General features: G+C 39.8%; 3 protein-coding genes and 1 long non-coding RNA gene across 11 annotated transcripts; 2 read left to right on the top strand and 2 right to left on the bottom strand.

The window, feature by feature from the left end:
• Positions 1–8,503: 8,503 nt before the first annotated feature.
• On the bottom strand, positions 8,504–16,753 carry ENKUR (enkurin, TRPC channel interacting protein). The gene is made up of 5 exons (XM_010712445.4): positions 16,566–16,753; positions 16,178–16,323; positions 13,110–13,336; positions 11,702–11,848; positions 8,504–8,890 (listed from the first exon to the last, which is right to left on the bottom strand). Exons 1-5 carry the CDS (start codon positions 16,631–16,633, stop codon positions 8,717–8,719), a joined length of 762 nt encoding a protein of 253 aa, XP_010710747.2. The 5' UTR covers positions 16,634–16,753; the 3' UTR covers positions 8,504–8,716.
• Positions 16,754–16,828: 75 nt separating this feature from the next.
• Positions 16,829–26,027, top strand: THNSL1 (threonine synthase like 1). Of its 7 annotated transcripts, none has more exons than XM_085227233.1 (3): positions 16,829–16,979; positions 20,541–20,620; positions 21,112–26,027. In XM_085227233.1, exon 3 carries the CDS (start codon positions 21,188–21,190, stop codon positions 23,390–23,392), a length of 2,205 nt encoding a protein of 734 aa, XP_085083359.1. In that variant the 5' UTR covers positions 16,829–16,979; positions 20,541–20,620; positions 21,112–21,187; the 3' UTR covers positions 23,393–26,027. The 7 variants fall into 7 exon arrangements, with proteins under 7 accessions (XP_085083359.1, XP_085083358.1, XP_085083356.1 ...); XM_085227232.1 differs by having other exon boundaries at positions 20,541–20,641; positions 21,117–26,027; XM_085227230.1 differs by having other exon boundaries at positions 20,541–20,641.
• A 47,018-nt stretch (positions 26,028–73,045) lies between these two features.
• Positions 73,046–254,921, top strand: GPR158 (G protein-coupled receptor 158). Its single transcript, XM_085227228.1, has 11 exons — positions 73,046–74,476; positions 86,911–87,016; positions 147,011–147,113; positions 151,948–152,165; positions 171,562–171,630; positions 200,892–201,001; positions 229,699–229,937; positions 242,135–242,273; positions 246,040–246,145; positions 248,443–248,589; positions 249,357–254,921. The coding sequence occupies exons 1-11, from the start codon at positions 73,629–73,631 to the stop codon at positions 250,797–250,799; spliced, it is 3,528 nt and encodes a 1,175-aa protein (XP_085083354.1). The 5' UTR covers positions 73,046–73,628; the 3' UTR covers positions 250,800–254,921.
• Positions 217,575–231,041, bottom strand: LOC146544090 (uncharacterized). 2 transcript variants are annotated; one of them, XR_014884210.1, is made up of 3 exons: positions 230,695–231,041; positions 226,236–230,062; positions 217,575–226,139 (listed from the first exon to the last, which is right to left on the bottom strand). It is a non-coding gene; the product is annotated as an uncharacterized LOC146544090 (long non-coding RNA). The 2 variants fall into 2 exon arrangements; XR_014884211.1 differs by having other exon boundaries at positions 217,696–219,553.
• Positions 254,922–274,558: the final 19,637 nt, after the last annotated feature.

Below are 274,558 nucleotides of genomic sequence, written 5' to 3'. Positions count from 1 at the left end.
TTCTCTAAAATTGTATAATGCTGTCCTTTCACAATCTTACAGATGAGAAGGATCTCACATCCTTGAGGTTGCTCTGAGCATTGCATACCTTTAAGTTTCCTTTTTGCATCCCATCATGTGGGGAAAATCCTAACAGTCCCTCCACCCACTGAAGATAGTTATAGGGTTTTTTTGTTTGATTTGTTTTTTTTTTTTTTTTTTAAAGTATTTCATATTCCTAGAAGTGAAATTTGGTTATATTTTATCTGTTAAATATAGAAACCATAGAATTCTGCCACTCCTACACTAGAAAATATTAAAGGAAGAAAAAGTTTATTTTAGAGACCTGAGCATAATGTTTACTTTTACCTGAGCAGCTATTACAGACCAAGCAGGAAGACATTTTAGTCTGCGCACTGCTTTCTGCAATATAGTCCTAAGGACTCAGAGACCCCAGGTCATAACAGTGGACCCTAACAACTGGATGCATCAGGCAAACCAGGAGCCTGGTGTCCAACATGGGTTGCTTTTTAGGTGCATATTACTTCGCTCCCACTTGCATTAGAAGTGATAGGACAATTAATAGCTTAGGAGTCTGGTGTTAAGAATATTTTAATGAATTAATCTACAATTACAGTCTGGATAAGTACTACAGTAATTTAAAACTACCTTGTTATAGATGCTTCGGTTCTTATATGAAGTCAAACCTGTGTGTTTCTTAGTGGATTAAGAATCTACTCTTAACTATTGCTACAACTGACAACATGTGTCCAAGAAAGGAGGTTTGTGTTTACAAAGTGACACAGGTCAACTCCAGAATGTGTCTGTCTTGGAAGTGATCCCTGCATACCAAGACTGAAGTATCCTGCAAAAAGATGGTCCACAGTACATTAAAATAAACTTAAAAAAAAGTTAGTGAATTTGATAAAGAGTATATAAAGATTTGCACAAGCCCACATACATATATTAAATAAAGTTATTTTCATAAAATATATAGATCTTCATAGTGGGCAAAATCCCTCAATACTTCTGTATTTTGATTGCATATCAATATTTCATAGATCTATTCAGAAATAAAGTCTAATTTTTCATCTAAACTTTGGGATTAAACACCACTGATTTGTGCCCACAAGACTTTTCAAGATCTGAAGACTCTTCTTGCTTGGAGGTGGGCAAGAATCCCTTCACCATGAAACAAATGCAATCTGATTTAGTTCATATCACATTATAGACAAAGCTGCTGTCAAATAAACATCACAGACGTAAGATGTATCATTCTGAAGCTAGTTAGATTGCAGTTGGGATTACAAATTATTTTTGCCATTGCTGAATTCCTACTGGTTACTTCTACCATTTGGACTAGTTGGGCTACTATTGCAGAGTTTTCTGTCTTTTCTTAAACCATGGTCTTTAATCTGTCCACAGGAATACAAAAGATTGCTCTAACTGTATTACAGACAGAACCCCACAGACAGAAGTTTAAAGATTTGGAAAAGATTATGAACAAGATACTGAAAAATGAATTCCTCTGGCATTGTGTAGAAAAACATAAGCAGGAAACATTTTGTTTTTCCTGTCAAGGTTGGATGACTGCATTTTGTTAAGTCTACTTCTGGTACACTTCTCTTCCAAGAGTTTTACTCTTGGGATCACTTCAGAAGTGTAATGAAGTGTCACGTATTGCTCATAACAATAAACAATAACAATAAATAAGAATATGGAAATAAAAAACTAGATAAAATTAGCTGGGTCATAGTTGAAAGGGTAGTGCTGCTATCAACAACCACCAATCCAATCCACCAAGCTGCTCTTTCAGCATGTATCATGATTTGTTAGCAAGAAATGTAATACAGGTTTTTTAGTCTTGTTGCAAATGTGACAAATGGTATTAGGGTCTTAACTGCTGAAGAACTTTCCTACTATGTTTCTTTAGCTGTTTGTTTATAAACTAAAAATAGGAGGAAAAGAGTAAACACTTTAAGACATACAACCATGGGAAATGATCAAAGGGGAAAAGAACAAAGAAAATAGGGTAGAACGGTGAACTCATACTAACAAGTAGGTCTGGACACATAGCCAAAAATCATAAAGGAGCAGATGGAAAAAGTGACACCCGAAGAAACAAAGCAGTTTGGAACATATATACAAATCCCTTGGGAACAGTATTTATATCTTGAGCCTTCACAGAACTAACTTTATAATTTCAGTTACACATCCTTTCCTCTCTTACTCTGTTACTGATGAAGGCAGCACAAGTATCCACCCTTCCACAACTATAACATAAAGAAATACTGAACATAGGAGGCTGGGAAAAACAAGAAAACAGTCCAAGACAAACATTACCACAGGGTTATCTGTTAGCTTTAGAAACTCCATTATGTATTCCCCTCCCAAGAAGCCATAATAAACATTTGACGACACAATTTAATGTATAAACACCAAAAATAAACAAGAAAAGCATGAAAATCCAGACTATTTCAAGAGTTATAGGTTACCTAGGTAGAAGCTTGCCAATTAGAGGATGAAGTAAGAGCTCTTATTTCTGGTTCTGTCTTTTGCTGCAGCTGTTATGCAGTAACAATCTCATGTAAACAATCTTATGAAGCATAAACTGGCATTTGCTATTTGTTGTTGTAAGTGATCACCGCCACCACTGCCACTCCAATTATTTACCTTTTAGGTAAAATGCTCACTGAAGACAATATTAAAAAGTTTAGCAGACACATTACTTCAGGGTATGCTGGAAATAACTCAGAACTGCTTTCATATCCAGCCTTAATGTATTCCAGAATTTTGAGTTCTTCTGCATTACCTGAGGCGGTTATTAGACCACAGGGTGACTACTGAAGACCTGGAGGGCAGCAAAAACTATTCACCAGATTGTTACTAATGTCTGTGAGAATGTAAAGCAGCATTTCAAACCACCCCCTGCATCCAAGTGCCTAGGGAGATCATAGCATCCTACAATCTATAGCAGCATGGATGCTATACTTTCCTTTGTGACTACTGTGCTATAGCAGCTAATGGAGTGGTGCTACAAGTTTCTGTCTGTGTTCAAATTCAGTAGAATTAACATCTTTGGTAACTGGAAAATTCACCTTTATAGCAGCATCTAGGATCCACAAATGGAACTCAGAGCACTTAGCTATCACAGTTAACCAGTACTGAGTCTACAAGACTGATGTAGGCTTTGAATAATTTGAATAATTTTTATACCATTAAAATGGTTAAAAGCTGACATTCAGATGTTAGTCTGTTTTTTTAATGACCTTTAAATCTGCGTTAGGTACAGCACGACAGAATTTGCGACTTTGACTTATTTGGTCCATGATAAATATCTTTAATACAAAACTACATTTTTGTTTGTTATTAATCTCACTGTGCCAGACTAGAGCAACTAGATCTTCACTCTGTAATTTCCTGGCTCCTGAAGATACTCATCCTGCTCTTCAGGTTCATGTTATTAATACAGAGTTCTTTATAGCTGGAATAAATGCAAACAAAAATTTCCTTTTGTCCTTTAATACTAGAATAAACTTTATTTCCTTTATAATATCATGCAAATATTTCCTCTAACCAGCTATTGAGAAGTATTGACGTTTGCATGACAAAAGGTTATTTTCAAGAAAAGCTGTTCACATCATATCCTGTGACAAATTCATCATGCACAGCTATGAGAACTAGTCAGGACATTGTAAATACATAGTGGGTCACACCCAATGTATTGAATTTAACTGTTAGGGTTTGTTCTCCTTTTAAAAGAGGTTGCTCACATGGCTTTCTCTTTCCCATCTGCTCCCCCTCTCCCCTCCCCTCCCAACCCCCAATAAACTACAGCAAATTTGAGAAAATCTGCAAAACAGATTTTATAGTGTATTAAACAAGTAAACAAATAACAGTTTAAAGACTCTTTTTTTTCCAAAGTAGCTCAGTCTTCTTTGATGTAATTTTGTAGACTTCACAGCTTGCTTAGAATAAACAGTGCAGTGACAAAAGTACACTGAAAAAAAGAATCTGGACCAGCACATTTTCCTGTAGCACAGGCATGCTAAATGTGCATGGCCAGCCAACCACCAAACTCTTTAGCTGCATGGAATGACCCACACCCTAAGAACACTGGAATGTTGCACTGGACCATTTGCTCATTTTATGGTCTGTGTACGAGACAGACCAAAGTGCAAAGTGATTGCTTCTTCACTCTGCAGTACCTGCGGCCACACGTTGAACACGACTTATTTTTTCCTCTGAAGAGAAAATTATTATATTTCTTCCTGAGCATTAGTATGGCTCTCAAAGCAATATTCAGAACAGTTCTAGAGGTACTTATTCATCCTTACAGCAGCTCTGTGAATTAAAGGGTTGAGTCACCAGAATTTTCCATATGGGGACTCACACTTTGCGTATGGGCTTAAATCGCAAAATGAGAAACGCAGCATTAAGGGCTACCAGTGAAAAAGCCAGGTATAAGACATTTACCATTGCATTTCAAAGACATCTTATGACAAATGTATGACTAAATCATATTGCACCAGGGAATAAGTTAAGTGACTTAATTTTCTCTTCCTACAGCTGTTATTTTCCAATTGCTGAAACAAACGAGATGAGTGTTCAGAGAGAACAATTTCTTTGGGTAAACAATTTGAATCTGTTCCCTCTATTGCCTGGTCTTGATTCACCCTCAGATGATCATATTTATTTTTTGTACAAGCACCAAGGAACTCTATTTACAGATGAAAGTTCTACTGTGCCAGACACCTTGTGAAGAGAGAAAAAGGTGATCCAAACCACAAATAATTTACAATCTAAGCAGAATAGAAGAACAAATAATTACAGAGTGCCAGGGGTGTTCAAGGAAACTGCACAGGTCAGCACAATAAACTCTAATCTCAGATTACGAGCAGCCCAGCTGTTAAATTCTTAGTAGGCATTACTGGAAAGGAACCTTTAAGAAAGAATTTGAAGACAAAGATACTCTAGCATTTGTGCAAACTTCTCTATGCTGTGGACTCAATGTGGAGGAAGGCATGAGATAAGAATTAACAACACAGGCTAATACTGTGATGAAACAGAAGTTCATCCCCATAGCAGCATCAAAGATAGCCAAAACAAATGCAATCTACCATTTGGCTACGTTCACTCACATACAAACGGGTGTTAGAGATACAGTCTAGAAAAAAAATATTAGGTGTATTTTTTATAACTCTGTGAAAGAGCAGTCATATTTACCTCAGCACCATTTAAACAGCAAAGAAAAGATAAGACAAACAAGAAACTCAACTCACCTTGTATTCATACCATAATGCCAGTGCTTAGCCTGGAGGATGAAAACTTTGAATTTACTCACACTGTTTACATAACATTATGAAACGAAAAAGAGCTGGAGCGAGATCAAGGCAGAATGAAATAAAAATACAATGTGGGAATTCAGCAGCTGAGTATAAATGACTACCTCTGGTATCCACTCACAGGGAGCAATGGCCAGTCTTACTGAGTTTGGTCAGGCTTAACACCCCTGTAGTTACTGAGGTAACTGAATGGTCACCAGCAGATTCCAGACTCAGCGGCTGGCTTCCCTGACTCTGGGAAATGTCAGGGAACCTTAATAGTAGGTTTTGCCATCAGTCTCTCCTATAATTACATTCTTAATACTATAAGCATCATAGAACTGAGGATGAAAGCACTGACAAGGAATAGCATTTATCTAGGCCTCCATTAACCTGCATATATAGGTGAAGTTTTTTTTCTGAATGATGTCTGACTTCGCTAGTGCTGTTGCTGTTTACTCTGAAACATATGCCAGTGAAAGGACTAGATTTCAGCTTTGTGGCAGAATAATTACAACTGTTTGTGATGCCAATTTTTTACAAAAAAATTATGCAGAAGGGCAGAATGTGTCTTCCTAATAAAAAACAAAAACAACCAAAAACCACAACCATATCCCAAAATTAAACAAGACATATACAGAGACTTAGGGAAATGAAATTATTGAGGAATTTTACTCTCACTATTTAATGAGAGGAATAAAGTTACTCTTCTGCAAGGAAGATTTTGATGAGCTACCTTCAGACTTAGTGTCCAAGCACTCATACAGATCCTAGAAGCCACAACACTTTCAGCCACATGGAGCCCATATGCTTTTACCAGATCTGTCACTTGCTCGAGGCAGCTCTATCAGAACCTTGCAATCAGGAACTCCCTGTGTTTGTGATGATGCCATATCTGATTCCTTACTTCCTGAATATAAATAGTTTCATTCCGAAGAACAGCCAGTCAGATATTTATCATAATTCCATGTTGCTATATTTAAAAAAATAGATACACAGTTTGTCATGCTTAACTTTCAACAGGAAATATTTTCAGTTTGTGGCACCATAGCTTCTACTGACCAACACAGAATTCATATCTCCTTAGAGTGTATTTTATGATGGCTATCCAATGTAGTATTGATCATTTAAAAATATCTGGCTGAAAAAATTACTGTTACATATCAAAATTAATTTATTTTCTTTCTTATGATTTAATTGCTTATCAGTAAATGAGTAATGAAATTAGAGAATGTTTCAGCTGGTAATACTACTTATAGCTTGTGAACAGAAATCCCATAATGGTGGTTGGTTTTGCAAAATGAAGTTTTAACTGTATTACAGAAAGTGGCAAGTCCCACAACACCTGTATTTAGTTCCATTTTATTGATAGCCTACAATAAATAATCTTGCTGAAATTTAACTTTCACATTTGCAAAAATATATTGAATTTCTGAAGACTAAACCCTATCCAATCAGGACTAGTATAATTCTACAGTCCATCTCCAGAAATTATGAAATTATTTCCACCTGAAAATTTAGAAAAGCCAAGTGTAGAAAAAAATTATAGTAAAATGAACAAACACAAAAATCCAAACTATTCTAAACTCAGTTTTTTGTAGGAAAGCATTCAATCAATCCTGAGTTTGTTTTACTTTCCCATCAATTCTTTTTCACTTGTGTGCGAACTGGTCACAGTTAGTTAGATAGGAAGGTTATCACTGGCAATACTAAGTTTGAATTGCATATTTATTACACACAGTTTCTTAGTTACATTAAATTACACATTGCTTAGCTGCTCAGAAAAAACCTCCAGCTTGTGTCGCTATAAGAATGCCATAAAGTAAAGATGAAGGAGGTTTGAAACTTCTGCTGAAGAAAACTAAGTGAACTGTAAATAAAAACAAAGTAACAAAAGGCACTGTAATGCTATGTTGAAATGTTAAGAAATGTGCGAAATGATGTGTTTCTACATACTGGCTTTTTGTTTTATTTTATTTTAAACTAAGAAGACAGTTAAAAATGTTTTATAACTGAAGAACATTATAACTTCCCTTAGCAGTAGAAATTCTGTTCTCAGGTCTACACACTGACTTGCTTCTCCTCACTTTTGGGATATGCAAACTCCAACTCTGCATTTTAAGATAACACTGATGATAAAGAAAAAACCCAAATCCAGATCTTCAGCCTAATTCAGTCAAATGGCCTACTTTAAACAGAGAATGAGGCAGTGGGAATGCATGCTGTTCTGAAGTCAAAACTAACAGTCATGTTTGGTTATACAGCATTTCTTAAGAAAAGCATCTTAGCAGATAATTAGCAGATAATGTGACAGATAATGTGGCATGTTATTAAGTGATTATAGTGGTGCTCTTAAACTACACTGTATAAATTGTAAGTAAACAGTAAATGAAATTCATATTTATGAAAATAGTTTTATTCCAGATTTTTTATATCTTTCAAAAGTAAACATTGCTTTCCTGTAAGTGAGAAACAACAAAATAGACACCTGTCTCTCAAGCTCCCTTAGTGTATGCCATAGACAAGCTTAAAATGCACAAGAAATATAACCTAGAATCGACGTTAAATCTTCAAACCCTTTCCAGACAGGCTTAAAATTTGGCTTTTAGAAGTTCAATTGAAATTCTTGACTTCATCCTGTGCTGATGTCACTTGCAATGATCTCACAACAGCTGCTGTTGGAAATAATTGATATAACATAGAAAAAATTGTGTTTGGAAGCAAAGGTTAACTAAGAATAGCATTTTTCCCTTACGTGGAAATAGATGCAGTACACTACGCCATTCTGTATAATTTCTATCTAGTCATGACTCAGGTGCTTGTATATTGCTTTCATTCTAACATTATACATACAATAGCAATTAAACCACATTTTTCTACTTTAGTTGTAGATTTAATACAGTATTACTGCATTATTTTTACATAAACAAAATGTTGTGTAGAAACCAAACTGTTTAGAAATAGAATCGTTCAAGCATTTAAGTAAAATGCAGCAGCTCTTTAATAACCAGAGCAGAAGCCATCCCACTCTGAATATTTACCAAGGTGTCTTCAGCGGACAATTATTCCACTTAGTTTGGGCTGTGTAAGGAAAGAAGTGCCCCAAACATATAGAACAGTATTTTTTATGCCTGATGTGAATAGGCATTTTAATTGCTAATAAAAATTACAAAAAATAATAGATTAAATTCATGTTCATATAAAGTTATATTAAGTTTATTTGAAAAAAATGAGTTGTACAGTTGAGAATTAGAGAAGTTGTTACAAATAACTAAGAAGATGCATATTTCTATTACTTGAATATTTCCTCCTGAATAATTTCAACTTCTTTTGAACTTTGGGTTTTTTTTCTTGGAAGGACGAGGGTAGAGAAAGAGAAAAGGAGGAAAGAGGCAATGTCTGAAAAACAGTCCTTACTCATTTGCAATGTAAATAACTTTGTGCTTCTCAATTACATCTATGTCATGTTCCAGTTGCTTCATCTGTGATTCCAGCTTTCCTTTATACAGCTTCTTGGGTATAGTGTCTATTTCTACTGAAAGACACTGAAATTCGTGATACACTTCCTCCCAGTTCTTTTTCAGTCCCTAGTGCCATTATAAGAAAAGGAAACATATGAGAAAAAGTAATCTGTTAAAAATGATATGCACATAAATCACTTTACTTTTGGTAAAATTGCCCTTGATTAAGTTCTACTACAATGTAACATAACATAACATAAATACATGGGTAAAGTTTAATAATCTTAAATAATTGGACAAAATAAATTAGATGTGTGTAAGTCAAGGCAGATCCAGCAAAAATAATTTTGATTCATTTTGATGTAATATAAAGAATGGTTTTCAAAAAACCTTCGTGCTTTAGAGAGAAAAATTTAGTCTTTAAGAGGCAAGAACTGAGCAATAATAAAACAAAACAAGTGAATGGAGGAGGAGCTACAAAAATACTAAGTTGTAGAAAGTGTATCAGCGTGATTAACACAGTGATCAACAGTCAACTCCACAGCCTATCAGTAACTCAAGGAACACTACATTTCATTTCCAATCCTCAGCATCTTCAAGAAAAACTGCACCAAGTTAATAGATTGACTCTTCCTTATTCTACGTAAGAGACTTCCCATACTATCAATCTACAGGCAGTTAACAGTGACTGCTTGGTTATATCTAATTCCAGCATGCTTACTGAGGAACCACAGGGATTCATACAAACTGCCTCAAAACTCATCACTCAGTTGACTGCTTTCTTCAAAAAGGCAACAAGAATTATTTTACAAACTTCACTACAGAAACACTTCCGCAACTGGCTACTGCGGATACCTCTACACAACATGTGGTGCAACTGATCTTAAGAAATCACAATAATACCAATATTTGAAACTCAAGCCCAAATTCAAGTCTACACCAATGCAGTTTATACCACCAGCAGCATCATTTCCAGTAACAGAGACCCTCCTAGCTAAAAACCACTTCAACAGATACACTGATTTCATGGCAAACTGTGATTCCCAAATTCATCTCCTTCTTCTCCACTATTGTTCATCTTTTCTACCATATTGGCTAACTTGATTATTGCCTTACTGAAGTTACATTTAGAAGAATTACTCTTAGTCCTGGCTTTGAAGATTGTTGCTTCTATTTTAGAGTTCAAGGATTCTCATGCCTATAAACTTGTCTGATTTGGTCCACTGTAGGAGCAGATTTAACAGAAAAAAATGACGTCTTCTTGCAAATGTTGAGTAAGCAAAACATACATTTTAATACGAATTAATATCTTATTGATTCAAAGTAGTGTATTTGTTGCACAGAAATTCATAGTTTGAATGTATATTTTTATTCAAGCATCTTCTGCTGCCCACAAAGGTTCTTCCTATACAAGTCATATACAAATATCTACATAAATTTAAAAATCCTATCTCAACACATGCAACTAAGAGCAACATACTGTCATACAAAGTTACTGTCTTTGTAATCCAAGGCTGTAAAGTACTTAAATGAAATCCAGAGTCAACCAGGCATAAGGTACTATTTACAAATTGACAGCCATGAAAATAAATATAGTTTTTCTGAAATTTTCAAAGAAGAGTCATTAATAACTTTCTTTTTTTAGTAATTCTTCTTTCTTTACATTAGTGAAAACTGGTTTGGAAATCACTGAAAACACCTTAGAATATCCTCTCATCAAAACTTACTCTATCCTTGCAGAGTAGAGAGATAAGAAGCAGATCATCGTTCCCTCTATAAAAGTCCCCCTCACAGTTCCTTCAACAACAATGCAGTATGCTGACCACTATTGCTCCGGGCTAGATGACAAACCAAATACCTCACTTTGTATAAGGAATGCTAATACATGCTGGATCAGTGAGAAATATGAACTGCATTTATCAACATTTTTTCATTTTCAAAAATCCTAACCAAAGTAAGCATAATGGAGAGAGGGTTCAAAAATGTTGTTGCAAATGATTTCCATTTATTTATTTTTATTTTTGTAAGCTCATGAGCCTTAATTTTGTTATGAGACATCTATTGCCACGTATTCTTCCAGATCAGATAATGCTCTTGTGTTCAGTAACTATGTCAATTATTTTAAAAGACAGGATTTCCCACAAGTCCTCAGCTGAGCACTCGGTAGGAGTCACATACTCTGGGGACGTTAATTCCTGCTGACAATAGAACTGATATAAGTAATCTGACCCATGAATGAGCAAGCATTTTTGAAAAAAATTAGAAGAAACTACTGAATTAGCAAAAATAAACTTTTATTTTTTAATTAAAAAAGATTTCTGTTCAATGTTGTATTTGAAAAATATGGAACATGATCAAACAAAATTAGACTTGTGAGCAGCAAAACTCACATGCCTCCTGTCATATACATTTTTGCTGTGTAGTTCATTTGCTGCATCATCAGCTTGTCTCAGACCTTCCCTGCCATTTTCATCTTCAACTTTGCTGTTATACTTTTTCTATTGCTATCAATGCAATACTCTCACTTCTCTCCCATACTCCTCCCTAGGCATCTGCTGCCTGTTGCATAAAAGACACCACTGTGGCTACTATTTTGGATTTTGCTAATTAATCAATTAATTTCTGTGAGTTAGATGTTCATCATCATTTGCTTCAGATGGACAGACTAAAAAACATCTGTGATTTTTTGCATTTCTTTGAAGTTCCACTGAAATTCCAAGTCATTAAAGAGGATACTAATCTAACTGAATTGAAAACTGAGGATAGATCAGCGCCCTTCAGCTTAATTTACAACTGTTCTATAGCTCCATCTAGTGAGGAAGTAGGCACTCATTTGCTTTGCTTAAAAATCTTTATCACTTTATCATTTATTTGGACTTACATTGCCCTATTAATCTTATGCACATATTACTATTTACACTAAATCACAATCTGCACCTGCAGTAGACATTCTCTCTCTTCATCAGACAACTGTTTCATGGCTTTTTTCTTGAGATACTCCAAAACACTGTTTTCATATTCTTCCTGAGCTTTCTTCATTTCTTCACTTCTCTGGGTTACATATTTTGGTGTAACACCATAATCCTATAAGGGCAAGGAAAAAGTGTCCGAATGTGCTTTAAAGAAGAAAACAAATACATACTTGTCACGTATAGTGCAACACATTTAGAAAGACAGTCTGAAAAGGAATTTTGTGCCACTGAAGAATAGAATCTTAAATTACCATGTTCTTGGAAGTATGAAATGTGATCCTGTTTGTAGTCTGATGAAAATATATAAACAATTTCCCTTAACTTTTTGTCACCACCTCAGAAGAGAATTCAGAAACCAAAACACTTATACAAACTGATTCTTGAGCGAAGAGTCTGAAATTTGTTAATGACAGCCGGCTATTTAAAATTTTCTCACATGGCATCAAGTTCTACTGTCCACATTCCTTGGATATTGTCATTGAAAGGTCTTCCGGTATCCTAAAACATTGCATGCCAAAGATTTGGCACAATGTTAACTAGAGAGGAATTACAGACCATCTCATAATGGCTACAGTGGATTTGTGTTTCTGAGAGGAAAAATCTTTTCTGAATATCCCAGATGTACTTGGGGAACATACAGAATACACCTTCTTTCAACCAAATGCTAAATGATTCACAGATTTTTCAGTGTTGAGTACTACTCTTGATTATGTTAGCCATGCAAAGATTCTGCAAGGACTGCTGCTTCATTTTTCTGCATCTACCCCGTGACAAGCTATGTCACACGTCATGTCTCTTTTTGCATAACTTGGCTGTGAAAGAACTGCTCTTGTCCTTTACACATTCTGACACCCACTACCCTTACCTACGTAAGGGTACTACCCTTGCCATACTGATCTGTGTTCCTTCATTAAACTGTAAACTTTTATTCCACACTTCAGTTAAAATACCTTTTAGAAGCTTAGCAGGGCTGTTGGCTAAATGTTGACTTCGCTCAATGGATCCCATCTCTCCATTCGCACCTTGGAAAGACTGTTGCATGAGCAGAAGCTGAAGTTGAAGAAACCAGCTCTGTGTGTCCTTATTAGATACTCCAAGAGTTCCCAATGCAACACACATCTGTTATTGGTTTAGCAGCAACATGCTGCCAAATTTTTGCTGAGAGCATAAGCAAGTGAATACAGAGCAAAGGAAAGGCAGTACTCTACTGCCAGTGATTTCTCCTTGATCAATTTCATAGACCTACCATAAGCAGCAATGGTATTAAAACATCTCAAAAAAAAAAAATCTTAAATATTTAAGAGGAGAAAGAAATAGGGAATCTAAAACAGGCATCACTACTATTACTTTCACTATAATTTAATAGAACTTACCTTTTTCTTAATATATTTTGGAACAAGTCCTGAAGTTTCAAGCAAGTATTTGTCTCCCTGTCTTCTATCAACATAAATATGTTGAGGCTTTTTAGGCAATCCTGTGATAGCAGCAACTGCGTTTGTTTTTATAAAATTCTTTTTACTCTGAACTCCCATAACTGGGCGATCTGTCCTCCGTGGTACTGATAATGCAGGCAGTTTCTTACTCTCCTGTTCTTTTTTTCCTGTGAATTGAGGATGTAAAAATTCTTGGCAATAACCCTATAGAGCTTTGCAGTTTAAAAAGACAAAAATTATGCACAAAATTACATGAAGTAGAAAGCAGCTGTAACTACACTAAAAAGATTGACTGGGATTGTACTGTAAACTGGGAAAGTACTATAATAAAAACTAATATGCTTGTTGGGAATAATTGAAGCTTAAGTTGTTTAGGAAATCTGAAGTTGTTTTGTAGATAAGTTTTCCAAATAATATGCCACTCAATACGCCTTAACTGTAGTGGCACAGGACTTACTTAAGATGTAATGAAAACTGTTTTTACCAGAGGTGCTCACTATCAGGACTCTGAGCACACTAGTCAGCCCTGCTGGTCTTGACCAGTATCATTTAGCACACTTCATTTCAGCCCAGCCCTGGGCAGTCAGTCCCTAGCTCATCTAGCTCAGGTGTGCCTGCCCCTGGACTCTCCCTGAAGGGCTTTGTAGAATCAGTGGATGGACCCGGCCTGCTACCCTGTCTTGCCTGACGATCACTAGGCCACTGACTCATTTTCACTTACTCATTTTCATCACTGCCCTGCTCTGCTTTCATGCTTCCGCTGTGCTGGGCCTGCTCCTGTTGGTGAGGTCATTTTTACGTCACCCTTAATTCCTGGCCTCCCTTAAGGTGTGGCCCTGCTCCTGCTCTTCCATAATACTGCTTCTTACCATTCTTTCTCCAAAGAATGCAGGAACCCTTGCTTTTTGGTGTAATCTCTTCCACACACCAATAGAAAGTTGGTAGTCTCCGGAGTATTGCCAATTCAGTTGAGTGATGAAAGACAACTCATTTCCCACCATATTTCCCAGCAGACAGAATTCCAACTTAGGGTCATTAATATGTAAGAGTACATTCCCACAACAGCTGGCTTCCTGATGCTGACCTCATGAACTTTTCTGAGTTTGTTTTGAAAGCTTGCCATAATTTAGTACTGTAGAACACAGACTTAAATCTGTTTCTCTAAGGACACCATTTTGGAAAAAGGATCCCTGAAGCTTCTCAGTGAGCACTTGCTCACCCTTACCTGCATAACACTGGTGCACAAATGATGTTTTGGGAGCCCCACTTCTGCAGCCAGTAACATAGTTTGGTTAAAATGAATGCCAGAAACCAGTAATACAAGCAGATGCAGTAGAAGATTAGGAAACATACCTTTTTTTAAGGAATTACTTACTAAGTAATCAAACTCTCTAGAAATGACATTATCCTAGACTTTCGGGGAAAAAAAAAAATCAATCTTTCTGCTTTGTCTTTGCAATCTACTTTTTAACTAGATAGATAAAACCCAATTTTCAAGATGGCATAGAAATCATTACAAAAATGCCATAATCCTACACAGACATATGATAACTGGTTAAGTTCCAAGAGATGAAAGTGCCATGCATTAAAAAGAGGTCGCTAAGCAATGTAAGTTTTCTGAGGTAAGTATGAAACTCCATTCAACATAAGTATAAGAAATACCTTAGTGAAGATGTAGCTTGTTCTCAACACCTGTTAGGATCTAATCACAGCAATGAGATTACTGGTCTGAATGGTAGCTATGATGTGTCATAGTCATTCTGAGGCTACAGTACATCAGCTCTAAATGCAAACACACCAGTACGTGTTGTTTTTAATGAAGTCCTGAATTAGCAAGTTGAAATAAAAATATTATAAGTTGCTCTTATGAGAAAAATAGATCAGAGTGCTGAATGCCAAAACACAGTCAGTTTGTAGTAGTTAGCAGAAATTTTGCAATACTTAAAAGTACTTTAAAAAAAAGTACTTAAAAGGAACATTACGGACTGCTCCAAGTTATTGGTGAATCAACATTCTTTCTTATGCTCATCTAAAACACGAGTGCAGCAATTTAACAAGATCTTGAAAGCATTACTGATCAGTTGCCATGAAGCGTTACATTCCAGTAAACCGAATGCTGTTCAGCTTTCCTGAAAAAGAGATGATCTTTTGTAAAAACCACCTAGAATACCTACAGGACCTCAGGCACCAAAACTTACCTTAAGGTTCTGATAATTCATATTGCCTGAGGCAATAAACCTACAAAGGCTCCTGTCATAGCCTGTATTTTCAACACTAAAGTCATTTGCATGTACCATACATGCTTTAGTGCTGAGCCACATGTTCTCTTAGACGGCATTTTTAAAATATGGTACTTTAAGCTCTTCTGTTTTTTTTTTTTGGTTGGTTGGTTGGTTGGCTTTTGCTTTTTTGCTTCTTCTTCTCCAGGCTAACAGTCATTTCAAACTAAAACTTAATAATTCAATTACAAATTCTAACAGCAAGGTACTTACAACTCCAGCAGTACTGAAGTCATTGCAGCATTGCAGAATGGGCCATGAACTTCTTATATCCAGAATTATGAATTGTGCCTGAAGATAGGGTGGTGGAAAAAAACTGGCTCTTTACAATAAAGTATTCCAGTTTTCTTATCACTGTGATACACAGCTCTCCAAAAAAAGTTCTACACTTTGGACAATGCCAGTCAATTTAATGCTGCAGGATTAAGAGGCATTAACAGTGAATACTGAAAGGCTGTATGTTGGTGACAATCAAGACAAATATATTTATTTACCTAAATAACTTCCAGCATTACAAACAATTAGTTCAGTTTTAATATGCCTGCTAATATTATATACTTGAATTCTAAAGATCAGTTGCATGAAAGAACAACATACAAATCTAAATTATGTAACTGCAAATTGAGGTATCAGAAGGACAGATCACGCTGTCAACACAGCTTCAGTCTTTAAATGGCTGCAGCTGAGAAAGAACACCCTGCCTTTCACGTGATCAGTGCACACACTCACTTGCTGGTAACGTGGGTTCCTTGGAGTGTTTCTTCAGAAAGTTTTTTGGAGATGGCACCGCAACTTTTGCTGGCCCCATAGTTTTCCACTGCGCTTTACTTCGCTCTATTTCAAGTTTCACAGATGGCCTAAATGTCGATATATACCTTTGATGTTAAAAAATAGGCATGAAGAAGTTAAAGGTCAGAAAAGATCACAACAAAAGACCATGCTATTTCATTTTGTATCTTCTCAAAGGCCACCACTCCCATAACCTCCCTGCTAAACTTCAGCGCTGCCTGACACTGAAACCCATACTCATACCCATACCCATACCCAACCCGTACCCAACCCATACCCTTAGGCTTTAGCGCCTTGCTGGAACCGGTCACTTTACATCCCCACGTACCTGGGCGGTTTGACGGGCTTCTCCTCCAGCCGGGGCAGGAGGTTATACACACTCTCCTGGGCAGCCATCCTCCGCCTGCTCCCGCCTCCCACCCCTTGCCTCAGACTGCCGCCGGGCAGACCGCGGCCCTCACGCTGTTGTCGCCGCCGTCACCAAGGAGCCGCGTTGCTAGGCAACAGCGCCACGAGAGGCGGGGCTGCGCCACCTCTTTTCTGCCCTTTCTTTGGCGGGAGGCGGCTGCCGGGCTGGCGTGACGCATCGCGCGGTAGCGCAAGCGCGTTTGGCGGAGCTGAAGCCGACAGAGCTGCGGGCGGGTGGTGAGGGGCGGCGGTTGGCCGCGCGTGCGCAGTGCGGGCAGTGGAGGCGCGGCTGTGGGGCGCGTGCGGTACCTGAGGGCCCCGCCCCGCTTCGCCGGTACGTGGGCGCTGAGGGGCGCCTGTGGGGAGCAGGGCCGGGCCGCGAGGGGCCGAGCCGCGGGGCGGGCAAGACAGGACAAAACAAAGGTTTTTCCCGCTGCTGCTCCCGAGGGTTGGGGGAGTCCAGGGCTGCATTGGCTGAGCAGTGGGAGGGGGGGGGGGGGTGAGGTGCGGCCGGGCTGGCTCCGTGGTGCCCAGCTCAGTGTTTTGCAATCCGTCCGATCCCAACCTCCTATCCGCGCTTCGGCGTCTTCGAGGTGTCGGGACGGCGCGTTCCCCAGCGGCCGGGCCGGGCAGGGCAGCTCTGGGCTCCCTCAGCGGTGCACTGCGGCTGCGTAGTACGCGGCGGCAGCTCCGCTGTGTTCAGACATCAGATCGGGGCTTCCTTTTTTGTATTCTGCTTTACAGGTCTCACACGCTCGAAAATGAGCTCGACCCCTTCCTGCAGATGAGCGGGGCTCCTAGAGATATTTGAGTGCCCACTTATGTTCTGGAAAGCTTTAGCAGGTGTCTGCAGAGTGGGAATCCCCATGGCAGCTCAGATCTGCCCCCAGAACATTCCTGCTTCCTTCGCTGTACGGTTTTGTCAGTGCTGCAGCTGCTGGTGTATTTTGTAAGCGATCCTTTTCCCTGCACCAGTTGTGACTGCTGTGGTTGCTCATCTGCTGCTGTGACCTGGCTTTTACACTTGGTAACTGGGAGGACTTCTCACCCTCCTTTAAGGCTTTTGCAGAAACGAGGTGCAGAGGCTGATTTCACACGTTTGCCTCCTTTTTAAGTACCATCTCAGCATTCTGGGCTGTGGGCTGATCATGGGAAGGTTGAAGTTGGTTCTGAGAAAAGTCAAAGGGAAGGTTTTTTTGTGTATTGGAAGCTTTGAAGTATGATAATTATTTGTCTTGACCTACCTTGGGTTCTCCAACAGCCACCGTTGACTTGTTTGGTCTCTGGATTTTAACCATACATTGTGTCTTTGCAGACTCTGTGTCTACACTGGTAGCTAAGACCAATTTTCACTATAACTCCTGTCATCATTAATGGTTGTTAAAACTGTGTATACAAGTATATACAAGTGTATACAAGTGTATACTGCAAGTATACCAGGACCCTTCAGCCCTCCAAGTGGATGGTTGACATGTATTGTCAGAACTTGATTTCATTGGAGGTACAGGTACAGGTATAAGCTCTGCTTCAATACAACACCCTCTCACCCCTAAAGCCTGCTGGTACAAGTAGCTGTAGCTAAAGGTGGTTGGTTTGGTGCTCTTACTAGACTGGTAAACTCAGCTAGACATGAAGTGTAATTCACATTCACCATTTTCACAGTAAAACTTTGACACTGGAATAAAAATGATTTTAAAAGAACAGTTCAATAATTGCAAGCTTCGTTTTAGTACATAGTAAAAAGTTTTTTACATAATAAAAAGAAGCTTGCAGTTATTGAACTGTTTTTTTAAAATCTTCATATCTTCATTCTTTTAATGCTTCATATGGGTGCAAGGTTGGGTGAAACTGTGATAGATTAAACTGAGCAGGTGAATAAAATTCCATGCACATTCTTGCATCAGATTTACTGACTTGATTTCAGGCAATCTCACAGACTGCTTGTAACCTTATGTAAATATGGCAAGTATATAATCAGAGAAGTCTGTGTCTATTTCCTTCCTTGCCTACAGCACTAATTTTTGGGGCTTTTATGTTTCTGTGTCCTAGATTCATAAAGCAGTCTGGATGTTCTGGTTTGCAGCTGTATTATGTATTAAGTACTGCACCTCAAAACGCTTCTGTAGCGCAACTAGAGGTGTAGACAGGCCACTATGCTTGGCATGATTTGTATGCCTTTTGTTCCTAAATAAGGTTTGAAATTATTACTATGCTCAAAAAATAAAATCACTAAAATATTGTCTCTCTTTTTTTTTTTTTTTTTTAATATCTTGAACATGTTCGTATTTGGAAACTTAAGTATCAATTTCTGGCCCTGTTATCTCTGTATCTGTATATTCACTTCAGTGCATTACCATTACAGAACAACTTTATAATGGCACTGAATATTACAAATACTCTTGAAAGATTATTTTTTTTTTTGCCTTTTAAATAGTTGTTACCTAAAACTTTGTTGCACCTACATATTCCCTTGTACTTTACAAGGATTAGAAAAAACTGTGCAGTCTGAAGTGCCCATCTTTACTCTGGTTTATACCTTGTAGTTACAGCATGCTTATTGTGTACAGGCTGCAGATACCAAATATAATGATATTTAGGGCACTTGCTTGCAAGCTTATCTCTCCACACAGAAGTAAGCAAAATGAAAAGATCTGAATAATTGGAAACACTTGATTTTGAAACATGTAGAAATAGTTTGGTAAAGAAAGCAGAGCATGAAAGACAGATCTAGGAACACACAGCAGAATCTAGAGTGAGGAGCACCTGAAAGTGAAAATCTCTGTGGTTTGCTCTGAGAAAACTTGAGCCTCCATGTCGCTTTTGAAGTTGGAGTGACCTGTGTCTCTAGGATCATTCCATACTGTGTGTTCTGATGAGGTAGGCCAGGTCTTAAAGGGCTCCTGTGGTAACTGTAAACATTGGTAGGTTACTGGAAGGTGTTACAGTTCATTTGGTTCTCACCAGTCTTGTGCAACTCTAAGACATCTTCTGTCCTCTATAGTGTAAAGCACTGTTGGTTTCAAAACTGTCTAGAGAAAAGGCTCTATGAAAGATTTGGTGACTTACTCTAAAGTGAGTTCCTGTATTTGTTCTATTGAGTCTGTTATGACTAACAAAGGGAAAGCTTTGTCATTAAAAATTATTTTTCTGGTCTGAGTAGCTGACAAAGCAGACAAATATTGCTGCAGTGTGTTGCACCCACCCAGCTGCTAGATGGAAAGCTAGCAGCTAGATTGATAGTTATTAGAAATAGCTGATTGCAGTTTTGGCTAGGTGTTACATTGCCAGGAGGGTGGGGAAAAAGCAGCTCTGTTAGCCATCTCTGTCCCGCATGCTGTAACAGCTAAAATAAATCTCCAAAAAAAAGTGATTTTACACACACACACACACACACACACACACACATATATATATATATTTTTAAATTTAAAGAATTCATGAGTGATCGTATAGTTGAATTTTTGCATCTGAAGTTATATTAATTTCCTAAGGGAAATTCTGTGTTGTTCTTCAAACATTTTCAGATATGAGTAGTGAAGAAATAATAATAACAAAGTGATACTTGTTTGCCTGTTTAAAATGAAAAATTACTTTATTGGGATTTTTGTGCAAATTAGTGCTGTTTTTCTCTCCCAGTGTCCCTCCTTTATTGAGATTCTGAGAGTCCTTCACCCTGTGGCCTTAAACATAACAAACAAATCATGGTTTGCAACTCCAGTCGTGTTGGCAGTGATTTCTCTAAGCAAACGAAAAAACTCATTGAGGGCGTCTGTTTAATCTGTGTTGAGAATGCTGCTTTCCTACTTAATCTTTAATGTACTTTTGGGAGTGAAGTGTTTTCATGATGTCTTTCTCTCGCTTTACACAAACTACATCCAATACAATTCCATTGTAGGAGCACTTCACAAATTGCTCTGTCATTCCATCAGAAGAGAGCTGGATGCAACTCTTCCATCCTTGCTGTTGCACAAGTCTGTGAGTTTTTGTTGTATGTAGGTGGGTATTTCATTTGTCTTTGTTGTCTGGTTTTCAAGGTGTCTTGGAATTGGGGAGCATACAGACTTCAATATTGTAATTACATGGAGGTGGTCTAGTTAAATTTCATTGTTTATGAATTTGTACTTTTAAGTAAGTCTGTTAGATAACAAAAATAATTGAATTTTAATTCCTGTTAACAGTATTATATGCAAATAGTATTGTAGTGCTAGGCCTAGGTATCCTTACTTAACCTGAGGGGCAAGGACTGTTTGAAGTTAGGTTTGTCAGTGAAACCAAGCTGGAGCTATATAGCAGAGTGGAACGGGTGATCATATTGTGAAAAATACATACCTCCTATCACTGACAAAGTCTTTACTAGATTTGTGTTTTAATTGTTGTTGTTCTCAATTTTATATCCTTTAGGTTTTTTTTTTTTTAAGATGTTTATTGAAGAACTAATTGTTATTTTCTTTTTCTTTTTGAATCAGTTCAGTGGGCTGACAAGGTGGCTTCGAAAAAAAAAAAAAAACAAACAAAAACAAAAACCAAAAACAGCAACAGAAGATGTTTCACACTGTTCAGTATCAACCTTTGAGACTGATAACCCAAAACAGTCTTTCTAAAATTTGTTTAAAACTGATGTTTTCAAGACTGGTAACATTTGAACGGATATCAAAGTCATGGTTCTCGAGCCATTCTCTTATTGGAAACAAAAATATTATCCTGATGGGACCTCCAGGTGCTGGGAAAACAACAGTTGGGAGAATAGTAGGTCAGAAGTTAGATTGCCCTGTCATAGATATAGATGATGATGTCCTTGAAAGAACCTGGAATATGAGTGTGTCAGAAAAACTGCAGGATGTTGGTAATGAGCAATTTTTAGAGGAGGAAGGAAAAGCCCTTTTGAAGTTTTCAGCATCTGGAAGTGTCATTTCCCTTACTGGGTCCAATCCAATGCACACTGCTGGCATGCAGCATGTGAAAAGAAATGGCATAGTTGTATATCTTGATGTGCCCACAATGGTCATTATGAGTCGCCTGAAGTCAATGAAAGTGGATCGCATCGTGGGCCAGGGTCCTGCTACTTCTCTTAAGGACATACTTCAGTTTAGGAAGCAATTCTACAAAAGGTGGTACGATGTTCGCGTTCTTTGTGGGGGCAATATGGCAGCAGAGGTTGTAGCAGAAAAGGTGCTTGATGCTGTGAAGAGATACCAAAACTCAGAAGTGGAAACTTATGTTTCAACTAGGAGTACACAAAACAACTCTCACAAGTATTTCAGTGATGTTGTCGTTGGAGGCTTAGCCTCGGATGGAGGACTTTTTGTCCCTGAGAGAGGACTTCCAGTGTTGACTGCTGAAGAATGGCAAACTCTAATAGGAGCAACTTATGCTGAAAGAGCTCAGGTGATACTAGAGAGATGCATACATCCTGCTGACATTCCTGCTTCTAAACTGAGAGAAATTATTGGAACTGCATACGGAGAAAACTTTACTTGTTCTAAAATTGCCCCAGTTAGACATTTGACAGGCAATCAGTTTCTCCTTGAGTTATTTCATGGACCAACGGCTTCATTTAAAGATTTTGCGTTACAGATGATGCCACATATATTCGCATACTGCATTCCCAGGAGCTGCAATTACTTGGTTCTGGTAGCTACTTCTGGTGACACAGGGAGTGCTGTCTTAGATGGATTTAGTCGTCTCCATGACACTGACAAACAGAGAATTGCTGTGATGAGTTTTTTTCCTGAGGATGGAGTAAGCCCAATTCAAAAATCACAGATGATTGGTTGTCAGAAAGAGAATGCCTGGTCAGTAGGTGTCAAATCTGATTTTGATTTTTGCCAGACCGCTATAAAGAAAATCTTTACCAACTCAGATTATACTGGCTATCTTACAGTAGAGTATGGCACTGCTTTAGCAGCAGCAAACTCCATAAACTGGGCACGACTGCTTCCTCAGGTAGTTTATCATGCCTCTGCATACCTCGATCTTGTTCATCAAGGTATTATTATATTTGGAGACCCTGTAGATGTTTGCATTCCTACAGGGAACTTTGGCAACATATTAGCTGCCTTGTATGCCAAAATGATGGGAATCCCTATTAGAAAATGCATTTGTGCTTCCAATGAAAACAATGTTTTGACAGACTTTATAAGAACAGGTATTTATGATTTGAGGGGAAGGAAATTAGTTCCAACTTTTTCACCAGCAGTAGATATTTTGAAGTCCTCTAATCTTGAGCGATACTTGCACCTGATTGCTGATGGTGATGGACAGCTGTTGATACAGTTATATAACCAGCTGGAAAATCAGGGCCACTTTCAGCTGCGGAAAGACCTACTTGAAAAGCTTCAGCAGAACTTGGTGGCTGGGTGGTGCTCTGAGGAGGACTGCCTCGCTGCCATTCACTCTGTCTACAGCACTACAGGATATATTCTGGATACACACACAGCTGTTGCTAAAGTAGTTGCAGATCGATTACAAGATAGAACTTGTCCAATTATTATTTCATCTACAGCTCATTATTCTAAGTTTGCACCTGCTATCTTGAGGGCCTTGAGGATTACGGAAATAAAACAAAACCCATTAAGTCAGCTTCACTTGCTGAGTTCTTACAGCCCTCTGCCTCCAGTCCACTGGGGCCTATTAGCGACCCTGAAAAAGAATGAGAATGAGGGTCACCGGGTCTGCGCTGCTGATTTAAGTATGTTGATGTCTTGTATAGAAACCTTAATTCAAAATCATTTTATGAAAGTTTTCTGAGCAGCCGGTCAGATGTGTACTCTGTCATTTGTGGTACCTTATCAAACTGCATGTTTTAATAAAGTCATGATTTATCTGGCTCGTGTCCAGTTCACAGCGTAACATCCGCAGTTGTATCTTTTTATAATTGTCAGATTTTCAGCAGTATTCTTATGCATGTGAGATTTCTAGTAGCGTGGAACAGTTCTGAATGGAGAGACTGGAAGCCTGGAGTATTCTTGCAGGCCACATGCCTTAGGGACAGCAGCAGAGCAGGCTTTTCTTGGTAGCACCGTCTCATTCACAAGCTGAAGCGTTCTCCCCTGAAGGAGGGAGGTAATGAAGTCTGTCCTGAAAGTAATGGCTCTAGTTTTGTTGCAAGAATGATGTGATCACCTGACCAGGAGGTGATCAGTTAAAGTTTAACTAACTTCACTTAGGACGCCAAAACACAATAAGATAGTGATGATGCTCAAATATTCCTAGTGAAGTGTGATTTCACTATAAAGATTAAAGCATACGTATTCTGTTAATCCTTGAACCATGTAATTTTATGGTATGCTACTTTCTTGTATGATGCTCTTTTTATGTTTTGTGGGCCAACATTTATGTAAAACATCTGGTTATTTTGTTTGTCAGACATCTTTCTTTTTCCTTCCAGATATTCTTCTGCGTATGATAGAATCCTTTCTTTAATATTTGTACCTTTTGAGATACAGCTCATCCTCCAGTGTGCCAGTAGTCTTTCCTAGGTCTTTTCTAGTTTAACTTTTTGACATTAGAATACTTCTTTAATGCTATTGACTAGTGTTAGCATCAGTCTTCCTAGATAAGATCCAAACTTAAGGATTTATTTACGTTTATTTATTGTATACTATTTTTTTTCATAGAGTTCGTGTATCTTTCTAATTCCTTCTGTTGTCATATGTATTTTTTTTTTTAGGTTAATGTTCTCAACGTTCTATTCATGTTTTGCATGAATTACAGCAAGGAAGTGTCTCACAGGTCTTGGTAGCTCATCAAGTAAAGTGAAGGATGAACTTCAGTGCCTTGCCTGGCAAATGCAATGCCATCAGAGGTATTCGTTGTGCAACCTGAAGTAGGTCTTTGCTAGCAGTCTATCTTTGCTAATGATAGGCTCTGTGCTGGTTGTTTTTTTTTAGTTGTTGTTTTGTTTTTTAATTAAAAAAAAAATAGAGCATATTGCCTGAGGCGATTGTATGGTTTTGGGCAATCTTACTCTGCTAATTATAGACTATATTTGGCAAGAGCAGGAAATATATCTACATTTCATGCTATGAGGAATACTAAAATAATGTATTGGCAAGTTGTGAATTGCAGCCAGTTACAGGTAAAGAGCTGGAAGTAGTCAGATGGGAGTACGTACACCAAGATTCAGCAGGAGAAAGGTATTGGCAAGAGAGGTGGTAATTGGTGACATTTTTGCCTCTTTGAGAAGGAGCATCTCATTTATGTTAGGACTTGATCTCTTGCCAAAATATAGAGACAAAACAATGCTCATAGAATCATTCCTTCCCTTCTGTTGTGGGTCTGCTTGTACTTTCTGCCACATTAGAGGTGCAGAAAACACTATTCAGCAAACTACTTGAAAAAATTCTCCATTTATGTAGTGTTCCACTGTAAACTGAAAGACCCAACATGATGTGCATTTGCCACAGTGAATATGTTGTATAATAAAGTTATATGTAGCTGATAAAGGTGTGAGTGACCAAATAGCTTTTTGGGTGCTGCCATTTTTGCATGCCTTTCCAAGATCTGCCAGTTTACTTTTTTTGTTTAGACCTTATTTCTTATTTCTGCAGTAACTTCAAAAAATCTTTTTCTAACACAAGAACGATCATACAGTATATAATTTAAAAATGTTGTGTAGGTATACTGCCAAAAAAGAAGCAATGTGTTGGTGATTAGTGTCCATCTACCTTGCATTTCTGAATTTATCAGTTTGGTTCCTACATTAGTCCCAAGTGTAACACTACAATACATGAGTTCTAAATCTTCGAAGTTTAAAAAAAAAAAAAAAAAAGTTGTTTCCATTACTGAGATGGGAATGGGTTTTGTTGTAAGGACTTGGAGAAATTCTGTACTATTTGGCTCCATGAGGCTTAGTGCTGCATGTTACCATAAGGCAGTTTGTCACACGCAGTTGCAGTGTGTTTTTGAAGTACTTCCAAAGACAAGCTTGTTTTCATAGGAAGTACCTGAAAGAGAAAAGCTGAGGTTCTAAACACGATTAGGCTAAAAGACTCTGACCTACCTGGAATTAACTGATTGTTAGATAGTAACAACTAAGCAACATATCTAACAAGATTTATTTTGGCATGATTCAAACAATCAATATTTCAAAGTTCATGGCTGTAGCTCGAGCTTGGTTTGAAGGGGAAAGTATTAGTAAAATTCCTATTTACAATGTTTGACATGGTATGAAAATATAAAGGGTTGATATGGTTACATGAACTCTGTAAGAACTCAGCTGTACTTATGGGCTTTTGTGAAGCTGAAATACACAAAGGTAGTGATTAAAGAGCATGTAAAATGTTAAGACATTTTCAGAAATGTACTAATAATACAATACTTGCTCGATTACATTGTTTAGGAACGTAATAACTGAACTTCATCATACATGAAATGAACCAACTGTGTGCCGCATCTACTTCTGTTCTGGTAATGGGTACCATGAGACACTGCAGTAGTGTCGTGATCCCAAATCTGTGGTGTTTGTACCTGGGTGCTGACACTGTTGTGGAAGCTGCAGTGCACAGTCCTCTGTCTCACTTTGACATCCTGGGCCTGAAGGAATGGGAGAGGAGCAAATAACTTCCTCTGCGCTCACTGCAGAGAGTGGCCAAGAGGACAGAGGGCAGTGAGGGAAGCAATTCTTACCTTTTCCCAGTCCAACTTCTCTGAATGTCATTCAGCAAAATACTGTAGTTCAACAGATATTGTGCCACTGTGATTGCATTTTTTTCCCTTGCTGCTAGTTTCATGAAAGATTCAAAGGGCATTAACCATTGAGTGAGCACGAGTGCTGCTTTTTGTCTTTTTCAGACATTGTGTGACAAGACAACATCCCACGTGTGTAATGTGTACTATTCTTTAAGAAAAAGTGATGCACTAATGATGCACAGAAGCACACGTACGTTCTGATGGTCAGTAGGATTCTTAAAGCTATTTGGGATTAATGTACACATTTGCTATTTGCTTAAGGATAATATGTTGCAGTCTAAGTGAATATAAGCTGGGCTTATGGAGAATGGTAGAAATGGTAGAAATAGCTTTATTTAAGCTATTAGTTTCTGTTGGTTTGCTTTGCTGAACACTAATACTACATGTAAAATCTTAAAGACAGATATAACAAGGAACAGTTTGTAATGCCAATGTTTATACTTCTTGTTATAAAAATATTTATATGGAAAATACTTTGTTTTTCTTGCAGTCTTAGCAGCTGCTCGTTACTTGCCTTAAGTCAAAGTCCTGCTTCTCAGGGTGACAATAATTTTAGATAAAGGGTCTATATAGAGCAGTTTCAGTTGACTTCAAAGAGCTCTGTTTTCTTAATGTCTTAAAATTTAAAAAGAACTCCTATTTATGTTTTGAAGGTAACAGGATATTTAGGGGTTGAAACTCTGAATGGAAGATTGTTGTTTTTCAGATCAGCTTTGCTCTTCGAAGACTTCAAGAATGCACATTGATATTAAGATCACATTTGGTGTGCCTGAGGTATGCCTATGGTTGTTTGTGTCCACTGCATTTTTTCTAAATAAATACTCCAGGATCCACACTATAGCATTTTCTTTGCAAATATATTCTTAAGTCCTTTCCAATTTGTGATATAAAGGAAGTCCTCTGAAAGAGATGGTTTCAGAATTTGATATTCTTTAATCTCCTAAGAGGTACTCCTTCATGTGTTTATACAAAAATTAAATATATGGTAATTGATCTACACAGAGGAAAATTCAACAGTTACTGTTCAAGTCTGTGAATGCCACAAATTTTAAATCCTGAGGAGCCACTTAAGCAGGATAAGATGAATTATTTGGCAGAGAATAGTGACAAATTGCAGAATCATAGAATGGCTTGGGTTGCAAAGGACCACAAGGCTCATCAAGTTCCAACCCCCCTGCCTCAGACAGGGCCACCAATGTCCAGATCTGGCACTAGAGCAGGCTGCCCAGGGCCCATCCAACCTGCTCTTGAACGCAGGTTCAAGAGCCTTGAACACACAGCCTCTCAGGGCAGCCTGTTCCAGCACCTCACCACTATCTCTGTAAAGAACTTCCCACTGACATCCAATCTAAATGTTCCTTCCTTGAGCTTAAAACCATTCCCCTTTGTCCTATCACTGTATACCTGAGTAAAAAGTTGATTCCCCTCCTATTTTTAATCCCCTTTAAATACTGGAAGGCTGCAGTGTGACTTCTCGCAACCTTCTCTTCTCCAGGCTGAGCAAGCACATCTCCTTCAGCCTGTCTTTGCAAGGGAGGTGCTCCAGCCCCTTGGTCATCTCCATGGCTCTCCTCTCAACCTGCATTTCACCGTGGCCTGGAGTAGATCCATGTCTCTAAGAACAAAACTTTGAGGCCATCCTTTCCAAATAGACCATCACACTGTAGGAAATACTCACTACGAAAGTGTCTGGAGGCAGCAAGCTTGAGCTTTCCCTACTGAACATGCATTTGTCAGAAGTCTTGTGCCCAAAATGCCTGGTGAGATCCTCAGGTTTCAAAATGGGAATGCTGTCAGGGAGCTTGTATTGCTGACTGTACTTCACTCTGGTAGAACCTTTTACAAGAATGCTACGCCCGACTGCAATAACCACAGCTTTCAGTAAGGCTGCAGAATTGGACAAAAGAGTCGTAACAGCAATGAAAGGATTTTTAAGAAGCACTGTCACTGGTGTCTTTGTAAGCAGGATCTGCTTACTGTAATGAAAGCGTAGAAGAGTAAGCATTTAAGCAAAGGTTTGTTAATGAAGTAAAGGTCTCCAGTCAAACAGAGGAGTGCTTCAGTAATTGTGAATAGACTTGGACACGTTGCAAGAGGTAAAAGGTTCACAGGATGGAAAAGGTTTCTCTAGGCTGAAAGTACTGCATGAATTTCTGAAAAGATGTGGTTTGATAGAGGACTAACTCAAGCAAGCCAGACCCATGTTAAGCAGGAAGTCGATGTAAGTGATCACAGCAGTCCTGCTGAGCTGTCCCAGGAGTGGTCTGCATGGCAGCAGCCGTATGACCAATGTTTCATGGAGGCCTGGCTGAACGTTAGAGGTTGCAAACTCATATCTCTGTTAGTGTTATCGGTACGCAGAACAAACCGTGCTATAAATGGGCTTCTGGTTATGTTTAGCCTTGCACTATCTGTCACTAGAGAATTGCAGATGGTCTACTAATGCACATCCTGACTTGACTTATGGCTATTAGGATATGGCTCATTAGTTTTAAATTTCATTATACGATGCGTGTTGTGATGATTTGTGCAATACACACTTTTATTATGAAAATTACGTGAGCATAGCTGGCAGGGAATTGTCTACGAAAATGTCAGCTGTATTGAATGTGGCTATTGATTATTCATTTTTATAAGCTTTTCTAAGTCAGAGATCTCTTAAGGATTATTAGACTCTTTTGGACTCCTTCTTTCTATTCTTGTTTACTTGTCATTTCTCCGTGCTTTTGTGAGCAATTTGTGATCCAACAGCCATTTTCAATTCATGTAAGATCACAGTAAGATCTGTATAAAACAAATTGGAACATCCAGTGTTTCATTTTTGTAGTTCTACTTATCCTTCTATATACCAAATGAAGAGATCCCATAGAGTGTTCAAAGGGTTCTTTAGAAGCGTTTTGAGAAAAATGCTTGAATTTTCTTACATTTCAAACTAATTCACTAAATTACATCTAAATAGACAAGACATGTAGTGGACTTTTTGCCACTAGCAACCTAGTTCTATTTAAAATGCTAATAAATGCATACTGTCTCCTAATGACATGACTGTTCTCAGTGTAGTTAATTAGCATTGTATACTGATGGGGAAGGAAAATCCATATTCACAGACGTTTTCATTCAGAATGATTAATAATAGGTGAATAAATTGTTAATAAACTGTACAGTTTGAAAGGTCACGTAGGAATAGCTCATTTCTGCATAAATGGTGTTTTGCAATGAAAATGGAGTGATGTTTACCTGGAGTCATTATATACAGCTTTTAACCACGAGATGGCATTCCTAACAGAAGTTTGCTAGGGAATGCTTCTGGCAGCTTCAGAAGGGCAAAAATGAAAGGCTGTCAGAGGTGTTTGTAATGTCATATGAACTTTTATGTTCTCACTTTTAGAAAACCTTATTAATAGAAACTTGACTAAAACTCATTTAAGTAGGAAACTTCCATGTTCACTGATACATGGAATCCACAGGAATACGTGATGGTTCTTGTCAGAGAAACACTGCATTAATTTGTAGCTTCACATATTGTAAATCTTGAATCAATTTTGCTTTAATACAAACAGTTAAATGATAATTCTTTAATATTTAATTTAAGAATACAAATAATACTATCATCTCCTATGCAATACTCACTTGCTCGTATTTTAGACTGTCACGTACAATATGGGGTTTGTAGGGAGTTTTGGAATAAGGAAGAGCAGATTATACTGTTCATGGGGAAAATGAATAGTATAAACAGTCTGTCTCATAGCTTAATATTGAAATGACCAAACAGCATCTTTTCAAACGCCTGTCATTCAGGCTGATAACAGAGCCCACACAACCCTGCTTTCTTTCAGGCTTTGTATCTTTTTCACTTTCTTGTTATCTTAGCACGCTAAAAGCAAACACTCTGTTATTCCTTTTCCTTAAATGCAAGCATGAAAGGAGCAGAATACAAACTCCTAAACCAATGCAAATGCACTAGGTTTCACAAAGCATAGGGATATGCTTATTACACCCCTTAACACTTCTTTTTCTACAGTTTAAGTCCTCATTTTACTGTGGTTATTTTTTGCTGACTGTAAGGTCAGACCTGAGCTGAGTACTGATTTATATTTCCTTTCTAGCTGGTCCCCTGGATACTTTGGTTTGGTAAGAGTACATTACAGTGAGTTCATGCTTAAACTGGAATCCAATGCAATGTGGGGAATTTTTCTCAAGTCTATTTCAAGACAACAGAAACAGCAATAATAGACTAAGTTTATTTATCTTGGTAGCGTTTTGGTAGAGAAACTTTTGTGACCTTAGAATATCTTTTCTAATGCTTGTGTACATTTTCTGCTGATCCTTCTGCTCCGTGTGCCACCCCTGCTGATATCTCAGCCCTTCTGGTTTGAGTTTTGATCATTTAATGCCACTGAGAGGACAGAGCAGTGACTGCTGTGTTGCTGACACTGATGATAGACTTTGCAGAGTGAGCAGGTAGTGCGTTGACATTCGGCAGCTGTTCTTTCTGAGCATGCTGTTATACCTCGATCATCTCTCCGTGGTGGCTATACAAAACAGAATGTGGAATATTGTTCACCAAAGGCAATGGTCAGCCAGAAAAAAACCCTTTCAGCGTTGGCAGAGTGGTAGAACCTACCCGCTAGTAGGAGAATGAGGCATGCAGACTGCAGCAGCACAGTGTGTGAGCTCATCGTATCTGATGTTGGCTGCCAGTATCGGGAGTGCTGAACATCTCCTGCTTGCTGCAAATTCTCAGCAAGTGTGGTGAAGTGAAAATGACTATTTCAAGGATGTGGAAAAGGCAATAGGAAGAAACTTATATGTTGTAATTATGAAATCGATGTTAATGGGAAAGTAAATTATTTGTAATGCTGATTTGTTGCCATTATCTTTCAAGCTAAATTACAGACCAAATTTTCTTTTTAGTAATTTGGCATAGCACTGATTAGATTTGGAGAGGGCTGCAATGATAAGCAGCATGTCCTACAGAGAAGGTTGTAAAAGAGGAAAATCAAAAATAGTAAGGAAAGCAACATTCTCTGCTCTCAGTGACTGATGGAAGGGGCTTATCCTGAAGACAGTCAGTGAGTGGAGACACTGGCAGCTTAGCAAGTGAAACAGGTCAGTTGAACCAATGGCACAGTGAGTAGAGAGTGATGGACATCACCAGTGGAAACCGGTGGTCTCAGCTATTGCTAATATTGCCTCTGCGATGTCTCCTGATGTTCAATCAGATGAATGTGTGCTCTACTTCCTGGAAATGAGGGGAAATAAATGCAAACGAGCTTGTCTTTTTGCCCAAGCCATGAGAGCCACTGTGAGTTCATGTGACCAAGCCCTTGCGTGCAGCAGTGTCAAAAAGAGTGGCTGTGATGCTGTCAAGTAGTTGTGCTAATATTTTGTGAAGAATCTGCAAATTGCTTTGCTAGTACAAAGCATGTCAGTGGCTAATTTGATGTGGTTTATTGTTTTTGAGAGGTTGATAATGAATGCTTGAATTGCATCTTATGCAACTGTTGTTGAATAAGCTTTCCTTTGAATAAGTGTAAATTGGGAAAGGAAAATATGATTGGGAATATTGGGAATGGTAGCCACAAGCATTGTCACTTAGCATATGTAACAAGTGTGCCCAGGGCATGCAAGAACAGTTATCAATAGAAGTTGTGTTTGTTCTTGCAAGTGATTTTATTGGTCTGAATGATTTATCATTTTGGATTACATTTTTTGATAAGAGATTTTGCTGGAATAAATACACTCCAAAAAAAGTGAGTTGCGTATCTCCAGGAGATGCCCAGGATTGTGTACTGAGCAGAAGTTAGGTTTGTAAGGTTCTTCTGTGAGGTTTTGAAATAGGCAATGTGCAAAGGGTCGTTATGCAAAGCGGGATGTGTTTTCTCGAGCTGATAACATTGGCTCTGTCAGTCTGCAATTTTCCTCACTCTCAGAAATCTAGAAATATGCAGAAGTTTTGGAAAATTATCAGACACTGTAATACACTTCCAAACTATGGTTGTAAGCATTCCTACCATTGCATTTTATTTGTGATCAAAGCAGCGTGTTGAATTGTCTGAATTTACATTGGATGCTGATAGGCAGCCCTTGTGTTCTTTTATGAAAAGCAAAAAGGTGTTACATTTTTCAGCTGTTCAAATCAACTTTCAAATCTGAATCTGTTTTCCTCCTGCCCCTTCATCATTGGAGGTAAAGCTCTTTTCTTATTCTTTTATGTTGTGAAAGGAGATGGCTATAAGCACAGGTCCCTTCCCTCTCAAACATATCTGAACAGAAAACAGACACAATTATCTGCTGCATTACTTTTGGTGGATTTACTTTACTAAAGATGATTTGCACCTAATATGCAGCCAACCTCTTTTCCATGAACAGAACAGCAGAGCTGAGCCAGACGATCTTAGGTGCCAAGTAACCTTCCCAGCACTGTGCAGAACCACCAGGAAGGCTCGATGAAAACTACTTCACAGGCTAAGATCTCTAGTGCCCAGCATGGAAAATCATTTCCGCAAGGCACAGCTGACAGTGGGAAATGAAGAAATATAAACTACGTTTCTTTTCTTAATTCCATCCAAAATGAAATTTGTCTTCTGTGAGCAGTTGGCTTGTTGTGCCAACCTTAGAGTGGGTCTGTTTCCTCCCCTGGTGGTGATTGCTTATGGATAAGTTTTTGGTCAGGTCAGGGGCTGCAAAAGCCACATCATTTGTGATGAGATTTTGTTCCTCGTACTAATAGCATGATCTGAATCATAGATCAAATTGTGTATAGATATAACATCCTGAAAGTAATGGTACAGCTGAAAATCTGACAAGTTATTGTGCCCTATGGCTACGGCATCCATGCGGTAAGGGCCAAGAAGGCAGAAATGGGCATCTCTAATCCCCAGTGTCCCTTAACTCTCCCCTGATGAGCAGTCACCTTAATCTCTTTTTTGATCAGCTCACGAGAGCAAGTTAATTATGTGATGGCCTTGAGTTGCCCAGAGACAATTTTGCCCAGTCCCACGTTCCTAATTTCCCTAATGTAGACACTACATCTCCTTTCCTTTCTTTCTTTTTCTTTTTTTTTTCTTTTCCTATTTTGACAGCTGCAGAAGATGTTGGTAGTGATGATGTGGTTTGTAGATCTGTTTTTACAGGATAAGGAGATGAATGTGGAGAAGAAATAAGAAATAGGATACGTAGCAGCAGTGTTTGGAATGTCACTGAGACCACCTAGATAATTTTTTTGTTTGCAGAGGAAATGTCTGTGTAATGCATTCAAACTTTTCGCCATCTTAGCGTCAAAAAAAATTAAAAGTCTAGTCCTTTTCCATAACGAATTCAAAATCAATCTTTGTAGAGTAAACTAGTATCTATTACAATACAAAAATACCAGAATCATGTTGTTTAAAATAAACACATATCTTGTAATAGGAATTCTGTGGTTAGTACAGGTAAGTTTCTTTGAAACTGCCTGCTTGGACTGTAGGTCGAGTTTTATTCCTCTCCTATAAACAGATGTCCTTTGAAATGTTGATACTGAAGTTCTGAGAACTGTGTTGTTATTAACTCTACTTCTGATGGCCATCAAACAGCGGGGCTTCACAAATTCCCATCAGTTCTAAATGTAATAATTTTCAGTGAAAAGGAAAGCCAGAAGACGTAGTTTTGTTCTTGACCTAAGGGCAGAAGAAGTGTGTATGTATGTAGAAACAGAAATGCTGGTAATTGATAAGTTATCCTTCTCAGGAAGCTTGAAAGTGATAATTTTTGCAGCTTTTCTTTTTGTTCAAATTGGGTAGGGAATGCTTTATTCTTTTTCTGCCCTCCTCCTCCCTAATTTCATAAGTGAATGACACAAAAGAGAAGAGCTATTTTTTAAATCAGACTTCAACATATAGCAGGCAAAAAGGGTAGGGAAGCAGCAAAAGTTGGATCTAGTCAGTGAATAGTCAGAAGCTGGACATGGTGTGGCTGATGATGTGTAAAAGCCCAAGACTGGAATTGTGACCCCTTGAACAATTGATTTAAACAGGACCATGACTCTAATACAGGCCACCTCCAGTCTGAAAATCATACTAAAGAAGTGGAGCTGTGGTTTTCTTAAGGGATTTGTGTAAATTCCTGCTGTGACTAAGCAGGGAAACAGCAGCTTTTTTTTTTTTTCCCCCTCTTTCCTTCCTTTCCTATTTGGCAATAATTCTGAGGTAGAGGAAGAATAAAGCATTGAAAAAATTTCTGAACCTCAGAAATGGTGTTTAACATGGAATGAGCATTATACTTTGTCAGTCTGTGTGACTGATGCTGTAAGACTTTTTCCTGATGGTGAAGGTTTCCAGGGTGCTTTGTTCAGATTTGAGAGACAGAGAATGTGAGAAAAATTGTACATATGCACAATATATGTAGCATATACGCATATTGAGGGCATACATATCAGTTTATTTCATACAGAGAAGATCAGTGCATCCTTGCAGTACTGGGCAGTCTGCAGGCTTAGGTGGGGTTGGGCACTAGGCCTCAGGTGACAGTGCTTGAAACAGCAGCTACAGAAGTGACAGGAACATTGGTCCAGCTCTTCCTGGGCCTCAGCCAGGTGTATCATGCTTAATTTCTTGCTATTGCAGTCTCCCCACCACAGTAGCACCTCACAGCATCTGAAGTCTGCCAGGATGGAACCCTGGGGCCAGTACCTAGACTTGGCAGAGCCCTGCCGCTGGCCTCAGTGGTGCCTTGCTGCAAAATGAGAGAGTGGATGCAGCTCTGGTCACTTACTTGATGGCATCCTGTGTAAAGAATGGCTACTGCCTATTAGACAAATCATGAGGATTTGTGCTGATCTACATGGGTGTTTTTACAAGACTGAGATGGAATGTACAGGTTGCAATACTACTACAAAGCAGCAGAAACCACCTCACATGCTTTTTTCTTTCCCCCTCTCCCTTTTCCACGTTTTTTCTGTGCTGTTCCTCACCTCAACTATTCCCTCCTGAACCTCCTGAGCGCAGCGTCTACAACCAGCCTTGCACCAAAATTGCCTCCTGATATCTTCTCTCTTTTGTTCTCATTTACCCAACAAAATACCTCAAATCCTATAACCACAGGGTGCACTCAGCTGTGCCGCACAATCCTGGTCCTGGTCCTGCTGCCCTGTACCCTGCTTGCTTCGGGTCTGAGGGAGTAAGCAAAATTCCCAGCCTTGATGTGAGGATGCAGAGGTGGGCCATCACTAAGGGCAAGAAACCCTTCTGCATTGTGGCTTATGCAAATGCCCCCATGAAAATAGCTTTGTTTTGTATGCCTGGATCATCCAGGCTGCTGGGCCTGGCATGGCAGTTGTGTGCAGGAATACTATGCTTCACATATGGCAGAAGTAGCTTCTCAGCTGCCTTTGTATTCTCTGATTAAAGAAAGCATCTCATTTCAGGAGTGTCATGTGGTCTTTTCAGTCTTGATGTGTGCATGTACAGTGTCTACTCCTAGATGTCATTGGGGTGCAGCAAAGCCTTGCTGAAGCTCTGCTGGGTCTGACTGGGGCTGGGCAGGGAAGAGATGTATGTGGCTCCTCTGGCCCAGCCCAAGATGCTGTCTGTCCCCATCTCCACCTGTCTTGTATTGACAAGTTGGCTCCTGCCAGCACCTTGCCTCTTGCCACCAGTCTCTTACTGCTGCGTATCATACCACGTGGATCAAGCAGGTGTGAGGATGGAAGACTAAAAGGGAATGCCTGGCTGATTTAAGCTGGACTGCAAGTAGAAATTGGTTCCATCCACATTCAGAATTTGTTCTTGCTTTTAAATGAAGGTGCACAAACAAAATGTTTGGCAGTTTAGCTGCTCCTGAGACTGTTCTGAGAACCAAGTTCATAGCAGAGTTTTCTCTGCTTTTGCTTAGGTTATCCATTCTGACACATACTGAAAGTTACATTTTATTCACCAGTTTCAATCAGACAAATCCTTGTATGTTTTTATTACAGGATATAATGACACTGTGTGGTTTGCAGCTATAACTTTAGATGCAGGAGCAGCGCTTGCTACTTGCTAACTGTTATTCAAAAGAAAACCTTAATGATTGGAAAATACAAGCATTTGGGAAATGTGAGATGTGAATTTGTAATTAAAATGATGAATAAATTAGTTCAATGTGTTCTTAACTAAAGGGAGAAATAAACAAACGATGGGAAAACAACTCTGAGGCAAGGGCAGAAGGCAGGAAAGTGATTGCAGTGGTAGGAAGAAAGGTCGTAACTCATTAATGTAGGGGGATTATTTGAGGATATTAATGTTATGGTGTACAAGGGGAATGCAATAGCTTTTCAGAGCATTTGGCAACATTTCAGATCAGAGTGCAGTGTTCGTGATGCAGAGTAATGGAGTAAGTGGAAAGTTGGCTCGCTGGGCTGATAATTGGGTACAAAGCAGGAAACAAGAGGCAGCTGTAAAATGGAGATTTTCTTTTATCTGGGAAGAAATTAGGCAGTTGTGTTGGAAGATTGTTTATTACAGAGATGTGACTTTAGCTTGGCCTATAAACTTGGTTCTTGGGTGATTTTCCTTCCACAGCCATTCAGCAACAGCAGCCCATGAAAGCCAACTGCAAAGTGTTGATGTGACAGTGGGGTGAGAGGTCTCCAAAACTGCTATGTGTGAACAGAATTTAGGCATACTTGGGAAAATCTGTCCCATGAACTGAATTGCCTGCTTGATTGAATCACTCTGGAGCCTGGAGAAAGGCAGCTTTGTGAAGAAGCCAGAGGCTTCCTAGTCACACTGCCAGCACCTTCCCTGATGCGGCTGCTGCTTCCCAGGCTCCTCTAAGCAAATTGGTCTGAGCCAGAGAGGTTGCTGGACAGTGTACAGCAGCATTTAATCTTTGATGTTTGATAAGCAGAAAGGCAAAAGACACATTTTGAAGAGACCAGCAGCAGTCTGGCAACTTGGAAATAAATGACCCTCTTCCAAAGCCTGCTCCATGACACCCTGCTGGCCTTAGCTGCCTCCTCTGAAGTCAGATTCACTAAATATTCAGCCGCATCTGGGCTTAGAGATCACATTATGTAGTCCATGGAGAGCAGGTGGTCCTGTGCATTCCTGTTAGCATCTAGCCTTGTCCAAGAGATTGGCTTTTGGAGGAGGGGGGAGACAGGCAGGCGTACACGCAATTCATCATCCTTGTTTCCAGCTGACTGTGAGGAGCAGCCACAGCTGCTGCCCTGCTTCAAGTGGGCTCTGAAATACGGATGAGTTGAAGGATGTATGAGGCTTTCTTTCATGATAACAAAAATAGCTGCTTTGTTCTCATATCTATAAAGTTAAGGCAGTTCCTTACAAGAAGTGATAATTCCAGAGCAGTTTTTGCCTTGTAATTAATGTATAAATGAGGTGAGTATTTTTGGAAATGCTGGTTGATTTTATTATTATGAAATTATTGCTCATTTGCTGTTTGCTGAGGTTTTTAATGCATCCTTTCCAACTGAAACACCTTGAGTCATCAGGCAGAGGGGAGATAACTCATTGCTATGAGACAAAACTAGTGGTCCCCAGCGGAGGAGAGCTTCCAGAAACCCACCTCTTGCCCTTGGTGGTAGTCTGCATACCTTTGCGCTGGAAGTTGTTGAGGTCCAGGACTTGGAGTAGTTATGCAAAACAGATGTCCATTGCTTATACAAGAAGGTGTTTGAGGGCTGGGAAGATTGGAGGCAGTGCAGCTGTGAATGCACTTTCTGTATTTGCTGTGTGCTTTTAGAGAAAACGAGCTTTCAGAAACCTGAAGGTTCCAAGGCTGACTTTGGTCCAGGAGAGGCCACACGTCACATACTGTGACTGTTGTGGCTGCAGAAATAGTGTGTCCCCCTAAAAATATCACCTACACTAGAACTGGGGACCCTCACAGCTGCTGCAGCAATCACAGGGCTGAGCCCTGTTCCCCAAAATGGCTCCATCCCATTGTTCTGTCCCATCCTGCCTGGGACTGGAAATTAGTTACATATTTATTAACTTTAAAATAATTATCTATGACATCCCTTCTTGACACTTTCATTATTATCTTGTTTGGGCTAAGAGCCAAATACCCCAGAAAGTGATTCCATATAAATTTGAACATGAAATTTGTACAGGAGATGTACATCTTTCTTTTCAAAGCAATCAAATTCTCATTCACTCTTTTCATCTCTCTCATGCTTGCCACATGTAATGAAGCAGAAAGACAACAAGGGATGTGGTCACTGGGGATCCTTGACAAGTCTGTGACTGAAGCCACTGAAGTTTCCTATTAATATTACATGTAAAAACTTTGGTAAAGAAATGCTACAGTTTCAAGGTCAAATATTGAGCTGTGAGGAAATAATCAAGTCATAAACTTCCCAGACCCCCTCAGTTCAGTTTCATTTTACGTACCCTTTATAATATAGTATTTAATTGCACCATCACAGATAATAACCTCTCTGGATCTTAGTGACACTTTCAGAGTTTATCTTCCATGTGGGCAATTCCAGCCAGAAATGTATTTTAAAATGATTAAAACAGTTGTAGTGCCATTAAAACAGGCAGCCATACTATGGCAGTGGTAGCCATAGGTCTGAAGTGGGTTGATAGAAAAAGCCCCCATTACTTTTTTAGTACCTTGCCCCACAGAAAATGTCATTTGCTGCAGAGATTTCAGCCAGAGATGTGGGAGATTTGCCCTGAGCATCCGTTTGTAAAGGGGCCTTTTTCTGAGGGTGTCTCTTAAGGATTACTTTATTAGAACCCACCAGAGAATGATTTGAGCTAAGCTCCAGGGTTAAAGCTTCAAAGGTGAATTCAATGTGACCTGGCAGCCCCGTGGTGAGGATAACCCACAGAGGAGAGCATAGAGTCCTTTTTCTACTTGTCCCCCACTTTTCACTGGAAATACCATGGCCAAAGGGGCCTTCCAGGTACCCCTGCAATTCTTCCCCACCACTCACTGAGCCAGCAGGTCCCTATCTGCCTGCAAGGGCTCATGCAGGGGAAATGCAGGGTGGTTTTAGATTGTACCAGAGGGATGGGCAGAGCGGCAAGTCAGACCTTGATGAGCCTGAGCATGAGGAAACTCTTGTGCAAATCCTTGTTAGTGGGAGCAGTTAGATATCAATTTGTGCCTCCCTTTTCCATTTGGCAGCAGCAAAGCAGTCAGTGCAGAGGGGCACATGTTGGTGGTAAAGAAGAGCCCTGTGCTGAATTCTTCCCCAGCAATTCTTCCCGCCTGCCCGGGGCAGCAACAGCTTGTGTTCAGAGCTACCAGGAATGGCTTCCCACTAAACACTTGGTTTTGTTTGCATGAAAAGGCACAGATAAATAACAGAAACAGTCTGCCTAGGTCAAATTCCACCTTTTTGGTTTTTAAGCGGAAAACCTGAAAGAAGCCACTGATGTAGAACATAGTGAAGATTTTTGAATCTGCCTAGGGGAAAACAGGAAAAAATCCAGTAGCTTAAAATCTTTTCTGGGAATGATTTACCCTATGTTTTCAAAAATAATGAGACCCTCTGTGAATAGGTAGACAAATGTCACAGGTTTGTGGGGGAAAAAAGGAGTTTTTCTTTTGGAAAGATTTGATTGATGTGATCAAGTGCTCCTGTTCCTGCTTATTCTGGAAGGGTGGTCTGTGAGGGTGTTGGTGCCTGTCCAACATTCTGATCGTGCTCCTGCTGGCTCAGGACCACTACACACTGAGAGCAGGGCCCTGTGAAAGCACGGAGCGGCACATTCAGCATCATACAGAGCCCTCCGCCACTGGACTGGACTGTCTTCAGCTGAATGTGAGAACTGTGCGTGCCTACATCACTGCTGTGGCCAATCTTTGGATTTCTTGCAGGGTGCTATAGAAGACTGGTTAGAAATAATGAAAATGATCAGATGAAAACAAGCATCCCTGTGGAGGGAAACCAGTCCCTTTAACAAAGTGTGGTGAGAACAGCTGGGGCAAAGAGGCCTTCCCTGACTCTATGGCTCATCTGCAAAACTGCTGTCACGAGGGGACCAGGCTGACGTTGTGCAGCAGCACAAGGCCTCAGAGGCCCAAAGGCAGCCTCCCGTATGGCCAGGCCTGGGGAGTGGCCTGCACATGGCTGCCAGCCTGTGGGCGCTCAGATTTGTTGCCTGCCCCTTGTATTTGTCATGTTTTAACGTGGCAAGCAGCCCTGCTCAGCAACAACTAAAACATCAGTGTGTTATTGATGTTGTTTTTCTCCTAAAGCCGAAGCATAGCATCATAGCAGATACCATGAAGAAAATCGACTGTCTCAGCTGAAACCAGGGCAGCAACCCACATCTGTAGCCCAAATGACAATGAAGGCTGCCAACACACTGCCACAGCCCACTTGGCTCAGGGGCTCGCTCCTGTTATCCTGCACCAACTCCTTTAGCAGGCTAATGGCACACTGCAGGTACTGCCAGCAGGCAGATGAGTGCTTTGAGGCCCCTGATGCCTCAAGAGCATATTGCTCATTCTGCCCTCAGTGCACAATTTGGTGCCTCCGCAGTGGTTTGGGGGGAGAACTGCCACCCCACATGGTATTGCTTGCTGCTGTGCATCTGACCTTTTTGAGAGGCTGGAGTGCTGGTCTTTCTGAAGACATCAGAAAACAGGTTTCTAAAGGTTAAATGATTGGCTAAATGTGTTACTGTTTTCCTAAGAGTACACAAAGTGCTACAGATGCTCATAAAACTCTGGATTAATGTCTTAAAATCAGTTAAAGTTATTTTAGTGTGTTTTAATTTAAAATCTTATTTTGTTATTTTATTCTTCAGTCTACTCTTTTTGATTCAACAGAGCCCTTATGCTTGCAAGTTACTATTAGTATATGAGGATCAAAGAAAGAAAGCATGAAACTGCACTATGGTCTCTTTTCATCCTCCCCTGAGGATGCTGCAACCAAGCCTCTAGCCTGGAGGGCACTCCTTTTTGTTGACATTGGGAATGGTGCCAGATGCTTTTTCATAGCACATATGAGACTGAAATTGCTCATTAAAATTCCTTCCCACCTTAGTGCACAGTGCTTGCTGTGGGCTGCCCTGGATGTTGACCATCTGTGTCAGCAGCATCTGGTTGCTCAGCATCCCTGGCCTGGGAGTGCCCCACTATCCCTTCCTGAACCTGCCTTGGGTTGTTTTGGCATGCCTTCCAAGTTTCAGCATCTTTGCTTTACGGATTTAATGACCTCACCAGTTTTATCTGAGGGGTCTTTTTTTTTGGGGGGGGGGGGGGAGAGGGGGGGAGCTCATTTATCTTTGTTACATTTGCTTAATTGAGACTAATGTTTTGTTGAAAAATTTCTCAGTCCCCAAGCTGAGCTTTTGAAATGAATAAATTTGGCTAAAAATTTGCAAATGATATTAATATTTCTACAGCAAAGATACTTTCTTTACCCATCACTTCCACATCAGCCTGGAGGGATTCCCTTTTCTGAACTGACTGTCAAATGGCTGCCAGCATTTCTTCCTCTGCCCCTACAGCTGGGCCCCATGTCTGGAACCTGGTCTTTTGTGGCTGCTATTTTGTGGGAGCCATTTTCCCACTAAAAGCGAGCCTCTCTTGTATCCCAAAAGAGGGAAAAAATGATTTTTTTAAATCTTTCTTCCTAATACCATTTTATAAGTGAGTCTGAGTCATTATTTGCATCTTAGGTGTGGGTATCATGAGATAAAGTTCAGGAAGAGGAGGCAGAAGCAGCTTACATGCTAATCAGTTTACATGTTAATCTTCAACTGGAGAAGTGCCATTGGTGCCATCTGAAGGTCTTCCTCAGATCTTTAGGGGCCATATCTCACATAGCTCATGCCTGTTTTCATTTCCTGAATCACGTGTGAGGGCATGATTAGAAAAAAGTAGTGAGATGTCTGGAAATAGCTAGATCCAGGCATTACAGAAGGAAGAAAAATGTCATCATGTTTGCATTTGAGTAATTGGTCAAAGCATCAGGAGTTACAGATCAAGCTGAAAATCCAATTGCCTGAAACTGGCAAAGAACTTGAAGGACACAGCTCCATCTTAAAATAGCAAATGTTTTATCAGGGGAAAATCAAGAGGCAGAGCCAGTCACACAGGTTGCATTATTTAAAAGAAGCACTCCCATGTGGAAGGGTAAAAACATGTCAGAGTTTGGCTAGGTTAGGGGCTGGGTATGGTAGCCATGTTGCAGACGGGTCAGACTGAGCAGGATAAAAAGAGCAGCCAGCGTTTTTAGATCCAAGCAGCAAGCTGATGACAGATATATTGTTCTGCTATAATCTATGGATTACTGTCTAATGACTTCAAATTACTGCTATTAACGCTAATCAGTTGCACATTGTTGAAGAACAGAATTGCACAGGCATGTGCAGAGAAGTGCACCCCAGTAGCTGATGCATGGCTTGGACTGAGAGAGGCTGTCAATACAAATACATGCTGGAACAGTTGAAAAGTCATCAGGAAGCAAAGCATTTTTCTTTCTCTTTAGAAGAGTGCAGCCAAAGGAGAGAATCTCATTGAGTCCTACCTTTATCTCTGGAAGGAAAAACTTTGCCTTAAAGTTGGGAAATTGACTTTGTGTTAATATGAGGAGTTTCTGAATGAACAGAATGTGATAAATGGGTTGCTATTGGCATGCATTGTTACAGTATTTATAAATATTACATAATATCAGTTAAGAAAGATCAGGTCTTGCCTTCATACACAAGGAACCAGGCCATCCCAAGAAATGACAGATATAAGAAAATAAATCTCAATATTTCTATAACTGAGCTCTGAAACACATTTACTTTTGGATACACAAAATTAGACATCACCAAGGGACTGATTTTTTTAGAAGTCGTTGATCATTTTCCAGCACTGAACATAAAAGCCCCTGAAAATACAGGCATGATGAATGTGTACAACTCTATATTTAGGTATCTGAATATGAAATCCCTGGCTGTGATCTCCAAACTAACTTATAAAAGCATGCAGAGCTGCTGTGGCTCAGCTCATCCTTGCTTTACTCACAACCTTTTGTGCTCTATAGCTCATTTTTGATGGCTGAATGAAGACAGACCTGTTTTATGGGAATCTTGGGAATGAAATGGCATTTTTTGCATACTTTTATTATTATTAACTTTATTTAAAGCTGAATAGAGCTCTGGAGCTTTTGGCCTCCACAACTACAATAAAATGCTTACGCAATAAAATAGTTTTACTCCTTGCTCATGACTTCGGGCTTTCAGCATAGTGTTTGGAGAGGAGCTATTTATGGACTACCAAATAAGGTGCTGGAGAAAGGAATTTAAAGCATGTCCTTGAGCTGTTCAGGGAAGCTTTGCTAAGTGGGAACAAAAACTTGTGTCCACACTAGTGCCTACCAAGGCTGCCAAGGAAGGATGCCTGGTTTGCAACTGCCTACATGCTACAGTGGATTCATCCCCCAGGCAAGGGATGGCTCAGGTCCTTACCTTGTTGCTGTCCTCTAAGGGAAGGAAGTGTCAAAAAGCTTTACACTGTGATTTTAATTGGGAAGGTTTCTACACAGAGGATGTGAATGAGCATCCCATGAGGGAAAAGCCCAATCTAAACAGAGCCATGCCATTATTTCATCATACTGGAGTAACATACAGTGATGTTGAAAGTACAAATCTCTTTTAAACATAGCACAATTTGTAGAAGAGAACGTTGCTTCTGGAAAGGGGCTGTCATTGACTTGCTCAGCTGCAGGATGAGTCCAGTAGGCTACTGTTGCTGCCTGCAAATGGGGGAACACTGGGGACGAAAAGATACAGCCACTGAAAGGATGGGGCCAGCCCACAAACTGGCATGTGTAGCAGGTAGATGCTGAGGTTTTGCTATAAGCCCTCCAAATTATTCACAGAGCAAATGCTTTGCTATTTAGCCAAGAAAGAAACCAGCATCTGTAGGGGATGGCACCATCTGGGCTGTGTGACAGCAAGGGACATAACTTAGTGACATGGCTGTCTTCTCTGGTCTCTGTTCTCTGCTCTTGAGCTTCTAACTCTACCTCGAGTAACACAATTCCAAACATTCAGCATTTCTAGACATGCTTGTTCTTAAACAAATGTAAATCCTATACTATCTGTATAATGAGGAAAAGCATCATCCTCATCAAAACAAAATAAATCAGTATCTCACTGCAGTGCAGCAACCTGAACTCTTAGACAGTTCATATTTTGCTGTTTTATCTGATTCTTTGTAGCTCAGTGGGAATTCATTGCTCAAAAGCTAGGCTCTTGCCTTTGGAGTTCTCCCACGGTGCCTTATAAACACACTTCCACCTCAAACTTCTCTGCACCTGAATGAGTATGTGTGCACAGAAAGTGGTTTTCCAGACCCCAAATCATGCTGTGAATCTGAGAGGAAAGGGGTTCTGTGGGGAGCATCACTTACGGCGATTTGAGATTATTTTTACCAGCAAAGGCACCCTTCCTTCCTGAGTGGGAGGTAAAGAGCAAAGAAAAGGCTTTGAGTCTTTGCTCCCTTCCTACAAGCCCAAGAGGTGTCTTGGACTTACATGATATCCAGAAATCCTGCCAGGGTGAAGATCAGTGGCTGGAGGAACAGCTTTCCTGACACTGTAGAGAAGACGTTTGCTGCATGACATTATATAAACTTTAAAATAATGAAGTGTGAGATCTTTGCTTTGTTTGTGTGCTTCCATGGGGCATTGTGTGCTCCCTGTGGACAGGAACAGCATTGCCCAGTTCCCTGCCACATGCTTGCAGCCGACAACATTCATGAGAGTTTTCCATATTTCCTACCTTACACTAAACTGAATTTCTCTCCTGCCAAACACAGCAGTGAAATCTAGTTTCTATCTGTCACGGATCAGACAAAGGTGGAAAGAAGGCTCACTGCTTTTTCCCCAAGAGCACCCGAGCTGCTCTGCACTTCAGTTGCTGACCAGTGACCGACAGACCGGTCACTTTGTCTTCAGAGCTGTCAAGTGCTTGCCTGGTGCCGTCTCGTCAGTGATTCAATCATGTCAAGATGAGGAAGGACGTGATTTCTAAACCTTGAATGCCCTTCGTTCTCAGAATGCTCTGCCATGCAGCGTGGGCTCTTCAGTCGTCTCCTGGATGAAATGATCTCATTAGGTGATTTCAAAGAGCTTGATGGAGTGTGGCCACCTGCTTTCTCAGAAAGAGTGTCTCATCAGCTTTCCTGGAACTGACAAAGCACATGCGAGAGTGGTGTCAGCTCACTGAAAACCTTACTTTAAAGATGTAGTGCCAAGATTTTTTTGTCAAAGCAAGAGTGAAACAGAGCAGCCCTCTGTCTCCTGCTCCTTCTCTCTTCTTCCACTTATCCCCTGTATTCCCAAGCCTTTTTGTCTCCAACATACTTCCACACTGATGAGATTTATCCATTACCATTATTTACTGCAGTATATGTAAGCAGATGTGAATGATTGATAGCAGCTTTTCAGTACCTACAGGGAGGATATAGGAAAGAAGAGGACAGACTCTTTAGCAGGGTCTGTTTTGATAGGACAAGGGGAAATGGTTTCAAACTAAAAGAAGGGAGATTTAGATTGGATGTAAGGGAGAAATATTTTACAATAAGGGTGGCGAGGCACTGGAACAGGTTGCTCAGAGAGGTGGTGGATGGTCAGACTGGACTGGGCTCTGAGCTGTAGGTGTCCCTGTTCATGCAGGGGAGTTGGACTAGGTGACTTTTAAGGGTTCCTTCCAACTCAAACAATTCTATGATTCTATGAATGGATATAAATCCCCGTGGGAAAATGCTGCCTGAGCTTTTTGATTTCTAGTGCACAGTGTTATAGTTAAGAAAAGAAGACCTTGATCCTGAAGTAAAACTGTGCCTGGGGAGTTTTACTGACTCAGTGACAGCGGGTTAACAGAAACAACCACAAAATTATAGAATACCCTGAGTTGGAAGGGACCCACAAGCATCACAGAATCACAGAACCACAGAACGGAGGGCTGTCTGCCTCTGGTAAGTCAGACCACAGTTTTTATCATCTTTTTTCTCATGGGAGTGTATCCTGTCTCCAGAGGTGGGTGATGTTACCAGCTGGATTTATACAACCCATTACAGAGCTACCTGATCCGGCTGGAAATGGGTGCCTGTGAGGTTTTGCATTTCACTGCCAGCCTCTCCTTTTCCTCCTGGTCTGTAAACAAGCAGCACTGGAGGCATAACTGCACCAACATATTGAGGGGCTGCCTGCTATCTTTTAATAAACATCAGAGACTATTTGCTTGGCTTATAAAAGAAAAGATTTTTTTCACCACAGACACTACAAACTGAACCCATGTGTTTGAAAGCTGGGCTGCTTTCCTGTGCTGTGTGTGCATCAGTAGCTGAGAATCAGAAGGCAGCATTTATTTTTTCCAATGATGCAAAGAGCAGATGGACTCTGCAGTGCTTCTCTTGTAGCGTTGGCTTTGTGGGGCTATCATTTTTATTTATTATGTATTTTTTGTGAGATATATGTCTGGGTAAAGCAGGAGAGGGCATATATTGCAGGAAGAAAATGCCATTTCATGAGGTTTTTATCTTAGTATACTTTTTTTAAAATTACTGTTGGCTTAATCCTTGATATTGCTTTCACTTGGAGCCAGACAGATTATGGAAAAAATGCAGTCTCACAAGATAGCTTTTTAAAACTTACCTAGAGCTCTCATATGAAAGTATCCTTCTCTCATAGCATCCCAAGCTTTGCCTTTTTGTCTCCTTCTGTGATCTTCAGGATGATTATTATTTAATTAATGATATTTACAATGTGTCAGCAGTTAAGAGTTGCTTCAGTTCTGCAGGTGATTTTCGTACTCCTGTAGTCGTGGAGGAAAATATCTGTGTTACCATGATCCATTGGAAATGATGTAAAATGCTGTTTCCCTTTGTGTTGCGCTGGGAATGCAATGCTGGCTCCTTTCTGCTTGTGCTCAGCAGAGAAGGGCTCAGGGGACCCAGTGGTCTGGAGAAGAGGAGGCTCAGGGGAATCCTTATTGCTCTCTACAAGTGTTTGAAAGGAGGTTGTGGCAAGGTGGGGGTTGGCCTCTTCTCACAGGTAATAACAATAGAATGAGAGGGAACGGCCTCAAGTTGCACCATGGGAGATTCAGGTTGGTTATTAGGAAAAACTCCAAAAGAGTGGTTGGGCACTGGAACAGGCTGCCCAGGGAGTCACTATTCCTGGTGGTGCTTAAGGAATGCGTAGATGTGATACTAAGGAACATGGTTTAGTGGACAACATTGGTAAATGGTTGGACCAGATGATCTTTTCCAACCTTAATGATTCTGTGATTCCATGATGATATTTCTTGCAAGCAAGTCGGGCTGGTATTTCACATGAGTTGGTGAGTGGGGATCCATCTCCTAAAAACCATGGCTGCCCACTGGCTCACACTGCATAAAAGTGGGCTTTCATGCAGAGCCATGGTGACCTCCAACTATCCACTGCTTTGAATGCAACTGATGAGGATTAATTGATTCATCTTGGGCCATCAGGCCCCAGGAAACATTATTTTCTTCAGTCAGACTTAGTAATGGTGAGCCTTTAAGAGTGGCTCTTCCCAAAAAGAGGGCCCTGCTGAGTGAGCCATTAGTCATCCTTATCTGGGAGAGAGGAGGCGGCAGCTCTTACGGCTTCTTTATCGCTGCAGTGTGAATTCTCTGGGAACGATGGGACTGTGGGGAGGCTGTACTGAGTCCTACTGCCTGCAGCAGAGCAGAGGGCAGGCTGCCTGCTTTGAAAGTGCCAGCTCCATGCTCTCCACAGAGAAATCGTTCTTCTATTCATCAAAGAATATGTTTATTTTTCAGAGGTAATGATTAACAACTGCTGCCCTTCCCCTACCCCCACCCCGTACTTTTCTGATGACGTCTGACACATTTTATTTTGGCAAATAACTGGAGCTCAGTGCTTCCCCTGACGGATAGTCCGGTTCTGTGTCCAAGAGCTTTGAAGCAGGCTCTGGATGCCTGGCTTAGGTGTGATGCTTCTTGTCTGTGGAAATCCCAGAATAGGTTTTGAAGAATAGCACTTCCTTTAAGGTTTTAATGTGGTTTCTCCCATTCTTTCCAAATTTGACTATGCCATGGCTGCTCTTCTGTGGTGACGAGGACATTGATAGAAGAAGAGGAAATGGTTCAAACTAAAAGAGATTTAGATTGGGTATAAGGCAGAAGGCTTTTACCACAAGAGTGGTGTGGCACTGGCACAGGTTGCCCAGAGAGGTGGTGGATATCCCATCATTGGAGACACCCAAGGTCCAGCTAGATGGGTCTCTGAGCATCTGATGTAGCTGAAGGCATCCCTGTTCATTGCTGGGGAGTTGGACTAGATGACCTTTAAGTGTCCCTTCCAACTCAAACCATTCTATAATTTGATGATTCTGTGATTTCTTGAGAAGGTATTGAATGTGCTTCACAAATGCACAATCCAGTGCTAGGGCTGTGCTGAACTGGGCTGATCAGAACAGGTGTTCTGCGTGGGAATGTGAGAACATCAGTCTGTGCCTTCTCCCTTTGAACTTGACATATCTGCAGGAAGAAGGAACAGACTTGCTCCAAACCTCTCTTCACAGAAGTCACAATGTCATCCTGCATTTCTGTGCAGATCTTTTCCTCCAAACAAGATTTTGAGCTAGGTCTGTGCTCTATGGGCTTCTTCACTGGAATTTCCTATCAATTAGTAAAATACCTGCCCTCCAGCAAATCTGGCAGTTATCTGCCTATCCAAAGCACCTGTATTTCTGCCAAACCGTCCATCTTGTATCTCCTTTGCATAACGCACTCTATTACAGTGCATGTTTAATACAGCATCATTGTCTGAGAGATGACATTAGCCTTTTACCTTGACAGGCGTTTGACAGTATCTCACCACCTTTCCCATTATTTCCCCATGACAAGTTCTATTCGTAATGAGGCTGAGAATAGGGGCTGCTTTGCACTTATCATGGAGGTTGTCACAAGCACACTCACCCCTCGAAAGGATCCTCAGTGCGCGGTTGGTGTGGCTGTCACAGCAGAGCCTCTCCAGGATTACTTCTCTCTAATGATCAGCAGAGCCCCGCGGGGCCACAGGGGATGCAGCTTAGCAAGGCAGCGAGCTCTCTGCAGGATGAGTGGCTGCTCTGTTGTTTTCATTATCAGTAGTATTCACACAGGCGTTCATGACTTCATTTTTTTCCTTATCTGTGATCTGCTGTCCTTTTAGCTAGAACCCTTATGTGATAAAAGAGTGCACCTCCCCGGTTGATAACTTTTGAGAGAGAGACATGTATTAGCTTACAAAATATGTACATTACCAACCAAAAGTAAAAATAGCATTAAATTTAGTATCAGTCTTGCTTTTAAAACAAATTCTTAGTCAAGAAGTGCTTGCAGTTTCAGTTTTAGAAATGTTCTGTTTCTTCTTCTATCAACAGAAACTGACCTTGTCGGGGACATCCACTGAGGATGATAACACTGCCAGGTGCTGAAATCAACAGCCGTTTCCTAAGGGTGTCCTCCTCCACATTTGTCTTCCAGCAGAAGAAAAACAGAAAAAATGCAAAAAACCAGAATATTTTCCCCAGTACCGAAAGCCTCCTAATTCAGAATACACCATCTTGTTTATGCTACAGAGATTGTAATTTTCTTTACAATGCCAAAACTTGTGAATATCTGATGACATGAAATTTGGCTTGATGATATGCTGCTGGCTGAAGCCGTATATGAAATGGCTCTCTCAGCTTCTCAGTCATGTATTAAAACAGGACAAAAACCCTAGGGGAAAATGTATGTATGCTTTTCTCAGAATTCAGTTAGATATGAAAGTGCTAAAACAATACCTTTTTTGCTCACATTTGTCTATAAATTTAGGATGATTTCCCTTTTTAATGGCAAAGCAGATCAGTGTCACCACGGTGACAGGTAGCTAAGGCTGATAGCTGATGTGATAATGTTTGTCAAAGAAACGGCAGCAGAAAGCAGCAGTCCCTCTGCCAACAAATGTTTTCTATCAGCCCTGAAGGTATCTGACGCCCAGCCACAAAATGGGGACAGTTATGCAAGAACAACTCGACTTCATCACGGGCGATGCTTGTGTATGCAAATACTGGTGTAATGAATCCAATTAGGTTTCTCTGCGTGCAGGAATATGCCAAACTAGCTGCATCTGATCAGGCTGGTTGAGGGCTGGGTACATATAAGGTCCCCCACCAGTAGAGCCCAGCATGGACACAGCATGGACACCTGGAGCCAAGAGCAGGCAAGGTAAATGTACAGAGGGATGGCATGATGGCAAACCTGGGTAGTGGGGATAAATAGCAGGATTATCCATTTTGTATCTTCAAGCAGCTCATTTTCACTTTTCCTAAGGTTAGTTATTGCTTTCTCTTGGGACAAGTAATGACAGAAATCCTCTGTCTGTTTTTTTGGGTGTTTTCAGTGTATGCCCTAAACACAGCAGTGAACAGACGCTGCCATGCACAGAGGCTGGGTGGGAGCCGCTTGTGCAGCCATTGTCAATGAAACACTTCCACACTTAATGAAGGAGTGGTGTCATTTATTAGAGCAATTTTACTTTAGGGCCTCCTGAATATTCATGGCATGCTGGTTCCTGCTGATCGATGTTTCTGTTGACTCATTGAATCAGCCGATCTTGTGAAGAGTTTAAATTGGCCCCAACACTGACAGAAACCAGCCTCAGATTGCCTAATAATCGTAAGGATTTCTGTATAATATGTTTATGCTCCTTTTTTTTTTTTTTTTTTTGTCTCCCAAGCTTGGATTCACCCAATTCATATGCTTAATGCAACACCTCCCAGTGCACACAGGAACAATGTCCCGGCTTTCCTGCACCCATCACAGGTTCCCACACTATCAAGAAGTCTTCTGGAAGTCCGATCCAGATACTGACCTGATGACTGTTCTCAGAGACCTGTGATCATCCTTCATACAGTTAAATTGCCTTTCTATACTTTGCACAACACATTCTTCTATCAGCTTTCCTACTCCCATGATGCAATTTTCTAATGGTTTAATTGTTTTATCCATATGCTAAGCATGTACCGAGCAGGGTCCTCTCATTAGCAGCTGCTGACCTGTATACCAGAGCTGTCAGGAAAGAAGCCCAGGGAGTGCGCTGCAAAGAAGTGATGCACTTACTGTTGTTGTCTGAAAGGAATTTTACATTTAATCTTGAACACTTGATAAAAGGAGCAGAAAAAGGACAAAGCAATACTGCTAAGGTGAAAGACTTTCTATAAGACTTCAATAGTAAACTTGTGATAACAGACACAAGAGTGGGAATTATAGCGGAAAGCTGTCAATCCTGCCTGAAAGATCACTCAGTGATAAGGAAGCCAGTTCTCTCTTACTAAAATTTACCTGAGCTCTACAGAAGCCTCCAGGCTATCTACAGTTAGGAATCTTCCCTTGAACATGAGCTCAGATAGAGGTTGAGCTCTTCTTTTATTATCTTATCTCTATTAAGAAATGATCCCTATCTTTTAAGGCCAGCAGATACACCTCCTTGCTGTTTGCAGTCCGGATTTTTTTCTGTTTATCCCACAGATAGGCACTTCATGGATCATCTCTCACTCCTTGCCTACAGTGCTTTCCTGTTACTTTATTTCCTATCAGCTCTCATAAGTATAGTTGAAGTTGGAAAGAGACGTGGTAACATTTAACTTTCTCTGGTTTACAGTATTTCTACTGTTTCTAGTTAGTCTAATGGTATTTAACATTCCCACCATAAGAGTTAAGATTATTTAGGAAGTGTATACTGCAATATGTGTATTGCATGTCTTCTAATGTAGATATGTATGTCTTCCCCCTTAGGTATTTCCTAGTGCTCTTGCTGTGCTCAAGACTACCACAGTTGTCTTGTCTAGACCTCTGTAAGCAATTTGAGAGAGCACAAACAGGCATCACGTCAAGCAGCTTACCTATCATACTTTTCATACTTTCAAGCATGTCACTGCTTCATTTGTACAGATACAGTAATAAGACTTGACAATTTCAGGGCTGTGGGATATCACTATTACCTGAAACGTAACCTTGATCAACATCACCCAGTACTCAAAGTCTTCACCAGGAGAAGTTACGCTGTCACTAGTTAGCTTTCTTTACCTAGTGACCTTGTCTGCTGAAGAAGGTATTCATTTGAGTGGGAGGCACACAAGTTGTGACAAATCTTCAGGTTTGTCTTTTAGCACCATCTTCTCCCCAGAAAAGTGGAGAAATGACAGCAAGAAAAGCAGATTATCCTCATAAAGTGAAGTTTGCAATTTAATACGCAGTTGCTATTGCATACTGAGAGTTTATAATATAAGTTTTTAATTGGAATTCATAAATTGCTCGTGGACAGGTTACCAAAAGATCACTTATCATCATTCCACCTGTATAAATGACTGACAAGGTACATGAACATTTGGCGTAAGACATAAAACTCAATCTTATATCCCTTTTATCAGGCTTGGCAACACAATCTGACAATGTTCCACAGAAAATCAATAACAATAATAGCTGTCTCATTAGTGGCCTTCATAATGTTGCTGATTTGGCTTCTTTTGTGGGGCCAACCATAGGCTAGATTGTTTTTCTTCTTTTACAGGGACTCTCTAGAGATCTAGATATATCAGAGATGAGCTAATTGTCCAAATTACTATTAGAAGAGTTCTTTAAAAGAAGTCCCAGCCTACTTTATGAAGATCTGCCCTAATCTTCAGGGTCTAGTTTTGTAGCTCAGCATCTGTTTTCCTGCAGGAATAATTTTCTGTCTAGAACCTGACATTGAATTCTCTTGATCTTTTTCTAGGAAAATGATAATAAAATGAAGAATAATTTTTCTATTTGGTTTGCAAGAGATCCACTCAGCACCATTAGCTAAGTCTTCTTACAAACTAACAAAGAGCAAACCAACCCTTTCTGCCCCACTGGGCCAGGAGGTGAAGCTTCCAGGTAGGGCTGTGCACCCGCAGCTTTGCTGTCATCCCAGTTCCTTCAGGGGCCTTTCCTGCACCTGGTGCTGTGGATGCTGTGTCCTGTCACCAGCCATGGTCAGCACCTCCTTGCCCTGGCACACAAGATCCTTGGGAGATTTTGCTTAGCAGAAGTGGTTGAGCCATGGAACATGAAACAGACGTCACGATTATACCTGAAATCTTCCAGGGTTAGAGGTTATATCCATTAGGATGTGAGTTGGAGCTACACCTTTATTTTTATTTCTTCCTTGCGAATGTTTATGAAGCACCTGAAAGCGCTGGAGAGTTGTAATCAACATACAGGCTATAGAGCTTGTCACACTCTGAGGACAGCCAGCAATGCCAAAGGAGGACACTGCGAAAGCAGCAGAGCAGCGATGGGCCCACTGTGGGCAGGAGGTCAGATCCATGTTGCTGCTGTTGGGCAGGGCACACCTTCCTGCACATGGCCTGCTCCTGGTGGGAGAGATGACCAAGCCATGGGCTTTGGGTGCATGCTGGTTTCACATGATGGGTTCTCATACCTCCTCCTCAAAGGAAGATGGGGAAAAATAGAATGGAAAAAAGAAAGGCTCAGGGTTTGAAATAAGCACCATTTAAATAAGGTGTGAGGAGTGGGGGAGAGGGTTGAAGGAGGGAAGAGAAAGAGAAAAATGAGCAAAGACGTGTGGAAGCAGAGAGAAAACAGTTATTCTGTATTTCTCATCTGCAAGCAGAACCTCAATACACATAGCAGTTGAATAGGAGGACAGATGTTTTAACATTAATAACATTCCCCTTTACCAGCTTTTACTGCATAGTGTGCATTCCTCAGAGTATGGAATATCCCTCAGGTTGGTTTAGATCGGCTGCCTTGGTGATGTCCCCTCCACTGCTCTTGCCCACCCAGAGCCTCCTGGCACTGGGAGTGCTGGAGAGAGCCTTGATGCTGTGCCAGCACTGCTCAGCAATAGACAAAACATTGGTGCAGTATCTTGTACCGTTCCAGCTACAAGAGCAGAGCACAGCACTGTATGGGCTGCTGTGGGGAAAGTGAACTCCATCCCAGCCAGACCCAGTGCAGAGAACTGACAGGCAGAAGTGTCGTCATGCATGGGAAGTGCGAAGAAAATCACTTGAGGTTTTTCAGGATCTTCTCGTTGCTCTTTCAGCCTTCCCATGGGATAACAACAAAATAGAAACTTCTCATTGCATTAGGAACATGTCTTTACCAGTTTGTATACACTGTCTCAAAAGAGCAGCAATTACTCCATTAAGTCAACCATTCCAAATAGCTGGTTCTGACAAAAAGATTTCCAAGGAATATTAGGCTATGTTATAGTTTCCCAGCTATGAGTCAAGAGCATAACTTTCAAGCTACTGATAAAGGAGGACTCTGAGAGGCTGCGCTCTCCTTTCCCCAGCAGCTCTCAGAAGAGGAAGCCAAAGAGGTTTCCAGAACGAATGAATGCAGTAACATTGCACATTCTGTTTGCCTCCATACCTTCTGTTCATAGCTATTTTTTAAGGAACATGGAGTCTTCTGCAAGGGCAACAAGGTTAGAGGAGATGGGAAGTTCCTGGGAGGGTTGTGGAGAACCAGAACACCTGATGGCTGCATCAGTCTCCTTTCTTTCTTTAGTAGATGCTATGGTATACCACTGATAATTGATTTTCCTGTCCTGTCCTTGGGAAGAAAAAAGAGAAAACCAGCTTACCTGGGGTAGAAATAGGGGACAGGGCATTGTAATGGGACACCGTGGTTGCAACGTAGTGAATATGAGTAACCAGGGAAGGAATGATGGTGTGGTTTACACCTTACAGACCAGGCTGTAACTCGTAAGGTATTTTCATATCCTTCAGTGCAAAAGGGCCAGAGAAAAGTGGCACCCAGACAATAATACAGATGATGAAAATGATTAAGAAGGTAAGACACATAGTTTCAGTAATATCTCATAACAATAACAACCTCCATTTCATTCTAATACTTCTTTGGCTCATCTTGCTGTTTTATTTTTAAACATTATTCAGAGAGAATTTAAAGAGCTTGCTGACAAATTCACTGCCTTCTATTTCAGGAGAGCCTTGAGAGATGCTGCTAATGAAGACAAATGAAGGAAAAGGAACTTGACCCCAGAGTATGAAATTTTGCTCATTAAGAAGTGCTTCCAATTGGCTGATTGATATTATTTTTATGTAGATGGGGTAATTAATGACAAAAAGTAATGCAGCAGGATATGAGTTGTGCAGAATGCACTTCAGTTAATCTACCTTTTATTATGTCTTGGTTTATTTATGCACGCTACATTTGTTATGCTACTGCCTGTTGCGGTTCCCACCTTCATTTGGAATTTCCTTCACTTGTTTTCTTCATTCTTTATGCTATTCTGGGATTTCTTTCTTTCTTTTTTTTTTTTTTTTAATGTTTCTGCATGTAATTTCCTAATCTGTTTTTAGTAATACAAGGATGCACTTTCATGGCCACAAGGAACATTTCTGCATGTGAAACATTTCTTACAATAGAAATCACCAGTGAAATAAACTATGCTTCCTTCCTACTTCATTGGACAGGCTATGGGTATTGCCAGTAAATTAACTGCTAGGAATCTCCTCTGTACACTCACTCACATGATTACTCTGTCCCAGAAGGAAATGAGAAAAATCTGAAATTCTTTACATTTTTTTGGCTATGTGGGTGGAGAAAAGAAATGCCAGAACTTTTTTAATGACACATCCTCCTGGAAGGAAGCTGTCCTGTGGTTTTAAGCCAAAGGATTTAAAACCAGTAAAATACCACCATGCTTTTGATTTAGCTTCTTGATGTGTTGAATAATGCATGCCACCAAAGAAAAAGACAGGCTAAAAATACTGAGCGATGTGAAATGACCCTTGGACTGATCCTATAAATGTTTATGCATGTGAATAATTTTACACAAGCTTACTAAGGTGATAAGAGAATATGCTCATGAAAAGTTATTGACCTGAATGTTTGTCTGGAGGATCAGACTGTTGCTATGGATATTTTTATCCAGATCTCCCAAAGAAAACTTGTGTAATCATGTTTGGTGTGTTTCTCTATCCACTTGCCTTTTGTCTTTCCCAGAACCTTTGAATCTTTTGACATAAACCTGGTACTTACTCTTGAGGTCGTACAAAGGAGCTTCTTAATATAGTGTGTGACTCATAAAATAATTGCAATTTAAGAAAAAACCACATTCTTTTGTGCAAGATGCAAAGAAGAAGATGGAAGAAAGTGCCAAAAATGGGAGCTTCCAGCTTTCTGCTACATGACAGTTTTTCATGTGTACATCTCCAAGTCAAGGGAACTGCGACTGGGCAAAGAAGGGGAAAGTGACCTCACATGCCCTGTAAGGAAGAGCATTCTGGTGAGCATTTATCAGACAGTAGCTGATGCTCTGGAAATTTCCTCTAATGACAATAACTTGTCTGCTTGCATATTCTCACAGATATTAAAAAAAGAAATAGGGAGGACCAGGTATTCCAGCAACTTTGATACACCTGGTGACTTTATTTAGAAGATGTTGAGACAAAAACTGAATGTCTGTGGTGTGGTAGTGTCGCATTCCTACTGGGAGTGAAGTGGTTCATGTATGTGTTGCCTTCAGATTACAAAAGTAACTTTTGCTATGCTAGACTGCCACATCCTGCTCCCTTCAAATACCAACATCCTTTGGAGGATGAGCATCCTCCAGGACATAAAAGTGAGATCATACCTCCTGAAGACACCTAGTGTTGATAATATGGTTTTGGCTAAATCAAATTTTAACACAGGTAGCTAGGGATAGGACAAAGGAGAATGGTCTTAAACTAAAATAAGGGAGATTTATATTAGATGTCAGGGGGAAATTTTTTGCTGAGAAGGTGGTGAGGTGCTGGAACAGGCTGCCTAGAGAGGTTGTGGGTGCCCCGTCCCTGGATGTGTTCAAGGCCAGGTTGATTGGGGCCCTGGACAGTCTGGTCTGGTGCCTAATTTAGTGGATATTCTTTCCAACCCAACCCATTCTATGATTCTAGGATTCTGGGATTCTGGGATTCTGGTATTCTATGACTGTATTCATCACTCTCCTGAACCTAGACAAGCTATTCGCTTGTTGTGAAAGTAGTGCAGTGTTTGCGCTTCACCCTAGAAATGCCTGAATTTCTCACTTTTTATAAATGAAACACATTAGGAAGAAACAACTCTTTAAAATGACTTCACACATTGGAATATCCTCAGACTGGTTCAGGTATAGGCACAGAAACTGACAATTAGGTGAGCTCATTCTTCAGCCTGTTTCAGAGAGCTAATGACTCCTCTAAAGTTCAAAATACAATACTCTAATAATGAATATTATTTACTCTGTGTGGGCTACTTTCATGAGATAACAAGAAGGTGAAGTGAAAATTCATCTTGCTGGAAATACATGATATAGCCAAAAGAAAGAAAGCTCTCACTTTCTCCAGTGAGGATTACAGAAAGGGAAAAACAGAGGATTTTGATCTTTTGGAATTTACTGCAACATGCTGGCTGTTTATCTGAAACAAGAGGAATGGTCAGCCACCTGGCAGCCTCCTGGAAGCCTGCATGTCTCCTCTGAGCAGATGGCGCACACAGAAGCTGAACACAAACACTTGTCCTTTTGTCACAGGTGCTCAAAAAATTGCTTCAAAGTACAACAGTGGACTTCTCTGTGACCACTGCCACTGCTTTCAGAGAAATAGCAGGGAGCATTTCAACATGGATACAAGACCATTCAGTACAAAGTATTTAATTTTTCATGTTGAAATAAGCCTAGCATTGATCTTTGTGTCCCAGCACCAAAACCAGTAATGAGAATAGTAATCGCTCTGGTAGACTCCTCTGTCTCTTCCAGCCTCCCTGCACCCATCTTTGCCATGCCCCTTCCCTGTTCCAGATATGACTACAGACTGGGGGAAGAACTCACTGAAAGCAGCCCTGAAGAGAAGAACCTGGGGGTCCTTGTGGATGAAGAGCTGGACAGGAGTCAACATTGGCCTGAAAGGCCAATAGTATACTGGACTGCATCAAGAGAAGGGTGGCCAGCAGGGCGTGGGAAGTGATTACACTAAGAAGGGCGACTTGTTTTCCTTCCAGTACTTGAAGGGGGAAGACTGACTTTTTGCACAGTCTGATAATGATAGGACAAGGGGGAATGGTTTTAAGCTACAAGAGGAAAGATTTAGGTTAGGAGAAATTCTTCACTCAGAGAGCGGTGAGGCACTGGCACTGCTGCTCAGAGAGCTGTGGGTGCCCCAACCCTGGAGAAGCTCTAGGCTGGGTTGGATAGGGACAGCCCTGCCCATGGTAGGGAGTGGGGATGGATGGGCTTTTAAGTTCCCTTCAAACCCAGTCATTCTCCGATTCTATGATTTCGTGATTTATGGTCTGTAACTCAAACTCATTCCATCTCTTTTGAATTAGAAATTTCATTTTACTTTTCCTCCATTTATTCTTTAATGACTATTTATGAACACTTCATGCACATTAGAGCACACATGAAAATAATAAGTTTTCTGGGATAATTACTGTGGGAAACCTTTTTGGTCATACACCCTCCAAACTGCAGGCAACTTTCTGGAATATTTATTAGACAACCTGGAAGCAGGAAAGTGTCATGGCTACTAATTACTGATCTCATTAGCAAATCGGTCTGAGGGAGGTAAAGTCCGCAGTTAAAACTCTGTGACATTTCTGACTTTTTGTCAGAAATGCTAAAATCCTTGTTGAGAATTGGCTACCGTCTCTGAGTGGGATTCGCTATCTGCCATTCGTTGTGGTGAGGAAATACCCGTACCCAAGCGGATCCTACGACATGCAAAACCCGTTATCCCGGCACAGCAGCCTGATACCTAATAGGAAAAACGCCGATTTCTCCCGGAACTGGAGCCAGTGGCACAACCGCTCTTTCTTGAAGAACTGGACGAGGTGGCGGAGCTCCCCCTAACGTTGTTTCCATTCCCTACAGCCCAGCCCGCGGCAGGTGGGTGTCAGGATGGGCGCTGCCCCGGGGCCCGGCACGCTCGCACCTCTGGGCACGGTGCTCGGGGCGGTGCACCCACATCAGGAGCCCCTGTTGACTCACCCGAAGGTTTTAGCTTGGCCCTCTCCCTGTGCTGGGCCGTGTTTGAATTTAATGATCACTTCGTTACTAAGACCCCTAGAGAAAGGTCTCTGTAGCCATCAAGGTTACTAACTCTAAATAAGGAACAAACTAAAAGCCATATTTTTAACCTATCTGTAAGGATTAAGTGCGACTTCCATTTGCTGACATGCTAGAGGTCTCGTACCACCAAAGGCCTCAAGGTTATTGGCTGAGCAAAAGAATCTTGGAGTTTTTTCTTTTTGCCCTCCTTTCATTTGAAACCTGCTTCCACAAGAAGATATAGAGAGGATGCTGCTTAGGAGGAGTAAAATCCCATGCACACACTCAAGCATCTTATTTCTTAAAGCTCAATGGACAGTTCTAAAGTGCACAAACTTTTAACAGATAAAGGTTATTTTATGAAATATTCCTGTTTCCAGGCCCCAAAGCCTGTAGAAGCCAATGTCAGACATGGCACAGAGGCATTTTAGAGGTCACTGTGGCCTGGATGTAGGGGGGTGATTTTCTGCATGAATTTTGAGGCTGGGTGGGGAAACTGATGTGAATTATGTTGCCTGCTGGCAGATCTTAATCTGAAATATTGATACAAGTGAGAAATATTGCAGAGTCCTTCAAAGAAAAGCCCCAAAGAATCATAGAATCATAGAATGGCTATAAAAGGGACCATAGAAGGGACCTCAAGGATCATTGAGCTTCTACCCCTTGCCACAGGCAGGGCCACCAACCTCCCCATTTAATACTGGACCAGGCTGCCTAGGGCCCCATCCAATCTGGCCTTGAACACCTCTAGGGATGGGGCATCCACAACCTCTCTGGGCAGCATGTTCCAGCACCTCACCACTCTCTTGGTAATGAAAAAGAGAAATGTCTCAGAGGCAGCAGGGATGCCATGGGGCCCAGTTATTGCAGCACTCCCATCAAGACTAAGTGTTCTTAGCTGAAAAAAGAACACAACAAATTCTGGGTGCTGATCTCAGCATTGATGGTTTGTATAAATATAACAATATTGGAACTGCCGAAAGGAGGAGACCAGATACATTTTAGAAACGTTTATTTAACTTTGAGTGACTTCAGAGCAGGACCTGGACTGAAGCTGGAGTTGAAGGAATCTTGGGTGAAAGAACAGCCGTTGCTTCCTTCCTTGGATTTCTCTCTCACCATACAAATGGTATTTAAGCATTTATAGTTCTTTGAGATTAATATCTAAACTAGTTTTACTAAGAAAAGACCCTTTGATGAAATTTATGATAAACATTAGAGCAAAGGTTTACACTGTGAGTCTAACACCCTCTGTTTGTGTCTGAGCATTTGTCTGTGGATGAATACCTACCCTGACAGGCCCTACCCATCCCTCACAGCCAGATCTCACAAGGGACGATTCAGCAGACTGTGTTGGCCTTTGGGGCATCCTCATCTCCTGCAGTTCTGTCAAGATCCATGAAGCTGTAAGGAAACTGCAGGCTTAACATGGGCTGTAACCTTTGTCACAGGACTCTCAGCAAAGGCTAGCATAGGCAGCCGACATCTGATTAGAGACAAAATCTGCCCAAATGGCATTTTTTTTTAATAGAGAATTTTGAAGACTTCAGCCTGAGGACAGATGAAAAGAGTGTGAACAAATCAAAGGGTAAAAGAACTGCTACAAAATCTTGTCTTGCAAACATTACACCTGAGTTCCCAGATATTATTTTTTCCTAACACAATTTTCCTCTGTCAGTTCTTTTGGCATGATCTAATGCTGCAGACCCTAAAAGGTCACTGGTTGCAGGTGGATTTATACAGTTCTGTTATTTCAAATAGAAATACACCCCTGAACTTTGTATGTTTGCTCCCTTATATGTCTTTGAGATATTCTAGAAATGAGATACTAATGAATAGTATAAACTCTGTAACTAACCCCTGCTATTGCAGGGAGAAAGAAAACAGCCACTGAAAATGAAACGAGCTTCTCAGAAGTGTAATCCAGTTAAGCAGAGGAACTGACAGTGAAACCAATGTACCCTCAGCTCAAAGATACTACGAAGAAAATGAAGGGAAGAATTATTAAGAACTGCTATAAAAGCAACAGACCTAGTGGTGCAAGGATGACAGAGGAATAAAGCAAGATTGTTCTATATGATATCAGAATTACTTTAAATGCTTCTATATGAGTCTATCTGAATTAAGAAGCATTTGCACAATATATTATAAATTATACAATTATATATATTTATACAACTAAAATACAAATATATATATACAGTTATAAATATTGTTTAGATGGTTTATGAAGCACAGACCCGAGCACCGGGACTTCCTCTCCAATACAGAAGAATGTAAGTATCAATCTCAGTGGGGAATGAGGTGACAAATGGAGAACCAAACATTTCTCTGCATGGAAAGAGGGTTAGCATTTTAGTGTGAGTAGTGTGGTGGGGAGAGAGACCCTGAGAGACCTGGGAAGGGAATATATGAGCCATCAGATATCTAGCAAATCAGACTCAAAAAAACCCCAACAATTTTAACCCTTGTGGTAGGCCAAACCAGAGAAGGGAAGGTTGTAAGTGGATATGTGCAAAATCTAAATGGTACCCACAATTGGAACTGTTCTTCATACCCACAAGAAAAACAAGCAGACACTGCAAGGGACAAAGTACAGGGACATGGGTCAGGAATTGGGTTGCTTGGGAAGCTCAGTCACTAAGGAACGGTGAGAAATTATTTAATCCAGGAACATCAGGTATACTTTCAATATGCATTTGAGTGGCAAAAGTGAGAGCAGCAGGGCAAAGATTTAGAGAAATAATGATTTTCAAAACAGACATACAGGTACAGACATGGAAAAAAAGCTGAACTGAGCACTGTAGCCTCAGGGCTAGACAAAATTGATTGGCACTAAACCCAAGGATGAATAAAAATTCTGGGACATAAACCTGTTTCAGTGCTATAGCTCACCTGGATCTAGAGAACGGTGCACTCATTTTAACAGTGTTTGCAGTCTGAAATCCTTTGATGTTGAAAGAATATTTCCTATGAGGCAGCAAGCTAACAGGGCCCTTTTGCCTCTGGGATAAAAAGGAAGGGAGAAGCAATACAGAGAAGATTAAAAATGATGTGAGGAGAGCTCTGAAAGGAACCAGGAAGCCCAGCTGAAATGTAGACTATTCAAATGCAGACCAGATGTTACAGGAGAAGCTGTGGCACACAAGATGACAGGCACTGCACAGAGATGAATAGTTCCTGGGAAGATGAAGAGTGACCACTGCTTATGAAAAAGAAAAAAAGCATATAAAGCTCCAGAGAGAGAGGCTGGGTGCTGGTGAATTTTGAAGATGTGTAATATGAAATGACAGGGAAAGGAAGTCTGTGGAGAAGATAGCAAAGAGGAAAAGGAGCGAGCAAGAAGGAAGAATGATGGGATTTAAAACCTTCACTACCAGAAATTATCACTTCACAATGGAAAATGCTATTACCAAGGTGCTCCCACCAGAAGCAAGAGGAGAAAGGAGAAGGGAGATAGCAAAGGTGGAAGAGCACTATGTCCCAGGGAAGGTGGCCATCTGCTGCAGCTTTCACCCATAGTGCTGAATGCTTTCAGACCAGCCAACAGGGTGGCCGTGCCCGCAGGCCTGCTGGGAATCGCCCCAGAAGGGCCATGGATTGGCTGGCTGAGAGGTACAGGGGCACACGAGGAGCTGGGGCTGGGTGCTGCTGCCCAGGACCTGCTGTTGCCCTCCCAGATATCCAGGGAATGGGGATGCTCTACCATCACTATTGATAGGACTGTGCCACTTTACTCATACTTGCTGAAAATAAAGCGTCTCAATGCAGAATACGGCCTGTTTAGCTGCTGAGTGGGGTCATGAGTTAAAACCTTATTCAGGTAAATACAGCATCATCATGCCACTGCCGAAGCCAGAGGTAATCATTTCAGCTAACAAGAGGATGCAGAGTTGAGTCCAACTGGCATAAATGTAAAATGTATGCATAATGCATATTCCTGGGTAGCAGAAATGAAAATAGACTTGGTATGATTCCAGTTTGCGAAACATGGAGTCTACCTTCTGTTTGCAATAGGAATCTATCACATCTGATAGCTTAGAGCAAAGTGACAGGTGAACATCTGCAGCACAGAGAACAGTGGTGGAAAGCACAGCAGAGCTGGCCAGCGGCTACACACCTTATGGAGATCATAGAGGATGGGAAAATAGAAGCATCAATGAGGTTGAGTCAGAATATGCACCCTTGCCTCCCGGCACCGAAACCTTTGTTATATCCTGCAGGCTTACCAAAAGCTACTGTGAGACTGGCAGAGGTGGTCAATGAGGTCTTTCTAGATCAAAATTGTGGATGTGATAGTGGAACAGGATGTGATAGAGGAAAACAAGTGGGTCAGCATCATAGGGCACAGAGCATGTGCCTGTGTGTGTGTACATCTAAGAAAACACAGGAGTGCACTGGAATAGGGGAAAGTGGAGGGATAGGTATTAAGCAGGGTATGGGAAAATTTACCCAAAGGTTCATCAACACAAAACGTGATTTTTTTCATTCAGACAGAAGTGGGGAAAGGAAACTCTTCCTGCCTTCAATCACAGAGGTGGTGGGACACCAGCCAGCTACAGGCAGATGACTTCTTATTTTGGTGAGTCACTGCTGTTTGCATAACCTATACCACTCAGGCTCTGAAGACATACTCTCTTCCTCTTCCCATTTATAGTGTAACGCAGCCCTAAGCCCAGCTTGCCTTCATTCTTCAATCATCGTTTGTTGTGATTGTTTCTGTACAGCCTTTCTGGAAATTAAAATGCCAAAGTTACAGAATGTGTTTTTTTAGAATTAGGGAGAAAGCTAGGAAAGCTGATTTTAGCTTTAGGGAAAGAATGAGCTTACCAAGGATCGCAGTTGATTTTTACAGAGAAACATTTCTTCACATACTAATTGAGCATATTTAATTAAAAAAAAAAGACAAAAACAAAGCAAACAAACAAACAAAAAATCAAACTCCCTTAAGTGCAATATTTCTGCTTTAAATGAATTACAGAATTTTAGATGAAATGGCTGGAAGGGGAAATAATGATCGGGCCTCATGTTTGATTTCCCACACCGCTTCTTGTTGGCTCACTGAGCACATCCACTTTTTCATCAGAACAGCCACCAGGATTCTGATCCGTCACAGAGCATCACAGATGCTGCAGATCTCAGGAAGAATCTCTCCTCCCTCCTTCTCCCAATGTGTTAAACTGCCATCTTGTAAAATGAACTAATCTTGCCATTTGGTATTAAAATAAACCACTCCGAGTCATTTGTACAGCAGGAGCACAATGTAAGAATGTAAGAAGTGAATGCTGATACACCCACACAAATAGACATGCATGCATGCACTCCCACACACAGCCATCTAAAATGCAGGCTGCATCCCAGCTTCTGTATAAATTTGATCTGTGCTGTGCTCATTTAGGATGTTGAATCTGTAGGTTTTGTGGAAGATACCTCAGAACAGTGCACAGGGCAGCAGTAACACATTCACAGGAGGCCAGTATAAATAGCAAACCCGATGGGGTGAGGTGGCTGGGAAGCTTTGGGTTATCCACCTCCTGCTTTTGAAAGAGAACGGATGTTCTGAATCTTTTAATGTAACTCTGGGAGATTTGTCAGGAAAAAAAATATATAGTCAAATGCTGTGAATTGCTCAGGACCAAGGAGCCTGAGTTTCACATTCCAAAATTATTTATAACTGAAGTGAACCAGTGACGCATAGTTTGCTTACACTTGCTGAAAATATTGGCCCCAAATAATGGATGCTGAGAGCAAAGCTGAAGGTTATGTATCTTCTAGGCACAGAAGAGTAAAATTAGAAGGCATTGTCTTGCAAATAATCAAAAAAGACACTGACCTGAATTGTTCCCGACGTAGTTAGACGTGAAGGTGCCTATTTCTACAAGCCCTGTTCAGCAGTGTGAGGTGGATGCATCTGAGCTGCTCTTTCAGCATTGTCCCACTGCTTCTTCACTCCATGCAGCATGCACCAAGCAAGGACAGGGTGTGGGATTTGGGACTTATGGTGTTGAGAGTTATGTTATCCATCATTTCCCTCTCTCATCACATATTTGCAACGGACAACACCAGTCCAGTCCAGTGCAGAACTTGATAGTGAGTCTCTTCTGCCAATCTGCTAAAATACCAACCCTGCCCAAATCTGTGGGTGGTTTACTATTGGTTGCAGCAGAGATAGATTTCACCCCATGTGTCTACCTGAAAAGGAAGATGGGATTTAGATACAAGTGTTTTGCAATTCCTCTTGCAAACCCTTTTACCTGCTTTGCTGCAGTCACCGTGCCCCATTACTTACAGCCTTGGAAGTGAATGCGCTGACATGGCGTTCTCGCATTTAGGCATCCTGAGCAGCTGAGTCAGGAGAGAGGTGATTGTAACCCACACCGGCTTAGGAGGGTTTATAATTCTCTTTTTGGAGCAGAGTGGGGACCAAAAAGCATATTGATTCCTATGGAGCTATCTCACCTTCCTGGCTACCTGATACCACTGCTGGGAGCTCCTCCTGCTCGGTGGCTCAGCACGCACACTCACACTTGTGTCTGTGGGAGAACACCGCCATGCCCAGCACCTGGATGCGTGGGATTTTATTCATACTCCAATTATGATTTGTATTAGGCAGATAACAATATCAGCTGAAAACTGTATATCAGCAAAATGCCTTTGAAGCTAACATATAACTCACAAACTTTTGCTTTTTCCTTTACTACTTGAATTATCTCAGAAAAGAAGCTGAGATAATCAATGCGAAAATTAACCACTAACTATAATATTTCTTAGGGAGACAAGCTGCAGAATGAGGTTAGTTAAGCAAAAACCAGATATCCTTCTTTTCTATTTCTGTGAAGGAGCTCTTTTATTTCTCAAGGGAAATCATTGCTCGTTCTGGAGAAGCTAAATTGAAACGTTTCTCTGAAATATTTCAAGGTTTCCTCTTGAAAATAATGGTTGAATCCTTCCTTTACTCCATCAGCCTTAGATTCCAACCTTTCTGGAAGCCAGCAATTTGTGGAATTGATGGGGAACAAGCGCTTCCTCCTGAGTGCCCTCCTTACTCAGCTGAACCGTAGACTCCAATGCCTCCAGTTTTACAGAAATTTACAGGAATTTTCTTCTGCTCTTCAGCTGACATTCATTTTGATGAGAATTCCAGGGGAATGCTGGATTGGCTAAACAAATTGTCACTGTACTGCCTTTCAACACGTTACTTTTCTCCTCCAGGCTGTAGTTCAGCTGACATACAGCCAACCAGAGCCAGGGAGTTTTTACAAACCATTATAAAAAAATCTCAAAATTACGTTAAAATACACAACTGGGTTTCCTTGGCTCCTCTTTCTCCTTATTTATTGCTAACAGCAATATTTCTCCCTCATTTACTGGTAACAGGAGTCTGAGTTTCAAACACATCTCACCTCTAGTTTTAATTCACTATTGAAATATGTCTGTCAAGGAAAAACAAGAAAAAAAAAAGCCCAAAAAACAGTACCTTAGAGTTTATTTTGAATACTTTATTAGCATGGAAATGAGGGCTGCCTTAGATCTCAAGCTTTATGAGCAGCAGTTTCTGCTATTTGTTGCTTATTTCAAGAAGAAAGCCACAGAAAGATGTGTCCAATAACAGAGCTGCTTAAAAGCTGATACCCACCTAACAGCACAGAGTAAAGCAACCATTTCCTAACAGAACTTAGCTGAAGTGATGATTTAGCTCCCAATTAATTCAGATGATTCTTCTCTTTGAAGTTTATTTTCATTAGCTGACATTAGCTGACATCTGCATATTCCTAGCACAAAATGTAACAAGATGTAGGTTTTTGAAACATTTTAATAGGAATTCTAGATTTTGCCTCATGTATGGCAGGCGAGTGGGCAAATACTTATCTATATAAATCCATATAATTTCACTGGCAGAGATATGCAAATCTATATCAGATGACAATTTGTTCTATCTTATGTAGCTGAAAGCAAATGCAAGATGATTTTAGTTTCAAAGTGTATTTGAAAAAAACTTTTTGGCTGATTAGCTGATAGGAAAGATATTAAATCCAGACATACGGCTAAATCTCAAGCAGCACTGTGCCAGCATGCTGTGAGTCACACCTGGGAAAGTTTGGAAAAGTTTGCAGTGCTGTAAATCCTAAGCAGAGAGAAAAGGGGGAATAAAATAAGAATTGTATCAGCATTTATCCAGCTGGGTTAGGATAGGAGGGCAAGACCTTGGCAGGATAGTGTGCTTTCATAATTCATTACTACATAAAAGAATTTGTTTTGCTGAGGTACTATTGGAAATACTATGGATGTTATGCTTGTCATAAGAGAACATAGAAACGCACTGTGTCTGCACTATTATCCAGTAGATTATTCTTTCTAGTTAGTTCTGAAGGATGTATATGAAGCTATTAAAAACCACTATATTGATTAGGGTGTTTGCTGTAATCCTCTAATTCATTACTAAAGGTAAGGTGCTCATGGGAAACTTAGTTACTCAATATAACATGTTCTACCAAGATTTTATTTTCCCAATACTTTTAATTATCTTAAGCCTTGTCTTTCAGTTGATTTCTCCTTTTTCCCATCTCAGTTCAATTAGCCTTTACTAATTTCTTGCCTTCTCTGTCCTGGCTCTGAGCAACCGCCAGTCTGTTGCTGGGCTGCCTTCCCACGCTGCACTTTTGGAGCCTTGTTGAGAGCAGCCACCATCTCTCTCCTGCCCCTGTGTGCTGCTCACCGGCTACTGTTACCAACAACTCCAGCTATACTTTAGGAGTACGCGGACGTCCATTAATCCGAATGGGAGGCTGTAGTAAAGTGCCCTGTTCTTCCTGTAGCCAAGCCACATGCACCAGAGAGCAAGCACTTCTCCCCCAGGGGAGACAGCAGAGGATTTGAACTCAGCTCTGCGTTCTGCTGACAGGCAGTGGATGGGCTTTCATGCTTTGTGGCACTGTGACTGAAAGACTAACATCTCCTGAACACGGTGCTGAGCCTTCTGTCATTATTAGGGCTGTTGAACATTCATTGTCCTTACATAGCACAACATTTAGATTGGAAATGGTCTTTGGAGATGTGGGATTCCTTCTGTGAAAGCAGTCCAGGTGCTTCAGGGCCATTTACTCCATGCTCTGCACTGGGCCTTTATTAGCAAAGACATTTCTGATTTTCCTTTATTCTAATTTAAAACAAAGAACTTCATGCAGACTGGTTCACGGACCTCACTGCTCTGGGTATGTGTTCTTTGCTGGTTTTTTCCTCTCAGTAGTTTAAGAGCATTACACTCTGCATCCTTGCCAAACACTGTGGAGGTACCAACAGCCCTGGGCATTATGTGAACAGTGTTTCCCAACATTAAAATAATTTCTTTAAAGTGCAAACAGAATAGTTTGTGTTTGCAATCTGAACTTCAGCACTCCTGTATCTTTTCCTGAATGCAAACAAGCTTACGAAGTTTTGGAATAGTGTTTATTTAAAATGCAGTCCGTGTCTGCATATTAGATACATCTGCATATCAGATGCAAGCTCTCCACAAACAATTAGAAGTCAAAGCCATGAATTTGTTGTCTGACAGACAATTTTCTTCTAATCAAGAATAACGCTATCTGTTGGAGATAAGATGGGACCCTTCAAACATACACTATCACTTTGCACTTCAAGTGCATGGAAGAGGATTCCAAAGTTGGGAAAAACACTGTATTGCATATTTTAAGAGAAAGAAAAGAGAGGAGCTACACAGAGTGAAGCTCAAAGATTTTCAAAAGGGTTCAGGAAAAAAATATTAAGCTACTTTATAGTCACGGCCTAAAAATAATTAATTGATTGAAATTAGCTAATGAGGGGTTATCAAGAAAAATCCATACAATGCAAACTAAATTTTCTTCTTGGAGTCATAACTGGCCTCTTGGCTAGTATATCTACATCAGCAACAGGCATGTGGCTGTCATAAGTAAGCTAAGGAAATATTGTGCAAGCGAGTCATGAAGTGAAGAAGCAGTTGCCCCTAAAGTCATTCTCAAAATGTAAGCATCAGTTGCGTACTATCAAACTGGGAGGATGTTTCAAGCAGGTTCCTGAAGGGATCTGACCTCAGCTAAAATCTATTAAATAGGTTCATGAACAAAGTGGATAATAGTAGAACCAAGAATTATTAAGACTGGAAAAGACCTCTAAGACCAACTATAAAATAACAATAACTGTGAAATAAAGGCTCATGAAATGAGCAAAAAAACCTACAAGAAACAGTAAGATAGTTAAAAGCATTTTGAAGGAAAAGTTTGGAATTGAAGATAATCTTGAAAAATCAGGAAACTTAAAATCAATAAGATAAAATTCAACAAAGATAAGTGCCAAGTACTACCCAGAGGAAGGAGAGATCAAATCCTCAAATGAAAACAGACAATTTATAGCTAGGAAGCAAAATGTTTTGAAAGGTTATGAAGATTACACTGGATTACAAATTCATATACTGGTCAGTATTGCAGTGAGGGTGAAAGAGCAGGCAAACCTCCATGTACTAACAGAGAATTTTGTGTAGCCTGCAGGAGATGCATAAGGGCCTTCTCTGGAATACCTAGAGAAATAGGCTAACAACATGGAGACAAGAAGAGAACAGCAGGACCAATGACAGTTTTAGAAGTCATAGTATTAGGAAAATTGAATAATTTGGCCTATCAGAAAGAAAAAAAAGAGAGTAAGTCAAGGTGGTCTTCTGCAGACAGACACCATCTAATGGTGAGAAGAAGAAAGGAAAGAACCAAAGTAAGTAAAGATGTAGTCTACATAGTTGGTGCTAATGTGATGAAGACTGGAGCAAAGTAGTTAGGGTGTCTGTGGAGTCGACCTGACAGCAAGTGTTTTTTGAGAGAAAGGTAGGTCAGCTCCTGGCAGAGATGGTCTTGCAGCACACTGTCCAGCCCCAGCATGTGAGGGCTGCACTGGGAAATCTCTTTGGACTTCTTCTAATCCAATATTTCTAAGAAAACACCACTGGGTTTGAATTTCTCACTACAGGTGAACTTTAACTGACAGCTAAGCGCTTGCTGCTTATTTCCTCAGTTTCTAAATAACAACCCTTACATTCTGCATTTTGGCTGCTTTTATTCTTTTTTTTTTTTTTTTCCTCTCTGAAGTATTTCTGCAGTGGTTTTAATTCATTTGTGGTTGAAAACAAGAGAGCTAATGAAGCCAGGTCTCCAAGAAATTTCCATTCACTCTCACTCTTGCCCTCTGCAGCAATAAACCCAGCATCACTCCTAGCCCCAGTGTACTCTGCACTGTATGTTACAACATGAACAGGACTCCCATCTCTGCCTTGTCATTCTGCATTCCCCACCTCCAGCTCCCTCTGCCATTCCCTGTCTATTAAGCAGGAGGAAGAGTATGTGATCCTCCTGTTTTGGGATGTACTGACATTTACTGGCCAATATAAGTGGCCAGATGAAAGGCCAGAGAGAACATGCAGCTGTGGAACTTGCTCTGTAGCCTTTCTCTCAGTGAGAAAACATGGGTTTCTTTCTTTGATTCAGTTTATATTTCACATGTTTAAATACCCTAAGTAATTAATAAATATTTTGTTTCTGTCTGAGAGAGATACAGCAAATTACTCGCAAAGTTTCAGTATTTAATTAGTGTTTTTACTCTGTATATCACCTGATTAGTTTAGGACAGAAATTAATAAATGAGTCTTTAAATAAATTTCACAGCTACAAGAGAATTCCATTGTTCCAAGTGGTTTTAAAAATGGAATAATTCTGGCATGAGCACTTCTAATAGTTCAGATAAACCAAGATCTTGCATATAGGCTGTATTTGGAGAAAGTAGGTTACATTTACTCTAATCTGTTAAAAACTGCTAACATTTTGCACTGCTATTTTTTCTGCACTGTAATTAGACTGAGGTTGAGCTCATGCAATATCTGCACAGAGATTCTGACTCAATAGGTAATGCAGTCGGTCGAGATCCTTCATGTACTGGCTTTGTACTTGGAACAACCACGATGGTTCAAACAATTCAGGTGTGCAGAACAGCAATCAGATCCTGCTGTATCCCTGCTGGTGGATGGGTTGAAGCAGTTCCACTGCAGTCCCCTGGATGTGGGTGGTGAGTGGCAGGCTTTGGGTACTGCAACACAAGTTTTACAAAGCTGTAAGTAGATACACATTTGCAATTATGTGAAATCTATATCTTGTTGTGAGCTTGGCTGGACATTGTGGCTGTTTGTGACTGCAGGAAAAAGCCTTGGAGGACAAAGACAACTCTTCTGACCCTCTGTGTTGCAGAAACAGCACCAGCTGTCCTGGCACCCTCAGCAAGAAAATTCTCCAGTAGATCTCTCATCTCTCCTCATATCTTGGTAACAGAGAGCGCAAACACAGCACACCAGTGGACCAGGAAAGCCAGAGCCTTCTGACTCCAGATGCCCCAGAATAGAGAGAAGCTCACAGCAGCTAGAGTTGTGCCAATTTGGCTGCTGGCTCCTGGCAAAGGTTTACGCTGGGAACAAGAACTTCTTAGGGGCTGTCGGCGAAGGAAAAGAGGGTGCGGGAGAGGTGAGTACTTCTGGAGAAGGGTATTTGAGACGATCCAAGGAGATGAGGAAATAAAAGAATTTAATTTGAGTACTTTAGAAGGATGCTTGATTATTGAGAGAGTGCAGGAAGATGGCCGTTCCACAGGCATGGTGCCATTCAGGCAGGTGTTAGTAGACAGGATCCGGGAGGGAAGAGCACTCAGCCAGCAGCTGACCCTCTAGGCTGTCTGTAGTAGCAAGGGAACCTGCACAGGCCCACTGTGAAAAAAGTGCTTGTTTATTTGTACTGTCACTGATACCTCACCAAGTAACTGATTCCATGTTAGCTTAGCTCAGCCCTGACAGCTATTCCTTCCAAAAGCCCCATTTCTCACTTAGCCACAGCAAACAATGCATCCTCAAGTATTTGTTCAGTGCAGACTTTGAGGCACAGATTCCCTGTGCTGTGCTAAACTGTAAATAGCAGCGTCTGAGCTGTTCAGTGTACTGGTTTCTAAAAAACCTCATAGGCTGTTCACTGAGGGGACGTTCATTACATGTAAATTAATGTTTAACAGAGAATATCTACTGTGTGCAAGAAAAATTTGGACTGCAAAATTATTCAACCCTTAGCTGTTAGGCTATTCCTTTAAGGATATTTTCAAATAATTCTAAAATAAGAGCATGTTTTAAAGCAGCAAATATATCTTGTCAGGGGTTTAAAATTAGATCACATTCTGCAGAGCTGAGATCTGCTCTTTATAGGATGTGCATGCACATGTGTGTGTGGGAGAGGGGGAAGGATCTCTTTACTACTCCTCTATTCCTCACTCTGCAATTCCAAAAGGGAGTTTTAGATAAAGCCAGAACGGAGTTAATCGCACACCATCTAAAATCCACCCTTTGCCGACGGCCTCCTCATGGACACCCGATCCAAAAGTACCAAGCGGGACAATAACTTCGTACTAAAACAAATGCAAACTTAAGCACGGGTTTAAATACAGGCTTCTCCCGTACCTCCGCAGTGCCGACGCTTCGACCACCGCGTCCCCGCCTCAGCCTAACGGCCGCTGCCCGCCACAACACGGCTGCTCCGCGCCCGACCACCAGGTGTCGCTACCACACTCCCCGCGCGGCCCCGCAGCGCGGCCCCGGCCCGCGACCCTCGTCCCTCGGGCGGGCGGCTCCCTATGGAGCCCCGCCCCGCGCCGTGCCGAGCCGCACCGTGTCGGCAGCAGGTGAGGCGAGGTTCCTCGACGCCTCTTGGCGGTGGCGCCGCCTCCCTCAGCTCCGTCCTTCTGCCCCGTGAATGGCTGCCGGCTGACTGACAGCCCAGGCGGCCACACAGGGCGGCAACTGCTCGCCGTACACCTATAAGGGTCAGTGGTGAGGCGCCGGCTGTGGCGGTGAGCGGCTTTCCGCAGCCGGCGGCGGAGAGAGCCGCACGCTCCTTGCGGCGAGGGGGCAGTCCGTCTCCGGCAGCGGCGCCCGAAGGATGCGGAGCGGCGGGGCTCGGGCGGCGGTAGGGCGGCGCGGGGGGACCCGCCGCTGCGCCGGGCGCGGGCGCCGCCGCCCCTGTGCGCTCCGTTGGGCAGCACCTCAGTGAGCGCGGGGCCGCGGCGGGAGCGGGCGGGGTTGTTGCCGCCGCCACAGGTGACTCGGGGCCGGGGGCCGCTCGGTCGCCGCCGCGCCGCGGCTGCCTGCGCGAAGTCCGGCTTGAGCGATTCCGCCGTGCCTGCGCGACTGGGAACGCCGGGGACATGGCATCGCTCCGGCTCCTTCTCCTCCTGCTCCTGGCCCAGCGCGGGCTCGGAGCCGCGGCCGGCCGAGGGCGGGCGCCGGGAGACAGGCAGCCCATCTACAACCACATCAAGAGCCGCGATCCGCCCCCGGCCCCGCGGAGCCGCTCTCCGGAGAGCACCATCTTGGCGCAGCGACTCGCCGAGGAGGTGCCCCAGGACGTGGCCTCGTTCCTCTACACCGGCGATTCTCGGGAGCTGCGGAGGGCCAACTGTTCCGGGCGCTACGAGCTGGCCAGCCTGGCCGGCAAGTCGCGCTTCGTCTCGCACCCGTCCTTGCACGGCGCCCTGGACACCCTCACGCACGCCACCAACTTCCTCAACATGATCCTGCAGAGCAATAAGTCGCGGGAACAGAACTTGCAGGAGGACCTGGAGTGGTACCGGGCGCTGATCAGGAGCCTCCTGGAAGGGGATCCCAACATCTCCAGGGCAGCCATCACCTTCAGCACGGAGCCCTTCTCTGCCCCCCAGGTGTTCCTCCAGGCCAGCAGGCACGAGAGCCAGATCCACCTGCAGGACCTGTCCTCCTCTGCTCACCGCCTGGCTAATGGATCCCTGGAGATGGAGTGGTTCCAGGGCCTGAAGCGCAAGTGGAGGCCGCATCAGCACAGGAAGGTCTTGAATGCGGGCTCCAAAACTTTGGAGAACAGTTGGAAGAGGCGAGAGGGCTTCACGGCTGATAAGAACCACATCAGATGGTCCTCTCCTTACCTGGAGTGTGAGAATGGGAATTACAAACCCGGCTGGCTGGTGACTCTCTCAGCGGCTTTCTATGGACTGCAACCAAACCTCGTCCCCGAATTCAGGTATGAGGAGGGCTCCTCTGGTGTTCTGTGCAGGAGGGGGCATGGTGGGTACTCGGTGTTGCTCTTACTTGGGATGGTTGTGCTGTGCTTTTGGGGTGAGCTTGTAACCTGTTCCACATGCTCAGTCACACTGCAGTGCAACCCCAGGCCTTCCTGTTGAGCGTCACCTTCATGTGCCTTAGGGAGCTGTTGCTCGGTAGTATTGCTTTTGTCTCTGTCTGTAAAACAGCATTCTCTTCAGCGACTCTCACTACAACAAGTGTGTATGTGGGTTATGTTACTGATGCTTCTGGAGTGGAGAGAATAGCAGGCATTGTGGGTTGTAGGTTATTTCTCTGTAAGAGAAAGATGTTTACTGAACTGTTGTTTCTTACTCTACTGCATAATGAAAACTAGCTCAATGCCAGCTGTGATTTTAACCAGTTGAGACAGTGCATTTTATGGTCTTCAGAGCACATCCACTGTGGGGTGCTCAAGCCTGGTCAGCAGTCATTATGCTTGTAGGTAAATAAGCGTTTGCTACTGCAGTTCTCTCAGTGCATATGATTACAGCCTAAACTGGCAGTTAAGAAGCTTTTGGGGGCGTTGTTTTTAGAACTCCCACCTCATTACAAAGCTGTATAGATGATGCCTGGCATATGTGAATACTTGTGTATTTTCTATTGCTGTTATCTCCAGCAGCTTGCCACTGGGCTATGACTAGCAGAGAGGAGGACACAGGGAAGCTTTTTTTTTTTCTCTTATTTTAAGAGCAAAAAGATGTGGCTGAAGAGTGAGAGCAACCTGTGGGTTATGGCATATCAGGTTATAGTATCACTGTGCATGTAATGGGAGTGATATGCAATTGTGTTGGAATACCCATTGCCCTGAAGCAGCTTTCCTTCCTTAGGGAGTAAGGAGAGCACAGATTTTGCTTTGTACAAGTTACTGAACATTTGGTTCAGTAGCAAATGAAGATTTCCACTGTGCTGTTGGCTGTGGAAGAGGTTTTCCCCACAATTGAATTGTCATACAACTGTGTGTGTGAACACTTGCTCTTTTTTTTTTTGGCAATCTGAAATTTACTGGGATCAAATAGGTAAGAATGCAGTCCTATGTTCTTAGACATGAAAGTTATCTGTTCAATAAAGGAGTTATTTCTCTGTGCAATTACCTGTTCGTCTGGAATTTTCACGCTTCTGGGCTCCTTGTCTGTAGCGTATTTGCTGAATTTCTTACAAGACCAAAGAAGTGCTGTACTGCAGAGCTCTGCTGGACCTCAGCAGGTGCTCCAGATGAATTCAGGGTACTTCTCGTAGTCTGAGACCCTTAAACAATCTTAAAGATGCAGGTGAAAGCTAGTGTTAGCAGGTATCCTCTTACTGGAGGATAGTTGATGTAACAATGAATGTTTAGACTGGAGGTGAGGTTGCAGCTGCTGATTATTATCCTCGGTTATCTGAGGAATTAGATCTTGACATCAAGCTGAACAAAGCCTTGCTGTTAACTTTAGAAAGGTTTCTTAATCAGCAGAGCCCAAACCTCAATTTCAGCTCTGTGCCAAGCTCTTGTGCTGGGAGTCATCTTGGTGGTGTAGGTTCCTGCTGTGGTGGTAGCTCTTATGCACAGAGCATACAACATGCAGGGTCCACCTGAGAGTAGCTCTGGCCAACCAAGGCCACCAGTAGAGGTCCTCCTGGGTGCAGGGCACTGCCTTGCTTCCTGAGCTTTCTGGCCTCTGTTGACCATGTGGAATTCACCACAATTAAAGAAGTAATTTGTTATAGTTCAGATACTTTAAAAGACATTCATTAAGCATGTTTAAGGTTGGAGAAGCTCTTGGTGTTTAGGAGACCTTGAAGTGGAGTATGCTACAAGGTTGAAGTTCTGTTAGTCCTAACTGCTCAGCAGCAATACAGGTTTTTTTTTTTTCTTCTATCAAAACCAGAGGTGAGTTGATATGTGGTTCTGAGAAAAAGGCTCGGTGTGTTTTTAAGTGGCCGTGTAAGGAAGCAGTTGAAAAAGAACATGCATCCTTAATCTGGCAAAGCTAAATGGTGATTCCAGTGCTTCTGGTTTGGAGTATGTTACATACTAGGTGTCTTTTTAGGAAGCTTATTGTTTGAGATGTTGAAAAAGTAACTTTGCATCTCCCATAGAAAATAGTAAATCTGAAATACACTTCCTCCAAGACTTGTGGAACATCCTAATATTTGTACAAATGTCTTTGGTACTTAATAGACGTGCAGCTTCAGTGAGTTCCTGAGAGAATAAATGGCTTGAAATCTAAGCGTGTGGAATAAAAAGCTGAAACTTAGCTATTAGAATGCTAGTATTAATTGCTATAATGTCCCTCTTGAAATAAGCCTTATTTCCCCTCACCATCTGTCTGAGTGACACAATGGTTTAGCTTTAAATTCCTATTTAAGGCCATATGGTTAGAGGCAGCATATATTACTCTCCATCTTTTTCAAAAGCTGCATTGGTTCAGCAAAATATCTCTGAACCATCTGTTAGGAACCCTTCATGGCTCAGTTTACATGCTCCTTCCATTTAATAGTCTGGTATGAGATTGTCCATGGTAGTTTAGTGCGTGCCCCTTTGAAACTAAGTTTATGTACTCTCTTCTTGGCTGACATTTGGTTTATAGCATAGTACATTAGGGTAAGAAATTCATGAGCACAATTTTCTCTGTGGAAAAGTCTTCTCAGACTGTAGAAGGAAAAGCTACTGCCCCTGCTTCTATTGCTGTAGCAGTTGGTGCATTGCATGGTGTAGCAATGGCAAGTTTAGTAAAGGCAAGACTAATAATTACTACTGGTTTGTTCCCGAAATGCTACTACTGCAGTAGTGTTGTCAATGACTTCTGGGAAGTGCAGTCGCAGGCAAAGCATTGCTATTGAAGTGTCAGGGGGTTGCAGTGCTTTCTGTCAGAGGATGTGGCTGTCACAGGCAGGGCTCTTGTAAACACTTGCTATTAATCTTTCACACAAGGTGGAAGCCAAGCAATGTGAAATGAAGGCCAAGGAGGGAATGTGATCTCTTAAGTTGCCTTGAAAAAGTTTGAGCTGTAGGTCCGCACTAAGATGAAGCAGAGAAACCAAAGGCTTGTTAATTTTGCCAGTGTCTGAGGCTTGTGGGACCGCATCAGCCCAGCACTAAGCTAACAGTGGTGACTCTGCCCTGCTGCTTAGCAGGGCTTACTGTTGTCCGCTCTCACTGATCTGAGATCTGGCCAAAGGCAGGGAGACAACGTTCCCATCAGCTTACACTGCAGATTCAGTCCCTGGGAATCTTCTTGCTACTACACGAAAGTAATCTGGTGTTAGCTTTTCCCTTCTTTCCTCAAAATTCTAAGCTGATGTAATTTGCAATTAGAATTTGCTATCTAATATATTTAATTGCCCTACAGCTCTAGTACTGCAGAGCATGGAATGTGTTAGCATTTATCATCCATCAGTGACCCTTCTCTGCTGCTTCATATTGTACAATGACGTGGAGCCACATTGCAGCATGCAGTGATCCAGCTGGTCTCTCTGCAGTCCTGCAGTAGAAGTAGAGGGGTGTGAAAAGCTTCATGTTGTGAATAAGTTCCACTTGCTAAAAGTCCTTACTTGTCCCCTGTGGGGGAAATGGGAGGTCTTCATTGCTGCAGCAGTCTGGGAGGCCTGTGGAGAGGATTACTTCTTGATCTGGAAGGGAAGTGTACAAGTAGTCCACTATTAGGAGCACGAGCTTTTTTTCTTTAAAACCTTCCTGGATCACAGAGTCCAATCTTCTGCATCACAAGCCCACTTAATGTAATCAGCTGACTCAGCTTCATCTTAAGTAGGTAGCTTTCCCTCTTGGCTCTCCACTTCACTGGCCTAAATGGTTGGATAGTTTCTCCTGATTTCTGATCTAAATTCATTCAGTCAGCCTTCATCCATTTGTTTCTGTTCCAAAACAGCCTTCCGTCTGAAATAGCTCTCAGCTGACGTTTTCTGCCCGACCTATTTATAGGCAGCAGGTCCTTCTTCACCTTTGTTTACCAGGCTAAACAAACCTGCCTTCTCTAGTCCCTGTCACAAAGCTCTCTGTTGCCGTGGTCCCTACTCTGAAGAATTGTTCCAATATTTCTTGAATATGGTTAGTCACACTTCTGTGCAGTGTTTCAGCCTTGTGCAATGACATCAGTTTTCCCAATCCCTGATGAATGAGCTATAGCTTCTGCAGTTCAGATTGTTCTCTTGTGTGCTACTCATTTTTTTTTTTAATGTTGTGATGTAGTATGTCATCACTGTGGGAAGTGGTCATTGCTTACTTTCATCTAGGAGGTCAGAATACAGGGATACTTTTCCTTCTCCATCTTCTAGCAAGGCCATGCTGCCATGTTTCACCAAATCCAGGTCAGTATTTGCAGTCAGTCTCTGAAGGACTGCTGGGAGGATGCTGTGAAAGGATGACGGAAAGGAATATAATCAGCAAGCTGAAGTTTGTCATGTTCTTGAAGACTTTTGTGCTCTGGAATATCTCTGGATACCTTCATTCTGAAGTTTGGGTCAATCAACTGTTGTAGCTCAGTACATTTTCTTTCTGACACTTATTTCTTTTTCTCTACATCAGTTAGAAGGCAATCCTTGGTGCAAATATTAGTATTTAGTGTGCAGTTATATTCAGTTATTTCTTCCCTAAATGCAGCACAATACGATGTCTTCCACTGTACTATTAAAAGTAACTCAGAACACTCCTGTGCTACCCCATAATGGGGTGCTTAGTTATTGGAGGCAAATTCTACCAAGGAGGTAGAAACGTTTATGACAAATAATTCGTTAGGGAATATACTTCTATGTATTTTACAGGTGTTAAATTGTGTGGTAAAATAACCATAAAATAGGTATAAAGAGTGCCAGAACATGTAGTTTTGTTTTTAAATATAATTAAGTTCTGACTTTAAACATCTCTTTTAAAAAAGCATCCCCTTAATCTTTCCAATCTGGTCTCCCTATTGAACTGGGAAAACAATTCATTTTAACTGTTTAAGGAGGCTCACTAAATCTTTGTGGCAGTGTACATTATTATATAATATCTTGAAAATATTTTAAAGTGGTGAAGCTGATGTTTTGTTCCGCAATGTCCCCTGGCCCATATAACATGATTGAAGATGTGGGTGGATTTAGAACAGGTTTTAAACATGAAAAGGAATAATTTATTTCCTTGAACTGAACATTTTGGATTTCTATTCTTGAAAAGAGATGTTTGCCAAGAAATGCCTGCTCAATGATTTATTTCTTTTAATAGAACCTCCCAGTATTTAAGTGTTCTCAAAGCTGTCTGTGATGTTTGTGTCTTTCATATCGGGTCATGGGTGAGAACAAAATCTAGACAATGAAAGAAAAGGAACAAGGAATAGGGTAGTCTTATTAGAAACATGATTCAGCCTTTTTTTACTTCAGCAGTGGGCCTTGCAAAGAAAGAAGCTAAATCTGACCAGGAGAGGATTGGAACACATACTGTGTGCTATGTAACTGTTGTTACAAGTGCAGTAAGTTGGAATAAGAGCAGCTAGCTTTTTAGGTCAAACTGCTATTTCCCATCTTTTGTTCTTGACCCCATCCTCCTGGAGTAAGGCTTCCAGCACAGCAGGCTCTGAGTTCTTTTGAAGGGAGTAGGCATGTTGCAGTTCCTGCATCTGAGATGCAACTCTGGGGTTGTCACCTCTTATTCTGTCTGTTCATGAACCTAAACTGAGATTGAGAAGTGTTCCCAAAGATGAGAATGAGGATATAGGTGTGTTGGGTTAGACCTTCTGGCAGGCACTTAGGAGGCAGTTTGAAAATGGTGGAAATGCTGAGTTCTCATATCTCGGTTATATCCCATTTACTAATAAGCAATACAACTTTTTCAATCTGCGTATCTGAACAAGTATTATTAATAAGTATGGATTAATCTGATCCCCGTGAGTTTAGTTTTTAATTTTGTCTTCTACGGTATAATTTGACTTTGGTTTCCATTAAATAGTTATGAGAACATGAAGATAAATGATTCTTTTCTGCTTTTAAGTTTGTTACATGACATTTACTTGGAGAGACACTTCAGAAACCCTCTGTGTTCAGTTTCTCACTGGTCAGGTATAGTTGTGTGCACAGTTTTCTTTATTGCTTGCCAAGCTTGTTTGGATTCAGCTACTTTTGTTTTGAACCTGTTGAACAAAGCAGGAATAACATCCCCAGCCTTCTGCTGTATCAGTGCTCTCCAGAGTGGTCAAGAAATAGGAGCTTTGTTGGCTCTAAAGTGTGCAGAGATTTAAAAAAACAAACAAAAAAAAAACAACTTGCTTTCTGCAAATGCTGTCTTACCTCTGAGCTCTTCCCACATCCTGGTGCTCACTGGCCTCACAGATTTCATATCAGGCTGCCTTTTTCTAAGATACCTGAAGATTTTGTGCTTCTAACATACTGATCCTAAAATGCTTCTTGGTTTCCATCTCATCTTCTGCTCAAGTTTATGCTCAGTGTTCCCTTTCTGATAACTGGTTTTGGCTTTTTAGTTTTAAAATTCTTGTACTTTAAATCTGCAGAGTCAGAAGAGTGCTTGTGCTGAGACTAAGGCCATCTTTCCTATACAAGATTCTTACAATTCAAAACTATTCTTGTTTCTTAGCTTTTTCTTACATCATTTGTGGTACTTTTCCTTGAGTTTTTTTCTCTCTACCTCTTGATGACCCCATGGGCAGAAATGGGAATACTTCAGAAATGTCAGTTTCTTACTGAACAGCCTGAACTTGGTTCCAAGACCTGTTTCGTATGAAGAATCCAATCTAAGTGATATCCTACCATTGCTGACACTTCCTCATTCCTAAATGAGGTCATGCTTAGTCACAGAACTCATCTTCTAGCAAAATTCTCAGCACCCCTCTAAGTATGTAGGAAGTTCTTCAACTAAACTGCAGGAAAGTCCAAGTCCTCAGGCAGCACTGAATGCCATAAATCTGGAGGCTTGATTTTTAAATTCCATATAATTCTGCTGACAACAGGGGATTCAGCTTTAAGTATTCAACCCTTGTTAGTACTGTTACAAGTGGCCTACAGGGATTTTCTTTGCAGGTGAATCCTAATTCATGTGCCCTCACTGCTGTATCTTACTCTTCAGTTCAGTTTATTTTTAGTGAAAGCTGAGTCTTTGGTGAAAGTGGGATGAAAATCAGCAGTTGTGCTGTGGCTAAGGAATTGGGTGAGTCTGTCTGTCCTATTAAGAAGAAATCAGTGATAAGTGCCCAGATCAGAATTAAGTTATGTGTATCCTAGCAGTCTGAATCTGGTTGTCACATATTGTGAAGGTAATGAGTTTAGGGGCAACTTAGTGATGTATAATCTTGAATGTTAACTTTCAAAAGTGACTTTGAAAATGCAGAACGTTGTTGATCACCAGTGAAACTTGCAGCCAAATGTCAGCTGTTGTGAATTGGGCAGCAGGATTTTTTTTTGGATGGACAGCTAAAGACACTATGAAGTGAACTCAAATGTCAAGTAGTGTGAGCTATTTGATATTAAGAATGAGTGCACTGGTTTCTAAAATGAGTGCACAGTTTCCTCCCTGAAAACTTTTGCTATGCTAATTACAGTCTGCATCTAGAGGTGTGGGAATTTGCAGGTTTAGGACATCTGCAGAGAATCATAGGATGGCTGGGATTGAAAAGAACCACAATGATCACCTAGCTGCAGCCCCCCTGCTATGTGCAGGGTCACCAACCAGCAGACCAGGCTGCCCAGAGCCACATCCAGCCTGGCCTTGAATGCCTCCAGGGATGGGGCATCCACAACCTCCTTGGGCAACCTGTTCCAGTGTGTCACCATCCTCTGTGTGAAAATTCACCTTTCTCATCTCCTGGTTCTAAGGAAGATTTTTGAACAGTGACATGTGGGGATGAATGGATATGACAGCAAGAATTTAGAAAGATGTTTAAATATGAGTTGTCTGCTTCAACACATGATGATGGCACCAGGTACCTTGATTGTGCCTGATGAAAGCCCTGTGGCATTTGTTTGGCTGCATAAGCCCACAGTGGTGATATATATATTTATTTTCCCCCTACTTAAATGCGACAAATGGTGAATAGATTTTCATTCTACTGAGGCATGCAGGGCTCATGCTTATGAAAGTTTTAGTGTTATCTCATTTGACTGATGACAAATTACATATGTTTTTCTGGTGCTTTTGAAAGGCTTCGTTTTCACTTGGAGAGATTTTTCTCCCCAGTATATAGCATTGAATGAACTGCTTTATATATTCTCGTTTATTTCTATATTTCAGAAGGTTTCTACAATTAGTAGACTTAGTGTCCTTCATACTTAGAGCATATTAGCAGAACTGGCTACTGGCTACCTGGCTACTGTTATACAAGTCTTGGTCATAGAGTTGGTATCAGATTGTCTTGTTTGCTTACAATTCTTACAGATACAGCAATAAGGGAACAAGTCCAGGGCAAAAAGTTTGAATGCCTAATTAGCTGAGCTGTAATGGCCTCTGTGCCAAAACCTTTTGAAGATCTAGAGGACAAAGACACTGTTTATCACCATTTAAATGTTGGCAGGCTGTTTTGTGCAGTCCTGGCTTAAGCTTGATTGGGAGAGCAGGAAGATGTTCCTTCTGGTCAACTGTGATGTGACAGTATGGGTGAAATTTCCTCTGTATGTACACATTCTACAACATGTCACAATGAAATATTATAACTACAGAAACTATCAAGATAGCTGCTAGGTTGGGGAAATAAGCTTAAATCAATTTCTGGCATGGATTTTGAGGCAAACAGAATGCCGACAAATGGTACTGGAAATTAAGACAGACACAAAAGCCTCTTAAATCAAACCTCTGATCCGACAGAAAATCCTTGATGACATCATCCTTCAATGATTATCTGTTACGTACAATTCAACTAATTCTTTCTTATGTGTAATTGTCCAAAATGTTAAACATGAACTTGTAATCTTTGTCTTTTTTGTGTAAGGGCTGTAAAATCGCGGCAGAAAACAAATATTTGTAGTTATAAGGAGATTAACCAAATATACTTACTTGCCAGATGGTCCACAATTACCAGTAATATTGTTATGAACTTACCACTGTGGCTTGGGTTCAGGCAGCAGCATTGTCAGTATGGGTAAATGTGTTAGGCTGACAAGCTGAGTCTACTGCTGTACTGTTGACATTTGTCTGGATCACTTCTATTGAAGTTGCAGAGCTACAATTATTTCCAGTTAGTTCAATAAATGTAGCACTTAGAGGTAGTTGGTCTGTATACATAATAGGAGGATGTGTTCTTCCATATGTTCAGTTTTCCAAATGCTGAATCAAAAAATAACTGGAAATGTGGGTGGCTAATCAGGTTGTGCCAGCTCCTGTATTAATCACAGATGAATTTCAGAAATGTATCATCACGTACATACTGATGTACTCTGTAATAACGGTGGGGTATGAGTCTGAGATGTTTTAAAATGGCAAAGCATCCCCAATGAAAGCAGTATGTCTGTACTATCATGATGCCTTCTGTAAATGCCACACATACACTTTAAACCTTTGGCGTTTGAAAGCATTATGAATCAAGTTGTTGTAATACCTTGCTGCTCTCTCAGCAGAACTGTGATGTCATGGTGAAACAAACATTGCAGAAGCATAGTGAGAAAGGACCAATGTGTTGAGTTAAGAAAAAGGAAAGCCTAATAACTTCCATGAGAGAGTTTTTTGTAGTCCTACTTCTGGACTGCCCTTCTTTCCTGTAGATTTTCATGACAAATTATTAAAGCTGAAAAATAACTGCAGATCTGTATCAGAAGTTCAGGCTGTGCCACAAGAACAGAAGATAAGAAAAGTAGGTAGGAAGACAAATGTTTGCATTGAGGTCATGAACATGGGCTTTGTGGAAGAACAGGTGTTCTTGTAAGCAGATTTTGCACAAATTCAAATGAAAAATGTATTAATTCAAGTTAGAATACTTTGTCCTCCTGGAAGAAGAATGGTGAAAGTATGTTGGTAATTTCTAACTTTCTAGCCTGCATGGACAAAACTGACATGTAAAATGGAAGTGCACAAGCAGTGAAAGCATGGTCAGGTAACCCTGATAATATAAGGACAAGGATGGATTTGGGGAAACCTAAGCCACTCTGGAGTTGAATCTGGCAAGAGACAAAAAATCTTGGCTGCTCTTCATATAAGTGCATTAGCAACAAAACTGGGTTCAGGGATAAAGTGGGCCTGCTGCTCAAAGGGATGCTGCTCTTGGTAGAGGACATGGAAAAGGCCAGTGTTTCCAGGTAGCAAACTTTTGCTGGGGTGGAGAGAGTGCCTTGTAACTACTTCTCCTGTGCTAGCAGTGATCAGTTTACTTGTAAATTTCAATTTTGAATCTCCTCTCATATGTTTGTAGAGGGAAAGTTTCTTCTACCATTTAAAAACAAAATGTACATGAGTACATTTCCTTTAAAGGAAACAGATCTACTTCCCTTTGGTATTCAGAGAGTCTCAGATGAGGCTGTTGCGGGTCTTCACTTTTTTCCATTCCACATCGAATGTCAGCTGGTTTCTTTAGAGCAGTCAGAATGCTTGAGACACTTGTCAAAGTGTCTTTCCGTAATGTGAACTTCAGAAAGCAAGGAGCTGCTTTAACCCCAGTCCTTCTGATTGCAGTCAAGCTCTCTCTATGGAGTCACAAGGAATTCATTAACTTGTGGAGCAGGTCCTGTTCCCAGCCTACACATTAGTATTTATATTCAAGAAGGTCCAGAATACATCAGAAACCTACCTGGTGGGATCTGCATGTGACCTGCTGAGAAACAATTTGCATCTGTTCATTTGTGCCTTATGAGGCAGGTACTCTGTCACTGTGTTAAAATAAGCTGATAATCCACTGACAGAAACATAGTACAGAGCACTAAGGTGTACAGTGTGGCTTCTTTTCCCCTGAGGTCATTGGTCACCTGCAGCATGGGAGGAGTCGGTGGCTGTGGTGGAAGTCTAATTCCAACAGTTCCTGGACAGACTCATGTCCAAAACAAATGTAGGAAATGCACAAAGCTGTAAATTTCCAGAAATACGGCATGTACCATTTCAAGCTGAGTTTGTCAGAACCAGTGCTTTCATTTGATGATACTGGATGCTCTCAGAAATTATTTAAGTTCTCTGCAGGAGGCAGAGAAAAGGGGGATGAAGAGTGTCTGTGCTAGCTTCCTTTAGGTATGTATTTTCCTGAGTCTTAATCAGGTCACTTACATAATGATCCTCTGTGTCTCCACTGACTGTACAGCATGTCTGAAGATGAATGTCCAGATACAGCTGTTATGGGCACTTTGGCATCAGCATTGCCAAGTGCAGATATGAGGGAGCAGTGTTATCCTGGTTTCATTTTATGCTTATTCTGATTTTGTTCCAAAGCGACTCCTCAAACATTTGGCTCTGTAACGTTGTTATTACATTTCTTACATATGCACTGCTTTGGCAAAAGGAAGCAACATGCTTTGAGGTGAACGAGGTGACTGAAATAGTTCAGACTGTTGTAGGAAGCATGACTCTGGGCTGCAGGGGCACCAGCCTTTTCCAGGATTGTGATGGGGCTGCAGAGATGCACGAGCCCTGCTCTGAGGTGGTGGGACCACTTGGATGGTGTTTTCCTCTGGGATGTGCAAACATGAGGAGATTGCTGCATGCAATCCTCAACGCAAGGGGAAATGGGCAAGGTCGTCTGCATTGTCTGTCCCATCAGAAATGGGATATATTGGAGTGAAAGTAATCTGCAGATGGCTGTAGCTTTCTGGAATTAGGAAGGGTGGAAATATAAGGCTTTTCTGTGGGGGAGAAGGTGGTACTAGTGCATGCAGCCATGGTGGTGGTTAAACAAGGAGAACGTGAGTGACCCTGATTTAATTCTTGCTTCTTGCATATGAAATCACTGGAGAGTTGGTGTACGTCTGGGTAGAATACAGAAAAAGACTTCTTGCACAATTATTTTGGCAATAGCATTCCCTAGAGCAAAAGGGAGGATGTCATTGGCATGGCAGTCTTGTCTGGTGCTGGGTACTGCCTGGCCCTGGTGCTCAGTGTGCTTCTGGGGTAGGCTGGTGGGGCTGCTGGTGTCTGAGACAGAAGTGTAGGTCATCCACTGTATTTATTTTAGTTCTTTGCTGCATTGTAAAATCTGAAGGGCATTAAATTATTGGAGTGGATAACTTTCTCATACCTGTCACCTTACATCTATTGTGTGTGTGAGATTTAGAGTTCTTGTAATGCATCTCAGTAAGGTCTAACATAAGAATCTGTCTGCAGGCTTGGCTTCGGGAACGTGGAACTCCTCATTTCTCTTTTTAGACACTTCATCAAATTCTGTATTTAGAAGAAAAATGTAGTTCTGCTTTGCAGGTTATAGCATCGTAAAGTAGTTTAACATATTGATGTAGTCACTGTGTTCAAGGCTGTTTTCTCTTTTCCAGAGGTGTTGTTAAAGTCGACATAAATCTGCAGAAGGTGGATATCGACCAGTGCTCGAGTGAGGGGTGGTTCTCAGGAACACACAGGTGTCATCTCAACAACTCTGAGGTATGTTTGTAGGGAACTGAGCTACACTTCAGTTAAGTCTTTCCACTGTGAACTGTTTTTGTAGTAAAAATGCTATGATTTTAATGACTTTGTGGTTTATAAGCTGTGAAGATCTTTTCATGCAAGATGCTGTGATTGAGTTTTAAAAATGCTTGCATTTCAGGAATATTGATACTAAATAAAACAAAGTAAGGTACTGTACAGAAACATCAGCTTATAGGGATAGTGAAATGATTCATGAAATCTTCATCTGACTCAAACTATTTTACACTTAAAATGAAAATAGGCTTTTAATGTATTACTTTTGACTGGCCAATCTTGTGAAGTACAGGAAAAGTAACTGAGATGCTGGTAGTGTTTATTCAAAGTGGTCTTTCTGAGGAATGGAACAAGAATACCAGAATTGGATATCATAATTGTTCTTTAATAGAAATGTCAGTATTTTTACAGAGCTAATTAAATGTTTATGTTCTACTCTTCCTGCTTCCCCTTTCTTCTCAGAGCCTGTGTCTGGCTCCCTCTGTCAATGTATCATATGATTGGCCAGGCTGAATGATCTACATATTAAATGAAACTTCAAAACAGAATACATGCAGTGACTTTATTTGATTATTACATGTAATGTTGTTTTCAGAGGTGTAATTTTGCTATCTATAAGATACATGTACCTCATGCATTTCTGCATTTTTCAGGAAGCTTAATTAAAAAGCTGAAGTCTTTTACCAGAAGCTAGGAGTTGTTTACCTAATTGGTCATAAAATGCTCATTTATCAAAACCAAATCTGAATTTAGGAAAAGACTCCTGTTTGAGGAATTCATCTGTTAACCTTATCTGAGCATGAAAACCTCAGAATTATTGTAAATATCCTTCTTATCTTTCACTGGAATTTTTTTTCTTAAACTATATATGAAATAAGAACCAATAAGAACCAAACTAAGTCTTAGTTTAAAGACTAAATTCAAATGGGATTTGTTTTTCTTAGTCAAATTTTGCCTTCTAAATTCAAGGGAACACTTGTTCAATATCTCGTATTTCTTCCTAGAAGAAAATGTAACTTCCTGTGATATCTTGGTAAGCCTTGCTTTTTAATATATGCTACTTTCTCAAATGTACCTATGTATTTTGACAAATGCTCCTCCTTTTCCTACTGTCTTATGGATAGAAACCTCAGCAGGGGGTTGAGATGGTAAATTGTATTTCTTCCTGCAACTAGGAAGAAAATCTGGGGTGGGGCATGCGTGTGTGGCAGTTAAGGTTAAAGAAGAACATGCAAAGAAAATGGAGATAATGGAGAAGGATCAAAAGCCAGTTCTAATGCCCCTTTGAAATGGTTCAAAGTCTGTTGTTTGCTGTAATGGGTTCTGAATCATGTTCCGTGTTCTTAAGCAAAACAGAATCTGAATATAAGATACTGGAGGTAATTTCAAAATTGCATTTCTCTTCAAAACCTATATCTTAAGCGTATATCCTGAGAAGAATACAAAATCTGTTCCTTCTGAAATAATTGGTTGGAGAAGGAGGGGAAATGCATCTTCCTCTCATTGCACGTGAGGAGTGGAGTGTAATGTAGGAAACTGAGTGCAAAGTCACTTGTTCTAAAGATGACCTTCAGGATTATGGAAGGTTAGAATCCAGGTTGCTTCTATGATTTGAGCTTGCTGTGCATTAGAAACTGATGTGGGTGGCATGGTCCACTGAGGGAGGGAAGGTCCCATCAGCTTTGATCCAGAGCTGGGTTCTCTGAATTCTGAGCTTCATTCTCCTGCTGAGAGCATGGTGGATGTTTCCTAGCTGCCTAGGTTTTTAAACATAAAATGCAAAGTGTACATTACAGGTCAGTTCTTCGTACTTGGTTTTTTGGGCTGGTGTTACAAGGGATGTTTTGTTTTTCATACTGGAAAGATGCATGTTTTGTTTTAGTAACCTTACTGCAGTGCTGTAGTCCAAAAATGAGTTCCTATGATGCAAAAAGGAAATAAAATATGTTCTCTGGCAAAAGTTCTGTTTCTGCTCCTTCTACGCAAGAAGTATGTGCGTCCTTAGCTGCTCCAACAGGCTTCACCAGTTTTACTACCTAGATCTTGTTACAGTAACACAACTTAGACATCTAGCAACTCCTAGATGTAGATACTTAAATGCACATTCAGTCTTGAATCCCACTGTCTATCTACCAAAGTAGAGATATGCAGTGTTGCTCTTGAGAACAGGAATTTAATGAGTGATGCTGTCTAAGTGGGATGAGCTAATGCTCACAGCTCAAGGTGTTAATAACATGGATGGAGAAGAGTGCTACTGCATAAATGGCTTTTCAACTTATCTGTAGAACAGAAATGTCTTATCTGTTCTTGACTTTTTTATTAGTGCTAAATCAACAAGGTTCTCATGATGTACAGAAGGTGATACTGGGAACCCCCAAAATGTAGCTTGCCAGCTGGGAGTTCTTCTCCTTATTGTGTCTAAAGAGAAGGCATCAATGACCCTGGAGATACGGAGTTGCTAGAAACAGCCTAAGAATCATCTTTTCCGCTGTGGTCACCTGAAATAGGAGGGGGCTTCTTTATTTACAAATCTACACTGTGGAATAAGGGTATATCACATAATAGTGTAGTAACACTTTCCACCTAGCTTGACTTCTAACAAAATGTTGTTCTCCATCTTTCACTTTTTCTTTTGAGGAAAATACAGAAATACCTGCTAGTGTCAGAATGATTTGTCACCAGTTACGAAGTCAGTCTCAAGCAAAATAAGGAAGCTTTAAGTTTTAAGTTGTTAGACTTTGCTGCTGCTTTTCAGTGTTGAATGACTTGAGCATTCAGAGCTGCGTTGTCTTTCCATGCTCTTTGGTAAGCCTTTGCCTTAGTGAAATAGCCATTTGTTGCTGAAAGTGTTTACTGTACTGCCAGGGTACCTGTTCCATTTAATGACAGTGTCATTAAATCTAAGGCAGAAGGCTCAGTTTTGCAGAGATACAAATCTTCTCTTCCCTGTCTAAAACTATAAACATACAGAGAAACATATATGAGAAAATACACAGGTAATCTGGGCTCTGTGGGGCTGCAGTGAATGAGGTGGGTATTATTTATAGGACTGGAAATAATTGAAATGTGTTGGGCAGAGTACAGAATGTTGCAGGTAATTTTGAAATTAACAAGAGGGGGGGAAAAAAGGTCACTTTCTGGTAACAAGTACAAAGTGATTTCATTGTACAGGCAAGGCTGGCTGTACGGCTGAGAAAGAATGCATTTTTAGTGTTTGAAACATTTTAAATTTTTTCTTTTAATATATTAGGTTATTTCCCCATAAATGCTGGCAGCAACTACTGGCGCTTTAAGTAATGACTTTAGAGCCCTTGTTGAGACACTGACAATAAAATCAAGGCAGGGAAATGTCTGAAGGAATCAGCTAGCATAGTGCATCGAGCTGGGCTGAGCACTCCCAGCCAGCAGCATCAGTCTGAAAACTGCAGCAGCTTCCACACTGTTCACTGTCCTTAATGAGACTGCCAACAGCTTGCACTGTGAGGCAGGCTCAGCTGACATCCCTTTGGGTTTCAACAGTATTCCACAAATGACAGCGTGCAAAAATATCTAGAGGAAATGAGAGAGGCAGAGTAAACAAAAAGGCTGTGTTGCTGTCTGTGTGTATCTGTTTGTAGGAAGATGCATGGGCCTTCTCTGAGTATTTATTCTATGCAAATGCGCAACCCATTGAGAAAGGAAACATGAGAAGTTTGGTTCATTATTTCGTCTTTAGGTAATGTAAACATTGGGGCCCACTGCACCTTATTACGGTGAACATAGTATTACAGTCAACCAACTGAGAAAGATGGGGAAGGTTAGGAAGTTTGGAGAGGAAGAACAGCAGTGCTTTCTATGTTTTTCTAAAGAGATGCTTTCTGGTGCCCTTGTCAAACAGATAAAGGCTATTTAATGCACCTATGTCTTGTGATGGGAGGTTAGCATCTGTTAGCATCCAGTTGTAGCCTGGGGGGTCATGTCCAGTGTCGCTGTTTTTTCTTAATATTTGCATGTCTTTTGTCCTGTCTGTTGGGGGAAAAAATGCAGTCAGAAGGAGGAGAACTTGAAAATAATGCTGTGTGTTGGCAATACAATCTTACAATGAGCAGAATTTACAAAATACAGTTAATTACTTACATACTAAAAACTACCCTTGGAACTACAGATTGCATTCAAGTTATGGCAAGAGATCTACCCAAATCAGGGCAGAGAACATAAGGGTATATTTCCCCTTGGAAGAAAAAAGGATCTTTACTGACATTATAATTACTAAATCAAATCCTAGGCTGAAAGAGAAATATAAGATAGAAAGGTGAACAGTTCTATTTAACATGCAAATCAAGGAGGGGAAAAAACCCACAAAAAACCAGAGCAATTCTGGATCCAAAAGCAGGAAGGTTCTGTCTGACTGATGGCTGCTCTCACAACTCAGTGTATTTGAAGAGCTTGCCATACACAAGAGCATTTAAGATGCTATTTTAAAAATAACTTTGCATTAGGTCTGTTCATGGGAAAGATCCATTCACAACAGTATAGCAGACCTAATCTGGTATTCTTCCAGCTGAGATTATGCTAAATAAGGTAGGCATTTGTCAGAGCTTTCAGTGATAAACAATGTGCTATGAAAACCAACTTCCAGTCTAAAGAGCAGACAGGTTGCTTAGCTACGGCTATTGTAGCCTTTTCAGGGAAAAAAAAATCCCTTAAATGATTCTGTTTACAGGAGTCAATCTCAAATTTCAGCATTTTCTTCTAAAGAAAGCCTTTGTAACGCTTGCTTTCATCTTAGCGCTAGCTTGAGCATTTAAATTCCTCCACGTTGGTTCTATTTGCTGTTGTTTTCCTTTTCCCCAGAGTTAGTGGGAAAAACCTTAGATGAGTGGTTGAGAGATGCTGTCTGACAAAGAAAAATAGCATGGATATGTTTCCTTTTGCAGGTGACAGGTGATCACAGGTGGCATCAAGTACTGGTAGTTTTTTCAGATCTATTTCAATGTCTTTCAGATCTTTCTCTCCTGAGTGTGACATTATAATACTGGGCAGTGCTGACAAGCTGAAGTGGTGATCCAACCAATCCTTGCAGACGTGTTATTGTTAGAAGTGAAAAGAAGTTGCCCTTGCTTGATTTACAGAACCTTGACATGCTCCATAGAGGTCTTGACAACACGTTTGTCCCATTTCATGTGAACATGGTACTTAAGTGACAAAAACAAAATTATGGGGGGGGGGGGGAAAAAAAGATTAGAGCTTCATTCTGGGGAAGGAGCAGTAGCTAGCATTTAGGATACTTCAGCTTTTGTTTCTGTTGTTTTCACTGTGAATTTTTTGTCCTTAAAGTGAAATGATTGAACTTTGGGGGTGTGGGGGATCACCACTATAAAAAAAAAAAGAAGAAAATAAACAATCAAAACTCCAAACCATATGGGAAAGTGCAGTTCTGTGAGATTAGATGGTTCAAGGGGCTGGGGTAGGAGTGTTCTCTGCTCCCATAACCCAAAAATAACAGATACTAGCTCTGGTTTTATAGATGTGCTCTTCAGAGCGCGCTTACTACAGTGGGGAAAAGGCTGTGTAACAGCAGAAGTAAGGTGAGGAAAGAAGTTCTCCCTTTTTGTTTGGTAGGGAAAGAGATAAAGGCCCGACATCTAGTTAGCTGAGGCAGTATCCACAAAACATGCCTGGCAGGTGCAAAGGGCAATTTGCAGAGGGAGAGTGAGTGCAGAAAATAGCTCTTCCTTGGAGACAGGCTGAGAAACTGACCTTCAGTTTCTTGTCCAAGCAAGTTCAAGTCTATCCATAGCCACAATAAACCTTACAGAAGGGAGCTTGGGGACTGGCTGGGCTGTTCTCCTTTGGAAAGGTGGCTGTGAATTACCTTTCCCAGATGCAAAATTGACAGCAGCTTTGTCAAATCTAGGCATAAACAAAGCAGAACTTCATTTAGGGATTTCATTTGTTACCAGTACACTTGGAAGACTGTGCAATATCTGAAAAATGAGTATTAAGCACAATTAAATAAATGTGATACTTCGGAATCAAAGCATCTGGTCCCTCCTATGTGAAGCTTGATATGCCTATCTTGGTAGACATGCAGGTACTCTCATATCCTGTGAGATTACCCATTATTTTATAGCTTGGACATGGGCAAAATGTTCTTTGACTGGGCATTCTGACTCAAATTGACATGTGATTTCCAGGTGTGAAATCACTCTCCAGTTTGGTTTCTTCAAAAATGTTCTGAGTGAGCCAAATGAGAGTCATGTTGTTCTCCAGCCAGGGTCTAGTGTGGATCAACTTCAGAGGGGGATTTTGGGGTGTGTGGCATTGCATCTACTCCACACTTCACATGTCTGTCTCCAGGATAGGTAACATCCTGATATCTTTCATAAACCTATCTGAACAAGTTCACAGTGTACTTAGTGATCAGTACTTCTTATACTGCTCCAGTGTATATATACTCCAACGAAGAGTAAATGACACAGCTTCTTTATTCAAATGCACTACTGCTGCACTTCTTGTTGCAAAGGATGCCAACTGTGTGTGAACTATGCAAGCTCTGTTTGCTACTTGTGTACTCATCTATTTTCTTAGTCCATATACTGTAGAAGGCATTTCAGTTGTGAAAATGCTGAAGTTCAGCTTATGCAAGTATTCTACAGTGAGTTATTTCTGTTGGAAGGAAAAAATAGACTAGAGAAAGAATATGTAATGCTCTGATTAAACCAAAGGAAAAAGATTGTCTGCCTTATCTTAAAGCTTTTATTAAATGTACCAACTGTTTCTCCTGCTTTTTTTATACTGCAAGTTACCTGCACAAGAGACAAGTTTAATTTAGTCTTGAGGAGAAAGTTCCTTTTTTTTTTTTCCTATAACAAATTAAAATTAGATTGAAAACATATTAGAGATCCCAAGATGAAAAACTAAAGAGAATAGCTGCTGAATCTTCATATTCAAAGCAATGTACTGAGCCATACCAATTTAATGGAAGCTCATTCTGTTTTATTTTTGGAACACAGTTTTATAGCTCTGGATATTGAAATACCATCACTTTTGTTTGGTGACTTCTGGAAGAAGGTAATATTTTTTCCTCTCAGTGTCTTCCTGCAAATAAAGAACTTTTTTTTTTATTTGCCTATGCTTTTGTCCCTGAGATTTGTTCTTGTCTGCATTTTCCAGTACTGCAAATTGATAGCTATCAGGTATCCATTCACTGAGCAGGGGTTTTTCTCCTAGAAATTTTGCAATCTTTACTAACCTACTTAATATTGCTTTTTCTTTTTGTTCCTTTTCATTGCTTTGCCATCCTATCTTGTTTCAGATCACAAGTATGCTAAGCACTGATCATAACAGAGCAATGCAGAGTATTTGATTTTTAATCTATGTTTAAAAAAAATTTTTCTTGTTCTGACTAGTTTATAACCTATTACTATAATATCTTCAACTTATTACTGCTCATTCTTTGGAAGAGTTTTATTTTTCTTTTTACAGTAAGTAGTGAAAGAAAAAGTTTCTCAACGTTTTAAGATATAAAATGTTGAAGATAAAATATTTACTGTCTTTGATTCTTCCTTTACTTAGAAGAGATGGTTAGGAAAAGTAGATATTTCTGTAGAGACAAATGAGCCAATCTCTTATTTCTAATATTGCCCTGTTAGAATTCCTCTGCTGTAAAACTTTGTCTCTAGATTTACCACAATGGTTATTCATAGGGAAATCAATTCTATTTACTAACATGAAATAGACAGTACAGTTTGTTGAAGGGGTGCTACTCTATTAGTGTATAGGAGCTGCCTTTTTTCCCCATCATTGCCATCTACTCACTCTTAATTTTTTTCATCTCCAGATGCAGTTGGTGAGGAAAGTAATTCTCGAGGAGTGGTGTAGTGTGTTCTAATTTGGATGAAGTTCTGTAACTTTCATCTAAAACAGTTGTGGTCTTACTCCTACACTGGAAAATAAAGCTAACTACATTGGTCTCAGAGCTTCTGGTGGCCACCAAGATGGCCATGAGCTAGCAATGTGCACTTGTGGCAGATAGTCAACAGCTACTCATCTGTGACAGGAACAGTGGTGCCAGCAGGTGGAGGGGGTTGGCCCTTCCTCTCAACACTGGTGAGACCTCGTCTGGAGTGCTGGGTCTGGCTCTGCCATCTCTGGTGTAAGAGTCCTGGAGGGACTGGAGACAATCCAGTGAAGGGCCTTAGGGATGCTTAAGGGCTTGGAGTATGTGTTGTGTGAAGTTCAGAGGTGGGCTCATACATGTGCACAAGTATCTGTTCTTGGAAAGGTGGATGGAACCAGGCTCTTTGCAGTAGTATTCAGTGACAGGGCAAGAGGCACTGGCTACAAGCTGAAACACAGACTTTTACTTCTGCATTTTGAGAAGATCTTGTTGTATTCTGATGGAAACCTCTTGGTGATGACGTGTTGCGTAAGTCTAGAAATCCATCAACTGGTCAAAACCCCACCTAAATATATACTTTTTTTTTTCCTCTTGAAAGGTTTAAAAGCTTTTAATACCATCTGGTCAGTTCTGTCACTGATCATATCTATCTAATCACAGAATCGCCAAGGTTGGAAAAGACCTGTAAGATGATCTGGTCCAGCCATCCACCTGTTGCCAATATTTCCCACTAAACCACGTCCCTCAGTACAACATCTAAATGTTCCTTGAACACACCTAGTGACAGTGATGCCACCACCTCCCTGCCAGCCCATCCCAGTGCCTGACCACTCAGAGGTATTTCTTAACATCCAGCCTGAATCTCCTCTGCTGCAACTTGAGGCCATTCCTCTAATCCTGTTGTGTATAATTATGTTTTTCAGCATAGACAAAACAGCTTGTCTATGCAAATGAAAGAAAGTCAAATAAGAGGTGCTCCAGAACTTGTCTTATGATGCCCTGTGAAACCTTACATGTTTGTATTTCTTAATGTACAAAGCATAGCACAAACTGGTTTTAAATATGTGATAAATTAACTTACTCCAATGTTTATTGTATTTTCCAAAATCTGAACTGTATAGTGCATACTAAACTCTACAGAATTTTAGAAAAACAAATTTCAGCACAGCTTGCTTGGTTAATACTGTACATTGAGAAATCGTGCGTTTCTGACTGAAATGAGTTGTAGTAACTGTTTAAGTTGGTATTATACCAGTAGTGGCTAAGAGTGGCAGCTGTGGGCCAGGACCCGATTGTGCATGCTATTACACAAATAGTTGCCTGTAGAGCTTAAACTCCTGAATTCATGTTGTTCCAGAGATTTTCAAAGTCAGTACCATGTTATATAGAAGGCATTTCAGGGCAGTTCAACTATACTGAATTCTTCTGTGGATAACTGAAAGGACACTTGCTTGAAATGAACGGCTGAATAAAATGCTTCAACTGTCTCAGTATGAATCTTTCAGAGAATATATGATTAAAAACTCCAAGACTGATGTGTTTTCTTTTACTAGAATGAACTTCAGTTCTGACGTTTGGATTTTCCTATAGGATAAGATTCCATAATGATGCTTGCTTTCTGAGGGGCCGCTACATTGCTAGAGTCTGTAATTATGGAAAGCAATGTTAATGAATGTAATTATTTTACACTTAAAGAGGAATTATTTTTACAGGTTTAATGCACATTTGGAGGTGTTTCTCTTTCCAAAGGTGATTGAGGCGCCTGCAATACTGTATTAGGGAATTATTCTAGCTTTCTATTATTACTCAATAAAAATGATATGATTAAGTCATTTTTGTCACCAGTGTAACTTAAAAATATTTTTTGTTGCTACATGATTATAAGAAGCAACATAGAGACAGTTCTCATTAATAGGATTTTAATCCTTGTTTAATACTGAAGAACAGAGATGATAATCTGTGATTTTTGTGAGGATGGGCAAAGCAGCTGACCTGTTGCACTGAACCTGAGTACTGTGGTGCCTTGTTCTGTGGCAGAGTTCAGGGGGGTTTTTATTGTTGGTTTTTTTTTTTGGGGGGGGGGGAGCATCCTTTGGTGAGGCATCTTAGATCTCGGAGGGAGAATGGAACCAAATAGGAAATACTTCTCTCTCTTGCAATGATAGCTACTCAACTCACCATTCAGTGGGTCAATCTCCCTTTATCACCTTTTCAGATACTATTGATTGTGTTCCATTTAACTATCAGTGCAAGATATGTTCCCTTGGTAAGTATAGCTCTGTGGGTGTGATCCAAATAGTTGAGGGCAGATCAGTTTCTGGCAGATACTAAGTCTTTCTTCTGGTACTTCTGTGCAGTTCAAATAAGTTTGTCTGGCATCCTCTTTTGGGAAGGATGAATCTTCTGTTTTCTGGGATAAAATCGTCACGTACTGGTAGTGTTTCCTCTTACTTTTGAAATTGTATCTTCTTAAAAGAGGCTTTGCATTGATAGCCAACACTGTAGTGAAATTTTACGTATTTTTTCATTAGAAATTTGATTGGAGGTGAAATCATGACTGCCTAGTACATGCTACAATGCGACCACGGGGCTGTATGGTCATCTTGGATGTTACTGATTATTTTTGCCTCTTGACCTAATTATAACATTGCTTCAGTCAGACCTTCTACCTTTATTACCTATTTACCCCTGCTTGTAAATCGCACACCAACTTCCCCTTGTGGAAAAAAAACAAACAAACTCCGAACAATTGTATGAATTGTACTCAGGTCCGTGGTCTTAATTTAAATGGGAGTCACTGTTTAGCCTGGTGTTCTGTGTTGTATTCTTGCGCTTGGGAAGCACACAGGTACAGGCAGATAAAGCTATCTGTGTCTAGCTCCTTGCCTTACCTTTGGCTTTGCTTTATTCCTCTATGTGGAGGAAATACTTCAGGGTTTCTCTCAGCTTTTCCCTCTAGCTATACTTCTGATCCCTTCTAGGGCCTCTTCCTATTAATTTTGTTCTCTTGTTTTTTAGCACCTCTAGTGAATAAATGGGGCGGTTGTGCAGATGTTTCAGTGCTGGGGCAGCAGGCCCAAAAGGCAGCTACACATTGTTTTACCCTTATGGCCATGAGTGTAGAGGCATCGTAGAGTGGTGATAATTGCACCGCCAAGCAGGAAAACCAAATCCAAATGCAGTCCCATCTTCCTGCTCTCTGGCTTACAGAGGCAGAACCTTTCTGGAAGCTCTGTGCTTGTCCTTCCACTACTCCTGGGCTCACGACAGAGGTGTTTCATTTGAGGTATTGTGGTCTGTGCTGCATAGTTGGCCAGACTGTATTATCTAATGCTCCCCTTTGGTTTGAAAATACATCCTATAAAGTCATAGAAGTGCTGAATCATTTAATTGTGTGTACCTTTGATCCTGTTACTATTTCAATTGCTGGAGTTTTTGAAGTACAGTCAATTGTCTCCCTCTCTTTGATGTCTTTTGTAAACTAAATTAGCTGAGTCTTTCAAACCTAGACAATTAGACAACAGTGCAGTGCAATTTTCTAGACTAACCCTGTTAGTAGCAAAGTTTCTGCTTCAGTTCCAGTCAGTTACATTTGTGAAGTTTTTAGCAATAACAGCTTGACTGATGCACATGAAAAACAACTTTTTATGAGTGATGTGAATCTCCTGTGAGAGCTCTATATGCAGAAATAGCAGCACCTGGCTTGCCACAGTAGCAGATTGTGTCTATTTTGAACCAGTTCTGCTCGCATCTGTGAAGACTGTTCTTAACACAGCAGAACAAAAATAGAGGTATAGTACACTTCTGTTTTTTTTCTTCATGCATATTTATCAGACTTGTTACCTCAGTGGACAATTAACAGCCTAATTCCTATTGAGCTGGCCTCCGTAGTGAAAATCAGTAAAAGATTTCCAGTGGGGTCTCTGGACAATTTAATTTTCCTTACGCCTTCTGAAATATTTCTGCTACAGCTTGATGCCAGAATCAATCTTATGTGTCTTTGCTACATCCCATCTTGTGGGGAGAGATTAGTGAACAATTTGTAGCCCTGCGGAAGTCTGCAAGCATGGCGGGGAGAAGTGCTGTGTGGGTCACATTTCCCTCTCCCTGAAAATAATCTGTGAGAAGGAAAACAACAATGAGATTTTGGATGCTTGCCTGAGACTGTTTGGCTTTTTCAGAGGAAAAGCTACAGATGTGAAGCAAGTGACTCCTTTAGAATAGATGCCAAGAGCGTGGAGCCTCAATAATAACATCCTTAGACAATCTTTATGAAGGTGACAATGGGTGTTTAGAAAAACAGGCTGAAACAAGCAACTTACAGTTTGCAGATTTGACCAAAAACATGGCAGGTGGCAAAAGTAAGAGTAAGGGAGAAGTCCAGCTTCAGATCAGGTGTTTTTATTTCCTTTTCCCTCTAGTTGTATGAAGTAAGTTCTACCCTAAGCCAACACTGACACATATTTTAAGAGACTGAATGCAAGGATCTGTTACCAAAAGGCAAAGATTACATGCTGGAGGGATGCTGCTTTGTCAAAACATCTGAAGCTATTTCCAACATAGAGTCCCAAGTGAATGTTTTTCAATGTTCTCTTAAAATAGGATTGTTTTTATTGCCTTTTCTCACAAAGAATTGTAGAGTTTTTCCTTGTTTCTGTCAAAATGTCATTAACTGATATTTCAGATCTAATAGCCTAAAATTTTGAGGCAGCCCACAATCTGATCTATACAGTAATGACTCCTGAAGTAGCTTCTTCAGAAGAGATGGTAATGTGGATATGTTCTACAGTTTGATACCATATATTCCAGAGTTGCTCTAGTTCTTTAGAAGGCAACTTCAAAAAAAAAAAAAAAAAAAAAAAAAAAAGTACTTGGAAAAATGTGTGATGGGTTGGTCCTATATAGCAGATAGAAAGAATGCAGACATGTTTTTACCATGTCCTCAAGGTAAAGCCACGCTTGAAGACTTTGCAGTCAAGTACTCAAGTCAAGGGAAAGGGATAGGATGATGGTGAAAACATGCCGTGCTGGGAAAAGCACACAGTACCCCAGTGATTTTTTAAAATGTTTTGTAATGAATCAGATTATCAGTAACAAAGCAAGTTCTTAGGGTAGTGATTAATAATTAACAGTGATGGGATGGGATTAGACCTGGCTGGGCAATTTTGAATTACCTCTTTCCCCTTGTTAGTTAGGCAGTCATGGGTGCTGGTAGAAAGCTTGAAAACGAGCTCTTTATGGCTTATAATGAAAATACTTAAAAATAATTGTTGAGCTAGTTTGTTAACTTCTGTCTATGAAAGTCATACTGTTAAGTTAGTTGTGTGAGGGCAGCAGTTTTAAAAATGGGTTGTGTTTGTCTACATACACCTCTGTCTGACATGAAAGAAGTATTTATGCCCTATTTTTCAGTAACCTAAGTGAATTCTCACAGAAGAGCCATGAGCTACTGACTGCGCTATTGCTTCATAAAACAAATAAATAAATGTCTTTTAGGCCATAATAATATAATAATAAGATCCTAGTTTGCTTATTTTTTTCCTCTTAGAATTTCAAAATTACAACAATATTAGATTGATTTAAAAAAAAGAAAATGCTCTCAGGCATGAGAAGTAATGAAGGAAAGAGATCAGTCAGGCTCTTACCTTATTAAAAAAAAAAAAGTGTAATGAAAGATAAATAACAAGAGCTTATTACTTGAGGATGTAATTATTTGAGAGAGCATGGTGAGGATATTAACTAAATAAATCAGATGATGGAAAAAGACATTTTATTAAATACCAAGTAAGTAAACACAGAGAAATTGAGGACTACTAATTGAATTGATTTTATTCAGGATAAGTGAACCATTTTTAGTCAGTGGAATGCTATCTAGGAAGCAGTTGTAACATCAGTTAGAACTAACTAATATTTCGGACACTAAATTTATATTTATATAAAATTTCCTTTTACAGAAAAATCCCTGGTTTTAATGTTAGTTATAGATTATTCAGAAAGAAAGGAATGCCAAAGTTGTTTTGTTATGAGATGTTTTTTACCCAGTAAGAGACAATATAGTTCTAGGTATTGAAGTGCTGTGTTATGATTATTGCTTTTCTCTTTTTCATGGAAAAGAAAACTCTGGGATTTTCTAGTTACATAGATACCATCTGAAATGCTCCAGCTGAGGCACAACTTAGCCTTTGGATTCAATGGAAACAATGATTGAAGCTTTGAAAATATTTAGAAGCTTCCAGAACTTTCTAAAATACTTATTTGGGGAGAAATTACTGTATTAAAAGATGACAGGAATAAGAATTGCTTACGGGTAAAAAGATCCTAAATCCATGAAAGTAGCCTATCTGAAGTGCCTTTGTTCTTTACTGTACCATGCAAATTCTCTTTTCTTACCATTAGAGAGGGAAAGTTACTTGCCACCTTCTGCTCAAGTCCTTGAGCTTCTCCTGTAGCTTCCCAGTGCAAGTGGCAAGACCTGCAGTGCTCTCCTGCAGATGTCCCCACAGCTGCTAGAAGTTTGTTAGTGACAGAGACTGGTTTAGCAATAGAGATCAATACATATGAATTTAAACACCAGTGTATTACTTTAGCAGAAGGAATCGATGTGTGCTAGTTCCATGAAACTTTCCAGTTTACCTTGGCTTGGAATGTGAAGGCCTAGCAGTCTTATTTTGTACAATCACATCCTTGCTTCTCTGATGCCACTGCAGCCCACTTCTTATCTATGTATTTCATACTGGGAGCTTTGTATCCAGCAGGTGCAAGGACTTTTTCTGGGTTTCATATAAACTTTTTTGAGCTATCCAAGCTTTACCAAGATAAAAAGTTGCTCATTATGGCACAACAAGCAGTGGAAACTTGCGAAGTTGGGGAAATACGACTGAAAATCAGCCAGGGGTCACTGTGAAGAAGCTGAAGGTGGAATGAAGGGGGTGAAGTGCAGGGTCTTAAGAGGACCAAATTGCTCATGCTCAAAGGACAGAACGTATATTAATGAGTCCTTGGAAAAAGAATGAATATATATTCACAACTTTTAGAAATGTATTTAGTGTATATGTCTTAACTGTATAAATGTAGCACCTGAACTCAGAGAGTACTTGGCTGACCAAGTTGCCTTGTACACATTGTGATTTAAAAGATTGCCTGCTTTCTAACACCTCATTGGAGTTAGAGAGGTTTTCTTCCCAGACTTTCCAGTGACATTCTGTAGAATCCCTTGGCCTGCAGTAGGACATTAGATGCTCAGGGCTTTTTGGAAGCAGGTGGGAAAACCACGACTTCTTACTTTTGCTCTGCCTGAGAAGGCAGATCAAATAACACCATTATGCAAACAAGTAGGGGATGCATTATTCATCTGTGTCGCTCCCAGCTCATGCATTTTGTATATGATCTATTTCCTTCCATTTAATGAAGAAGGAAAAAGAAAACAAAAAACGCTTAATCCTGCATTCAGTAGTTTTTGTTGATATTTTCTTTGCCTTTTTCAATAACAATGTTCTTGCCAGTGCTGGTTTGTGAGAAAGTCAGGTCAGGGTGCCCAGTTTACCCAAAATGAAAAAGGGTGGACCTAGTTCTAAAATTGGAAACTCTAGAAGAGTATGTAATATTTGAGAATTATTTTTCTGTTGGTAAGTGGTTTTGCTTTTACCTGATTGTGTGCCTGGGTGGGAAGACAAGTATTGTTACTCGAACTAGGTGTTTTAAGAGAGTCCAACTGAATGTTGTGTGGAAGGGAATATCTTGCTGCTTGTTTCATGCCTTATTCTTGTAGGAGCAATGTAAATGCTTAAGATTATTAAAGGTTACTACTGGCAGGTTAATAAAGGGTTACATTATTTTTCTTACTTACGCGTATTTTACCTCTGTTGTATAGAGCTTGAAGGAACTGCTTCTGAGTGCAGACTGTCAGATCAGCACTGAGCCTTGCATTTTTGAGCATTTCTGACCTAAGGCATTGCTCTAGTAACTGTCACATGTAAGGCTTGCTTCCCACAGAAGTCTCTGAACATGACTCAGGGTTTTCTCCCTTTTCTGTTTCATATTTGCAGCTACTGCCTAACTTCTGTATTTGTTATTTTTAACAGATGTTTTTACTTAACTTCTAGCTGTACGAACTCAACTTGTGATCTCAAAATTAATGTTCATGCTTTTTTACAAGAAAAAATTGGGTCCATGTTAGTGTGGGTTAAACCTGACTATTTGTATTTCATAAAGATACAAATAACTGAATTCAGAAAGAAGAATGTAATTCATGTACCCAATTGAAACTAAGTTACCTGGTCTTTGAGGTATTCAAGGAGCCCCTTTTTCCCAAGTTTTGTGTGTTGCTGCTAAAGTTAGAGGAAAAAATGCTGTGGCTAAGTGCCATCCTAAATTTGTCCAGTTAATTGAACACGAGAACTCTCCAATTTGGGAAGGAGAAAGCAAGCCACTTTTATTTGAAGACTGATAAAGGTGCACAGGAATGCCAAGACCACTTATGTTGCCTAGTGAGTTTGGTAAGAGACCCCAGAAAAAGAGAACAGCATGCATATGGGGTTCATTACATGATGGGAAAGGATACCAGACGTTTGGGAAAATCAAACAGATGGGTTGAGTCTATGGATCTCATTTGTTATCTACTGAGAGTGTCTTCATTCTCTGTTCTCTTATGAAAATGGTAATTTCCCTACTAAGTAAAATTTGGTGTTTTTTTTTTAACCTGTCAGCAATTGCCAGCAGTAGAACTGATTCTTAGTCTTAATAGACCAGACAGAAACACTAGAATTTTCTTGTTGATGAATATTATTGTGTAGGTCCGTAAGAGTGCTAAGGTGGAAATCTTTTTTTTTTTTCCTATGAAAGAGAAAACGATGTGCAAATTTTTATCAGAACTCTGTTGTTAGAGGCACGATGAATGCAAGTTTAATGAAACAGGACCATTCCCATTGCATTTTCTAAAAAAGGTTCATTACCCCACTCTGCTTCTAGATATAGTGAGGCAATGCTGGGGAAAAAAAAGTGCTATTTGATGTAGGAATCCTCATTTCTTTGTCACTTACTCCAAGGTGTATTTTAAAACAAGCATATTTATTCAGTGAGAAATTATTAGAAGCTATTTTCAAATTTTTTTTGTTCTTCCACCTTTAATCTCTATATCAGTAGTCTCTAGGTTTTTTTTTTTAAATATACAAGATTTCAGTGTGGACTGTCCTTTTGGCAAGGTATGGTATTGGCTGGTTCCAGTAGGATCGCAGCTCAAAAGAGAAGGAGGAATGTTTACTGTGTGGTTAGCACACGTAAGAGCCATCACCCTTTCTGTGTTCACAGCTTGTTCTGATTACAATCAATTGGCTTCCCAATGAATAAGGACACATTCTTTCATTAAGGCTTTAGAAGATTAAACGAAGTTGCATAGTTTTAAGGATGTTTTCTTGGCATTTAAAATCTTTCTGAATGAATAATGATGCTAAATCATTTTTATTTCTTAAGAAAATTATTATACGTGTTAGCTTACTCCAAAATAATCCAACCTACAAGAAATATTAAAAGCAAAGTCATGATTTTAGCTTAAATGAACGTTTAGCTTAAAAAAACATAAGGAATTTTGTCATCCCTCTTGGCACAAGGAACAGCCATACTCTTTCAGCCCACTGTTACTTATATTTCAGATTGTTTTTTTTCTCTTGCTTTTAGGAAAGTCTTCATGATGATGTCCACTGTAACAAACTACAGTTAGTCTTTCACAGTTCTCTGCCTTTGCAGAATGCCAAGACTAAGTATTTCAAGGTGAAAAATAAAACAAGAATAATAATTAAAGGCAACAGCTGTATGACTAACTCTAGAATGAAAAATGGTGGCCCTGCGTGTGGCGGGGGGGTTGGAGATTCATGATCCTTGAGGTCCCTTCCAACCTGGCCATTCTGTGATTCTGTAATGAAAAATCATGCAGCAGTAGCAGACATTGTGGTCTCAACAAGAGTCCTTCCAATTTTACCTTATTGCTTAAAGCGAGTACTTCCTAATTTGTTGTTGCTTTTATGAAACAATTCTGTGCAGTAGTTTCCCAAGCAGAGAAATCAGAAGATGAGGCTCTTGTGCAGCACAGTTGTAAAGGTACCTATTAACTCCTACACAAATTGGTAGACCACAAGACCATGACTTAGAGAGGGAGATCCCTTCTTGTTTTTATTTTTCAAATGGTGAATAATCTGTATGGCCCCATGATAGTTTTTCTTGTGAATATACATCTCTTATTCCATATTTGTATTTTTCTAGTTTCAGTTTGTTTTTTATCATAAATATCATACACTGATTCATAGATACCATGTAAATTTAATCTTTATCATGCCATATATCTAATAATCTGCTTTGCTGTTGATTAACTTCTTCCCTGGAAGGTATTTAGGTGGCAATCAAATAAAATTTGCATTCTTTATGAAAATGTTTTTCATTCTGAATGACTCAATCTTTTTTTTTTTTTAATCACAAAGAAGCCTTCCTTTAAAGCACACTTGCTGGAATTTAGCTCATTTTTATGGATTTTTTTTTCTCTTGAATTTACTCTAGGGTACCAGTGTTTCTTCATAAAGTGTATATGCCAGAAACAAACACACATCTCAGGATGTGCCTCATCACTGTTGAATTCAAAGGTGATGCAATTCCTCTAACCCAACATGTGATATTTTTTCCTGGTCTTGAATTCAAAGGTTATCTTTCCTTTTAGCCTTTCAGATGAGCAGTATGTCTTAGCTTGCAGGAAGAACAAAGGTATATTTCTAAGTAGAACAAGGCTAAAAATGGTTGATATCTTTACCAAAATGGTAAACTGAATGTAGCTCATGGTGAAATAGGAAGTATTTTTAGTAAATTTTGTATGCGTTGGTATTTTTACTTAGCTTTTCTGTTGCTGTTGAGAATTTCAAATCCAAAATACATGCAAGTGGTGTATTTCTGTCTGTCACTGATATGAAAAACAAAATGAATTGGAGATTTGAAATGAATTCTACTTGCAGATTTCTGATGCTTCAGTATTTTCATAGGATGCTTTCCTAATGGAGTTTTTTGAACTAACCATGATCTTTTACATTAGTCTATCACTGACAGGTCTGCTACATCAGAACTTAAAAACATGCCACTGGAAATAGTAGTTGGCATAGTAAACTAATAGCTTTAAAGGAGAATACCCTTTAAAGGCAACATTCAGCAACTACAGCAAGCCCTGGTGTCAGTTTTCATTATAAAGCTCCAAATACATTTACTTCATTTTGAACTGGATGTTGTAACTTCTGGTGTGTTAATCAGAGTCACTGTGCCAGGGCTTAATGTCAACTGTATTGATGTGAGTCTTGAGGAAGCTAATTGAAAACAGTGGAATTGCCCTGATACACTGAAATCAGAAATGTTTTTTTAGGTAGCTTTGTCAGCTGAGGCTTGGAGGAACTTTTGGCTTTTCATAATTCCAGCTGCAAAGTTTAATTTCTCTCTCTAGCTTGTAGTTTCTCATTCAATTTCAGCAATGTTTATATAGAAGCATTTGATCTTGGCTGAATTCCTTAACACGATCTAGACTGATTGCAGGTTGTTCCAAAAGTTTGATAGTTTAACTGGCAAAAATAATAAACTGACTTCCCTTATGAGGTCGTGTAACTCCAGCTTCTTATAATTGGAGCTAGTCAGGCTATTTTGTTGGATTAGAAGGCAACCAGTACTGGAAGTCCATCTGGCAGGGGAGTATCAGGGGAGTATATTTCCTGATCTTTAATTAATTTTGGTAGCTGTTCTTGACTTTTTGCTTTTATTTGTCCATATCTTTTCTGAAATTTGGACACTAAGACAGGAAACTGTGTTTCTCTTGTGGCCTCAGGAATGTCCTGTCTCATCTTTCTTGCAAAGCCAGAAAATGTATCTGCTTTTCTTTCAAAGTGAAGGTTGTTTTACCTTAAGTTCTTATACTTTTGGTCTTTGTTGGCAGCAACTGATTTCATTGAAATAAAGCATCTTCCACATAGTATCCGAATTATCTGCCTAAGCCTGTTTTTAGCTTAGGTTTCAGAAGACTCAAGTAATCTTACCCAGACTCTATCTTTATTAAGAGTTGATACTTTTTGTTCTCAAGATCTGAGGCATTTTGTGTTAATATTTTGGGTAAAATTCTGTTGTTGTTTTCATATAAGTGAGAAATTCTTGCATAAGGTCGCAAGGGTGTAGCCCGTTGGACATGCACTGTAAGCTCTTTCCTGTGTGGTGTCAGCATTGGCTTTCCAGCACAAGCAGCTGGGGTGCAGATGAAGCTCCACTGTTGTAGTAGCTACACATCATGTCTCGACTTCTCCAGTTGAGGCATTGCTAAGAACATAACATTCTGACATCCAAATAGGAATGATCAGTGTGTTTTTGTCCTGGTGTCTTCTCAGGGCACGCTTTCAGCCCTCACTCCAGCTGCTGCTGTAGGAATTGATTTGAGTCGTGGCTGTGAAATGTGATCACTGCATTGAGTTATGGAGCCTGGTAGAAAGCAGGTCCTTGCTGCACACTCTGGGTGGCTATATAGCATGTAAATAAAAACATTTATAAAAAATCCCAAGCAGGAAAAAAAAAAAAGTATTTTAAAACAGAAGAAATATCCTATTGAAAATTCCTTAGGTTATTCACTGAGCTTAAGTTGTTGCTAAAAACTAGCCTTTACTACTCAGTATACTGTTTTTAAATAAAACTGATTATTACATGCTCTGTGTCCTCTTTTTAGTTACAGAACTTAATTTTGGATTACCTACATATTAGTAAGGCCCAGCCAAATGAACGACCAATTAAGGAGATGAGTATTACAGCCAGGCTGAGTTGTTTCTCCTGTCTGCTCCACAGCCTGTCTCACAGCCCTTTGCTTCTGTGTTTAGGTTCACCTGCCAGGCACTGCTGGGTAGCATCTCTGTTTTTATGTAGTCTGTACTTTCAAGCGTGGAGATCAGAGTAACAGGTTAAAGCTCTCATCTGCTTGAGCCATTCATGATCAGCAGTGGAACAATTCACAAGGTTAGGGACGCGTGTTCGAGTCAACCTTTCAAGGATCTGAGCCCAATACTCTTCAAAATAAAGTAGTTGGATCTCTGTTGTGCTGAGGATGCTCACCAGTTTTGCTAACCTCCTGCTTCTGCTCTGAGAACTTAACTGCAAAGTAAAATGGTCCTCTCTCTTCTCTGAGATTATAATTGTGTTAGCAGAGAGCAGTCTTGGTGGCTCAAAATAAATCCTATAATAAACTTGAAGCAAAGACTATGTACAGTTTGGGCTGTTCTTTTTGTTGGTGTGGGGCTATTGGCTTGGGAGAAGTCTATCTTCTTTTATTAGCATAAAAATAAGCAATTATGTGATGTTCAAAAGTGTTACCAGCTTTTTCAGACATCTTGAGAATTTACTCTGATCGTATATAATGTAATGTTTTGTTTCAAGTTGGTGACCATTGCACGTGTAGAGCAAGCATCAGCATTTGTTGGGAGTTTGATCTGCTCCCTTTGAATGGGTTTCAGTTATATCTGGAAACATAGTGATATTTTTAGCTTGCTCTTGTCTTAGTACGTTTCTAATTTTTGCTCTTTTTTTTTTTTTTTGCTTGTCTGAACAGTTTTGTTATTTCTTGCTGGGTAATGGCTTCTAGTAGGAATGTTGGAATGTCTACTGCTGTGCTAATGGATTTTGATAGACAAATTTCAAAGCTTTGAAAAAACGGTATGATCTACTTAGACTCTCACTGACATAACAAAAGCTAGATAATTCTGTAGAACAAATGAAAGCCCTTTTGTCATGTGAAGTTTTGCTTCTGGTCTTCTAGAGAAATCTTTCTATAACTGATGACCCATTATCTTGAAGACAAAAGCACTGACTTACTGTGGTTACTAGCTGATTTCACCATGAGAGCCTGTGCACGCATAACTCTAATGGGCTGATCAGAAGCAAGTGCTAACTTGATGTGGGTAAATTGTCCCAGCTCCTTGCTGCTGTTTCAGCATATGGTATAGCTTGTGGTGCTATATAAGGAATAATTAAGGTGTCATGTTGTATTATCTTTAAAGGATTCTTAATTTCTTTTGTTGCATATGTAGTAGATGTGCTGCAACTTTTGTGGACTGTTTAGGAGTAATAAAGTGTGGTGAACCTACAGGACGTAATACAGTAAGATGTATGTTATCTAAAAGATCTCTCTAGCATATTTTTTTTCTGTGCCAGGATGAACCAGGAGATTGCTTGGGGAGAGAGAAAAAGTGTTACTGTTTGTGGTATTCCAAGTGGGGCTATGCATCTGTTTCAATGGCTTTTGGAAGACTCAGACTCCAGTAGGAAGTCTGTTTACTTTCAAGTCCGTTTAGACTGGGGTATAGCATGCCATGACAGAAATTCTAGATGTCAACTATGTTTTATAACCAAAAAAAAAAAAGTCTTTTTCAGCCTCTAACTGTGAATTGTTCCTCCTTGCTCTCCTTCTCCATGGCTCTCATTTTATTGATTTCAATCATACTTCTAGTGAGTCATCTCTTTTCCAGGCTGGAGAGTCCCACTGTGTTCAGCTTCTCACACTTACACACTTTTCCCCTCAATTTCTCTTTCATTTGACTTGTGTTGTGTCTGATGGGGAGATACAGGTCCAAAAGCACCTGCTGCTTTCTCCACCAGCAGCAGAGCTACAAGGGCTAAAGGGTTTCCATTCCTTTCTCATTTGGACTTGGCTGCACACTTGCATCCCACTTGAGAAGAGGCCTTCCGTGTCTTTCTTTGCAGCTTTAGGCATTTCTTTGTAGCTGTAGGCATTGAAGAAGCCCACTTTGACCCTTTGAAGGTCACTTAGTAGGACCACTGTAGTGCACTGGGGCAGCTTACGGCAATGAGTGTATCTTTATTGTTTAAAAGAACTTGCAATATAAAGGAGAACACTTTAGCACTGTTTTTATAATAGGATTTTCAGATAATGATATTTTTAGTTTAAAAAGAAGTGAGTGAAAACAGTACTTGGAACAGACATGTCTGGTATTGTAAATACCACCAGAATGCACTGGGTGATGTTTAAAAAGCAGAATGTGTAATTTGTCAGCAAGTAGTGTTCCCAAATTGAATCAGTTACTAAAAGGTTACTAAAAGAAGCGAACCGTTCTCAGACCAAAGCTAAACAGGGGAGAAATCAGAAAGGAATGTCTGATATTTTTCTAGTTATGAATGTTTAATTACTGTTATTATTTCTTATTTGAGTGTTAAATTGCATTTCATGATTAAGTGCATTGTTGTGGATTAACCTGGCCAGCAGCTCAGGACCATGCAGCCCCTCACTTACTCTCTCCAGGTGGTATGGAGATGAGAATAGGGAAGGTAAAAGTGCATGAACTCCTGGGATAAGGACAGCTTGCCAGGTAAAGCAAAAGCTGCATGCATGTCAGAGCAAACCAAGGAACAATTCACTGCTCTGAAGCAGTGGGCAGATGTTCAGCCACTTCCTGGAAAGTGAAGCCCATCACTCCCAATGGTTTATTGGGAAGACAAACGCTCCCAATGTTTCCTCTTCCTTCTCCTTTACCCCAATTTATTGTTCCATTTGGCATGAGACGTCCCTTTGGTCAGCATGGCTCAGCTAGCCTGGTTCTGTCCCCTCCCAGCTCTTTGTGTACCCCCAGCCCTTCATTGGCAGGGCTGCATGAGAAGCAGAACAGTCCTTGGCTCAGTGTGAGCACTCCTCTGCAACAACTAAAACATGGGTATGGTGTCACCACTGTTTAAATCAAAAATCCAAACCACAGCATCATATGAGCCTCTACAAAGAAAACTGACTCTCTCCCAGCCAAAACATGACATGCATACCATGATGTGCTCAATAATAATGGCCAAGTGGGATGGTGTGTGAGGGGAAAAAGGGGGTCTTGGATACTGTAGTAAATGTGTTGTTGTTTGTATTAGTGTGAACAATCTGGCGTGGTGTTTTCTGTTTTATTTATTTATTAAATTGATGCAGCATTGAAAATCATCTTGAGAATGTGGTTAACTTTGTCTGAGGTCTGGTTTTAAAATATTGGGTGTCAAAAAGATGTGCCTCGGTGTGCATGTGTATGTCTATAACATAGCTGAAGTTTTGCATTTTGATTTGGAGAAGCAACTGTTCAAAGAAAGGTTAATGAAAAAGGCTATTTATCCCTTCCTCAACTAGTACAACAATGCAAAATCATTAAGAAGTAAAATATGTTGTGCAGCAGAATTAAAGCATTACCGTTCAAAGTGGCTGAATGCCACTTTAACGTCAAGTGTTGCTTTTTTTTCTTTTTAATTTTAAATAGCTCTGTACATTATGGACTAAGTGTCTGTTGGGGGATTTTGTGTTAGTGTCCAAGAAGTGCAGAGCCAGATCGTGCTCCTTGTTGCAGTGCGGATGGATGCATGCGTGCATCCACTGCCATCTTCCATTGAGTCTGAAGTGCGTTCTCTGTTACCGACTTTGCTGGATGGAGATGTACCTTTCTCAGGCTCTCTGGTTCTGCTCTGTATTCATTCAGGATGCAATCTACTGTTCCTCTCTGCCAGGATTATGTGCCATTATGACTGTTGATCACCTGTGGTGACAAAACATCTAATGTTTTTCTGTTGTTGTAAGCTGGCTGTTTCCCCTATTACTTTCAGCTCAGTATTAATGTAACTTCTAAGTCTGTGCTGATCGTTGTGTATTTATGTAATAACCTGCCACCTTCACAGGAGTGATGCATACACGGGAAACTTTCTGAGGAAATACATTGTATTTGTTTGATTCAGGAGTATTCTTTCAACACTTACCCAACAGTCTTGTTCAATGACTGGATGTAAATACATGCTGCAATGTGCACATAACTCCCTTGAATATGAGGAGTTTTGCCCTATTTGGGGTTCCCTGCTATTCTTCCCAAACATATCTGGGAGAAATTCAAGCTCTTCAACAGCTATGACACTTGTGCGCTTGGGGCAGTGAGTTCTTCAGCCCTGCAATCCCTGCTCTGTCAGCAGTCACAGCAGTCAGCTTTAATGGCCTTCTTTAACTGGTTTTTCACAGTGCTAGTACACCATCCCTTAGTGACCTTCTCTTCCAGCACTGATTTGTTAATGCATACAAGAAGGTCAGGGCCTGTCTCTGACTTTATTTTCATTCTTTCCCCCCAAGCTGTGACTTTGTACCTGAGGAACTTTCTTTATTCATACTAATGACATTCTGGGAAGGAAGATACCAAATGGAATAAGCAGATGACAGCATAAGAATGGAGTCTTCCATGTGTGAATAGCTGAGCACTGACATTCCTTGACAGAGAATGTCATGAAAGCTACATATGTTCAAAAAATGCCTCTTACTGTACGTTACTGAGTCCTAAAACTATGGATTTTTTTTCCCAAGAGATTCTCTTAAGAGCATCTTTAAGGGTAGATATACATAGCTGCATGGTGACCTTCTAGAAGCTGAAGAATTATAAAGAACTGTCTTAGAATTAGAAATCTACACAATTTACAGCTCCCAGAAGAATACGCAGAGACACAAAGAAATTGTATCCAGTTGCTGAGTGGTTGTTTTTCTTCTTTTTTTCTGCTAAGTCAACTTTATATTTGATTATCTTTTAGTTGTGGATGGCTGATGGCTCCCTAGGTTCTGCTGCAGACAGTTCATATTGTCTTTCAGACACAGGAATGGTTTCTGATGCTACCTGCTGTGCTGGCCTGCTTGGCCTGGACCTGTGCTACTGGAGACAGAGGTGCTTGTCACACAGTCCTGGTTTTGCAGGGAGAATAACTGAGGTGATGAACAGTTTCTTGTTTTCTCTGCATTTTTAGCATGTTGTTTAGAAGAACTAGTTGCTCCAGTCCATGTGTCCTGAGCAGGTCGATCTGCTACCAAGAGAGGGTCATTACCTTGTGTGGAGCTGAGCAGTAGTGGTGCATTGTATGATTTCCACTGCAAGGTGTGAGCTTGCTTTTCTCTTCCATCCTCTGCGATGTCAGGATCATGGATGTGGTTCAGCAGCAGAGTTAATGCTTGCTCATGCAGTCGGCCAGCCCAGGTCCAGTTCAGCTGTATGGCAGTGTGAGCCACAGCTTCCCCTTTTGCCCGGTGCACATTCCAATATCATGCATTTGCTACTTTTTTTCATTAAGGTTTTCACATAGCACGTGTATCTGTGCATGGTGCAAAAAGGTGCAAAATTTACTTGTCTCTTTCTTTATGTATTCTGGCCAGCTAACATTCATAGTTCTGTAGCTATTTCACATTATTATGATATGCAAATAATTTGCAGCTGATTCCTTATATAGTTATTTTCATTTAAACCCACACATATAGCAAGGTCAGTGTAATTGAAAGCATCTTACTCTTAGCTTTGTCACTTTTAACTGCTTACTCAACCCTGTCAGTACTGTAGTATTGTCATTTTTAAGTCCCGCACAGGTTTGTGCAATTAGCAAGATCCCTTTCCGCGTTTTGCTACTGACAGGTGTGCTTGCAGCCAGCCAGACACTGGGCTGTGGCATTGGCTCAGCTGGTCATGTTAGTTTAGACACAAGGTGTTAATGTGGGACTCAGTTTAGTGAGAGCTGTGCCCAGAGATGAAAGACAGAGCTGAAGCTGAGTCTGAGAACAAGTTGGGTGAATCCATCTCAGAATTTTGTATCTTCCCCCAAACACGACAGCTGCTGCTGCAGCCTTTCTGTGTAGTGGTGTGGCTCTTCATCAGTTTCTTCAGTATAGGAACAGGGAGGGAAAAACCCAGCATACCAAGGAAATTAATTAGCCAGGCTGATTATTACCAGCTCGTGAAACCTGCCACTTGTGATAACTTGTATAGCAACTGACACATGCTGTGTTATTCTAACGTATGTTATCTCAAAGTGTGTGACATCTTGACAAGCTCTCAAATGGTGCAGCGTAAAATACCACCAGTGAACATCCATATTCTCAATCTGCAACATTCTGAGTCATTTTTGGTAGTTTCTTTGGAAGAAACTGGTTAAGAGACCATAAGACTTTCTGTGGTCTTTGCAGTAATGTAGAAGTGGTGACAAATCCTTGCTCTTGTATGGAAAAAGTGGTCTGGGTTCTCCTGTAGCATTGGATTTGAAAAAAGACTTTGAGCATGGTTTCTTACAAAAGCTCGGACTGGGTTGTAGAACTGCAAAATTCAGAATGGTGTTTTAGAACAGAATGAGAGTGCTAAAGTCCAGGTGTTAAAATAGAAAAATTGTGTCTTTTTGAGAAATCTTTGTGTAGGTACCAAATCACAAGAGATTTCAGATTTGGTGTGTCAGAACCACTGGTGTCACTGGAAGTTTGATAAAACTTCTCTATTGTTTCTGTGAGAATCTTTAAAAGTTTCTGATCTTAGTTTGGAGAATCCTCTGGAGTGAGACAGAAAGCAAGAACATTTTAATTGAATTCGGCAGACTTATTTGCTCTAGATCAGGCCAAAATAGAGCCTCATGTTTATCCTCTCTTGCTATCACTGGAGTGTGTTGCTCACAGAAGGGTTGAGTTTGGTCTTTGAATACTTCCTCTGCTCAAATTTAGTTTCAGTGGTATTTTCTCATTATGCTGGTTACTGTGGTGTGAAAAGCAATGAGACAAGGAATACATTTAATTCTGTTGAAGGATGCTTTATGGTGGTGCTACTGAAAGAGATTAATAGTAATAGAGCTTAGCAGAAGTGTATAAATAATGCTTAGAAATTCATAGATAGCCTTGTATTATTTATGCCTTTGCCAAAATATTTATTTAGTGTGAACTGGGAGGTAGGACCTATTAATGTCTGCTTCTAATCTTGCCTCTCTCTTCCCTTTTCAGGTATGAGCAAAGGATCCTGTAGATAATACTTCCTGTCTTATTAAGTTGAAGGAGAGGGTTTATGCTTCATAACCTTTGAAATGGCCGCTTAGCTATTCTTGGATGGTGCAAGGATCTGGTTTCTATTTCTAGCTGCTCTTGAATTTTTGGTTGCTAATATCATATTGAAATTGAAATGAGGGGGAAGGAAAGTAAAAATGTTATAAAAATGAAATCATGTGATTCTATTGTCTGATATGCTGCTTGCCAGAAATAAAATAAAATGCTCTCTGCCATTTGATAATTGAGAATTGCAATGGGGGATGTTTTTGTTGATGATGGCCTGTGAGCTGTTAACTTCTCCTGACTTGAATGATTTTTAGTGAGCAGCTGTGGAATTTTGAATTCACAGAGTCTTACTCTGTGTAATTTTTATTCTTTGAAGTATTCAAATACATAAAAAGAACACAGTAATTATTTTCTTTTTCTTTGTCTCAAGATTACTATGTGTTAGAAGTGATAGGAATTAACGTGTTGGTGTTACTGAAGAAAATACTGGTGGATTTTGTTGTCATTTTTTTTCTTCACAGAGTCTAAAACCAATTATTGCTTTATGTTAGGACTGTGGCTTGTGAGTACATGAAATTCTGGACTTGGATTAAAATTGTTCCTATCAAAGAATACTAAGAGTTGAAATCAAACGGGAACTGATAACTTGATGAAATGTGCCCCCTTCCTTGTAATTCTTTCAGGCAGAGGCTGGTCTGTAAAGTCAAAAATTCATTTGAAAAGTCTTGACCACATCAAATTAGGATCTGTAGCCTCAGCCATGACTCACTGACTTCAAGGCCATGTGGAGAAGATGCGAAAAACTGCTCTGATCGCCTGCATAATTCAGAGCACAAAATGTCACTCAGTAATTCCTGCTGTGGAGGAAATTCATCTTTCTAGTACATAAGTAAAAGCCGTCAGGTCTGATAAATTACAGCTGAACTCCTGTACATCTTGAGAGAAACCTGCAATCCGAAATTAAAGACTAATCAATGAGAAATTCCCTAGTTCCTATGGTAATCTATTCTACCTTGTTACTCGTGGCTGGGACTCGCTGTATTCCTCTGTTACATTGAGCGATGGTGTGATTGGAGTGGATTAAATGTATGCTAATGCCAGTCTTCCTCCACTTGGGCCTTGTGCCTTGTGCACTTTTTTCAGACTGTAATTCTCAACTTGATGAAAAATGTGTGAAGTGAAATGACTAAATAACAGTAGGCAGAAGACTAGCAGGAAGTAAAACCATCGGTGAAGAGACAATGCAAGGAGAGAATTTCAGCTGTAGAAAGCACCTTGTGCAGTGAATGTTGTAGCTACTTTGCCAATGGGTAGAAGGGATGCAGATCAGCCGAGATAATTAGGGTAGTAGTGCTGAAATCAGAGGCGTTGTTTAAATTTGATTGAGAACAGAATTTGGCTGCTTATGATCCATTTTTAGTGCATTACTCATGTAAGCCCACAAAGTCTGGTTCAGTTTTCAGAACAGATGCCCTCAGCGTTTATTTAAGCAGCCCCATCCAAATGTTCTGAAACTTCTGCTTGTTGCTCAGGGTGTTTCTTGAAGCTCTATTTGCCAGACTCTTGGATAGAGAAGAAGGCGTTTGTTCTTGCCACAAAAGTCTGAATTTAAGACTGCAAAATGAATGTATATTTTGAACTGGGAATTGTGGAACTGGTGTATGATGGGAGGGCATGTAGAATAGCTCTATTAGTGCAGGAAGGTATGGCTCTATCAGAATTAAGCTGTACAAGTGCTTTTATGGAGATAATGTCTGAAATTGCAATACTGCTGGCTTCCCTGGGTCCTTGCAGCTGAGGTGCAGCCCTGTGCCTGGGACGCTGAAAGGTAAATCCTAATATGCTGCTCCTTTTTTCCAAATAACTATTCATTATGTTTCAGCTGGCTGCGTGCATATGAAAAAGCACCATATAACCTTCTTCTGCATCTTTACTGTTCCAGTAAACAACATTTTATGTAAAGTATGCCTTTGAATTTTCTTTAGATCAGAACTGACATTTTAAGTTATAGATACATTATGTATACAACTGTTGTAGTGACAACACTTCTGAGATGTATTTTTAGCCATTGAAAATTGAGCAGCTAGCTTTTTATTTCCAATGTGACATTATACTCCATGGTACATTAAGGTGTAGACAGTCATCCCTAACAATACGCATGGATTTGTTTTATATGAGCATAATGATATGCACAAAGTCAGCACGTGTGAAATTAGTGCTGAGGGCAAAATTGTTTTGGAAAAGTAAGTAGGGTTATCCTGGTCACTGAATGCCAGGCGATCTTTAACGTCCATTTGCTCAGCAGCCAGGGATAGGCAGAAGGGACTTAGTTTTATCCTCTTATCAAGGCTATAAATAGCTTTATAATTAAAATATATAGCCTTTGTGAGTTAAGTTCTGAAGTAATTAAATGTCAAATAGTATCAAGACCTTAGATCTAGACATAGTCTGCTCATTATGCCTTCTGATTTGGGCTGTGCCTGGAGTCTCCTGTAAATGTCTTGGTCTCACTCTGGCTTTGAACTCTAAAGGAATTAACATTACTGTGCATTAATGTTCATTTTTGTTATTGATGTAATTCAGGATTTTAACAGCTGCTGCTGCTTCTTAAGGTGCAGGGGACACTAGGCATTTTCACTGTTCACTCAGCATCTCTGAGTGGTTCTCCCCAGAGGGAATGACAGGAACTGAAGAAAGAGTAGAGGTGTGTGGGCAGAGGGAGACAGGCAGCAAACCTGAGCTGCGGTGCAGATGGCCCGCGCCGTCCCGTCACTCTTGGGATCACTGAAGTAGTAATTTAGGGAGTTACTACTCCCTAATATATGTGCTCATGTTCCTAAGGTGTAAATAGTCTAAGCTACAGTGACTGCCATGTTCCCACATCCACTCTTACACTGCAGTAGTGCCTGAACTCTCATGTAAATCATTTTGGGTAATGCAAGGGCTGCTTTGAAATTAATGCCTCCTATCCTGTTATGTTGGTCCACAACGTCAGAGGTGGATGTGCATCTGACATGGAAGTGCAACATGAAGCTAAGGTATGGAATTGAATTCTTCCATGCAGAAAAAACTGTACCCACTGACATTCATTGACTCTTGATGCACATTTATGGAGACTACACAGTGTATGTGAGCACATACAGTGGTGCATTTCAGCAGTGGTGGCAGTGGGTCTTTTATGCTGGTGCAGTTTTATGAGCACGGCATGCAGGCTGACATTAATCACTGGCAAAAATGCATAGCTCAGGGTGGTGACTGTGTTGAAAAATAGTGTTTTGTAGCTGAGAATTTTCTCTGTCATATAGTGTTATTGTGCTCTTTGTGTCAGTTATTATTTCCATAGAAATAAATAGGAGACAATACTTTCAAAGCAAGCTACCTAATAGCAGCAAGTTGCTCTGGAAGTGCTAAATATGAAGGTAAATCCAATTTAGGAGATACATCTTGACTTGGGAAGCTACCTTGCTGTCTTGGAGCATCTCAATGTGACTTTCAGTGCTGGTGGGGAGCAGCTGGATTGCAGTCTGCTCCTTTAACATTTTCTTGGACTTTGAGCAGAGGGAATGAGGGTTAGGGTTAAAGGATTTAAGGAGTATGGAGGTGTTAATGTGCAAACCTGCACAGGTGTGCTGTTGCAAACTGGAGCGGAGCTGGTATCCTCAGGCTGTGGTGCGTTCTGCAGCATGAGCACACCTCTGGCAGCTGCTGCTTGATTCTTCCTGTACTCAGGAAGTTGGATTTTTATTAATATAAATAGAGTTATGTCAGGAGTGTTTGTGAGTCTCATCAATTCCTTCCTTCTGAAAGCAATCCCCAAACCACTGTATGTCAATAAAGTAGCCATCCCCGTATCATCACCTGTGTAGGGTAGCAGATCTGATTGGCTTGGCTTGAACTTCTATTTTATGCTTTTTCCTCTAAGCTGCCTCTACTTGCTGCTTCAAGATAAGTACTCTGCAGTGTGACCTCCATCTGTTTCCGAGAGGTGAGAAAAAAATATGGAAAGCAAAGAGAAAACTGAAGGGCAATATGTCTGTAACATCTGAAGCAGAAAACCAAGCAGGAGATGGTTCTAACATTTCTGTTAGCCAGCGGGAATTCTGCTGATTCACAGCTGCTGCAGCTCTGACCTGGCGGGGTGGAGAGGGAGAGCCAGGTCAAATGCTAGAATGGGGGGGGAGGGCAATGGGCAACCTGAGCCTCCTTAGTGTGACCTGATTTTCGAGGGAGCTGGCACTTAGCTCTCATTATCAGGCCTTCTCAGGTGAACCAAGCTGAGACATCCTGTAGTTGAAATATGTACAAGAACTGGTCACTGTGGGAAATGTTGCCAAGCTCTATAAATACCTTTGCGGTAATAATAGAAGTGCAGGAGGAGAGCGTTGCACTGCCTGCATCTACGGGAAGACAGTGTATCTGACTTCTAATCAAGGGAAATTCTACATTCTGGCAGATGTCTGCTGGCAGAACTTCACGCAGTAGCTTCAAGCATGGCTATCTCTGCTATCGGGTACCTCTGCCATGGGACAGAGAGAGGATCAGGGACAGGAATGACACTTGCAGTGTTTGTGCCTTAAGTTTTAGTGCAAAGCCACCTGGTTGTGGAGAGCTGCCTGTGATTGGAGTGGCCCAGAGGTGGCAGAGGCAGAATGTCCCTGGAGCTGCAGTGGCCTTGGCCACAGGCTGAGTATTAGAACGACCTACAGTAGGTGGGGTTTTGGAGGGACATCTGTGGAGCCTGCTTGTTCTCGCTGCTCTGATGCATCCTCTCCTTGAGAAGATGTGGGCGCTGAAGTCTTTTAAAGCAGTTCTTTTTGGGTAGTGTCCTGTGTGTTATGGATGTGCTTTTCAGTATCAGCCAAACACCCAAGTTATGGTGGGGATAATGAGAACTTGCTCTTTAAGTTGCTGTAACTGTTGATTTGGTTGAGTCATAGAGTAATTCAGACTGCAAGAGGCCTCAGGAGTTCATGTGGACCAAGCTCATTTGCATTCTTCTAGTCTGCCTGAACAAAACACATGAGCATTTTTGCTGAGGTTTTAAGGTAAGCTGCATTACTTCATAATTCTATGACAAAAATGTGGAGTAAAAGCATAACAAGAATTTCAGGGAAATGGAAAACAGGTTGAAGAGAAGGTATTAAATATAACTGATAAATACTCTGTTTAGTGGAACAGTGATGCTTCAAGGTCATGGCCAGAACAGTCACAAGCGTCATGGTCAATCTGAGGAAGGAAAATCAGACTTCTAAAGCCAAATATGGCAAGAAGGGCTAAAACCTGAAGAAAGTGATTCTAATGCTAGAAGCACTCAAAAGCACTTTACTCAACAGTACTGCAGATCCCGTTTGCAGCAGTGAAAAAATGAACGGGACCATCTTTATAGTGTTTAGAAAGGGAAAGTAGGAGCTTTGAATGTGAGATCATAGGAGAGACTACTTGGAGAGTTTTTTAAGAACATACAGAAGAAAGATAAAAAGCATGAGGGAGTGGAGAGCCTTAATCTGGCAACAAAATGAACTCTGAACAGCTGTGAAATGTGGTTCAGTGTGCCCTCAGCTTTGGCACAATGCCATCCTGTCCTGAGGTCCTGGGCATGAGGAACTGTGCTGAGGCACCTCCCTTGGTTCTGGAGGAGGAGAGTAAGGTAGCTGAAATGTGGTGGATCAGGACAGTTAACTAGATGGGCTTTTCCAAATTATTCTTTATGGTCAATGATTTTTTTCTGTTAAATGCATTTTTTCACTTCTGTAGCTGCTTTGCCTTATGGCTCATATAAGCTGTACCACATTTGATCCATAGATGGAAATATGCAGATCTTCTGCCATCATGTTTGAGTGCTTACTAATCTAGATTTATGAACAATTCCTAAGCAGTTAAAATTTACATGTAAAGATATAGGGACTTGTAAGTTCATACTGTTTGTTTCAGATGATCTGTTGTGGTATTTCTTCTAACTCCAAATGGTGCGTGACAGATCATGCATCATGTTTACATCCAAAAACATTGCCACACATTATTCAGTGTGTCATATTTGTCCACTTATGCTGATGGCTTTAATAAACTGTGGGTCTTTTCAGTTTTATTTTCCTTGTGGTCACTCTTGATTAGGTGGCTGAAGTCATTATTGAATGGTCAATGAAGTCAGGCAATCAAGCAATTTAGCAGAAAGCCTAGCACAATTTAATTTGCCAGAATAAGAAAAGAATGTTATTTATTAAATAGGATGCCTGATAATAAAAATATGGTGACTCACAATGTGAGTGATGGTTTTCTTTTGAGCTATTCATTTACATGTTGTCCCTTCTTTTTTTGATGATGTAATTCCTCTTCTCTTCCCCCACAAAAAACTACCCTTATGGAAAGCTACTCCCTGAGTTACGTGTTTGAGAAAGTAGGACGATTTTGATTCTTTCTCCCAGAAAGGTGCCTTCTCCTCAGGCTTCTGAGTCATCATGGCTGTGACTCACATGGCTTGCTTTCACAAAGATGAGTCACTCCAAATTTTCTGGCATTAAGACTATCCTACAATCTATCAGTGTGTTATCTTCTGTACACTGAGAAAATGTTCTGAGCCACACAGTTGTAAGTAGACATTAGAGAGAGGTTATAAAAGAGACGGAAAATCTTTAAGCAAGTGAGGGCTAGTTTGAACTCTCCTTTTGGGGGACGGGGGAAAGTGGAGGATGATTGTGGTAAAGTATAGATTATTGCACTGGCATTAGCAGATGCCATTCATGTGTCTGCCAAGTTCCTTGGACAACAATCTAGGAGAGACTCTTTGCCAGTTAGCTGTGTCAGAGAAGTCTTTGAAGGACTGAAGAGCTGATGTCTGAAAATAAGAAGCCTTTTCCCCCCTCCAGGAGCTGTAGGGAGGATGTTAGCAGCTGTAACAAAAGCCTGAGAAGCTGGATAGTGATTGCATGGTATGTGAATTGCAAGATTAGATGCTCATATTTTAGTAAGCTGTCTTTTCCTTCTAAAAAAGGAAGAAAGTGATAACAGCAAAAATGGTTTTGCTTTTATCAATTGACTGTAGACAGGCACTGCGGGAAGGTGCCCTGGAGGCCCGGGTAGGTGGGCTCAGAATCTTCCCCCATTTTGCTTTTACTTGTCCTTTTCTTCAAAGGGCATATAGAAATCAAACTGGCAGGAGAGGAATGGTATGTGTGTACGTTCTTGGATTGTTATCCAAAAAGACAACTCCAGAAGGGCCTCAGCACTAAGCAAATCAAACTCTTGTAAAGCTGGAGCATTGCAAATGGCTGAGCTCCAGCACTGACTGCTGGAGCCAGAAGGATGCAGCAGAAAGGGCGCTGGGTTAGGAGATTGATTTGATTGAAATCTCCTCTCTGCTGCTGGCCCATTGCAGGACTTGTGACAAATCTCCTAAGGTGGCAGAGAGGTTTCCTTATACACTGCTGAGTCCCGCCTTTACAGGAAACTGTGTGCGTTTTTTTTTTTCCTGTTGAACTCATCATCCCTCACTCTTTTAATTTAAAACACAGCTGGAGGAAGTGCTGCTGCAGGTAACCTTACTTTTTAATGGCTTAGTAATTAAAGCTCTTGCGCAGGCTAAAGGGGACCTGTTTCCAGTATTTCTTTTTCTGAGTAAATATAAATCTGCTCAAATCAGAAGAATAACATGCTACTAGGATTGTGCTGTTCTTAGCTGAGACGCTGATTTCTATTCTAGTTAATGCTATCGTATAACAAGTGATTGGAGATGGAGGGGACAGGAGAAAGGGTTTGGAGTAAGCATTATCCTGTACTCACCTGGTCAGGGAGGATACCGATGAGGGGGAGCTTGCTTTTCTCCAACTGCTCTCAGCACTGTTACTGTACTGTGTACAGGACTGGAGTCACATTATATTCTTTGTCTCGTACAGTGAATCTTCTGATGGTGCCTCAGCTACTTGGTTGAGGAGTGTTCCCCACCTCCTCCCACCCTTTATTTCTGTTCACAGGTGTAGAGTTGAGTGCCTTACGGATAATTCTCTTTCTCGGGATTTACATGATGCCTGCACACCAGGCATGGGGAGGGTAAGGTCCAGGGTATGTGCCTTCTGCAGTTCAGAGCAGTTTGAAGAGTGCAGATGCCTAATTTAGCTCTTGCTCAGGGAGGTTGTGAATAAGTTTAGAGCATTTAGCATCGTATGACTCAAGTTCTACATTTTCTGCCTGGGATGTGTAGATAGGTTATCAATTGTAGTAATGGAAGAAATGCTAAGGCTGAAGTCAACATACCATTTTTGGATGTGTTCCTGAGAGGGCTGAGGCCTTGGATCCTGTGAGGCTGAATGCTGGGGTTGCCTTCTCTGAAAGCTTTGTCACTGAAACTAGAAAGTTTTCATAATTAACCACGTGCTTGAACCCTGTGGTGTTATACTGCATTAGAGCTAGTCTTTAAGAAGACAGCCACGCTGACATGGACAAAGACCTTTGATTGGTGATGTTTTTGCAAAAATAGAGGAACTTTTAGAATAATTCAACAAAAATACATAATTTTGATATTACAGATTTGCAGAGTTGAGTGCTCAGCTTCTTTGTTCTTTAGCACGCTCTTGTCTGGGAAGGAGCTTGATAGCTATGAAAGATAATTTGAAGGAATTCAAATTATTCTGATTTGAAGTTTAAAGTAATTGTTGCAGCATGTATTTCTGTGATTATTGGAGCTGGTTAATATCCCACCCCTCCAGAGTCATGCTGAACTTGAGTCAGTTCTTAAGGCCTCAAACCAGTTGGCAGTGTTCCTTTAAAATTGCTCTTGCACTACTTTCCTTCATTTAACTGGCACAATAGTCAGTGCCTCAAAGAAGCTCGAGACATGCATATTTTATGAGTATTTCAGAGAATCTCCACACAAAAGAAGGAGGCTATATCTAAGCAATAGCACTTCACCTATTATGACCTTCTCCTTGAGATGTCCAATGTCTTTGGATAAAAGAGAAGCTAAAGTGTATGATCACTGCAGCCAGGGGTCACAGATCACATGAATGGGAAGAAAAATGACAGCTCAGGGTGTTTGAGGACACTTGCTTCTTGTCACCTCGATCTGTGTCATCTGATTATCAAACTTTATACAGACCTTTATTCTAAGGTTGTTGGAGTCATTCAGAGCGTACAAACTCCCAACACTCATTTCTGATTTCTTGGGCTAAACTACATGAAATGTTTGTCAGCTGGTTCCTATTTTTGTTTACTCTGAATGCTGTGAATTTCACAGCATTCCTAAGAAGTAGCATCCTTTATTCTGTTTCTATCAACCTCTATGAAAATAGCTTTTCCCTTAAATGAGAACGAAGGGAAATGTAAATTCTAAATGCTAAAATGAAATGCAGTTGTTGCCTGTTTAAAAATAAGACAGACAGTAGACTTGCTAGTAAAACTTAAGTGTGCAACACACCTTGTTTTTGCGAGGCCATGCTGAGATACGGGGGGTATTTTTATTGCAATACAGACATATAGAAAGCAATGGTTATTGTCCATCAGCAAAGGCAGCAGGCAAGGACAGAGGTGACCTCCACACAAGATATAGATGGAGCATGCAGGATGTTTTGGTTCTGGGTGGGTGTGCAGTGAAGCTTGCTCTGGCCTCTGGAACTGTAGAAAAACATGCATCTTGCTTCTCTTCTTCAGTAAACACTGCACTGCATCGACTTCAGGCACCTATGTGCAGTGGGATTGCCAGCTTTGCTATGCAGGGTGTATTAATTTGGGCTTTGTGCTAAGACAGTACATGATCTCGGATTGTCTCATAGGCAGAGTGAGCTTGTGTTGATTTGGAGAAAGGGCTTCGTGAGGTCACATCTACCAGATTGACTGCACATCCCTTTGCAGTCTAGGCAGGGATGGAAACAGATAACACAGTTATCTGAATCACAAAATCCTCTTGTGTGCCCTGTAAAGCTCTACCTCATTTTCAGTGCACTGCTCAGCTGCTGCAGAAAGTGAAACAAGGGTTATCCAGGCAGCCCGCTGTCAGGAAGCAGCCTGTGTTCCGCCTGAGACCCAGCCAGGGTCTTGAATGGGAGGTGGGGTAACAGCTGTACAGCCTACAGTGATAGGCAACATCCCGTGGGTCTCCTGTTTGTATCAGTGTTTGCTGAGCCTACCTGAGCGCCTCTCCTTGCTTTTGGTGTCAGATAAAGCAATGCTGTAGAAGTCTCACATAAATGAATTTTGGGGGGTGGGGTGGAGGTCGAAAAACTAGGGACTTTTAAAGAAAAGCAGCAATTTTTTCCAACAGACATGACATTTTTCTTATTCTGGTTATGAGAAATGGTTATACTACTTTGGTGAAAGATTGAAATTTGTGCTTGAGATTGTGAAAACCTCAACAGTCAAAGATGTAGTGTAGGGAGTGTGAAGCAAAGTTATTAAGCAGGGCCATTCATCTTATTTATAATTTTCTTCTGGCAATCTGTAACTAGGTAGTGATAGCAGAAAAAGGAAATGCTGACATTTCTATGAAAGCAGTGGTGTGACTGCAGATATGACAGTCCTTGAGGAGAAGAAAAGTGTAAGTGAGAGGAAAAAAAAAAAACCAGATTGCTTTGGTTTTCAATACCATTTGTGACAGACACATGGAAATTTCATTGTTTTGATAAACTTGTTTATAAAATATGTTGCAGCTATGTGAGAACATGAGCTCTCTTGAGCAAGGCATGCTGATGCAGGTGGTGGGTTTGCTGCTGATCTTCAGTCCTGTGTTACCTCATGCTCCGAGCGGAGGTAGTTTGGCACATCTTTTGTTCCAGAGATTCACCCCTGTGTTTGTGAAAGCTTAGTGGAGGTAGTCATGATCCTTGCAGGTAACATGCATAGAAAACGGGCTGGGACATTTTGCCCTCATCCCTGATGAAAGTTACGATAGGTTTGAAATCTTTCTCTGAAAGTCTTTAGCACAGCATAGCTAAGCTGACAGTCTCAGTTTCTGCTGTCATACCTCTTGTGCAGCCCCAGCCCCACGGCTCTTCTCTTTAGGTCATCTCCATTTCTTCTGCTTGTCAGTTCTGGAGAAAGTTGTGTTACAGGTCTAATGTAGAGGAGCAGTGAATGGAAATTTCTGCAAGATATGACAACGAACGGTTACGGTTGAATGTCAGACATGTAAATGACCCCCACTTAGACAGGGCTGGGGAAAACTGGAAGATCTGGAGGATTATGTTGATGAGGTGCTGGAGAATGGAAAGGTTCAGGCCTATGTTTTTTGAATGTGGTTTCTACATACTTAGATTTGAATTCTCATTCAGTGCTTGACATATACATGTTGCCATGGATAGAGGAGCTAAAATGAAGGGAATAAAAAAATACAAAAATATTTTTTTTGAGGGAAGGGGAATTCATGAAGGTTCAGAGCGTCAATATGCTGGAGAAAAGGGGTCAGGGGAGAGGCTTACATGGGTGTTGAAGGATCTTGTTGTCTTGTGGCTTCAAGCAGGCTCTGATTCATGGCTACTGGCTTTCAAATGTTGGATCAGTCATCCCAGAAAGTCTTGTGCTGAGTTCAGGCATAAATGAAAAGAAGGTCAGCTGGTTTTGCTGGGAATGGTGTCAGCATAAAGCTGGATGTGATCTGTGAAATGGAACAATCAGTTGCATCAATTTACAGGCAAGTATATGTGTAATATTGCATGTGGTTGGGAGCAGGCAGGCAGGCCCCAGCAGCCACTGCATGGTAACACCATGGAAACCATACTCCATATTGTTGTTCCTTCCCATTAGTCTGAAACTGCAGCAGAACTTAGGGGTAAGCGGTTTGCTTGGTCTTTACACTATGTTGTTGTTGTTGTTGTTGTGGTTTGTTTTTGAAATGTGGCCTAATAAGAATATATTGTATTTGGACAGACTCACGTCTTCTCCAAGTGAAGTGTGAGCAAAGATTCAAAATATGACAAGATCTCTCTTCCTCAAGAAGTAGGGGTGTAGAGACCACTGATAACTTGTCCTTCTCCTAATAGTATTCTAACTGCAACTCCTAATTCTATTCCATTCTGTTCGAGTCTATAGCAGTGGACAGTCATGAATCTCTCTGTAGGCCATTTCCCAGAATATGAATCAAAGTTATTTGTCTGTTCTCTGGAGAGAAAGTCAGGTTTCCACACTGTGGGATCAGTCAGTCACAGAGAAGCAGTCACCTGGCTTCACTGTGCTGAGACTTGTGTATTTGTACCAGGGAAACTTAACAAAAAACCCTTCTATTATTTATTACTGCTACTGGAGTTGGAAACCTCTTTATATCCAAGGTCCTTGCCAACAAATACAAAATGGTTTATATAGCTAATGCCATTCTTGACAACCTAATCATGCAGTTGGTAGAATTTGGTCCATTCTGTCTGTGAGTGAGCTTTGGTTGCATGATCTGTTAAACCGTCAGAAGAGCAGACTCTGAGAATTTTCAAGCAGTGATATCCTTATTGCTGCCACAAACTGTTTGAATTGCAGGAGAGCTGAACCTAGGTTTCGTTATGGTGTGTGGAACAGATAATATGCTAATTTGTGTTACGAATGTCTAGTTTTTATGTATTCTCATTTCTGAATTCAATTTTCATTGTTTTCACTATTATTTCTGTTGGTGAACTGTTTGACTGATTATATACTGGACAAAATCAGCCCTTAAAAGTAAAAAAACAAAACAAAACAAAAAAAACCTGTACTAAGTAATTTGGATGAGAGGAGATTCATCGAAACTCTTAATCATTCCAGAGTATTAAGTGAAAACTGATGAAAAGATACCAAAATGCACAGTCCGTGGTTTAAAGCAATTCTTATGACTACAGATAATGCATATAAGAAATGACAGCTTAATAGCTAAAGAAAGCGTGCTTTCTTGTATAAGAAAGCAATACAATGATTCTAATACAAACACTTCATTATTTTCTAGATAAGTGGGTTTTTGAAGTGAACAACTGTAAACGAAGAAGGAATGTAAGACTGAAAGCCTTCTAAATAAGGTCACTTGGAAAGAAAATCAGTGCTGCATGCATTCAGTTCACATCCTCTGAGAAATGAAATGAAAAATCATGTAATTCCCAGACAAAACGCTCTTCTTTAATTTAGCTGAAAGTGTAAATAACATATCTGTTAATTAAAAAATCTGTAAAAAAAAAAAAATATTGTATTAGAGAGTTATTAGAATTTCCCAGAGCACAAAAAGCAAATCTTAAATTCAAACAGAGGTCTAAGCATATATGCTTAATCAATTGACACTTCAATTCCTGCATTTTCTTGCTATTTCTGTTTTGACACTGAAGCTCCTTTTTAGAGAACACATCTAGTAATAAATCTAATAAACTCTTGAGATGGACTAAGAGTAAAAAAATAAGTGTTGCTTGCATCCTAGACTTTCTCCTGTATTGCGAAGAACTCTCCTCCAGCTATTCCTTCCAATGCTTATGAGACAGCCAAGATGACAGCAAAGATAGGTTCCTGATATGTGGGGAAACAGTATAGGTTCCTTGCTATGTGCTTGATTTTAAACCTTACGCACTTAGAATTTAAACTAGATTAAGAAGTGCATTTTTTTTTTTCATAAGTAGTTCTCTGTATTCCATCCTCTTATTAGTATCCATAGTGTGATTAAGACTGGGGACAGTCTGATTAACGATGTCTGTTTCAATGCGGTCCAGTAACCCCCAGCTGGGAGAAATTTTCCAGTGATTCACTAACTGGAGTGATGCAGATTCAGGCTGTGCAGCTTGCTATCAAGCTTACAAACGTGGCAGATGATGGATCAGTTGCTGCTGTGCTGGTGGCTTCCTTGCATCAAGCCAGATGGGCAATTCTCCCTCCTCTCAAAAGACAATGCCAGTCAGGAGGAGCCCACTTTCCTCCTTCTGCTGTTGAAGGTTTGCAGTGGCCATTAGCATGCTAATATCCCAGCTCGTGTCTGTTCTACTTGGCTCAGATATTGGTACTGGAAGAAAAAGCCATTCTTTTGTACAGCTGTAACTAGATTAACCTACTGGCAGCTGTGTCAGTGCTTGTAGGTAGGTGAAAGCTATGGTAGAGATAAACCATTCTAAGACAAAGAATGATTTTTTAATGGTTTCTACTTACAATCAGTGAAATATCAAATATTTTTTTGAAAAAAAAAAAAAAAAAAACTTCCTACAGTCACCTCTCCATCCAGGTCATTCCAGATGAAGTTGGGATTGCAGAAATGTACAAGCCAATCAATAGCAGAAATTGTTGAAAGTTGAGCCTTCTCCAATGGTGTTCAGTCTTGCCCTTGTACAAAAGGAGTCAGGTCTTGGCAAATTTGTGAGCACTCTGCAAGACCCCAGTGCTGTGATGCAGTGTGTCTACTGGAAGTGTTCTGAAGACCAGCAGTGAAGGTTTAGGAGTCTTGCAGATTGTTGGTAACAAGCACAAAAACTAGAATGAGGGAAATGCAGTTACTGTTGGATATATTTCTATTGTAATTTTAGTCTGGTTTCTTATGGAGAAGAAGTATTTGTGACTGTGTTGTGTGATTATCAGGTCATCTCTCATGCAGAAACTTTTGAGCTAATTGGACACTATGACAGTGGGATAGAAGTCATAAATATATTTCAGCACATTTTGTGAAAAGAGAGGAGCAGAGACTAGAGAAAGCTTTCCATGGGGTGAAAGACTGTGGAATGACTTCATCTGTTTTACATCTGAGAAATCACACGCAGTTAGATGTTCTAAGTGTTCCCAACCATACAAAATCATTTAATGAAATACAGGATATATCTGCAAAAATAATCCCCCAAAACGCAGACTTCCTTTATTGCACTGTCTACAGATTTTTTTAATTTATATGTAGATAGTGAAAAAGGCACTCCAGAGTAGCAAGGAGAGATTTATAAATGTTAAATGCTGTTATCAGCCACCCTTTAAGTAGTCTAGGATTTAAAAACAAGGACTTTGTTTTGCCGGTATTATAAAACACCACACAGTCTGGGCAGACAAGTATTGAGAAGACTGATTTCCAATGAAATCCAAGGGACAAGGCCTTGTGCCAACCCACAAACCTGCTGAATTCTTGTCTGCTGACCACCAAGAGTATACCTGTGCAGGTTGCTTTGATGTAGTTGTATTCCTCTGTGGCCTTTTAGCTGTTTGCCATTCTGATAGGACACAAATGGATAGTGGAGTGTTATTACAAAGAAGTGTTTCACTTGTCAGCTGCACCCCCTGCTGTCAATGCTTCTCTCTAGGGAGCCATTGAGTTAAATAGTGCAGTGTCAGCCCGCTGGGTTTTTCTCCTCTCCTGTGCAATGACTTCACCTCATTACCTCCCAGGTGAAACTGGAGCTGTCTGCATCAGCAGCCTGGTTCTGATTTCAAAGAGTGAGTTAGGATTTATTACTACTGACTGTGGAAAGAAGCAGAACATTGAAGCACTAGACCATTTTAGATCTATCATACTCAAATTTGTTGCAGTCACTGCAGTGAGAATTAATTGTTGAACTTTTTTTGATCAATTTTGTTCTCAAATACTCCAGAAGAAAGTTGAAAAAAACACAGAGGAGCAGCTCAGAAGAAAATATGTATTGTAATCTTCCTTATGACCTCTGAGAGATGGCATGGGAGTCCTAGATGTAACATTACAATAGTGCTTGCAGCTCTTCATTTATCAATTTAAAAGCTCTGTAACTAAATACAGAAATATGCAGAACATATAAATGCATTAGTAAAATAAAGGGGATTAATATTGGTTTGTTTGCTTCTCTGCTCTAACAATTGAGACAGAGCAGCCTGAACATTTTAAATTGCCTTTTAAGATACATTTTGGAAGATACTTTTGAAAACTCATCAAAATCTTGCCTATTATTCTAAAATATTATTTAAAAATGTAAATCCTTTCATTTTTATGGAGATGAGCAATGACAAATAATTACAAGTGTAAGCTAGGATCAAGTATATCTGTGCATAAAGCTTATACCCTCACAGGACGGCTGCTGCTAAAGAGTGCCTGAATCCAGTCTGTGTAGTGCAATGCTCCTTGGCTTTCATTTCCTAATAGGCTAATCCTACGCTGACAAAGCTTAAGAAGAGGAAATCTGTTTTCTTCCTTCTCTCTCAGCATTAAGCATGATTTATTTATCATGGAAGCATCAGCTAAAGCAAAAATTTCTGACACTTCTTGTTCAATTACTCAAAAATTCGATGAAGAAATCGAAGAAGTTGGACGACATTGGGAAATTTCACATGCAATGAAACTGCACACAAAGCATGAGTGAAGTGGTAGAATTTGGGAGCGTAATTTCACTAAGTCTAATTTTATACTTTGACATGCGATACTGTTTGCAGTGCTGCTTCTCCCAGGTACCAGGTGGGAGAAACACTTCTCACAGAGCCCTTTCTGTGAAATGGTGCTCTACCAGTTTGCATGCCTCATTCCTAATCACCTCGGAGGCTACCAGCTTTCTGTTAGCATGAAAGTACTGGAAGCAGGGTAATACAAATTATTAGAGAGAAAGTGTCTGGAAAAACTGATGGAGGTTGTACAGGGTTGTTGGGAGCTTGAGAATCCTGGAGGAGGATGCCCAGCTTCTTCAGCTGATGTAAAGCTATTCCTGGGTTGGTATCCTTTTTGATTACATAGGCTTCTCATATACAGACAGCTGTGTCAGCCATCTGTGTGCATGGGGCAGCACCTCACCCTTGCCTCTTTGAGTTGTACGTTCCCTGGGCAAGGATCTCTTGTTTGGCATCCAGTGCTCCTATGATTTTAAAACACATTTAAAACATGTGAGCACTCTAATGAAATGTGAAAACATAGAGGGCACCTTTAGCAGAGGAGATTTGTGGAAAAAAAAGTTGAGAGTTTGAGTGTGAGAAGACAAGAAGTAAATTTTACACCTGACTGTCCATGACAGAGACCCCACTACTGTCAAATAATGAATCATTTAAATGAATTATCACTGTGAGTCATGGAAATGTGGATGGATCAGGAGCCTGGTAATAAGAGGGTGCAGCTTTTTCCAAGGCACGTTTGGAGAGCTGAGCTAAAAGAGATGCTTAGAGATCAGCATCTCTGCTGGCGTGCTGTTACACTGTTTTGTCAGAGACTGAGAGAGAGCTCTCCTGGCACAGCGTTGAGTGCTGGAGCATCCTCTGGAGATGCAGGGTGCAAGCCCAGGGCTGCCCCTTTTTTGTGAGAAGGTTCATCACGGGTTAGGTGTAGGGACTACTGTGTTTTTGTGTTAAGTGGGAGATGTTCTGCAGTTGTTGTTGTAAAATATGGAATTTAAACTTTCTAAACTGGAATTTAAACTCTCCCTCTCCTCATCAGGGTCTTTCATGAGAGTGGATTCAGGTGTTTAAGTAGTTGAAATACCAACTGAACAGTTCTTATTTTGCAAATAACAGTTACAAAGGACTTGCTCAGCCCCATCCATGAAAGTGCTAGAGCTTTCCTTCAACTTTGTATGATCTCTGTAAACTAGCAAAATCCAAGTGATCTCCATTTTACCTTTGAGGCCGTAGACCTGTGCTCTTCGGGTGGTAGAGTTCAGATGTTGGCAATGTATCCAACACATGGCATAACGAGAAAAGGCCATGCAACTGCTAAGGGCATTAGGACAACTTTGCTCTGGAGATATGTGAAGGGTGGTGTTTGCAAAAATGACCAAATAAATGTTCTGTGGTGTGTGGGTGCTTGAAGTACAGATGGAACTCTAATGAAAATTTAGTCAGCGGGGATAGCAACGTTTCTCTCAGAGTGGAGGAAGGTTTTGAGACCAGCATAGTGTGAGGCCTCAAGTGCACAGAGTCATGGCAGAAGCCATGGCCTGCCAAGAGAATGCATAAGGCACCGTGAGGCTGCGGGGAAGGTCCTCAGATAGACCTGCTGGTTAAAATGGAATGTTTGTGTCTCACTTCTCTGAATAGTGCTCATGTCTCCCAGGCTGTGTAACTGGATTTTTGTCTGTTTAAAAGCAGAGAGGGCACTGGGCCCTGCCACTGGGACGAGCTAAGGCTTTCAGGCTGCTTACTAACCTGTTTAAAATCCATATTAAATAGGGCAGAAAGCAGCATTGTGCTGTGCTAGGTATTTTTTGGCAGAAAAATTGTGATTTGCTAATGGCCTTTCCCCAGTTAGATGCTGTACAACTACATTCCATTAATATTTAATCAGACGCTAATAGCACTTTGTGCAGGGTTCAGATGTGCTGGTGAGACTTCACTGTGTCCAGGAGCCCCAGTCTGCTGGTCTGCTTGCAGAACACTGGTGTGTGCTTTAAATGATACACTGACAGGTATCTTTGACTATATTTTTGTGGTCAGTGCAGAGGAATATACAATAACTGGTGAACGTGACTGCAAACTTTTTCATTGTATGAATTTTCTCAGTGCTGATGGCAAAATAAGGCCTTTAGAGGCTATGATTCCTTCAAAAGGCTGGGCAGTATATTTAAGAAAACATGATGAATGGAGTACAACTGGCACTTACTGTTTCTGTTTCAAATTTGACCTACATTGAAGGTTCATAAAAATTACAGTAAGTTTTCTTTCTTTTCTCTTCTCTCTGACCACCAAATCTTGTAGCTGTGCAATTAGATAACGTGGTTTAATATTGGATGTTCTTGATGCTAAAACTTTTGCCTGTTCTGCAAAATAGAAAGGCTTACTACCAAAACACTATTAAAATCCTCAGTAAAATTAAATTGAAAGATATGTGTGTACAGTTAAGAATAATAATGGGGAAAAATCAATCTTCCTGGTGAAGTAAATGTTGACATACTAGTTAATTCCTTTCAGGTTTGAATGAAAATGCTTGTAATATTTTTCTTTAGTTGTCATTCAACATAACATTAATTACATTGTAGGGTTTCCCCAATGACATGCTTGTTGAGCCATATGTAAGTGACAGGTTGATTATGTCTAAATGATTTGTAAATGTTGGCTTTGAGGGCTTAATTGTTTGTATAAAAGATCCTTCAAAAAGCTGAGGAATGCTTAAGGTCACCACAGATGACAGGATAACAGCTTTTATGTGCGCTTTATTTGAGGGCTCTATTTTGATGGGCTTGCTCATTTTGATAGTTTCTTATTTCAGCACGACTTTAAGGAATATCAGTGGGACACATTCATATTGCTATAAAGAACAGCAGAATCTCATAGGCGAAGAAGTTATTTCAGTTTTAGATGTAGGACTTAAGCAGCTGTGATGCATACTTTTATGAGAGAAAATGATGAGAAAATAAATCTGATGGTAATGTCTTAATGTGGAAGTGCCTCTTACCTCTGTGAAAGAGGTAATTTGTTTGGAAAATAGATTTAATAGAATTCCTACAAAGTTATTTTGAAGGACAGAATTTCATAATAAACATCCCGATTGAAATCTGCCTACGCTGTAATAGGGATGTTAATGTCCTAATGATTTTACTTGCTAAGGAGCTGCTGACAGATCAAGTTACCAACATGTACATAATGAACATGTGTGCCAGGATGATAGTCTGGAAACATTTAGTGACTTTCCTCCAGTTCTGCTATAAATTTAGAAATATGTCTTAGACCAGAAAGAAAACTGGAACAAAGGAATATGTGAAACAGGGCAGCAAAGAGAGAGCTTTAACTGGCACCTTTTCAAGTCGCTCAGACAGAAACCTCCTAGGGAATCCCAGCAGGATTGCTCCAGGGCTCTCATCAGTCTGGGTAGGTTGAGGAAGAAGCTTGGAGCTGGAAGCACAGCGAGTGATGCTGCAGTCTGCAAGCAGGAGATGGAAAGGGCAAACCCAGGCTGTGCTCTCAGAGAGATGACATCTACAATCCACCAAGCAGTTAGTGGGAAAGGTAATGGATTAAAAAGTGCCCTAGGCTTACACAATAATGGGATAGGATCAAGTGTATAAGGAGATTTTGGATGATTGTTGAGATAGTGGCATTCTCATCTCATAGCATGTGGGTTCCTGCTGTGTAAAAGTTGGCAGACTTATTTACCAAAAGCTTTTTTTTAACAAAAAGAACTATGGGCTGTCGGAAGTTCTGCCGTGAAATTGCTTTTTTGAGGTAGGGTTTTTTTTTTCCCTCCCCAGTATAATAGCTATGTTGATTAATACTGCTACAAATTGGTTAATAATGCTACAAACACATATTGCAAACTTCTTCAGTTTTCTTGAAAAGATCCTGTCTTTGTGAGTCCTAGCAGTGAAGTTCAGGCTGTGTGCATAGTCTCTCTGGCACCAAATATGATCAGTGTTTTTAGCAAAAGTAATTCAAGTCCATACCATCATACAATTCCTGTCTTCCATCGGAGACCCCACAGACCACTTACTGACTTAAATAATAGCTCAGGGATTTTTTCACCCTCTGACACTGAAATCCAGCAGTTTCTGTGGTAACACTTGACAACTGGTTGGCATCTTGAGGCAAGTTTACTCTAAAATGCAAGGAGAGAGGTTTGCGGAAACTGAATCAAGAAAAACAGAAATTGGGGATTAAACATGTAGGAAATTGTTCACTGATAAAGCTGGAATTAGATGTGGACCTGGGGAATCGTGGCTAAGTGTTATTTACTAATTGACGATAAGAGCAAAGTCTGTATCAGAGTAGTGTAAACACAACCCTACTTATTCTATGTCATAGGTGGCCCTTGAGGCTACATGGATCTATGCTTTTTAGGTTTCATAACTTTTCAGTAGTTTCAGAAAATTAATTTATATTTGAGAAGATGAGTATAAATTAAAGCATAGAAGCAGACTGAAGCAAAGTGGATTTGATTCTATCACCATATACCAGTAATATAAGGAGGTGACTGGAAGCATGGGGTACACTGGGACTGTGTTTATTTAAGAAGGCAAATGAGAATAGAATTGGATCCTTCTCGTTTTATCTTTCAAGTATCTGTTACAATCAGCTTCACGTGACAGTGACCACAGACATCTTTTGTTCTGTGCAGCTCAGAGCGTGTTACTGTGATTCTGAAAATAACCACTAATCATTTCCTGAAGAGTTGTCCTGTTTGATGAACCACTGTGTATTTTCAGCTGCTTTTGACATTGTGCCACTAAAAGCTGGTTTGCCTTTCAGATGTGTTTCTTCAGCTGATGTTAAATGTTCAGCAGCACAATTGTTTGTGAGGAGAAATGGCTTTGTCTGGCAGATCTGGAGATTACAAGGTTGGGGAATTATGAGAAAGAAAGGTATTGGATGGGGTCCTTGGAATATACTAAAATCCATCCCCCTCTTGTTAATTTGATGAGAGAAACTAAAATAAGTAGAGCTTATATACTGTTTTCTGATGGAAAGAGATTTTCATAAAAATATTATTTAAGTGACCTGTGTTATTTTAAGGGAACATACCAACTTGGTGAGAAAGACCAGGGGACCAACCTGGGCTGCAGCCCCAGCGTGTTTCTTCTGTGGGCTCTCTTCTGGCTATAGTCCCTTTCTCACCTTCTCTCCCCCAGATTTCATTGCTGCATTGCACTGTATCTACATTTTGGTGGATTTTGTTTGGTGTAGTTTTATACTACACTCTTAAAGCTATAATACTTTCATTCCCAAGCCATCTTTTAATCTGAATCGCAACATGAATAGCAACTGGAAGTGATCCATTAAAGCACTAACAGAGCAAGTCAACAGTTATTTTCTGAAAAAACAGTTTTAAAATTGACAGTTTGTAACCTAGAGATACTAAATCAAAATATATAGATATAAACATTAAAATGTGATTCTGTGATGATGTGATATATTGCGAAGTGACTGCTATAGCACATTGCAGCATAAAGATGTTACAGAATTTTATAAAACAAACAAAAAAACATTTTTGAGAGCATTATTAGTATCATCAGCAGATCTGATAACTTCTCCTGTAAAGCATGATAAACTTTGTGTTCAAGCAAAAAAATGTATTAGCTATGGCTGACGGTGATCTTAACAAATATCCACTTTCAGCGTTACATCTGCTATTTTTAGGTAGGTACAAACATGTTTGTTTGGTGATTAAGTATCGGATATTTTTAATGTTAACCTTATATGATTCATTTATTATTGTGAATTAACAGTAGTATTTACTTTTTTTTTTAATTAAGAGATTAGTACAAGAAGAGACAACTCTTTTTTCACTCTGTGCATTTATTTAGGAATCTTAATAGGAGATATTTATGAGGTTCGGATCTGGCTGAGGAGCCTGCAGCCTGTAGCGTTTCAGGCTACCAATGTTTCTGTGAATACTAGGGTCAAATTTTGTATGGCGCTAAAGAGAGCAGGTGAAAGCAGTATTTCTGTGTTAAATCACCTGTCTTACAGCTGGGAAAATATATTGCCAGTGCAGTATATAAATGAGTGTTACTCTTCTTTCTCACATATGAAAGCTGAAGGTGAATAAATGGACGCTTGAGCTGACTTAGCTGTTTGTGGAATGATACATTCTTTAAATGGAGATATTTAATTGCCTGCTTGCTTCTTTACATTTGGTCCCTACCCAGGGAACTTTTCTGTCATGAAATAGTGAATTGTTGTAACAAAAGCCTGTAAAGGTTCACTAGGGAAATGAAGTTATGCATTTACAGTAGATTCTAGTTTGAAAATTAGCCAAATGCTGAGTGCATCCAGATACATTTCCCAAATTTACTTCAGTTTGTATATAATTAACTTTGGTGTCTTTAATTTGCTCTGCCAATACCAGTATCACTGCCAATACCAAGAGGAAATTTTTACATGTCAGAGCAATTACAGTCACCACCCCAGTCTCAAATGAGATAATAAGGAGAGCAAGTAGTTATAGCGTAACCGTCTTGGTGGTCAGCAATACTTTAATAGTATATACATTATAGTCAGCAAGATATGTTAGAACAAGGACCCTTTCTTTTTTCATTTATCCTGTTTTCCCTTTGGGTAAGATACTGACTAAATATCTTGGTATTTGCACTTGTTCACCAAGACATTTCTTATAGTACAAAGCTGTATAAAATATGTAATCTTGAGATGCTTTGAGGATGTGGAAGTGGGATCAAGACAGAAAGCTCCTCCCCCTCCCCCCACTTCAAGAAGGCCACAGATAAGAAAAAAAAGATGTATCATTTGCAAGACAAGTGAAAAGAAGGTCTGTAGATAAGCAAAGGAAATATTTTCTTGGTGAGAAAATGGTAAGGAATTATTAGTAGGTAAGTCACATTGAAGCATTTATCCTGGAGTGGCCATTCAGATGCCTATGAACTTCTGAGCATTTCAAACCCGATCAGGTGTCTTCAGACTTAACCTGGAAGCTTACAGACTCTGCAGAGTTCTCATGCTGGAAGGTTGATGTGAGAGGGAGTAAAGTTTCACCTTAAGCTTTCTGTAGCTTTGTAATTCTGTAATAATGAATGTAATAACATAATATTATAACTATTTTTAAAACCACAAAACTTTTGGATATAGAACCCAGAAGCTTCCTGAAAACTATAAAGTGATGATGGTATGTGAATGAGTTTGCCTGAGACTGAAGAAAACTTAAAAACGGAAACAATTCAATATAGTTTACCTTCAGGAGGAACTTTTTGTTTTAATGCAGTCAGTGTTTGAGATAGAATTGTACAAGTAACAGAAATTTGGAAGCCCCAGTCTGTATCCAGTTTGTGCTGTTAGAATATTAGGAAAAATACTGGTTGATGTCTGTGAACTGCAAAAATAAAGTTGGACTGCTGGACATCTGCCTCATGCTTCTTGAGTGCTGTCAATGGGAGGAAGGTGAATGGAGAGTCCTTGTTCCTGGAGCTGCTGTGAGAGACTTTCTTGTGGAGGTGAGTCACCAGTCCTACTTCCTGGTGATGTTGTGCAACAGAACAAGGGTAGAGAGGACAAAGAGGGAACTGTGATAACATAAAACTTAGCAGTCATGTGCATTATAGTTCATCATTCTTCTAGAACTGTTAGCTCAGGAAAACACATGAACATTATTTATTTCAAAGTATGAAACTAAATTTGATTCCTTTAACTTCAGGCTACCGAAATTATTAACCAAACATTTTCACTCTTAATCTGATAGTTGTTTCTTTTTCCATTATCCACTTTGAAATATGTTACCAACTAAAACCTATGGATTTGGGACTGAACCTGATACTGCCTTCATTTGTCCCAACTTGACTTCTCTCAGTGATAACTGTGCTGCTGACTCTTCGAGTGATTTCAGAGCACGAGTTAAAAAGTGAGGTAATGCTGAGTGAGAGTAGGCTTTTGTGTGTGTGTGTGTGTGTGTGTGTGTGTGACACTAAGGCTGGCAGGTCTTTGGAGCTGTTTCTGTAGTGGCTTCCAATAAAATGCATTTACTTTGTCAGATGAAAAGTGAACTTGACATTTTGTTGAGTCTGAGGCAAACTCTTCCAAAGCATCTTATTGTCTGCTGAGGTTTACACATCTACAATGAACTGCTACCAGATGCTGTTTCACCATTTCTAAGGGCTCTGGGAAGAAGACATGCACATCCATAATTAATAATAGAAAACAATTTTATTTTTAATTTTAACGATGTCAGAAGAGATCCAGTCCATCATACTTTGTGAACCAACTTCTGGCAGATGCTGAATAATAGAGAGAGAACTCCAGTTTGCATCTTCTCCAGTAGATATACCATGTTACTTGTTATTCACAAGCCCGTTTTCAGGCAAATTCATTAAGTAGAATACGTGAGAGATACATACCTCTTACTGCCTAGAGGCTACTTTGATTTATGTTACCTTTCTGCAACTATATACTAGCGAGTTCTTGAGAAAGAATAATTACACTGCAAATAAACTTGCTGAATTTTCAGATATTTTTAATGATTCTGAGAAAATTGACTTCCAATTTGCACTCGTATGCTTTTCAAATAGTGTTACTTATTTACAGTTTAGTCTGTTAAGATAAAAATGCCTCTTGTCCAGCTATATCAAAGTAGTTGTTATGCTGTGAGCTTCAAAGAACATCTTCATGGCTGGCTATTGTGATGTTTAACTATGGTATCAATATCTTTGTATAAAGGAGGAGTTCATCTTGGGTAGGAAATAGCAATGTGGTGGAATGAAGAAAAAATGGCTTTTAATCACCTGGGTATAGAAATAGCCTTGTTGATTAAGTGCAAACCTTAGGGGAAAAAAAGTGATGGGCAGGGAGAGAACTATCATTAAATATCAAAAGCAGTCATTTAAAGAGAGCCTTTCAAGGAATTTACTTCTATAGCCAAACCTTTTAACTACAAAAGACAATGGAGGAGTGAGATGAGTCATCAAGGCTGCCTTAGTTTTGGATGTAAAGTAAGAATCTAAATTTGAGGTAAGGGAATCACAGCAACAGAGGAGGGACTTTCAAAGTGTCTGTGTAAAATAGAATGGCTGCGTATAGGGAGCTAGATCATTAACACTTGTGTTCAACTAGAAATGACTTATTGGAAAATGAGTTATTGGACTGCTCTAAATTAGAACGTAAATACTGTGAACAGAAAGCAAGGATTCAGAGCAAAAAGCGGGATTTGTTGGTATATCTTTATGGATGATCTGTTTCTTGTGTCCTGGAAGAGGGGCATTAAGCAATGAGACTTTTATTGCTCAATTTATTTTATATTTATTTTAATTTTTTTATTTAATGACGCTTTTATTAAGTATATAGCTGTTTCATATACATTTCTGTTATGGACATTTGCTTCTATTTATTACCCAGAAGTATGACTGTACGTCTTGCCTGAACATGTTTAAAACCTTTGTCCTTGCCTGATGCTAAAGAAAAGGCTGCCCGAGCCAGGCAAAGCTGGCAAATGCTGAGCTGTGTTTTCCTTGTGCTAGCAGGACATGCACCATCTCTGTGGGACTCGTGCTCTGTAGCGGCTGAGTATACTGCACTCAGCTTTGAAGGTCAGAGTGCTGAGAGTTTGAGGGAAATTTCTTCTGACAGCACTAATAAAATGCTGCTTCCCGACTGTCAGATCACCCTTATGATGGTGCTTGAACAGCAGTCTGACAGACTGCTCTCTGCATTGCTGGGCAAGAGAAGGAATAATGGCTTTGTCACAAAATCACTGTTTCCTTCCTATATGAAACAATGAAGGAAGCCTGATGATGATATTGAAAGCGGTCAAAAAGAACCTGTGGTTACCAAAGCTCAGGTTGTAGGTTAAACTGCTCTGAACTTCAGTTCTGAGGGACGTTCCAACCTTGAGGATTTAAGACTTGGCTGTAACATGGGGAGTTACTGCTCAGCTGGTAGAAAAATTTGAATTCTGATGCTATCCTGTAAGCCAGATTAACTTTTTTGATGAGTTGATACATTGTCAAATTACAGAGGCTACAATCCAGGATAAATGAAAATTAATAAAAAGATTTTGAGCTTTGGGCAGTTACTGTGACTGATGCATGGCTTAGCTGTCTTCTTGCATGAAAGAAATTTGCTTTTAAAATGCCTGCTGCTGATGGGCAGAATTTATCTGGATGTTTTGTTGTACCAGTGACCACCAAGTAAGCAGACTCATTTAATAGACAATGACAAGCTATCTCTTCTCTACCAGTATGTCTCTCTTCTGAAGCTTGTGTGAACCAAGTACTGCACTGCCTGGAATTGGTAGGTAAAAAGTTTTCACAAGATGGGAAAAACACACACAAAGCATTACATTCCTTGCCAGTGTTTCCACATATATCTTGTCAGTGTGTGGAATCAGCCTAAAAATAAAGTTTATTGTTAAGAAGTCACTACTGTAATAGTTGCTGGTACTGCAGTAGAAATGATAGATGTAGCAGCTGGCTGGAAAGTGTGGGTTAGTAATGTTATCTGTGTTAACTTATTCAAATATTGGGTACTGTTTTCACCATTTTATTCTCCTGTCTGAACTAAACATCTAAATTACCAATTGATTATAGTAGCTTTTGTTAGCTTTTGGATGAACTATAACAAATGCTTTTCATTTCCAAATAGCTGGGCCAGCAGGCTGTCCATGCTGGCAGTATTTTAACTCTTTCTAAAAAACTGTTCAGTCTACAAGATGTTCAGCCATGCCTATCTGTCAGAGGAGCTGTGTGCAATGTCTGTGCACCTCTATTACTCTTTTCTATTCTGAAGGAGTTTTCTTTGCTTAATTCTCTCAAACAATTCTCTCACTGAGTTACTGACCTGGACTAACTATTCTAGTGTTCTCCTATCAGCATTTAGAAGAATACTCAAATGGCTGTTTTTAAAATTGTGAAGAAATAGTTTTTAGTAAGGTTTTAAATGTACCAAATGGATTTCATAATGAAGTAATTTGTATTATTGTAGTGGAAATAGAAGAGGATATAATGGCATTTATTGGCAGAGTTAGAACAACTGTGAAAATTTGATTAAAAATGGTTAACGTCAAAAACTTATCTGTTTGGCTTTTTTTTTTTTTTTTTTTAGACATTGCAAAATCCTGCTGATTTGTTGATAACTTAAGGGAATGTGACTAGGTGAGACAGAGTACTCTGGTCCTCAGAACTCCACTCTTCACAGGGATCAGAAACAAGTGCAGCACCGAAGGATTTTGAAAATGCCTCTATTTGGCATTATTTGCAAGCTTTCTCTTTCCTCTGTATGACTGCATGGCTCATCTCCAAGGCTAACTTTTGAAACATTTGCTGTCAAGTCACAGATGAATGCAGAAGTAGTTGATAGAACCAGAAGTTCTAAAGTAAAGGACCTATGTGTATTTTGGTGTATTCCTTGGCAGCTTCTGGAAGGTCTGCAGATAAGGTTTGGCATTTCCAGTGTTGCTTATGTGTAAAATACAAAATTGTCCTCACAGTAGGAGAAAAGATTCAGTGTTGAGATAATTCTTTCTAATGCAGATAAGACTATAAGGAAGTGAATAAGACTTTATTCTTAGTACTGTTTAACCCATGCTAGTAGTAAAAATGTCTTAGTTTGTCATCAGTGTCAGTGAAAGCTGGCCCTGACAGAATGCCTTCAAGCTAATCAGACCGCATAATTTAATGGCTTTGCAATAATCAGTCCCTATGGTGGTTGTTAACATGTTCCCCTGTAATCGCAGTGCAGTTTACATGTTCAACAGAAGTAAAGTTTAGTATGTTATAAAATGATATTCAGGTTAATGGTAACAATTCCAATCTGTTTTACAAACATTTCTTTCTTTCTTCTCTAAAAGTAGCCTGATTGTAGCCTGCCTGTATGGTATTTTTCAGCTCTAATGAAAAATCCGTCTTACACACTGTTACTGCTACAGAACCTTTGAGTGTCCAAGCTATCTGGTATAATTATTGTGCTTTCATTATCTGGACTGTGAAAGCTTCATTTGTAAGCTGAAGTTGGGTTTTCCATATATATGACAATAGCTGAAGATGAGTTTTCTAATACTGAGCTCTCACACCAAGAAACCTGCACCCAAACACTGTGACACTTGGCTTTACTCTCTCCTAAGCAAGTTCCTTGAAGTTCCTCAGGCACACAGCTGGGTGACTGTGCTGCTACGCTCTGCAGAAAGAGGGAATTAGAAACTCCGCAAGCTGGAATGTTCAGTGTGTGGCTTCCAATAAGAGTAGATGTTGCTCTTAGCAGTCACTGGCTAGGGTTGGCAGTTGGACTAGATGACTTTAGTGGTCTTTCCAACCTTAATTATTCTGTGATTCCTGCCAGCACTGTGCCTGGTTTGACATCGATATTTCTGCTTGTGATTTATCATTAGTAGCCAGAGTATCCTTATAAAATACAATAGAATGTTTTGACTTATAGCTAAGATTAATAATATCTTTCATGATCACATGTAGTTTCTAATTACTAGTGTGAATGAGCTGCGACTCCTTACTATCACTCCTTACACTCGTGCTATAGCTAAACAAAATCAGAATTATGAGAAATGGCATTAAGAAGCACCATGGAGTTTTTAGCAAAGCTTCAAACCATCAGTTACTCACCTGTGAGAAATATTTTTCTGATGCCTGCCTTTGCTGAAAGCTGAATCAGATCAGCTATTGCTTTGTCTGACTCAGGGTTTAAACAATTCACCATCCTTACAGTAAGTACATCATTGCTGGGAAACACATTCTCAAATTTGAATTTTATTAAAAAAAAAGATCCAAGTGCAGTGATGCACTTGGGAGAGAGGATAAAAGTTACGGGAGCCTACCAAGTAACCCTAAAATGCAAGATATGGATTGACCAGCTCTATCATTTCCTTTTGAAATAAAATGCATTTGAAGAGAAGCTTGTGAGTAGCATTGTTCGCCAGAGGCAAACTGCTGGCTCCCAGGTGTGAACACAAGCCAAGGATGCTGCGGACATCTGAGGAGGCTGCAAACACATTTCAAAATGAAATCTTGCTCATGGTGGGTAAATGAAGTGAGCAAATATAGTAGTTAAATCCTTTTCAATGATAAAACTGTTACTGACTTCAGTGAACGGAATTTTACTCTATCTTCTCTTGTTCCTTTCCCCATGTGAGTGTACAGTGCAGTAAGCAGTGGGAAAGGAGGCCATGTGCTCTCACGGAGCACAAATCAATCCTTATTTATACAGGATCTTCCAGAAATTGCACCCATGCTGCTGTATGCCACTGCAAGGAAATGTTGTTTGATTTGTAATGTTTCTGTTAAACTACTTCTGTTCTGTCTTTATTTTACTCTTATTCCATTCTTTGAACAGGGACTTGACTTTAGAAGAGGCAGTCATCTTTATCAAGTATGCGTGCAGAAATACAGATTTTGAAAGCTGCTCTTGTGCTTTCAAAAATTTGAAATATTCAGTGTCAACGCAGCCAAAGCTGGGTGCATTTTTAGTGTTTTATTTTTTTCTTCCCCTAATACCCTGCAGAGCCTTAGTAGGACTAAGATCCCCATAATACTTAATAACTTGTAAATCATTTTCAAAAAGACTTTTCCCCTTTTTGGCAATACAATATTCCATATTCTTCCCTGCCTTGCTGCTGCAATTTCTTTAAAAAACAACAACAACAACAACAAACAACACAACAACAAAACAAAACAACGAATAAACTGTAATTTCCATTCAATGTTAGTAGTCTCTGAGTACAGTGTGAAACTTACTGCTTTCTGCAGGGATCCAGGCTCACTTTCTTTCCTCCTTTCCTTTCAACAGATTGATCTTCTGATGTCTTTTGTGCCTTTCATGGGATTATATGGACTGCAAGAAGTAGATTTTGACCAATGCTTCTTAAGTTGTACACTACAGCTGCCAGTAACTGGCATAATAGCTGACATCAAAGAAGATAGCAGCTTTTGAAATATTCAGTTCATTTTCAAGTTCTGTACTGGTTAGGAACAATAAAACAAAAGTTATGAACTGCTGTTGGTATGAATATTGGATGTATGTAAAAGGGTCATCAGTAAAAAGTGTTCATTTTAATACGGAGCAGATTCATGAGTTTGTGACACATTTTTATGTGAAGGTTTTGTGCAGTGAGAATGTATTGTGGCTGTGGTCCTGGGGGTGTTGTGGTGTTTGCAGGATCCAGCTGAAGCTTGCTCTTTTCTTTGTTGGCTTCAGAAAGAAAATGCATTTCTTTCTGCAGCAACGTGTACCTCCATGTTATAAAGGAAGAAGCCAGACAGCAAGAACAGAATTTTCCCCTGAAATACATTTCCTGAAGCACAATGACTGAAAGGTGGTAGAGATGACAGAATTCGCGCATTCTTTTTCCTTCTTTAGCTGCTTCTTTTGTGCTTGGCTAAAAGAGGCTTTGTTGTCACTGGATTTATGCATTTTGATTTCACCAGCCCTCCCTTGTCAACAGTCTCTTTTTTCTGCAATAGATGAAGTGAGAAAAAAAAATGATTTGGGCCTTCTCTTTGCTTTTTTTCCCGCTTTCATGTTTACAAAGGCTGAATGAATTTTTGGTGTTTGTGCATGCTGGTTTCCTGCTGACCTTGTTTCGCAGTAGCACCGCCGGTCCGCACTGATGCACAGTGCCAAGCACAGCACATCTGGAAAGAGATGGCTCTGCGCACTTGAGGGCAAGAAAAGCCAGGTGGCTTTCTCATTGTTGGGCAGGATTATGTCACAAAGCTGAAAGTCAAGACAAATATTTGACTTTTCCTTAAGTACTCTCTTAGTTTGCCTTTGAGTTTCAAAACTCAGATCTTCTTTTACTCAGCCCTGCCTTCTGCACCTTCCTCCCAGCCACAGGCAGGCAGAGATTTAAATATACCCTTAAGTCACAGTCAGATGCAAACAAGTGAAACTGCGGGCAGAATTGAGAGGGCAGAAGGTGCTTTCCTTAGATCATTCAGTTTTTCCTTGAGGAAATATCACTATGTACTTCCTTTTCACAACAGCAAATTGGTACCTGTACTGATGGGACGAGTATCTAGCACGATAGCCTACTTTGATCTGGTAAAATGATATATGCATTTTACTGGGGAGAAATCATTTTTGCCAGCATTTCTGCTTTCATTACTGCCAAACCCTTTCCTTTGTGCGGGTCACAGCCTATTTCTTGTATGGAAATGATCTGACAGTAGATGTTCTGTCACTGTCATAAATTTGTTGTGTTGGTCTTCACGTTGGAATTAGCAAAAATGAATCTGAGTTAAAGCAAAACTTGTTTCATATGTTATGTCCTTGAAAAGGGGCAAGAGAGCTCAGAAGTGTGTGGCTCCCACTCCCACCTGTTTGCTGTCATTGACCTTGATCAGGTTTAGGCCACAGCCATTTTGTTTAACCATTTGCTGTCTTTGTTACAACTCTGTAAATCTCCACCAATTTATGGTTGCCAGTCAGGAGGTCTGCCCTGATCCCAGCCTATCTTGCTGCCTGCGGAAGATTAGTAGGGTGGCCACAGCTATCCACACTCCTTCATCTTGTGTGAGATGCCCCCAGCCCTCTGAACCCCCTCTGCTCTGCTTGTGGGGGTTTGGAGGCCAGGACAGTTGCAGCTTAGTGTGCTCAGAGCTGTGCTCTGCAGACACTGCTTGGGATGGATGTGTCCCCTGTCTTCCAGAGGCTGGTTCAGCACATGTTTGAGAGGGAATTTGGGACTGGGACTTATTTATAGGCCTGTGGTCAACTGTACTGTGGATGTAGCCTGGTAACTGTGTCCCGCTTCACATGGACAGAAGTCTATTTGGCACTTATTTGAACTGTCATGGAAAACGTTGTTTTAAAACTGTGCTGTTTGATAGTAATTAACTGCAAGGAGAAAAGTGGAGTGATATATAGCCATGGGAAAAGTCACAGTGAAAATATTGTAAGACTGGTAGGGGCACCTCTTTGAAGTCTACTTACTGTATCTTGTAATGTTTTTCTTATGCTTGAATGTACATCTGAGTATATCATTGTATGATCATTTGCATTACTTTTCTTTTTTCTTTTCTCACAGTGCTTGCCAATTAAAGGTCTTGGATTTGTGCTTGGAGCCTACAAATGTATTTGCAAGGAGGGATTCTATCATCCCAACATCTTTTCAGTGAACAGCTTTCAGAGTAAGTGCCTTTGCTTCAGTTAGGAAAAAAAAAAGCAGAGAGCATTAATAATACAGGGCTCCTTTTTATCCTAGTCAGGGTTATACAGTGAAATCCCAGTGGTTTGCAACTCTTGGATTATATAATCACTTAAGGAGTTCTAGCTCTTTGGTTTGTCATTTGTGATACTCTTGAGGATCCTGTAAAACATACAAACTTTAAGAATATTTGATTTGTAAATAAATTTAAAAATATGAAAAGAAGTCTTGCTATAGGGAAGTAAAGATTTCTGGCATCTATGTTCAAGCAAAAGTATTGAAAAATTTAATCTAGCAATTTTCTCCTTTGTTAGGGTAAGCTGGAATGCTCTGGCCTCTGGCTTTGCAAGTGCTTTAATTGTTTTATTAATTTTATTTCATGTTCAAAGGAGAATCCAAAGGAGCACATTCAAGCTCTAATTCTTACAAATGGGGAATTAGAGCTGGGTCAGCTCTGAGAGTCTGACTGGTGGTTTGGTATGGAAGACATGCAGCCTACGCTGAAAGCGCAGTGTTTGATACTTAAACTGAGCTAAGGGAAGTAAGGAAACAGGACTGAGTTGATACTCAGAGAAAACATGTAAACAAGCATCACTAAAGGTGCTGTCTATTACTTTCATCATATGAAAGTATGACCACCCAGATATAATCGCTGTGCTAAAATTGTTGCAGTTATACTAGTACAGTTCATACTGCGGTCACAAGCGTAAAGGTATTGCTTGAAGGTGTAATGGGGCATCCTACTTTGCCTCCTACTTTGCTAATGAATCCCCTTCCCAGATTCTTTGCTGCATGTTACAGTGCACCTGATAATTGGGTTAAATATTTTATGTCATGTGAACTTAAGAGCTGCAAATAACGTTTCTAAGTTCCTGCCACAAGTTATGCTTTCTTATTTCAAAAGTGATTTTAGGTGAAAGGCAGGTAGCTTTTTAACATTTGGAAAGCTTTCAAATTTCATGTTACGAGTCCAGAAATGTATTCATTCTGTGTCAGACCCATTTTTATTGATCTGATTTGGTTTGGGTATAAATTGGCCAAGATATCTCACCCCTAACAGCCTATATCTGATCTCCTGTAAATATATGTTGCATGAATAGCACAGTGTTTATTCAGCAATTTACCTGATGAGCATTTGTTTCTCTTTTCATATTGTGGAATGTTGTAGAAGTCACCTTTCTGGTAGTGTTTTTTTCTCTTGGATCTGTATGAATCTTTTAGTAGTGTAAGAATGATGCTTGGTTGCTCCTGTGCTGCAGCGAGTTATGATAGAATTGGGATTTAACTCTTCAAATGAGCATATGAGAAAAATCATTTTTAGTTTTTTATCATACCAAATGACAAAAAATGCACAAAAATAATAAGGCTAGCGATGATAACAGCACTGATCATAAGGGATGGGATTTTTATCTTATATGGACTGTATAAAGTACAGATGCATGACATGTGTTAGTCATCTTGGTTTCCACTGTAGTCAGCAGGGAGAGCATGGCTCCCCTGGAGGGTATTCCTGCTGCTTTGGAAGCTTGTCTTTAGATGGAGAAATTAACTCTTCAGGCAAATAACTGCTTTTGTCTGTGTGTGATGGAAGGAGGAGCCTACATGGCTAACTTAGATCAGAAATTCTGCTTTTAAATATCTTGTATTGAAATTTTCTCATAGAAGTGTTTGCATTCGCTGATATTTAAGGACTTAGAGTTAGATGATCTGGGACTTCTTTGATTTGGTCATGTGTTTCTGTGAGTTAACATGGGCAAGAGGTTAGGAAAGGTCATTAATAAAGAACTGCTTTTAATTCAACTAGATGCAGCTTTGTTTACAGGCTCTATAGATGATTTCAGAACATGAGCAGTAAGACTGCTTGTGGAAGTAACTGTGGAGTAATGGCAGAAAAAACTCGTTCAAGGGAACTTAGCCCTGTCATCCAAATGCATTCTGTGAAAAGAAAAATGGTTAAAATGGCGGAATGATATATTTGGAGATTCAAACTGATACTAATGCAGGGATTCTAGACATGAATGCTACAAGTAATTTTGACAGAAACTGTCTGACCTGATGATCTTTGTGTGGGATTAGGTTGGTGAGGTCTGATGAGAGAGATGAAACTGAGTAGAAATGTTAATGGTTTAGGAAATATTCCTGGAAGATTAGAATCAAGAGGCAGGAGAGTTTTGCAGGTCACAAAGTAAGATGTAAATAGGTAAGTAGGTAGGAAAACTGATCACTTTTGTAATTCCATGAATTGAAAAATTGAATTTGGTGTGTTGTATTTTAAATGGAAGCATTCTTCAGTGATGTTGGGATTCTGCAACAAAATATGTTTAACTGCAGTTGTACGTCGTGCCTGAAGTGACAGAGTTTTAAGTTTTAAACAAGGTTTTCTTTAGGTCCAAATGAGTGCTTGGGCTGAGTTTGAAAGACAGCAGTACAAAATGGCTTTGCAGGGATGTTTGACAGGCTGTGCAGTTTGCTCAGCGGGCAGGCTTCAAAGATTGCTCATCTGCCTCCTCAGCAAACTCAGCTGGATACCTGAACACTCAGATGCAATGTTGCATAAACAATGTCCTCAGTAGGAAAGATTCTGCTTTTCTAACTTAAAGAGTACAGTTTTGCTGCTCCCCGGGAGGTTGCACATCTCAGGCTGCAGGCTCCAGAACTATGTATGGAGCAGGGATTGAAATTTGTACCAAAGAGGAAGTCAGGTAGGAGAGCTGTTTTCCTCCCAAAGCTGAGTTTGGGCTTCAGAACTGGCAGTGCCAAAATATGTAAAACCTCTCTCTTTTCTGTTGAACTGGTTAATGAGGACCCTTGGTACTAACAGGGCACGGAGTTATTGCTGTATTTCTAGCGTCTTTTTTGATCAGCTTTCAAGGTTGAACTTTTAAGAAATAAAGAACATAAACTTTATGACCATAACAGATTTTCCAGCCATATTCACATAGGGTTTGTGACTCAATTTTATCAGAAACTGATTTTAGAAAAAGATATCTCAAAAATTATACAAGTTGCATTAACCTATAATTGCTTGAGTACATGATTATGCACTTTCTCCTAATGGCTCACTTTGAGGAAGAAGTATTAGTATAGATAGATTAATTTGTGAATACATATGTTTTAACATTTTCGTAGCAGTCACCTCCAAAGCACTTAGTTTTCTGCCTCACAGGTTAATCCCTTTTGCATTGGAATATCCTTAGTAGAACTGTGGTGCTTTATTCAACCTAAAATTGCATTCTTTAACAATACTTTGCCAACATACTGAAGAGATTCCCCTCAGCTCTTGCTTTATTGAATATGGAATCTGCTGAGAAAAAGGTGCTTGTACACCTCTTGTGTCTGAATATGGGACTTAATGTGTCAAACAATGCTATGCCCCATTCCCAGGAGAGCTTTCCAGTTCAGCTTCTCCAAAGAGAAATCCACTGTCTTCATAAAAATAAATATCAGCCTGTTCTCTCTGCAGGATCTGCAAGAGAAGAATCTTTCTCTAAAAGCAAGGAGGACAGGACTGCTGGAACAGCACATCAAACAGGCAGACTGGGGTATATGGCTGCTTTGTGCCCTTCTGAATCTTTGCCTGACAGAAGATGTGTGTTCCTGCACATTCATACATACATTTAGAAGAGAAGAAGTAATTACCCTTGTAAATAACCTTCAATTTCAAATGTTTGAAGTTAGAAGTCTGAAGAGAGTTTCATACACCAATGTGCATATGTGAAATGTCACTGAAATACTCTGTCTCTTGAATTAAGACTAGATAATTTGGGATTTACTACCTTCACTGCTGGAGGAGGAGAGTTTTGATCAAAAATGTTGGAACAATTCTCTAGCCTTGTGCAAAACAAGAGGAACTATCATGGTTTCTAGAACACCATTTATTTGCCTTCAGCCATATTCTCTGATTCTCTAAGTCACATTCTTTGAAGCTCCAAAATGTGTCTTGTTTATATTAAGAATTTTCAGCAAGTTCTGCTTGCTTTCTTATTTAACATTGTTTTGTTTTTTTCCCCTTTCCTTCACCTTTTTCTTCTATCAGTTTCCCGCAGTGTAAGCAGTCATGTAGGGTTTTACAGGCAAGTTTTTACAGATCAGGAAGAGAAGGATTGCTCTTGTATGCTCTGTTGGTGGGTGTGCTTTGATGGGTCAGATGTCAGCTCAGGAGCAATTGATTTTCACAAACAGGATATTAAATTGCCAGTTGGATTTCAAGGTTTTCTAGTGTGTTTCTGGAACTGTGGAAAATTATGCATTTATACATTTATATAGTGTAAATATGCTGGTTTTGATCTGAGCACAGAATATTGCAATCGTACATCAGTTTGCTGAATAAATGTTAATTAAGAGGGGTTTTGTTTGATTTGAAGCTAATTATTTCACTAGAGAGTGTCTTTATGAAATTCAGAAACAATCTCAAATAAGATCAGAGCTTGTACTGTAAACATTAGGTAGTTAATGGATCTGTTTTTCATGTGCCTGTGTAAAATTGTGTCCTTGTTCCTAAATCTTTGATGTAATTTTCTCCCATTCAGAACTGTCCTTCAAAGAATGTCCTCTGCAAATTTTGCCCATCTTAAATACAATGGGAATGCATTTAATAAACCCACTTTCCCCCCTGTCTGAATTGATCTGTGTTTCCTGAATGCGACAAAGGAGGTGAAATGACAAAAGCAGCCCTGGCAAACTACTTTATTTCTTTAATGAAAGAGGAGAACAGGGAGGCAAGGCGAGCAAGCGGAGAATTGTTTTGCTCCTGTATGAATGAGCTGCACATGCTGTACAATTAAAGTTGCCTCCCCTTCCCCACTTCATATTTTCAGGAAAGGATGCAGATAATCGCTTTTCTGGAGGGGACTTGTCGGAGGAAGTCTACACCTGCCTGCCCTGCAGGCAAGGATGTTCTAATTGTAAAGATGATACTCCCTGCTATGCACAGGAGGACAAGTATTTACGGCTTGCTATCATCTCATTCCAAACGCTCTGTATGCTGCTGGACTTCATAAGCATGCTGGTAGTCTACCATTTTCGCAAGGCAAAGGTAAGCAGCTTTGTTTTACTTTCATCTTCCTGCTCACTGTGTGGTACAGGCTCATTTATGTTAGGTGTACAGCTTCTCATTTGGAGGACTATCAACTTCTTGGGTAAGGATTACAACTGTTTTTCAGAAGATGAGATTTCTAAACAGGACTCTGTTGTTGTAAGCATGGAGGAAACTAAATGTAATTTTTGAAAAAATGCTGAGAAGTTGTCTCCCAGTTGTCTCCATATGTTTATAGATGGTCAGTAAATATCAAGGAAACCTATCATGTTTGAAGTCATTTTGGAAAGTCAGACCAATAATGCAAGTACCAAGGAGGTACATGGGATTTGTAGTCTCTGGATGCTGAAAGTGTCTGGCTGTTTTATTTTACCACTGCTGGGAAGGATGTCTGGTCTCAATATATTCATGACACTAGCTGCACAGTAATTGCATCCAAGAGAAATCTCTAAATAATTCTAGATCCAAGGGAGTTTAAACTTGATTGTGTAGTGTTTTTTTCTAAAGAATGGATGTATTAAGGAGAATCTGTAAACTGTGGATACTACACTTCTGTAGTATCTACTAGTCTAATGAACTTTCTGCTTTTATCTCATTCAAAATTATATTTATATGTAATATCTCATGCAATCTCACTGTTGCCTCAGTAAATGCAGAATATTCTATGAAACTTTCAATTTACTAAGAAGAAATGAATGGAAGCTGGCACATGTTCACTACCTACATTTGGAAGACGTAGGTGTGCACACAATATGCTGTATTGTTGAAATTAATAGCATCCATTTTCCATAACTAGATAAGCATTTCCATTTTGGTTTTTGGAACACTTGATCCCACAGTCTTCCTAATCCTACACTGTCTGTGTTACAAATGTGTGGTTCATTTTGAAAGACTTTAATATCCTGGCAGGAAATCACAAAATGAACAGTGACATTCTTTTTTTTTTTTTCTGTTCTTTTCTCTGATTCTTTACATTTAATGAAGTTGCATCAAGTGATTCAAATTACTGACTTAACTGTATTTATAAAGCTTTTCATTATGAAAAGTGTTTTGTAGGCAGTTATTTAGTTGCCTAATGTTAACTTAGTAGAAGAATTTATCTCCAATTCTAAGACATTTTAGTCCTCATAGTAATGTTACTTGCTTTTATTGGCTGTGTAAAATAAACATCGTGAAGAAAGAAGTGTTTCTTGTGATTAAGACTTTTCTCTCTAGTTCTGCAAAGTGAAAACAGTAGATTACTTCATCTTCAGCTCCTGCAAGTTTGTCTTGATTTCTTTTCTCAACAACGTACTGATTGTTTTATAAGAAATTTATGAATGAAATTAGACATGTTCTTACTCTTTCAGATGAGTATTTAGATGTGGTTTCCTGCATATGTTCTCTACTTTTAAATAATAAATATTTATTAAGCACACACAGAAATCTTCTATTTCACAAAATCTACTGATTAGGAAAGGTACATTTTTAGTTTTGTGGCAATCAGCCATTCATCCAAAGTAAGATATGAGTAAAGAACCGGACAGGATCTCTGAACATTTAGTACCAACATAAACCAAGAAGCATACACACACCTCTCCTTGTTTCTAAAGAACTTTTCAGTAGTTACAAAAAAAACATAAGCCTACTTTTTTTTTTTTTCCAGAATACCTGTTACCTTGAAAGATTTATCATGACATTTGAACATGTGATTCAGGCATAAAACAGAATATTTGTTATTGTTTTTCCCCAGAAAGAAAAGTATCGTCATTGAGACACTGAATTTCATGCAGTTGGACAGGGATGGATTCAATTATTATTTTGCTATATTCGAAGAGAGTTGACTTTGCTCTAAATGGGTATCTCACATAGAAAAGACAAAGAAGACAAAAAGTAATATGATTAAAAGTCCTTTCTTGCTTGATCAATGTTTTCAAGAAATAGAAATTGAAAAATAGATGTTTCACTGCTTTTCATGTCAGTCATCTGAGGTTTTTCTTCTCTTGGATTCCATGTATGTTCTTTATCTTGTTGGTACAACATGATTTTAAAAAGAAAAAAAATATTGTGTGATTAACATGAAATGGGTAGCTTTATGAAGGGCAGATATACTGAGAACAATAAGTATTTATGTAAGAAAACTGCTGGTTGCATTTGATAATGACAGAAAATTGGCATAAACACTGGTAACTGTGTGTATTCTTTACCAAGGGAGAAAAGTCATGAAAGAAAAGCTATCAAAGTATTCAAAGTATGTGCATTTTGAGAACTTCTATCTATTAGTTACAAATTAAAAACCGTAATTTGGTTCATATATCTGTATGTGATTGAATTACTATGTTAAACAGCTCGTGCTGGGTGGGTGACAGAAAAGCAGTTATCTCTCACAGTATTTAAATAGGTAGCACTATAATATTCAAATAATTAGAAAAAGGTATTTTTAATATAGGAACTATACATGCTATCATATTAGGAAATAATATTTAAAATCTTTAAAACTGCAAAAAAGTGATCAGAATTTAAAAATACTAAATTAACCCCCAATGCTGTAATGAATTGGGTGTAGATATGTTGTGTTTTTGTATAGCAGTTGATCAGTAAAATATGGTCAGTAAAAAGGAAAACGAACCAGGCTACCACTCCAGTAAAAGTATGCAAAAGAACATTACTCAATGCTTGTACTTCATGGGAGTTTGTGGTAAATGTTCATTTTTAAAAGCTAAGTTTAAGTTTATTGGCAAAAAGCAGGTTGAGAAAAAACATCCCTGGCAACTGCAATTCACAGAAAGAATAGAAGTCCACAAGGACTATTCAGACTGCAATGGAGGAATTGACATATCTGGAAGAGCAGATGCAGGTTATAAGTATTTCAGAAAAAAGAAGAAATTCCTCGACTACTCAGATCATAGTGGTTACACGTATGAAGACTGAAAGGTACTCATAGCGGAAACTGCTGTGGAAGAGTCACTCATCGACTTTGTTTCATCAAGAGCATGGAATATATGCTAGGTCTAAAACAGTTACTAAAGGATCAGCGGTTGGTAAAAGATCACAGCACTGAGAACAGAGATGATTTCAACAATTACTTCCAAAGCATTATTGACAGAATATGAAGATACAGTTTTCATTCTGACATGATCTTTATTAGTGACTGAGGGTGTAAAAATTATGATCTACAATCAAAGTGGTTCTGTGACTGGAGGATTTGTACCAAATGAATGGTACAAATCAGCATGATGATGACCACGGCTTCTAGAAGTCAGCCAGTGCTGGAAGAACTTCAGTCTCTTCTTAAAGATTTTCTGAATTGTCACAGAATCACAGAACTGCAGGAGATGGAAGGGACCTTGGGAGACCATCAAGTTCAGCCTACCTGCTAAAGCCAGTACTCTACTGTAGGTCACACAGATTGTTCTCCTTAGAGTTCCAAAAAAACTCCTACAAAACTGCTGAAATACTTACTGTGGACTAAGCCACTGCATATACAGCAATGGTAGTAGAGGAGGAATGGAAGACAGGAAATGTGACATCTGCGCTTAAAGAGACTGTCAGTAATGATGGCAAGAGCTACAGATCAGTAGGTCCAACTTGCACACTGAGAAATTAATAGAAATGTTACTAAAGAACAGAGCTATTAGATTCGTGAGTAGGTGTGGGATGTAGACTTCTGTGAGAATGTGATTTCCTTTTGAATGTATTTATAACTCTACGAAGGTGGATTATTATTAAGGATGAGAGTACTTTTTCCCAGGTCCACTGACAAAAGCTCTTAAAAATGATGATCTCAAGGGGCTTGGTGAGCTGCACTTGTAGGTATGAGGGAGGATAGAGGAAAAAACAGTGCAGCAGATGTGGTTTAGAGTCATTTAAGATGGGGGGATGGTGATGTGTAAGCATATAGTCACTGTTCTAAGATATAACTACACTGAGTTCAACATATCTTTCAAGAGGTTAAAAAAAGTAAAGTGGACACTTTACACAATTTATAATTGCTTTATGTCACACATTGGCACAGAGTATAATGGACTCCAAAGTAGAAATCAATCCAAAAAGAGTTTAGCAGGAATCATGTTGGTTATTTAATAACAGTGGGTTTGGAGAAACATCTGGTTCTGGAAATCCATACTGCTTATTGTTGTAAATGGGAGGACAGAGCAGGAAGGACCTTCTGCTGTTCTCTATATTTAGTAATGCCCTCAGATGGGGGACGCTGCACTCTGAGTCAGAAAGTCATTTTTTTGTCAAAAAAATAGTCGTCAAGTTAGACTTCATTTCTAATCTTGAAATCATTGTAGTTACACAAATAAACTTGCATGGTTGCGTGTGGTAGATGGCAAAACAAAGTAGACAAGGGACAAATTAAGATTTAAGGCACTTCTCCAAGCCATAGTTATGCAAGCTATCACTGGCAGCATTGACCAAAATCTTGTATTGCCAACCTGTAAGTGAAATTAGTGACTTGAAGTGTTAGCCAGAACTGGCAAACAGTACAAAATAGAACTACAGTAAGATACTAGGAGAAAATTTTGATTGGTGCTGAAGAATTCATTTGAGGCTTTGTCAAACACGGGTGAAAGTGACTCAGCAGTGCTGAGATTAGCTCAGCAGCAGTGTTACTAAACTGCAAGACTCATAAATGGAGAAAGAACAAATAGGAAATGTGTCCCTTTGCAGAGAGAAAAAAAAAACTAAGAGGGAGAACTCCAAAGTGGTTAAAAAAAAAAAAAAAAAAAAGAATGAAGGCACAAAGGGAATAGCAGAAACTAAACCACTAATGAAAAGCATTTTGTGAAAGACAGAGAAACATGAAAAATATAAGAGATAAAGCAGATGCTGCTGCTATAGTGGGAAAAGACAAAGCATTTCAGCAGGGGAGTAAATGGAAGAAATGTGCCAAACAAAGCCAAAAATGAGGATAACATTCACAGCTAATACAGAAAGGAAAGCAAATATGCAGATCACTTTAGAGAAATCTTTAACTATTCTAGACAACCACAATGGCAAACAGTAGTGAAAGCTGAAAAGCCTGATTATGACATTAACACAAGCTGTAAGAGGCTGAAAAACTCCCAGGAGATGAAGACTGATCAAATCCCATCAGAAATGCTGGTGGCACCTGACAACAGCAGCTTAATGACACTGAGGGATTTGTGCAGTGGAGCATGGGAGAAAGAGATTTTTCCTCAACAGTGGGAACATTGAACTGTTATCTGAGTGCCCCAACAGGATGATCTTGCTGAATGCCACAGCTGGGGAGACATTGAGGAGTCTGCAGTATGATGCTAAGGGGCATAAAGCGACAGTGGATACAGAACAAGGAACAGGCTTAACTGAGGCTTTCAGTACTTTGGATAGATTAGAAAAGTGTGCTAGCAATTGGAGAGGTGTGTATAAGCTAATAGGCTCCCCTTATTTCTTTGATTTTCAAAAGGCTTTCATAGACTGTCTTAGGGGATCTTGAGAACATTTCAGCTCTGTGGACTCAGATCTATGTGGCTGTGTACAGAGGTACAAAACATTCTCCAAATTTTAACAATAAACAAATCAACTCAAGATGAGCAGTAGTGTTGTGTGCTATGCTGTTGTTATTGACTGGATAATGCAAAGATTGCTACTAAAATTAGGTATAAAATGTATAAGGCGAACCTAACAAAAATAGCTGGATAGACAAGGACAGAAATTGCTGATGTTAAAACAAAAATTCTCAAAACTGAGAAGCTGAACAGTGATTTTAAAAGAAAAATTATCAACAAAGTAGGAAAATTCATCAATGTGAGTTATGTGAACCAGCGAGGAGCTCAAAAAGGGAGTGACCATCTGCAGTACTGATTAAATGCAATGTGAGGGCAGCAGAGCTAGACAGCACAAGGAAGAAACAAAATGCTTAAGCAATTCTTCTATTTCAAGGTTAGAGTAGGATTTCAAGGGCTAAAGATCTACTAAAGCCTTGGAGAGGAAGCCAGCTTCCTCATAATCAAGTTCTTCCAAAAGTACTGGACTAGAGAAAGAAGAAAAAGTGTTCATCAGCTGTCAAACTGTCTTCAAAAGTATCTGAAAGAAAATAACTGACCTTTGTGTAGTGGCATGTCTGCTCAAACACGGGGCTGTGAGGTAGAATACAGCTACTGTCGTTGCCTTTAAAACTGCGAAGAACCTCTACTGGCAAAGAGAACAGAGAGGCTGACCTCAGTCCTGGAGTGGCAGAGAGTAACTGCTGCTTCAGCCCTGGGCATGGAGGAGAGCTGAGAATGTTACACTTGCTGGCCCTGGCTCACACTGGGTCTTTGCTGCCAACTCTCATTCAGATCAGTACGAAAGGCCTCGGAGAAGATACACTGAAGACAAGCTGCCATAATCTGTCCTTGCCATTCGCTGCTGCGCTGCTGGTTTCTGTGTGGACAGGGGAGCTGTGGGCATTCGGGAGGAAACCTTTTCTAGTTCTGTTCTTTCTACATTCCTAACATGTAAGTGGGTATAAATCGAGCATAAAATTGCCGCAGCCAGCACATTTGGGAAGATTAGTTTGGATCTTAAAAATAATATAAAATTGTTTATTCAAAACAGCAGTTTGGAATGATATTGTTATGTGGCATTAATGATAAAGGACAGCTGTAGATCACATTGAAATGAAGGACTCTGCCCCATTCAAAACTATGTCCGCTCCCAAATAGTAGAAGTTTATAATTAAAGCACTTTTTAATGTATGATTTTTTGTTTCCCATTTATGCGGACTTAAAGAATAAATTTTAAAAAAGTACTTTTAATGGGAGGAGAAAAAAAATGTGCAGCATAGATGGAGTGCTGATCAAATGAAAACTTGCAGTTAACAAGACCACATAGCTAATAATCAACAAGCTCAATAATTTTATCTCTCATGGGGGAGCTGTGGCACATAACAGCAACTGACTGTCCATTATGTTGTTTTTACTCTTTGTTGGATACAGATTTCCAGTGATTGGAGTTCAGGAGGACTAGATTTCATGTTACTGCTTTCCCATTCCTATTTTTTCTTCAGCGTAAATCCATTTAAATGTTCTGCTAAATATGACTTAAAAACCATGAAGATAGGTCTTAAACATGCCCTTTTAAACACTGCATGAAATGCCATGTAGATGGAAAGAGAACATATAAATGAATGCTGTAATTCCCCTTCCTGAGAAATCAAGAATTTCTTTTTCCCCTTACTGCAATTATGAAAGGATGCAGTAATTCAGAGTGAGATAATCACAAGCTATTGATGTGTGATACATCTTTAAATATTAAAGCATGCTGGCTTTGCAAACATACCTTTTTCTCTAATGTAAATCAACCAATCCTTCCTCTTTTTTAACTCTACAGTGGCATCTTGATGTACTTTTGCCTGGATGCCTTTCATCTTTGGTGCACATTCTGCTTTTTTCTCCCTAGACACCAATTTCTGACATTTCTGCTCAAATGTAAACTTGATAGAGGGAAAAGATGTTCTGCAGTCAGAGCAGCTGCCTTTGCATGCTGTGCTGGTGGGCATATCTGACAGTTCTCAGCACATACAAGCTCTATGCAGTGCTTTATGCATCTTTTCTTTATCACATCCTCGAGTGAATACGTACTTTCTTGTGATTTCTCAGGGAAGTTTATTGTCTTGAGGTATTCAGCTTTAAAGGCATTGATGATGTTATTTTCAAAATAGCTATGGCTTTTAGTGGAATTCTCATATCCTTTATTCATAAAACAGAAATCATAAAATGTCCTTTCCTATTTTTCTGCATAGTTAAGATATGCCTGTAGGGATGCCGTACCTTTTTTAACTCTCACATAAATAATTGCAGAATGCCATATTGAAAAGATAAGTGTGCAGGCTGCTAGCCTGTGTTAGCCTGTGTTAGTTGAAAATCAGAAAGGATGTACTGCCTGCTGAAGCTCCCAAAGACAGTGCTTGTTGGCAGGCATGGCTGCAGCGGTTGTTATTGCCCTGTTTGTCGAGTGTTGTGTCATTCACTTCAAAAGGACAAAGGTTTCACATCTGTATCTATTTGCATTCTAATACATGATTTAGGGGAATTAAGTGTTTGTGAATAGAAAAATGCACCTATTTCCACTTCATGCACAGAAGGCTCCAGGTCACACTGACGTGAAGAAAATGAAGATCTTTATATAAAAAGTATTGATTGTTTCCAATCCTTTCTCCTAAGGAAGATAATGAGAAGAGCAATGCTCACCACAAAATCACAGAATTGCAGGCGTTGGACGGGACCTCGTGGGATTATGAAGTCCAACCCCTCTGGTAAAGCAGGTTCCTTCCAGTAGGAACATGTCCAGGCAGTTCAGAAATGCATCCAGGTAGGTTTTGAGTATTTCCAGAGAAGGAGACTCCACAAGCTCTCTGGGCAGCGTATTCCGGTGCTCTGTCATCCTCACAGTAAAGAACTTCTTTCTCATGTTTGTACAGAGTTTCCTGTGTTGCAGTTTTTGCCTGTTGCCCCTTGTTCTATCACAGCAAGCAGGGTCTACTCTAATGAACAACGTAGATCTTAAAAAATACTTTTTTATTAAAAAAAAAAAAAGCTCTAATGATCCCAAACCCTCAATCTCCTCTTTATCTCTTCACATTAAGCCAGTTTTTGTCTCCACAAGGTGAACCGTACATCTCAGGGGCCATCCAGAAAGCATGGAAAGATTACAGGGCAGTAGGGCAGTATGCTGCCTTTGAAATGGCAGGAATTGGCAGTAGGGTATGACACATTTGCTCCACTTTAGTTTTCTGAGCGATCCCTGACCTATAGCTTCGTAGACTTAATGTCTTGCTGTTCAGAACCTTGCAGTCTGAGAGTCCTTGTTGCTTTCTGTTCCACCAATGTTCCACAAAGCTCTGCAGCATCGATATCCGCTGTTAAAGTCAATGGAGCTGTTAAGAGCACTTCCATAGCAGCATGCTGGCTGGGAAGATGGGGAGGGAGACAAGGATGTAGTAGCCTTGAATGCTAATTTAAGTTTAATTGTATTATGTAACGATTTCACTTTTAAAGTAAATGTAAAATAACTATCATTGAATCCTTGGATTTCAGAATGTATTTCCCAGCAATAACAAAAATTATATCATGAGATTATGCCAAAGCAGTTTTGGAGCTAGAAATTAAACCAGACGGAGCAAATTGCTAGGTCTTTTATTCATCTGTCTTTGGTTCTTGATGACTCTTGCATATGTGTCCCTCTCAGGGAATCTGAGTAAACTGGATGGACTGTCACACAAGGATAAGCTTTTGCCACTGATTCTTTGATGGAATAACTTCAGGGTAGTTGCATTTACCTGAAATTTCATTTGGACTTGTGAACAGACATTTATGGATTTGTTGGGAGTAGACTTCCTGTTATGTCAGCAGAGTAACTGTGATATTATTTATTTATCCTGCTATTTGTCTTGGAGTTATACGCTGCTGTGAACGTTTCTTGTTCAATAAGTAGCAATAGCAAAGTCCATAGTGACATGTACAAAGATTCTGGCATGCCTCCTTTCCAAGTGCAGACTTCTGTCTGAGCTAGGACTTCTTTTTGTTAGAACCTACACCAAAGTATAGGCTCAGAAGAACTATTCCAAGTATGAGCAAGTCTTGTAGTGGAGGGACTTTTCAACCTGCAAGTCTTGAAAGTTTAGTAGTGGCAATTACAGACTTCATGAGGTTTTTGTCTCTGGAAGAAGATTCTGTAAGGGATTCCCTGAGCATCCGTGCCTTTGGCCAATAGACAGGGCAGAGGTTTGGAGACTATATTTAACTGTAACCACCACAGATCATTCAGACTAAAGCATATGCCTGTTCTTTATTCTGTTCGTCATTACTTCTCATAGCTTCTCATCAGTATCAGGATAATTGAGAAGAAACCTTTATTTCCTCCCAGTTCCCTCAAAGATGTCCCAGGTACTGCTTCCTTAGTTACTGTAGCAACCTCCTTGTTACCCAGCATCTTGCTGGACTCACTTTGCCTCCAGCTATGTCTAGGTCTTAACTGAGCTCCTTCTGAGTTCCCGTGTATGTATGTGTCTTCTGTCAGCCCACAGAGCTCGGATCCTTGCCTCAGCTTGCTTTCTTGTGCCTTAGATACTGCAGTGTCCTTTCAACTGGCCTTGGCAAATGCAGTCATGGCCTGCTTTTATCTGTTCATTATGATGCAAGTTTCTGTCCTGCCGCTTTGCATTTTCCTCATTGTATAACTCTGTGGGCAGCGTACATGAGCTTTTTGTTTTCAAGATCCCCCGTGAGCTTTTCCCTCTCTACTCATGCCCTTTATTTGATGCAGAAATGCCAAAACCATCCTCCATCATCATCTTGCCACATTTTTCAAACGCTCCTCCTTTATCCCTCATGCTTTCCCCATGCCTGGCAGGGACTTCATGAGAGCATTCGCTGCTCTACACGTCATGTGTTCAGATTCAGGGGCTTACAAAGTATGGTACTATGATTGGAGCACTGATAGGCAAGGAGTACTGGCTGCTCATTACAATAAGCACTGTTGCCTTGTTGTTCCGTTGTTCTTCCCATCTGTCCTTTCCCATCTGTTGTCCATTCTAAACTCTAATGTTGTGGATGAAAGACAGTCTTTCTTACCTTCTCGTGCAGAGCCTACAATAATTTAAGGGTGACGTGAGGCTGAGTCTTTCTGCCACACAGTGGTAGGAAGAGTAATGAAACTATATAGAATTATAGAATCATAGAATGGCTTGAGTTGGAAAGGACCCCTAACCCACCTGTATACATACAGCAATTTTTCCTTCAAGGGTAAGTGTGCTTTTATTTTCATGAAAATATATAACCCCTGATCTCAGCTTTTTAGTAAGAAGTCTTTTACTATAATAAATTTTGAAGAGATGAAAAATGTCACCATTTGGGAGGTCTACATTTCTCAAATCCAGTCATATACTGTAAGTTTGGAGCGGTTTGGTCATTTGGTTCTCATAAAGGGAAAGTGAATAAACTGGCATTGGATTTGAAGCCTTCAGAATTGTGAGGGTTTCTTTGTTTGTTTGTTTTTTAATTTTAAATTAGTATAATGATCTTCATCTGCAGTTCATTTGCCTTCTCAGTCATGTGAATAATGAGCTTTTTTTCTCTTTATTAAATTTATTTTAACTTTTATTACATCATTCTCAGTTTGTTTTCTCAGAGATATTAAGAGTTTTGAGCTTTGCAGTCAGGGTGTTTCTTCTCCTGTCATTTGCCATAAACTACTTCTTCCCATGATTGAGCTACCATTTATATAGACCATTTATATAGATTTATATGAGCTGTGGTGGTGTCTCCTATAATAGGTAATGCCATGTTGAGTAAAAAAGCTGAAACATAATTTATGTGTTCCAAAGCTATTTCTAAACTGAATTAGGTGAACATATACACACTGAGCCTTACCTCCTGCTAGTGTAATCCATCAGATTTTTATATATTCTATTGGTCTCTTGCTGTATCAATGTGTCACATTAGTATCAATACTAATGTGAATTGTATTCTTGAAGAGCACGATTTCATTTTGTCTTCCTTTATCTTCATTTTTGAATTAATTTAATGCAGGCTATTTAGTCATCCAGGACTTTGATGATCATTATCTTACATTTTCAACTTTTAAATTACTAATAAGGATGTAAATAAACTGAAACAGAAATTGAACGTTATTTACCTCCTCACTGATTTTCCTTTTTCTGCAGATTCATTATGCTTTGATGAGACCAAGGTATGCTGATCTAAGCTGAAGGAATTCCTGGTCTTATAACAAAGATGTCCCAGGGACATTAATTATTTTCACTTTAAAAGTTATTTTCCACTGAATAATACTTTTTCAAGTTATCTATACTATAGATGGTCCACTGCTACTTATATGCAGCAGATTTTATGCTTCAAAATGCAGAACAATTTCTCTTCATCATGATATATCATAGCAGATTTAATTACTCATATAACAAAAAGGAACAAGGACCACATGAATTGGAAAATAAAGTATTTGGGCATTTCTTGGTTGCCTGACATCTTGTGCACTTTTAATGAAATTGGTTTCTGATTGATAGCTGCTTGACCTTTTGCTTTTCTTGTTTTTTTTTTCTTCCAAGTAAAAAGTAAATTTAATAATTATGATCTATTTGGGTTCAGCTATAACTAGTAATATGAAAAAAAAAAATGACCTCTGCATAAGTATTTTTTAAAGCGTAGTGAAAAAACATGAGGATTGTATTTATTTAATTTAGGAATATTGCACAAAACTGCAAATGCCAGAAGATTCTGACAACTTGCCAATACAGCTTAAGTGGAAAAATGTAACTGTGGGCCTATCTTTGGAAATTTGGCCTTTGCTGTGATATTTACTGTATTTGTAATCCATATTCTATTAGGAGACTATTTCTCAAAGAGAACAATTGTCCTAAGAAGTGTCTGTCAGTGTGTAAAGAATTTCACGCTGAATATTTTGCAAAGAAATTTTCAAAAGAGATGCAGCCATTTCTACCTTGAAGTGAAAAGCATTTTCTGCAGTTACTTGTGAATGAGTTGCTTGAATTTTATAAGACAGTCAGCAATAATGAAATGAGACTCGTTAAGGCAATTGAAAATTCCCTTTTACTGAGTAGCAGTTCTAATCATTCCTTGAATTTATCACAAAGGAAATAAAAAACAATAGTTTACTTTCCTGCTTACTTTGTTGACTGACTTTGTACCCTGACATTTAGAAATTCAGTGCTAATTGTGGCTGCTGCATTTTCTGCATTACTTATTCTGCCAAGAATTGTAATGCAGTATCTTTTATGCCTTTTTATCCATTATTTTACCTTTTTGCTTTGTTACAATTGATGCAACTTGGCCAGTTATGCTTTTTTGTTTGTTTGTTTTTTAATTTCCCTTTTGCCAATAATTGTTAAGCATTTGTTCATGACCCTCTAGCTATACCCAAGAGGCACAGAGGACTTTACTAATGTGAATCGCTGTAGAAATTGTGTCACTTTCTGAGATCTGGAGATAGGGAATTATTATTTATCTCAAAGATTACTGACGTTCTCTACGTAGACTGAAGACTGAGCAAATTCAAAGGCATAGAGCAGCCCTTGACCAAAAAAACAATGTTTTTTGCAGCTTTGTTCAAGAAAACGTACTCTGCTAGAACATATTGGTCAGTGAGAAACAGAAGGGAGTGCTGGGAATGCCTGGTCTGTGCTAACTAGGAGGTATGCGCTGGCTCATTAGTTTCACCATCTGCAGTAAATTTCTAAGTTAAGAGATAGACTAGCAATAGTGTACATGGAACTGAGGAATAGTTACTTCCTACATTAGAGAAAGATTGGGAAACCAAAAAGTGCAGTAGCACTAAAACACTGTGTTTGAAGTGTTGTCATCTAAATTTGATCTGCCTTTCATGCTACTCTGTAATGATGTCTCCAATGAGTTAGAATAGGTACTTGCGCCTCAGCCTTTGTAGTTATCATGTCAGTTTTCCTCCCTCCGTTTTGGCAGTTTCTTCATGAGGCAGATGCAGATCCTACTTGGAACAGAGAACGAAACTCCATTTTTATTGCTTCAAACAATACAGTTCCAGCTTCTTCAGATCCAAGCTTGGAAGCAGCAGTCAGCTAGAAAAAATAGCTGAAGCCCAGTCTTGAAATGCGATTGGTGGTGATCTATGCCTTGTCTTCTTATCATTTTCTTAAGAAATGCATGTTCATATGTTTATCTCAAAAGTCTTTATCCTGAGAAGTAGGCTGGCTGAAAAATAGCAGGCAGTTCCAGTGGAATACGAGCCAGTGGTGAGCTCTCATCACAATTCAGGAAAACCATATACCAGAAAGCAGAAGCACAGCCAGGAGGCAAAATAAAGTTTGTTACTCCTCTCTGTTCTGTGGGACTGCTCCTAGAATACTGAGTCCAGTTCTGAACTCTGGGGAAACACGCTGTAGCATATAAAGCTATAGATGTCACACTCATAATGGAATCAGAATGATCTACATGCTAATCATCTGCATGCCACTGAAGTAGTTGAGCCTCAGTCATGTTATTTTTTTGTGCACTGAGTGGTCATGGTCTGCTGTATATTACCATAACACGTTGGGATTTTACCCATTATTTTACTAAAAGTGTATGAAAAGAATCTAATATATTCCACTTGACCATGCTCCTTCTCTTTCATGGTTTCTTTTTCTGTGCAAGTCTTCAGTTTTCAAAGCATGTTTTAGCCCTGGTTCTGCTGGTTTCGATTAGTTCTGTGAGTTACTCTGTGCTAAAGGTACTGTTGGGATCCTTCTGTATCAGCTGCTTTGCACTCCTGATTGCTTCACAGAACACCACAAAACTGTGATGAATGGCTTGCTTTCTGTAACAGCTTGTTTGGTTTATTTTTATTAATGAGAAAAAGATATATGAGAAAGCTAAAAAGTAGCTATGTTTTTGTAATAAACAGTGAGTAAAGCTTTCTGTAAAAGAACTGCTCCAGAAGGACAGCTATGTTTGCTTCACAGGAGAACAGAAGTAATGTGCCAGCCTTTAATCCTGGTCTTTCTAATTCAGAATGGTGAATTGGAAAAATGTCTCTGACTGTCCCTGTGTTTGGACTCCCCCCCAATCCAGGAGGACCCTCTTCTCGCTGGCTTAGACCTCTGCAACATGACTTTGCTGTTCCTGCCCTTGACCCAGGCTCTGTCTCCTCTCCATCGCAGCATCTTGATAGACCAGCTGAAAGTATCTGCCATGGAGTGACCTTGACTCATTGTTAGATCTTGTCTTCCCAGGGGAAGCCTACAAAGACAGTTTCATTGCAGCTACTCTTGAACTTGTTTATAGAAGAGACATGCTATGTCATGTGGCGTGACATCACTTGGCACGACTGAGCAGCCTGGGTTGCAGAGTTGCAGTCAAATCCTGAATCACACATAGGGGTGATAACTAACCTCTGTGCTGTTCATGACCTGGAATGGATCTTGGTTTTGTGAATATTTTTAACTTTTTAACTACTTTAAATCATCGGTTGTGTAATTCTGAGTAGACACTGGGGGGCAAATGGTCAGTAGCATTTCAGCTGTTCATAGCTACATCCCTGAGCGCAAGAACTAGCAACACTCCTTGTCTTGTCCTCTTGGAGCTGGAGAGCCAATCCATTCTGCAGGGGCTGTGTAATGTGAGGTATGTCATCAGTTATGAGCCTGCACTTCTGCCCAAGTCACACTCTCAGATTTTCTGCAAACGCCTCTTGGGGTATTTAACATGCAGATGCAAAACATATTACTGTACGTAGTGTTTTTCTGTGTAGATCTAACATGACACAGTGATTCAGAAGTTGAGAAGCCGACCAACCAGGGGCCTCTATGTCCTCACACTACTTTGTTGCTGGCTAGAATTTACTAACATGTACTTAACTCAATCTTGCATTTTTCTAGCTGGTTCTTTTGATAGCTTCACATGAAACAACTGATACCAATTTGCTTAGATTTCTCGCATGGTTGAGAACTTGCATTGGATTTGCTGGAATTGTCTCATTGTTCATTGCAGAATTTGAGGATGGTAGCTGCTCTCTAAGAAACTCCATCTCACAATGAAAAAGCTGGTAGAAGCCAATACATACCTAGTTTTCACCTTTATCATAATGCATGCCATAGTATTTTAATTGCATCCTTCTTGTTTGATTCCACCATTGCTGGATGAAGGCTGGATTGCAGATGATTCCTAGTTCAGTCAACCTCATTCAATTTAAAATAACATCTTTTTTTTTATCATGAATATATCAATTAAAAAGCAAACAAACGTAAAGAATGTGGAAAATGACTGACGGTAAGTATAAAAATTAGTATGATGCTAGAAGTAAAATACATTTCAGTGTAATTTATGTGTCAGCAACATGCAACCATTGAGATGGGGAAAAAATGGACAAATTTTCTGATGCAAATAAGTAAACACAGCAAATGAGCAAACAAGCTAAACAGCAAATAAACAAACTATACAGAAGGTGAACAGCCAGAGAAACAAATAAAAAAAACAATAACAACACAGCAGAATAAATGCCAACAAGGCAAATTTGAAACAAACCAAACAAACAAATAAGCAACTGATAAGGAAGATAAAAAGAAATGAAGCTGATGTTACATGCAAGTGGAAGAAAATTCCCCTGGACTTTGTCCTGAAGTGCCCTGATGTGTGGGAGGTTTTTAATTGTGCAGATGGCATAGGTGGAGAGTGAATGGTGGAGGCTGTGGAATGCCATTTGGTTCCGTTCTTTAATTTGCTTTCTTTAAAGTTTTTTTCCATGACTTGTTGAGCGTATTTGCTGCTATGTATGATTTAGAGTTCTATCGAAACAATTATTTATGGTGCTGCCATGCCTTTGGTGCCAGTGTTTGCAAAGTTACTGGGGGAAAATTTTAATCTTTTTGAAACTTTCTAATCTTTTCTTTCTTGTGTACTGCACAGAAGTTTTATGTCTTGCTCATGCTGAAGTTGTATGTTAATTAGAAATGCCAGCTAACCATACTATCATTTATAGTTTATAAAAATATATGCAATTTCTATTCTACATGCCATAGTAGTGTGCATGATTCATTCACCACAAACATTCAAGCTGTAAAATAATTGAGAGTCGCTTCTTAATTAAATAACCTGAAAATATTTTATTTCATGGCTTCATAACTGACACCTAAACATTCACTTCAGCTTTTTGCTGTTATATCAGAACAGAAGTGTCTGCAGAAAGCAATCTTGAAAAGTCGTATAGATGTATTGACTTTTATTTTGCCATCTGAATAAATTGAATGCATCTGAATAAATAAATGAGAATACATATTATAGAATACATAAGCAATTTTACTACAGCAGTCATAAAAGACAGTATAATCCCTTCAGCTCTTTGTTCATTGTTTTGAGATTCTTATAACAAATGAATGTCTTGCGAATACAGAACCAGTGTGTTTTGTTTGGGGCATTTTTTGTCTGCTGATATATGTGCTTTGTGTATGTCTGTGGAACATCCCAGTAGATGAAATGAGGCAGGACAATGCTTCCATGTGGAGAAATGCAGTATGGGAGTGCGGGACTGTTTTTTCATTAGCAGACTTGTGGCTGAGGCTCCCCATGTATCTAAATGACAGAAATGGAGTTCTAACGCAGTTGAATTAATTTGGTGTGTCATTGAACAGTTGAAATATGCGAACCTAAAAAACCTGACATTGGCATTTCAATTTCCCAGTGTCTAGCTCTTTGCATTTGGAATTTTGCTTACAGTTTATCCAATATCATAATATACTCATTAAGAAGGGAAAAGAAAACAGACTTCAGTTTTGGTTTTGTAGCAAATGCCTTGAATTACAGGAGCCCAGTGATGAAAGTGCACGTATGAACTCTGCTTGTGGGTTGGTTTTCACATTTCAGTAATTGCTATGGCAGGCATTGCACCCTGTTGGGAAATATAATTATAGTAGTACAGCTATTTGGTGGTACTGCTCTTTGTTTTGCTTTGCTTTCTAAAGAAATATTTCATGGAAGCATGTACCTTCTAATAAAATTTTGCTAGAAGTATTTATGTCTCAGGTGCAGGGTATAATTTTAGAGTGAGGTAGCAGAATAGTTTTGTAATCCTTAGTGTGAAACTCACAATGTGAACGTCCAAGGTAAAGACCTACACAGAAAAATCAAAGAATTGGAAAAATCCAGAAAAGTGAACCCATAATACATCTCAAATACATGAAAAATTCCTGTGAAAAATAAGAAAGTAACTTGTATGCCCATGGCTGACAGAACTAGAAATAGTGAATTAAAGATGCACTACAAGGAAGTTTAAGAGACATTAGGCAGAACTTTCTAACAGTGGGGAATAAAGAACAGGGAAGCATATGTGCAGATTTCTTTCTGGTACAGAGGGGAATAATTTGCACCAGAAATCAGGAAAGCAGAACAAGGCACTGTTACTGACAGGGGATACAAAAATCTCTCTGGTCTCTTTTCTTTTTTATCCTGAGTACTGAATATACGTGCAAGTCTTACATTTCACTGTCACAGAAGGAAAAAATCAGAAGGACTTTAAATCTTTAGTCTGCGTTGTGTTTCTAAGTCTTCTAAAAATAAACGTTTCAGTGTGCTTTTCATAGGCTGTTTCCTAATGCAGTGTGCAAACACAATTCAGTGCTAACTTCATACAGAGCACAAACATCAGTACCCTAGAACACAGGACATGGATGATATGACAGAGTACCTTCAGAAAAAGAACCTGTCCTGTTCCATGGGAGGATTACAGCTGAGCTGTATTCTGAAAGGAACTGGCTTAAAATGTTCCTCACTTTCTGGTACTTCACCCAAATTTAACTCTCAGCAAGGTGGAGATCAGACCACTGGTGTCTGTGCCAACATGCTGGTGTTAGACAGCCATCCCTGCTAAATATCACTGTTGCTAGAAATTAGATAGCTGCATAACTGTGTAATATTAGCAAGGGTCTCTGAGAATTTTCTCCTGATCTTTTATCATACATTTGATACATCAGACCTGTAAAAGTCAAAAGACACTGACCAGTCAAAAAAGTTAATGCTGAAGTATGAAATCAGGTTACAGATTCACTGAAAAGATCCATCTATAAAATTCCACCATTTTTGCAAGCAGAAACTGTAGCCTGGGGGACCAAAAATGCATCTGTAAATCCATTCAGACAGAGATCGTTTCTTTAATGATTGCCTTACTAATGAAAGATAAACTTCTCTCATCCAAACTCATTAGAGAGATTACCACAGACCATTGATTCCAGTCCATGAGAGGATTTTATGATGTGAAATAAGGGGATTTTTCAAAAGATTTTTGGCAAAGCCTTTTTCGCTGTCCTATCCGACTGCATTGCTTGCAGTTAGGAAAGCAATGCATTAGTCCAAAATAGTGGATGAAACACTGTCTCAGAGGAAGGAAAGAAATGGAAAGCAGCGTTGATGTTTTGTCTTTTAGATAAGGTAGAGATGCACTCTACATAAATCATCAATGGAGCGAGCTTTATATTAAGGAAAAGAATTGATTTTTTTATTTTAAAATGGAATAAAACTATGATGGAGACTGCATTAGAATCAGTGAGGAAATGGCACTATATTTTATAATCCTGACAAGTTAATGACTGAATATATACATCTCTGTATAAAATTCCAGGAAAGATGAAGGTGCTTTCAATCTAAGAGCACAATCTGTATTCAATAAAATTGTAGATTATTCATATGTATTGTGGAAGCCGGATCATTAATATTAAATAGGTAGGTCAGAGCATTCAAAGGACTTCTTAACATTTAAATGGTACAGAAAAAAATGTGCTGTTAAATTCATATCTGTGATTCCCATGATTTGTATTTTCTCACAACTGAGAGCCATTTTAGCAATTTCAAAATGTATCTGTGTAATGTATTGAATAATATTTAACATAGGAATTTTCTAATGTTTTGTCTTTTTTGTTTGTTTTGTTTTCTAGAGTATCAGAGCTTCAGGCCTGGTGCTGTTGGAAACCATTCTTTTTGGATCACTTCTTCTGTACTTTCCGGTAAGCCAAACTGCATCTTTTTTGAAAAGTTATGTATTTATATCTGTCAGCAATTTAAGATAATGCTTGAATCATGTTGGTGACAAAAGTGATTATCAAAACTGTTTCTGTAATGACTAGCCTAATAGGATTAATAAAATTTGCCATGTTCTGTAAATATTCTTAAGAATGTTTGAATGTTTTATTGTCTTTGTAGAAATTTTCCATCTCCAGCCTAAGGAATATTTCAATATGTTTACTTGGAAATTTTGCAGTGTTCTGAGTCAAACTGAGTTTTAGCCTTGAAAGAAGATACCTCTCTATGCTCTGCTAAGAGAAAATTGTGCAGGGCATGTAAAGCGTGCACAGAAATTCATACCATAGAGCAAAATGTGAGGAATTTCCTTTCTATGGCAGCCCCAGCTTGCTTTTCTAGAGAACCATGAACCACATAGTGTCTTCCCAAGGCAGAGGCCAGCATTTGTACAATGTTGGCTCCAGTTTGTCAAGAGCCTTGCCATGTCTCGTATTGTGCTATGTCTACAATTTGCTCACCTGTGATTGATTCCTCTGCATCTTTCCCAGTTGTTGTCTTGAACTCTAACTTTTGTATTCCAGAAATAGCAAATGTCCTTTGGGACTGACCGTCTTTCAGAGCTCAGTGTCAGGGATGCTTAGGTACTGGTAGTAAAGAAAGAGTTCTCTACCAGCAGCTGACTTGAAGACAAAAGATACTGTTAGGTGCAAGAGACGGCTGTCCATGATCTTTAAATGCAGAGGAAAGACAATGGAGCTGGGTGGGAGAATTAGCAGATTGAAGCTTCCCACAGCTTTTCACTGGTGTTTAAACATTTCCTCCTTTTTTCACTTACATGGACAATGTAAGATGTACAGCAAGTACAAAATGATGATTAGACACTTTATGAGGAAAACGTTCTCTTGAAAAATCCTGATGAACCTGTTTCGCAGTTGGGATATAGATACCTGGTGGGACCTTGTCCCTCTCTGCATCTCATATGATATAAAAATGTTCTCCAAGGACACATTCTGTTAGATGCTGAAAAGCAAAGGGTACACCTGACTTCTCTGTGACAGCAGTTTTGTGTTCCTACACTATTTGGTGGGGCTCTTTTCCATACGTGGATAATTACTTATCATGCCTAAATTTTATCATTTCGATGTAAAGGTTTAAGTGGAGGGACTTAGTGTGGTAATGAAGCTCATATAAATAATCTGGTGGAAATTAATCTATTTCACCATCTTCAAGAATATGTTCAGTAAAAACAAAGAAAATTGGAGCTAATGTAGAAACAACAGGGTTGCAATATCACAGGTCCTCAATTCACTGTGGGAGTTTTCATGACTTTATGATCCAGGGCAAGAAAGTGTAACAATAAACATGTACGGTGTGAGGGCATATATAAATCATAGCCATAGAGGTCCATTATATCATCTGTAAGGAAGGAAAAACTGCATTACCACAAGCTGTGAATTATGGGGTGTGGGCCCTTGAAATGGGAACTCTTGACATTTTTCTGTAGGTGTATACTAAATGTTCTCACCTACTTCTTGTTCGGAAAAGGAGCACAGAACAGAACAAGATGGAGTGGGAAAGAAAACCTGAGATCTAAACTGAGTCTTGCTTGTGCTTGTTTGGGAGTATTCTGTTTCTCTGTGATGTTGTTTAAAACATAATAGCATGCACACAGAGGTAGAGTTGTTTTAGCTATGTGAATTGATCTTTATCTTATGATAGAGGAAAACATGCTTTAAGACAATCTGATTCAGCTTGGGCCAGCAGTGTGCCCTGGCAGACAAGGAACAAACTGCATTTTGGAGTGCATTGTTCAGAACATGACCAGCAGGTCAAAATAGGTGATTATCCTGCTATTATTTAGCATCAGTGTGACCTAGAGTATTGTGTGCAGTTCTGGACTCTATGATACTAAAACCACATTAAGATGCTTGAAAGCACTGAGAAGAGGGCACCAAAGCTGGTAACAGGGTTGAAAGGCATGTCTTGTGGGAAGGAGATGAGGCTACTTCTTTCAGACTGGAGAAGAGGAGGCCAGGAGGCAACCTCCCTGCTCTGTGCAGCAGTCTGAGGAAGGGAAGCAGAAAGAAGTGCCAGCTTCTACTCCTGAGAACCGGTGACAGAGTGGGAATGGCACAAAGCTGCACCATGGAGGGTTAGATTGGACACTGGGAGAATTCCTTTATCCCGATGGTTGTCAAACTCTGCAACAGGCTTTCCAGAGGTGGTTGATGTCCCTTGCCTGTCATTGATCAAGAGACATTTGGATAATGCCTTCAATAATGTGCTTCAGCTTTTGGTCAGCCCTGAAGTTGGACTCGGTGATCTTTGGAGGTTCTTTCCAATTCAACTATTCTGTTCTAATGTAACAATCTAATTAGGCAGATTCAGATAAATTTTCTGCAGCTATGATGAAATGCAATTTAAAATAGGAAGTGAAGTTCATCATTTTGGGCCAGACAGCACTGCAGTATGGTGTTCTTCTTTAAAATGTTTTTTCCCATTTGTATCATCTCCTACTATGTTTTGGAAAACTTAACTTTCATGCTCAACTAAGTGCAGAATTACAAAGCTTGCCTTAGCACATATATAGTGTTATAAGAATAAAATGACAGAAATTCAATTCTAAAAGATATGAATCTGTTTGAGGATTCAATGCAATATTATATTCTTATTTTAAAATTAAAAATTCTCCTTAGACTTTCTCAACACTGCTCAAGTCTTTCACTTTTTACTTTCCAATCCCTGTGCTTTCCCTGCTCTGGCTTTTATTGTATTCATTCACCCAGTCTGCTTTGGATTGTTCTGAGTGCCTTCAGCATACTAATTTTGCTGTGTCCAGAAAAGCTTTATTGCATCTATGACTTTCCCTACCCTCCAATTAAATGGAAACCAAAACCTACTTTGTTGCATCGCTTAATTTCTTCAACTAATTGTCATTGTTTTCATGTCTACATGCTGTAATCTATTCATAGTGTAGTGCCATTAATTGAAAAATAATACCACCAGCCAGCTGCCTTTGGGGAGAAAAACAGCTGTTATAATACCCTTCTAACAAACAGAAAGTGCTAATGATGATCTCCACCAAAATTTATTTTTCAAATTCTGCTATATTGATAACAACATACTTTTCTCTCCTGAATTATAACGAGGCAGAGGAGCTTTGTTTATTAAAAATGCGTAGTTTTTACACAGCAATTGCTGGGCAGCTGTCACTTCTGAGCCTCTCATTTCGTATGTTTTCTCCTGTTTTCATAGTATTATCTCTGATTTTCATTTACTTGGTCTTCCAATTATTGATAGACCTTCTCCAAAAGAATGGTGTGCTCTCTAATTGATTTTCCTTACATTGCTTTGGTTTTAGATTTGAAGAGAGGGCCAAAACCTGATTGTCTTTTCAAAGAATCTTTTAAATTGTATATTTAGCAACTGAAGGGAGAATTCTCATTACTTTCTTATTCCAGAAATACTGACTGTGATTAAGCTTTATACCAGGCATGTCCAACCCACGGCCCAGCATAGTTCTCAACAGGGCCGCCCCCTACCCCATGCCATCACAGTGGCAGCTCTGCCCCATTTAGCAGCCCAGCCCAGCATCAGCGTGCACCCACTGCTCAAAAACAACCAAACGCTGGTTTGCAATCAGTGCTGTCTGGGCTGAAACCCATGGGGAGGGCTCAGTGCAGTGCCCACTCAAATTATGGCAAATAGTTTTATGCATTTTGATGCTTTGGCTAAACAGTCTTGTGAACAGCAAAAAAAATATGCAGCCTTGCTTTCTGTTTTGATAAAGAAATTTGACAACAGGTTTCAAGATTGCTGAAAAGATCATCCAATTTTTTGTGTAACTGGATTGTATTTTCAGACAACATAAATATATTGACTGTTAATTTTTAGATGGAATGTATAGAGTTGTAGTGGAAAAATTTGATCACATATCTTTACTTGACTTTTATAAGGCTTCTCTTACCAGAGAAAAATAAAAATATTCCTCGCCTTACAGTCATACCTAATTCATGTCATTGCTTTCTCACAGTATGTACATTTATGAATAACTGTTTTGAAGGATGAATTGCTGCAATAGTAAAATTTCATCTGATGGACACCTGCAAAACTCACTGAGAATTGCAGCCACTGCCGTCATACCAGACCGATTTCAGAAAAACAAGATCAAATATCCCACTAGTTTTATGACTTTGTTACTCTCTTTTTTTAAAATGTTTCAATATTTATTGAATAATAAATATTTATAATATAAATTCATTTTAAATAAGTTTTGTTATTTATATACATTAACTATAGTATATATTTTAGGAAGGCTGCTTTGAAAGTAATGCCTCCTCTTTTATTATGTTGGCCTACATTGTCAGAGGCAGATATTAGTGGTATGGTAGTAGAGGTGGAACCTTCCAACATATATGCTGTTAAACTTTGTTGCTGTATGACAGAGAGCAGCAGAGAGGCAGTCTGACAGAACAATATCTGACACAGAAGTGCAGATGAAGAAAAGGTATAGAATTTAATTTCTCCATGCAGAAAAAAATGGCACCCATAGACATTCATTGACACTTGCTGAACATTGATGGAGACCGACAAGTGTATGTGAGCACAATGAGGTGGTGTGTTTCAGCAGTGGCAACAGTGACCATGGGTTACCTCTGCTGGTGCAGGTTTTGATGAGCATGGCGTGCAGGCCCTTGTTTATCACTGGCAAAAATGCATAGCTAATGGTGGTGTGTATGCTGAAAAATAGTATTTTATAGCTGAGAACTTGCTCTGTCAGTTACTGTACTTTTCATATCTGTTATAGCTTCTATGAAAATAAATAGGAGGCATTACTTTTGATGCGACCTATGTATATGCAGCCCAAGAGTGCAGTCAGTGCAGCCCAGACAAGCCAAAAAGTTGGACATGCTTTAGACCTTTACTAACTTCCTTTCTTGCTTGTACTTGTAACACATCTTGCATTGATGCAGGATTGAAAACTTTTCACGTTACGGAGACGTTAATGGAACACATTATAGAGTACGAACATTGTAACAAGTAGCTGATTAATTCCATTAGGTTTGAGATCTCAGCTGATTTTAGAAAACATTTGGAAAACAGGAAATTCTGTTTAGATACCATGAAAGATTTTATTTATCAGAGCAGGTTGCTGACATCAGCTTTGGAGTCTCCTACCTTGGAATGGTCACAAACCTGGGCAACCTTACCTAATTAGACTTGCTTGGAGTAGGGGGTTAGAGTCGGTGACTTCTGGAAGTCCCTTGCAACCTAAATTATGCTATGATTCTTTGTTTTTTATGTGTGTATCCAAACCTGAAGAAGTCACCAATATTTACCGAATAATTAGTGATGAGATATTGGGCATTTTACAACCCATTTTTGATTTCAACCTGAACATCAGGTGACTCATACTCTGGGCTCTGTTGATGGTAAATGTATCCTGGGGTACTGTGTGGGTTATCTGATACATTAAACATTTTCCGTACTACTAGTGTACTTTAACTGAAACTCCAGGATGCACTCTAAAATTCATGCAATATTATGATAATTTCTAGAGCCAGTGATAAAAATTAGTGAGTACCATGATGTGAAAGGAGCAGAGAATAATTTCTTCTCCATGCTCTTGATATAGCAGAAAAGAAGGTTAAAATAAAGTGAAAATTATGTTACACAGTGAGGCAGTTCTATAATAGTAGAATTAGTTACACTGTAAGATGGATTGGTTGAGAGGCTGTGGAGCATCTTTTTAAAGGCTGTTGGGATTTTTCCCTTCAATCTTCTCATCTTTTGGCTCAAAGCATCTAAATTCTTTCTATTTCCAGCTGCCACTGGTTTTCCAAACTTCTGTTTATAGCAAAGCAGTATTATTCTCAGTTTATAGAAATAACTGCAGTGCACTGAGTTGCCAACGTTCATTAAGCGGTTCAGTAGTATAGCCTGGAATAATCTCATTGTGCTCAGACATCTTGTTGCATTGAGTAGGTGTTAAGATCTGTTTCAGGGACTGTTTTATTCCTTGTTTCACACTCAAGATAGAGAGACCTACCTTTTAGGGCTATGAGACCAAATAAAAAGTAGGGAGTAGCAGAACACAGATGTGGACTGGGCTTTTTTCCCTTCAGTTTTCCATATATATGTTAGAACAGGAGAAGTGAGCCTTGAACATTGTGGTTGCTCCATTAGTCATAGCCCTGAGCAGAGCAACAAGGTCACTAGAGTGCTTGGATTTTGGTATTAATGAATGTGAAAATGGAATAATGTGTAATGCTTTTATGCATTTGTCCCTCAAGTATGCCTGGAAGTGACGCATTGCAAGAGCTCACTGATTGTTTATATGTTGATTTTCACTGAGGCCAACTGAAAGATGTTGCTTTTTCCAACACGTTTAGCAGTGCATGTACTGATATGCTGGACTGAATCACAGACTTTAAGCCCCTTGTCATGCACCAGGTGTTTTAGCTTGATTATTTTTCAGTCTGTAGCTACATGCTCTTTACTTGTAGTTTTTAAAACGCTTAATGATGAACACCATTTTCTTGTTGTTTCATATTAGCTGAAGAACAGGCCTGTGTAGAGTAGTATTCATGCCAGTGGAGACCAAGGACAGACAGCTCTCACCTCTGAGATAATCATCACAGATTTCCACAGTATTCTAGAACAAGTTCTTCCTGTTTTATTTAGATCATAGCAGGTTATATGTCCAGCCAGAAGAAAAGGGAGATTTTAAAGGTCATATTGCCAGGATTTTATATATAAATTGTCTTGTTTGGGCAGAGAGGTGGGGGAACCAAGCAGAGATTTATGCAACATTCTGTCTTTTTCGGTCAGTGTCATTGTCAGACAAATACACTTTTTAAGGTTAACATGTGATAGCTTTTTTTGGGAGCTAACTGACTTTGAGTACAAAAGCCCAGACTGAGCTGGTACAGTCTCCATGTTACTAGCTTTTGCTTCAGATTACAGAAAACCCATGCACTCCAAGGACACGTGTATTCTCGCCCTGCATCTCACTAAGGAAAATGCTTATGACTCTTTACTAATGGAGAACATTTTTTGATTTTTGAATAAATGAATTTTGAGTAGCACAAAAACAATAATAGTTCTTTGTGATTCTGTTGTTAGTCATATAGCTATTCTAAAAAATGTAGTAGCTACTATCAAGGAAATAACTAGAAATGGTTGAATATATGATTATTCACATCTGAAACTGAGATTAGCCGCAACTATATGTCTCATGACCTCCTTGTAAATAACAGATGTTTGGTGTATTAGAAACTCAGTAGAGCTATGACACCATGCATGCTAGGAAGTTATATAGATGGAATTTAGTGGGGAGAGTGTTGTGTATTTTTGGGTTTGTCTGCGTGCTGTGTTCACAGAACACTTCAGACTGGAAGAGACTTCAAGAGGGCTGTAGTCCAATGTCCTCCTCAAAGCAGGATCAGCAGTAAGCCCAGATATTACACAAAGTTTTAAACGGTTTTATCCAAGTAGGTCTTAAAAACATCCAAGTTTGGAGATTACCTAACGAGGCAGCATTCAGGCTTATAGTAAATTCATGTGGTTGTAGCTTTTGAATTGTGTGGTAAAATATGAGATGTCATTGGAAGATACAGTGGGCGTTATAAATGACTGTAGTAGGTCAGTGAAGGTAGAGGTACTGGCATTACCATTCTTTCTTGTCGTAAACTCCTGTGCTCATAATTGTACTGGTTGTGGAACCAAGAGGAAACATAGGCTTCACTTCCCACAGATCCAAAAGTGCAGTACAGAACTGCAGGAGGGCAGTGTTATTTTCACTACCTTGAAGGCTTTTTTGAGAACTGAGTTTGAAGGACACATTTGTCAGAGTCTGATTTCACTGAATAGCCAAGTGTTTGTGTGTGTGCAAAGGGTGGAGATCCAGAGAGAAAAGGACAGTAGTTGGTGACCTGAACCAACTGACACATTGGGTTTTCTTTGACCTTTGTATTTTTAAATGACTGTCTTGCACTGCTGGATTGCAGGGACCTATGTGATTCAATCTTGTCAGCCCTTCATTCATTGAAATAATTTTTGTGATCAGGGGAATATGGCCTTTCCTCTTTATTCATAATGCCACGGTCATACACATGAATATAGTAACTTGCATATGTAAAAATTTCCTAAATTAATGTCTTCACTTCAAAGTAGTATTGCAAAGACAGACCATGACTGTGAAAAATTATGTACAATATTTACCCATGGCTTTTTTAGCTGGTATTAGTCAGTATAACCATGTGCACAGGTTGAAAATCTGCTGCATTGCTCTCCAAAGAAAATGCATTAGGGAGTTTGGCTAGCACTTGGGTGGGAGACCACAGTGCCATAAGCAAGCACAAAAATTAGTGAAAGTCATCCCTTGGTTCCTTGCTTCTTTTGAATTAGAATAGCAAACAGGAAAAAATATTATTGTAGTGTTATGCCCTTTATTTTATTGATGGATCTTATGCCCTTTATTTTATTGATGGATCTCAGTAGCGTATAGGCTATAAATGATAGAAACATTTATCTCAGAAAAATGTATCTTGATGACCACACTCACCACTGGGTAAGTGCACTGCATCAATATGTACAATGTTTAGTTTAAGATGCTCAAATTTTACTTTAGTGACTTAAGCATATGAAAAAATCAATACGCAAATAAAGGTTCTCATGTAATTAGTTCAAAATATAAACGTGGCAGAACATTTATGGAAAAAGTAATAAAAATGATGTACCACATTTTTATTGAACTGTAAAACTGAAAATGAGTTTTTCGTATTACAGAGATACTGGGATTGAACTGTGCCAGAAAGTACTAAAGGTTGTAGTCAACATTAGACATATTCTCAACAGGACACAGTCCTGACGTCTGTTAGTGATTTACCTTCACTAATTAGTTTAGCACCTGAGAGACTGCATGTTGGTGGGAGATAAATTTCAGTTCTTTTTCGCTTACCAGAGTGTCTTTCAGTGTCTTTTCAATGAAAGCCTGGTACCTGTTCATACTTTTTTTACATACTTTTCTGCAAGATGTCTTTTCTTATTGTTTATTCATAGTTTCATGCATAAGATCTAAGGGATAACAGCTGTGGTCAAGTAAAAGGCCTGTGCATTGTCATTAAATTGTGCTGAACCTCCTCAATTACATGAAAGCTAGACTCTGCGCTTGCCTGTTTGCTAAGTTCAGAGGTGCTGTGATCTGCATGAACAAGAACCCAAAGGAAAAAGAAAGCAGAAGCATTTCAGGTCTAAGGAGGACTTAGATAATCTAGTAGTGCCAAACTATCTTATGTGAAACAGTGCAGTTATAAACCTATGCCCAGTGAAGTGGGGGCATGCCTTGGATTGGATCATGAGATTATGATATTAAAATTAAGACACAGACTAGTGTGGTGGGTACAAGTGAGTGATAAAAGACAACATTTTACCTATCTCATTCCATATCACTTGGCAGTGTACTCTGGATCAGCATAAGACAAAGGAAAAGGGAAAAGCAGCATCTCTATCTTGAAAGGTGTTCACTATATTACGGAATATTACAGTAGCAGAAATGTGCATCTTTACTCGTTTTTCTCCTAGGTCCCTCTTCTTCAGTGTATAAAGGTATTATGTATCTCCTAGCCATACTCTGAGTTTGTTACATCATACAGGACAATTAATAGTTAAGGATTAGGAGAATTGAGAAATTCAATGCATTACGGTAAAGCAAGAGAGAAGTTGATGGTTTTTGAAGAGATTCATAAGAAGGGAGATTCCATCCATCAAGAATGGAGACTGCCCTTATTTAGTCTTTCTTCCTGCTGAGAATCTTGAAGATACAGACAATGATGTAATAGTTTTTAATATCAACTGCCAGATACTGTTAAGCAGCATTCAGTATTCAGGCAAAATAATTTGATAACTAGTGAAATCTTTGTACAGAAAAAAATATTACAAAATTATAATGGTGGTAGTGAAAAGCTTTCACTATAGTGTAGCACTGTAATTAAACGTCTCACTTATAAACTCTAGGGTAAGAGATCAGTAGAATTAAAATCAATGCACCAAAACCATTTATCATCTGATGTAAATAAGAAATTAGTTTTTTACTTGTAGAGAACTGGAAATAAATAATATAAGTGCTTACAAGAACAGAGACAAGTTTACAATGTAAAATATAAGGTATGCTATAGAATAATCCAAGCCAATCAGAAAGTACTAGTGCAGAAAATAAGCTTTGTTTCCTCTAGCTATTATTGAGAGTGATTAGTAATCTTTGCCAGTTTAAAAAAACTGGAAGGTAGGAGTTAGAGTAAGGTTCATCATTAAACTGAACAGATCAATTTATGAGAATGGAACAGTGAAAAGCATAGCTCCTGGGCCTAAATCTATACCACACCGAGAAGGGAGAGGTTGGAATTCTGTTCTTAGAACTAACACTAGAACTGAGGATGGAGTAGAAAATGTTCATAAAAAAGAGAATTAGTTGTTCTAAGAAACAGCCTGTTGCTACATGACACAATCCTTCTGAATCATTCCATGCCACTGTATATTAGGACCCCATAGGAAAAAAAAAAAAAACAATAGAATTTTCTACAAATGAAACTATTTGATTTCTCAATCCTCTGCATATATGGGACCAAGCAGAGATCTGCAAATATATGCAAGTTTTGAGGAAGCTGTTAAGGAATGTTCTTTCCTTCAGAGCCAATATACCAGTATTGAAATCTGAATCCAAAGTAGACTTCTTGTAGTGACATGATATATTTCAGTAAGATTTACATGTTTTAGAGGGAAAAAGAAGCAAAGAGAGAAATATGTCAATTCAATCAAGGTTATCAGAAACAAACAAAAGAATTTCAAAGGCAAAATGTTTAAACCAATTCCAAGGTAATATATATGGAAAAAAAGAACATAAAAATAAGAGGGTAAAATGAGACTAATTTATCACACACAAAATTGCAAGTGGAATAATATAACACTTTTACCCAGTTCTCTCACAGTGTATCTTTTATCAAGTTTATATTAAATTATTTCAATCATACACAAGTTTCATTATTACTTGATGTTAATCTTTAAATAAGCCAGGGTGTTAAAGCCTGAAGTGAAGCCTTACTGCATATTGTTCAATTAGTTAAAGCAATGTAATAAAGAAAAAAAGGAAAGGATGATAGTGAGAAAACAGAATAGACAACTTTGCCTTTAAGAGTTAAAACACAATAGTCTAACATAGCAGTAGGAAAATTAATCCAGAATCGAACAACTAAACAGTACAGAAATGAAAACAAGATGGAAGTGACATCTTGTACCTTGATGCAGTACTGACTTTTCTTTCAGCATCACAATTACATGTTGTAGAAGGTACCTGGAAAACCACAGCTTGTACATTTTGTGCTAGTTCTTTGCTTGCATAAAGTTATTTCTCACTAATCCTTGCAAACTTTCTTCTCCTTTCCTGGACCTCCACTTACATAACTGTAAAAGATAAATTTTTTATTCTTTCTTTGTGCTTTCTTTATATTGACGTGTGGTTTCTCATATTTAAATTATAAACTCTTTGGTACAGGGATGTTTGGCTTAGCTGTGCCTTGCACAGCAGGGTCCTGATCAATGAATAAGAATTGCATTACAAATGTCTGTTACTAATAATAACAGTAAAAGTATCTTACAATATTTTATTAAAGATGTAAGGAAGGACAAATATTTAAAGATAAATTTCTCATCTTTTCAAGAGTATGTAGTATGTGATTATTTTTATATTGCTACAGAAGATAGGTATACTTTCAGAGAGATCTGAGAATATTTGATTTAGGCTTGAAAAGATTAAACAATAAAAATACTAATAGAGAAAAGGTAGATTCCAGCTCCATGAAGATTGTGTTTCAGAATTTCTCCACTAATTTCTATTGAGCTGCACCCAACATACACAGTGAGAAGTTGGATGGAGTAGAATGGTTGAGAAGTAGTGCTGAAGGGAGTTCAGATGCATACTAGATTAGCAAGGTTTTGTGAGCAACAGCATTATGTAAATCTTGAAATTAATGTTATCCTTCAGATGTTTTAGCTCCCTTGGCAGATAAGGGCTATTATTTTCTTATCTTTTTTCTTCTAATATACTGCAGACAGTAGGAAGTCCTTACTCTGTACATCCATGTGAGATTGGTTAATGAGTAGTAAGAAAGGCAGTAAGCAAAAAGCAAGGTGTACCTAGGTAGTCATTTGGAGTACCTGTGAACGGTATCAGTCTAAGGATCACTGGGCTGAGAAGTAATCTTTTGTATTGAAGTTGCTCTAAAAGTAAAGCCTCCTATTTATTTCCATGGAAACTGCAACAGTTACAAAGAGCACAATTACACTGTTTGATAGAGCAAATTCTCAGCTACAAAATACCATTTTGTAGTCACTACCACTAGCTGTGCATTTTCTCCAGCAATGAACAAAAGCCTGCATGTCATGCTCATCAAAACCTGCACCAGTGAAGGTGACTCACTGTTTCACAGCTGCTGTTACAGCATCATTGCTATGAAAATGTTGTCCATGCCGTTTGTCTTTCATTAGCCCATTCTTTCCTGTTCTGGACGTGTGGAGCAAGTGCAAATGCTCAGATCCACCACAAATGCAGTGTGTTCCTTGGATGTGCTGAAATCCCTGTGCAGTGTGAAAGAGTAACAAGGTATGAATTTGTTGTAAGAAACCATAGTCTCTTCTACCACAACAGCTGAGTTCCAGTAAGGCAGCAGCATGTTTCTGCTACTGTTTGAGAACATTTTGCAACCAGTTGAGGATCTATTTTGTGGTGTGTGTATGAAGTTCATTGCAGAAACACTTCCAGATCTTCAGTTCTTGATTTTCCTTTTTTGTTCCTGATAAATAGATATTTTTACTACCATTTATATGTGTGATCAGAGTTCTGTGGTCATTTTCGCTGAAAAAAATGTTTAATATTGTTTTCTGTGTAACTAGATACTTTGTATGGCATATGCTGGTACTTACACAGGCTATAATGACATTTAAGAAAAAGGAAATTTTGTTCACATACGGAAAGTCTTTCGACTTTTTCTTCAAGTATTATATCTTGTCCAGAGTTTTGATCTTCATTCCAAATTTGGGGATTTTCTATATGGATTAGTTAAAATAACTACTATTTTTAAGCCTTGTAGCTTTGATTTGATCTTCAGATCTTTTCTTCATGTCGGATCTCTTCTTCAAAGTATGCAAGTTGTCAGATTTGTCACAGCCCAAAATAATTCTATATACTCCAGTAGTATGGTATTACATCTGCTAATGTTTAATTTGTTAGCTAACCTAATCCTTCTCAAGTATAACATGTATTGGGGTACAGCACAAGCATTCTTAATGTTCAAGTCACTCTCTTAATCTCCTAATCTGAATTCACCAGTATGCTGAATCATTGAAATGCTATTTTGAAACTCTTTGGCAGAGCTTCCTGGCTCGTACAGACAGCTAATCCTTTTTGCTCTCTTTATTGATGGCATTGACTTGAAACCTACAAAGAACTAATCTGAAAAAATCTGTGTGCTGGGTTATTTAGTTAGCTATTTATATCTATATTAATTAAACTTCTATCTACTTTCCAAGCCCCAACGCATATTTACATCTTTGAAATCATAACCCAAATAAGCTACTGGCATTGTAGCAGGCAATCTTTATTGAAATAACCACCAGTCATTGCTACAAGAGGAGATGGCAAAGTGCTGCCATTACAAGTCTTTTTAAACCCTATATATGTCAACCATTAATTCAACAAAGGCGCTGTTAGACAATCATACACTCCACTGTATGAAGACCCAGGAATTGTGGAAGATAGCTGAATTGGAAGAGACACTAAATATCTACAGTGTAAATCTTACATATATAGATTTAGAAATGTGAATGCATCTGCCAATTTCAGATGTCAGCAAGAGTATTAAAAAAGTCTAAATTAGATTTTTAGCTGCTCTTTTTGTAACTTCTCTGAACCAAAAGATCTGAAACGCTATTAGATTCACAGGAAGATACTTGATCGGGTTTGAGCCCCATCTGAGCTGACTTTGTGTACCTGCTGTTGGTTGTTGGAATAACACAAAAAATACAGAATGCTTCCTTTCTTATGCATAGCTTCTCAATTTAGGATAAGTGCCATCAGTATAGCTACATCTGAAAAAGAAACCTCTACTATATTAGGCTTTTCTCAAGTGCCAAGTAACTGTGCAACTGGACAACATCAAAAGCCTTTTCTTATCAAATGCTGTACTCGTGAGAGGCACTCATTTCTGTTTTGACTCTCCAGAACTTAGAGATGAGAAATTAATTTCATAATAGATAACTAATCAGATTTTCATACTGAAATTAACAAGTATTATTGTTTATGTGTTGTTGTTCTCTCTGATGATCTATGAGTGCGACCATCAGCTAATTCCACATTGCTCTCTGGATAAGGAATTGGCTGGATGGTCACACTCACACTCAGAAAGTTGCAGTCAACAGCTCAGTGTCCGAGTGGAGACTAGTGATGAGTGTTGTTCCTCAAGGATTGGTGCAGGGACAGGTGCTGTCTAACATCTTTGTAGGCAACATGGACAGTGGGATCGAGTGCAGATACTGTCAGATGAGACTAGCAAGCAAGTTGATTGTGAATGACTTCCAGAGAAGAGAGTCAATTTGGGAAAAGTCATTCCATGCTATTTTCAACAAATGAAAAAAAAATAAATTGCAACCTTGAGCTAAATTCAAGTAGGATTTCATTTCATCTGATTGAGAAATACATTAAGAAACAGGAGAAAAGAAAGCTGAAACCACTCTGTGTACTGAGTACTCTATTAGTCAAGAGTCCACAGCAGATTTTGTGGTCACCTAAGCAGATTCAAAGAAATGTTTGTTTTTTCTCCATGTGTGTCTTGTATATAGTGTCTGAAATATTGCACTGTGATGCATTGTAGTCTGCTAGGTTCATTTCCTTAGTCTGAAGTAATGCTTTTTTATCTCAGACATGTCACAAACAATCCTGTCAAAATTTGCCTGAATGAGTTTGTTTTAAATCATAAATAGTTGTGATATATATAGTGAGTGCTCAGGAACCTTGAAGAAAAAAGAAGTCATGGCCTTCTGATTATTCTTGGCACTTTGTGTAATTGTGGGGCTTAAGAGTTTACTCTGGCCAGTCTCAGGCGTGGGGTCTCACTACCTGGGTATGTTATCTCCTTGCTGTCTGTGTCTATTTTACCACTCTGATTTCTGTTTAAAAAAATGCTGTCTTTCTCTCTGACCCCCTGAAGTTATTTTATTTTGGTTTCTGTTTATTGTCTCATTCTTAGTTCTGGTGGTAACTGTTTATTTTGCTCTTAAATGTTTTGTCCTTCTGCTTTTATGCTATTTTTATTGTTCAGTTGTTTTTTCAACATCCCAGTCAGCTCAGTAGGGAGGACGGAGAAAGAAGTTTATATAAATAAATAATCATTAAAGGCAGAGGATTGTCTACCAACAAAACACAGCAGAATATGTCTCCCGTGGTAGAAGGCAGGCCTCTTCTCTGATAAATCACTGAAATATTTGGAGGACTCCCCCTGTGTTTGGAAAGGAGTGGAACATTTGAAGAAATTCTTATTCTGCTGTTTTTGTTGATGTGCTAATGAGCTCATTTTGTGGACTGTGCAAGTGAGATGTGTCAGGACTGCAAATGAGAGAGCTTGTCCTGGACGACTACTATTGGTAATGCTTTATTTGCACAGCTGCAGCAACAGGAGGGAACCTTGCAGGTATGGGTTTCAATTTTGTGACCACTATCTCAGAAGGGAGGAGACCAAAGATGGCTGAATGGATCATGCTGATGGGCCATCAGCAAACACTGTTTTTTCTTAATATAGCTTCATTTCTCATCAGAGGAAATTTTTTCAGGACCTGTTGTTAGGCACTGCAACTCCATATTGCACTGCCTACTTTTGGTGCCTTGAGGGCAAATGAGGCCTGGGTTCTCTTGATATTAAGGAATTGAGTGCTCAGAGCGAGAGACGCATTCTTGATGTGACACTCAGTTTCAGTTCCCCTCACTGTCTTAGGAAATACCAACATGTACTGCCTTGGAGAAAGCTTTAGCACTTTGGCTTAAAGATGCTGAAGCGTGAGAAATGTTTCAGACTCTTGTGCTGCCATTGCTCCATTTCACATTCCTTCATTAAGCAGTAGTAGACACAATATAAATATTAATCTAACTCTACAGTTTATTAGGAAGGTATTTTACACATTGGTTAGGCTACTTACATAGAGAAAAGGGAGACCTATTCTCTAATACCTGTTCCATTGAACATGTAAGTAATTTCCTTTAGTTATTAACAGGGATAAGCACATGTATCCCAACAAAATGTAGGAGACTTTAGGTGTATTCAGGTTTACACAGCAACTGAGGGAGTGTTTATAACCTGTGCATACTGGATCATTTACTGCTGGTTAGATATCTACATCCTTTTCCTATTTCACCTACTTGTGATGGTAACAAATCAGGTATACAAGTGTGGAGCATTTCTGGATTCCTAGGTCTGAGTTCATGATCCAGTGTCATCTTGGCTACAGGTGAGAGCTGGGACATAACCAGACCCTCCATTTCTCTTTCCCGTTTTGAACTTTTCAGCTTCTCTGCCAGGGGCTACCAAATGGCAACTCCAGGTCACGTTAGCCAGATTTCTAATTTGGGTGATCAGACTGGAGTATGTTGTGCAACACATATCTGAATATTATTTTAAATACAAGTGCTGTTATTACCTTCCTGTAATAGCTGTAACACTTTTCTTCCTGATGGTGGTTTTGTGACAGCAGGTCAGTTACAGACTCTCAAATATTAAGGTATTGCAAGTACCTAACATGAACTGAAAAGCAGAAGGTCAGCAACAAGCAGATGAGAGAATGATGATTCAGAGCAATACGTGCTGTGCATGGAAATGCCCAAACATTACTAATCATCTATGCACAAGGTCATTCACAAAATAAATGAAGAACTGAGTAGAACTTCAGAATGATTGGTACATAACCATGGAGTACCAAACAAGGAGAGATTTCACTGGAAAAGTACAGCTTGAACTTCGTTATGTTACAGATTGACAGCCCGAGCTATAAAGGACTTTCCTGAGAAACCTGTTTGTTGTTACATTCAAGACAGATATGTTTCTTTTTCTAATCCTGCTAAATTTTTAAAATAATGGAAAATTGGATCCTCTGACTTTCTTTTGCTTATACACAATTTGTTTATCTACAGTTATTTTACATCTTTGAAATAAAATGCAATTTTAAACACAAAATCGCAAACCTGAAGTTAGACAGAAGCATATTTCAGCAAAACCAACTGCAAGTGCTAATTCTGCTCTCAGTTTCTGAGTTCAAATCTGGCAGACCTGAAAAGCCACCATATCATATCACAAGGAGGACTGAAGCTTTTAAAGACAACTATAAAAGATGCTAAAGAACAAAGATATGCCCATAAAATGTATGCAGCCTTACTTCTCAAATATTTTTGTAGTTGACCAGTTTTTTCTGAAAAAAGAATTGCACATGTGAGACAATTAAGAATTCATCAATATGTTTACTTGTGCATTTGCCAGTACAGTTTTATGGAAAACAGAATCCATGCAAAGGTTAGCAGATGCTGTGTTTGAAAGATGAGATGTGCCTATTATGCCTTAGGGATTTTACTGCTATTGATTTTTCAGGTGATGAGCAGTGGTACAAATCGTAGAGGTATAATGAAACTGTTTTCCAGAAGAGGAAGATTTATCGCCTTTATTTTTCCCAAGCCAATGATTTCAGAGTTTGCAGCTGCCCTTTTATCTGACTCCCATCGTTCCCACACCATTATATACATAGTTCAAACTTCTCACCAGCTGGTCAGTGACCTCCAAAGACTCATTAAAGTTTTTCATGTCCACTAGTTTCCTGAATATAAGTTCTGAGATCCATCTCTACTACTTTCCACTTTTGTGTAGCATTTCCTAAGGGAGATTTCTCTTCTGATTAGTTGCTCTGGGTAGTTAGTTGCCATCTATACATATTGAAGTTTTTGAAGACTGCTCTCTCAGAGTTGAGTGCATTGTCTTCTTCTATTAAAGAGATGTTCGTCCTGAGATCTATAAGGAAGACTTCTTCTCAGGCTTCTTTGAGTTTGTCCAGGTATATTGCTGGCATGATGCTCTGGAGAGCATCCATTCAGAACATAATCTTCAGTAGTCCTGTACCTGTGTTAGCCTTCATTGTCATCATATTTCTGTTTCTGCATTCCCTGATGGTTACCTTAAAATACACAAAATATACCTTGTGCTATAGGCCTGTTTATTTCCTAAGCTGGATTCTTCCAAAGGTCTTTGCTTCTTTTGAGACCAGCAGTTTAAAGTACGCAATAATAAATCTTAAACTAGAATAGAGAAAACAACAACAGCAACAACAGAAGGCTAAAATCTGTGCTTTTTTTTTTCCCCCAGTGTTCCTTCTGTGTATGCTAGCTAGCACTTAGGAATCACCCAAAGAGTGAAATGTAAGAATGTCAATGAAACAAAAATAACATTTCTTTTCTATTTCTCTTGAGTTTGCAGCTGGTTTCTTCTAAACATTCTTAATTACACAGTATTTTTATGACATCATTTAATTAATACGGCTGATGTGTATTTAAGGTCGGTGGGATCATAGATCGTGTCGTCTAACCTGCTGTATGTCACTCATTTTCACAATTTGCCCACTTACTTCTCTATTGAAGCAAATTGCTTCAGTTCATCTAGAGCAGATTTCCCAGAAGGGCATCTGCTCTCAATGTGGGAACATGAAGAGGAGCATTCCCACCACTTCCTCCAGTGGTTTGTCACGTCGCGGCCTTTGGCCCGGTCCTCACTGCTGCTGTTGCTGCAGATGCATCAACTGAAAATGAAAGTCGATAGTTCTAACAGTGATGGCTGCAATAAACTAATCAGCACTGGCTGGATTCAGATGTCCGGCTGGTATTCTGTGGAGAGATCTTTTCTAAGTTACTCGTTGGCAAAATAAATACTGATAAAATCCTTACTGCAGAGGGTAACAGCCAGACCTACTCTTTGCTGTGGTTTAACAGGGTATTTCAAAGACCTGCTTTCTCCCCATTATCTTTTCCAAGTCAAGATGTTAAAAGTTTGTGTCAATAAAATTCCTCTGCTGGCTTGTGATCTTGCCATGCAATCAGTAAAGTGGCATTCCTAGGGAAAAAAAAAAAAATCCAGTATTTTTTTTTCTCAAAATCTTGATATTAAATGCTTTGCCAACTTGTTAGATTAAGATGAAATTAGAACCAGTCTTGTAGGAGATGAGGTATTCTGGAACTTTTAATAGCTGCATGTTTTTGTTTTGTTTTCCCCAGGTAGAAGTCACTACGTGAAAATACAGCAAACCCTCTTGCATTGTAGATTTGTAGGGATTTCAGCCCTACTGTAATAAAATGCAAAAGTCTGTGTAAGTCTGCTTCATGACCTGTGCCTTGCACTGAGCGTACTTGGCAAGTTGCTCTGAATAATTTAGTTTGTTATATCCAGAGATAGCTGAGTTCCTGCAAGATTTATTTGAATACAGACTCCTATACCATTATGGTTTTTAGAAGTTCCTTTTCAAATCACAGAGTCTTAAAATTAGTCAGTAGATTTTCCTTTTTTCTACTAAAATATTGTATTGCATACTGCATGTCTTTATTCATAAAATGAAGCTAGTGTACACTTAACACTGCTGTTACAATGTGTCAGGTATTTGGAAATGAACAGATGTCTGTGTTTTTCATATGAAACGTTTCAGCTCCTTGAGATGATTCTCTTTCTGCTTTTGGGGAGAGCAGACCTTTGTTAAGAAAAGATTGTAACAGTGCAGCCAATATGAACATTTTCTATTTTTTTCACCTGTGAAATAGGTAAACTGGGACATCATTGACCACTGTCACTAACCCATATAAAGAGATGAAAGAAATTGTTGGATTGTAAAAATTAAATGGTGGAGGAAGCAAGCACTTTGGTTAGAAGATCATTTTGACTTTAGAACTTCCTTTGATTTTCAACTTCTGTAATTCTGAACCAGTGTGAACAAATTTTGAAATATGCCTATGTATCCATACCTGTTGCCTAGATATAGCATTCTGATTAAATTACTCTTATTTACTTTGAATTATATATATATTTTTAATGTAACACAAAAGCATAAACATAGAGGTATTGAATGCCAAAGGAGTTCAGTTTCTCCTCTACATTTCACTTGTGCTTCTTCTCTTGTCCTTAGGGTGAACGTGGCTGGACCCACTGCTCCTACCTGCTTATTGTTTCTCTTATGACAGTCCCACATGCTTATTTTTGCTTTTTGTGTTGCTGCCAACAAAGTATGTTTAATAATCTGAGCTCAAAACCTGACACTTTGAGCAGGAAACCCACATTTTCACATATATTTCAGTATTTGACTGGAAAGTAATCCAAGATCTGTGTGTGTGAATCTCAGGTAAAAAAACCATTAGATTAAAGGAGTGCAGAACTTGCAAGTGCTCTACACTGCTCTTAACCCATACAGCTCTTTCTGAAGGCAGAAAGCCAGATACTTATTTGGATTGTTTCTTTTTAGTGATATCTGAAGCTTCTAACTTCCTGGCAAGTTCCTGAATACCTGAAAAATCAGCTCAGTTACAATGCATTAAGGTACAATACATTAATTTTGTTCAGAGGGGCTGCAGCCGATAACCTACAGAAATAATGAAGAACATTTTCCCCAATGCACTGTTAGCTAGATATATTCTGGAGCACTTTACATTTTCAGACAAAGTTGTTGTTTCTGTTTTTAAAAATCTCATTTAAATGGATTTTAAATCTTCACATGTGTTGATCTCAGTGGAAATTTCTGACCTCCAGCCATGCTCCCATCTGGCCAGCTCAGCCTCTGAACTGCTGTGATCAACCAGCTCTCACGCCTTCAGGATCTGACTTCTGAGGCTGTTCAGGTGGCTGCTGGGATAGCTGTACTACTGAACATTAAGGCAAGCCAATGTAAGTGATTATAAGTGATAGATACGTACCAAGTACAGATTAAAAATTGACACACTCCACACAAGTGTAGCATGTGGGCTCTTCATCATCACTGGCAAAAATGGTGGTTTTGAAAAACAGTGTTTTACAGCTGAGAACTTGTTCATCAAATATTTTTATTGTGCTTTTCATATCTATTAAAGTGTCCATGGAAATTAATAGGAGGCATTACTTCTGGAGCAATCTATGTGTGTTTTCTTCTCTAGCTTTGTAGTGGTGCTAGAATAGAAATACATTTGAATAAGAATGAGGAAAGAGTGGTATACATTTCAGCCTTTATTTCCTCTTCTCTCTCAAGCTGAGATGTGACTACAGCTGTTGGATAGATTATTTTTTCCAGTCATATTTCTGTATTTGTTATTTCATTCATTTTATTTCATCCTGTCATGATCCCAAGGGAACTTCTGAGCTTCAGACTTTCTCCCCGTCTTGTACTGGACGGCACTTAATCCAGTAGCTCACACTTGCTAGGAAGGCATCTCTTCTGGGCAAATATTTGCCCCAAGAAACATGATTTGTCATTTCCAACAGCTTGGTGTGTGTAGCCCCTTCGGCTGAGAGACTGTACTTGCTGAATGAGCAAGTTCTTGGTTCTCATCAAGCCAGTGCCATTGAAATTTCTCTGTATATTTGAGAAGTTTATTGTATTTCACTGAAAAGCTAAGCAGCATTTTCTAATTGAGAATAGATATAGAGAATTCTTGCATGACAATCTCTCTCCTGCTTTAGCTTAGTTTCAGGATGATTTTTGTTTCCACTCATTTCCTAAAATGGATCACAACCCTGCCCAGTTCAGGAGTCTAGACTTTTTGGTAGTCTTCAGTGTTAGGCCTTTCTTTCCCCAGTAACTGGGTGTGTTATCTTTCCTTGTATTGCCTTTCTACTGTTGACCATGTATTCACCCTTGGAGAATCTTACAGCTCTTAACATTTTTAACTGATTGAACCACCACATCACTTTATGTCTCTCATAAGCTAAGGAAGTGTTTATTAGGAAAATAAACTGTTAGAATGCCCTTTTTTACTCTGTGGGCCTTTTCATGCATAGTACTTCATTTTTGGTAAAGAAATCTGTTTACACAGTACAAAGATGTCTCTTCCAAGACATTAACTTTTTATAACTTGAACATAAAATACTGCTCGTTAGGCAAACATAAATAAAAGCAATGAAGCTAGAACATTGAGATATCTTGATAGAGACTAGACTTTATGACAAATAAATGCCTTTTGAAGCCATGTGTTCAGGTTACTTATAAAAAGATATCTTCAGATCTGGTAGCATCTGTGATATATCACTTTTTCTCTTCCAAATGGAGAAAAGATATAACAGCACCTTGATGTTCATGTGACCATTAATTTTCTCAAAATAAGCTATTCAGAGGTGTCCTGTCCAGTGTTAGCTTAGATTTGGCTTACAAACAGGGAAAAAAGAGGGAAAATACTTGAAGATATCTCTGTAAGAAGGCATTCTAAGTATGCAATCTTGTGTCAAACCAGAATTAGCTTGAAGGTTTAGTTTATGTAATCACCAGATAAATCTCTCAGGAAGCTAAATGAGCTCCACTGTAAAAAATATGTTCCAGAAAAAGCTTTAGAGATCTTCTGTTCCTGTCTAATGAAGATGAATTCGAAGTATAATAAAACCTAGTGATGGCATAGCATTTTGATTACTCAAGTTCTAGAAGTCTGTTGCATTTTACACTTGTGCTGGTGGCTATGCATTTATTCTGCATCATGGATTTCCAAAAGATTTTACAGGCAAGACATGTCTCTGCTGAAATGCAGCCAGAGGTTTAGTATATGTTTTGAGACAGAAAATGGGAAAAAAACATATCTACATTTGAAAGTATAGCAGCAGGGAAAAAGAGGATTTCAGTAGGCAGTTTCAAGCTGGATTTTCTGTAGGCAGCCAGGAAGAACTTTTTTTTTATGAAAACCAAAACATCTTATACGGCCATATGGATTTTGGCTTTGGTGTACATCTTCTCTGAAGTGCATTAACCTAGAAGCAGAGAGTTTGCAAAACTCTGTACTGAGGAAACGACTGCATTCCAATTCAGAATAAAACCTGAGTGGTTATTGTGTTTTCTTGTTTTCAGCAACCATGTACTTAATAGAGGTATTGAGCTAATGAACCAAAACAATTCTGCTTTAAAATTGTGAGATTTGCAAGGAAAAGTGTATTATCATACTTTGTGTCCATGGACCTTTTGGAGTAAAATATGATGGCTTGAGAAGTACATGTGGTTTAAAAAATGGAATAGAGTTGGAAGGAAATGTACTTACATAATGGGTCTAAGAATATGTACAGCTGTTATCATACTGCTAAACTGCCTTGTGTAATTGCACCAGAAGTATTTGTTGGTGGTACAGGATTGGATAGCGAGTTGTGCATTCCTCAGTACTTAAGCAGATGCTGAGCAGTGAATCATGGTTTGAACAATGGTATGTGATGCCCATAGTGTGCATAGGCTTATGAATGCCTTCATTCATGCCCATCTGTTAGCAATGGCAGTGTGCCTACATACAAGTGGTTTGGTCCCTTTTCTAGAAAGCAGAGTGCCAGACTGCTCTGAGTTTGGATGGCAAGCCTATCAAACATTGCAAACAGTGTCACTTGCAGTAAAGCCCTTCTTAGTATTAGAACCGAAGCATTAATAGGTAACTTGATATAGTAGGTTATGTGAAGGTTATTTTATATTAGAAAAAAACATTCGGATATGGCAGAACACAGTGCCCGTCTCAAAGGCACGGCAGGATCCTAAGAAGAGGAGCTGTGTGTCCAAGGCTGGGAGAGGGGGTGGAAGGGGTTGGGGGAGCCGGAAAGAGCACTTGGATGGAGCATCTGCTGGCTCATTCTGGGGCAGAACTGCCTAGGGACAGCCTGAAATAGGCTACTGCAGTCAGGCTAGGGCAGATGGTGCTGGGCAGTGAAACAGATCGGATAGATCTCTACACAGTTTTTCATAGATGCTTGTTAATTGAATTAGCCCAGAGGGCATTATCTTAAATGTCTTTGTCACATCCTGTATTGAACTGTGCTGGGTACTTGCAGCAAATTCTGAAGTTAGATTTTTAAAAAGTGCATAGTTTTCCTGTAAAGATTTTTGGCTTAGCTGTACACAACTGTAAGAATGATTTGGTTATTTGAAAATGAGAAAAAAAAAATAATACCTTTCCAGCATTTTTCTAAAGTAGGTGACTTTCACCTTGGATCCATAACTGGATGATGCTTTTGCTCATGTTCAAAGCTGTGTATCTCATTTCTACATATCTAACATGGATAACTCATTTCCATGTATCTGATATGGTGAGAAAAGAAGAGCTGAAGGACTAACCGTCCTCTCTGGGGTTTTTGAGCTGAGGGCTTACTCAAAATGTTTAATATCTAGATTTAGGCTTTGTAGCACTGCCACTTCCTCGTATTTTTAAATATACTTGTTCTGTGACTCCCAATCTTTTGAAGTTTTGTACTGAAGAAAGATATTACATATTCTTTCTCACCGTGAATGACAGAAATTTGATGACTGCAAAGAAAAATGACTTTTTGATCTGTCCATGATACTTTCATGCCTTAAGAATTGGAGTAAAAAGCAACTTCTCTTAAATAGCTTCAGTCCTCCTAATGTAGTTTACTAATTGACATATAGTGAAGCAGCTTTTCTAAAATAAATACTTAAGTACTTTTCTAGTCTGTGGAGGTGTGTATTTGAAGCCTTTCAGCCAAGATTATGACCAGGAAACTAAGTCCTGAACTTCTCAAACTTTTATCCGTGTGTTATCTATGGAACTTGTGCATTAGTCAAGTTGATTTACTTGTCATCTACAATTTAGACAGAAGTCATATGCCTGATTTAGGCAAACTAAATCCCAGTCAGTGCACCTTGGGGAACTGTTAAAATATTTTCACCTGGACCTGGTGCCCTAGATGAAGGCAAAATTAGTTTTCTCATAATGGGCTAAGCAAAGATGCTGTATTTCTTTCAAGAGAATAATATTAAAGCTATAAAACTCAATCATTTCTTCCTTTTTTTCTGTAAGGACCGTGTCATGCTTTTAAACATTAAACCATTCCATATAGATTCTCTTTGCACTGTTATTGACCTGCCTGTCCTGGTAACAGAAATGTACTATATTGGGTGGGGTGGCTAAAAGAATTTTAGCCATTGATTTTAGACACTGTATGTGTCTGTTCATCATGCCAGCTCAGTTGCTGGGCTGGCTAAGTGCTATGTCAGCAAGCTAAGGCTCTCTTCCATGTCTGTAACTCTGCAGGTCTAAGTGTACTTGACTATTAGCTGGTGACCTTACAAAATCTTTTCATCTCTCAACTCCACAAATGGTAGCATGGCTACTGGGACAGTGTTCTGGCAAGGATAATAATAGCTCAAAACATGTGGAGGTTTAAAGCAAACATGTAAGTGCATTTGCCCAAATGCCTCCTGGTCCACATGGCTTTATGAAGCCTCACGTTCAGCTGCAGTAACTAGTACATGATCAAGCACTGACTACTCTTTTGGTTTCCAAATATCTTTCCCCAAACCTTTGTTCCTTAATGAACAGTGACTGGTATGTACTATTTAAATAGACTTCAGGAGCTGGTGAAACAGAGGATATCACATTTTCTTACGTGTCATAAATAGGTTTTGTGGCATCTATTGGCAAAATCACTGTGCTTTTTTTTTTTTTTTTTTTTATTTATGCTGTCATAGCCTAATACATTATAAAGGCAAAAAGGGAAAACGATTTACTGTCAGATTTTCAGTGGGCAGAGTAGTCTGTTCGAACTGCGGAGGGATTTTCTCTGCTGTTGATAGCAGCATGCATATGTGGGTGAATCCTACACTCCTAGCTTGGAGCTCATTGAGCTGTTGTTGCATATTGTTGTCAGTATAGGGAAGGCTTGTCTCTGGAAAGAACACTACAGAATGGGAGTTATGGTCATCAGAAGGTAGGGGAGGCTGATATGAAATAAAACCAAGTCTTTTCTATGTTACATTTATTTGTTTGCTTTAGCTAGAAGGAAGCATGGAGAACAGTAGCCACACATTTCATGAGACACATTTAAAAGAACGTGATTCCACTAAAATAAAAAATGTGAGCATGGTTTTTGGTGTACTGAGCTTCCATTTTAGCCCCTTGGCTCTGATTAAAGATTATTCAGTTTACAAATTTTATCCCTACAATTTACTGTGACTGTAGGAGACTTAATGCTGACAGTAGTCAGTTGAACATCGAAGTGACCCCGGTTGGAAATGGGAATGACATATTCTTAGAATAGCCTTCTGGAAAGCCTAAGCAAGCAAAAATAGTAGGTGCAGTAATTCTTGCTGTTTAAAGCCTTGGTCCATGACAAACCACATGTAACATACATAAGAGTAGGCAGAAATGGATGTTGACAGCATGGAAGAGCATTGCAACTATTGTCCTCCATATAAACATAGGGAGAAATTTTCAGAAGACAGGTCTTTTGTCAGGCTTGGACCAAGTCTTTGACAGCTTCCATAAACGTACCTACCACTGGACAAAGGAGTGGCACAGAGATGTCGACACTGAAATGAAGAAATGAGAACATTTTTTTACCAACAGTTTGCCTCTGCAGCCTTCATAGCCAGCTGCCACATGCCAGCTGCCACTGGACTGCATTTGAAGCGGTGCTTTCTTAGTTGATAGCTAGCCAAAACTCTCAGCTGCTCAGACAAATGGTTCACTGCAAATCGATGAGGTTTTCTAGACACAAGCAGTTAATATTTCAATAGGCAACTGCAGATAAAATTGCTGTGTCAGATTTCATGGCAGAGAGAGCTCTTGCCCTTGTTCAGAAAATTGTATGCCTGGAAAGTGTTCAGACCTTCCCATTTCAACCACCTGAAAATTTCTGCTTTCAGATCAACTTTGAAATGAGTATTTTGCCTGTATTTTTGGACATTTTTTTTGTAGTTTTGAATATTCAAAGGTGAACTTATACGGTTTCTAAGGCAAACCTCGGAGGGGAAGTTAATGCTGCAGAGTTTGCTCTGTTTATATTAAGTCATTACTAAAATTCAGGTGTTTCTGAGCAACTTCTTGCTGGATGCTTTGTTTACACAGGCTGTGTTCATGGATGTCCAGGTGCATTTTATTTTTCCATCTGATCTACCAAGGAGAAGTGAGCCTTTTGCTGCACACAGTATTTGTCAGATTCCCAGAAAGTATCAGCCTTGAAACATGTTCAGTAGCTGTGAAAAGCATAGATGAAATTCTGTACACTGGTTTGATTCAATAAGCCATCTTTTTAAAGAAATAACTTGATTCTGCTGTAAAAGGAAACAAGCAGACAAATAAACCAACTGCTGCAAAGCACAGCAGCTTCTTCTAAGCTCTATCTCAACCCGTGTCTGCTATTTTTGCCCCCACTTTCCTAAATGTGTCACCCAAAGAACATAGTCCTGGGCTTTTGGCCAGTGTCCTGGGATTTTGGCCAGTATCCTGGGCTTGAATTCCCACACAGAAAAGCATTTACTTAGGAAAATAATATCATGTGGCTGCCAGTAGGCACAATATTACCTCTACTGCTACAATGTACTGACTCTAAACAAAGCTATGGCAGACGGCCTAAGAAGTTTCAGTGCTTTCTTTCCCTAGATCAAGATTACTCAATTAATTTGTACTGGTGCATAGAGTTGTTTTAACAGGCTCTAGTTGGATAAGTGGGATGCACTGGTTCTAGCTTTGCTGGACCAAGCAGGTCTGCAGGTGGGGAAGGCTGTGCACAACCTGGGCCAGGAGGCCTCTGGTGAGGCCGGGAGAATGGAGAGGAACATGGTATCATCCTACAAGGTACAACATCTGCTGGAACCAGCAGAAATGTGCTCCTGTTCAGACTGTGCCTCAGCACACCGTTTGAGCAGCCGTGTTAGATTTCTGTGGCATCTTACTTGATAAAATGCTCTTAAGTGCACAATGCCTGAAGAAACAGTGTTATGTTACTGACATCCTCAGGTATGGTACTAGGTAGATAAGGAGGAAGGCCATCTATAAACAGCTCTAGAGTTTTTGGGTCACATCCAGACACTATAGTTGTGTTACATGAGATTTTCAGCAGTGAGGCTGAGAATTCAGCCTCAAAATGTGACAGATCTTTTTACCCATCTCTTGAATTACTACATTGAAAGCTTCTGTAACATTCAAATGAGTTGAGGGGAGAATAGTGAACAGACAGTGTCATGTTTGCACAGACGTTAAGTTCTAGGCACAGCTGAAAGATCTTTTATCTGGAAGACATCCAGAGCAGTGCTGAAAGAAGAATAAAAGTGGGTTGTCCAGGAGGAGCCTCAGGAGCAAGCAGACAGCAGCCTGGCAGACAGTGAGAAGGAAAACAAAAAACAGAAAAAAAAAAAAACAAACAAAAATAAGAAAACAAACAAAAAAAAGTGATCCAGAAATTAGTGAAGAAAGCAGCAATGAGTTTAGAAAAAGGAAGGAGTGACTGGAGCACTGAGGGAAAAGGAGCATCCAGCAGGAACTAGAAGAATGTGAAATAGAAATAATTCAATCAGTTGGATCTTTCTGTTGTTGCAATTGGAGAAATCCATAAGTGAGCAAAAATTATATATTTTTTCAGAAAGTGGTGATGTACAGAGAGATTTGATGTAGCATAGAGGAAACATATGCGGAAGAATGGAAAAAAGTCAAGTATGATATTGAGATTCTGGAGTTTGGGACAGGGAGCAGCAATCATTTTTGACAGAGTGATTGAGAAAGAAAAATGAGCAGTTCACTTTTTGCTTGGTTTATTAGAAGGAAGAACTTTGAAGTGTAACCTAGTAAATAGAGTCCATCAAACCAAAATTAGCCCAGCTGCCTATTATTGGAATAGCTCAAGGAAAATATTCTCTGTTCTCTCACCACCTCTGGTTACTTGTTTTCACTCGGTTAAGAAAAGTCAGTGGAACTGCTTTTAAAAGTGTTGTCACTTCACAGTCTGTCACAGGATTTTTGCCAGCTCTCTTCAGAAGGAGCTGGTGCCTAGAACTGTGCCAGCTGGTTGGTGTGATCATCTTGTCACTTTACTGGAAAATCTAAATATACAGCAGTACAAACTGAAATATGTCTGCTGTCCTGTTTTGCAACTATTCTGCATTTTATCAAACCTTTTTTTTTTTTTTTTTCTTTTTCTTTTTTGCTTTAAAGCAGTACTGAAGCTCTCTCTATCTTTCTGTTCTATAGGTTGTCATTTTGTATTTTGAGCCAAGTGTATTTCGCTGTGTTCTCCTAAGATGGGTTCGTCTTCTGGGCTTTGCTACAGTTTATGGAACTGTGACGCTCAAGCTGCACAGGTATTTCACATATTATTAATTTCCATCTCTGTGGGAGTATGTGCTATCTGTATGAGTACTTAGATGGAAGAGCTGCAAATAATATCATAAATAAGCGCCGTTTCTGGTTTTTAAAACCACTGTGTATATCTCCACGTTATTTCTGCTGAAATGATATACTACTAATCCCAGTAGAGCTGCAGGATTTGATGAAGAATGTATACATCAGCTGTAAAATTGCACAAGAACCACTTTTCGAAGGTGAATATATTCTACTTGAGTGTAGGATGAAGTAAAATGTCTAAGCTTTCCACATAAAGTGTTCATGGAGATATTTGGTGTTCCTAAGTGAGTGATGCTGAGTGAAATACATTATGGTGTATGTATATACTCTGATTTCTTATGGCTTACAAATCAAGGGCTGCTCTCTTCAGGCAATCACAGCAGACAGGCTGCATGCTCATGAGCATCAAGTGCCTCCCAGAAAAAATGTGTGGGAAATTCTGGGATACGCTGGGGGAGGTTCCACTGGGTTGGCAATGCATTCAAATGCAGTTCAGAAATTATGATTCAGAGACTTATCTTCAAATTCCATTTTTGCAGTCCCTTTAGAAAGTGAAGCTTTTGCTGGATAAAATCCTAATGCTTTTCTCTCTTTCAGCTTCAGTGTAAAAAAACTACTGAAACATTCTGTAAATATTTTTGTAGCTATTTTTTATAGAAGAGAAATGCAGTATGCTTATGGTGATACTTAAACACCTTGGATGAAGTAAGCTTGCTTCTCTTTTTATATTAGTTTCATTACAGAGTTGGCATGTTAGATAAGGAAGGTTCAATATTATACTTGTAAAATGAATGAGAACTGAAAATATCTAGTTCACGTTGCACAATTGATTTGTCACATTTTAGGTAGAGAAACCCACTTTCCCATTGAAGTAGAGCTGCTTCTTATGTTCGTGTCTGGTTACAAGTATGCACTTTGGCTGTTAAACTCTGGCTATATCTATGTCTGGCCACATCGTCTCATTGAAATTTATGTGATGAACAATTTTTCATGCAAAAAGATTAACAATTAGAACACTATAGTAAAGATATGACAGACCTGGTGATTTTGTTTGGTTGACTCATTATCTGTAGTTCAGATATACAGGAAACAGCCTACGACTATGAAGGACTCCCATGATTATCACAGTTCTAACAGGTTGTGCGTACGGTGTGAAGAAGCAGTGTCCTGACAGAGGAGTTGGTCTTCAGCTTGTATAAAGTGAGAATAGGCTGAAAAACTCAGCAGAAAATCTTGCACTTCTGGTTTACTCATTCAGCTTTTTGGTGTTAGGTAGTACCTGTGATAACAGGCTCAGCAAACAAGACTCAGATTGAATAAGCCCAAGATCATCCTTGATCAGTGCAATACAATGAAGACTAACAGCTCTATGAGAGGAGCCCAGCCAGGAGGTTGAGGAAACTGATTATTCCCCTTTACTTGGCATGCCTTAGACCATCTTCACAATGCTGTTTCTAGTTTTGGACTCTTCCAAGGCATCACTGAACTCAAGTGAGTTTAGTGAAGGGCGGCCAAGATGATCAGGACTTGGAGCAAGGAGAAGCTGAAGGAGAGGAGAAAACTTTGGAGGGATCTAAAAGCAGCTATTTAGCACCTACAAGTTGCTTACTGAGAAGATGGAACTGTGCTCTTTGCAGTAATGTATGTTTGGATAAGAAAAAATGATTATAAATGGAAATAGTATCTTTCATCTTTATACAGTATGAATTGTCATCATGGTCAACTTTATGTCAGGAAAGCTTTTTTCACCATCAAAGTAATTAAGCAGTGGAACTTGTGCCAGTGAGGTTGTGAATCTTGATAGTTGGAGGTTTTAGGGCCCGGCTTGATGAAGTGCTGAGTAACCAGGTTTGAATTCAGTGTCAACCCTGCTTTTAGCACTGGATGACCTTCCGAGACCATTTGTCTTGGATTGATTCTGTATTTCTACATTAAATGCATATAAATGAAGTGAAATAAATAAATATTTCATGTATTAATCTAGAATTACTTTCTCTATGAATATATCTTTATTTTCCACTGAGGTTGCATGATCATTGTTTTCCTACATTCATGATAATGTGTGGTGGTTTTTTTTAGTACTAAATGTTTCAGCCAGGGAGTGTGCCTTGCAAAAGACCTAGTCATGTTAGATATATGTTTTATTGTATATATTTACAAGAATTATGCTGATTAAGAGAAGTATGATAGTAGTAGAAATTTAGTAGAAATTTTTGGCAGATCTAATTTAATCCAGTCATTGCAGGGCTGGAAAATGGCTAATTACAGACACCACAGATAATCATGACAAGCCCTGATTGCCTCCTGTGTCTGTAGCCTGTGTCTTGCCTGGGGGAAGAATTGGATGCTAGTAATGAACTGATGATTTTTCTGAGTTTAATGGAAATATCAATGTTGTGTAAAAGCAGTTATTAGTAATAACTAGAAAGTCTAAAGCTGTATTTCTCAACAAATGAGGTGCTTTGAATAGCAATGGAGCATGAAGGTTATGGAAAGCCAGGTAGGAGGCATTTGAAACTCTTGCTCTCTTTATGGTTTTCTTTTCCCTTTGCTCCCTTCTTGCTGAGGAGAGCTTTGAGGTTTTATTAGGTTCAGACATCAAGGAAAAATCAGAAAAATAACCAAGGGAGGCAGATGCTTAAGAGTAAAAGAAGACAGGAGTCATGTACTGATTTATTCTTTAAACAACCATCACAGTCAATTTCTGAAGTGCCTCATCTCAAATTGCCTCCTTCTTATTCACTGTACATTTTTTAAATAGTGAGCTGATGTTTACGGAGCTAGGAGGTGGGAGTAAGGAAATGAGCTTAATTTAAGAAATCTAACTCTAGAGCAATGTACAGAAGTCTCAGTACTTTCCTCAACAATGAATTCTGCAAACTAATTCTTTCAAGAAATAATGATGTTTCAAGTTTAACCATTTGGGTTTAAAAGAGCTGCTGATTTTGCATGTTTCAGTATATTTCTCTGACTGAAGACTCTCTTTGTCCCTTCTCAAGCCCTGCATTTGTTTATCTCTTTATTTTTAATATATAAGGTTCAACCATTTTGGTTTCAGGGTTAATACAGAACCCTTAATTCTGGATTAAAGCATAAGAATGGAAGAAAACTGTAGGTAAATACATACATACAGACATGCATCCACATATGCAACGTTCATGTGTGCACACATATGACAGCTTATGGACATTTTAGGGAAATGATTGGTTACAGACTGTACATCCTTTAGGCTATCAGTTTCAAGGCTAGGAATGGGATCTCTAGTTCAGGGCAGCCTCCATTTCATATATATAAGAAGATGTTGACTCTGTGAGACAATTTTGTAATTGATTTAAATGCTGTGCTAAGATGACATTGCTGTGTCTTGCCTTCTGGCACAGTGACACTTCCAACCCATCTGAGCAAGTGGTGACCCCTCCTACAGGCATTTGAAGGCATGAATGGATGGAGAGAGAAGAATGTGGGTGGTGGGCAGCACTGCATGTGAGGGTCATCGTTCAGTGTCTTACAGAAGGGGAAGATCATGTTAGCAGATAAGCCGAAAAAGATGTCAGTTTACTTCTTCTGAAGCACTTGGGAGGAGATGTGCATTGACTGTGAGAACAGGAAAGAAAAGGAGGAAGATGACGTTGTAGCATCCTCTTGCAGTGAGGTGGGGGAAGGAATATACAGATGATCCCATCTAGGAGTGGTTGTTAGGAATATAGTGCAGAAAGGTACAGAAGGTACTGTGGCAGCTGGAATGTGTAGGCTTGTTTGCAAGAGAGGAAGAGGGGTGATTTAACTGATTTGTAGAACTAGTTGTGCTGTAGGGACTTCCTGTTACCATTCTAACCTCTTGTATTTCTCTTTGCTGGAAAAGTGTATGTGAGCAACTGAGAAGCTTGGTATTTGTTATTTTTATGCACCTCTGTGGATTTTGTAAATCCAAATATAGTAAACAACTATCCTCCTTTATTATATTCCCATGAAATAAATTACAGCATCACCTGAGAAAGCCAAGCCACACATCACTGTGAACTCCTCTTTAAAGACCAATCATCCTGGAACAAACTTCCTGTGATCACCATGAGTGTATGTTACAGGATATATTCCATGGTACTTTGCTCTGAAATTTGCTATAAATCTCCCTCAGTCTCTGGAAGGAGAATTCATTTGCCTCTCTTTCTGAGTGATTTGTGGAACTGTCAGCAAATGAGTGATTTCCTGTTTCATCCTCCCAAAAATGGTCAGGCTGCAGCCTGGGTTAGATTTTACCCCAAGACTCATAGACTTTAAAATACTCCTGTCTTGGCTGAGATGGCTTTTTATAGGAATTGAGTTTGGATTAAAACAGGCAAATGCTCTTGTTAGTTTTGTGCAGTTACATAGTAAAGGTGTAATCTCAGTCTCCTTATTAACCTTAACCGCTAATAAAGTAAACGAAACTCAGTAACATCATATTTCTATACCTTCCATGCATCCTCTTCAAAGGCTTGACGTGCCATTTGCCTGGTCTCATTCATTGTCGTCAGCAGCAGAAGTGAGGGGTTGTGTGGTCAGACAGGAAGACGCCATCAGTCACTCTTGCAGGGAGACACTGAGTGCTGAGGCTGGCACACAGATTTGCAGATCCCTGGAGGGAGGCGGATGGAGGCATTTTTCTGGAGAGGGGAGAGACACTTGGTCTGAAGCTTTGGATGAGCAGAGTTGCATGAGCACTTCTTGTTGTCATTCCCGCTTCAGGAAAAAGGGCAACAGGACTTGAAAATAACCATTGTGCACTGAAAAGATACTTGTTTTGTACTACCAATTTCTCTTCCAAAAGAAATTAACTCAAGAAGCTTCCAAAATTTGCCAGTGCTTGGCAGAAGGACTTCTAGACATAAACCTTTTGCTGTCGGCTGCTGGAGCTCTATGCTGCTTCAGCTCTTTTGCAGACACAGCTCCCTCTTCTGCCTCTTTAATTTGTGTTTATGCACAAGTTATCACAAGTTATGATGCTGCTTTGAATGCTACAGACAGCAGCGCTGCTGAATCTATCAGGATTAAAAAAGAGCCTTCCTGCCCTAGTGTCACCTCATTGTTAGCTTCATTCCCTTCCTCTTGGTTTTAGTTAAAAAGGAGACTTGGGGAAAAAGGAGAAGCATCAGGTAGTTTTTGTATTTATCATGCATTTGGCTTAATAAAAAAAAAGTAAATCTATGACACCAAACATTTTTGTCTTCTTCCAGTGTTCTTTCTGCATACAGCAGTTTGTTGTCATACATATCTACCCACCTGTATTTAAAAAAGAAATTAAGCAGAGGATGAAAAATATGTGTAAAGGAAGACCAACTGACATCATCTACCTGGACTTGTGCAAAGCACTTTTGACTGGCATACATGACATCCTGGTCACCAAACTGGAGAAAAATGGATAAGGAATTGGCTAGATGATCACACTCAGAGAGTTGTGGTCAATGGCCCAGTGTACAGGTAGAGACCAGTCACATTCCTCAGGACCAGTGCTGTTTAACGTCTTTGTAGGCGACATGGACAGTGGAATTGAGTGCACTCTCAGCAAGTGTGCAGGTGATAGCAGGGTGAGTGGTGTAGTTGACATGCTAGAGAGAAGGGATGCCATCCAGAGAGACCTGGACAGGCTTGAGATATGGGCCCATGCCACCCTCATAAAGTTCAACAAGGCCAAGTGCAAGATCTTGCACGTGGATTGGGGCAATCCCCAGCATAAATATGGGCAGGGCAGAGAATGGCTTAAGGAATTTGGGGATGTTAGTTGGTGAAAGACTCAACATGAGCCAGCAGTATGCAGTTGCAGTCCAGAAGACCAACCATGTTCTGGTCTGCATGAAGAGAAGTGTGACCAGCAGGTCAAGGGAGGTCATTCTGCCCCTCTACTCTGCTCTCACGAGACCCTACCTTGAGTACTGCATCCATTTCTGGGGCCCCCAACACAAGAAGGACATTGAGCCATTGGAGTGAGTGTCCCATGCTGGCTGGCAGCTCACGTGCTCCGCCTCTTGCATGGCTGTTAGGGAAAGCAGGAGAGAAGAGGGGCCTTTAAAGGCAGGAGGCAGTGCGAATGAAAGGCTGTGAGATGCAGTTCAGGAAGAAAGGGAATTGGACATGCTGCAAAAAATCTATATGCATGCAGTTCATAAGAAACTAAGTTTCATTAATTAGGCTGGTCAGGGAAGAATCTGTTTTCTTATTTGTGTGTCTTAATCTAATTCATTCATTTCCTGAGGATAATTCATTTCTCTTGCCTTCTGCAAACTTTTTCTACTTTATTATTTTATGATATAAATAAAAACAGAGTTAAGTAATTCCACATAGTATTCTTGTATGATACACATTCAAAATGAAATTCTCATTTTGGTAGTGCTTCTAGATTAAATAATGGCCATACTCCATTTTATTGTGGCTTTTTTTTTCCCAATAAAATCTGCATTATTAAAATCCTATTTAGGTCTTTTTGTATCTTTGCCATTCTAAAGCAATAACTAGCCTTAACTAGACAGCATAATGGTTCTGTTTCATATTTCTGAATACGGTATCTACTATAATATATATAAACTAATAAAATGTAGCATAGCTGTTATGAGGACGCTTGGTGCAGAATTAATCTTGATGGAGCTCAGCACAGAAATGAGACTAACAAACATTATCTTTAAGCAAAAAATTCAACAAGAGGAAGCACCGTCCTGCACCAACAACTGCCATCCATAGCAACCACTGGTACCAGGAGCTGCTGAGGCCTTTCCCGTCACATTTAGTTATAGGACTAGGTGGAATGGCTTCAGGTTGTGCCTTGGGAGGTTCAGGTTGGATACGAGGAAAAATTTTTTCACTGAAAGAGTTGTCAGGTGCTTGAATGGGCTGTCTAGGGAGGTGGTTGAGTCACCCTCCCTGGAGGCATTCAAGAAATGTTGTAGTTAGGGTCATGATTTAGTGGAGCAATATTGGTGATAGGTGGACAGTTGGACTGGATGACTTGGGGGTCTTTTCCAACCTTGGTGATCTATGACTGTGTGATCCCTCATTGCTTCCCTGCAGCATGAGGAGGGGGCACCTCTGTTGCTCTTTATCCCCCCTTAGCCTTCTTTGCTTAGCGCTGTGCCTGCAGCCTGCCCTGAACAGTTATGTGCCTGAGCTTCTTCCCAGCCCTGAGGTCTGGGCTGGGATTTCATTCCACAGGGCAAAATCATACCCGTACTTGGGAGACTGAGAGGTGACACAGGAGTCCCTTACTTGATGATGCTGGTCATTTCACCAGTTGTGATGCCAAAAAAGCAGAGGTGTTTAATGCCTTCTTTGCCTTTGTTTTCAGCACCAATTATAGGCTCTAGGACCACCAGAACATTCAGTTTGACAACTGTGACTGTGGTAACAATAAACTCCCAGTCAACCCAAAATTTTGTGCTCCAACCCAAAATTTGCAGCTCCAGCTGGATGTATATAATAAGTCTATGGCACCCAAAGGGATTCATCCCAGGGTACTCAGAGAGCTGGCTGATGTCACCACTGTCAATTATTTTTCAACAGTCTTGGGAATCTGGAGAGGTCCCATTCAAGTAGAAGCTGGCAAATGTTGTCCCAAGAGAGAAATGATTGCAGGCCTGTCAGTCTAATTTCAGTGCCAAGCAAAAGTATGAAGAAAATTATTCTGGGAGACATTGAAAATTGTTATTGGGATCCTGGGCAGCCTGATCTAGTTGTTGGCAGCCCTGCCCATGGCAGAAGGTTGGAAGTAGATGATCTTTAAGGTCCCTTCCAACATAAGCCATTCTATGATGCTGTGAAAAACAACTGAAAGGCAATGCAGTCATTGGTCACAGCCAACATGAGTTTGCAAGGGGAAAGTCTTCTTTAATTAACTTGATCTCTTTTTATGACAGAGATACCCAAGAGAAATTCAACAAGGGAAGCCAATTGATGTTGAATCTTTTGGGATTTCATCAAAGATTTTGTTACTGTTTCTCACAATCTCCTTTTGGACAAAATGTCCAGCATACAGCAGGACAAAACCAGAATTTGTTGTGTGAATGACTGGCTGACGAGTTGGTCTCAAAGAGTTTTAGTAAATAGGATTACATCAGGCTGACAGCTAGTCACTAGTGAGGTTCTGCAGGGCTCCATTTTAGTACCAGTTCTCTTTAATGTTTTCATCAATGACTTTGATAAGGGATTTGAAGGTAAATTAAGTTAGTTCATGTATAATGCTAAATCGGGAGCTGTAGAATCCCTTGGGAGTAGAGAGGACTTGCACAGAGATCTTTACAAATTAGTGAGCAATCACCGATTGCATGAAGGTTAAGAAGAACAGGTGCCAGATTCTGTACATGGAACGGGCTATTCTGTCTATATGTTCAGACTGGGGCATAGTAGTCTGGCGAGTAGACCCACTAAAGGGATCTTAGGGGCTCTGACTTAGAGTAAGTTGAATGTGAGCCAGCAGTGTGCCCTGGCAGCCCAAAGGGCCAACCATGCCCTGCACTGCCAGAGGGTGAGGGAGGGGTTGTCTGCTCTGTTCTGCACGGCCTCAGCTCCAGCACTGGGTGCAGTTTGGGGCCAATGAAAAGGACATAAAACTATTAGAGATCATCCAGAGGATATGGTGAAGGGTCTGTAGGACAAGATGTGTGAGGAGCAGCTGAGGTGCCTGGGTGTGCTCGAAGCAGAAGAGCTGAGGGGAGACCTGATGGCAGCTGCAGCTCCTCACAGGAAGCGGAGGGACAGCACTGAGGTCTGCTCTTGTGACAGCGACAGGGCCCGAGGGAACGGCATGGAGCTGTGTCAGGGGAGGGGCAGCTGGGGGTCAGGGAATGGTTCTGCACCAGAGGGCGGTGGGCATGGAACGGGCTGCCCAGGGCAGTGAGCACAGCCTCGAGTGCCGAAGTTCAAGAAGTGTTTGGACACCGCTATTGGACATTGCATTTTGATTTTGGGCAGTCCTAGCTGGAGCCAGGGGTTGGACTCAGTGACGCTAGTGGGTACTTTCCAACTTGGGGTGCTCTATAATTCTAAAATATATAATTAGAGTACTGTAATCTTAAAAATATTTGTACTTATTCCTATTAATATTTATTTTATATAAATATATTGTAAATACAGCTGTATTGTTCCCTGGCCTGCTTTTTTTTTTAATCACCTTAGTGTAGCACGTGTTCTGCTTTATCTCAGTAGACTAAGTTTGACTAGGAAAGTTCCAATAGAAAGTGAAGAAAGTATCCAGTTTTGTAATATTAAAATTATATTGCTGTCCTGTTTAGAAGAAAAGCAGTGGGTAGTGAGGCCCCCTGCAGTGACCCACAAGTATCAGGAGACCTTTTAGATCTCATGATGGTGCGTACAACAGCACCATAGTAGATAACAAGAGAAATGTCAGGTTTTGCACAACCCATGTTATCAGGAGGGCTTAGCTGAAATGCAGCTAAGTACAGAATCCCATCAGGTGGCGAAACTTTGTGCTGCTGTGTGATACAGCAACCTCCTTGTTCCAGGTGGGCTTGTACACTTGTGATACATGTGAATTAGTTCTACAGGCTGTTTTTTCTTTCTGTGAGAAAGACAGAATTTGTCAGTAAAAGAAGGTAGACACTACCCAGCTATCTGCCGGGTAGGATTATAGCATAAAAGAGAAGCCAGGCATCACACTGCATGCCTGAGTTACAGGCTATTTGTGGAGGATTGTGAAGAGGGAGTTAAGTGTATGACTCACACTCTACACATGGGCTGATCACAGCTAAGTAGAAGGAGAGATTTTCAGATAACATACATTGATCATCATTGAAAAATCATGATTGCATGGGAGTGCTTCTAGTGGGCTCATATCTTATCAAGAAGTAAGCCTGATACTATTCAGCATTTTCAGTAGCAATGAAGAACCAAACACAAAATGATTGCTCATAAAATTTCTGGATAACACAAGGCTTGATGAAATGGTAGATTTTGTTTGAGAAGGGATAGTAATGCAAAGTTGTATGGGAACTGTTGAGTCATGGCCTGAACCACTGATTGATCACCTGAGGAAAGAACTGGGTCTGCCATGGGAGCACAGGTGAAGGCGATTCAGCTGCATGACCTAGACCCCATTTAAGGGGTGACTGCCACTGGGGAAGGATCTCTTTTTGGAGATCTATTCTTTGTGGAGTCTTTCCTGCAAACCTAGATCTCTGGAAACGGGTGAGCATTCCTTCCCTGTTTGTTTCTTTTCCCATTTTCACCACGATAATCTTTCCAGCTGTAACACCAACTGTAACAGAAATAATCTTCATTGCCTTTGGCTAAGTCAAAGAGATGCATTTGAATACACTCAAAAGAAATTATGCTTAGGGACTAATTAACATCACGAATTTTAGTTTCAAAGATTACCACTAGAGAATTCACTTTGCAGTAGGGAGGTATGCAGTACATGGATATGGTTCAGAAGATATTTGGGGACTTAAAAAAAAAAAAAAAAAAAAAAAAAAAAAAAAAAGTGTTGATACTCTGAAACTCAATCTCTTTTTTAGATCAGCAAAAAGACTAAGATGGCTTCTTGTGTGGTATACAAACAAGCTGGGAGAATAAAAGACTCTTTAATATATTGAGCAGAGGCTTAGTAGGATCATGTAGTTGGAAGCCAAAGCCACTGAAATTCAAAAGAGCAATCTGGCACAAATTTTTCACAGCAATGGAGCTCTGCTATTGAAAAACCAAACAAGATATGGAGACTTCTTTGTGCTGCTTTCAGATCAAAACTGAATCCCTTCTTGGAAGATATATTTAAGCATGACTACAAATTACTGGAGTTTGTATAGAAAAATATAAATATCTGTGTAATACAATGTATCAAGCTTTATAATTTAGTTTTAGTTCCATATTAGCCTTTTTTTCTTTTAACCAAACACACAATATGAATTATACCATCCATATTATTGTGGATCAGTTTCAAAATTAAGCATACTTGTAAACTGAAAGGATATATTTACAGTGGTACTGTTTAATGGGATATACCAGCTGCTTTGAAATTAGCCCTGATGAGACCCTAATGCAGATATCTAGTACTGGGAAAACTGGTGTCTGGACTAAATATCCTTAAGTATGATTTGCTTTTTCTGGCTTATTATCAAGGCTAAAAATTGCTATTAAGTTACTGAAAAAATGAGTCTTTACATGACCAGTAGTAAGAAATCACTGGCGACATAAAACACTGTGCTGCCCTTCTTGGATGTAATGACGGGATCAGTGGAGTTATGCCATGGCAGCTGACTGAGAATGAACTGTTAACATGACCTAATTGCCAAGCTGCAAGAATAGAAGTGACTTAAATTAACCTGTTTCTCTTTGCAACAGAGGATGATTAAGCAAGTAACTGAAATTAATGGCTACTCAACTAATGGATGGTAATTTAGATAGCTATCTTAACTTAAGCTCTTTAGGATATGTGACTGTACAGGGTGAAGTTTATCAGCATTGCAGTAGTTTGCACATTGCTGAGTTACCACAGAATTATTATATATGAGTTATTTACATATATACTTCTCTGAGAGAGCACCAGGGTTGCCTAAGAATCGCAGATGCAGTGAATTAGATCCATGATCTGAACTGGGAGGATCGAGACGGTGCTGCTTTGGCAACCCAGAGAAGCTGAGCATGCCCTATCCCTGGAGTTGTTCAAGGCCGGGTTGGATGGGGCACTGAGCAGTCTGATGTGATGAAAGATATCCCTGCCCATCATCTTTAAGTTTCCTTTCAACTCAAACCATTTTAGTATTCTGTGATTCTGTAAGTTTAGGAATGAACGGTAGATTCCAAAGAGCTTCACTATTTATTAGTTCAGTTTCAAGCATCAAGCTATTGTTTTCAGATCTAATTCATAGCATTTAAAATTAAAAATTACTGCAAAATATTTATATTGGAAAATAATATTCTTGCTATTGCAGGTTACTGTGGTGCTGTGCACTATGTGGTTTTACATGTCTTAATGCCACAAAGTCAGTCAGCTGTTTTGTATTTTCTTGACTTGAATTCTACCCTTCTATGTGCACAGTGTGAGCCTGTGTTTGTATTTGCAATTACTTCTATGTGATTCAAGATGCAGTCAGTGTTTCTAGCCAAATCTAAAAGTACTAGCTGTTAATAATCAGTGCAGATTTTTGAGTGCCTAATTCTGTGAGTGAAGTCAGTCAGTAGTGGTGTGTTACTCAGTGGCCTCTGGGTCTCTCTCCTGCCATCAGTACTGTTGTGTTCTGGCAGCTGGAAGTGGTGCACTAGTTCTGTTGAGCCATGTTTCTGGTTCTCTGCAATAACAGCATCTTATTTTTTTGAGGTCTTGAGCAAAACATCCTCTCTCCCACTTACAGGCATTTCAGGGAGATGCCTCCTGTTCCTCCTAGAGGTGCCTCTGGAAGGTTACAGCTTCGCGTGAGTGCAGAGCTGCTGGTGGGGAAGCCCTGCTTTCTGCAGCCTTTGCCTCCTAGCATCTTTTTGCAGAGCTGTTATTAAGTGCCAGCCAGTCATGCAACCGCACATCTTGCTAGGCTTTTTGATTTTCCTTAACTATCATTTTATATATCTGTTAGGACCCTCTGGCATCAATTTTCAGCAATGCAGGTATGTTTGTTTTCAATGTTTTATACTGCAAAACATTGGATGTTGGCAGTTGGGGGTTCATTGGTGCTGCCCTGTTGCTTGGCGTAGACCAGGGTCTTTTCTGATGTGATTTTTAGCATTACTTTAGCATTGTTTTCTGCTGTTCAGTTGTGAATAATGCAAGTTGGCATCATGTCTGGAATCATTCTTCAGTTCAAACTGCATAAAAACACAGCTTCAAATAAGAGCCAGTGTCTGAAGGTACCTGGTACTTTACCAGGGCTGTTAAAAAAGCAAGTTGATATGTGTAAGTGTGGAATTACTTGCCTCACTGAAATAAGGCTGAAAATCTAGCAGCTTTTTTTTTTTTAGTTGCTGCAAACAAATGTACATCAACCTTTTTTGCAGGAGATCTGTTTTTTTCCTGCTGATTTGTCTTTGTAGCTTTGGCCTATGTGACAGCTGCTTTTCACTTTTTAACTTCTTTTTTCATGCCACTGTTCATACTACTTTCATGAAGTTGTGTATTGAACTTTATATTTAATATCTTTTTATTAAACCATGTGTTTTCTAGCTCTCCTATGGTTTCTGCCAGTCTCTAAATAACCACTATATATTCCTTCTGACCTATTTCTCTTGTACCTCAGAAATCAGTCTCTTATTTGCAAGACTTCATGTAGTGCTGAGAGCCTCAAAACTGATAAAAGGGCTGAGGTTACACTGTCCCAGTATCTCTTAGTAACAACCTTAATTACTTTGTGTAGGATCTTTCCTCAGCAATAAGTCTCTCTTTTATCTTAGAGTGGACAGACCTTTTTCTTTTAAATCGGATTAACATAATCCAGCTCTGGACTTTGCGTCTCTGCACTTTTTCAGATGCTTTGGAGAATATGGCTGCAGTGACCAAATCTCTTCCAAGTTTTTATTCAGTTTGCAAATCACACATTTCTATTTGAGAAAATTGCTTATACATTACTCTGAGAACCTTCTAGGTGCTGTCAAGCTCTCTTTAGAAGTAGCAATTGACAGCTTCTGGTGAAGATCAACTCATATTGCCCTCTGAATAAAAACCTATTACACCTATAAAAAATGAGACATTGACCATGTTACCATTTGAAAGTATTAAAATTTAGGAGTTTGTAAGGATGTTATTTTGTAAAACTTTCTTTTATCTGTGACTTGCTCTTTTGTAAAGAAACTGCCAGTAAAGAAACGCTGACCGATGCTCCATTCAATTTACCACAGAATCATAGAATGACTTAGGTCAGAAGGAATGTTAGAGATCATCTAGTTCCAAGCCCCTGCCGCAGGCAAGGTTGCCATCCTCTAGATCAGGCTGCCCAAAGCCCCATCCAACCTGGCCCTGAGCACCTCCACGCCTTGGGCATCCACAGCTTTTTTTGGGCAGCCTGTGCCAGTGCCTCACCACCCTCTGAATAAAGAGTTCCTTCCTAACATCTAACCTAAAAAACTGAGTTTACCGTCTTGGAAGGATGGTCATTACCTTTCTGGAGAAGCCCTCCCAAATTCTTCTGGGATAAATCTGAGGTTTTCCCCTGCTTTTTCCTAAAGTGACAGTGCTCCCTGGCTCTTCTCTATTTCTCAGCAGAACATTCCCTTGCCCCATCAAATCCAGTTTAAAGTTGTGGTGATAAGCCCAGCCAGCTTGTTGCCCGCTATATTCTTACCTCTCTTGGTTGGTTGCGTTCCATCCAGCATCAACATGCATGGTCTAGTAGTCCTCTGGCTTTAACATACCTGCTAGTCTCTTCATGATACCTTGAATGTGGGTCCCCTGCAGGCAGCAAATCTCTCTAGAGAGATTATCTGAGTAGCAAGTGGATGCCTCAGTATCCCTGAGCACCAAGTCCCCACTTATTAAGATGTTTCACCTTTTCTTTGTGGCACTCGTTCTGACATTTTTCATTCTGATCCCTCAGGGGCCAGAAGCCCCGTAGGCAAACACAGTTTATCACATTCTTCATTGAGATTTGTGTTCACATCCATATCACTGATGTGGACAAGAGATGAGGTGCAGAATGCTTGTTCACCATTCTGTGTCTTTTTGTATCCTTTTGTCATTTGCACTGGGGAGAATGCAGTGATGGCCACCATCTGTTTGTACTCTTCTTTGAACTTTGTTCTTGGGCTTGCTACTACTTTTACCTGGCATTCTGATACTCGCTTATACTTTGCCCAGAAGGTCACAATCAGATCTCCCTGGAGCCTTTTCTTCTCCATCGTCCTTCAAACTCAAACACTACTATTTATTCCAAATCTCAAATGCATACACTGTGGTTGGTTCCCAGGAATGTAAAATGAATATTGGATTGTTGTGAATAGTATAACTGGGTGACCTGAAGGATACTGAAAATCAAAATTAGGGAGACGGATTTTGTACCTGCCTTCTCAGAAAACAAGAAGCACTTGAGCTTAGGTGTTTCCTAGCTTGTTGCAGCCTGAACACAGCTTGAGCACAGTTGGATGTAGGAAGAACTGGCAGCATGCCCTGCCCTGGAAAGCTTCAGGTCTGTCATCATGCATCTGCATTACCATGCAAAGTCACAACCATCAATGTCATTTGCAAGACTTGTCAGATAGAATACAGAAACCAAATGATATATCCCAAGACTATTTTTAGAAAAATACATTTTCTGTTCCCTTTTGTGTCTCTGCTCAGTTAGATTGTGCTCATTTGTGGTGTTATCTTCTTCATATAGTATGAAGAACACTTAAGCTGTTTGCTGTACTCAGAAGTCCAGATCTGTTTCTTTTGCGATTAGCTCTTTTTCCATGATTGTCACCAAGTCTGAATTTGGATCAATGTCTGACTGTTAATAAGAAAGCATCTTATCAATTCTTCTTTATTTTTCCCTGTTCATTTCTTGAGTTACTTAGTTGTGAAACAAAGACATGCCATGGCATTTATAGGGGCATTCGATATTTCTATTTAAATAACTTTTCTTTAAAAAAAAAAAAAGCCAACATGGCTACCAACGCTTGTTTCATGTATATGTCACCTGAATGCTGTGACTCTTCCTGCGTACTTCATCTTCACAGGTCTTACTGAGATTTGAGCTTGTTGTATTTTTTTAGTCGTTTTCTTGTCAGTAAGGTCTTATTGCTGTACAATGATTACTTGGGAATGCAAGGATGATATTTTACACTTGATTTCATGTGAAAATATCAGTGTGTTTTACCTATCTGGTAGGAATTAAACTTGTCTGTCTTCCTGATTATTTTTTTTTTAATTTAGATTAGCAGTCCTCTGTCTTGCACACTGCTCCTTCAGAACAGAATAATAATTTTAATTCAGTTTATCTTAAAGTAAACACGTTATTTTGGTTTTTCTACATTGGCTTGGAACCTTTGGCAACTCAGCCTTTGACTGTGATTTAAATGGTCTGTTGCAATACAGCTTCTGTGTTAGTGGTTCACAGCAGCTACTGTCAAATGGCTTTTCAATGATCCATGCAAATTGGAAACTTTAACATTTAATTGAAATTCATTTCCATGCTATCTGAATATCAGAAAATTTGTTGTCTCCCTTTTGAGTGATATACCCTGAGAGTTTTAATTCTTTGTTTGTCTTCAGTATTAAAAGAATGCTAGCAAAAATTCACTAAGCAGAGTGTTTTAAACTACAATCTGAAATTTGTATTTCGGTATATGTGTGAAAGATCTACTAGTCAGGGATACGGTGTCTCTCATTTCTCAGTGAAAGCAACAGCAAAGAGAAGTTGTAGGAGAGAATATTTTCATCAAAAGTAAGTCAATACAAGGAAGAATGTCTCCAAGCAATTTCTGACCCAAACCTTAAGCATCACCTTTGGCTCATTTCCATAGCGCTGTGGCAGTCAATAGACAGGTTGAGGTAATGAACAGGAAAAATAGACTGCTTTGCTGCAACACACAGGAGAATCAGCCTCCAGGTCATCTCCCTGTGCCTGTTGGGATTTTGTAGTTTATGATAACTTCTGCTTTTGTCACTTTTTTTCATTATTTTATGGTAAATACAAAGCAACGCTTTACCGAATCCAGCTTGTCATGGTGCTACTTTTTTTGTGTGCCATCTAAGAGGAAGCATAGGAGATGAGAGTTAATTTTTCTTGCAGGTGACTTTTTAAATTTGAACATTGTTTTAGAATGATGAATAAAGAAAATGTTTTTTTTTTTTTTTTAATATTTATTGAATTTGTATGTTGCGTTGTTTTATACATAGCCTTGAAGGGGAATGTGAGTATTGCATTACCCTCTCTATTGGATTGAATGACAGCGTTGTCCCAGTAACAAATTTTGAAAACAGAAGTGAAAAGTTATGCTTTAACTGGCCCAAGAGCAGAATTTGTGATAATTCTGTGGAACATTCGGTCAAAGTTCTGAAGTTCATAGAATAAGTTATTCAAAAGTGCTTCTAATTTGAACATGTTAAAACATATCAAATCTTAATGTCTAAATAAAAAGCTTGCTGTATAATTTCTACACAAAAGTTACAGAATCATAGAACAGGAGATCTTCCAGGGTTCATCCTTCTAGCTTCTCCTGAAGGATGGACTGACATTTGCTTTTTTCCGGTACTTAGGAATTTCCCCCAGTCATCACGACCTTTAAAGAGAATGGCCTTGCAATGACAGTGGTGACATCCTGTCGCATTCCTTGCATGTACCTATGGCCCTGTCATGTGCTGTGTATATCCAGTTCATTTAAATGTTCCCTAACCCGATTCCTCTCTGTTGAGGTTAAATTTTATTTTCTATGGGCATTTCCACTGGTCTTTGGCACCTAGGATTCCTCAAAGCAAGTCCTGCTGCTGATACAAAGATGATGTTGAATATTTCATCCTTTATATATTGTTTGCAGCCAGATCCCTGCCCCGTTCAGCAGCAAGCCTACATTTTCCCTGGTTCTCTTTTTGCTGCTGATAAGTCTTTACAAGTCTTTCTTGTTGCCCTTCATGTGCCTTGCCAGACTCAACTCCAGATGTATTTTGGCTTTTCCTAATCTCACTGTTGCATGATCAATCAGTATCTTTTTATTTCTTTTGGGTTGCATGGGTGGCCTTCTGCTTCCTGTACGCTTTCTTTTCCTGAGCTTAGTCAGGAGCTCCTTGTTTATCTACGTGGCCTTTTTGCTGCTTTTGCTTGATTTTCTCATACGTTGATATGTTACTGATTGTGGAGGAGGTTGACGTTTTGTTCCCTTCTCTCACGATCCTGAACTTTGCCATTCACGATCTTTTCAGCAAAATTTGTTTTTGATTTTCATGGTCCCAGCAGTTCTTTGTACGTATGATGTCCAGCAGAGTGGCTCCCTTCCATAGCTCTTCGATCACTTGTGGTAAGAAATTATCATCATTGTGTTCCAGAGATATGTTGGTTTAGCTGTGCCCTAACATGTGGCACTTCCAGCAGTTTACTGAAGATCCCATGAGGACGAGGGCACAGAAGCAAAAGGCTTCCATCAGTAGTCTGACAAGGTCTCATGTACTTCCTCCTAATCATGGAAATCTGTAGCAGATACCCACCACTGTTACCCACATCGGTGGTCCTGCAGATCCTGACCCATAAGCTCTCATTAGGGTCATTGGCAGGCATTTTTAAGGACTTCATTAATCCTGGTTACTTCAGGAAACAACCAACAATCCTGGCTGCTGAGACAATTCCTACAGGTATGGTATCATGCAGTGCCAGGCAGGCAACAAGTGAGTTTCTTGAATGTGGGAGGTAGCACACAGCATGTATTTGTCAAGATATTAAAAATATTTCATTGTTTTTGTAAATCTTAAATTCAGACAGACATCCAGAAATTAGTTTCCAAGAAACTGTAGCTTCCTTAGAAGTGCTTGTGATTAACCCAATTAGCATTCTTTTTCTGATTGCTACCCATTGTTACACAGAGTTGAGAGTAAATATAGTTCAGTGAGTATTTACCTGGGAAAAGAACATAGAAATCTATGGGAAAAAAAAAAAAAAAATATTCAGATAATGCTGACATAACACAGTGATTCCAGAAATTCTTTGAATTTACTTTTAATTGTCGTATTTTGTATGAAACACTGGAAAAAGAACAAACAAAAAGAGCAGTCTTATCTCCTGAATTGTGCCAATGTAACTGATCTGTTTAAATCACAACAGTGGCAGACAGTAGCATGCTGGGTTCAAACAAATATAGCATGCAGAAAATTACTGGGATGTTCTGCACTGCTTTGTACTGTGATGCTTGCACAAGCCAAGCTGAGACTAGTCAGAGCAGAAGAATCTATCCTTCAACATTTTATCAAATATATATTTTATACAGCTGGGACTTTCTATTTGTTGGGTGTTTTTTTTTTAGTAATTTGTTCCTCTATTTTAGTACTACAAATAGAAGAAGTGCATTCCTGTCATTCTTCTGTTTTTGACTTTGAATTATTTTTTTTTTCTTTCTGCTGAGAAGCTGCAGTCATACGCTCTGTTGTTCATTTTCTTATGTAGTCATTGTGCTACTTGTTCTTCCAGCAAGAGGAGGTTTTCAAATATTGGAGTGTGAATGAGGTTAGGTCTAAACAATTCTATTTTGTTCTGTTTGTCGGTACTGTGGAACTTCCTTTTTTCTGATGTTCTTAGTGAATGCTAAGAGGGAAACAAAAATAAGTTGGGAGGTATGGCAGGGAGTGTGTGTGACAAGCAGCTTGGTTACCAAGTAATGTTTGTTTGCCCCCTAAATCATCTACATTTAGAAGAAAAGATAGGAGTTTTGAAATGGCTAAGGCTTGGAACCATGTTTCATTATTGCTCTTGAGACTGGAAGACTTGCACATGTAAAATAAGAAGACTGCCAGATGAAGGGAAGAGCTGCAGGTACTTCAGCCCTTAATGCCAAATATCTGCACCTTTATATTGAAGCACATCTATATCTGATGTTTTTCTTAGATCTTAAGTGTCTCCTGTGATCCTGGGGATGGCATGTGAAGCTGCTCTGGGAGCGTTTGACATTTAACACACATTGTGCTTTTTATTTGTACGTAAGGTCACTGCTCTTCCATGCCAACAACTGGGCTTTTCCTCTCCTTGCTGTGGTAGGTGCTTAGAATACGCCAGTAACTCCAAACCCAGATGTACAGAGTCCTCAGTAACCTGCTATAGTTGATGCATCTTTGGTCAAGAGATTGATTTATTGGTTGGATTAGGTAATTTCTAAATCTCTCCTCTTGTACCTCAGCTATTTTGGCATTCTCTGAATTGATTGACTTGAGCAGAGACCTGATGGGCTTTTCCAGCATTTTCATTCCCATCAATGTAATCTACTTGCAGGGGACTTTTTTTAGTAATAATATAACTTATTATGTGGAAATTTTATCCAAAGAAATTAGCATTGTTTATGGTCTCAGTTTCCATTGGTGGTGACACTGCTGTATCTTGTGACAGGTGGAGATGTTCCTGATTTAATCTGTTGTGTGGTTTGAATCTTATCTTTCGCAGACAAGATGAAGAATAAACTTTCCTTTCAAATACGCATGAAGGTGTTGGCCATGATACTTGCATGCACGGACTACAAGATAAAGTTAATATTTTTTCCATAAGTGGATGGAGAACACAGTGCTGATGAAGAGCTTCATTTTCAACACCGTTGATATAAAACAGTGCTGCCTGTCAGTCATATTATAAAGTGGTTAACATTGATTTTATTAAAGTGAGCACAAAACCCTCAACAAATATTTTAGCTAAATATTACAGTTATGTTTCTTCTGGCAGTTTTTGACCAACACCCTCCTCAGCCTTTTCAGTACCACATTGGATTAATCCCAGTCATCAATACATCGTATAATAATCCCGCTATGTGAATTTGAGAGGGAAATTGTGTCCAGTGGATATGATTGCTCATTCTTACTTGTAAAGGAGTACAGTAAAATATACTGGGACAAATTCTTTATTTTGAAGCTGGGCTGTCTGTGGTTATGAATGCCTGCAAATGAATGCAGAGCACAACAAAGACTGGGCCTTTCATTGTGTTGTCATTCCTCCCTCCCAGTGTTCACACTGCGGTTGAAAAGAAATGCTTGTTTGGATTGTCCTTGTTCATGATTACTTAACTGAGTGCCAACATATATGAACTCCACAGAACTTATGTAGACTAGTAGAAAGAGATTTTTTCCAGATATTAACTGTACTAATTTGTGGGAAAAGCATGAATCTTGGAAGTTCTACTCATGTCAACCTCATTAACGTTAGCTGGAAATAGGGAGTTCTTCATCTCTGGAAAATATGGCTGTGTGCAATTAGCTATGAAGCAATAAGACTGGGAGCATGACGTGATAAGAAAAAAGGTGTATAGTTTTTTGGGTTTTATTTGGATGTATAAATGTGGATGTGCTCCTGGCCATCTGATGTTAAAATGGCTTGCTTGGTCAGTCAACAGAAGCTTCTAGCCCTGAAACATTTAAAGAGAGGTAAAGTGAAAGGAAAAAACAAATTCCAAAATATAACTGGACATGAAAATGGTGATGTGTATAAAGATGGGAGAAGTTCTTGTCCTTTCAGTTGCTGATGTTTGCTTCCTGAATCTTCAATAATGGATTGTCATCTTTAAGTGGTGCCTATTAACATCATTTCATAGCAGAAAAGGAAACAGGTGCTTTCAACCTCATTGCCAAATTATGCTGTGCACGGTGCTTTAGTGGGCACTCCACAGATGCAGCTCTTCTCCTGGTCTCTCTTCACTGGATTTTTTTTTTTTTGAAGGTAATATACTTAATGATAAAGCCAGGCAAAGCAAACTTGATCCTGGATTTGCTATTGCCAGCTTTTCACCTTACAGAATCAGTCTATTTTAAAAAATATTTCTCTTGAATCTACTCCAGCAATACGGTTAGACCCACTATCAGCTCCAGCCCTGAGCTGCATGCACCTTCTCTACAGGAACCCTTCCCAAAAAGGCAAAGGGAAAACTTTAACCAGCCAAGGTGACTGATTTTTTTTTTTTTTTTAATGGGAAAAAAATAAAACAAGGCAACTAGTTAAATAAGACTGGAAAGAGCATATCTATTGTATTTAGCTTAAAAGGAAGGAGATATTTTGGTTTTGTGGCCACTTTGAAAATGTGGGAAAGGTACTGTGTTTTCTAAATTCAGGTTACTGTTCAATGATGAGAAGTACAGTGCTTGCCAGTGAAATAAGAAAGTAGAAAGGAAAGAAAATCTTTATGGGTCAAGGTATATAACCTTCCTCAAATTTACTTTGGTCTGGATTTGGATTTTATCCATAGCAAGACTTTTGCTATTGGTAGTGCACCATTTTAAGGAGAGAAGCTTTGGCATAAGGTTTTGACCAGTTATCTTACTGTTGATCACTACAGAACGGCTCTGACATTCAGAAAGGTTGCTGCAATTGTCTGTGAATGTTTTCAGCGGGAGAGAATGTCTTTGTGGAGCAGCACTAACAAGGAAGAGATTTGTCCTCCCCACTGCTTTAACTCATCAGCCCTTATTAAAGGAAACCTTGTGGGCCAGACCAGGAGGGGAGTTGGCTTTGTAAGTTTAACTCCACAGCACTCTGTGAAGCAAACTTTGTAATTAAAGACCTGAAAATGTTTTGACCTGTTGTAGGAGAGGATTGCCTACAGGCAGTGCTTAAATCTATTTTCACACTGTTAGCTTCCTGAAAAATAGTAACCTTGAGATCTTTTGTATCGCCTATTCTGAAAGTCTTTGATAGGGATAAGGTACTGAATGGCTTTAAGATTTATTGAAAGTTAATAATCATCTGATCATTTTTTAAGAAGCAAATAATTAGCTTATCCAGAGCTTCAGACTGAAGTCTAGCTGCAGGAGCTTTAACAATCAATGAATTAAGGTTTCTGTCACCAAATCACCTCAAATTTGAATGAAGAAAAGAGCTCAGCAAGAATGGTTTGCTTGTGGAGAAAAGCATCTGAGGAGCTGACCTCATTTTTAGCAAGAGAGGGATGTAATTATTTAAGGTATTATTGAAATGGTTACGTTAACATTTTGGTGTAGATTCCGGAAGAGGTAGTGTTATGCCTATCCTAAAGCCACAGGATTTTCAGAAATTTAGAAATCTCCCACAAGGTTCTGTGTTTGTGAGCTCCTGACTTTAGTGCCCAAAAGTAAGCAGACATAATAGCTGGGAGACCAGATGCATGCCTGTGTCTATGGTCAGACTGAAGGGCAAGGCACTGAGCATGGTCACCGTCACAGTGACATGGCCATCACAGGAGCTCTGCACAGTCCTGGCTTGGTCCATACATCAGGTGCTTTACTGGCACTCCATAGTTCTGCTAATCTCAGCCGGATTCAATAAGGCATTAGCTCAGTAAGTTTATTAGAAGAGATAATTAGCACAAAGCAGATGAGGATTTCATAAAGAAGGAGACTTGGTTTGCATCACCAAGGCCTAGTTATGTGACATGGCAAGGCCCCAGCTAAGCCTTCGTGCTTCCCAGCTCCCCTCTAGTTGGAGCATCCGTTGGCATGCTGCCAGGATGGGTAAATCCAGTTGAGGAATTGCCATGTCTGATGAGACGCATCTGGAGAGTATGGTGATGTGAACAAAAACTCTTCAAAAAGCAGCACATGCGCACAGGCTCAGTGACTGGCAGCCAAGCAGAACAGATGCATGCAGCCAGGTAGTGAGCTGTGGAGTGAACAGGCTCAGGGGAAAGGCGAGGCCAAGCTGATCTGCCAAAGGATTCTAGCTCCTGTCCTTAGGATCAGCTGCACACAGAGAAAGCCCTTTGATCTGTATTCCACTAGGAGACTGAGCTTTTTTCAAGTGGGTGGTAAAAGAAGAAAACGAAGCATGTGTATGGCATGAAAAATGATAGAATCAGGCTACATTTAAAGAAACAACAGATCATTCAGATTGCTCATTGCAGACTTGCCCACAGATTGACAGAAAGAATCTGGAGGACTACCTTTATAACATTTCAGTGTCATATAACACCTTTTGTCCAGTCTTCCTCCATGCAGTATGAATATTCATATTTTTAAAGGCATGGTGCAATATACAGGTAAAATTAAAACTAATCTAGGAAAGTACTGAACTATCGTTATGTCTTGACCCACATTTCTTTGCTTATGAATGATAGCTTTTAACATATACCAAAATAAAATAGATTTTAACTCATCTTCACAGCCTAGATTTCTAGCCATACATCTGAGGTATTTCTATAGTAAGTTATCTTCCTGTAATAGGAAAAAAAAAAAAAAAACCCACTTCAAAACTCTACAGAAAGTATCAATGAAACTGTACCTTCAAAAAGGCAATTTTGAAAGTAAATGTAATTTGTTAGAATATCACTGTTTCCCAATCACTCAGTACCCAAAGCTACTGCTCAGTCATTCGTTAGCGTACCATCAGGATATCCTCAAATATTTATTAACCATATAGGATGGGAGCTCTCTAAAGTATTCACACATTCAAGGAATTGCCAAACTTAGTTTTCTAATCACTGTACCTTTTACTGGCCAGGCTGTGATGTGTATGATGCAGGTCTTAGCCTAGGTTTGCTGAGACTGTAGATGGTCAGGTTCGGTAAAGCAAAAAATTATCCTGATTTCATTGGGTATCTTATTCTGTGCTGGACTTCAGGCCTATTTTGTTATAAAGTCTTGTGGAATCACATGGGAAGCAGTTAATGAGTGAATTGAAGACTTTCAGCCAAGATGTGGTATAAAAAGCTGCTAATTTCTATCAGTTGGATTTCATTCTTTAGAGCCTAGAGGCAGTAACTGATGGTATGAATGCATCTAACTTGGGTCTTCAGTGTTTATGCTCTTTCTTCAGGTGTCTTTCCTGGTGCATAGATGAAGCCTGCACTCAGTATTTGTGTGTGCGCGTATGTGTCAAATGTGAGATGTGAGCTCTCTTGTATTGGCAAGATGCCATATGTGGGCCATAGGTACCTTTTCATGCTTTCAGCAGAATCACATTGGTGTACCAATTCTAAGTAACTAATCTTACGTTCACTGTTACTCCAGAAAAAGCAGATAAGACTTAATCCTTCCTCCATAGGAAGTCACTATAATTCATAAGAGCTCTTGACCCCTTATCTTTCTGATGTAGCTTTCATATCACAATAAAAATCATCACTGTGGAACAGAACAGTTTGACAGGATGACTCAGTAAAGCCACAAAATGACAGTTACAAGAAATAAAAAGCAAACAACTCGTGCCAGGTCATTGCTGTCAAAGCTGGATCCTTAACCTGTTGTGCCTATTGCATACACAACTAATAGTTTGGGAACCATGCTTTCTGTTCCCAGGGCAGATTGTTGAAATTATTACCTGAAAATTTAGTATGACCTTACTTATTTTCTAAGATTATGAGTTCCATTTAAAGCAGCAGCAGCCATGGCTTTGCTTGCAGTTCTCTGACTGCATAATGCATAAAGACTGATAATCCCAGCCAGCCTTGACACCAGCTGTCTCCTTACCTCCACTTCACATTACTACTACCTCTGTCTGCTGGGCTGCCCTGCGCTCTCAGCTCTCCAACCAAGTTTGCAACCAAGTTCTCACCTTGTCCATCTGTGTGAATCTGGGGCAAAAAAAAAGCGCAAAATACAACAGACCTTTACGCCAAATAGCTTATTTCCCCAGATTTGGTGGTGAAGGCAGCGAGGTTGGAAGTTACCTGCTTTGTGGTCTCTGGATGGCTCACTCATTCTTATGAGTCCTTTGTTTACTCTCTTAAAAGGATAGCTATTACAAACCAGCTTTAATGCTGTCTGTAGATCAGAGCTTTGCTTGAAGGCAGCTTGTAGTGTCTTCCAGCAAAGCAGGTAGAGCACATCACGGTGTCTGATATGCCTGTAAAAAGAGCTGGAGACGTTTCACTGAAAGTGGTGGTTGGATTATCCAAGAACAGTGCGTAAAAGTGCATTGCATGTGCTGAATGGTTTTAGCTGGGTTTCCTCTTCTGCCTTAGGTCAGAGGCTGTACTTCTCGAACAGGGCTCTAAGCTTCTCACTGCTTGGCATTTTGGGGTAGACAGGACAGGAGGAGGAGTCTTTTTCAGCTGGTATTGCTTTACTTGATGTTTGTATTTAAACGTTAATTTGTTCAGAAGTTTGAATCCTGGAATGCGTTTATATTCATAAATTAAGTAGCATCGGAGAATGTTCCTGGGTGCGGTAACTCCATCGTTTGTCCGCTGAATTGTTCCAGTGGTACCTGGCCTGCCCATGCCCTCCTAAGCCAGCATGATTTTCCAGTACGATTCAGGAGCTGGTACAGGCTGCTGCAGTGGGCAGACCGTGTGCAGTCACTCCGAGCAGAGGGGTAATGGTAAGGATCTGGGCTGTTTTCTGCCTGCATTAGTGCCAGGGACAACTCAGAGCATAGTTAATTTTTAAAGTAGTTTTTAATTTTTAAAAATATATAATATATATTTTATTTATATTTTTATATGTATATTATATATATACATAAAGAAATATATTTATAAATATCTATTTATATATTTTATTTCTATATTTACATATTTCAATAATTTTAATTTTTCTCTGCCCTGTAGAAAAGGACCTGGGGGCCCTGATGGATGAAAAACTTAACATAAGCCAGCAGTGTTCTCTCACATCTCAGAAAGCAAATGGTATCCTTGGCTCTATCAGAAGAGGGGTGGTCAGCAGAGACAGGGAGGTGATTGTTCTCCTCTACTCTGCTCTTGTGAGTCCCCATCTGGAGTACTGTGTCCAGGTCTGGAGCCCCCAGTACAAGAAAGACAGGGAGCTGTTGGATAGGGTCCAGAGGAGGGCCATGAAGATGATCAGGGGACTGGAGCACCTCCCCTATGAAGATAGGCTGTGGGAGCTGGGCTTGTTCAGCCTGGAGAAAAGAAGGCTGCGGGATGACATGATTACAGCCTTTCAATACCTAAAGGGAGCCTACAAACAGGAGGGGAATCAACTCTTTGAAAGGATAAATAACAGCAGGACAAGGGGAAATGGTTTTAATTTGAGGGAGGGAAGATTTAGGTTGGATGTCATGGGGACATTCTTTCCTATGAGAATGGTGAGGTGCTGGAACATGCTGCCCAGAGAGGTTGTGGATGCCCCATCCCTGGAGGTGTTCAAGGCTAGGTTGGATGGGGCCCAGGGCAGCCTGGTCTAGTTTTAAATGTGGAGGTTGGTGGCCCTGCCAGTGGCAGGAGGGTTGGAGCTTCATGATCCTTGAGGTCCCTTCCAACCTAGCCATTCTGTGATTCTGTAATACAAATATAGCCTATAACTCCATATCTTACCTCCCTGTGAAAAGTCTCTCTCATTTGCTCAATGACTTTTTCAACCCAATATATGGACATAAAATAGTCCAAAAAAAAAAAAGGGGGGGGATTAAGTATTGTCTACTGAGAATTCAGAGCAGATATTTGAACCAGGAACTGTCTGCTTTTCTGATGGAGAGCACATCATCAGGCAATACGTTTCCTAGGCAGTTTGTTCTCATATTGCTGCAGTGTAACTTTTGTAGTGAATTCAGATGGAGTCTGAGTCAGAGGTACAGGAAGGAGAATGATGCTCAAGCATGGCCTGCCCTCGATAGGAGCTCCTGGGGACATGTCTCTGCCCTGCCACATCAGTGATACATGGTCATTAATGCACAGAGGAGACTGAAGCTGTGCATCTGCCAGTGGTGAAAGGAGAGCAGTGTGCATTTGGGTTAAAATCACCATGGGAAAATGAGAGAATTATTGCTCTGGATGTCTGGTTCTGGTGAAGCACTTTTAGTCAAATGGCAAACTGTAGCTGTGAAAAGCTATTGCCTCTGATTTCATTACAAAAAGAATCTGTCGTTCTCCTTCCAAGAAGCTAAGTATTGGTCAGTGTTTACAACGTGGAGGAGAAAAGCCTTTGTTCATATTAAGTTTTGGTGCTCTAAAAAAGGAGGATTTACTGACACTGCCTGGAACAACAGTGCTGTAGCTGATGAAGGCAGAGAGAAATTGTCTGCCTCGCATCTGTGGAATTTCCTGCCCATCCTTCCTGAAGGCTTTGGGGAGCTGCTTCAGACATAAAGCACTTAGCATCTGTAAAGGGAGAGGAGAACATCTATCAAACATGGGAAGATCAAAAACTGTGACTCCCTGTGGAGTGACTGTTGGGAGGGAAACAGCTGAATAATGTTGAACACATTCAGCTCTCTGACTTCACCTAAAGCACAGTGTGAAGGCTGTGTTTGTAGTCAAAGGATGAATCATTTTTAAGGATAAGGAAAGATTTTGTGCTTTTGCCTTAAAAGGTACTACGCTATTATTTGTTTGAGAGGTAATGCCACTTGTTTTTGCCTCCTTTTAGACAAATGTAAACATAAATATTGGTCCAGAATGTGATTATTTTTTTTCTTTTTTTTTCCTGGCTTGTCCATGAGATGACTTGGGAGGTGGTTTAGGTGCTTGGTATGCTGTAAATGTTGGAGATCTGGCATGGGATTTTAAAAACTCAAATATATTAAAAAATTCAAGTTCCCTAAGCCTCAGTGGTGATTAGTGCCACATGGATAGCAAGAATATTCAATGCCCATGCTCATGCTTCAGAATCCAGAGCTGGAGTGGTTTTGAGTACAAAATCATTGAGACAGTCCAACCCTTCATCTTGAAAGTGCCTTTCACGATTACTTCCACAAGGAGCAGACTGTTGTCTCAGAATCAGCAAGCTCTATGGGAAGAATATCCAATGGGGGAACAGCATGACTGGGGTTGAGCTGACAGACAGCATCGTAATGAAATGAAATCTTGCACACATGGTTGCTGTTTTGTGGATGTGACCTTCTCTTTTCTGAAGACACATGTCTTCCACTGGGAGCTGAAAGGCACAAAACAGCCTGACAACACAGCATGTCTGTGCGTGTCTCTACCATAAGTATAGCTAATATTTCCTATTAGTGCTGTGTAGCACCCTCTGGGCAGCAATCAGTTCCATTTAAATAAGATGAATATGAAAGTAATAACGTTTCAGATTTTACTCTTGTACATGCTGTCAAGGGAAGGAATGTTGATTTTTAATTTTTTTTTAAATAGTCTAACAGTGAAATAAAATGAAAATGTAATTCCTACACCATGGTTAGTGCTCTTTTAATTCTACCCTGTCCGAATTTTTTAGGGTTTTGAAGGTATTCCTGTCCAGAACTGCTCAGCGTATTCCATATATGACAGGTGGGCGAGTGATGAGGATGCTGGCTGTAATTCTCCTGGTAGTGTTTTGGTTTCTCGTTGGCTGGACATCTGCAATAACCCAAAATTTGGAGAGAAACATTCCTCTAATTGGCCAAGGACAAACATCTGACCACCTGATCTTCAATATGTGCCTCATGGACCGCTGGGATTACATGATGGCTGTTGGTATGTTCATTTCCTAATTTTTCTTCTAATGTCTAAAATAAGGCTTAGTTGCTTTTTCTTTACATTTCTTTTCCTTTTAGAATATCTTAGAGCTTTATCAGGCTGCATAACATCATTAGAAAAGCCTGTAAGAGAATGAAATGTTGGTTTATATGTTTTTAAATGGGCTGAGAAGTAAAACAACTAAAACATACTGAGAATTTTATGACTTTCAAAGGTTTGTAACTAAGATCTTAGTAACTGGTTCTCCAGAAATGTTTTTTTTTTCTTCATTGCTGAATGTATCTAACTATTCAGTAGTACAGTGAGAAATTATGGTAGAAATAACTATGTTGGGCTTTGCATTTCTGCCCCACGGAACTGGACAGATCTGTTGTATGAGGAGGAGGAGAACTTGCAAGAATGCTCTTTCATTGAAAATTGCACATACTTTAATACAAAAGCAATGGGAATAAGAAATGCATACCAAACTTTTCAATTTAATACATTTTTGTCACGGAGTTAACGAGCTCAATCTACACCCGTGACAGGGGGGCGGTAGGCCCCTGCCCTCCCCTTCCCAGCCCACAAAATGGGAAGGAAGGGAGGAAAACAAAAAAACAGCGGCAACAATCTATGGAGGAAAACTTATTTTACTAATTATGATATCGGAATGCAAGATAACACAATATAATACAATCTGATTGAAATTGAGACTAATAAATCAAATAAAACAGGAGAGAGAGAGAGAGGGAGAGTTCCCGATACCGATTCAAACCTGAAAAGCTTGGAACGGCCAGGAAAGCACCCTCCAGCACCCACTGCCAGGCAGTAAGAGACCGCCCCACCCGGAAGGGCCAGATCCCATGACTTCTGTAACGTATGGGGATAGGTGCCTGGAATTGGAGCATTAACACTTTAACTCCCAGTATACTACATGATGTATTGATGCGGAATACTGAGAACCAAACCAAAACAAAAAAAAAATATAAAACCATGACAATTTTCTAGATATTCTGTCAGTGCTTGGGATAGGCAGGAGCTAAAAAATGCCACGCTGCAGAGTTCAGTTCTGTCATACCAAGGAAAAAAATAACACATTTTTGTTTCCTTCATTTTATAACACACAGTGAGTTCCCCATGCCAGGGTGCAGTTATATGTGAAAGGTTCTTCATCCCAATCACCGGACAGCTTCAGTGCATCTGCGCCTATAGCTTTTGGTTCCAGTACAGCACAGGTGTGCCATCCACACTCTCAAATACGTAAATGTTTTGAAATTTTAACTAAGTATTTAGCTTTCTGCCCTTTCCCTCCTTCCCCATGGACATCCTATTGACAGAGACCTGCTGGTGAAAATAAGGGCAAGGTAATGGGCTGCACTTCACATGGAAGTGAAGGCAAGATGGATAGAAACAGCCAGTGGTATTTGGAGTATTTTCTCTGATAGTGGTGTACAGAATACCAATGCACTGTAACATAACGTTTTAAAGTACAAACCACTGCTTCCAGCTTTACCAAGAACTTTCCACAGCTCTAAGCTACTCAGACCCCTCTCATCCCTATGCTGTGCTCTGTTCTTCCCTCTTTCATGTAATATCTCTCAGGCACACTGTTCTTCATTTGTGGATATTCTCGTGGGTAAACAACATGGAGAGAAGTATAAACAAGTACTTCTTGAAATGTGTCTATCTGGGTCCTTTTGGAGGGGTGTACTAAGAAGATAGAACTCTGTTTTGTCATAATACAACAGTATTATCACCAGAGATGATGTAAAATTCATAACAAATGAGAATTGAATGTGGAACATGATGTCATCTCCACTGATCCATTTTGGATGAAAATTTTACTGCGTTTCACAGCTGGTAATACAGGGTAAAATTATTAAAACTTTGATGCCGGTAGTTGCTGCATAATGGCAAACAAATGTATTTGTTCCCTTCATCTTACAACTGTGGCAGTGAACTGAATAACAGCTCAGATTTTAATATGACCCTTTTGATACTAAATGACATGTTGGAAATAGCAAATATTGTTTTTTAAGACAAATTTACATCTAGAGGAGTTTTTAATGTTTTTTTTTTTTCCTTTTCAAGATGCACTTAAGCATAGTAGAGACAAAGCTTACTCGCAAGCCTAAATACAATTGGTTGTAATTTTGTTTGCTCTGGCCTTTTGCCATTGCACCCAAACTACCTTGTAAACATTTGTGCAAGTCTTCAGTAAACTATGGAGTCGTGAGTGGTTTTGCACTTGGGCCGGAGGAAAACCAGGCATCCATACAGACTGGAAGGAGCAGTCCTTGAGAGCAGCTCTGTGGAGAAGGACCCGGGGTCCTGATAGATGAAAAACTTAACATAAGCCAGCAGTGTGCCCTTGTGGCTCAGAAGACAAATGGTACCCTGGGCTCCATTAGAAGAGGGGTGGCCAGCAGGGACAGAGAGGTGATTGTCCCTCTCTACTCTGCTCTTGTAAGGCCCCATCTGGAGCCCCCAGTACAAGAAAGACAGGGAGCTGTTGGATAGGGTCCAGAGGAGGGCCATGAAGATGATCAGGGGACTGGAGCACCTCCCCTATGAAGATAGGCTGTGGGAGCTGGGCTTGTTCAGCCTGGAGAAAAGAAGGCTGCGGGATGACATGATTACAGCCTTTCAATACCTAAAGGGAGCCTACAAACAGGAGGGGAATCAACTCTTTGAAAGGATAAATAACAGCAGGACAAGGGGAAATGGTTTTAATTTGAGGGAGGGAAGATTTAGGTTGGATGTCATGGGGACATTCTTTCCTATGAGAATGGTGAGGTGCTGGAACATGCTGCCCAGAGAGGTTGTGGATGCCCCATCCCTGGAGGTGTTCAAGGCTAGGTTGGATGGAGCCCAGGGCAGCCTGGTCTAGTTTTAAATGTGGAGGTTGGTGGCCCTGCCAGTGGCAGGAGGGTTAGAGCTTCATGATCCTTGAGGTCCCTTCCAACCCTGGCCATTCTGTGATTCTCTGAATGATACCAGGATTTGTACAGCTGTAAGCCTGTACTAACGTGTGTACATTTATCTGTGTATGTGCACTTGAAGGTGTTTATTGTTAAAAGAGTCTGAAAAGCTTACATCCAGGAGGACCTTGTTCCAAAACCAGATAATTGATATGAAAGAGCTGTCAGGAGAAATACACATAATGCAGAACCCTTTTCATTCCTGCAGTTAACTGGGAATAGCCTTCTGAAAGATTTTGTGCTGCAAATTATGTGATAAATTATGATATTTGATTTAATGTGGCAAAATAAAAATGTAGGATGATGATTTGTGAAAGATTTGTTATTTCATTTGATTTAACCAGGCACAGGACTTTATAGAAAGCTAATGAATATTTTGTATTTATTCTGTCACCTGTAACCAATCTCCAATGCCTCACTGTTTTTCACTCTGCTGGCAACGTCTCACTGAAATGTAGGGAGGAAATTTTCAAGGTCACAGATTAGTGAAGTGAGAATTAACAAGGCTCTGTTAGAAAGTTATAATGAGATGAAGCCTTTATGCTACCAGAGATTACTGGAGTTAGGATTTATGAAGCATTTTCCATACTAATCATCCTCCTTAGGCTCTATCTCCAGAGACTTTTATTGCAGTGAATGTTTTATAGTTACATTTCCATTAAGTTTGAAAGGGTGCTCTGCGAGAGAAGTAGGGACTTAGACATAAAGGTTGTCACCATTTTTAACACTGCCTTTCTACTCTGTGATATGTTGATGAGAGAAATTAGCCTTCAATAGATGCTTATCAGTGTAATGTAATGTAAGTTAGTATGTACTTCCTTGACATTGGATACTTGTGGGTATTTTAATTGGCACTTTCCTAGATTCTTTCCTTTGTGTTTGTGCACCACTGTCGGAGTTGTGGCATCTGTCTTCTAGTCAAGCCATGGCATGGATCACAACCTGAGATTTTAGAAAAAGTCCCGAGGGCCTTAAGAGGCTCATCCTTTCTGTTATGGCTTGAATAAATCCTGTACCTCTACTTACCACAGCCTGATTTCTGATTTCAAATTAGAAAAAAATAGCTGAAAAACTTGCTCATGGTGTCACAAATCAAACTATTATTCTTTACTTGGAGGGAAGAATCATCTAAGTGAAAGAGATGTAAGCACACTACTCAAAAAAGTCTTCCTACTAAAAGAAAAAATAGTAAGTTTAATGTGCAGAACCCCTGGCAGGAGAGAAAGATAGTCAGAGAGGCAAACATGCATGTGCAAACACCAGTAAAAAGCAGAGGTGAAATCTTGGTGCATGGAGGATCCTGTCTTCGTTAGGGCCAGGGTTTTACAAAATGTGGATAGAATTTAACTTTTTGTTTTTAAAAATCCCTGTGTGTATACCCTGTGTCTGTGTTTTGGCATTTTATTTAAACTAGAAGTTAAAGGTAGGTTTTAAACAAATGCAGCTAGGTGTTTTTCCCAGCACAAGTGTGATTCCCAGCTGGCAGGAGCTGTACTCCTCTGGCTCAGCTGCACTAATTGGGAGTTCAGGTTTTGGGTTCTGGATATCAAGGGAATTGCAAACATATAACTCTGTCATAATTACTGAATGCCCTCAGCCAGGAAAAGGAACAAAGTATTCTAGTCTGTGTTCCCAAAAAGGTTTCCTCCCACTGTTCATTTGTTAATATTTAACCTATATAATCTTTGCATCTGAAGAGGATGTGAATTGCCAGGACCGGCTCAGACAGATTGGGAATTAAGGGTTCCCTTAAAGTTCTGAGTTAGGGCATTGTGACACAGCCTCACAGAGACCCCTTATTAAGTTTTGTACAGGCTTTCAGCTGCATTCCGTGAATGAGTGGTTATTATTTCTTTTTGTTATCCCCATTTGATGTGGCCCTATGCCATATTTAGGGTACTTTGTTCAGAGTATTCAGTGAAAGAATTGTTAATTTCCAAATGGGCATTCTTAAGCCATGTTCTCCTTAGCATGAATATACAAAGATCAGTGCCAAAAATTGTCAGCAGAAGCTATCTCTTGAGACATCTGGGAACTAATTCTTCTGAGCAGTGTTCTCCGTGTGGAAGGCTCAGCCAGAAGGTAATTGTTAGAATTCAACACCAATGAAATCTGGCTTCAGTTTTCATATGAAAATAGTGATTGCTTGTGAAAAGTTTAAGTGATGCAACCAGGACTGTCTAAACTGTTTACAGCAGAAATAGAAGTGAATCCTGTTTTACGAACAAGCCTTCCTCAGCTTTCAGAACAAGACTGCCCTTTTTCTGATTGTAAACCACTGTTCTTCCTGCCATGTACACCTCTTTCACAGTCTGCATCACCAATTGTGTGTGCAATCTAAGTCCCCCACAGTAAATCTTAGGAAAGTGTAGGGGAGAGCAACAAAGACAAGTGATGGCTCCTCTATGAAACTAAATGAAGTGGGGAAATTCATTCATCCCAAATTAACTGCTTCTGTCAATTTAATTTAAAATAAAGCACACTTAAGGGTGATGGAGAATGATTTTTTTTTTTCCCCAAAAAAATAGTGTGTTCTGTTTTTCTTTCTTCTTTTACAATGAGCAGTCAACATTTTTCAGTTTCTCAAAAGTAGTTGGCAACCTTGGTTTGAGCAGTTCAAGTTGCATTGCCCCCTGCAGTAACATTCACTGTTCTTTATACCTGCCTCATCACAAGTGAAAGCCAGTAACTTTTGTACAAAGTGTTTCTCCTAAGGAAACCAGTAACAGGTTGTCTCAACTACATGTTTGTGCATCAGTAAATTTTGTATTCAGATTCTTCTGCAAGCCATCTGTGGGAGGAGGAGGTCGAGAAAGGTTAGGAGATGTTATGACTTCCTCTTGTCTTGGCAGCAGAATCCATTTTTTGTACAGCTTTAAGTCTTTCCTGTACTTCAACTATTTTGTATACTGTTAGCATGTGCTTGCATCCTCTTTAAGATGTGAGAGAAGCAGTCTTACACTCAGCTTGCTCTTCCACTCAAAAGAGGGTGATGGGGCACAGGTCAAATGGCTTTAATAGCAAGGGAAGGAATGAGGAAGATCAGCACATCTCTATAGAAGAAGGAATAAAATGAAGGAATTAAGAAAATAAAGATTAAGAGATGGGAAAAGTGGAGAAATGAGGGGAGATCCCGGAGGCTGTCAGCCATGCATTTAATGCAGGGAGACTCTTACAGAAGGGACAGGTCATGCTCAAGTCAGTGGACATGTCTGCATTGCCAGCAAAAAGCATCTCATTTTCCTCAAACCATGTGGTACACAGGCTGTGGGGTCAGCACATGCCTGGTACTTGCCCAGGTGGGCTTTCAAGGCAGTCATGGCAGCTCAGGGGATGGAGCCTACTGTGCTACAGCAGCTGTGGACCCCTACTCTTCTTTCAGCCACGCACAGCCATAAACCACGTGAATTCTGGTAGTGAAGATATGTCAGGATTTTGCGTCATTAATTCTTCCTTCACACATAAATCTTTATTGTTGTACTTGGTACATTACAGTAATTCTGAGATATGATCAGAGAGACAGGTAGATCTCTGCTAATTTATAATTTGCTAGGAATAATTCAGCACTGAAGACCTATATATGCAACCACGATTTGCTGAAATATAGAACAACCCATAAAGCCTAAGAAAAAAGCTTCTACTATGACATGACACACCTCTCCAGCTGGGTGATTGAATGCAGTGGAGACAGAAAGAGAATACACTGGCTGGCTGTGGAAGAAGAGTATGTTTGTGTTTTTTTCCTTTGTGTTTAAGAGTGGTGTATGCAGCTCCTGAAGGCTGAGTGAGGAAATGGATGGAAGCGCCTTAGAGCAGTCCATTACAGTACAGAGAATTATGGTTTGTATTCAGAATCTGAGGGAAAAAAATGTAGCTGTGGAACAATACTGCTTTGTGAATAGTGCAAAGTTCAGAATGCCAAATGGACTTAGTTAAAGTCAAACCTGTAAAAGATTCTCCCTTCTTAAACTTTGCATGATGAAAGCATGCAAAGTATTTCACCATTTCTAGAGAGCAACATCCTGTTCTTGTCTTGTGGTACTGCTTCTTGAGCAAAATCCATGTGGTTGGATATGGAACATCATACAGAGTCATGAAAATTGGTTTTAAACCATGAAGGCTGTTGTCTTTTTGCTGGTAACATTTGAGCAGCAGAATTAGCTGCTCTCCCTCCTGCTGCCCACAGCCATGTTCTCCTGAAAAGGCACCAGGAGGAGGTCATTTCTGGCAGGGAGGGAGAGTTGAATATCAACCTAAAATAACTCACTTTCCCTTCTGGGCCATGGTAAGAAGCAAACTCACAGTTCAGAATTTAAGCTGTTCACAAATATGGTTAAATTTATTTTCACTGTCATTTTGAAGTGACAAGGTGGCATTATCCCCATTTTGCACAGCCAGTGCTGAGGCTCAATAAGATTAGGATTACATGGTCTGTCTAATCTGGGTGTCCATTTTGCAGTGCTTTCGGCTCAGTTACAGAGCTCAGTCATATCTATGTAGAATATGTTATATATTGTCTCACTGGCTAGGAATACAGCCCAGTGTGCTCAGTTCTGCTGCAAATTGCAACAAAAAAAAATCTAGGTTTGTCCCCATCTAGCAAGAAGAACATTTTCTGAGATTGTGCCTGTGAAACATGGCTCGAGTGGTGACTTCTGCATTTGTAGAGGAGCTCTGAGGCACGAAGTTAGAATTCAGATCTCTTGCATGTGCTCAAAACCACTTTTTTCTCCTGCAGTCTTTTGTCTTATTCACTAAGCATCTAAAATGTTGTTTACAACAAATTATAAGCTTTCTTTATTAATAAGCCTTGATTTATCTCTGGAATTGCTCTGTCACATGTATTAAATGAGACTGGTCTCCCAGGAAATGGTATAGTTAACTGAAGATTATAACACACAGGAAAGCAATTTAAAACTGCATATGTGGTGTTTTAATTTTTGTGCTGTTCAAGATTTAAAGATGCCAAATCTGTAAAAGTAAGGACGAAGGACTTTCCTAAGGCCTCAAAAATTGAGTTTTACCGTTCTTGGTTTTCCACGTTTCCTTATATGGTTTTTGCTCATTCCACTGCTCCATGCAGTCAGCTGAGGTACTGACTTCAGTGAGCAGTGAGCAAGGACACGGATGCTGAAAGTCATTCATGTTGGGGCTGGGCAGGCAGCTGTGAGTCAGGAGCAGGTCATTCTGCATCATCTAAGTGAGGCCTGACAGTTCAGAGCTCAGAGATGTCACGGAGGCACTGGAACAGTCTGCCCGGAGAGTTGTGGATGCCTGGTGTTCAAGGTCAGGTTGGATGGGGGCCTGGGCAGCATTGTCTGGTGGAAGGTGTCCCTGCCCATGCAGGAAGGTTGGAAGTGGATGATTTTTAATGTCCCTTTCCTGTGGATATCTCATTGTCGCTCATTCTCAGAAGGTGCAGAGTATGACCAAAGGCCCAGGTGGGCAGGCATGGACTGCCCCTAGTTGTAATAGGGTACAGGCTAGTCCAGTATGGTGGGTAATGAAGCTAAGTGTTCCAAAATGCTCCCTTTTCTAACACCATGGGCATTATAAACAAAAGGAATGATCATATTTTTAAAACGCTAAAGAATATATATAACCAGGCAGGTTATACATTTAAAGATTAATTAATTTATGCACATGGCATATTGAGGCCGCATTGTGTTTACATTTCACCTTCTGTGTCTCTAAAGCAGTCATTTCTTTTCGTAGTCTTTTGTCAGTCAGAGGTTTGCATCCATATGAATGCCTGGTTTGGACGATTATAAAATAGCTACTGCAAGTTTTTAAATAATTTTTTTTACTTCACATTCCTTGTCAGCTGCTGGCAGGTCACTCATGTAGGAATTCCCATCATTTTTCAGAAGCGGAAAAGAAGACACTTCTTGTGCTTAATAAGTAAAAAGTAGTAAGTAATTTTTAAGCCTTACGATGAATTATATTTGAAGGATTAAGATTATGTATTTTGGACTTTGAATTTGGTCTTGACAGGTTCGCATTATCATGATACAGTCCTTTAGTTTTCAAGTTACTCTTCCAACACCAGGCTTGTAGTGAAATATTATTCAGCAAACCAGATTTTGTTCATTATGGATGTTTTGTGCAAGACAGGCACTAATGTGCAAAGAACAAAACTAGAAAGACCTCAGAGATAAATCGTGCTTAAGAGTCTTGCTCTTACATGTTTCACTATCCATCTATCTATCCAGCTGTCAACTTAAAGTTAGTTACTTTAGCTATGTCTCCTATAACAAATATATAATTATATTAGCTTGTTTTATGTTGAGAGATCAGAGAGACTATATAGGAAAATAGTAGAGCAAATTTTTGTATCTTCAGATTTTCATTACAAAATGCTCTAACAGTATGTATCTAATTATGTGAATACAGTTTTCCCCCTCAAGCTCAACTTCTACACAATACATTTAAGATGTGTAATTAGTGGTTTTGATAATAAATTGTTTTTCAATTAATATGTTTTGGTTATTATCACTAACAAAATTATTGTTGTGTTGGTTTTGGCAACCATAGGAACTCTGTTGTTTTACCTTGTGTTTTTAAAGCTATTTCCCATTTGTGTTACATACCAGATGTCTCACTAATTATTTTCTACATACAGGAATGCCCACTCTGCTATAACTGTAAAGCTTTTATAAAAGTATTATTCATGAAACAGTGCAAACTGCTATTGTACTCCAGTATATTAATCCTTTGAAATTGCTCTTCTTGTCTTAGGGACTCTGTGTATGATCATGAAACTGAAAACTATGAAATCTGCAGAATTAATCAGATCCAGGGATCATTTATTCCTTCTTACTGCAGTTCATTGTAATTCTCTTTACTATCTGTATGCAACTTAGTCACTTTCATTTCTGTTATCTTGAAATTCTTTTTCAGTCTGGATAAATATATATATATATTCTTGTAAATCTTCAGAGTTACATCAGATCTTGTTTTAATAGTAAACTAAGCAAAATTTGGCCCATACTTCTTACTTTGCAAATACTTTCAGCACATACAGTTTTCTACATGTATTTTCATGCCTTTAAAAGCCCAACATTTTTAAACTTTCAACTTCTGTTAGCACTGGTAACTAATCATTTCTATCAGTAAGAGACCTTCTCACTTTGATTGTAGAAGAAGGAGAAAAATGAACCATATACTTTGGGGATATGTGTCTGTTATTTCATAATTAGTTTTTACATTAACTATGCAGCTCTACTGATAATTTCTTTATTCCTTTATTTATTTATACTGAGGTACACTTTGGATAAAAGGCAAAATCAGAGGAAATAGACCATGTGGAGTGTTCTGGGGAATGCCTTCTGAAATAAGGGTTTCTATTGAACATAGGACAGTTAAATACAGTAATTTGGCTTTAGCATTCTGTGAATGCATTTTTTGCTTTTCAGTTTCTTCTTAAATCAATACAGAGCAATTAGAGCAATGCATTTCATTACTTTGAAGAGCAATACATTTCAGTGCCATGACTCTGCATAAGCAAGATAAGTGTACTTAGAGAAAACAAAACTGATAATATTTGTAAAGGAGCCTGATGTCTTACTGAAGCAAAATCCATATTCAGCTTGCTCAGAGAAGATTTAAGGAACAAGATGGCTTGATAAGGAATTCCTGTGTAGGTGTTTTTAAGAAACTAGAATCATACATAGAATTCAGTGATAGCATATCTTCTATATATAGAAGATATTAGAAGTTTTGAAACCAAATAACAATTGGCTGATCGCTCCCATCCAGGGCAGTCACCAATCACCTGTTCTAGTTACAATACAATAACATGTATTTACAAAAAGAAGTATGATAAATGACTGATTTCCCATTACATTGCATCTTGCTATATTTCTAATTTAATTTATTTCTATATATATAGTCAGTAGTAACTTAAGGCACAGTGACAAAGTACAGAATTTCAGAAACCAACAAAAAGCTGAACATGGAATTTTCCTTTATTGCAGGCAGCTGACTGGATTCAGTTCAGAGATGAGGGGCTGAGGCAGGGTTCAACTCACCTACCCAGACGTCTGAGATCTAGCTACTCAGGGTAGTCATCAGAGTGCTCTCAATTCTACAGAGAAGCATGGCATCTTGCCATGTTAGGATGTGATGCCTTGCACTGCAGAGCTGGCTGGTTGCTCATAGGCAGCAAGAAGACCGCTGGCTGAGCGTAGATGAGTTTAGTCCTAACCCTTCCACAAAACACAATGATTAGTGGATTAGTTACAAAAGTTCAACAAGCCAAAAACAGTGTGTGAGTAACAATGGGATTACACTCAATTTCTGATGCTGGTCCAGGAATTGCAGGGGTCTCTTACGGAACCACACCTTACTGCTCAGTCTTAACCACTTACACACACGTCAGCCAGAGTGCAAGGCAAGGCACAAAGGTGCCAGCTGTATTCCTGATACGTGGCAGACCTGTGTTTTTGTCCTTCAAGGGGAGGTTTTTCAAGGTGGCTATGACATGATTTCAGTTGTATCAAAAGCAAAATGATAGCAGAGCGTTTACAGGAACCTGCCGCCAGAGGACTGGTGGATGCAGATGACTTGGCTCTAACAGCATAGTCTAAGCTGATGCTGACCCTTTCTTCCTTTATTCATTTTTCTTCTAACAGAGAGAGACACGTCATTTGTTATAATTATGTTAGGCCCTCAGAAGTGACTCATGATATTATGGGCACCAGCAAAATTAACTGTCATGATCAGTGGAAATTTTTAAACCCGAAATAGATTGTTTTATCTGAGTTACAAACCTTTGAAATGAAAATGTTGACTTAAAAACTTTAAGCTGTTAGCAGCACCAGTCCCTGCCTCTCTCACAAAAACCAAAGCTACAAGTAATCATATTTGTTATTTTAAGTAATGTCAAGCTTCTGTAGTACCAATTTGGAAAATGAGCAAGCAATTATTAGACACTGTCTCAAGGAAGAAATTATTTGACATTGTCTTAACAGTTTCTATACTGAAAAGCTAAAACACTGCAAGTGCTAAGATTCCTGATACAGAGAAAAAGTGGTATTAAAAATTAAAACCAGATGTACAGTAACAGTATCTGAAAGAGTTTGAACGCCTATGTGTGTAGATATATACATTTATATGTGTATGCTGTCTTTATTATAGATACTCACATGCAGAAGATACTGTAGTACTTCAAATTTCCTTCCTTTTTCATCTATAAAACTAATTGCAAATTATTTCTTTTTGTTCTTCTCACAGCTGAATTTTTATTCCTCTTGTGGGGCGTTTATCTCTGCTATGCAGTGCGGACAGTCCCATCAGCATTTCATGAGCCGCGTTATATGGCTGTTGCAGTTCACAATGAGCTCATTATCTCTGCTATATTCCATACAATTAGGCAAGTGATGTGTAGACCTAGTAATTAGCTATTTATCTTTCAGGTTTCATATGGTGCAACATAAAATGGGTAAATGGAGTAGGATGCATAAGGAAAAGTCTCATAAATATTTATTAATAATTATATTAATATTAATATAATATTAATTAATTACTAAACTTAAAAGTGTTCCCATAGAATTCAAGAATGTATATGATCAACTTGTTAGTAATATATATGTTCAGGTTTTGGTGTTTTTTTCCATATTGCTAGCTAATGCGTTCTTTGTTCAAAGTTCTGTACGCGCGATAAACTAGAGGTAGAAGAAATATTGTCAGTCTTGTATCACTTACACACCACTCACTGGTTTGTATCCCTAGAAAAGCAGCAGGTAAGAATGTTGCTTTATATGAATGTGTCCTGGTGTGTAACAGATTGGCAAAGTGCAGCTGTATGTTGAGATAATTGCACTGGTTTGCGCATGAGGCATAGTGCTGACTTAAAAATTGTTGAGCTGTAACGGTAATATAAGGCATGTATTTCTTTGAAAGCTTATAATGAGCTCAGTGTTTCATATTTGTAAATTATCAGAATAGCAACAAGCAAATAAGGGTCTTTGCCAGAGCTGCATGAAAATTATCTGCCTTTCCCTCAGAGCACCTCCTCATAAGAAATTCGGAATAGCAAGACAGCTCATGCACCAGGAGATTCTTATGACTTACTTGTTACATTCTTGCACCTTCCTTTGCCTCCTGACAGACCTTATCTACTCTGATTTATTTTTTTACACCACTCCACTGACAATCTTCAAATACTCTTCTCAGTTTCTAGGTCTGTACTGGAGCTCACATTCCTCTGTGCCTTCTTTATGTTTTCTTCCGTGTCGCAGCATTTTTCACTGAGTAAAGACCAGCAAAAGAAAGAAAAGAAATCTTTCATCTCTGCTCCTGCTGGGTGCTCTCTTTCCCTGCCATGGTTACGAAGTTCACTACATTTCTCAGGCTTGCAACTTTTTCTTTCCTTAATCGTCTCGTAGCCCCATATCTTGCCATCCATGCACAATCAAAATCTCTTTGTTTACTCCCTAACACAAACATATGAAAAATTGTCTTAAAAATTTTTATTTGGTTGGAATGTTTTTCTTTTCATTCTTGATAGGGTAGGTGTAAAAGTCAGTTACAGTACTTTTGAATTGCTTCCTACTAATACGGTACTTTTGAATCACCTACAGCTTGTATGGTAGCCTTTCAGTCAAAATTTTCCCCCAGTAATCAATGTTCTTAAACCATACTTTGGTTCATGGTAGAAGATACAGCTCAGTGCATTAGGAGAAGTATTTTGTGGGCTGCAAGTTTCTTTTAACAATAAGATGGAAGTAATCATCCAACCCTGAGGATTTTCCTTGAAAAGCACTAGGAATATGAGGAAAAGAAGAGACTCCTCTCTCTTACATAGCCCTGGTCCTTTGGGCATTTCTAATCAGGCCAGTGGTTTGCTTGTTTTCAGTAGCAGATTTACAGACTTTTTTCATTTTTCTGAAATGTTCCTACACTGTCTGATGTTAACCAAGCAAAGAATTCTGAAGAGATTTCTTCTGTCTACGCCTTCTTTTAGAACAAGTGTAATGCAGGTAGGCGAGAGACAAAAGGACTTGATCTTTCCCATTATCTGTTCTTTCAGCCTAGGGTCTGGTGATTTTGTTCTTCCTCCTTTTTTTTTAAAAAAAATGTACATTTAGTATTGCTTTCCTTTCTGCCACATGCTGATTTGCTGAAGAAACACCATGCATTTTTTTGTAGATAGGAAGGAACAAAATGCACTGGAAATAGAGTCCCTCCTGAGATGATGTACATATCCATATGCACAAGTCTTAACCCAGTCTCAAGTTCACTTTTCTTTACATGCACTTTTTCTTGCTTCTGTTTTCTCTGCCAAGTTCTACATGTAACTGAAGGAGCTGCAGTGTAAAATGTTTTTATATTTGATGATTTATATTATTTATATGATTTATATGATATATCTGAAATCATGAAGTTGATAGCACTAGAGTCTTGATGTACACCTACTGTTATGTTGCAGCCATCCAGTCTGAAAACTCCTGAAGCTCGCAGAAGATTAATGTGAGCACCAAAGAAAACCTTGAATTGTTTATGTTTGTTCTTTAGAAGTGTCATTCCCATTCCAGAAACAGAGGGTTCTTGATTACCTTCTGATCAGCATAGTATTACTTTTCTGCACTTTCTCTTGTATTATCAAGAAAAAAATTGATGGAAAAATTTCATTTAAATAGAAACTCTGTCTCTACAATGATCAGGCACAGAGCTCTGTTAGTAACAACTTGCTTACATGCCACTAGCACATCTTATTGCCTCTTCTTTCTGATTTTCTGTGATAGTTCTTAACCCATCTGCCTTAATCCTTTTCTGTCCTTGTCTTCTCCGTCATGAACAACCCACTTTTTTGTTACTTTTTCACTACTGTTGGTCCCAATTTTGCTACATTTGTATTCAAATCTGGTATTTCTGATATCATAACCAAGGTAAGCAAAGCTTTATAGACTATTGTCAATACAGTTACACCAGGACTGTTGGCCTTGCAAGTTCTGCTCACTCAAGGGCCTACAGCACTCCCTTAATTACCTGTGAAGTTTGACTGTCTTTCTGATGATGCCCTGCCAGCCATCATGGCACCATCTATAGCTTTTTGCTCTGCTGTTTGTTATACCCAGCAGTCTCTCCTGTCATCTCTGATAGTTCTTGTGTTCAGATAGCTGAACCCTTGGCCTGAGTCTTGTCATCTGCCTGCACCAGTAGTAGCAGTTAGTAGCAACAGCTGTATTGTCAGAAAGAAGAATTTAAAACATTTTATTGTATTCATGAAACACTATATTTGCAAAGTAATAAAGAAGTAATGATTAATATATTATTGTGGCATATAAGCCAATGTTTCATGCCAGACTATTTCTGTTAACAAAAGCTTCTGCAAAATGTGCATCTGTGATCTTGGGTAAGCTGCAAATCTCATTTTGATGTGAATGATTTATATAAACCTGCAGATTACAAGCCAGTGATACATCCATTCATCCATTGCACTGCTTACCGTTTATATCTTTGGGAGCTCGAAAAGCAGAAAAGCCAAGCTGCTCTAACTGCAGTGCTTGCTCTGCCACTCTTTTAGAAAGCTCAGCAAGGAACTGCTTCGTTTGTGAAGTTCAGCCCCCCATTTCCTATTGTTTGCAGGGCTCTTGTACCATAAGTGGTCCTGAAATCAACACCATTTCTTTGTTCCCCACTGAAATGCAAGTCAGTTCTGTTCTCTCTTTGTTGGCTTATCAGCCACACTCTGTAGCTGCAATCTCTGGACATCCTTTATTTACAAAGTGCACTGCAAAGTATCATACAACATAGTATCATAACAAGCAGTTCACATCCTTAATGCAAACTGCCATAACTCAGTTCATGCCAAAGACTATTTACACTATCTGAAAAAAACTCCAGCTACATAGAGTGAGAACACTGGAATAAGCAATGTCCTTTAAGACCTGTTGTTACTTTTATACTTTGTTTTGGCTTGTGTTGTTGTTTTTGTGTTTTTTTCCTGAATTGTTTTGAATCTGTGGTATGTAGGTAAAGCATGTGAGTATAATGTTTAGTCCGTATGAAATCACTGCAAAACAAAACCGGTTGTGCTTGGTCTTTCAGTGAAAAGAAACCTAAGGAACATTCAAAATGTTCAATAGAATGCACTGGAGAAAAGAGAGTGAATTGCAATGCAATTCTTTTTTCAGATTCATTCTTGCTTCAAGACTTCAGTCTGACTGGATGCTGATGCTGTTCTTTGCACACACGCACTTGACTGTGACAGTCACTGTTGGGCTACTACTGATCCCTAAGGTATTCTATTCTTTTTATTTTTGTCAAGTCCAGGAAGAGAAGTTTGTCATGCAGAAGCAATTCTGTATAAAATTAGCAAGCAGCTGGTAGAAAAGGAAGATGTAAAATTTGTCTAATGCCTAATGTATCTGATTTTTTTTCTTTTAGAAACTCTTACACATTTTGAAAGATTATTTCTTCCAATTTTTAAAATTCCATAGATTCAAAGGACTTTTATTTTCAATTTAAACTAAAAAAATAAATGGATTTGATTCATGCAGGAAGGACAAGATCTTGCCTAGCAATCTCTACTTCAGGTATTTGCTTGACTGGGCCACTGGCATTGTTACCTGAGATTAAAGAGTTTGGGTGAGGGCCTAGAAGGACTGGACCGTTAAATAAAAGTGGGATGAGGAGCTTAGACAGGCTATGAGATGGAGTGACTGGGGCCTAAGCTCAGCACTTGTCACTGTGTGATGATTTCACCCTGATGGGTAGATATGCTCCATCACACAGCTCTGTCACTTCCCCTCCTCAAAGGAAAAAAGGGAGAAAATAGGATGAAAAAGTGCTCGAGGGTTGAGATAAAGACAATTTTCATCATGGGTAAAACAGACTCGGCATAGAAAGATTAACTTATTACTAGAGCAGAGCGATGAGAAACTGAAAGTAAACTAAATACACCTTCCCTCCATCCATCCTCTGTTTCCTCCCCTGGAGCAGAGCGGAGGATCAGGGAAAGGGGGCTGTGATCAGTCTATAACACTTGGTCTTGCCACTCTTCCATGGTCACTCTGCCCCTGCCCCACGTGGGGTCCCTCCCACAGGATGCCATCCTTCCTGAACTGGTCCCACATGGGCTCCCCACTGGCTTCAGCTCTCCAGGCACTGCTCCAACACAGCTCTGTACCATGGAGCCCACCCTTCAGGCACTGCTTCACACGGGTCCCCACAGGCAGCAAGTCCCCCAGCCCTCCTGCCCCACAGCAGGCTTCTCCCCATGGGGACATACCAGTCCTGCACACCACGAAGAAACTGTCCATGCTACAGTGCCAGCAGCAGGGTGACAAGATGAATGTGTGCAGGACACAAGAAGATGCAGATGACAGGATGCAGGGAAGAGAACAGAATGAGCTTTGGGCACCACTGCACAGCTTTCAGAATGGAATGATAAAATGCCAGTCAGCTCCACCTGCCTCTTGCACCAGTCTATAGGATTTGAATGTAGTTTTCTTCTTGTGCAGTACTCCAGCAAAACAAGTGGCTTTATAATGGCTCTTGAAATGACTTGTAACATTAATCAAAAAGTCAAGAATCAAAGGTAACGGTAAAGGTGAAAGTTGCATAAAAGGAATAATGCTAGGAAGTTCAAGTTGATGTTTCTATCTTTTCCTGATTTGCTGACAAACTCTCAAAAATAGATATATTAAACATGCATAACCAGAGGACGCACTGATTCGGCCTTAACACTGCAAAGCCCTGTTTTTTTAATGACTCTACTAGTCTTTAGTAATAGTTTTATTTTCTATTTTTTATCCATTAACTTAATTACATGTCTTCAGAGATGCCTTCCCAGACTAGCCTAGAAAATTTGTTAACCTTTCTGAAACTGACTCATAACTAAGGATCAGGGTTTCCATTTTTAGTTCATTATTTGTGTAACACTGTACAGACTTTCCTTCCAGTGCCCCAAAGAATTCAGGGAATGAAGAGAAGATTCACAATGTTATGTTCAATTCATAAGGTCCTGAGGCCAGACGACTACATGGGCAATAGAGTCACAGATGAATTAATCCATATGAATAAAAAAATAGCTCACACAACCTCTCTTTCCAGTGCTTAATAACTTTTTTTTTTTTTTTTTTTTTTTTTTTTTTTGCCACTCTGTCTACTCATATTCAGGATTGGGATCCAAAATGGGAGAATCACTTTCTGCAGGATTATTCGACTGCATGGAATATGGAATGTAGTTGTATGGTTTTAGCAGCCTAGTTGGAAATACTGAAAGTGTATTCCCATAAATTTGTCATATAAGCTTAAAGTGAATGCAGTGTAAAAAGGCAGAAATAAGTGGCAGAACAAGTACAAAGGATTTTTCTAATGCAGATTTCAGAACCCTTAGTTAGTGGTTAATCCACCATTCATATAAGTTCTTCCATACAGATTTTCTCCAGGACAGTAGTTACACCAGTGATGCCTATAGGTATTGAGTTCAGAAAATCGTATTAAATCCATTGTGATCAACCGTATAATGAAAACTACTGTAAACTTTTATTGTACACTAATGGCAACATCTTTGTTCTGAATGCTTACTGCAGTTTTCACATTCAAGCAATAACCCAAGAGATGATATAGCTACAGAAGCTTATGAAGATGAACTTGATATGGGTCGATCTGGATCCTATCTGAACAGCAGTATCAATTCAGCATGGAGCGAGCATAGTTTGGATCCTGAAGATATTCGGGTATGTATAACTAAATATCATTTATTTTGGACTAGATGATCTTGTAGGTCCTTTCCAAGCTTGTGATTCTGTGATTCTATGATTCTATGATTCTATTTTCAAAAGCATTTCTTTCACATTGGTAAATTCTGAATCAGTTTGATTTTTTTTTTTGCAGATACCAAATGAAATATGTCAGTTAAGTCTCTCAGTGACTGGATTCTGGTCATGTGAAATATCTTGGAAAGAATTGACCAGCGTAAGGAAAAAGTAGTTGTAGTAAAAGTCATACTGGAGGCTGAGGAGGAAGAAACTTCCACAGCAAAAGCCATTAATCAGTTTACATAGGTTCTTTGAAGCACAAACAGCTTCAATTTGATGTCACTGTGATTAGTCGTTTGTACACAGCTATATAATATATCATTTTGATAAACATGGGAAATAGAAAGCTGTGCTGTTGCTGTCTTACGCGATAAAAGGACATTTCTGCCTGGAACTTGTCTGACTTACAGTCCCAGAACACAGAATAGCAGCAAGAGTCAGTAGGAAAACTTACACCACAGTATTGTATGAATGTGTATTGGTTGTGCATGCTGTCTGATGTGCAGCCATGCAGGGTAACTGGTTTGTGCACTAGGGCTGAACTTAGTCTTAAGGTGGAAAAAAATGGAGAAATAGCATATTCAAGAATTAGTAAAGAAAGTGGGATAAGATTAATGTGATTTTTAGGGGCGCTTGTTTGACTTTGTTCTGTTCATACTATTGTTTCTATTTACTTTGCTTTACAGGATGAGTTGAAGAAACTATATGCCCAGCTTGAAATCTATAAAAGGAAAAAGATGATTGCTAATAACCCGCATCTCCAGAAAAAAAGGTGCTCTAAAAAGGGCTTGGGGCGCTCGATAATGAGGCGTATTACAGAAATCCCAGAGACAGTCACTAGGCAGTGCTCGAGGGACGAGAAGGACCTGATGGAGCACAGTGCTGTGAAAAACACGGCTACGCTGAAAAAACCCCCACAAGATTCCACAAGTTCTGCAAAGCCAAAAGAAGAGACTTTGAAAAACAGAGTCTTCTCATTAAAGAAGTCCCACAGCACTTACGATCATGTCAGGGATCAAACAGGAGAGTCTAATAGCATAACTGCAGAAAGCACAGAAGTTACAGCTGCTGAGAATTCAATTCTGGATTCCTTAACTGGTAACAATTTAACCAAAAAAGCTGAAAAAGTTGAAGCAGTGTCCACTGAATCGGTCCCTTTGGTGTGCAAATCACTAAGTGCACATAACTTAAGTGCAGATAAGAAGCCTCTACATCCAAGAACATCTGTGTTACAGAAATCCCTCAGTGTTATTGCTAGTGCCAAGGAGAAGACTCTGGGACTTACAGGTAAAACACAAAGTCTAGAAGAAAGCTCTAAATCTCAGAGATCTCAGCAGAAAGTGAAGGAAGGCAGCAAAAAGCACTCGGCCACCGATAAAGGGGAGCACAAGGATTCTCACCGGAAGAACTCTGCTCAGTCTGAGGAGACAAAGAAAACCCATAAGTCTGGCATTATGAAGCAGCAGAAGGTTAGTCAAACACCTGCAAATCTAGACACAGGCCCAGGTAAGACTCTGCACAAGGACGCCTTCGACATAGGAGAAGTTTGTCCTTGGGAGATATATGACCAAACTCCTGGTCCTGTGCCTTCTGACTCTAAGATTCAAAAACATGTGTCTATTGCTTCCTCAGAAGCAGAGAAAAATCACCCTTCCCAGCCAAAGGGGAAATCTCATCATAAGCAGAAGACACCTGAGGGCTCTCAACAGTCGAATCAACAGAGCCCACAGAAGTTGGAGGCAGGCACTCGAGAGGTGCAAGAGCAGCACATTTTTGAAAATGATAAAAAACAGTTGAATTCCAAATCTCAGGGCTCCCCTGGGCTGAAGCGCGAGAACGTTAACAGATATGCACCAAATGTTTGTGGGGGGGAGCACGAGGAGCTGCCCCAGAAAGCAGCAGAAAATGTCAATAAATTGGTGGAACAAAAAAAAATTGCCTCATCTGAGGGAAATGTGCTTTCTGACTCCCGTAAGCCAACTGGTTACTCGCAGCAACCTTTAGCATCTCGAGCTGAAGTCTGCCCTTGGGAGTTCGACACACCAGATTTACCAAATGCAGAAAGAAGTGTAGCTTTATCAAACACCTCTGCTATAAGTGCAAATAAAACAGCAACACCTCGAAAATAAGAGGCTTTTGGACTGAGGAAAGTAGCAACACTGAGAAGAAAGACACCAGGAAAGACAAAGGGACTTAGGCCAAAAGGATCTGAAAATTCCTAAGGAGCATCACTTAAAGGAATCAGCACAACAAGTAGGAATTAAGCAAAACAAATTATTATTATTGTTATTATTTATTTGTTGAGTGCCAACAATGTGATTAGCAGTGCCCAGAATGTGGTCCCTGCTCCAAGGATTTTACTGTGTCATTGAAAGAAACTTGCCTTTCTGAAATCACTTCTCCTTTAAAAGAAAAATAAACAAAACACCAAAACTTGGTAACAAACGCACACTGTAAATCTTAACAGAATTATTTCTGAATGTCACAACTGGCTTTAACTTGCCCTTGGGACTTTAAGGATCCAACAGAAGTAGGGTGTAGAAAATGTCCTGATGGCAGAAAGGATTATCAATGAGCAGCTCTTAAAATGACGACTTTTCACTTTGCGTATTTAATCTCAATAGCACTGCTAACTCAATGCATCCCAAAAACACATTTTATATAATGGTTGCTCTCATTTTCTTATTACTGTGTGTTTAAGTACATTGTTGTGTCTCATATTAAAGCATTCCAGATTGTGTAATTTTTGCAGATACCTTTGATATTATGTGACACAACAACACATTTATGCAATCTGCAGATACTTTTTTCTTATTGCAACTTAAAATACCTGCTATAGACTTTTTGTTTATATATAGAATTACAGTAATTGTTCGCTGGCTGTGGAAGCCAGTAACTCTCATTGGGAAATTCCTTTGGGGCTTGGGAATTTTTTTTCTTTCCTGTGATTTATATAGTGAACTTTTTGTTTTACTCTCTGTTATTTAAATTTATAGTTTGATACTGTATTATTCAGGGGTTTTATACACAGCAAGTTACTTGTTATGCACTTCCCTGTTAATGCTCATAGACTTTGCTAATAGTGGAAATCCAGTCGTCTTAGCTGCATATTCTGGTAAGTCTTAGGACAACTTATCTGTTGTTTGTTACAAATTGGAAAATATAGTCTAACAAACCAGAATACCAACTCTAAACATCCGTGAGGGTGATTTTGTTCAGTATTTCATACTGAGCATATCCTACTACATGAGACAGGCAAGAATGATAACGAATATACTCCAGAAATGATGACCTGATTTACTAAAACTGGACAACTCTGGGAAATTTATCAGCTAGCTAACAACAGTTTACTGTCTATCTCTGTTGGCAAACCTCCAGAAACTGGCCTTTGGAGATACACAGGTGAGGAGAGAAGTCCGAAATATTACTCTTCCCTATATTGGCAGCGGCAAGAGACAGTGGGAATGAAAATGATGGGCATCTCTCTCCCACTCTCCAAGTGTGTTTTTTTTTTTTAATTTACACATACATTTATGGAAACAGTTACTATTTAATGTAGCGCTAATTTTCAGTAATGGCTAAAGCCATCATCCTGCATTTGGCTTAATTCAAAGGTGGCCCACTTACAACCATGAGTCTTGGTGCAAAAACACTCATGGTGTACCATCAGGGCCTAAGAGGTATCATAGAGAATCTGTGTACCACTAATAATAAAAATTAGGTTCCGCCCTCACCCATCTAAATTTAGAACCGGTGAAGTGCTATTCAATAGAATTGACTGTACAAAGAGTACTCCAAAATAAAGACAGCTCAGTCCTAAAGAACTTGTGCAATCTGAGAGAAGTGATGGGATTCACTAGAAGATGAAATGAGGATGATTGAATAGAATGTGTTGTTTAATATATATATATATATAAAATATATATATAAAATAGATATTTATATATGTTTAATATATATTTAACTTGTCATATCTAATACACACATGCACATACATGTATGTAGTACAAACTGATTTTTGTGGCATCATAGAAAAAGTGGCTTAAGATAAAATGTGATGATTGGAGGGACTTAGATGAGCTGGGCATGAAGAGGACATTTTTTGTCCTTTGAAAAAGACAGAATATGGGCATGTCTACACTAACAAATAGGACAGATCTTCTTACTGCCTCTGGAACGTGCAGATGCTGAGCCAGCTGGAGACAAGTCAGCTCAGGTCTCGGTGCTGTCTGAACACATTGGCCTCGCTCATAAATTCTGTCAAGACTCAGAGCTTGTGAGCTCCATGTTATGGTGGCCAAACTGCCACAACCAGCCTGGCAAGGTGGGATGGTGCTTTGTTCCACCATGGGGACATGCTCCCTGGGCAGTCCTGACTCTCCCAACCCTCTTTTCTAGGGTGCAGTTATGGCCTAGATCTGGTCTCTGCCTTCAACACACGTCTTCTTGCCAGGACCCTGATTTGGCCATCTGAGCACATGTTTTGCCCACACAGTGCCAGTGGTGTTCCATGTGCAGCCCAAATCCAGCTTGCTACTTATTTTGTAAAAGGATTGAGTTCAGAACCTACATGCCCAACTTCCCCCTTCCCCATCCCAGGCATTCACAGAACAACTTCAGTGGGATTTGATCAGCTGGAACAGTTCCCTGTACACTTCCCTGCGTGGGAAGAAATCCATTCTGGGAACACTTTCAGGGAGTCCTGCAGGTGCACACTGACACTCCCCAGATAGATGCACATCTTCAAACTTGCTGAGCATGGTGACCATACTCGTGAGTGGAAGAAGATCATGCAGAATGTCCAGGAGGTGGTTGGTGTGAGCAGGGAAAGAGGACAGTTTATGGCAAGTTGTCCTTCCAAACAGAAGGCAGTGCTTTGTTGGAGCCAGGTGTTGAGATTAGAAGTGGGCATCTGTAAGAGGGTCATGAAAGGAGACTTTTGTACGTCCTCACTGCCTCTTTGAGACAAACGTTCACAAGGAGCAGGTGTCAGTTCTGATGCCTGCACTTGTCCTGTCCTCCCTCCTTCACCTCAAGGAGGCTGCTGCTCGGAGCATGGTGCAGCATCCATAGGGCACCTGCCCCAGCCGTGTGGCACCGCTGTCCTTTGCAGCACTGAGCCCTTCATGTATGACTATGTCTGAGCCACCACTCTGTCTACGATTCCTTGTTCATTTTGTTTTTCCTTTCTTTTTGAAGACAACCTCACTGGAAATACAAAAGCAAAGTGCACTCCTTAGTTGGATTAACTCAGCCCAGCTGCTCTGGCCGCAGCAGAACAAAGGCTGGTTGACCACGGAAAGCACTGGCTTGTGTATTCTGGTTTGGTTTGGTTTTCTTTCATCCTGATCCCTTCCTTCACTTCTTAAAAAATGGCTGTTACGGTTCTTTAGGCTTGTTGTAGTCGTACATCCTGACTGCTACAATTGGAGAACTTTCCTTCAGAAAGCAACAAAGCTTTAGCAACTGATATCTGGGCTACAGATTCAATTGGTACTTTAGATTTCTTTGCACTTAAGAAAGAGGGGCCAAACTTCACTCGACTACTATATTTCACTATGATGCTGCTAGAAACATTGCTTAATGAAGACATACTAAGTTAGACATAAATAATGTTCTGTATTTCATAGATTTTTCTCCACCAGCATATATTGGCTAGATTGCTTAGTCGTCTTTTTCTGGAGTTTCATCGTCATTACTCAGCCAAGAGAAGTGTGACTCTAGAATTAAGATGTTTTCTAGCAGATCTGTTAAGAGAAAAGATAATAAACACTAAGGTCACAAACATTTGCTAGGTTGTCCTTTTAAATGCATGTGCAAGCTGCATTTCTCCTTTATTTCTAAGCCATGGTTTATAAATAAATTTATACCAACCTTATTAGACTTGTATAATTTATGCAAGATTATACGCTTCAAAATAAAAATCAGTACACACCTATCAGCTTTGGTGGCATCATAGGCCTGAAACCAGACAATACTTTTATATTTGCTCTCCTTAGGCTTTTGCATGCATATGACAACAGGCAGGCCTGAGAAAACACTGCCTTTTGACTTTCAACATTTTAGCTACTCCGAGTTGTAGAGTACATAAAGCTATAAGTCTCTTCACTTTATAATGTGATTCTTATAACAATGTTATCTGGCTAACAACAGCATCCACCATGAAATACTTGATAGATTTATGTTGTAATGTGTTGCAGCATGTAAATAATGTAACTTCTCTGCAATAAAGCACATTTATATGAAATCTGTCTACAGCCTTTTGGGTTGTGAATTTTCTGAAGTCATTACTGATCCAAACTAAACTAATAAAGCATCATAAACTGAAAGTGAGTTTTACAGCATATATGGGCTGATCACAGCGTTAGCATATTCAGGAGTTTCCACACGTTTCCTTGACATCAACCTTTAGACCATGTACTGTGTTCAGGATTTCAGGTTAAGGAAATTGCATGGCCAGCAGCTCTCTTTTCTCAGTCACTGCAATTTAGAGACAAGAACTGTAGGATCTATGCTACATTCTCTTGAAAGTAATGGCAACTAGAGCACAAAAGATTAGGAAATAGATGGTATTTCATGATGTCATTGTGGAAGTCTGTAGCCACCTGTATGGTATGTGTGCATGGGTGGATTCCTCATCTAATCTGTACATATGTATGTAAACCAGATAGAAAGGTAAAGATGTTCAGAGACAGAGAACAGCTGCTATGTGAACAGTGACTGAAGAACAGACCAACTGCAGCTTGTTTAATGTGGAAGGGGGATGACTGAGATAGTGATGAGACCTACATACAATTACAAATGGTCTGAACGTGATTAGGAAACCAATATTTGCTGGTTTTCATCATCCAAGAATTACAGAACATCCATGGTGACCTTCATGCAGCAGTTTTAAAACAAATGAAGTCTTTTTCCACATACACTGTAATTGTGAAGCTCATTTTAACAAGTTGCTGTGGATACCATGAGTTCAAACAGCATTAGGCAGGCTCTGGAAGAGAAATCCATCAAGATACTTGAAAACAGGATAAAAACTCTTAATGTGGAGGTTGCTGAAGATTGTATAGTCACCCTGGTTCCTTTCCATTGTCATCTATTACTGGATATAAGGCTAAGTGAGCCTTTATTTTAGAACAGCCTTTGTATGTTCTTATTTTTGTATAAATATAGACAGTTAGGCTTAATTTATTTTTAGTTATCAGACCATTTTTAATTTATGTCCCATTATTCATGTAGGAGTTCTTGTAGTTTCTGGCACTTTCTCATTGCTTCCTAGGGTTGAACCATTGCTGTTTCTGTAACTGTCCTGAATCATGAAATCCAGGAGTGTTGGGGCCATGAGTGGGAGAGGAGAGGGAGGGAATTATGTGTGTTCAGTAAATGAGCTGAACACAAGTCCTTTACAAGTAAGAATTCCATCTATCAGGAAAATAAAGCTTGGAAATTTTCTTCTGAACCACTTCATGGTGCTCATCCCAAAGCTAGGGGTCTCACAGACACAGCATGTCATAACTAACAGAGGCCTTCTGAGCTCCACTTCTCACACTTCTTGGCTTCTAAAGGTGAGTACAAGAGAGAAATGGACTTAGTGGAGAGAGTGCAGTGTGGGGCCTTCAGGCTGATCTCCTGTGAGGAGAAGATGAGAGAGTTGGAACTGTTCAGCATGGACAGAAGGAGGCTTGAAGGGAATCTCACCAATGTGTGTAAATCCTTGAAGGGAGTTGCAGAGAGCACAGTGGTGCCCAGTGCTAGGACAAGAGGCAGTGGGTGCAAACTGGAACACAGAATTCTGTCTAGACTTCAGACCTCAACCATTCTGTAATTCTGTGAAGAACGTCCAAAGTGTTGTGGCTTGGGAACTCTTCAGAAATGGAACACACAGAAATGCACACTCTTCAGAAATGCACACACACATGCACAAAGAATGTGAAAGTCCAGGTACTTGCATGTATTTTGGTTGAAATTTGATGAAAAGCATCATTTACAGCTGTGCTTTATATTACTTCTGTGCTTTTGTTGTAAAATAGATTTGACTCTAGGTAACTAAGGCTGTCCCCACCCTTCCTGGAGCAGATGGGATTGTTTGGCTGGGGGTTCTCCCAGCACCCTGCCACTGCCCTGAGGAGGTTATCAAGAAGGCTGAGATGGGCTCTTCGCAGTAGGGCAAGGGGGGAGTGTGTTGGAAATGTTAAGTCACAGCTTGGACCAGTGACTGAACACCTGGTAGGGAGGAGGGCCAAGTCTGGGGAGCTCAGGTGCATGCAATGCTTCTGAATAACCAGAAGGGGTGGATCCTGGCTCCATGCCTTCCCTGACCTCCTTTAAGGATTGGCAGTGGATGCAAGTCTATCTTGCTGGAGAACCCTGCATCCATGAGGTCTTCTGAAGGTAAGCAGCTTCTTTCCTTTAGTTCTGTGCCCATGGCTGTTGCATTTGCATTTTGCGGATCCCATCCTTGGTATTTTTCTTGACTTGGCTAAAAAGTCCTGGGCAATAGCTAGCTGCTTTCAGTGAGTTGGGCTGCAGAGTTCCTGAGGTGTTATCTGAGTGACCCTATTGTCCTATGGATTGCATTCACAGCTAGAACTTGTTCTTCACATTGTTCTTTTGAGAGCTTCCATGTGGAAGCTAACAGCTTTGGCTCCCACGTCAGATCATGCAGTCACTTACACAAACGCTTCACTGTGTACATGATCTCCTAACAGCTATTATAATTGAAGGACACTTTGGTCTTCTGATCCCTTCAGCACAGAACCAGTGTGAAGAGTCACAACAAATAGTGACAATATTAACAAGAAAAGTGACACTGAGCAGAACTGGCTTGAGGAGAGTGGTTTTAGCTGTATGTGTTAAGTGAGTGCTTGATCTTTTGCACAGCTGAAGGAGCATCTTCCAAAAAAAATTATATGTATAAGGTTTTTTTTCTGTGATACCTGAGGGCTAAAATTCACATTGGAGTATGGAGGAGCCGTGGAAGAAATTCTAAATTAAATTACTTCTTTTGTAAACCCAGTTCTTCAAAATGGCATTTGATTTGTTTCAGGATTGCAGGGCTGCAAACCTGCTTGCAGAGCTGTAATTTCAAGCTGAACACTTCGTTTTTCTTTTCTTTTTTTTTAAATAAGTAAAATAGTATTTTTTTTATAGATTGGAGCAACTTTTTCCAGTTCTAAAAGAGCTAATTTAATCAACTCGAAAGTGAGCTTTAGCAGTGCTGTGAATTTAATAAAAGATATTGGGTAATAATTGATCGTTTCCCTTGGTGAGGCAGGCCTTCATTGTGTTGTGGTATTCAATCTTCTGGTTCTTTAATACTTGGAAAATTGAACTTTACCTTTCCATCTATGCAGGTGACTTTTCTTTACTCATTTACTTATACGTTAGCTCTTTTAGTTGCTGAAAGCATGCAAACAAATCAGGCACTGAACGTTTTACCTTCAGATTGCTGTTTTTTATGGTTCTGAATATAGGGGATGGGCCTAGTTTTTCATTTTGCTCAAAGTATGGGAAGGAGTATATTGTACCCAAAATAGCCATATATTTTTGAAATATGCATTTATGATCTTCTGTATAATACAGATATACATATGGTATGTACAAGTGTACCAACACGAATATATGGCTCATTTAAATGCTTATAGCCACTATTCATAGTGCACATAAATAACCTGTTTATCTACGTGTTGATTTATACAGAAGAAAAACTGTGGTGTGATTCATTCTTCCACTACAAACAAATCAACACAATTCTACTTGCAAAATGAAATGGACTGTAAGGTTTGCATAGGAGAAATTACTCCCTAATCACTTTATAAATCTCTGAGGACACAGCAGTGAGCAAGTGGTGCTGCTGCTGCCTTTCCTGGCTGCTGCTCTCTGCAGGATGAGGACAAAGAGTCTGTCCTGACATTTATTTGTTTGTTTGTTTATTGTTCAAAATGGCCCAAAATTTACAGTCTTACAGCAAAAAGAGACCCACAAAGTCAGCATGAGGCCCTGCCCCCGTGCAGTCTGCTGCAGAAACAGGCTCCACCGCTAAGCTGGGTGCACTCATGGCATGGGAAACTATTCTGAACATCTCATGGAACCACATGTGAGCTGCATCCAGAATGAATGCATTAAAGACTACCAGGAATGAGAACTGAACAGAAGGAGAGGTTGTATGTTTGACCTAGGTGCCTTGTCAGCAGGACTTAGATGGATATACCACAGACTCATTTAACTAGTCTATTAAATGCACTGAGCTGTGTTATGTCAGGATCTGGCTACATTTGCATTAGGGAAACTGAAACACAATGTCAGCGATCCTCAGGGTACAAAACTGCTCAGGAACAAAGAAATGTTCGTTCCTTGCCCTGAGAGCTGCTACTGGCCATTCATGTCTCTCTGCCCAGCAGGGGACCGGTTGGCTGCCTTCAGCTTTTTGCCACCTTGCAGGTGGTACAGAAGGTTTGACTTTTCATTAGAAATGTCACCATGGTTATGCTTGCTTTAGCTTTCTTTTCATCTGGATGCCAGAAGCATTGTGCTGCAAACTAAAGCTCTTTTCAGGTTGCGCTCCTGGCTGCTCAGCTCCCTTTGATTCCTCAGAGTTATTTTCCCAAGCTGAAGTCCTGCACTGACAGCAGCACTCTTCCAACCCTCTCCAAACATCCCACTTTATTTTCACATCACAGACCACCATGCAGCTCAGAGCCTTGTTGGCAAAGTACCTCCTCCCCACCCCTCAGCCAGAGACATTCATCCAACTTTCTGTCTGGCTGTGAGCTCCTGGAATAGTACTTGGTAAGCCACCCAGGGAAGGGCTCTTTACACAGGCACTGGTGTGGCTTCCAGGCTCCCCATATCTTAATTTTCCATTATCAGCATGGAGATGACATGACTGCTTCTGAGAGATGATAGGGAGGAGGACAAAACCAAAATCTTATCATCTTCCAATGCTGGTGATGGCACTAGCCAACAGAGGCACGGTGCTGCTCCTCACCTTTTGTATTGCAATGGATTTATGTAGTGCCTAATGGCAATCAATGGGTACTGATTTACAAAAGATGACAATGTAAGTGGTGATCAGTTTGCAGGTTATGGAAGCTTGGTGAATGTCAGCAGTTCTGTACTATGCGAAATTTCCTTTTGGAACTGTCACTTTATAATCTGCAGCTCTTAGTGAAGCAGAGAAAACCAAATAAATCAGAAGCTGACCTTTTCCTGCATTAAAGTTTTTGTAGTCTCTGAGCTGTTCAAATGTGGGAGATGAAAACTTATTGGGTTTTATCACCAGCATTAGAAGTCCTCTGGAAGCTCCCATACACACCTCCACAGCTCACAGGTGCCACAGCAGCATTCCCGTGTACACACAAAGAGCGAATTAAAAATCCTCCAAGTACTATCCAAATGTCACAGGGATGTCTTGGCTATTTGTGTCTTTGGTACATCTGGTACAGTTTGGTGTATCTGTTTAATTCCAGCATTCTGCAGAGCCAGGTATGTTCAAAGAAATAATATCAAAGTCTGTTCTTTGCATCCTTAACTACAAAAGCTGGGCTTTGTAAACAGGGCTGGGTGTGCTCAGAAGAAAGTGAATTTGTGGCAAATGTGGAGATAAAATCTGCTGTGAAGACCCTGTTAACTTATATTTAATGTCACCACCACGATGTTTATGCAGTCAACCCAGATCCTGAAGAACTCCGTAAGTGCTTCTGATCCTCCCTTTGGGCATTCTCTATAGATCTCCTACCAGAGATGCCTTCTTCCCCCTCTCTTACAAAGAGGATCAAAATGAGCTCATTTAGCCACTATCACAGCCCCAGTGACACCTCCCAGCACAGGTGTGCCCTGGGCTTTAGAATTACTTTCATACGCTTGGTGTCTGGCTCTTGCTCTGCTAATTCGAGCTGTTCACCTCTAGTGGGGATTTTTCAGCTTTATCTGTTGCTCCAGAGTAGGACATGGGAGGCAAAACAGATGTAGAAGTGCTGGGCATGTTGGTGTTTCCAAACGTGCTATTTACCCTGCTGCTCCCACATACTGCCAGTGGTTTTCTTCTCTGTGGCTCTTGGTTTCTCCACACTTTGTTGTGGACATGGAAGCTTTGGGTTACAGTTTTCCTCTGCTTCCTGCACAGGTTCTGCACTTCTGTCTGTTAAATGCTGATGCTTTTCCTGTGATTGCAATTTCAAAATCATTTCAATTGTCCAAGACCACTTCCTCACCCCAAACATTCACTGTCCCTGACCCTGATTTCTGCTCTGAGTTCTCTCCTCCCCACTGACGCACATGTTTTGCTTCAGACTCCATGTGCAGCTTGACCATGTGCCTCGCCCCCTCTGTGGATGAACAGCACAAGGCAGGAGTGCCAGTACTATTGCATCGATTGAGGTTGTGTACAAAAATGCGTGTACATAAAGAAGTGCTGGGTGGTGTTTTGTTTTGTTTGTTTTGATTTTTTTTTTTTTTTTTTTTTTTTTCAGTCTTTCCAGCCTGGGACTGTGGGAAGAGGAGGAGACAAAAGCAAAAGGGAATGCATGATGATGATCATGTGAGTGTATGAATGCATCTCTGACACACAGAATCTGTATCTGTTGCTTTTCTAGCTGTGTTTGCCAATGAAGATATTGTGTAAGATTTGTTAAGGTTATTTCCAGACAGAATTTTTTCAGCATTTTTCTATGGATTCAGGATATAAGAGATCAAAATAATCTAAAGAGATCAAAAGAATTGTATTGACTAAAGGCTGTGTATACTCAGACTATCTCACAACAACTAATAACCTCTATCATCATGTAAGAAGACTCCATGCTTGTTTGTATAAAATGCAAATTCTTAAGGGACCTGGTTTTGTATCTGCCTTGCCAACAGCATTTTACCCCTGTGTGCTGACTGCTACTTCTTTCTGGTCCATCTCCTGAAACTTTGGCTTTTCTTTCTTAAAACCATACTGAATCAGTCCTGCTGTAGAGACAGCTGTTCTGGTGGGCAGCTGGCTGGAGCAGGAGCTGCGGTGCTAATAAGTGCATTATGCTAAAGGCTACTGCCTCTGCTGCCATTCTGTTGTACCTTCTGGACCTTTTATCCTTCAAGCATTTTGGGTTTTGAATTAAATGCTCCCTAACTATTAACAGCAGCAGGAGGAGTCCTTTTGCTGTTTTCCCCACCACTGTGTGACAGCCTGAGGTTGTTCACACACTTGGTTTTTTCCAGCCCTCTCTGATGACCACGTCTTCTCCTCTATCCTGGCTGATCCCAACCAGATCAGCTTTCTGGCTGAGCTGCTACCTCCCTACCTCTCCACTGCTTTCCAGTGTATTTAACCACTCTACTCCAGGGCCTGCAGCCACCTTGTCTGACCCCTCAGATGTTTTCCTTTAGCAGGTTTTCTCTTTAATGGGACACCTTCTCCACACAGTCCCTTGCTTCTAATTAAAGTTGCAGTGCACAATCTCGTGGTGGAGGACTCCTGAGCTCTGCGAGTCTCTGTGGGAGACTCCGCTCCTTGTGAGGGCGCATTGCAGAGCTTCAGAACCAGGAGGGATTTGGGCTGTGCTGGGGCAACATATGCTGCCAGCTTGGTCTTCTGCTGCTTCCTGACACCACCTGGCAGGTGCTTTGAGTGCTATAAATCTCACATGTGGGAGCCCCAGTGAATCTTCTCTCTGGCCAATGGGGATTTATTCCAGCTAGTCATTAGAATGTAAGGCGTTGGTTATTTCACACTAAAGATGATGCCTATGGTAGGTCATTTAAAAGGCCACTGAAGTTGCCATTTTTCATGGATCATAAAGGAAGATGAAGATAACTACTTCAGCTTTGGAAGTATCAAAGATATCTCATACTAGGTGAGATGTGGTATCCCACATAGGATGTGAGTCATCCATGATTGTATATATTGGCACTGACTGTGCCTTGGCTGTCTTTCCAGCCTCTCATCTTTTCATCTGGCAAGAACTGTTCCTATACCTCATCTTACAGCATGGGTGACTATCTGAGGGGAGCATAGCAGACATCGGCCAGACTTCACTTTTATACTTAGTGTTCGTTGGTATTCAGTACAGCGTGGTAGTGTATATACAGATAATGTACTCCTCAACATTTAAAGGAAGCAGATCTGTTTTGCTCTACTGCAAGATGCAAGGGGAGCAGGGATTTCATTAAGTTGCAGTGCCTCCATTTGCTCTGTGATCATATTTATTGCACAGTTCATATAGTTACATGCGGACTCTCATTTTGTCCCTTGCACCCAGCAAACAAATGACAGCTCACCACTGGGAGATCACCAGCCAACCAACAAGTCTGAATGATATCATCCCCTGCTTTCTGCTGCAGGGAAAATTCCATGCTTCTTACAGTAGAGATATCTGAAGGACTAAGATGTAATTACAGTTCCACCTCGAGCTCGGTCAAGCTCCATCTGTTTCTTTGAGATGAGATGAGCATTACAGCTATGGACTGTTCCAGGAGCTGATACTTCGGAGTCTGGCCAAGTGACCAACTTGTCAGCTCCTTTCGTGAGAGTCGTTCTGGCTTTTATTGGCACTTTCATACAAAGTCCAAGGAAGCCACAGGGAGTTTTTGCATTGACTTAAGTAGGTTTAAATTAGGCCCCGAAATAAAAATTCCTTCTTTAGAAGGCAGGATGTGAGGAGTGAGGAACTATGAGTGGCTTAATCACTACATTTACTCAGCTTTATGAGTAATGACTGTGTCAGTTAACAAGTTTTATTAACAATATAGTGACCTTGAAAACTCTACATCTGACTAACTCATTCTGTTTTATGAGTAAGTGCTCTATATATTGAGTGAGGATGTAATTGGAAAGATGTTGTATAAAGAGACTTGAAGCTTAAAGTGACTACAACAATATATGGTAATTTCATTAAAAACTGATAGTTTTTTAAATATTGAAAGAATACCTTAAATTACAGAAATTAAGTGTGGCAGTGTAGTATCGCTATCAGGTAAAATACACATGTATAGTGAAGTGACTACTGGTCTGTTAATCATAGGTATTACGTGCTGGGTAGCACAGAATTATTCCAGCACTGGAAACTGTTAAATGTAGATGTGATGTATTTGGGGTCTGCAATTTGCCAAGCTCTGAAGTCTGTATGACAGTGAAAATGGATATGCATAAAATGCATTGATCGTAATGCTAATGTTGTTGCAGGTCCTATTTTATATGAAGTGAGGCTTGCAAGATGCTCCATGAAAGCAGGGACAGAGAGCAGAACAATGGCTGTGCAGCTATGAGGCACAGCTATAAGTTGCCACATCAGTGGTAGGGAGCAATGGTACGTCTCACTCCAGCCCACTCAGAAATCTAACCATCCCTTCTTTCTGCCCCCAAAATGTCACTTATCACTGAGCTAAATCAGCATGTCTACTTAGCCTTTTAAGTTCTTTCTCTTCCTCAAAAACTGTTATATGCCATAGCACAGGTGTGATATATGCAGTGTGATCACACCTCCCGAGATACATAGCTGGCCTGCCTGCTGCTGAAGCCAATCTTCGCACCACTCAGCTAAATACCATACCCTTTCTTTGAGAAATGAATACCCCTACGTTTCTCTCTATGTGCAAGTTGTATTCTGTCCTGCAGTCCATAGCTGTCATCAGTGTGGCAAATTTTTGCATCTATGTGGTTGAGCACCATGATTCCACTTCCCCCTCGATAGCATCGTTAGCCTGACAAATGCACACTAAGACACAAGTACATGTGAGGCTGACCTTTCAAAAGATTTCTTCGTTCCAAAATCAATGTGAAGGATATCCGTGCTTAAAAGCTTAAGAACTGTTCCTTTTCCTGCTCCCTCATCCATGAGTACAGTAATGACACAGCATTTCCCATCCACAACACAACTCCACAGCCTTAGGTTGTTCTTTGCTGTCCAGCCTCCTCTCCTCTTTTTCAGAGATCTAGCACAGGGCTTTTGGGGCTCGCTTCCTGATTGAGGAGCTGACCTCAGGCAAAACAGTTTTGTTCTGTGGAACTTGCAGTGGGGTAAAGATCACAGTGGTTCACCACTCTTCATACTACATTCTGGCCAAATGTCTATCTGGGAACCAAGAGGAGCACCAGTTCCCTGGTGCTGCTGTTTGTGGGGGGGGGGGGTAGAAAAAAAGAAGGAAAGAAGAGAGAGAACTCCGCTGTGAAAGATGTGTGGGAAGGATGAGAGAGAATCAAGAAAACCCGGGAAGTAACAGAACTTTCTTTACAAGGCTACTCAAAATAGTATGCATGTGACTGAGAGCCAATATCTCTATCTGCTAACTCTCCTTGGGCTCCCTTTATAAACAGAGATGAAGTCAATACATGTGATGGAGCCTGGGATGCATTTAATCTCCTGCTAAACCCCTTGAATTGCACCTCAAAGTATTAATTTCTCTTGAATATAAAGGGAGTTAAGATGAGTAATTCAAATATCGGCATTGACCTTGTGGTTGTCTAAAGTATAACTCAGTTGTATAACTTCCATGCATATAGTTTTAATTTCTAATATTCCATAATTACTATTATCCGTTTTAATCTTCTTATCTTGAATAAGCTTTAAACACTTAATAGATCTTGAGACAATTAACTAAGAGAGGTTTGGGAGAGTCTCAAACTTGTGCTAATTCAACAGGTCTGCCATCATAGTGAGAGTGAAGTCTTTGTTTATAGCTCTGCCTTGTGTCTCCAGTTGTTTCACAGCCTGCCTGCAGTCTCCCAGGCCGCTCCTAGGATCCTGCTCTCCTGCCCCACGGAGGCAGCTGTGAGCACAGATGGTTGTGGCCAGCAGCACTTGGCTCCATCTCCTGCCACTGGTCTTTAAGCTCTCACTTATACCATGCTTTCATGAATGTCCAGCCAAAGTAGCTGAGATGGAAAAACAGTTTGTGTGTGTATACATATATCTCTATAATTACAAATATAATACATTTGGATGCACACATAGGCCCACTTACACCACCCCACCCAGCCATCCTTGATTTTTCTCCTAGAAGATACCCAAAGATGTTGACATATAAAGCAGTTGTTTTAAAAATACAAACAAAAGCTCAAAAAGAAGCATAATAGAACTGCATGTTAACTTTATTGTTCTGCTGATGTATTCTATTACACAAGTAGCTATCCATTAGGTATATCCATTAGGTATATCCATTAGGATATACCTTCACTCCAGTATTGTTCCTGCAGTTCTCCAGGCTTTATCTGATCTTGTAAGATGACAGTCAGACCCTGTACATTGAATGAATGCTACTTTGGAGAAGTGTGACTCAGAATGAAGTGCTATCAGGGAGGTTTTCTGTGTTACATCTGCTAAAGTGAGTCATTATGGAGTGAACTACTTCTCTTTGCAAGCAGACCTTTAGATAAGAGACTATGAAACACCCGGATGCTCTGCTCTAGAAATCCTTTCACAGGAAAAGAAGTCAGTCTACTCCATTCTACTCTGACATGCAATGCTAATCCAATCTTCTTCTGTCCCAGCATTTTTCCTGAAGTAATGACTTGGTGGTGTTAACATTTCCATTCACAGTAGAGGTTTCAAATGCACAACATTCTTCTGCCTTTTGTACACACGTGTTACAGGTGCCTAAGCTATTGCTGCTGTGGTCTTCACTGTCGCTGGCAATTTAGTATGTTTCTAAGACCTTATTAAAAACTGTTAAGGTTCATCATATATAGCAGCAGCCTAAAGATAACTGAAACGTTGAAGTTACAGGACAACTTATACATTCAGCCTGAATTTAAACCTAAAAGGAATCTGATCCTTTTTCCACATGAGGGAATACATAGAAAAAATAATTTAGAAATCTCAGCTCTGCCCTGCTAGTAACAGCGATCCAACTTCCTTCCTCCTGGCAGAGCTCCTCCAAGACATCTGTTCTCAGAGCTGACACACAGCATGTCGCCATTAGGGGAGGACTAAGGAGAGCTGGAAAATAAAAAGCCTGTTCATGGAGAGCATCCTTGCTTGCTCACGTGTTTCTTCTGAAGTTTAATTAAAAAACCTCAGTTGAATGACTGCAGCCTGGAGATCTTGGCAATGTTGGTGAACTGCGGAGAGTTATCATCTCTTTGATTGCCCAGGTGTATATGTTAGGATTTAAAGAAGTTCTTACAGAGGGGAAGGTATGTCAGCACATCAGAGTATCTGAGCCATTGTTCTGGCATGGTAAGTGTCCTCTGCAGCTCAGCTTTTGTCCTTTGATATATTGCTTTCAGAAGAGCTTTAAAAAATCTTCCTGTAGGTACTGCTGCTACGTCCTGCTAGGCCAAACCTTTACATGGCATCACTTCTGTTTCTCCAAGAGAACACCTAGGAATTCAACAGCAGAATTGGAAAACTGGCCTTAAGGTGCATCTAAGGACCATTTTTTAATGGTCCTTAGATGAGAGAGATGAAGGGTAAGCCTCACTTATGGTTTGCACCTCTGTGGCTGAACCAGAAACACATTTCTTCCCTCTCCTTCTCCCTCAACACCCTTTAAATTACAATTTAGGAAAACATTTGAAACAGCTGTTTGATAGAAATGTACATCTGTGGTTTCCTTATTTAAATGCAAGGACTGTATTAAGTCGAAAGTAAGCTTTCATTTATACAAGTTTCTATGAATTAAATAGCTGCAAAGAGGATCATGTAAACATGAAAATCAAAGGTTGAAACATCAAAAAGTAGTTCAAGCTTGTGGTTTTGCATGACCTGAGAGAAGGAGCAGCCATATCAAAATAACTGAGGAAGATACTTCCATGGCAGAGGAGCAGCTAACTCCTATGTGCAGAAGCACATACATGCAGCCTGCTTTTTGTCAGCAAGGTTCCTTGGGATCCCTAGGTGTTCTGTTTGAATGCTGTCACTGCACTCACAGCTTCAGGCACAACAAAATCCACTGCAGGTGTGCTTAATCCTTCAGAGGAGCTTGGAACATCCTTGGAACCCTGTGCTTTGTTACAGTCTTAGAAACTTCATACATATCCATTCCTGCCCCCCTGCAGGTTTTGAAAAGCCCACACTAGGCAGGTGAGAAAATTCCTGCTTCCAGTAGCACTGGTGTCTGGGGAATAAGAGTCTGGGCAATCTTCATTATTTCACACAGGAGTCAGCATAACAGGGTGAGTAGCCAGGCCACTTAAAGATATGAAACTCTACTGTCCCTGTCATTTCCTATACAGCTGGGGTATTGCTGGTGTTGGTTACTGAAATTCTAGAGTCTCTAAACTGCTATTTTTCCAACACTACTTTTAAAATAAAACACTATAAACATTTCAAATTCAGTATCTAGTTAAAGTATTTCTCAAACTCTATTAAAGTTTTGTGAAAAACAACAGCATCTCCAACACCAGTGGCTGTGTCAATTAGTAAAGATATTTTAAGCAGAATTCTCCATGGGAGGCTCCATTTTTCCATTAGAAGCTTCCATCTCCTTGATTATCTCCGTCTTCGCTTCTGTTTTTAATTCTTCTCGTTTGCCAAGAATATCATTAGTATTACGCACCAGATATGTGATGAAGAGACTAATCAGGGGTAAACTGATCTAGGTCTCAATAGGAAGCCACAAGAGTGCTGGGACATAGATTAGTCTGCAGAAAAGAGTGCTGAGTGTGAGACCAGAACCAAGTAGTTTACTACCTGGCTGTGTACGTCATACAGCTGTCTCTTACTGACGTATTTATTCTTGCTCTAAGCCTGCAGTAATGCCACTTCACTGGGAGGATACAAATGCACCATGTGAGCATAACCAATGGAATTGGACCCAGCACTTTTCCATCCAAAGATTTGGAAAATTTTGATCATTCATTAGGCAAGGAAGAGCAATATCGGAATACTTTCCATTGTACTAAAAATAATTTGAAAGCAAACTCTGCAGCCTGCCACCAGACTGTTCCTCCCAAGAGCCAGACTGTTCCTCCCAAGAGCTGTATTTACCAGCTTGGTTTGGAAGGTGTCTGTCCACCCATCTGTCCCTTGGAGCCAGGGGAAGTAGTCTCCTCCACACTGTGTTGTCTTGTTCTTTCTGCAGACTTATTGCATCCCGGTTTGAAATGAAAGCCTTTTCTGATTCTATGTCAGTGTTGCTGTATGAAGTCTTCCTGAAGTTTTCTTGATTCCTCATATTCTGATGAACATTTAGGGGTAGGGGGCTAGTTTGCTGCAAATTAACTCATTATAATTGACTTTTCCCATAGTAAACTACATTATCATTCCCGATGTGCCCATTAGGCTCACCTTTTGCCGTGCTGAAAACTGTTATTTATTCTGATTATTTGTTTCATAAACTGTATATCCAGTTCTGGTTAAAAAAAAAAAAAGAAGAAGAAGAAAATCTTGAGGGATCAGAGAGGCAGAATTTTTCTTTGCTGAAGTACTGTCAAAAAAATGCTGGATATAGTGACTACTTCATAGTTTCACAGTCTCACATTTAAAATGATTGTTATATACTACCAAGAAGAAGGCTCAGTGATATATTTTTCTGAGTTACGCTTTTTAATATCAAAAGGAGAAACACATGTAGTTTACTGCTTCCTACTTAAAGCCATTGCATTTCAAGAGTTGAAAACCCAGGCTGTAAGAAGTAGGAAATCCCAGCTGCATGGAAGTGCGTAAGGCAATTGCCCATTTCAGATGGACAGGGTCCAGAGTGAGTCTGCGAAGCTGGTGCACACTTCTAGGTGATCTTCAGTCCTTGGTGATGTATGGCACAGCAGCGAGCAGGATACCGAGACTATACGGGAATTATCAAAATCCCATGCGTTTGCCTTACGCTAACTAGATACTGCATTGGGTAGCCACATTAAATCCTAGGCTATATAAAATGAGTTGGTTGCATTTAATAAAAACAAGGCAAAACCTACAAAATGAGACTTTTTCATCTTGTTTGCTCTGCATTTATTGCTAGCTGAATCAAGTGAGCCTATGGGGATATCCAACTTGAAAAAGGTTTGTTTTCTTGAAGGTTAAGTTCATTAAATCAGATGTTGACCTTTCAGAGTTTGCACTGGCAGAGCCTTTCTGCTCCCTGAACCTCTAAGCTTAATCTGTCTACAAATCACACTGTTCCACAAACATCCCCCACTTTCCTGAAGATTAAATGCCCACCCATGCTCTCAGACTGTTTGCATTTTTCATCAACATGCAAACAATGATAGGATGTCTATGAAACAAGTGTCAAAACAACATGGCTTCAGTTCTAAATGAAATATTTTGCAAAATGAAACCATCTCTACCATCACAGATCTTCCGTATCAGCACAAGTGTATAGTCATAAGAACATCTGCATGCATTTACACATGTGCACAGATAAAAAATATGTGCAAATAAGTATGTACACACACACTCAGGCATGTAAGAAGTTTTTTAGCTTGCTGCAATGGTTGGTCCTCACATGATGGTCCTTTAGCTGCAGCCTGAGATGAAGAGGTTGCCAGCTGAATGGAGTCTTTTTATAGTACTTGTCTGCGGGAAAATTCTTCAACAAAAATGTTTTTTCTGATCACATTTGCAATTCATATATGCTATGAACAGGATTCTATTAATTGAATACTGAAACAAACATCCTATTATTGCATAAATTATTAATGACCTTCCTGCATCTTGAATAAATGAAACAGTAATGCTCAGTATGGGCATGTTCTAAGGGTTTCTCACTGCTGTTTCTGTACAACTGCTCTTCAAATGGTTATATTTTCCTAAGGATTTCTACGTTTAGATGACAAATCAAGCTTCTCTAATTGCCAAATTGTATCTACTCCTTCATCAAGAGACACCTCACAAAGCTTCTGAGTCAGAGTAACCAGGCAACCCTGTGCCTCAAGACCAGGAGGCAAGGAAGACGCATACTCCCACAGCAAGAAGAAAAAAATGATCATTTCAATCTCTATTTAAAACTTTGTCATAATACATACGATGTTTGCTACAACTCAAACATTTAAAGAGTGATAAACCTCCAAGCTCCCAAGATGTCCCAGCCAGAAGCTGAGGGTTTGCTTGCCAGTTCTTCTGAGGTACAGATGCTGGGCAAAGTAGGGTTCCAGTGGCCTCTGATCTCCTGCATTCTTACTTACAATGTGAAGTCATAACAGGGAGAGTCCAACCTATTGCTGTTCTTGGGGAGAAATCCCCAAGAAATGGAGCTGAATTGTCAAAGCTAATCATTTATAGTACAAACTCCTGCAAGACCCAGTGATGATATTCATCTGAGGGGAGCTGCATAAGCTCAGAAGCTGTGCTTTGAGACTCTGAGGTATATTCAATGAACTCCCAAAGACCCCAAAGTTGTATTTATTAAAACAAAATAAAACAAACAAAATAAACCAAAAGACAACAGCCACAATCCAATAATAACAACAACCCTGAACAGCCTTACAAATAACTATTTATACGCATATCTTGGACTACTAAGTGCTCTCTTGTCATCTAGAAGAGTAAACTTTCTTTCAGGTCTCATGTTTACCACTTGTTGTCTTGGGAATCTCCCTGTTCGCTCCTTGCTTTTCTTTACTGCTGGCTTCACTCTGCTCCTCTAAAATGCTTTTGCCCAAGCAGGAGCAGGGGGACTTGGAGCAGGATTTGTGCCCAGTCGCACTCCCTAGCCAACTTGGGAAGGCAGCTAGCCCCTTGCAGACTGACACTCAGCCATAGACATCAGCTTCATTGATTTCACTGGAATACAAATATTTCAACTATTTGCTACAGATAAAGGTATTTTGAATTTTTTTTTAAGATACTTCTTTTAAGTTAAACTACTCCTGGAGTCAGAATCATAGAATCATAAAATCATTAAGGTTGGAAAAAACACTGAGACCATCTAGTCCAGTTATCAACCCATGCCTGTGACCTCTCTAGACCATGTTACTCAGTGCCACCTCTACCCTTTTCTTGAACACCTCCAGGGACGGTAACTCCACCACCTTCCTGGGCAGCCTTTGCGAATGCCTCACCACTCTTTCTGAGCAAAATTTTTCCTAATATCCAACCTGAACCTCCTCTGGAGCAACGTAAGGCCATTACCTCTCATCCTATCACTGTTGCCTGAGAGAAGGGGATGAAGTCCACCTCGCTACAACCTCCTTTCAGATCGCTGTAGAGAGCAAAAGGTTAGATGCAGTTTGAGGCATAAAAAACATAAATGGGGCATAAATTGATGGTCTTTCGTTTCTTAGAGCCTTTAGAAGCACACTGGATTCATGTCTTGGTGTTGTGTGAAGAATCACAGTGTGGAAATACTGTGATGCCAGTACCTTTAGCTCAGGGTGGAAGACTACTTGCTGCAGGAGCATGGAAGTGAGAGGAGAGAGTACCTAAAGGGCAATGCCATGACTGGCTCAGGATTGAGGGAATATGCTAGTGCCAGACTGAGCCCGGGGTCGGCAGAGCTGGGTGGAAGCAAGCTCAGCCTTGGGAATACTGCCTGGTTGGTGGAGCAACCAAGCTGTCAGTGAGGTACATGGGCCTTGTCCCCATGCTTGAGTTGCGTGGACACAGCCTTGTGTCTCCCAACACAGGCACGATTGCATGCATTGTAACATTGTTTGGCATTTGAGATTAAATTCAAAGGACATTCCCACAAAACTGTGTTTTGTAAAATGTATGGTCTTACACAGGGAGGCTGAGATTTACAGGAAGGTTTCCAAGGTAAAAAGAGCAGCTGAGCTCCACCTGGTGCTGCTTCTGTGCCTCTGCCACCACCGCTGGGCCCTGCAGCTTTGTGCAGTGAACTCCTGGTGCTCGCTAATATTTCCACCCACCCTGTTATGAGAGCACAAACAGTATATTAAATGAAAGAGTTTTAAGGGGAAAATGTCCTACCGGATTTCTACACGTATCTGTGGGGCCATTTCTAGCACAGCATCAATCTAAGTGTTCACAACTGTCATCTTATGGCTCTACAAAATCCTACTTAGCAACTAAATAACATTTCCGCAGCTTTTGGAGGTCAGTAAACAGTTAAAACTTTTTTAAAATAAAAGTCTTTCAATGCCAATTTGATGCTCATCAAAGAACTTAAATCCAAACTGTCCCAAATCTTCTAACTAGAGTGGAGAATTTAGAGTTCTTTATTTTCAAGTGCTAAATACTCGACATTTCCCGATGAAATCAGCTAGATTTCTACAACGTTCAGTGTTCAAAAAAGCAGCTTAGTCAGATCAGTAGGTATTTGCGACAGCATAATTCCTTTATCTATAATTAACTGCAATGTAAAAAGTTCCCCCAAGTGGTTTCTAAGCCCATTGCAACATAAAGAAAAGTATGTAGATGGCTGTGGAGGAAAAAAATGCTTATATTTATGTGGTGGCTGCAAAATAATATAGGAGAGAGGTGCAAGGTGAGTGAGTGAATACATTAGTGTAAACACCAGCACTGCTATTCTATGAGAACTCATCACATTGGACAAAACCAGAGCATTTACAGCTTCTGCCCTTGACTAGCAGAAAAAGTTTGATGTACAGGATAACACCTGCAAACAGACAAGAAGTCCTATTGCTTGTGGGCAGCGAGAGGAATGGAAGATTTAACTGTATCTTTACATGTCTCAAGTAAAAGCTAACAACCACATTTCCCACTGTCATAAAATCATCTTCACCAACAAGGTAAGATGCAAAGAGAAAACAGCCAGCATCTGAGCAGAATAAAGGAAGGAAAAGAAAAAGTGAGGACATCACACCTGGAATACATCAGCTCGTAATGACTCATGAAAGCACATCATCAAAGTTATTACGAGCTGATATATTTCAGGTGTGACATTCTTGCTTTTTTCTTTTCCTTCCTATATCCTGTACTTTTTGTAAGTCAGGCAAACATGGAACTCAAATACAGAGAATTCACAGACTGTGTGTGCAGCAGGGATGGAAGACAATCAGGGTACAAAATGCAATTTATAGATGTACAATGAACCCCAAATTAATGAGAAAATGTCATAGAATCACCAAGCTTGGAAAAGACCTCCAAGATCATCCAAGTCTTTTCTTAGAGTAGCTGGAGGTCACCCTGTAAAGTCCATGCAAAAATGACAAGGAAAATGAAGACTTTCCTTTCTTTCACAAGTAAAAAGAAGGCCAAAACAACAGCGAAACCCATTACCACAGTGTGTGCAGGAGGCCAAAATAAAGAGTTCAAAAGCTAACCCTGTAGGAAATTCCCCTCCAGAGTTGGCATAAAACATACGATGTGAAGGAGACGCTACCTTATAGAAAGAGAGGAAGATACTAAAGGAAATAAGGAATTTACATTTCTCATGCACATAAAATTTAAAAAGAAGTAACACAGTGATAAATAAAATATAGAATGCTTTCTAGATTTTATTTCAATATACAGAGGAGGATGCATATTAAATTTGCCCTCCCTTTTCTCTTACAGAGTCCATCTGCTCACTGCTCTCAGAAAAAGGCGGGAATAAATCTTGTATGTAGTTGGAATAAAGGCTGTGTGGTATTTATTCAAGGAGACATTTATGAAAACAAATCTAAAAGCATCAACATACATCACAGGATCGTGCAGTGTAACAAATGCCCTCATTATGTGCAACTTAGTTAAAGCTTCAGAGCTGTGTACAAAAACTTGTATTTGAGCAGCTCACTTCATCAGGAAGGACCTCCAGATGTGGAATGGGTGGTGGCAGGAGACTGGAATAAATAAATAACCCACACCTGCAGCATAGGGATGGAAACCTCAGCACACCTCTTGATCTCAGCAGTTTCTCTGCTTTGTTCCCAGCGTTCAAAGACGTGGCCAAGGCAGATCACAACATTTTTAAATGAGTTTAAATAAGGATTTCCTTGAGAGGTGTTCAGATGAGAAGTTTAGTAAAAGGCCATAGTGAGAATAAACTGAAAAAATTCTTACCTAGATATTTCACCCTTACAAAGCCTGACACCAAACAACACTTGGGAGAAAACAGTTTTCAGTGACCCCTA

This window comes from Meleagris gallopavo, chromosome 6 (genome assembly GCF_905368555.1).
Source record: "Meleagris gallopavo chromosome 6, MGAL_WU_HG_1.1, whole genome shotgun sequence".
In the NCBI taxonomy this organism is placed as follows: domain Eukaryota; kingdom Metazoa; phylum Chordata; class Aves; order Galliformes; family Phasianidae; genus Meleagris; species Meleagris gallopavo.
This window is presented reverse-complemented; position numbering and strand designations above follow the sequence as displayed.

Excerpts from the sequence above, each read along its gene's own strand:
- ENKUR (XM_010712445.4), bottom strand. The coding sequence starts at position 16,633 with ATGGCTGCCCAGGAGAGTGTGTATAACCTCCTGCCCCGGCTGGAGGAG. Across the intron at positions 16,324-16,565 it reads AAGCCCGTCAAACCGCCCAG|GTATATATCGACATTTAGGC; the intron begins GTACGTGGGGAT and ends TTAACATCAAAG. Across the intron at positions 11,849-13,109 it reads CAAAATATATTAAGAAAAAG|GATTATGGTGTTACACCAAA; the intron begins GTAAGTTCTATT and ends TTGCCCTTATAG.
- THNSL1 (XM_085227233.1), top strand. The coding sequence starts at position 21,188 with ATGTTTCACACTGTTCAGTATCAACCTTTGAGACTGATAACCCAAAAC.
- GPR158 (XM_085227228.1), top strand. The coding sequence starts at position 73,629 with ATGGCATCGCTCCGGCTCCTTCTCCTCCTGCTCCTGGCCCAGCGCGGG. Across the intron at positions 171,631-200,891 it reads CACTTCTTCTGTACTTTCCG|GTTGTCATTTTGTATTTTGA; the intron begins GTAAGCCAAACT and ends TCTGTTCTATAG. Across the intron at positions 248,590-249,356 it reads TGGATCCTGAAGATATTCGG|GATGAGTTGAAGAAACTATA; the intron begins GTATGTATAACT and ends TTTGCTTTACAG.